The sequence below is a fragment of the Myotis daubentonii genome, chromosome 2 (genome assembly GCF_963259705.1).
Source record: "Myotis daubentonii chromosome 2, mMyoDau2.1, whole genome shotgun sequence".
NCBI lineage: Eukaryota > Metazoa > Chordata > Mammalia > Chiroptera > Vespertilionidae > Myotis > Myotis daubentonii.
Window position 1 is genome coordinate 6871658 of NC_081841.1, and position 278964 is coordinate 7150621.

General features: G+C 50.8%; 13 protein-coding genes and 1 pseudogene across 28 annotated transcripts; 9 read left to right on the top strand and 5 right to left on the bottom strand.

The window, feature by feature from the left end:
• Window positions 1-925: 925 nt before the first annotated feature.
• Window positions 926-1348, top strand: LOC132225995 (large ribosomal subunit protein eL33-like). The gene has a single exon (XM_059680902.1). The coding sequence runs from the start codon at window positions 988-990 to the stop codon at window positions 1318-1320; it is 333 nt and encodes a 110-aa protein (XP_059536885.1). The 5' UTR covers window positions 926-987; the 3' UTR covers window positions 1321-1348.
• A 4493-nt stretch (window positions 1349-5841) lies between these two features.
• DNAL4 (dynein axonemal light chain 4) lies at window positions 5842-15727 on the top strand. 2 transcript variants are annotated; one of them, XM_059681526.1, is made up of 4 exons: window positions 5842-5963; window positions 12039-12242; window positions 13387-13470; window positions 14647-15727. In XM_059681526.1, the coding sequence occupies exons 2-4, from the start codon at window positions 12174-12176 to the stop codon at window positions 14809-14811; spliced, it is 318 nt and encodes a 105-aa protein (XP_059537509.1). In that variant the 5' UTR covers window positions 5842-5963; window positions 12039-12173; the 3' UTR covers window positions 14812-15727. The 2 variants fall into 2 exon arrangements, with proteins under 2 accessions (XP_059537509.1, XP_059537510.1); XM_059681527.1 differs by lacking the exon at window positions 5842-5963 and adding an exon at window positions 11584-11927.
• On the top strand, window positions 8715-8825 carry LOC132228814 (U2 spliceosomal RNA; annotated as a pseudogene).
• Window positions 15728-25080: 9353 nt separating the features above from the next.
• Window positions 25081-40905, top strand: SUN2 (Sad1 and UNC84 domain containing 2). 4 transcript variants are annotated; one of them, XM_059681528.1, is made up of 18 exons: window positions 25082-25316; window positions 28197-28355; window positions 29164-29348; window positions 29628-29765; window positions 30234-30329; window positions 30730-30823; window positions 31409-31479; window positions 31859-31983; window positions 34176-34430; window positions 34814-34891; window positions 35354-35397; window positions 35896-36061; window positions 36371-36592; window positions 36865-36949; window positions 37330-37445; window positions 37545-37712; window positions 38067-38159; window positions 39378-40905. In XM_059681528.1, the coding sequence occupies exons 2-18, from the start codon at window positions 28234-28236 to the stop codon at window positions 39489-39491; spliced, it is 2172 nt and encodes a 723-aa protein (XP_059537511.1). In that variant the 5' UTR covers window positions 25082-25316; window positions 28197-28233; the 3' UTR covers window positions 39492-40905. The 4 variants fall into 4 exon arrangements, with proteins under 4 accessions (XP_059537513.1, XP_059537511.1, XP_059537512.1 ...); XM_059681529.1 differs by having other exon boundaries at window positions 34185-34430; XM_059681531.1 differs by lacking the exon at window positions 25082-25316 and adding an exon at window positions 25847-26003.
• On the bottom strand, window positions 39375-68490 carry GTPBP1 (GTP binding protein 1). 2 transcript variants are annotated; one of them, XM_059681532.1, is made up of 13 exons: window positions 68008-68490; window positions 64812-65799; window positions 61584-61695; window positions 55363-55543; window positions 54470-54818; window positions 50956-51079; window positions 49719-49833; window positions 47967-48111; window positions 47674-47856; window positions 46812-46947; window positions 46081-46259; window positions 45307-45507; window positions 39375-44497 (listed from the first exon to the last, which is right to left on the bottom strand). In XM_059681532.1, the coding sequence occupies exons 2-13, from the start codon at window positions 65001-65003 to the stop codon at window positions 44405-44407; spliced, it is 2010 nt and encodes a 669-aa protein (XP_059537515.1). In that variant the 5' UTR covers window positions 65004-65799; window positions 68008-68490; the 3' UTR covers window positions 39375-44404. The 2 variants fall into 2 exon arrangements, with proteins under 2 accessions (XP_059537515.1, XP_059537516.1); XM_059681533.1 differs by lacking the exons at window positions 64812-65799; window positions 68008-68490 and adding an exon at window positions 64171-64587.
• Window positions 68491-68578: 88 nt separating this feature from the next.
• Window positions 68579-82509, top strand: JOSD1 (Josephin domain containing 1). Of its 5 annotated transcripts, none has more exons than XM_059681536.1 (6): window positions 68579-68718; window positions 69083-69909; window positions 78159-78248; window positions 79396-79524; window positions 79633-79827; window positions 80435-82509. In XM_059681536.1, exons 2-6 carry the CDS (start codon window positions 69725-69727, stop codon window positions 80532-80534), a joined length of 699 nt encoding a protein of 232 aa, XP_059537519.1. In that variant the 5' UTR covers window positions 68579-68718; window positions 69083-69724; the 3' UTR covers window positions 80535-82509. The 5 variants fall into 5 exon arrangements, with proteins under 5 accessions (XP_059537519.1, XP_059537518.1, XP_059537521.1 ...); XM_059681535.1 differs by having other exon boundaries at window positions 68630-68781; XM_059681534.1 differs by lacking the exon at window positions 68579-68718 and having other exon boundaries at window positions 68862-69909.
• A 198-nt stretch (window positions 82510-82707) lies between these two features.
• Window positions 82708-84658, bottom strand: TOMM22 (translocase of outer mitochondrial membrane 22). The gene is made up of 4 exons (XM_059681539.1): window positions 84499-84658; window positions 84117-84235; window positions 83558-83675; window positions 82708-83370 (listed from the first exon to the last, which is right to left on the bottom strand). The coding sequence occupies exons 1-4, from the start codon at window positions 84613-84615 to the stop codon at window positions 83296-83298; spliced, it is 429 nt and encodes a 142-aa protein (XP_059537522.1). The 5' UTR covers window positions 84616-84658; the 3' UTR covers window positions 82708-83295.
• A 5085-nt stretch (window positions 84659-89743) lies between these two features.
• On the bottom strand, window positions 89744-96767 carry CBY1 (chibby 1, beta catenin antagonist). Of its 5 annotated transcripts, none has more exons than XM_059681540.1 (6): window positions 96666-96767; window positions 93019-93179; window positions 91991-92096; window positions 91812-91903; window positions 91127-91206; window positions 89744-90444 (listed from the first exon to the last, which is right to left on the bottom strand). In XM_059681540.1, exons 2-6 carry the CDS (start codon window positions 93094-93096, stop codon window positions 90414-90416), a joined length of 387 nt encoding a protein of 128 aa, XP_059537523.1. In that variant the 5' UTR covers window positions 93097-93179; window positions 96666-96767; the 3' UTR covers window positions 89744-90413. The 5 variants fall into 5 exon arrangements, with proteins under 5 accessions (XP_059537523.1, XP_059537524.1, XP_059537525.1 ...); XM_059681541.1 differs by lacking the exon at window positions 96666-96767 and adding an exon at window positions 96525-96650; XM_059681542.1 differs by lacking the exon at window positions 96666-96767 and adding an exon at window positions 93663-94382.
• Window positions 96768-100780: 4013 nt separating this feature from the next.
• Window positions 100781-159686, top strand: FAM227A (family with sequence similarity 227 member A). The gene is made up of 12 exons (XM_059680872.1): window positions 100781-100975; window positions 102729-102799; window positions 110348-110494; window positions 114868-114969; window positions 115821-115925; window positions 121072-121195; window positions 127774-127881; window positions 133148-133311; window positions 137207-137364; window positions 140461-140613; window positions 143287-143427; window positions 159566-159686. Exons 1-12 carry the CDS (start codon window positions 100849-100851, stop codon window positions 159684-159686), a joined length of 1521 nt encoding a protein of 506 aa, XP_059536855.1. The 5' UTR covers window positions 100781-100848.
• A 5974-nt stretch (window positions 159687-165660) lies between these two features.
• Window positions 165661-202352, top strand: DMC1 (DNA meiotic recombinase 1). Its single transcript, XM_059681546.1, has 13 exons — window positions 165661-165747; window positions 166553-166597; window positions 167714-167860; window positions 170915-170997; window positions 171948-172000; window positions 176410-176451; window positions 178530-178602; window positions 181784-181875; window positions 184591-184664; window positions 184792-184906; window positions 185471-185531; window positions 196623-196739; window positions 202283-202352. Exons 1-13 carry the CDS (start codon window positions 165697-165699, stop codon window positions 202350-202352), a joined length of 1023 nt encoding a protein of 340 aa, XP_059537529.1. The 5' UTR covers window positions 165661-165696.
• A 773-nt stretch (window positions 202353-203125) lies between these two features.
• Window positions 203126-204557, bottom strand: LOC132226963 (protein FAM50A-like). The gene is made up of 2 exons (XM_059681545.1): window positions 204371-204557; window positions 203126-204340 (listed from the first exon to the last, which is right to left on the bottom strand). Exon 2 carries the CDS (start codon window positions 204325-204327, stop codon window positions 203308-203310), a length of 1020 nt encoding a protein of 339 aa, XP_059537528.1. The 5' UTR covers window positions 204328-204340; window positions 204371-204557; the 3' UTR covers window positions 203126-203307.
• Window positions 204558-213328: 8771 nt separating this feature from the next.
• Window positions 213329-232659, top strand: DDX17 (DEAD-box helicase 17). Of its 2 annotated transcripts, none has more exons than XM_059681547.1 (13): window positions 213329-213707; window positions 217059-217209; window positions 218121-218220; window positions 219616-219749; window positions 220047-220112; window positions 221890-222031; window positions 222615-222775; window positions 222863-223035; window positions 223366-223476; window positions 223739-223800; window positions 224527-224586; window positions 228506-228748; window positions 229644-232659. In XM_059681547.1, the coding sequence occupies exons 1-13, from the start codon at window positions 213658-213660 to the stop codon at window positions 230147-230149; spliced, it is 1959 nt and encodes a 652-aa protein (XP_059537530.1). In that variant the 5' UTR covers window positions 213329-213657; the 3' UTR covers window positions 230150-232659. The 2 variants fall into 2 exon arrangements, with proteins under 2 accessions (XP_059537530.1, XP_059537531.1); XM_059681548.1 differs by having other exon boundaries at window positions 213330-213707; window positions 228506-228742.
• KDELR3 (KDEL endoplasmic reticulum protein retention receptor 3) lies at window positions 226899-242428 on the bottom strand. Of its 2 annotated transcripts, none has more exons than XM_059681550.1 (5): window positions 242163-242428; window positions 237371-237471; window positions 235142-235300; window positions 234294-234546; window positions 226899-227395 (listed from the first exon to the last, which is right to left on the bottom strand). In XM_059681550.1, the coding sequence occupies exons 1-5, from the start codon at window positions 242251-242253 to the stop codon at window positions 227295-227297; spliced, it is 705 nt and encodes a 234-aa protein (XP_059537533.1). In that variant the 5' UTR covers window positions 242254-242428; the 3' UTR covers window positions 226899-227294. The 2 variants fall into 2 exon arrangements, with proteins under 2 accessions (XP_059537533.1, XP_059537532.1); XM_059681549.1 differs by lacking the exon at window positions 226899-227395 and adding an exon at window positions 232649-233434 and having other exon boundaries at window positions 242163-242417.
• Window positions 242429-252630: 10202 nt separating this feature from the next.
• On the top strand, window positions 252631-275167 carry KCNJ4 (potassium inwardly rectifying channel subfamily J member 4). The gene is made up of 2 exons (XM_059681551.1): window positions 252631-253460; window positions 273508-275167. The coding sequence occupies exon 2, from the start codon at window positions 273547-273549 to the stop codon at window positions 274870-274872; it is 1326 nt and encodes a 441-aa protein (XP_059537534.1). The 5' UTR covers window positions 252631-253460; window positions 273508-273546; the 3' UTR covers window positions 274873-275167.
• The last annotated feature ends 3797 nt before the right edge of the window (window positions 275168-278964 follow it).

A 278964-nucleotide genomic window follows, 5' to 3' on the forward strand; every position in this document is an offset into this window, starting at 1 on the left:
CTCTCAATAACTTATAAGGTGTTAACATAAAAACATTCAAAGCTGTGAAGAATTTTTGTGAGTTTATTTGAGCCAAACTGTCGACAATTGCTGGGAAGCAGAATCTCAACGGATTGGGATAATGCTCCAAAGAAAGGCAGTTTTTTCATCTATTTTTTAATATTTTTTTTATTGATTTCAGAGAGGAAGGGAGAGGGAGAGAGAGCTAGAAACATCAAAGATGAGAGAGAATCACTGATCGGCTGCCTTCAGCACACCCCCTACTAGGGATCCAGCCCGCAACCCAGGCATGTGCCTTTGATGGGAATAGAACCCAGGACCCTTCAGTCCACAGGCTGATGCTCTATCCACTGAGCCAAACCAGCTAGGGCTTCATCTATTTTTACACTGCAATCAAAGGACAGGACGTAGGTGGGTTACATGAAATCCAATGGTGATAGATTAGAGAGGTGGGAGAAAGCAAAGCAGGGAAACCTCTGGGATTGGATAGAGTAAAATGATGGACACATACTTCTTTTACTTGTGGGTACAGGATAGTTAACAATTGACATGATAGCAATAACAATGAAGGAGTTGGTGGTATCTATTCTGGCCCCCAGGCACATTAGGTTGTGTCCCAAGGGGTCCGGCAAAAGGGAAGTTACAAGTTACTATTTCAAGGGTATGTGATCATAGATGCAAAAAGACAAACAGGCTCAGTTCAGGTAAAGGTTGACCTCCTCAGTGAAGATACTGGCCTAGGACGTAACTACCCACCATCACTGCTTTTAAAGTTTCATTTCAGACCATCCTCTGTGGTGACTTTAGGTCTCTAAGTTTGCAAGACTGCCGTGCAGGCCTCCCCTGAGCTGGTCGGGTCAGCATGTGGCCCCTTTCGTCCACAAGGGATAGAAGATAAGAAGATAAGAAATTCAGTATGGTTTTTTTTTTCTGCCATCTTGGACCCTGTGGAGGCCTGCTGGGAACAGGACTTCTATAAGGACCAATATGTCTGGAAGGCTGTGGTCCAAGGCCATTTTTGCTGGCTATAAGCGGGGTCTCCGGAACCAGAGGGAGCACACGGCGCTTCTTAAAATTGAAGGCGTTTATGCTCGAGATGAAACAGAATTCTATCTAGGCAAGAGATGTGCTTACGTGTACACAGCAAAGAACAACACGGTGACTCCTGGTGGCAAACCAAACAAAACCAGAGTAATCTGGGGAAAGGTAACTCGTGCTCATGGAAACAGTGGAATGGCTCGTGCTAAATTCCGAAGCAACCTTCCTGCTAAGGCTATTGGACACAGAATCCGTGTAATGCTGTACCCCTCAAGGATTTAAACACTGAAAATAAATAAAGTGGATTTGTTTTCTTGTGGAAAAAAAGAAAAAGAAGAAGAAGAAGAAGAAAATAAATTCAGTATGACTATAGAAAATTTGGAAAAAGGATTCACAAACTTGACCTAACAGAGCAACCACAGAATAGACACTCTTTTCAGCCAAGTACGAAAATGTCACCCAAACGGACCATGGTGGGTTGAATAATGGCCCCCAAAGATGTCTGCCTCCTGATCCTCAGAACCTGTCACTCTGTTTTGTCACATGGCCGAGGGAAATAAGGTTACAGAAGGAATTCGGAAGTACAAATTGGCAGTTACAAAGCAGTCACAGGCATGTAAAGCCCAGCACGGGGCATAGAGCCAGTAGTACTGTAATAGCTGTGCATGGTGCCAGGGAGGTAAAGGAAATATCGGGGGGGTCACTTCATAAGTGACATAAATGGCTAACCACTGTGCTGCACTGAAACTAGCACAACATTGAATGACAACTGTAATTGGAAAATGTCCAAAAATTAAGTATGGGGAAAAAAAGATTGCTAATCAGATAACCAGGAGATAAGGAGATTAACCTGGATTACCTGGATGGATCCCAAGCAGTCATGTGTCCTTAGATGTGGAAGACAGAGGGGAAGAGTCAGTGTCGGAGGGATGCGGGAAGTCTCTAGATGCTGGAAAGGGAAGGAAACACTTCCTCCTAGATCAGTGGTTCTCAACCTTCCTAATGCCGCGACCCTTTAATACAGTTCCTCTTGTTGTGGTGACCCCCAATTTCATTGTTACAAATTGAACATAATTAAAGCATAGTGATTAATCACAAAAACAATATGTAATTATATGTGTGTTTTTCCAATGGTCTTAGGCGACCCCTGTGAAAGGGTTGTTCGACCCCCAAAGGGATTGCGACCCACAGGTTGAGAACCACTGCCCTAGATCGTCACGACGGAACTAGCCCTGGGGACACCCCGATTTTAGCCCACTGATACCCATTTCAGACTTCTGACCGCAGAGCTGTAAGATAATAAGGTTGGTTGTTCCAAGTCACTGTTTTTCCAATCTCTGTTACTTGCAGCTGATCCAATTGCTAACTGATTCCAGAGTCCACTGTCAGCAATTTTAAACAGCAGGAGCAGCCTGGCCATTGTGGCTCCGTGGTTGAGCGTCAACCTATGAACCAGGAGGTTAACAGTTAGATTCCTGGTTAGGGCACATACCCAGGTTGCGGGCTCCATCCCCAGTAGAAGAAGCGCATGAAAGGGTGTAGGTGGAATGTAGCCTGTCTTGGGGACTGACAAGAGCTGAGTCTGAAGAAGTAGGGTAGGACCCTATCCTCCCCATTCATTCAAGAAATATTAACCAAGCACCTGTTCTCTGCTGGATCCTGTGTGGAAATCAGGAATGCAGAGATAAATAGAACAAGGTCCTTGCTCTCAAAGAGCTCACAGGGGAAGAGAGAGAATTAAACTCAAGAACAAAACACTGGAGAAGGGCAGAGGCAGGAACACACACCAGATGAGCTGGAGCACAGAAACTCTTCTGGTTGCAAGGAATTCCAAAGTGCACAAGCTTTGACCAAAAGTGCATGGGCTCATACAGCCCAAAGGACGGAAGGGCAGAGGGAGGATGTGGGCAGAGGATGCGTGAGCAAAGGCAGGGCAGTGAAAAACAGGATGGAGCCTGTGGAGAGCCATGAGAGTTGGCATAAAAAACAGGGGAAGAAGCAGCAAGGGGACAAAGCCACCCACAGGCTACGCCTTGGGGTCCTTGAATGCCAGGCAACAGCATCAGATGTCCTCTGATAGGCAATGGAGAACTGTGCCGGGAGGGAAGGAGTCGTTTGAGAGGAATGCAGTGGTGAAATTTGGGTTTTAGAAGGATCACATTGTCTGTGGTACAGAAGATGGGCAAGACCGCAATCTGGGAGTCCCCTTAGACAGTTATTGCGATAATGCAGATGGAATGGTGGCTCTGTGCACATGCAGAGTGCCATGGACATGACCAGATGAGCTGTAATGAGGACAGAGTCAGAATGAAGAGCCAGAATCGGCAGGCTGGGGATTGGCTGGAGGTGGGTGATGGTGGGGAAAGTGTGAAGGATGAGAGTCCCTGGGTTCTGGTGGAGGCAACTGGGTGGGTGGTGGAGCCATTTACTGAGGTGGGAAATGCAGGGAGAGCAGATTGGAGGGAGATGATCAATTCTGTTTGAGACATATGGAGTTTGAAGGGTTTGTGGGATATTCTGGTGGAGATGACCAGGGGGCAGTTGGCTATTTAGGTCTGGGGCTCCAGTGAGAAGCCTAATCTGGAGAGAGAAATACAGGAGTTGTCAGAGTGTAGGATATTGACAGTGGAGCCATAGATGAGATCCTCAAGGGACTATACGTAAAGCAGCAATTCTCAACAAGATATGCATTGGGGGGCGGGAGGGAGTGCATAACTCCTGGAGAGAGTATTGGGAATCACCAGAGGGGCTTTTCCGAAGTCCATATCCAACCCTCAATTCCAGTAAATACCCAGGAAGTGTGACCAAGGGAAATTCTCACTGATGAGGTGACTTAGATAGGAAGAAATTTGAGACCATTGATGAGAAACAAAGAGGGCCAAGGTGGGCACAGAAGGCAGAGGAAGAAAAGCACAAGAAAGTGGGTAAGGAAGAGGCTCAAGGAAATCCAGGAGAGTGAGGTGCCCCCAGTGTTAGCACAGAGCAGTGATTCTCAATTGTGAGTATGCCCAGGGTGCTGTGAAAAATACAGATTCCTGCCCCTCACCATTCTAATGCTGTGAGACCCTGGGATCGGCACTGAAGGCACTTCTGAGTACAGAATTTCAAGAAGATGGGTGTGGTAGACAGGCTATGCCAGCAGAGAGGATGGGTGCAGGAAGATAAAGACTAAATGGATCTATCAGATTCTGTTCTCCAGGAGGTCACTGGTAACCATGGAAGAGAGAATTTTGGTGGCATCGTAGGAGTGGAAGCCAGATTGCAGTGGGCTGAAAAGTGAATGGGAGGTGAGAAAAAGAAGACAGCAAACGTGGACCCCTTTTAGAGAAATTTGGGTGAGAGGCGGAGGCAAGCGCTTCATCCCCCTCAAAGGCCACCTCCCACCTCCTGGAGACAGTTGGCAAAGAGACTTGGGGGAAGGTGGAGGCTAAGCCAGACATTTCAGGGCCCGCAGAAGGCACCCGGGAGGCCAGGTGGGAATGGGCAAGGGGCTAGCACGCCTCAAGCTGCCAAGTCTCCAAGCTGAACCCACGGTGCCTGTCTTCTGTCCACCCATTCCAAGTCCAGCCCACTATCTTCACCACCCAAGTGATCTCTCCTCAACCCAAACCTGACCACGTTACTGCTGGCCTTGAAACCCTCCAACAGCTACTTTCCCCAACTCTCACCTCACCCCAGGGAACACCCCCATCCCTGGCATTCAAAACCCTCTGACTTCTGTGGTCCCAGCTTCACTCTGCATCTTCACCCCCACCCTCTTCACCATCACCTCTCACTCGTACCCCATTCACCCTTCACCCAGGCCACCAAGTTCCCTGGTGTTTGTGCTCTCCACCCTCATTAGCCTACTGGTCAGGTACAGACTCAGCCAACTCAAGCGCCACCTCTTCTGAGAGTCAGTGGCTCCCTCCTTGAGGAGAACCAGCACCTTGCCCACACCTCTGCCAGGGCACGGGTAGAATGAATTATTCTGCATCCATTTTGTTGACACAGCTGTCCCCTCACAGGAGTGTGCCTTCTCTGGGACCAAGGTCCTCATCTTCTTCCTCTTTAAATCACCAGAACCTGGCCAGGGCTGAGTTCCCCGTAGGTGCCAATGAAGGTGAAGAACCCGCCATGAGAAAGCCAATGTTTACATTTGGGAGCACCCTACTGAACCTTTGATCCACCAATCAAAGAATTGCACATGCAGGTTCTTGTCCCTTCCATAGTTGCATTATTAATGTTCCCTCCTTAGGGGGAGAAAGCCATGGTCTGGGCAGCTGTGTCTGTAATTAGATGGTACAATGTCCCCTTTGGACTAGGGCGAGGCAGCTATAGGAGGGTGTGCTCCAGTGGAAATAGCATCCGGGTTCATTCTCTGGGAGCTTTACCTTGATTCTTTCCTCTAACAAGTTACTTAGCCTCTCTACACCTTAGCTCAGGTGGGGTTACGAATCCCATGATCTGAAAGAATGGTGGCGGCGATTAGGAGAGAGATCATTGGAAAGCCCCACATGCCGTAAATAGTAGTAAATGATTGGCTTTGGGATAAAATAGCACCTCAGTGTCACGTCGCCAACAAATTGCACTCGTTATTTGAAATGACTAAAAGAAACTCCAAAGGCAACACTGCTCTGAAAAGTTTGTTTCTCTAACATGAGAACTCCGTAGGTCCCTGCCTCCTCAGGCCCACTGAGGACGACTCTACGTTAAGCACCGCCTCCCTGGGCTCCAAGCCACGCCCCTTTCGTGCTACCCTCGGCTACGTAGGGCCCTTCGACATTGAGGGACACTTCTATTCACCAATAAGAAGTAAAGAGGTTGTCAACGTCCGGCGAGGGGTGGGACTTCCTCGCTGTTGCTAAGACACTCTTGTTTTGCTCCCTGACGACCCCGGCGTGAGTGCGCCAGCTGCGGCCGGGCTGCCGACCCCGCGGGAGCAGGTGAGGCCCGGGGGCTGTGCGGGCAGCCGGGTGGGGAGGGCCGGCCCGGAGGGGAGCCGGGAAGCACCGCGGGGCTGGCGGGGCCTCGCCCGCCGCGGAGGCCCCACCTCAGTCTCCTCCCTGCCGGTCCCGGGCCTCAGGTCCTCCCAACCGCCATCCTCCCACTTAGCCGACCGGCGAGCTCGGTGGTGACAGATTCGCTGTCGCGATTCTGCAGACCGCTTCGCCCCCCCAACTCCTCCCTCAAGGCCCCGGCACCCTTCGCGCTCCTCCAGACTCCCTGACCGAACCCCGCTCCCAGAACTTTGGACCCCCTCCCTACAAGGTGCAATTTCCGCCTCCGGCGGCTGGGCCTGTGGGCGCCAGTCTTGGCCCATTCCTCTTGACTTGGACAGTAGGCGACGGGTGGGACTCCAGGCTGCTCATTTCCCTCTTTGGGCCTCAGTTTCCCCATCTGTAAACGAGACGTTGGGCTGAGTGACCTCTAAGGCCTCTTCGACTCTGATGTTCTAGGATGCGATTCTTTGACCCAACGAGGCCTCCCTGAGGATGTGCTTCCCGTTGGAGGAATCGAATCGGGTGTAGTTCAAAGAACTTGACAAACCTGGTTCGGACCCCCAGTAGCAGGACCCCGGCAAGTTTCCTGATCTCCCAGAGCTCATAGAAAGTCAGGGTGCCACAGAGCACCTCCTTTGGGAATTCTGAGGATAATATGAAGCATAGAGAGTCCAGTCCAGTGTCGATTCTGTATTTGTTACTTTCCTTCCTTTGTCTCTCTTCCCCACATTTCCCCCTCAGAAGTGCCACCAGCTCCCTTAGTGTGAGCTTGCATTTCTCCATTGGACCCCCAGATCCAGACCTCCAGCTCTGTTCTTTCTCCTGGGTGTCCATGGTTAGAGATACTTTGGGGTGGCGAGGTGTGTGTGTGTGTGTGTGTGTGTGTGTGTGTGTGTGTGTGTGTGTTAGAGATGGATGTGGTTGTATTCAATGGCTTCCCTTCTGCCCCTGATGATCCATGATTTGGTGATTACCCATTCTTTTTTTTTTTTCTTCTAATATATCTTTATTGATTTCAAAGAGGAAGGGAGAGGGGAGAGAGAGAAATATCAATGATGAGAGAGAATCATTGATCGGCTGCCTCCTGCATGTCCGCTACTGGGGATCGAACCCGAAACCCGGGCATGTGCCCTTGGCCAGAATCGAACCCGGGACTCTTCAGTCCACAGGCCAACGGCTCTATCCACTGAGCCAAACCAGCAAGGGTGATGATTATCTACTCTTACGGGAGACACCTCCATGTGCACATCTCGCCAGCGACTTAAGCTCAGTGGTTTTACAATCAGACTGGCCTGCTCTCTCCCTACCCACCGGTCATCCCTGACTTCCCCGTCTCTCAGGGGCATCACCATCCTCCTGGGCATTCTGCCATGCCCACCGCTCAGGCAGTTGTCATGTTGCTTTGATTCTGCCTCAGCGGGATCTCGCACCCCTTCACTTCTGAAGCCACCGCCCTGGTTCGCGTCTTTGATGTCTGTCACCTGGGCCATGGCTGTAGCTTCCTAACTGGTGTCCCTTCTTCTGGTCCTGCTTCCTGTTAACTCCATTATGTTAACGAGAATAATTGCCCAAAACCACAGCCATGTCACCAACCCCCAAGAGACCTCCAAGGGCTTCTCATTCCCCACGAAAAACATCCACACTTCTTCAGCCTGGGTGTTAGGGCCCTTCTGCACGTCCACACCTCGCCCCGCCTTTCCCCAGCCTGCTTTCTCCCTCTCCTTCGCCAGCTTCTGTCCTCCAGCCATATTGGCCTGTTGGACTTTCACTGAAAACCTTTGAGCTTTCTGCTTTGGTATCACCGTGTTTGTTCCTCCCTCTTTCCGGAAGCTCTTGTCCACCTGTCGGGATTCCTACTTCCTTCTAGGGTCTGACACACAGGCTGCCCTTGCCCTCAAGTTTTTCTTGCTGTCCTCTCCCTGGCCATCTAGAATTCTCCTCTTTCCTCTGTCTCTGCCTCTGCCTTGTTGGCACTACGCTCTCTGTCCTGAGCCGCAGTTAGTTCCTTGCGTATGTGTGTTGGCCTCTCAGGTTGTGAGCCTGAAAACGGGGACTGTCTCTTGCTTAAAGTGGAGTCGTTGGAAAAACATAAGCTTGAGGTCATATATACTTGATGGAATCCTAGCTCCTCTATTTATTAGCCAAGTGGAATGTCACTTTCTTTTCTCAGCCTGCACGTCATCAGAAAAGTAGGGATAGTAGCGCCTGTCTGACCGTTATCAGGGGGAGTACTGAGACCCTGTATGCAAGCACCCATCCTGTTGCCTTGCTTAAGGTCAGTACTCAGTAAGTATTAGGGAATGAATTTGATATGTCCTCTCCCTTCCCAGGGGGCAAATGGAATATGATTTAATTACAATTTAGGTATTTGTTGGTCTTCTGCCATGTGCCAGACACTGGACTACACCAGAATAGATCAAGTCCTTCAGCCCCTGGTGATGGTCTGGACTCCTGATGCACTGCTAAGTCACGACTGGTTGTGAGATGTCACCAGTAATGAGCTATTGTGAATGGTCTGTTTAGCCCAGCTCGTGTAGCTCAGTGGTTGAGCATTGACCTATGAACCAGGAAGTCCCAGTTCAATTCCCAGTCAAGGCAGCCAATTAGTGATTCTCATCATTGATGTTTCTCTCTCTCTCTCCCTCTCTGAAGTGAATAAAAATATATTTTTTAAAAATTATTTTTAAATAAGCCAGTGGTTCAGCCTTTTGGCTAAGATGAAGTGTAGGTATCTGCTCTTATCAGTTCATTGTCTGATACGTCCTCTCTCTGAGGACAACATATTTTTTAAAAGTGCTAACTTCTACTTGTTTTTATGATAATGTCATTCTTAGTCTTTTATATTCAACTCTCTTCTCTTGGGTGGGGAAGGGGAGGTGGGAGCTGGGTAACCGACTGTCCGCGGTAAGTGGGCAGCTTTTCTCGGGCAGAGCCCATAGCTGCGGTGGTTCTAACTTTGGGTTGTACTCTGTATCCTGACCAGAATGTTTGTGATTTCATCCCAATCTGTACCACGTGAGTCCGTGTTGTTTATTACGTCATATTATACATAAAGAACGTGTCTTGATCAAGCACGCAGAGGGGCCCTGGGGCGAAGAGGAGCGTAAAGGGCAGGAGAGAGCAAGGCCTCTGGCCTGTGCCCTGGGATCGGTCCAGCCTGGGTACCCAGCAGGTCCAAGCACGCTGGCCATGGGCACACGCACATTATTAACGGGCTCTCTGGTAGGTCTGATGGGGCTCTTCTGGCCTGGAGCTGTCAGGCACACACGCGCTTGCATGGAAGATCGATAAGGTTATGAAAACCTCTAGTTCTATTTTTGGTAGCTCCCTTTCAGCAGGGTTTTGAATCGTGTCTGAATGGCGGTAGCTGTACTCTAACGGCACAGCATCACGGGAAATTCTCCTGCCTGTCTGTGCTTGGAAGCACCGTCTGTAACTGCTGCTTTTCCTTCTTTAACTCTCGTCCCTTTTGGAGACCTGTAGTGGTTATGAAAGCTCTGTGCAATCATGTTCTTTAATAAACGCGGTTGAATCATGTTGGCAAAGTCCTGGCTACTATCATGACGGTAGGAAGAGCCGTGCGACGATGCAGTTCAGAGCTTGTACGTTTCTGAGCGCGCGCTTGCCTATCCGTGGCGCCTGCCGCAGCCGCCGTCTGAAGCTGCGCCGGGGTGACCCTGTCTCACAGCGGAGCAGACCTGGCTCCGGGGAAATCACTTGCCCAGGGCTGCAGAGCAGGGCAGAGGGAAGAAGGCATTTCAGGCGCAGAATTGCTACTGAAGCCCAGATGCTCCGCCTCCTGGTTCTGCACCTTCTCTGCTCTGCAGGGCGATGACCCTTCCCCCAGACTCCCAATGGCTTTCCCCCTTTGTTCTTGAAGAATGGGCTTTGTGACACTTCCCAGGCCTATTTCCTCGGGATCCAAGTGGTCACCCTGCCTGCCCCAGGACCGGCATGTGCACTGCGGCCTCCAGCGCCCTTCCCGCCCACCATGCGGGCACTCTTTAGCCCGAGGATGAGTTGAATCAAACTGAAATATTTAGGTGGGAGATATGTTAGCAGCTGCTTCCGCATTTTAAGTGGTTCCTCCTTGAAAGATCTCGGGAGGTAAACAAGCCATAAAGCCCTATCCTTGGATCATCCATGTCGCCACTGCCTGCCGCCACCCCTTGGTAGCGTGGAAAGGAAGCAAGAACGTGGCCTGTAATGGAGCGAGAGGGACAGGATGGAATTGGGGATGGGCCGCCGGTTAATGTGCGCAGACGAAGGGATTCACTGGGTTTTGTGACGGAAGAAGCATGAACCGAACGTACAACGAGACTGTGCTTGCTAACTTGACAACTTACAGGTAGAGCCAAACAACAGCTAATGTCTGAATGGCCCAGGTGCCAGAATGGGTGAGAGGAGCCCTCTGTCCACTGAGAAATCAGAAAATGCCGGTGCGGTGGAGGCGGAATTGGTGCCAGGCTTCCAGCCTTGGCTGAGGGCCCTGACCAAGTGGAATGGCGCTGAGGGCGCCTGAGGCGTGGGGGGCGGCGGCGGGGGGAGGGGGGCGGGAGGGCGGCGGGGGGAGGGGGGCGGGGGGAGCACAGCCAGAAAAGCGCACGGCAAGCTCAGTGCTCCGCCAAGCAGGGCAAGTCAGCATTGGAACAGCAGACACGGGAGGGAAGATCAAACGTTCACCTCCCGCTGGAGTCCCGGAGCCACGCACTGAGGTCGGTGCTGTGGGTGCCTGCTGCGTGCCAGTGCTGAGAGAAGGCCTGATGGAGGGTTAGGGGTGCCCACACCAGAGACAGCCCAGACTCACGCCAGCTCTGCTGCTCATAGGTCAGCCGCGTAGCGGCCCCGGCCTCTGTGGGTGCGGGACCGAACTCGGGTGTTGCGGCACTTTGAACGCTGGAAACCTGTTAAATGGCACCGTCATTACCTGCTCGTTACTACGCTGGGCATCTGGGGCTCAGTGGCTATGCCATGAACACAACTTCACTCAGAAATGTCAGAAATGCTGGAATAACGTCTGTCCTGGATTTGTCTGAAATGGGTGTTAAAAGGGGTTTAACAACATGAGCACAGCCAGAAAAGGGCACTTACAGTAGCACTTCTTCTGAGTTAAAAAAAAAAAAGTCTGAATTAACAGATAAATTGAAATATAAAGAGAAACACCAGGATGCCCAACGATACCCCGGGTCATTTGGGATCCAGGCCCATCTCTTCAGGAAAAGCCCATCTGTAATTAGATAACTGGACTTGGAAAGGAAAAACCTAGGCATGTCTTCGGCTTTATAGCTTCCCGGGCACAGCCCCATGCATTCTCTGACTCCCTGGCATTCTCTGATGCCGGCCACGTGCCTGGCACTGTGCTCGTTGCTCACATACGTGTTCTCACTTGATTCTCATAACAGCCTCACGAGAGGGACGCTGACTACCCTTGTGTTGCTGATGAGGCGTCTGAGGCCAAGGCCGGGCTGGGGTGCACAGGAGGAGCAGCACTGACGCCCAGGCCTCCAGCCCCTGGGCCAGCCAGCCAGCCAGGACGGGGGGGTGAGCAGGGGGAGGGAGAGCCTGGCGTGCCAAAGGACACGGCGCCGCTGTTCCCATCCTTCTGCAGGCCAGGGACCTACAGGAGGAGGCCCTCGCTCTCCCGTAAGCCCAGGATTGCCGATCGTGACCTGATACTAACTGTTTCATCACGTCTGCTGAGATACAGGGCCATGTTCGCTGTGGGCATGCAAGGCTCTGTTTGTTCACTGCTGGCTCCAGCTCCGTCGTCGGCCTGGCCCGCAGTCAGTATTTGTCTTGGTAACGACGGTGTGGGCTGTGGCATCATACCGTGTGCTCCTCACCAGGTCCCAGCATCTCGTGTTGACTCATCTCCCGTCTGCAGACTTGCTGGCCATTTGGAAACGGGTGCGGAGGAGTGAAGACTGGGAGGTGTCAAGTTGTCACTGAGACTTGTCTAATTGGCGGCGTGTGGTTTTAAAGCCAACTCTCTCCCCCTGGTTTCCCTGTTTTCCACAGCACCCCTCGTTAAGACGTTTTTGCTCCCATCACGCTGGCAGGGCCTGCGTCCTGAGTCTCCTGGGTGTGTCCTAATTGCCCGTCTCAGCACCTCCTGAAAGCCCCCTCGCCTCCAGTGGTCACGGTGGAAGGATCATGGGAGAAGCAGAAGGGAAGAAAGATGAGGCTGATTATAAACGCCTGCAGACCTTCCCTCTGGTCAGGGTAAGCCCCAGCGAGGGAGGCAGGGGGCCAGCAGGGCCCATGCAGCCTCAGAGGGAGGCAAGAGGTGGTGGGGGAAAGTGAGGAGGGCTTTGCTGGCTCAGAACTAGAGATTGAGAAGTCAGCGGTAATTCATTCTTTCATTCATTCATTCATTCATTCATTCATTCCTCCATTCATTCAACAAGTATTCATTGAGGCCACCCTGCATATCCTGGGCTGTTCTAGGCTGTGGATATACTTGTGAACCAGACCGAGGAGGCCTGGCCCGCAGGAAGGAAAGGTTTCAACAACAAGTTTCCGTTCCTGCGTGAGGGGAGAGGAGGTTTATGGGGAAAAGCGGGGTTGTCTTTTTGACATTGGAGTGCGGTTGTCAAGTAGGCAGTTGGATGTAGGAGTCTGGAGCCCAAAAGAGAGATTAAAACTGGGGGTGACATTGTGGGACCCCTCCCCAATATAAGATAAGTAAATCCACAAAACAGGCTAGGGCAGTGGTTGGCAAACTCATTAGTCAACAGAGCCAAATATCAACAGTACAACGATTGAAATTTCTTTTGAGAGCCAAATTTTTTAAACTTAAACTACATAGGCAGGTACATTGTTATTAACTTAATTAGGGTACTCCTAAGGCTTAGGAAGAGCCACACTCAAGGGGCCAAAGAGCCGCAAGTGGTTCGCGAGCCGCAGTTTGCCGACCACGGGGCTAGGGCCCAGGAGAGGAGAGAACGAAGAAGAGGAAAGGGTGGAGCCAAGCCCAGGCCCCCAGCGCTGGGACTGGGAGGGGATCCGGCCAAGTGGACGGAGAAGCGCAGCCCAGAGGCAGAGAGAAACCAGGAGCCGCGAGGCTGCGCTGTCGGCTCCGGGGTGAGGGCAGCTGTGTCCAGGGAGGCTGCCCGTGAGCCGTTTTCTGAGCTGGATTCACTCCTGCCTGGGCGGCCGCCTCCCACATCTGTTGGCTCACACGGTGCAATGGGGCTTCCAGAAGGCAGAGGGCCTGGGCCGTAGAGCCACGTGGTCGCGCCCCCAGTTCCCAGAGGAGATGCCAGGGCTCAACCCAGTGTCCGCGCCTTAAGCCTGGGACAGAGAGGCCAGCCGAGCCCCGGCCACGGGCTCAGCTCTCTCTGTTTGTCGCCCTGCCCGTCTCTAGCACTCGGACATGCCAGAGGAGATGCGAGTGGAGACCATGGAGCTGTGTGTCACGGCCTGTGAGAAATTCTCCAACAACAACGAGGTATTGCCATTGGTGCAGGCGCCCCTCGTGCCTCTGGTGACCCCGTGGGTGAATCAAGTACCCCCGTTGGCACAGCCAGCTCCAGAGGGTCCTGCGGGGGCAGGCTAGAGCATCCGTAGCCGGGGCAGGGTGGTGAGGGCAGAGGCTGGCGCTGGCTGTGGGCACTATTCTAGCGGTCACACCCAGCCCTCGAGGGAGAAAAGCCAGAGGGGTCCTGGTGACGCCCCTGCCGCCTGCCCTGTCTCAGGGGGGCTGCTGGATAGGGCACCGTCCCTTGGCTCCATGCCAGGGGAGAACAGGCCCGCCCAGGCATTCATTCGCATCCATTCATCCATTCAGAGGGTTATACCCATCTCCTGCCGGCACGGTCTGCGTGCTGCTGGCATGGCCAGTGGGCATCCACACGGGATCAGTGTTACCAGTGGCTATAAGTGCTGAGAGAGAGAGAAGTTAGTGTCACGGCAGCCGGCGGGGAGGCAGACCCTGGCCAATCCCATCTCCAGCCCTTCCCAGCTCTTTAACCTTGGCTGGACCATTTCTCATCTCAGAGCCGTTTCCTAGTCTAGATCTGGGCAGTGGTGAGGATGTGTGCACTGAGGTGATGCGGACCAAGTGATCACATGGCACCTGGCACTGTGGTGGGTGCTACTGGTGCCCGGCAGATGCCCGAGCCTGGGACTTGTCGCACAAACACTGGGCTCTGCCCTTCCCTAGACCCCTTCTTGAAGGAGTGAGCACAGGAAGGAGGGGGCCGTGGCGTGACGGAGGGGCACAGTCCAGCTCCCCTTCTGGAGCCACGAACCCTTTAGGGAACAGTCTTTGTGTCGCCACAGGTAGCCCGGCGCCTCGCAGTGACGGTAATTTCCTGTGCAGTCAGCCTTCTGGGTGCTCTGGGCCTGTGACTCACAGTCCCGAGAACAGCCTGGTACTGACCCAGAAACAGAGCTGACCAGGACGCTGTGTCCGGCCTGAGGCCTGCTCTGCCCCCTCGGCCATCTTCCTGTTGGGAGGGCGGTCCAGGCCTCTGCCCTGCGTGGTGGCCGGCGGGAGGGGGCCTCCTGGCACAGTGGTGGTTCCCGGGCAGGACAGCAGGACCAGGCGGCAGGCCTTCCCACAGAGGGAGCCCACGTGTGCGCTGTGCCCCGCACCCCCCTAACGAGCGCCCCCTCGTTCCAGAGTGCCGCCAAGATGATCAAAGAGACGATGGACAAGAAGTTCGGCTCCTCCTGGCACGTGGTGATTGGCGAGGGCTTCGGGTTCGAGATCACACACGAGGTGAAGAACCTCCTGTACCTGTACTTCGGGGGCACGCTGGCCGTGTGCGTGTGGAAGTGCTCCTGACACTGCCCCGCCCCGCCCCGCAGGGCTCCCCCCCCCCCCCTCCGGGTGGGAGCAGCCCAGGCAGGCCGAGTTTTCTGAAGGAGAGCGTGGGGTCTTTCTTTTGTCCTGTGTACCCGTGTCCTGAGCCAGGCCCAGTGTGTGAATTTATCAACATCTCTCTCCCCAGGCTCCCAGCCATCTCACTCTGAGCCCCAGGGTGTGAGGGGCAGCAGGCAGTGGTCTCCATGCAGGGGGAGGCCGGGGGCATGTGACAGGGTAGGAGCGTGGGGAGGTGGAACTGCTCTCGCGGGGACATGCCAGCCCCACGTGTCTCGGGGCTACACCCCTCGCATCGGGAGCCCCTGCCTTCCACCCCAGGGCCACTGGCAAGTGACCACTGCCCTTGTCTTTACGGACCGTATGCAAATGGCCCCAGGAAGGAGCCTCCCTTCCAGGGGCACCGGCAGCTTCTCTCCTCGTCCTCCGGGGAAGGGGGGACTCCCCAGAAGCCCCTTCCCCGAGCTGGCCCCGGGCTGAGCCCCACTGCATCTCAGGGGCCCCAGCTTCGGCCTGCGGACCAAGCAGCCTCCCCCGACCCCCAACCGCCAGGCTTCGTCCGCCTTTCCCTGCCCCCAGCCAGCCTGCAGCTGAGGGCGTGGGAGCTGCTGCCCCGCAGTGTCTCGAGGTGTCACTGAGCCTCCAGCGAGCCGCCTGGGCCAGGAGTGCCCTCGCTGCGAGGCCGTCTCAGCAGGGAACCTGGCCTCCAGTTACTTCTCATCAGGGACCGCATGCTGATTTGTACTTCTTCTCTGTGGGTTTTCTATATTCTTTTTGAGTGTGGGGAGAGTGCTTTAGTAGAAGGATGAATCCTATTTTACATAGCGGTCTTATTTATATAAATGTCTTGGTTTTTACAATTAAAATGGCCAAAACCTGACTCCATCTACAGCCTCTTGAGGTCGGGGGAGACGTGTTCAGGATCCTCAGAGTGTGGTGTGTCCCAGGCACCAAGGGGCGTCTGGCCAGACAGCTCGGCCGCTGGAGCCCCGTGGCCCTGCCCCGTACCTCTGGGGTTCGGGCTGAGTGCAGTTGGATGGCCATGTGGACCCTGACTGGGATGCCCTTGGTGGCCAGACTGAGCTACTATCAAGATGTTTTCAGTCTCGCATGATTTAATTCAGTTCAAAGATGTTTATTCCACAGCGATCGCGTGCCAGGCCCCCGGAGTGCAGATGCAAAGAAGGAAAAGCCACAGAGCTCGCCCTCTGAGCTCACAGTTGTTCAGGAAGGAAAACTAAACCCAGTCACCCAACCGAATGGAAACTGACGCGGTAAAAGTTAGGACGGGGCATTCTGGGAGGAGGAAGGAGGGGCTGCACACCCAGCCCTGTTCTGTTTTCCTTTTGTTCTCCTCATCTGGTATTTAAAGCAACCACCTCCCACTGCCAGCTGCTATCTTTCATCCTTAGGAAGGCGGGGGTGCGGGTGGGGGTGGAGGTGAACCGGAGGCAGATGACCTGAATTGGTATTAATAATATTCTCAAACTATTGGGTGCTCCAGGTGTGCCAGGCACTTCACTGAGCCTTTTCCAAGCTCTGCTCGTGTACTGCTTACATTCACTCTGAGATCAGTGTGTCCCACCCTGTTCAGACGAAGGGTGAAGCCCAGAGCGGCTCGGCTCCAGGCCACACAGCCACTGAGTGGCAGAGCCAGGATTCATCACAGGCCAGGCCTGTGACCCAGAGCCCCGCTCGACACCCTCTCCAGGGTCAGCCTGCCAGCTGGGACAAGCCACTTGCTCTTCAATCATCTCAGTTTCTTCAGCTGCAAAACAAGGTTCTAAGCTCCTCCCCCTCTCCTTCCCAAGGTTCCTATAGGGCGCTGGGGAGGTGGTGGCCACACATGTGGAAGTGCTTTAAAGATGGAAGGATTTGGGTCAGGGTCAGTCTGGGAAGCCATTCCTCAGCCTTGGGGATGGTCAGATGGATGGATGGATGATGGATGGACACATGGATAATGGATGAGTGGGTGGATAGATGGATGATGGATGGGTGGATGGATGGATGGATGGATGGATGAGTGGGTGGATGTGTGGATGGATGGATGGATGAGTGGGTGGACGTATGGATGGATGATGGATGGGTGGATGGATGGATGGATAGATGAGTGGGTGGATGTGTGGATGGATGGATGGATGGATGGATGAGTGGGTGGACGTGTGGATGAATGGATGAGTGGGTGGATGTGTGGATGGATGGATGAGTGGGTGGATGTGGATGGATGGATGATGGGTGGATGGATGCATGGTGGACGGGTGGATGGATGATGGATGGATGGATGGATGATGGGTGGGTGGGTGGATGGATGGATGATGGATGGATGGATGGATGGATGGATGATGGGTGGGTGGGTGGATGGATGGATGATGGATGGATGGATGATGGGTGGGTGGGTGGATGGATGGATGATGGATGGATGGATGGATGATGGGTGGGTGGGTGGATGGATGGATGATGGATGGGCACATGGATGATGGATGGGTGGGTGGGTGGATGGATGGATGATGGGTGGGTGGGTGGATGGGTGGATGGATGATGGAGGGATGGATAGATAATGGATAGACAGGTGGCTGGTGAATTGATGGATGGACAGATGGATGGATGGAAAACTCTTTTCTAGGAAACTTCGAGCAGCAGGATACATGAAGCGGGCACTCCTCTTTTCCCCCATCTCACTGAATGCTGCATAGACCATCGGGCCCTGGAATGGCTGGAGCCGGCCAGTCCCTGCCATTCCGCAGTGTGCCCTGCCCACTATGACCTTGGCCACAAACAGGCTGGGGTGCCAGGGAGAGGCCTCGATGCCCTGTTTGCCTGGAGGGCATCTCGAAAGAAGTGACATTTGAGCTGGGCCTGAAAGGGATTTCCGTAGGCCCCAGGGAGGTGAGGAGGAGTCAGGGCATAGCAGCCAAAGGAGCTGTGGGTGGGGAGTGGGCAGAGCTGAGGCTGGGGCTGGGTGGGGCACACCCCTGCTGCCAACCAGAGGCAGGGAGCCCTGGAGGCTCCTGGCAGGATTCGATGCCATAGAATCAGGAACACACGTCTCCTTTCCCAGCTGGAGGGCTGACAGGAGGCAGCCAAGGGCCAGTCGCCTGCTCTGCTGGTCAAGCATGAGCTGGGCTGTGAGCTGGGGTGCAGGCACCAGGGAGCCGCCTCCTAACCTACCTCCCCACTCACATCTTTTCATATATTCATATATTTCAGAGAGGAAGGGAGAGAGAGAAAAACATCAATGATGAGAGAGAATCATTGACCGGCGGCCTCCTGCACGCCCACACTGGGGATCGAGCCCACAACCCAGGCATGTGCCCTGACTGGGAATCGAACCGTGACCTCCTGGTTCATAGGTCAACACTAACCACTGAGCACCACCGGCTGGGCCCCACCCACATCTTGCTCACCCAACAGTAACCAGGAGGACCACGCAGCTGCCAGCGGCACCCCTGCCAGATAGTTTGCCCACTGCCCCAGGACAAAGCCCAGTTCCTCACCCGCCTGCCAGGCCTAGCCTGGCCTCTCTGCCTCTCAGCAAGGCCTGCTGCCTGGGCATCCAGGGCCAGCCTGACCTTGAGACGGGTCCCAGGGTCAGCGAGGGCCAAGCAAGGGGCAGAGCTGCCAAGCCAGACCCCTGGACACCTACCCCACTGAGAACACTTGCACATGGGCATGAGCTGTACACCAGCGTGACCCCTGGGGCCCCCTGATGGAGGAGGATCCTGGCCTTGGGTCTGGCCAACTCCACCACGAATCCCGCCCACGATTCCCATCCCCCAGCCCACTCTCCTGACCCCGGGTCTGCCTTGCAGTCCGGAAGGCCGGGGAACCCAGGCAAAGCTAATCATCACGTGCCCCCAAAATGACAGGACCTCCCTCAAACGCGTGAGGTGAGGACCTGGGAGGGAACCTCCCGGCTCTGCCCAGGCTGGCTGTGTGCCGAGACCAGCCTCCCTCTCTCTGGGCCCATCTCCTCTGACCCAAGGGCCCTCCTTGTGGTGCACCTGTCAGCCACCCCTCCACATGGTACAGTCCTCCAACCCGCTCCCCGCTATAGATCCCTGCTCCGCCACTGGGAGGCCGGTCTCCTCGGGGCTGGTGGCGTGGGGCGCCCTCTTGTGGCCATATGTGGGCATGACATGCTCACCAGCAACTGCTTTGGCCGGGGCCTGCTGGAGGGCGTGGAGGGTGCTGGATGGGCCCTGCCTGCCCCTTGCCCTTCTCCGAGGCCCAGCCGGCCATAGGCCACCTCTTCAGGTTCATGGGGCCCAAGTGGGAAAGGCGTGGTGGCTCTGAGTGTGTCAGACCCGACTTCCTTCTGCTCTTCATTAGCAAACGTTTATTGAGCACCTACTGTGTGCTCTGCCACCCGCACTGAAGTTATGGACCAGCCTGGCCCAGCACCTCCACTTTGTGCTCTGAGGCCCACGCCCCCTCCAGTAGCTGCCTGCTCAGCAGTCCCCGCCTCGCAGGGCTGCCGTGAGGATGGAGGTCCAGGTGCCCAGGACCCGCTCCTCAGCTGGTCACCACCCACTCCTCCCAGTGCGCCCTCCCCGTCCCGGGCTCCCAGAAAAGCTCCAGACTCCAGTTGGGGAACCAGGGCTCGCCGAGGAGGAGACAGGAGAGGGCTTAAGGGGGCAGGCAGACTGTCCGGCAGGAGGAGGAGATGGACCCCAAAGGGGGGTCCCAAAGGGAAGAGTTTAATCCTAGAAAGGAAGGCAGAAGGGGCTCGGGCTCTGAGGAGTGGGAGGGAAGCTGGCGGTTAGGGGTGCGGTGGGGCGTGCGGTGGAGGCAGGGACCTGGCTCTGAGGGATCTGAGGTGGGAGCTGTGGGCTGGCCGAGGCCGGAAGAGGAAGACTGAGAAATTGCCTCAATTACGAATAAGCACAGCCCCTTGGCCCCACGAGCAAAGCTGCAGAGAACAGACCCAGGAGGAGGATGGGGTAACGGAGAGGCCAGGGATGTGGGGGAGAGAACAGGAGAGTTTGGAACACTCCAGACAGAAAGCAGAAAGGATGGCGACTGAGGCCTCTCAGAGCCTGTGTGGCAGGAGCATGGGCAGGCAGCCAGCAGGAGAGAGAGGAGGGGACGGGTGGAGCAGGCATCACACACACACACACACACACACCCTACAGAGCTGCCCAGCACCTGTGGCAGGCACTGGGCTGCGTGTGGAGTCGGGGCGTGTCCTGGGGGCGGGACGGGTTCAGGGAGGGCCACTGCCAGTAGGGAGGGCTGAGCCGGGCTGGGCTTTGGAAGGGACCATAAAGGCAGCTCCCTCAGTCCCTGCTGTGGCCTGATGAGCACTCTGAGGCTTGCCCAAGGTCACGGCACTCCCAAATCTACTGTCTGTGTTGTACACACACAGGCACGTACATACATGCACACACACACGTGCACACACACCCCAGCTGCAGGAAGGGAGTCCTCTCTCGGGCCAGGGGGATGAAGGGGGCAGCCCCAGGCCACCTCTCGCTGATGCCACCCACCCTCCCACTTTTCAGCATCAAGAAGGCAACCCTTGCCCTAACTGGTTTGGCTCAGTGGATAGAGCCTCAGCCTGCGGACTGAAGGGTCCCGGGTTCGATTCTGGTCAAGGGCATGTACTTTGGTTGCGGGCACATCCCCAGTGGGAGGTGTGCAGGAGGCAGCTGATCGATGTTTCTCTCTCATCGATGTTTCTAACTCTCTATCCCTCTCCCTCTGTGCAAAAAAATCAATAAAATATATTTTAAAAAATAAAAAAGAAGAAGGCAACCCTCTGGACCCCACGTTCCCAACCACCAGGCCCTTCAGCCCGAGCGATGGCTGATGGGAGCCTCTGAGCCCCGGGAGGCGCTGGCCAGAGGCGGGGCCCCCTGGAGACGGTGCCCAGGTGCATGGCCAGGCCTCGGAGGCGCTGGTGGAGGGGCTCCCTGGCCAGCGGTTCTGAGCTGAGCAGATGAGCACGTTCAGCCGCTGAATCCCCTTCCGCCCCAGGTGTGTGCCGTCAAGGCCTGTCACCCGACTCCCCGCCCCCCCCCCCCAACTCCTGCACCCTCTCTGGGGATCCGCTGAGGGACTCATGATGGAACACTCTCCCCATGCAGGCTCAGTGCTGATCGCTGGGCGCTGGGTGAGGAGGCCCTCAGGGTTGCCCTGCGTGGGAAAGGCATGCGGCCACACCAACACTGACACAGCGGGGGGACTGGCCGCCTCCTGGGTCCTCGTGCCGCACCTTCCCCCAGGCCCTGGAGAGCTCCCATCTCCCCACCTCATCGGTCTCCACAGCCACCAGCCGGCTGGGAAGGGCTGCAATTACTGTCCCCATTGCGCGGGTGGGAAAGTTGAGGCCAGGCAGGGGTAGGGTGTGTGCGGATAGAGAGGCGCTCAGGACATGGGGACACGATGCGGGAGCCATTCCTTCTGCCTTGGATAGGTAGGGGCAGGGAAATTTGAGCTCATCCTTGCACGTTCTATTCCAGCCAGGGCGCAGGCTGAGGAAAGGGCCACTGGGCTCGGGCCCTTGGAGACTGGGAGCCACTCAGGCAGTTTGTTGATGATGTGGGTGTGGGGGGCAGAGGTGACGGGCACAGGCACAGGCACCCGGAGAGCCTGACTAGGAGTGTCCACGGTCTGTCCCCGACCCTGGTGGGCCCACTTAGGGCCTGGATCCAGCGCCTGCCTCTCCTGGGACTGGACTTCCTCCGTAAACGGGGCTTAACTGCGCTTGCCACCGGGTGCTGGCGCGATGAGCGCTGCAGATGAAAGAGCGTCGCCAGGCTGGGCGGGGCCCACAGCACATCCCCACGGAGCAGGATCCCCTGAGAGGACTGCCTCTCCACAGCTGCCAAACCTGTTCCTCAGCCAGGAGGCTTGGTATTACAGTCCCCCGCCCCGGCCCCCACCAAGGATCCTCTGATGTGATGGTCTAATGACAGACGCCAACTCCCTGTCGGCCGGGAGGAAGGCGCGGCGGTGGCCTTGGCTGCAGGGAGCTGGCAGTGTCCTCACTCATGTGGTCATTTGACACAGGTACACTGAGGACCCCCTCGGACCAGGCCCTGGCCCACGTGTCCGGAAGCACAGAGGAGACACCTGACTTGACCAGGAGTCCAGGACAGACCAGGCCCAACTCCTCCCCCTCCTTGGTGAGTGAGCGGGTCCTCTCACCTGCCCTCACGTAGGAGGAAACAGGCCCGAGGCCACACAGCCATCCTACCGCAGGCAGGACAGCTGCTCTTCCTCTCGTGTACGAGTGAGGAAAGGGGCTCGAGAGGTGCATTGGCCGGCCCGGGGCACAGAGCAGGCGCTGCCCCGGCCTGGAACCAGGGCTACAGATGCCGCGTCCTCCCCGCTGGTGGCTACAGATGCCGCGTCCTCCCCGCTGGTCCCCACAGCCACACTGATCAGGACTCGCCACGGCCGCCAAAAGCAGAGGGAGGGCCGGCCCCGGAGCTCCGGGTGGCGCCCCTCGAGGAGCCCCAGTGCGGGCCACCCTCTCTGCGAAACCGAGCAGACACGGGCCCAGGGTGCCTTGGGGGCACAGCGAAATGTTCTCATCTGCATTTCTTTGAAACCCAGAGGGAACATTAAATATCCCGATAATGAGTAATTACTAATGAATGAGGCCGAGACTACAGCCATCTTTCTACCAATGTGGTCATAAAATATCATTTAAAAAAAAATTTTATGAAGGAAGGGGCCACTAAGGCAAAAGTGTCCAGCAATGAAGAAAACCATAACGGCCCCGCAGCCGTGGCCGCACTGTCAGGCCCCAAGACCCTGTTCCAGGCGGGGCAACGCCGCCACCCCCGCCTGCCACTGCTTACGGAATGATGGCGATGGAAGGTGGGGCAGGGAGAAAGAGGAGTGTGGGGCTGGGAGAAGACTAGCCAAGTGAACGGTGGCCAGACAGAGAAGAACCCGGAAGGGCGGAGATGCTGAGTGAGCAGATGGCAGGGAGATGGGGCTGGGGTGAAGGGGGGCAGGAGAGGTGGGGGACAGGTGTGTGTGTGGTGTCACAGTCTGACGCACGGTGTCAGTGAGGACCGCCGGGACCGAGGGAGGGGCCTGGTGTATCATGGGAGCCCTAAACAAGCATTCCCAATTCTCCTCTGTGCTTCCCGAGACGAGGGCGTCCCCATGACACCCCACAGTGGTGGAATAACTGTGTACCTGCCTGCCTCCCCCATGGACCCGGACACATGGGCCAGGGACTGGTTCCGGGGGGGGGGGGTCCTCAGTGTGCCTGTGTCAAATGACCAAGAGTGAGGACACTGCCAGCTCCCTGCAGCCAGCGTCCTTTCACTTTCCTGTGGCCGCTGCAGCGAATTGCCACACACTTGGTGACTTGCAGCAACACAAACTTACTCTCTCACCAGCCAGGCGACCAGAAGTCCAAAATCAAAATCGCTGGGCAGAAATCAAGCTGCCGCAGGGCCACGCTCCCCCTGGGGGCTCCGGGGGAGAGTCCCTTTCTCGTCTCCCCAGCTCCTGGTGGCCGCCAGCGTTCCTTGTCTTGTGACCACATTCTCCAGTCCCCCCCACGATGGTCACACTGCCCTCTCCTCTCCTCCTCCTCTCTCTTAAAAGGACACTGTGATTACATGGAGGGCCCGCCCTGATAATCCAGGGTAATGTCTGCATCTCAGCATCCTTCCTTTAATCGAATCTGCCAAGACTTTCCACGCGTGGCAATATCCACGGGTTCCAGGGATTGGGACCCGGTGTCTTCGGGCCCATTATTCGCCTACTAAAGGCGCATGGAGGCAACGCAGTGTGAGAAGGGCCTGCCTGAGGCCACGGCCCTTGCCGGAGACCAGTGGAAGGCGCATCCTGGGAGGGAGGTGGTTCGGCCAGGACCCTGGGAGAGGAGGGACGCAGGCTCTGCAAGGGAGATGGTGGGATCTGGGGGCTCCACTGAAATCGGCTAGGACAGAAGGGAGTGAAGCGCCCTGGTGAGGAGAAGGTCAAGAGAGAGCCCTGCCCCTCCCTGGACGCTGCCCCTAAATCGGACCTGAGTTCTCAGCAGGTGCTCAGACATGAGCCAGGCCTGTGCTGGGACCGACAGAGCCAGCCCTTGGCCTCGGGGAGCCCTCCATCTAACCCGGAGGCAGCACTGCCAGCACCGTTGTCTTCAAGAAGCGTAAGTGCAGGTGAGACCCCCATTGCCCAGGTGGGGCAGGGAGGCCTAGGGAGGGCGGAGGCCCGTTTTTTGTGCTTCAAATGTCCGCAGTGCCCCATGGAGTGTGTGTGGTGTCACCTCCCTTCCTGCCCCCTTCCGGTCCTGTCTCTGATTTTGTCATCTCGTCTCTTCCTCTCGGCACTTTAAAGTGAAACAACGACCGCCTGTCCCGCCTTCCCCTAAAGAGCTTGCAGAGGAAGCGAGTCCTCTCCTCCCAGGCTGGGTCTGGGGGACCCGGGCAGCAGGCCCCGGCGCTGGCAGCCTTTCCCTCCTTGGTATCCATCCGCGCTCCTGCCAGCTAGCACCAGCTCCTCCTCTCGCAGAGCAGAGCTTCCGCAATGAGACTTGGGGGCCCCGGGGCAGCCCGGGCGGTGGCAGAGCCTCCTGCGTGTCTGAACCCCCAAATCAACCAAAAACGGAAAACACGGGCTTGGATGTGAAGAGAGTCTTCTGATCTCAGTGTTGCCTCTTTCTAGCCGTGTGACTTGAAGCAAATCACTTAAAACCTCTGTGCGCCAGTTTCCTCGTCTGCAAAATGGGTAGAAAGGCCTGGCCAGGAGGACAATTACGCAGGCGCCTGGGACAAGCTGCCCAGAGTTCGCGGAGGGCTCACCGCTCACTACGCCTCCGGGGAGTCGGCTCCCCGCTGCTCCCCACCCCGCGGCCATCCTCCCGGCGGCTGTGTCCCCGCCACCCACGCCCACGATTTCCTGGCGTCCCCAATGCCGAGTCAGCCGGCGGGGCGCCGGGAGGCCGCGGCCAGGAGGCCACGCGTGGTGTGCAGCGCGCGAGGGAGCCCTCGGGTGTGGGACCCACGGGGCCGGAGGCAAGTGCGAGCGACAGCCGGCCGAGCCCCCTCCGCCGGCTGCAGCCGAGTCCTCGGCGCCCAGACGTCGCCCTCGCGCCCGCGTCTCCCACGCGCGGACTCCTAACTGGGCGCGCCCGGCCCGCGGGGCCCACGCGGCGGGCGGGGCCAGCCGGGGCCTTTGTGTTCAAACCGCCCAATGGGCGGCGGCGGTGGGCGGGGCGGCGGGCGGGGCCTAGCCAATGGGCGGCGGCCTGTCAGGGTTGACAGACAGGCGCATACATACACACTCGGCCACGCGCGCACCGCCCGGCCCCACTCACGCCGCGCAGTTGTGCTCGGGCCGCATTGTCCGCAGCTCCCGCCCGCCGACCTCGTCCCGCGCCGCCGCTCCCTGCGCCCGGGCCCCGCACCGAGAGCCGCACCGGGATCCCGACGCGAAGGGGGCGCGCCCGGGTGGCAGCGCGGGCCTCGCACGCCCGGCCCCGCGCGGAACAGCAGGTAACAGCCGGCCGGGGGCCCCTGGCGGGCAGACGCGCGGGGCGAGGGTGGTGGCCGGCCCTGTCCGCCTCCCCGCGGGCGCCGGGCCCGGCCTGACCCCGGGTCATCCCTGCGCCGCTCCGGCCATGGCCGAGCTGCTGGCCTGCTTCTCCTCCGGGCCAGGCTGGGCCCGGCTCCAGCCCCGCCCGGCGCCCGCCCCTGGGCCGGTCGGGAGGGGCCGCGCGGTGCCCGGGCCGCCCTGACTCACCGCCGCGGGTCCCCGCCCCCAGGGCTGGCCGCCCACTGGGCCCCCCGAGGGCGGATGTCTCCAGGCGGGACTTCCCGGGGCAGAACCTCCGGGAGGAGGAGGGGGAGGACCCGGCTGCCTCCAGCCGGCCCAGGGCAGTGCCCATGTTCTCGTGCCAGTCGGGCAGCGTCCAGGGACAGGCAGTTCTCGGCCTCCGCCTTTCCCAACTCGGAATAGGAGCAGCCCATTTGGCCGAGTTCTAAAAAGAGCCCAGACAAGTAGGGGGCGGGAGTGCGACCTGGAGCAGAGAAGCCGGGAGGCGTGTAAACATCCCTACGGTTCAGGGAGAGGGGGTGGGCACCTGGAGCGGTCCAGGCCCCGGGGAGTGCCCCGCGTGGAAATGGCCCGCGGGAGAGATCCGAGATCTGCGTCAAGTCTGAACACGGGGCAGATCCCGTCCTGTAAGTTTGTGACGGGCATGGAGGAAGGTGGCGCTGAGAGAAGGATGTGGCTCAGCGCAGCAGCGGGGAGGGGTGTTTTAGCTGCGGTTTCTTCCCTGGCCCGGTGTGTTGGGGGCGTTGTCTACTCTCATATGCAAAAGACTGGAGCGTCCGGAGGCTCACGTCCGGTTTTGTTTCGGAGGAGGAGCCTTGACCTTTTTCCTCCGGTGAAAACTCAGTTGCACACTTCTGTGGTCCCAGCAGGCCACCGGCGCTCGGGAGGCTGCAGGCGCTGACAGTTTTCAGCCCGCCCCCCCCCCGCCCCCATGCCATATGAATATGTATATTCTCGCCGCCCGGCCTTCAGTATTGTGTAAACACATTGCTTTGTTTCTACCCCAGAGCGGAGGCCTCCACTCAGTGGGGCGGGAGTTAAGAGGAGGGGCTGTGGGCAGCTGGAGCCTCAGGTGGGGAGGGCAGTAGGGGAGGGAGTTACCATATAAGGAGTGGAATAGAGACCAGAACCCAGGCCCACTTCCTGCTTCGGCTCCTACCAGCTGCCCTTTGCCAAGCCCGGCTAGAACCAGAGGGCGACGCCAGGTGTAGACGTCCCACCGCGAAGACGCCAGGGAGGCCAGGACGTGAGGCTGCTTGCTTTTCAGAAGAGGACTTTGCAGAATCCGCCAGCTGGGCTGACCAGACCTTCTGGTTTCCGTAGCCCGAGTCGGGATGTGTCAGAGAGAAGTAGTCATTTAAACCGCAGCCAGGAGTCTTGGAAGGGAGAGCAGGTGTCAGGACCAGGGCCTCTCGAGGGGGCCGAGGTCGCCGGGGCTGTAACGGGCGGGCAGAGGCGGCTGTGGTAGGTGACACTCCACGTTGTAATCTGGGATTTTGATTTTGGGTTCCTGGAGCTTATTAGTCCTCCTGGGGTGGCAGGGCCGCATGTGTTTTTTTGTTTTTTGTTTTTTAAAGAAGAGCTCACATTTGTTCTTGTTGTTGTTGTTGTTAATCCTCACCTGAGGATATTTTCCCATTGATTTTTAGCGAGAGTGGAAGGGAGAGAGACAGACACATCAGTTGGTTGCCTTCGCACACGCTCCATCCAGGGCCGGAGCCTGCAACCGAGGTACATGCCCTTGACCGGAATGGAACCCGGACCCTCCAGTCCGCAGGCCGACGCTCTTTCCACTGAGCCAAGCCGGCCAGCGCAGAACGGCACCTTTTGCCAGGCCTTTCACCCGGACCTCCCTTGCATCATCAGTTCCAGAGCCTTGGTTCCCACACTGCTGCTCCACTGCCCGTTTTGTTAGTTTGTTAACAAATATCTGTTGTGTAACAACTTTATCTACAGCCTGTTCGGAACATATTTGAGGCTACAGAGACACTAGTTGGGGCCGCACACCACACTCCTGAAACGACCTGAACGCTTCACCGTGGGGTGGAAAGAGCCAGCCCTGTCACCCGTCAGATCTGAGCTCAAAACCCGGCTCAGTCACTTAGGGGCCGGGTGGCTGTGGGCAAGTCACCCATCAGCTGTGTCCCAGGCCCCTCCGCTGCACGATGGCACTAATGATGTCTCCCTTGCTTGTAGGATCAGAAATGGGTTTGTAGGAGCCAGGTACCTAGGAGGCATTTACTGAGTGTTTTATCATCACCATGACGACAAGATGTCCTGATGCGGCGGGACAGTAACTAGCTGAGGGGACCCAGCGTACAGCCCCTGTTAGAGTGCAGGGGGCTGGGGCAGGAAAGCGTCTCTGGAGTCAGTTTGTCTGGGGCCCTGGCCCATGGGTAGAGCTACAGGAAAGAAAAGGAAAGCCTGTTCCCCCGGGAAACGGCGAGGATGGGAGTGGCCCCTGCTCTAGGGAGAGGCGTGCAGTGGAGCGGCTGGGCTGGGGGTCTGTGCGGGCAGCAGTGATTGAGACGTTCATGTAGCATCGCCTGTGCCTCTCGTGTGCCACATGCCAACGGCTGCGGAAGGACAGTTCTGGCTCTCACGGAGCTCAGTGACAGATAAACTGAAAATGAGCAAACCTGGTGGAAAGAGGCTGCCTGGGCACCGAGAGAGCCCAGGGCAGGTGCGGGCTGCAGGGGGTGGGGAGGGCTGTCTCCCACATCGAAGGCTGTTTTGAAGGCGAAAATGCTTTGTCTCTCCTCCACCAGGTAGGGTCTACCGCAGCCCCAAGCCTCACCGGCCCTCCTTTCTCTCCCAAGACTCTCTTTAGGGGAAGGGTCCCCATCCCACCTCATCATGTCTCGTCGAAGCCAGCGCCTCACCCGCTACTCCCAGGGGGACGATGACGGCGGCAGCAGCAGTGGCGGGAGCTCAGTGGCGGGGAGCCAGAGCACCCTGTTTAAGGACAGTCCTTTCCGGTAGGGGATTGCCACCCCCCACCCCCACCCCTACCCCTAACCCCCCACCTCCCACCCCGTGGATCGTGCTGCTGTGCCGAGCAGAGGGCTGGGCATCCCTGCACGGCCTCTCCCTGTTGTGACCTTCATGGGCAGAGATAAGACGCCCATGTCCAGGCCAGGGGACATCCACTGCTGTGAGGAGGCCAGGATGAGTACCACTTCCCCCTCCTGTAAGCCAGGCCACGGCCTCGTGTTCAGAGACAGGAAGTGGGGAGAGGCAGCTTCAAGAAAAAGCCAGGCCGGAAACCCCTGCTGCTGTGAGGGCAGGCCCTCCGTCATGCCCCCTGGAACCGGCACTCGGACCTGCACTCTGTGTCTCACCGCGGGCAGGGCCTCAGGAGGGGCAGCCAAGCCCCTGCGTCCCAGGGCAGCAGGAAATGAGTGAGGCGGGGGCCCTCCTCATCCTGCCCCCCTTGCAGACAGGAGCCCTCAGACGGCCCCTGAGGCCCCTGGAGGCAGGTCGGGCTTGTCTGGCTTTTCCGTGGGTTGTAGGAATTACTGATCATTAGAGGCCTGAGAAAAACCGCCTGGCTTTGAAGTTAGAGACCTAGATTTGAATCTTGACTCATCACCTTGACCATCTCCCTGCTGGTGAGATGAGATAATGGGAGCCGAGGAGCTACCTGTGCTCTGCTCTGCGGGCGTGTAGCCCGGGGCTGTTAGTTGCCTAGCAACAAGGCCAACCCACTCACTGCAGGAGGGGCCCACTGCCTAGCCTCCTGCTGACCTGGCTCACCTTCCCCTTCCCTCCTGGCTGACACCGCAGGACCGTGAAGAGGAAACCCAGCAGCACGAAGCGCCTCTCCCCGGCGCCCCAGCTGGGCCCCTCGGACACACACACCTACTACAGCGAGTCCGTGGTCAGGGAGTCCTACTACGGCAGCCCCCGGGCCGCCTCCCTGGCCCGGAGCTCCATCCTCGATGACCAGCTGCACAGTGACGCCTACTGGAGTGAGTGGAACCCTCCTCCTGGGCTCTGCTTCCGACTCCCTCACCCGGTTCCTGACCCCGCGGGGCCAGCGGGGGGCTCCCAGGTGTCAGCAGCTCCCAGGTCCCTGCGTATGACAGAGGAGCCACATGGCGGCTTCGAGCCCAGGAGACAGGGGCTGGGCCCAGCTCACCCTCCTGGGAGGGGCCAAGGACAGAGTCCACCAGGGTGTCCCCCGGGGCTCCCGGAGTCCCCTCCTCGGCATCTCTGCCCAGGAGAACCCCGCCTTCTTCCCTCCGCAGGTGAGGACCTGCCGGTGAGGCGGAGGAGAGGCACCGGGGACACTGAGAGCAGCAAAATCAATGGGCTGGTGCGGGCCAAGCTCTCCGAGGACTTCCCGGGGTCCTCCTCCGGTTACTCCTCTGAGGACGACTACGTAGGTAGGCGACACTCAGCCGGGTTCCAGGACCGCCACCCGGGCTCCCTGACAGCTCGAGGGAGCCTGGTGTCGGGCAGGCGCCCACGCAGACCCTCTGGCGTCCCTCCTGTGCCTGTAGCGCCCTGAACCCCAGCCTGGGGTGTCCCCCAACACAATGGGCCGTCCCTGCCCCACTAGGCCTAGAGTCAAGGTCAACTCCATTGTCTGCTCACTTCCAGCAAGCGTTTCCCACGTTGCACGCGAGGAGGTGCACGACCCCTGGTCTGATCTGAACAGTGGTTGAGGGGAGGGGTGCAGGCAGGGAGCTCATGGGAAGACGCTTACTGGCCGACTGGGTGCCAGCCTGTGTGGCACTGGGATGTGGAGAATGGTCCGGGGTCCCAGTGCACGGGCTGAAGGAGAAGACAGTGGCAGGCAGTGCCCGTCCCAGGCTCTCCTGAGAGGACAGACGGCCGCTCCCTCCCTGCAGGGTACTCACAGGCGGCCCAGCAGGGCTCCGGCTCACGGCTGAGGGGCGCGGTCTCGCGGGCAGGCTCTTTCCTCTGGACGGTGGTCACCTTCCCAGGTGGGTGCTGGCTGTTCCGTGCACGATTGTCTCCATTCCCTCCAGCAGCCCCTTCTCACCCATCTCTCCTGGGTGTCCAGCCCACCCAGAGGGGCCGTAGGACCACCGGGGAAGCTCATTCTAGAATAATCACAGGGGCCAAGAGCCATGGGAACATCCTCGCAGTCGGAAGGGCAGGAGCGGCTGTGGCGCAGGGCGGAGGGCGGAGGGCGGAGGGCGCTGGTGGAGTGGGTGGGGGGTGGGGGGGTTAGAGGGACTGGTGGCCAGCGGCCAGGACAGAGGTGCCTGGCGGGGGTGTGGTGAGGCAGGGAGGACCGCAGGGGGAGAGGGGTGCTCTGCAGCCACAACTGCAGGCCCTGCCCCTCGGGGTGGCACTTAGGCCTGATGGCCCCTCTTCCAGGCCGGCTCTTTGGACTCCTCTACTGGTGGGTCGGCACCACCTGGTACCGCCTGACGACGGCTGCCTCCCTCCTCGACGTCTTCGTTCTAACCAGGTGAGCGAGACTCCTCCTGGACAATGAGTCAGAAAGTCCCAGGCTGAGTCTCAGGCCAGCCTGGCCCCTTCCTGCTGGTGGGGCCTTGGGCTCTAGCCCCAGCCCCGTGGCAACCTGGACCCCAGGGTCCGCCTCAACTTCAGGAGCTGCCTGAGGCTGTAGGTTTGTGCTGGGATTTGGGATCCGGCAGTTAGCTGAGGAAGAGGATCGAGGCCAGAAGTCAGGGTCCCTCTGGCTGTATCCTGGTTGGAGGGGGGCCAGCTGTGCTGAGAAGAGGGCGAGGATGGATTCATGGCACCGAGAAAAGCGTTCCCATTTTTCTAAAAAGAAAACGTTGTTTAAGGAGTTCCATGCTTTTTCCTATGTTTGCTTGCATAGGGGGCCTCTGTACATGAACATTTTAGTTTTTTTAAAGACTCCACTGCTTGTTTTTAATAAGATCAGTAAGATCCACAGGGTCCTCATTGTCCCCATTACTTGAGCACTCGGAAACAATCTCAGGGACTCCCGGGCACCGAGAGGCCCCGAGCCTCTGACGTGTCGGCCCCCCCCTGCCGCCCCCCCCTCCCCCCCCCCCCGGTCCAGGCGCTTCTCGTCCCTGAGGACGTTCCTGTGGTTCCTCTTGCTGCTGCTGCTACTGACAGGCCTGACCTACGGTGAGCTGACCCGCCGCCCAGGGGCCGGTAGGACAAGAGCTGCCCAATGGGGCTGCGGAGCCAGCGGCGCAGGGCACTGGGGCGGAGGCAGTGCTGAGCAGAGCTGAAAACTAGAGGGATGGGATCACCGGCCAGAAAGGGAAGGAGGCAGGACGAGTGGGTCGGACCGAGCCTTGGCACCTGCACCCAGGGCCCTAGGCCACGCCTGTCTGGCTCTCCTGGGTCCTCCCTGAGCCTGGGCACCTGCACCCAGAGCCCTAGGCCACACCTGTCTGGCTCTCCTGGGTCCTCTCTGAGCCTGGGCACCTGTGTAGGCGGAAGCCCTTAGCATGTGCACCTTCGTAACCAGCCAGGTAACCAGCTTCTCGCCTGTGTCCAGGTGCCTGGAATTTCTACCCCTACGGCCTGCACACGGTCCACCCCACCTTGGTTTCCTGGTGGGCAGCGAAGGGCAGCAGCCAGCAGCATGAGGTGTGGGAGCCCAGAGACGCCCCACATTCCCAGGTGAGTGCCTGAGCGCAGGCTCCCGCTGCCGCTGGTTTCTCTGCACGTGGACTGGCCCACCTGTACCTGGCACACAGCCGAGAGAGGTGCCGCCCTCGCTGGGGCACCCTCGTCCCCCAGGCACCCCTTTCTCCACCATTCGGAGTGGACGTATTGGGAGGCAGTCGGCTCAGATATGACTCAAAACTGCCCCACGGTCCCCACCGTCCTAAGCACAGGAAACAGGAGGACAGGAATCAGACAAGTCGTCTTATCACTGTGTTCCCACAGTCTCACAAGTACAGGGTGGGCAAAAGCAGGTTTACAGTTGTTCGTATGAAAATAATACAATACTTAATAAATAATACAAAAATAAACTCTGTGTTTCGTGTACTCACCACTGTAAACCTACTTTTGCCCCATCCTGTGTTTAGTGAGCACTTCTATGAATAAGGTGGTATCTTGGTCAGTTATCTATTAGCACAGATAAACTCCCCTAAAATTCGTGCCTTCAAGTACAAGCGTTGGACTAGCTACGAGTCTGTGAGCCCCCTGGCTGGCCCTTCTGGCCCGAGCACGGACAGGCTGGCCTTGGCTGGGCTCCACATGGCTGGTGGGTCAGCGGGCGGCTGGGCTCCCCGCGCTTTTGTTGTCCAGCAGGCTAGGCCGGTTGGGTTCTCACAGCAGCCGTGCAGGTTCCAGAAGAGCAGAATCAGGCCAGGCCCTTCGAGGCCTCGGCTGGAACTAGCGTCCTCCACATCCTGCTGGCCTCAGCAAACCCAGAGCCGGTCTAGATTCAAGCAGGAGACAGGCCCCCCTTCTCTATGGGGGCACCTGCCCGGCCACGCCCCACGGGTGCACCTGCGGCCCAGGGAGGACAGGGGCCACTCCGGCAACCTGCCAGGGGCAGAGGAGACAGGCCCCCCTTCTCTATGGGGCACCTGCCTGGCCACGCCCCACGGGTGCACCTGCGGCCCCGAGAGGACAGGGCCACTCCCGCAACCTAGGCTGTACCCTCAAAGAGCCTGCAGTCCGTGTTCATGTGTGTATGTGTGTGTGTGTATGCGTGTGTGTGCATGTGTGTATGTATGCGTGTGTGTGCATGTGTGTATGTATGCGTGTGTGCGTTTTGTGTGTGTGTGCGTTTTTCATGCGTGTGTGCGCGCGTATATGTGTGTGTGCGCATGTGCGTGCGTGCGTTTTTGCATGTGTGTGTGCATGTGTGTGCGCGCGCGTGTGTGTGTCTGTGTGAAGTGCACAAATAACCAGCCGGCATGTGCACAGGTCCTGAGGGCCACACTGAAAAATTAAAACTATTGCAGTTATTTAACTTTGGTTGTATCTTGCTGAATTTACTTTGATGACATTCTGGCATTTATAAAACTTCCTTTTTTAATCATTAGTAAAGACATTAGATACAATTCAATTTCAGGACCACCATTTTTTATAAAAGAAAAGAAAAGAAAAAGTTACATTTGCATAAAGACACTAATAAAAATAGTTGCCTTGTTTGGGAGCGGGTGGTGCGGGCACCGGGTGGAGGGGCAGAGGTTACGAGCGTGACTTTTTACTGTTTGTTTGCCTTTTGAGTCGTGCCAAAAGAGTGGAATTTTTGAAAATCAGACTCGACCTCTGTACCCAGTGGCCTTGCCGTTTGGTAGTCGACAGGCTGTGTGTTATGCTTTCTCTTGGCAAAGATTTTCGTGGTGAAGCCAACAAGGTTCTCAGAATTCATGGCACGCTCTCAGATGCCACCCTCAGGTCCACGTGACTTGTGTGCTGTCTTCTCTGTGGGCGTCCAGTTCAAGAGGAAAAGGAAAGGCCTTTGAGATTAGTGGTCTTTTAGCCGTAGTTACCGACGGAAGAAGTGGGAGCCATTGACAGTCAGCTCAGCCTCTTAGCCCCTCGCTCTGGCACACGTACAGCGACAGGGAAGCGGGTGGGCTCACCCAGCCCCCTGTGGCCATCCATTTGGACCCTCTCCTGGGAGGGCCCTGTGTCCCCGTCTCTTGTCCCACGTGCACCCCTCCTTGGGGATCAGACCCCTCCGCCGCCGTGTGTCCCGTACCCTGTGCTGCGCTGTACCACGCCCACCGAACCCATTTAGCTGCTGCCACCTGTGGGGCAGTGTTCACAGGGTCTGAGGCTCCTTCCCGTCCAGGAAGCACTGTGGCCGCAGGCCTCTCCCCTCTGTGCTTCTCCCCCGCCTGCAGGCTGAGCAGCGCATTCTGTCTCGGGTGCACTCCCTGGAGCGGCGCCTGGAAGCCCTTGCCGCCGAGTTTTCCTCCGCGTGGCAGAAGGAGGCCATGCGCCTGGAACGCCTGGAGCTGCGGCAGGGGGCTGCCGGCGAGGGCGGGGGCCGCGGCCTGAGCCAGGAGGACACGCTGGAGCTCCTGGAGGGGCTGGTGAGCCGCCGAGAGGCCGCCCTGAAGGAGGACCTCCGCAGGGACACCGCGGCCCGGATCCAGGTGCGGGAGGAGCTGCGGTCTTGGCTAGAGCTGAGTGCCGCCTGGGGGTGACACCGTGGGCGAGGGGGGGAGGGGGGTGCGGGGGGGTGCGGGGGGAGGGGGAGACCCTGCACACCCTGACATACGAGAGGCAGTCTCAGTGTCCTCCTTTCACACGGACGCTCTCCTGTCTGCACCCACGCCCCTGCCCGCTAGGAGCACGTGGATTACAGTGCCCGGCACCCCGTGGGTGTGCAGTGCTCCCAGGGAGCACTGTGGCAGAGGCGGGAGCTGAGGGTGCCATCAAATAGGCCTGGATTGGGTTGCATTCACACCACTTACTGGTGGTTAGGGGCCCTCTGAGCGCAGCTCCGTGAGACCCCGCCCTCCCGCTGTGCCCACAGGAAGAGCTGGTCTCCCTGAGGGCAGAGCACCAGCAGGACGCGGAAGACCTCTTCAAGAAGATTGTCCGGGCCTCCCAGGTGGGCTTGGGCACTGGGGCCACATGGGCCCTGACCCAGCTCACCCTCCGTTCTAGGGCTGAGGGAGCACCTTGGCCGCCCGAAGGACCTGCGTAGACATGGGGTGGGGCGGGGGTGGGGGGTCCCCTGACTTCTGCTTGAACTGAACCCACCCGGGCTGGAATGCTCTCCAGGGACACACTGGGAGCTGCTGCGACAGGAGGGGTACAGTCAAGTGGCCGTGGTGTTGGGTCTGGCGTGCTGAATGAGTGAGTGAGTGAGTGTATGAATGCTTAAGGGCACCAGATCCGGTGAGACCGGCACAAGGACCTTGACCCGGAGGCCAGTTTGACATTTGCTGGAGCAGATGGGAGACCCTGGGGCAGGGAAGTGGTTAGGCAAAGATACCCCAAAGGGAACAGATCCCGAAAGGCAATTGCTCTGAGCCTGACATGGCGCGTTTCTCCCTTGTGCCTGCAACAGGAGTCTGAGGACCGACTCCAGCAGCTGAAGTCCGAGTGGCACAGGTAATGGGCTGCCGTCTGGCCTAGGCCTGCCCCTCCCCCTGCCCTCTGCCTCCCACCCCAGGCAGGACTGGGGAGCAGCGCCCCAGAGCCAGTTCTGACTGTTTTGAGCAGAGAGAGGGATGGCTGAAAGCCAGGTCAGGACTGCGTGCTGAGGCCTGTGCTTGAGGGCAGTGGAGGCTGGGGTGGGCACGGCAAGAGACTGGGATTCGTGGGTTCACGTAGACACACCATCTTCTCTGCACACCCTCACATGCTGCCTCCCCTGCCCTGGACATCTGCTCTTGGCGGGGAGAGCGGCAGAGGCCGAGTGAAGGATGGATCTGGGCTCAGGAGTGAGCTCCCTGGGTCAGGCAAACCTGGCGCTGTGCTCACAGCCAGGATCTCCCCGAGCAGGCCTTGCGTCGCCTGTGTGTGTGGGCACGCCTCCCATCAGGAGCCAGTGAGGGGTCCTCTTGTTTTCCCCGCATCCAAGGCTCACTCTCCTCTCTCTGGGACTAGGATGACCCAGGAGTCCTTCCGGGAGAACTCCATGAAGGAGCTGGGGCGGCTGGAGGGCCAGCTGGCAGGCCTGCGCCAGGAGCTGGCAGCCCTGGCCCTGAAGCAGAGCTCGGTGGCGGACCAAGTAGGCCTCCTGCCGCAGCAGCTCCAGGCCGTGCGGGATGACGTGAGTCCGAGCCGTCCAGGTCCCCTGCTGAGCACCCACCCTCTGAGACCATCTGTCCTTGGCGTCTGTAGGGGACAGTTTCCTGCCCCTGCAGCCTTAGTCCCACGGGGCCTGGCCCTGGACTTGACACAGATGTTGTCTTCCTGTGTTGGGAGACAGGGAGGGGTCATTCATAACTCTCTCATCTGTGTGGCCCGAGCAGGCACATGCTGGCCCTCCCCTCTCAGGCCTGCACCCCTTCCCTGCCTCTCTCCCTAGCCACACTCTGCCCTGCCGGCCTCCACAGTGAGACCTCTTTTCGGTCCCTAGGTGGAGTCCCAGTTCCCTGCCTGGGTCAGTCAGTTCCTTCTCCAAGGTGGGGGGGCCCGCTCGGGGCTCCTTCAGCGAGAGGAGATGCAGGCTCGGCTGCAGGAGCTGGAGGGCAAGATCCTCAGCCACGTGGCTGAGATGCAGGGCAAGTTGGCGAGGGAGGCGGTGGCCAGCGTGGGGCTGAGGCTGCAGAAGGAAGGCGTGATCGGGGTGACAGAGGAGGTGAGAAATTATGCCCTGGGACCCCCACTTACATACACACACTGCTTTCCTCCCCGGGAGCCACAGACCTGCACGTCCCCCACTGCCGGCTCCCTGTGTGTGCCATGCAGCAGGCTCAGTGTTGGCTTTGGGGCAGATGAGGGAGGGGGGAGCATGCCTGGGTGGCACGAGTGGCTGGACGCCAGCGGGGTGCAAGCACAGAAGGGCCCGGCAGGGGAGGTCCGAGGGTGGCCGTCTGCCTCCCGTCACCCCTGCTCTGGTGCCTGTTCTAGGAGGTGCACCGCATCGTGAACCAGGCTCTGAAGCGCTACAGTGAGGACCGCATCGGGATGGTGGACTATGCGCTGGAGTCCGGAGGTGCGTGCGCCGCTCTCCTTCCGCAGCCGAGCCCTGGTCCCCGCACTGGCCGCTGGCATCTGCCGGAGCAGCCGTGTGCGAGGCAAGCAGGACGCATCCGACGTCACCCAACCCCGAACTCACCACAAAGGCCCGCGACGTGCCGGCGCCATCCTTGGCGGGGATGAGGCTGTTTACAGCTGCCCTGTGGTCTGGGCTGGGTGTGCAGGCTGGGCCTGGGCATCTGCCCTCCGTCCTCAGAGAGGACACGGGCAATAGTGGTCCCCCCTGGGCGGCCTCAGCCCTTTAAGCGGGTCCTTCTGGCTGCTGAGCTGGTTGTCTGGTCTCCCCCCCTGCTCCCCAGGCCCCACGCCCCCACACTCCTTTCTTTCCTGGGTCAGGGGCCAGTGTGATCAGCACCCGATGTTCCGAGACCTATGAGACCAAGACGGCCCTCCTCAGCCTCTTCGGCATCCCCCTGTGGTACCACTCCCAGTCGCCCCGCGTCATCCTCCAGGTAGGCACCAGGCGGCGACAGCAGTGTCCCGAGCAGTCGCCTGTGCAGCTGGGGCGGCTCTGCCCCCAGCCCTGCCCTGACCCGGCTCTTCCCTTCCAGCCAGATGTGCACCCAGGCAACTGCTGGGCCTTCCAGGGGCCCCAGGGCTTTGCCGTGGTCCGCCTCTCTGCCCGCATCCGCCCCACTGCTGTCACCTTAGAGCATGTGCCCAAGTCCTTGTCACCCAATAGCACCATCTCCAGTGCCCCGAAGGACTTTGCTGTCTTTGTGAGTATCTATCCCCCTGTGCGGGCCCGAGGCGAGCTGCAGGAGGGCCTGGGGGTCTTACTGAGGATAAAGTTGGGGGTCATTCTTTGGCTGGGGACGGGGAGCAGATCTGGAAGAGATGGGGCCAGGGTGGGAAATGGGACTTCGATCCCAGTTGTCTCAGGCTACGGAGGGGAAAACAGGCCTAAGGAGTGAAGCGATTTGTCTGTCACAGACCCCACAGCGGCCTGTTTCCGGTGCTCAGGTCCCCTGCAGCCCACCGGGGGGAGGGGACGGTGGGCACGGAGAGAGGCCCTCTCGGTGGCCGGGCGCGTGTCCAGGAGCAGCTCTTGCCTCATCCTGTGCTCTTCCCAGGGGTTTGATGAAGACCTGCAGCAGGAGGGGACGCCTCTTGGCCAGTTCACCTACAACCAGGACGGGGAGCCCATCCAGACATTCTATTTTCAGGTACAGGATTGTGTTGTGCCAGCAGAGGTGGCACACTCACTTCCCTGCCCACTACCCTGTGCCAGGCCCCGGGTTCAGACAGGGAACCACAGCGCCTGCCCTCCCGCACCCGAGGCCTGGAACAGAGACAGCTGTGTTAGCGACTTCCCAGAAGGGCAGAGCCCCAGCTCCCCCAGGAGGCTGATTCCTTGGGGCTTCAGGGGCCCAGGAACCTGCAGGCCCCCCCCCCCGCCCAGGGGAGGAGCGGAGTACACTAGCGTGAGGTCGGGATGTGAGGCGAAGGGCCAGTGGCAGGAAGAGAGCCTGGACACCAGGCCAAAGAGTCTCAGCGCTCAGGGAGGGGGTGGAAGGGGGTGGGCAGTGCTGTTTTAGGCAGAGAAGTGACAGTATGATGTGCAGTGTAATATCACTGTGGCCGTGTACATGGTGAGTCCACGGGGACAAGCCTGGAGACAGGGAGAGTTGGGAAGTGGTTGTAGGAAAGCAAGCCAGAGTTGACGATCGGTGTTCACCCGGAGGATGGAGAGGTGGCGGACACAATAGGGAAGGGGAAGGTGGGGAGGGCAGCCAAGAGGCTAATGCAGACGGGGGCAGGCCCCTGTCAGACGGTCCCGTGGAGCTGCCACCGGGCCTGACGGAGACTGAGCTGTGAGCTCCAGGCGATAACGAAGCCATGGAGTAGCCGGGGTTTCTCAGGGTGTGTGTAGATTGTGCCGGTAGGAGCGGGTGGAGGACAGGAGGCTGGGGGGGAGAGGAAGAGCAGGAGACACTGTGCTGGGCATCAAAAGCTGCCTCAAAAACTGGCTTTTGGAGCATAGAAGACAGAGGCCTGATGGCAACTTGAGAAAGAAAAGAAATTCTGCTTCATTCAAAGAAAAGGGATTCTTTCCCAACATCAACACAGAGCCGCAAACTCCGCGAGGGCAGTGCCGCCCTCACCAGGCGCTCCTGTGGGCTGTCGGCTGGGATGAATGGGCCGGTGCTCAGCCACAGGCCTTTCTTCTGTGGCCCCGGGGGTGGCCCCGGTGGGAGGCCTCTGGAGCCCCTTGGCCCACCAGCTGGACACTCCTGCAGGGTCTGAAGACAGGAGCTGGGAAGTCCAGGTCTCAGAGGCCCCAGGGCAGGGGGCCTGGCCCGAGGGGTGGCACCTCCCGGCCTGCCTGCTGCCAGTGAGGGCTGAGGGCTCCGACACTCGTAACCTCTTTCTTCTCCACCCAGGACCCCAAAATGGCCACATACCAGGTGGTGGAGCTGCGGATCCTGACTAACTGGGGCCACCCTGAGTACACCTGCATCTACCGCTTCAGGGTGCACGGGGAGCCCGCCCACTAGGCGCCCCTGCACTGCTGCCAGCCAGCGGGGAGGCCCGCCACGCCCCTTCTCCGGGTGTCGGGGAGCAGCACCCCTGCGCTTCCCCACATGCTTGATCAGCGCACTGACTTCCAGGAGCAGGAGCCCTTGCCCAGTGGACATAGAATGTGCCGGGCTGTCCCAGCAGCGGCAGCTCCAGGGCTGAGCTGGCTCCAATCTTTCCATCCTTCGTTCTCACGCCGGGCACCAGGGTCTGCCTCCCCTCCTGGGAGGCTGTACATATGTAGTATATCATGTGGGACTGAGGCAGGGGAGGTGACGCGTGGACACGTCCAGCAGCCGTGGGCAAGACCTGACTGACTGCCCCTTGCCCATGGTGGAGGGGCTGGCACCCAGGAAGCTCTGTTGGGAGGTGTGTGGTGTGTGATGGGGGCACAAACTAGGGCTCGGGGCAGGGAATTGAGGCCCCATGGGAGGAGGGTGCCTGCAGTTCCGGTTGGGACGGGCTGCAGGCAGGAAGCTCCTGGGAGCGGGCGGCTGGGCTCTTGCCGAAGCCAGTTCCATCGACCCAGGGGAGCTTGGCCCACAGGGTCCTCCAAGGGCTTCTATACACTGTGCTTGTCCTGGCGTGAGGTGGGCCGTGGGGCTTTTTGTACCCTAGGTCTGCTCCTGGGATCCTCGGAGGGGCCCCTCTGCTGGGAACGCTAGTTGTTTCTGCTCCTCTGATGCGGGGGTGCGGCCTGCCTGTCCCTAGCATGTTTGCCACATCCCCCAGGGCACAGGGAGCCCAGACCCGCACTCGGAGGCTGTGCATCTGGGGCAGCTGAAAGGGTGCAGGCAGAGGACGCCCTGGCTCCCCTGGTGGCCCAGTGATGACAGGGTGATATTCAGGGTGTCATGGTGGGAGGACTGTGTGACTTGTGCCCCATCTCAATCCGGCCCCTGGGTCAGGGGCCCTCACCCTCGGCACCCCCTCAGGGCTCTTCCAGCTCTTGCTCAGTCGCTTCCTTTCTGGCTTTTTTCTATGGGGGGTCGGGGTGGGGGAGGGCAGGGGTGGGAGGCAGGGTTTTTTGCCTCAGCTGGCCATGCTGTTATTATGTAAACACTTTTCAAGGTCATTTTTTTAACTGAAAAGCTAAGAGCTTGATTCCTAGCCCCGTTCTGTGGGGTGCTGGGTGATTTCAGTTCCGTGTAACCCAGATGCCAAGAGGGGCTGCCATGCAGGCAGGCGCCCTCCCGAGGGCCGAGCCTCACGGGGCGGAGCGGGGCTGAAGGCCAGGCCCCAGGCCACCCTGTGCTCCTCCAGCGCTGGCCCCGCACACCTCTGCCCAGCTCTTCTGTCACAAATGCTGCACCATTGGGCTCCTACTTTTCTTATCTCCAGATTCTAATTTATACCTATGCAAAGAGTAAATTATGCCCAGGACTCATGGAATACGTGTTTTTTGTTTGTTTTTTGGGGGGGAGAATACATGGTTTTTATCTGGCCATTGCACAGGGAATCTTCTTTTGGGAAAACGAGAATGAATTCTTGGCCAAAACAATGCTTCAAAGACTTACTCCTGCCTTAGAAACCCAGGCCTCTCAGCTAAAACCCAGCTGTGGTGGGAGGTGCGGCCTGAGCAGGCCCTGCCCCAGTGATTCTGGGCTCAAGGATTGGCAGGAGAAAGTGGGGTGGCTTTATTAGCCGACCCTGACATCATATGAAGCATCTTCTAGAGCCGCATGAGTAGAAGGTAGCAAGTTACCTGCTTAACTAGTGACCACATCTGCCTTCAGGGCTGCGTCCTTCTCCACAGGAGTTAGACATCTGCCCCCGAGTCTGGGCTGGGCTGGGACACGGAAGTGGGTGCCCTGAGAGCCAGAAGCTGCCGGCTCAGGTCCTGGCCCTTCCCCTAAACACTCCCCAGTCAGTGCCTCTAACGAGCTGCTCAGAGGGCCAGGGGCGGTCCCCCACTGGACCCTCCAACACGCCTCGTCTGACCATGACACCTGGACCAGGGCCAGTCCCCATCACAGCTGAGAAAATAAAGGCAGGAACAGGTCAGTAGGAGGGGCTGGGGGTCAAGTGCCACAGAGGGTGCCCGGTGGAGTGCAAACCCAGCCCAGAGGTTCTGCGCCAGTTCGGATCCCCTCAGCTTAGGGTCCCAGGAAAGAGCTAGTCCTACACAAGGCTCATCCCCCACTGACTGCTCACTTCTCTCCCGGTTCCACTCAACACCTGCTCTGCAACTAGCACCACTTTTCAACAAAGGAGACAGCCCTGAGCAGTACCAACGAGTCCCTGGAACTTAACCACAGTCACAGGGCTTGGGGCCTCTGCTCTCGTCCTCGGACCAGGCACATACCCTCTGCCTGTCTGCACACGTTCAAATCCTACTGGCCCCTCACGGCACAACTCACACCATCTTCCCTGTGGTACATCCCTTGGCCCCAAGCCAACGTGCACTCCACGCCCATGTCACAGTCCTGCTGCCCTGTGTTGTGCCGGGGCCAGTCCGCAGAACAGCGGTGTGACGGAGTTAAGATGCCACCGCCCCTACCACACACACAGAAGGGTCAGGATTTGCCACTGAGATGATCAGATTAACAACTTTATTCTTCATCAACTACAAAAGGGCTGGTGTTCTGTTCCAAATGGAGAGTTGGTAGGCTGAGACCCACAGGGAACTCGGGTCGTCCCCGTGGAGGACAGTGAAACGCTGCACTTGGTCTGCCCTGCTAGCAGGTGTGGCCCGGTGGCCACACGGATCCAAACCAGCCTCCTGAGCATCTGAGGACAGAGGCCAGGTGGCGGCCACGGCTTCCTAACATCCAGTGGTTATGCTCACAGGGGCCGACGAGTTCCAACAAAACCAGGCACCACCTGCTCGAAGGTCTACCATGGCCACGCCCAGGGAAATACCAGTTCCACAGCACCCGCAAGGGGACAGAGCAGGGCGCTCAACACTGGAGCCCTCTGATTACCAAGGATTCCGTGGGCAGCAGCCCTGCAAGCAGAATGAGCCAAAAAGCAAGAGGGAAACCGCCAGGAAACAAAGGAACAGGAGGGGCCAAAGGACACAGCTGAGCGGGAACGGCTGGGCCCAGGGCCAGGGTGGGAAGACCCCGCCTGCTGGTGGCACTGCTCCTCTGAGCTTGTGTCCCCACCTAGAACAATGGCACCAACGCCACCTCCCTCAGACTATGAAGTGAGGGAGACACCTGGCACAGCCCCAGCCACACCACACACATGTCCATGCCACCTCTCTCAAGCCTGTCCCCCAGCTCGGGGCCTCTGCTATGGCCTTGGGGACCAGCGTGGGTACACACAGCGTGCTGGGCACACGGGGGCTCACATACATCCTCAATAAATTCTGACCCCCCGGAGGCATTCACCTCTTGCTGTGGAGGAGGCAACTGAAGTCCAGAGAAGGCTGGCAACTTGCCCTGTGTCAGAGCTGGTGGGAGAGCGTGGGTGGTGAGGCCACGCCGGCCTCCCAGCATCTGGGCTCCCCTCCCTGCCCTGCCCTGCCCTGCTAAGACTGGGGCTGGGGCAGGCAGGGCACCGGTGTTCTCAGTGGCAGCTCCTCCACCTGTCAACGTGGACAAGCTTTCATGTTGTGTGCTGGTCTGGTCAGTCCGTGGCCATGGGCCAGTGGTAACTAGAAACAGCTGGGAGAGGGGAGTGAAGGACTGGCAGTCTGGGAGCAGGACAGGAGAAGGGTTGGGGACAAGAGGGAGGCAAGGCTGAGGAAGGACCCAGCCAGCTGGGTGTCTGTCCCGGCCAGGACACATCTCTGCCTGTTAGTGCACCCTCAACTGAGGGCTCCAGTCCCAGCTCAGCCAGGCTGGTTCAGGGCCCAGGCTGCCTTCTGGGCCCCGCCCCGCCCCAGGCAGTTCTTCCAGGCTTCCTGCTCTGCGGGGCCTGCACCTGCCTCCCCCTATCCCAACCGGGGCTTCCAAACCTGGGGCTCAGGCCATTCCCTGTTGTGCCCCTGCAGCAGCCACGCTGGGGTGACGTGGTGGAGCTGTGGTGGGAGGAGGGGTTCCCCTCCCAGCCTGGCTCAGAGGAACACCCCGCACCCTACCAAAAGGAGGTGCCCCAAGACCCAGTAAGGTTCAAGGTCCAGGCAGGAGGCAGCCCGGGAGGCTCAGCAGGTGGCAGAGCAGCTGCCTTGAGCAGCAGGCAAACAGGCTTGTCCCGGGAAGGAAAGCCACCAGCTGTCTTTGGGTCAGTGGCACGGGCTGGAGGGAAGGGCAGGGAGGGCCCGATAACCCAATCGCCTCTCCCCTCCACCATCTACAGGTTCCAATGTAAGAGCTTCTGGCATTCCTGTTCGGGGGTTTAAGGAGAAAGAGGGAGGGAAGAGAGGGAGGGAAGAGAGGGAGCCAGCACTGTTGACCCTGCCAGAAGCCCCGAGTCCCAGGAGGAGGCTCCTGAGACGGAGCAGCAGCACTTATACCTGCAGCCCCCGCCCCGAGGTCAGCTCCAGAGAGGGCTCCGGGCACAGAGCAGCACTGGGAGGGAGGCCCTTCAGCCCCCGACAGCTCCTAAAGGTTCTCACAGACACACACGCGGACGGACAGCTCCTGGAGGCCGGGGCCAGCCATGGAGGAGGAAAGGAAGAGAAGAAAGACTGCCAGGGCCCTGAGTGGCCATGCACACACCCACACACGCACACGGACGCACGCACACAAGAGAGAGAAAATAAAAAGAATAAAAACTAAGGGCCCAGATGTACAAAGACTGATTGAGAAAGAAGGCAGGCAAGAGGGCGGGAGATGGTAGTGCTCCGGAAGTCTGCCGTCGTCCTCGGCTATAAATTAGAGCCCCGGGAACCAGGGCTGGGGAATGATGCGGCTCCGGCTGTGGCCTGGGGAGGGTGGTGGCTGCTCTGGCCCATCGGATGGAGCGTGGCCAGAGCACGATCCCTTGGGTGGGAAGGAGAAAGTCAGCAGCCACTGGCAGGAGTCAGGCAGGCCCCCTGGTTCTTCACCTTGTGACGCTGGCCCCCTCGTCGCCGGCCCCCACTGCTGGGCTTGAGCTGAAAGAGAAAGGAGGAGCTTGAGAAGCAGGGGGCCACGGGGAGCAGGGGAGGGGAGCAGGGTGGGGCAGCAGAGGAGCAGGGGCAGCAGGTGAAGGGCAGGCAGTGTGGTCCCAGCCTCGCCTGAGCATGGCTCTGCTGGTCAGATGGAGCAAGGGCCTGCTCTGCCTGCCTGCGGGGCAGGTGGGTCACGTGGCCAGGGTATGAGCTCGGAGGAGCACAAAGGAAGTAGGAACCAAGCCCTGCCACCACTGACGGTGGGAAGGGAAAGGGAATGACGGAGCCAGAGGAAAGCGATGGGGAGAACAGAAAGAACAGGTACAGCAAAAGCTTCCTTCTCCAGAGGCGGGTTGGCTGGAGAAAGGCTCTGAAAGGGAAGAACCTGGGACAGAGCTGGCAGGGGTGCTGAGTGACAGCCACAGTGACACGGGCCAAGGCCACCGGCCCCTCAGGAGGGGTCACGTCGGGGGAGGGGGCACAGGAGAGCCTCTACGGCAGATTTTCAAACCTTTTGGACCTCGGCGCACACACCCACACACACAAATGCTATTTATTCTTACTGGCAACGGGAAACTGAAATGTGGGAAACTCTCAAATGCTCATCAGGACCAATTAAACTGCTTCTATGTAGGCCGCACCTCCAAGTTTGAAAAACAGCGCCTTCAGAGGCAACTGCGCATGCTCAGAAAGCACCTGGGCCGGGGCTCTCACACGTCACCCCACTGACTCTGTGACAGCCACACCCCATCGCCCTGCCTGCACCCGCCCGAGGTGGTCAGGGGTCCAGGACGGCTGCGAGGCATGCTCACCGTTGGCTGGAGACTGCTGGATGCAGCTGACTGTGCAGCCCCCAGAGAGCCCGCTTCGTCTCCAGGGGGAGGCACCCCTACGGCCGGCCCTCCAGGGGGGCCCCCATCTTCTCGTTTGGTCAGGGGGCCTTTTTTCGTTGACTGCATTTTAATCTGCTGAGGCTTGGAGTTCATTGGGGAGTTGTTGGTGGTTTGGAGGAGCTGCAGGAGCCAAGGGGTGAGGATGAGGCTGGAGCAGCAGGCAGTGCCATCAGCTCAGTGGCCGGCTCCCCCGCCCTCAGGGACTGCTCACTCCCAGCCTGGCTGGTCCTGGGGGCGCCCAGGTGTCCTCTCCCCATCCAGAGCTCCATCCTGTCCCTGCTCTGGCTGTTTTACCCGCAGCCAGAGATCCTCGGCCCCTCCCACTCAGCCCAGCGCCCAGACGGGGCCCTGCCTGCCAGAGCCTGGTGAGCTGAACCCCAGGCTCCCAGACGGGCTAAGACTCCTCAGAGCATCAACTGCATCTCCAGCCTGAGGACCTTGCGGCCCTCGGAACCAGAGTCTGGGGCAGGTTTTAACTTCAGGCCCCAGCAGTGACTATCCCAGCAGCCGGAAACATCGGACGTGTGGCTATCACCCAGGAGGAATGCCCTGGTCCAGCTCTCCCGAGGCAGGGACTGGCCTTGGCCCAGCCGGTCAGGAGATCCCGCAAGGCCTCTCCAGAAGCACCTGCTGTGCTTGCGGGCCAGTGACCCTGATGTCTGCTGGGGGCAGGGGAGAGCTGCCCGGCCATACCTTGGTGATGGTGCCCACGGCCTTGGTGCGGCCTTCCCGGAACACCAGCCGCTGGTCTATGTGCAGGTACTCGGGGGTCTTGATAAAGCGGAAGTGCACCGTGGCCTTGTCCCCAGTGCGTAGACAGTCCTTGTCCATGCTCAGAATGGTGGCCGTCTGCCTGATGCTCCCGCAGTGCACTGCCAAGGGAGCCAGGTCAGACGCCTTGTGCCACCATTAGCCTCAGGGCAGGGGAGGCAGAGTGAAAGCATGAAATATGCTTGAGCTGCGCAGGCTAAGCCTGGGGAGGCCTAGGGGAACCGAGTGAACGGGGGCTGCACTGAGATCTGATCGTGCCTCGAACTCACCTACCTTTTCCTCCCGTTAGACCTCACCTGTCCCTGGGACCATGGTCCTTATTCCTGAATTCAGGGCACTATGTTTGCATGTGTCTCTCTAACCTGCTGGCTTTCCAAGGGCAGGGCCCTTGCCTACCTGACCTTTGTCCCCAGCACCTGGCAACACCTGGTCTCAGTGTGTCATTCAGCAGACACGGAGTAGGCACACAGCCGGCACTCGGTTTGTTTGCAGGATTGATAAACGCTACAGCTCGTGGGCGGAAAAGGGAGCATCACTAAGCAGGAAGGAGACCTCTTGGATGGAGCTGAAAGTTGTGGGTTCGGGTCACTGGAGCACTTTGTAGAGAGCTAGAGTGGGGGGCTCCTGGGCTGGCAGCCCCGTTAGACACCTACCCATGGCCTGGTAGCGTGGGCTAATCGTGGTGGGGTGGTGGAGGACAAGGATCTCGGCCTCAAATTCCCAGGATGCTTGGGGATTCAAACGCGGGGAAACCATCACCATGCCCTTCCGGATGGATGAGCGCTTAATCTGAAAGAAAGAGGAACCCCAGACTCAGGCACAATGTGCCTTGGGGCTGCAGCCCCTGGTTCCCAAGGACTAGCCGACCTTCTGGAATGAGGACCGCCCCACTCAGCCTTGCCCTCACTGCACCGGACCACGGGCCTTCCAGGCAGGTCTTAGCGCTCTGGGGAAGCGAAACACTGCTACTCAGGGTCATGCAGGAGTGGCATTTCAGCTGGGCCGTCAAGGATGGGTCAGAGCTAAGTGGATGATGAGGGCAAAGGCAGGAAGCAATGGTGGGAGGAACAGGGCGAGTATGACATGACTGTTGGGGGATAGACACAGCCTCATCTTGCTGGCTAACTTGGTTGACGGAGAAGGTAGGTAATCCTAGAGTTGGCACTCACCCCTTCCTGAGGAAGGAGGTGGAATGGGAAGAGGAGTTGGCATGGACCCCAGTGGCCCTCAGCACAGCAGGGAGATGCCTGTCTGACCTCACTGAGCTCAGCACACCTGCTCAGGACTGGAGGGAGGAACAAGCTCAGGAGGCAGGCAGGCCTGGCTCAAGTCCCGGCTCTAGCACGTGCCACCTGTGCACTCCTGGGCATGTCACTCAGGTGGGCTCAGCTCCGTTTCCTCCTCTGCAGGTGAAGTCAGTAAGCCCTGGCTTGCAGAGCAGCCGTGAGGATGGAGACGGCCCGAGGCTAGTAAAACGCGGACTCTTAGGGGAGTCAGGGTATTGTCGACGCTCACCTTCTTTAGCGCAAAGGAGGCTGTCTGGCCGCCCCGCACCTCCTTGACAGGCATGCGCTTGCGGTGGATGGACTTCACGGCGATGGACAGGAAGTTCCCCAGAGGATCCGGGCCCAGCAGCAGCGTGTCATTCAGCTTGATCAGGCCCCTGAGTGTTGTCCCTGACACCACCGTCCCCACACCCTGCAGAGAAGACCCTGGCCCAGTAAGTCTCTCCCAAAACACACTCAGCCCAACCCCCTGTGGGAAGTGCCCGCCCAGCCTCCCGCCCTGCTCCTCCGGAGGCCACGCACCGGCACAGAGTAAGTGTCGTCAATCTGAAACTCCGCCGGCTCCTCCTCCCGGTAGCTGGTGCGGGGGGACAGGAGGTTGAGGAACATCTTCAGCAGATCTAGGTTCTCGCCTGTGACGTTGGAGATCTGGAATATCGGGCACATCCTATGTGGAGGGTGAATAAAAAGAAAGACAGGAGCTCAGGAGGCCAGCCTGGCCGACAGGATGGGAGCAGCAGGAGGGCTCCTGGGAGGGCCCCACTGCCCCTCACCCGCCTCCCAGGGCTCTTCCCTCTGGCCTGACTCTAAGGCCTTCTCCTCTTACTCAGTTTTGTCTCTAAAATCGCCCCCTCCTCTGTGTCCCTCCACCGCTGCCCCATTTCAGGCCCTCGTAACTGCTTCTTCCTAAAGCACACACAGGCTTGCTTCAAGTCCTCACTCCCCTTCCCCTTATGGAGAAAACAGCCTGCGTCCCTCCTCCCAACATCCTGCAGGTATATCTCTCAAATCCCTATATTCCAGCCAGACCAGAGGACTTACTTTCTTCTAAAAGCCTGGTTCTTTATGCTCCCCTGTATTTGTCCACTCTGATCCTCCTGCTTGAACTGCTTCCCTCTGATCCAACTACCAAATCCTCTCATCCTCAGGGCATGCCTCCCTGCTACTGCTTCCAGGAGACCCTTCCCAGACGGGCATTCACTCCTCTCAGCTCCTGAGCTTTTTGTGCCTCCGTTACATGTAACTGTCTGACTTGCTGTCATCTATCTCAAAGGCCTCTGTATCTCCACTCAGGGTTAATCAAACTCCTGGAGATCAGGAATGATATATCCCCACGGCTCCTAGAATAGTACCTGCACAGAGAGGCACCAGAAAAACTCAGTGAATTAAAATGGGGGCAGCTGCCCTGGCTGGTGTGGCTCAGTTGCTTGGGCGTCATCCTGTGCACCAAAGGCTGTTGGTTCGATTTCCGGTCAGGGCACATACCCAGGTGGCAGGCTTGATCGCGGGTAGAGGATGTGCACGAGGCAGCTGATGTTTTACTCTCACATCAATGTCTCTCTCTCCCTCTCCCTTCCTATCTCTCTCTAAACACACACACACACATAATAAGAAAATAATTTTAAATAAGATAAATGGGGGCAGCTGAAGTGTACCCCCTCTGCTGGTCAAATGGTGGTACTGAAGACACTGTCAGGGCAGAACAGGCCAAATGCCAGGGTCCTGTACTACAGGCCAAGCCAGAAGACCGGTGGCTCTAGGCAGCCCCAAGACTCTGGGAGAAGGAACAGAGTTAACAAAGTTCAAAGAGTATCTCTGACCAAGGAGCTGACCACCTTGAAGACAAGGCTAGTGCCTGAGTCAACTCTGAAACCTCAATGCTGAGATGAAGAGCCTGGCACACAACAGACATCCAAGTATATTTATAGAATCGCAGGATATGTTAATGAGTAAAGGCCTAAAATGATTTGTGATTTGAGAGCTTTTGAGATACAACAGTATACAAGTATAGAATAAGTTATAAAAATGGCAGCTTTCTATTAGTACGCAGGGGCCAGGCACAGTTTCCAACCCTACGAGAGCCCTATGGAGAAGGGAACATCATTCCCATTTCACAGGCAAGGACACTGAAGTCTCGCTGGGATTCTAACCTCAGTGAGGCTAGCTCCTCAGAATCTGAGGCACCTGCCAGCCCGGGAGACCTTGTGCTGAGAGCACGAGTCCACTTCACCCCGTCTGTGCCCGCCCAGAAGTGAGTGCTCCCTACCCTGTTACCTCTCGGAGCTGAAGTTGGAGGCGGTAACGATCACATCATCCTTGCTCTGCACCAGCACAGGGATCTTCCGGCAGCCTGGCGACTTCAGCAGGCGCTGTAACAGCTTCAGGGTTTCTTAAAGGGTGAAATGAACAGAATTAGGAGACACAGGCTTCTCTTTGGCCAGGCTTTTAGGGCAAGACAGGTCCACTCATCACTGTTGCAGCAGGAGACAGAGAATGTTAAATGCCACAATGCCTGGAGAAGCAAAAAAGAGGATCAAAACTTTGGGTGGATGCATGTTTGCTAGAGTAGAAACAGAGCACGGATGGGGCTGGCTGCTGAGGTTACGAGTCTGAAACCACTGGATTTCTTTAATCTCTAGAAGACCTGCATCCTGTAAGTGATGGGAGAAGGCAAGTGGGAGGGAGGTGGGGGGGGCGTCCACAGGGACAATGTTCTCAGAATGCTCTGCTTCCTGGGGGAAAAAAGCATCTGACAAAAGGATCTCTAGCACATTCAGACGCCTGCAGAGGTCCTCATGAGGTCCCCCCAAAGGACATCTCTCCATTTCTCTCCTACCATCTGCAGCTACGAGGGAGAAATGCATGAAGGCCTAGTCCCGCTCTTGTTTTGAAGCCTTTGGTGCTAAAATATTATCAGCCTGGCCGGTGTGGCTCAGTGGTTGAGCGTCAACCCCTGAACCAAAAGGTTACCAGTTTGATTCCTGGTCAAGGCACATGCCCAGGCTGCAGGCTCGATCCCCAGTAGGGAGCGTGCAGTTAACAGCCAATCTTTGATGTTTCTCTCTCATTGATGTTTCTATCTCTCTATCCCTCTCCCTTCCTCTCTTTGTAAAAGAAATCAATGAAAACATATTTAAAAAAACAAACAAACAAAAAACATTACCAGACCCTCTGCCCCAATGTTGCCACATTCATCCAGCTTACATGGTAAAACCCAACCCCCTCTGTCTGAGGCCATCTGAAAAGAGGTACGAGACTAGAGGCCTCAAGAATCTTGCATTTGGAACCAGAAAGAACAAAGTGCAGGGGGAAATTCTAGGCTATGCTCAGACCAAGAGCTGAACAGGGAGAAGGCAGAAGGTTCTGGGCTGATGGGAAACTCAGGCGAGGTCTGAGCACAAGATAAGGACGCTGAAGGCTCTGGGCTGAAGCCCTGGCATCAGACCACCAAGGAGCCCAGGGGGTGGCAGCCCCTAACAGAGAGACTGCTGCTAGCTGGGGCTTCACTTACCTTGCAAGATGTTAGCAGGACACATATCAATCTTGGTGACCACCACAAAAACAGGCACATTGAGTGCCAATGCCAAGCCCAGGTGCTCCTTGGTCATCCCCACGATGCCAGCATTGCTGCCCACCTGCCCCAACACAGAAAGAACTATCAGGGCAAGGGAGACAGAGGTGGCTTCTGGTGGCACAGAGACTTAAGGACTGCTGACGGGAGAGCGCTCCCATCTCTGAGGCTGCCATCAGAATTGGACACAGGGGCACAAGTCTCAGGCCAGGAACTAAACGGCTACAGATGAAAGCTGGGCTGGGCACAGATTGCTTTAACCCAATTCAACACTGTGGGCTAGCAAAATCCCAGGAGACTTGGAAACAATAGAAGACAAGTCCACAGAGTGCGGAATCTCGGAGTGAAGGTGAGGGAGGGTGGGTGGGAAGGAGACAATCAACCAAAGACCTTATATGCATATACGCATAACCCATGGACACAGATAATAAGGTGTCGAAGGCCTGGCATGGGGGCAGGGGCAGGCTGGAGGAGATCAACGTGGGGGGGGGGGGGGAGTGGACATATGTAATACTTTCAACAATAAAGCTTTATTAAAAAAAAAAAAAAAAAAAGACAAGCCCAGACAATCTGGGAAAACAACTGTCCAGGCCAGTGACGGCGAACCTTTTGAGCTCGGCGTGTCAGCATTTTGAAAAACCCTAACTTAACTCTGGTGCCGTGTCACATATAGACATTTTTTGATATTTGCAACCATAGTAACACACTTATATTTTTGATATTTATTTTATATATTTAAATGCCATTTAACAAAGAAAAATCAACCAAAAAAAATGAGTTCGCGTGTCACTGCTGACACGCGTCATAGGTTCGCCATCACTGGGCTAGGGTCATCAAAGTGAATTCAGTTTAACAACCCTGGCTCTCAGTGTCCCCGTCTATAAACTGGGGGGGGGGGGGGGGGGGAATACCCACTTTAGAGGGTCACTTGAAGTTTAAATGTCATAAGATGTCAGGGGTCCAGCACGCAACTAGCATGAGTAGGTACTCAAGCAACAGCTGCTATTATTACTGTTACTATTCCTTCCCATAATAATAAAGGTTTTTAAATATCACCACAGAGGCTGGTTAAACCAATTAGGGCACATGTGCCAAAAAAGAGGAAACTTATCTACTGATGTGGGATAATCTCTAAGATATGTTTTTAAGGGGAAAAAAGCAAGGTGTATATAGCACACTACCATTAAAAAAATGGTGACTGGGTTACTGTTGAAAAAAGCAGTGTATGACATTTGGGGAACATCTGAGAAATATAAATACTTCGGGACTAGACACTGGATGATTTAGGGAGCCCTCCTTCTCCTTCTTGGCTGCAGGAACAGTAGGAGGCAGTTCTTACTTTTAGGAGCTGTGTGCTGAAGTACTTGGGGGTGAAGAGTTGAAATGTCTATAACCTACTTTCAAATGCTTCAGGCAAAAAACAAAACAAAAAAAACCCACACATCCATCCATGTACAAATAAGTATAGCAAAATGTCAATTGTTGAACCTGAGTGGCAAGTTTACAGTATTCATTAGACTATTCTTTCAACTTTTCTGAACGTTTGAAATTGGAGGAAGAGAATATACACACTTCTGCTGGTATGATTACAACTATCTCTGGATACATGAGAAACTGGAAATACTACTTGCCTCTGGGTGGAAACTGCACAGAGCGAGGAAGGGAGACTTTTCACTCTAAGCCTTTTGGTACCTTTTTATTTTTGTATCACATAAATTTGTTACTAAAACAAAATTGTCATGAGATTTGATCATCATAGTTCACAGATGAGCCAACTACCAATGACACAGATGTCCCACACCTGTGCTTTCAGCTACACCAAGACGCCGCCCCATCTTCCCTCCTAATTTTTCCCATCCCCTCCAACCTTTCCTATCCAACCCAGACTTGCTTTAGTTCTTCCCAACCTGGAAAAGAGAGAGCTCTATTGCTTTGAAGATCCCCCACCCTCCTGGAAATAGATTGCCATAGAATAATAATCAAATATTTCATTATTTTCTACAGAAAATTTTAATATTTGTATCTGGCCCAAAAGTCAGATAATATTTAACGTTTCATATGAGTGAAGATGTTTCCAAAAATTGGCCTTTCTCACTGTAGCTTAGTTAGAAAAGTGTTCATTTTAAACTGACAGATGTCTATACCTTTCTTTTTTTATTTAATATATTTTTATTGATTTCAGAGAGGAAGAGAGAGGGAGAGATGGAAACATCAGTGATAAGAGAGGATCACTGAACAGCTGCCTCCTGCACACCCTGCACTGGGGATCAAGCCTGAAACCTGGGCATGTGCCCTTGACTGGAATCGAACCCAGGACCCTTCAGTCCGCAGGCTGACATTCTATCCACTGAGCCAAACCGGCCAGGGCTATACCTTTCTTAGTACCACCCCCATGTGCCCTAAGACCATCCATTGAAACCCCTTCTTAGAGAGCATGTTTCCCTAGCCCAGTCCAGGCTGGTCATGGCCCCTTGCAATGATCAAAGATACAGGAAATGAAACCACACTGAGAGCCCAAGAACCCTGGGCAGAGAGCCCACAGTGTTCATCCAGATGCGCAGCCTCCCTTTAGTCTCGTCTGGGGAGACTTCGCCGGAGAACCTGTGTTTGTGGGACAACCTGATGGAGCTTGCTCTGAACAGATGCTGCGTTTACGACACTTATTAATGCAAGCAGCTGGAGGGGCTGGGGCATGGGGAAGGGCCTCAAGGACTTGCGGAAGGAAAACGTGCTTGCTGGTTCTGAGAAAGCTGTGAGGCTGCCACCGAGGTTGTGGGCCTCACAGACCCCCCTCTGTCCAGGGAGGGAGATCAAAGGGACCCAAATACAAGCTGAGCAACATGATCCAACACAGGCCTCTGCTCCTTTCCTTTTCAGCTCCTCTACATAAATGAGCTGCTCAGAAATCCATTCCTACCAGGCCGACCGCTCTCCGGAGCCCAGGCCGGCCCTGTTCGCTGCTGCCTCCCCAGGCCCGGCACGGTCCCAGGCATGCAGCATCCTCTCAACATGGACACTCATTCCAGGCTCCGGAAGAGGCCCCCTCTCAGGCGCCTCTTGACTGCTGTCTGTGCTCTCCTCCATTCCTTCCCCCTGGCCCCCTCTCTGAGGGTTCCCCCTGGTGCCACCTCCTCAAAGTAGCCCAACCCCAGAAGAAAACATTTCTAAAGGCAGTAAGTAACCCCCAGGAGAAACCCTCCTCTGTGTCTCTCCAAAAAATGAGAGGTCTGCAAATACCCTGGCTTTTCCTTAGGGGATCCCTTCCGAGCCTTACCTAGGAAATCAAGTTACACCCTTGAGATGACTGTCGAGCTCAGGGGACCCTGGCAAAATTGTCATCCTTACCCAGTGTCAAAGCCCCAAACCAACAGGCTTCAGCCTCAGAACAATTTCAAACCCGTGCACACCCCACCCTCCACGTCCCGCTGAGCCTGCCGCGGGGCGCCGCGCTTACCATGAGCATGCAGAAGTCAGGCAGGTGGCCCGTCATGCCGAACACCGTGGTCTTCAGGTATTTCTCGTGGCCAGCCAAGTCAATGAAGGTGATCACTTTAGTGGATTTCTCACAAATCTTCGTCCACTCCAGGCTGCCACCGTGGCTGTCTGGCTTGTTCACCACATTGCCTTCGCTGTCAAAGCCCAGAATGTCGTTGCCCACACTGCTGGTGCGACCAGATTCGATCTCATGTTTGTGGCGGAAGAGTTTCTGGCGGGCAAAGCCTCGGCCATTGTCCAGCTCCCCGTGTGTCAGGACCCCCAGAAGCGTGCTTTTGCCAGCATCCACGTTGCCCACTACCGCTACCCTGCGAGTACATGAAGCCACACATCCACGTGAGAGTCAGGGGGGGAGTGAAGGGAAACCCACCAACGGAGTCTGTAAGGACAGGCTTGCTCCTGAGCCTCTCCAGCTCACTCCCCTCCTACTCCTGGGTAAGCACTGTGGGAACGTGCCTGGAGGTATTCTCCAGGGCGCAGGAAGGGTTATGCAGGAGGAGCGGGGCTCCCCCCACTGTGGCTTTCTCCCTGAACTCCCACTCGCTTCCCCACGGCTGCTGGAGGGGGGCCCCAGAGCCAAGACAGGCACAGAATGCCTCCTCCATCACCCGGGTTTCTGGACTCCCAGGCCGATAAGGAAGACAATGCAGCCCACAGACGAATGGCTGGCCTCGCTCCCACTCTTCCCAAGTGCAAACAGTTAGGGACGGGGAGGTGCAGGAAGAGAGAAAGGTGCTATGGTGTCTCTGGACGCTCTTTCCATGACTCAGAAGGGAAGGGGTGAAGCTGCCACGCTAGGTGTCAGAGGCTCAATCACGGCTCGTGCTGCAGGGACTCCTGAGGCCTCCTCACCTGACCTCCAGGAAGTCATTGTCTCCCACTCGCTTCCGGACCAGGTAATCACGCACGCGGCCCCCCGCTTCCTGCCGTTCCCGCAGGAGGATGACGTCGGCCTCTATCTGCTCGGCCATGCTTTTCACTGTGGCGTAGGAGGCCTCCATGTCCGCTTCACTCAGCCCGTACTCAGTCCCATCTGGTGACAAGAGCCCAGGCATCAGTGTTCCCACAAGCCAGACAGTCTCTAACCCTAACCAAGGCCCCACCCTAGGCACCAGAGCACATGGCTCTCTCTATTTGACACTTTTAAAAACCTTGGGCACATGCAGAGTTAATAAATAATAGTGCCACAGGCCTCCCCATTAAGCAAGACACTCATGAATTCATTCAACGGTAATCACTGAGACTCTCCTGGGTTTTATGCCAAGCCTCATGCTGAGTCCGGGGAATACAGGTGCCCTTAGCGAGCTCACAGCCCAGTGGGAGAGACAGGAAATTAATTAATGGCAATACAGCTTGAATATTATACTATAGAACTGTACAAAGAGAATGTAAAGTTTGAGCAACTAGCACTGCCTGGGGAAGCGGAGGGCAGCTTTGCAGGGTGCTGCAGAGAAAGGAGGAAAGGTGCCCTTGGCAGAGAGCTAAGCATGGAACATCGCAGATCACAGCACATTCAGGGACCAGGAGCAGCTCGGTGTGCTGGGGAGCTGGATGGCAAGTGGCAGGAGACCACACAAGAGGTGGAAGCGGTTAGCAGACAGACATTAGCAGCAAAACGCATGATGCACCAGGCAATGGGAAGCCTTGGGGGTTTAGGCAAGGGAGTAACATGACCCGATCGCTGCGGGTTAGAAGGATCTCTTGGGCAGCGGTAAAAAGCGTACATCGACAAGTGAGAGACCAGAAATGGGGAGCCCAGTTAGGAAGTCGTTCTCATAATCCCGGCAAGCAATAATGAGGACGGGAGACAAAGGGAAATGGGAGAGAGTTAAGGATGACTTTAGAAATAGAATTTTGACTGAGGTAGCTCCAGTGAAATGTCCAGCAAATAGATGGAAAAATGAGTCTGAGCTCAGGATGAGGAAGGGAGAAACCAATTAACCAATCATTTATTGAGAGTCTATTGATGACAATTCCCATCAGTGCTTTCCACTCGATGTCATAACTTCCATAATAGCTCCTTCAGCTTCTCCTCCACCTCTGTCTCTGAGACACCCCTGCGCCTGCCCTAGGCTAACCTGCCAGCAGGGGCCTAATCTCTTCTACTGCCTCCCAAACGGCTTGAAGCACCTTCTCGCACCCTCTCTTCCTTTTCCTCCTACTTCTCCCCGTATGGACAAGCTCAGTCATTCCTCAATTAGGAAAAGGAAACCCATCCTCACTTCCCCTGCTTGTCTACCATCTCCTCTGTTCCTCCTTTACCACCGAGCATCTCAAAAGAGTAACTGAGACTTGCCGACTATCACCATCCTACCCTGACTCTTTTAACGTGAGAAAAAACTAGCTGTCAAGTCATCAATGGCTTTCTAACCCCTCATCCGATGCCCCTTTCTCGACCACAACAGTATGTGCCACTGCTCGCCTCCCTCCACTCTGCGTGCCGAGCGCATGAACTCTCCTGATTCCCCTCCTGCTCTCTGGCTCCTTTCTCTGTCGACGCTGTGGCTCTTCCTGCCCCTGTCCTTAAATGCCAGGCTTTTCCAGTAGCCAGTCAGGGGCCCTCTTCTCTATCCTCTGAGCATTCCCCTTGACGATCTCATACTATGGCTTCACCTGTCATTTAAAAACCTACAAAATAAATAAATAAACAAGTAGCCCCTTTCATTTCTAGCACTGTCCTCTTCCCAGAACTCTAGGATGAATTCCCAGTTGCCTGGATGACTCTTAGAAGCCTGATGTCTAAACTCAACAACCCAAGCCCCTCCCTTTAAACAACAGCACAAAAACTAACACCATTAATAAGTCACTTTAGTCCTCACTGCAACCCTGAGGTAAACAGAACCCAGAGAGGACTCAGGGCTGGCCGAGCGCCAAGGGGCTGTGAGCTTAGGTCTTCTGATTCCAAACCCAGAGCCTTTTCCTCTGGCCGGGGTTCCTCTTATGCCAGACCAGTTCCTCCTCTTGCCTTCCCTATTTCTGAAGACAGCACCATCCTCCCAGTCACCCCAGCGGAATACTCATCACTCCGGTCCCGCTGATTCTAGCTTCCTACCTGCCCTTCTGGCTTTGTCCCTGCTCTGCTCTTTTGGCCAACCCGCTGCCACAAGTCTGATTCAGGCCCTGATTCTACCTCAGTTACCGCAACAGACCCCTAACTGGTCTTAGCAAATCCATCTCAGCTCCTCCAGCCCATCCTGCGTGGACACAAGTCCGTGCTCCTAGACAAAGAAGCTCTAATGTTGTCACGCCCTCGTCAAAGCCTGGGTGGGAATGGCTTCCCAGGCCCAGCAGGTTCAGTTTCAATTCCTTAGAGGTCTCCCCACTGATTCCACCCCCCTCCACCCCCTCAGTTCTGTCCCAGTGCAAGCAACCCAGTCACCATCCCTCCCATGTTCTCTGTACTTCTCCAGCTCCACACCTTTGCTTATGTATTTCCTCTCCTACAAAACCCACGAGCACATCTCCTACCTATCCTGCTCACTTACGGCATTTCCACACACTACGCCTTGTGGAACAGTGTTTTGGATGCACGTCTTCCCTCACTATCCATTAGCATCTCCAGGAAAGAAGTCAAACGCAAACATTCCCAGGATCCCCCAGGTGGGATGCGTTTCCCACATGAAGTTCTCAGTGTTTGCAAAATGCGAACCAAGTGCACAAAGAAGGAGCAGTTGGGCTGAGGAGTTTCTAAACGCAGGGCCAACTGAGCTCTGGACGTCTGGGTCAGAGAACTTGAAGTGTTCCTTGGAGAAAGCCTGCTAATCCTGCCATTCTTGCCAGATCCCCAAATTCTAGCCACTGTTTCTTGATTCTGACCCAACGAAAAGCAATGTTTTCAGGTCCTGTTCCACAGCTGGGGGCAATGACCAATAGCTCCTCGTCCAGCCAGAGCTCCCAGGTGGTCAAATGCCCCGTCACATTCCCCTTCTCCGCATGCACTGCAGTCCTCACGCGGCAGAAGTGGAGACAAAGGCCAAGGGGAAGGCCGCAGCGGTCCAGTTCCTAAAGGCCACATTCACCCACACCTGACCCTCAGTGCGACTTCAGTCCTGGCACCTGACTTACCCTTTCTACATGCACTTCCTGCTCAACCTGATGCGAGGTTCTCCGAACTTTCAGGATAAAAGACTGAACTCTTTGGAATGGCACTCAAGGACCCTCCTGACTGGCACTCCCAGCCTCACACACTACACTCCTGCTTCACTGGCCCACCACTGGCCCACCACCTGCTCCTCCGTGGCCGCTGCCTCTGCGCACTCACACTCCCTTCATTCGCCCAGAAAACTCCTGCTCATGCTTCAGAACCGACTCAAGGGTCACATCCTCTTTGAAGCTTTTCCTGACTCTCCACAAAGACTTCATACTCCTCCTCCTTTGTTCCTGAACTTTTAATACAGTACCTGGCTCTTAGAAAGTTGTAACTTAATATCTGACAAATTAACAAGATTCTGCCCTCACCGGTTTGTCTCTGTGGATAGAGTGTCGGCCTGCGGACTAAAGGGTCCCGGGTTCGATTCCGGTCAAGGGCATGTACTTTGGTTGTGTGCTCAATCCCCAGTAGGGGTTGTGCAGGAGGCAGCTGATCGATGTTTCTCTCCCACTGATGTTTCTAACTCTCTATCCCTCTGCCTTCCTCTGTAAAAATCAATGAAATACATATATATTTTTTAATATATTTTATTGATTTTTTACAGAGAGGAAGGGAGAGAGATAGAGAGTTAGAAACATCGGTGAGAGAGAAACATCGATCAGCTGCCTCCTGCACATCTCCCACTGGGGATGTGCCCGCAACCCAGGTACATGCCCTTGACCGGAATCGAACCTGGGACCCTTCAGTCCGCAAGCCGACGCTCTATCCACTGAGCCAAACCGGTTTCGGCAGTATTTTAAAAAATTAACAAGATTCTTTTTGACAGCAATCTCAGGGCAAATCAACTATACCTGGAACCCTTAAAGAATTATTACTGCAACTATTAATAGTAGCTAACATTTATATAATGCTCACTATGTGCCAAGTGTTAACCTTCACCATGACACTACTACTCTCCCCTTTTTAAGATAACTTAGAGCCAGTAGGCAAAGTCAGACCTGCCAGACTCCAGATCCTGAACTGACTCCTGGGCCAGATTGCCCCTTTTATAAGATCCATCTTAGAGTACGAATGTGTACTTAAAGAGCACATTCCTCTATGCAGCTTAGAATGTTTAATGCCAGTTTACTCATACAAAATGTCTCAGGGAGGGTGGGGAAGGATGTCATTATCCTCATTTTACAGGCAAAGGATGTGATAAACAGAGGTGAGGCGCCAGGCACACACAGGAAGCAGGTGCTGAAGCCGGTTCCTGGGGCCTTGCATCTGGTTTAGTTTTCATCTGTTTGATGTTCAGCTTGTTTAACTAGTTACAACCTCTAAATAATTCCAGCAGGAAGGAGTCACTGTGAATCTAATAACATCCAGTTGATAGATGCAAAGATAATGCCTGGGTGTGTAATGTGTTAATGAATGTTTGACATCTTATGCTTTGCCATGAACGGGTTAATTAGTTGTCAGCCGCCAGGGTACGGGAAAATTCACTAAGAGTCCACATTAAAGAACTGGGGGCAGAGGAAGGTGTGTTAGGGATCTGGGTCTCAAAGAACAGTCCCACCACTTGTCAAAACTGATCTAGATGTGGTTTCTTCAGCTCCACAAGCAGGAAGTGGTCTCTGATGGTTCATCCTATCACAGCAGGCCTAGTCTGTACCTGCCACAAAGGTTTCAAAAAGCTAGCAATGACCCCCTAGTCACCAAATGAATGGCTTTTTCTGAACCCAACTCTCCTTGCAGTCTCTCTAGCACTTGACAATGCTAACCAACTCCCCTTCCTGACATGCAAAGGGTGATAAGACCAAAACTAAGCGGTGGCAGCAAAGATGGAAAGGAAAGGATAGATAAGAAACACATTTCAAAGGAAGGCACAGCAGTAACTGGAGATCAAGCCTTTCTTCTTTGTGTCACTTCTGACCATTTCCAAATACTATTCTCTACTGAGGTTATTTGTATATATGCTATCTTTCCTCCCTGGGACAGAGACCAGATTTTAGTATCCAAAACTACTTTGCAACAGTATCAAGCCCTTAGAAGATACTTAATAGGTATTAGCCAAATAAAGAATGATATTGAGATCTTCTCCATCTTAAACTCAGTCAACAAAGGAATTATTATCTGCCTTTACAAAGCCTACATTCACAAAGAGAGCTGTTCCTTTAATGATGCACCAAGCCCTCCTGAGGCTTCCTGAAAGATGACAGACCAGTTCTGGTTCAGGCTAAATTCATAATCATTATCAAACCCAGCTGTCATTTCAGCATAATGCCAGAATGAAGATAAAGTAAGTAGGCCTTGTGTTGAAAGGATAGAGGAGGAATGACTCGGGGGGAAATACCCAAGACATAGTGTGGGATTCTGTTATGGAAGCTGCCTTCCTCCAAAACAGCCCCATTACAACGGAATAAGCAGGCCGGAGTACAATAACCAGTTACTTCCAGAATGCTACCTCGTCTACATGTCTGATGGGATCTCACCGGGAGAAGAGAGGGCTTCTGTTAGCACAACTACCCACACTGAGTGGTCAGCGTGGTCTGGGGCAAGACAGCCTTGCTGAAGAGAAGAATTCCAGGTGTCTCCTCCTTGCTGCTATCAAGAAGGGCCACATAAGTTCTCTGCTAAGCAGACAGTAATAGCAATGGGATCTGTAAACTGGGGTGGAGGGGAAGACTAGAGCTGCCCAGGGAAGGCTGAATCCTAGGCCTGTGGCTTGCTCTACACCTGGGACAAGTTTCCTGGCTTTGTGCTTCATTCCCCTACATGCAAATGGAGGCAGAAAAGAGGCATCTGTAAAACCGCTTGGAAAGTGAATCTTTCAAGTCAAGCATATTAAGACCAAAAAGGTGGGAATGAACATGATCACATTATACTTTTATATCCTCCCAAACAGTTCTGCAGACACTGAACAAAAAAAAAATGGGTAAAAGATGGGAAATGTGCTCTAAATATTTTTTAAAAAATAAAGTGAAAGGAAAACTATGCTCACCTGATCCCTGCCCAATGACATATATGGTCTCTCCGCATCCCTCGTCCATCCTCTCCCACATCTGCCGAAGTAGGCTGTCATACTGCTCTGACGTAGGGCTCACTAGAACCAGCTAGAAAAGAAACCAACAGCCTTAGACCACACTTACTACAAGAGCACCACAGCCAAAGCAGGTCAACAGCCTGACCGAGGCCCTGACTGTACCCCGCAGCACCCTAATCTACACAGCTACAAAGCCCCTCCTGCCCTCTCTGCCACTCCTTCAATAGCCTCTGAGCCGAAGGCCTTATATGAGTTGAGTTTTATAATGTACTAAAATGACTACGTGGGAAACACAACCCACAGCAAAGAGGGTGTGAGCAGCCTGCCTCCAGCTGCTTAACAGGAGGGGAAGGACCAACAATGACTGAGAATCTGACACTGTGGGTAGAAATTGATGAGCAATGCTTCATACCCACATGCCAAAGTCTTCTACCTACAGCTTGCAACTCATAGGACAAAGATCTAAACTGCCATGCCCTCCACCCTAAACCAATGGTTGCCATAATAACAAAAGAGTTCTGTTCCATTTTGCCTTGGCTATCTTGATTTTTTTTTTTCTTTAGGAATCAGCAGTAAAAAATGCTGCAAGACTTGTCTTCATCAACAAAACACCGTTACCACTAAGATGGGCATTAGCAAGATCATTTTACGAATTTGTGACAATAACATTAAAGTATCAACCGCTTATTTGGGGAGGCCATTTAACAATAGCCATTCTCTAACCATTCTTGTGTGACCTTGGACAAAGAGCTTAATCTCTCTCAGTCTCATTTTCTTCAATCTACAAAATGTAGGTAATACCACCTGCATCCTCAGGCCACGCCACTGTAAAGACCAAATACGATAACATGTAAGCATCTAGTCCAAAACTCAATAGGTGGTAAGTACAGTTTTCTTCACAATCCTTTCCAAAAAAAACCTTCTTGGATGAAACTAGCCATTAACTGTTTCTCACTTTGGAAACTTTCAGAGCCTTAGATCTCCACATATAATTGTAGCAAGTGCAGAACTAACAGCTTCTAATCCTTTCCACCAGACTCAATCTCTCAACCCATTCCTTATCTCTCTCTACATGGTCATTATTCTTTTCGATATCACCGATATTTATATACATACAGTTCCTCAACATCCCAGCTATGAGATGAAGAACCACTTCCCTACTCTGGAACTTTAAATAAGTTGGTCAGGAAATGAAGGTATTACTCTCTTTGCAACATTGCCCTGCAATTTCCCACTGTTTTCAGGTTTCTTCAGCAACTTGACCATGAATTGACATCCAGCTGGCCTGCTTGAGTCAAGCACATCTCTTACAATTCTCCAGTTGACTCATCAGAGCTTGTACTTCTAACCTGAGTGCTGCCTGGGTCTGTTGCATCATGTCACATTGCCTCACATATATCCCCAGACCTTCCCTCTCTCCCAGCGTGGCCATCCTCATTATGGCATTAGAGGCACCAGACAAGACCACTGGCTTCCAAGTGCTCAGCTGCCTCTAGAGAGAGAAAGAGCCACTGAAACTTGGTTGCTTAGGTTGCAGGGACGAGTCTTCTCCAGTATGGGCCAAGTTTCATGCCATTTTGCCACCAAAGACTGTGTAAGGTCACAAACATCTCTATTGCAATTTTCCAGCAACAGGTAGGAGGGGGTACTGGTGCTCTACCTTCCATCGGCTGCTATTAAACTGCACAGGGAATGATCAGTTCTTCAGTTCACTTCATTTACTGAATAGTTATGTATTAGGCACCATACTAGGGGTCTTATAGGCATCTCTCATTTTTACAACCATCTGTTCTTAAAAAAATCACATAGCTGAAGAACTGAGAAGCCAAACTTTCCCAAGGTCACAGAGCCTTTGTAAGTGGCAGGGCAGGAAAAGAATCTGTTAAGAAAAACAAAAATCAACCAAATAAGTTTAAAGATCTAATTGGCTTTATTAGTGATTCATGAATGGTGCAGCATCCCACCTCGTAAATAAGAGACCTGCGCTGAGTAGTACAAAGTGCAAGATTCTTATAGGAAACTGGGCCGGATAAAGTTATTGGCACCCCCTGGCCATGGGCAAGGAGACACATTATGGTGGGTGTTGCTCTTCTATCAGTCAGGGACAGAGTTAGTTCATCCTAGCTCGAAGCCTGTGCTGGTGGCCAGAGCCACTCATGCATACAACCCTATGTATATAAAAAGTTATTAGCATGAGAAAATATTGTTTCAGGCCAGTTGACCAGTGTTGGTGGGGAAGCGTGGCAGGGGCTCTTATGCAGGTAACCTGTCTAGTGGCCACGAGGAAATGACAGTCCAATACTCCACACCTGGGCGGGGCTGAAACTGCAGTTAAGTCTTGTTTTACTCTCAAGGGAGCAAGTGATCCCACCTCGGGTCTGTTTCTTTCTTTTCTTTTCTTTTCTTTTTTGCCAGAACCCAACCCTGTCTGGCTGCCAAGTTAGCATTCTTTCCATTTAGCACCTGCAAAACACAGTCACATCTTATACTTAATTGTCATCGCCCACAATGCCCAGCAGGTGGTCAGACCATAACTCCTGCCCACCTTCTCGGGAGCTCAGAGGACACGATTTGAAACGGCCTTCATTACTGCATTCACACAGGTTGTGTTCCACTCCCAGGATGGCGAGGTGACAGGTCAAGTCCCTCTTTCAATGTTGTTTTGGGTGGATTGGCCAAGTGGACACAGCTCGGACATCCTTCTCCCCGACTGAGCCACTACTTTCTGTTTCCTTTCCCGACACCAGGAAGAGACGCCTCCCGCTTCGCTTCGGACGACCGGATCCTGCCGCGCCTCCACTCCCGCTCCCAAGCCACCGCCGACCCTCGCTGCCACGGACAGTGCAGCGGGCCCCCCTCGTTATCGGAGGAGGTGGCACCGCGCGGGGCGCTGCCGGTGTCGGGCACCCGAGTTCCACGTGGCGGAGCCGAGGGGTTGTGATCTCCCCGGGAGCCGGGCGGCGGGAGGGGGTCGGAGCCGCTGGGAGAAGGACCGCGGTGGGGGGGCCGCACGGGGCCACCCGTCGCTCGGGAACCCCCGGCGCTGTCCCCACCGGCAGGTGGGCGGGCTCGGCTCCTCCCGCCCCCGCCCCCGCCCCCGCCGTCGCCCGGGAAACGGCTCGGCCCACCGCCGGGCCCCCTGGGCACCTGGTCCCATTTAGCGCCGATGCCGGCGCCCGGGCCTACCTTGTTGGTGAGGTCCAGCTCCGGCTCGCCATTGAGCGCCTCGCCGTCCTCGCTGCAGTCCGAGTCGAAGCCGTCGTGGAGCCGGGCGGCAGCCGCCGCAGCCCTGGCCGCCCCCGGGGAGCTGGGCTCGGGGGCGAACATAGAGGCCGGGACCGGCGAGTCCATCGGAGAGCGACTCCGCTCCGCCGCCATCTTTAATAACTTAGGCTAATTCGTACCCGGCCTCGCGTCCCTCCCCTGCTCATTTGCCTAATCTATGCGTAGCCCCGCCCCACACCTCGTCGGAATAATTTATGCGAAACTTTTTCGGCCGCGTAGAGGGCGACACCTATCTCTAGCTAAGAAACAATCGACCAGGCTTCCCAGCCACCAATCGCTGCAGCCCTTTCAAGGGCTTAATGAATAATTAATGAGGCCCAAACCCCAACAACAAATATCTGAGACGTCACGCGCCCGGATCGCAACTTGGGCGGGGCTGCACTGTGTCCACGCTACCAGCCCGGAGCCTTCCCGCCAACGGGAGCAGCGGAGAGTATGACTGACACAGTAGCCATCCAATGAGGAGAAAAATACACACAACGTTTACCTTCGCCAATCTTCACGCCCCTCGTTTCCAGAGGCGGTGCTCAACTTCCAAATCTTACGGCAAAACAGTCGGCGCCCAGAGCCGTCGGATGATGGACAGGGGCAAGGCCCAATCCGGTCATCGGATAGGTCCCGCGCCTTGGGCCACCGCCCACGGAGATAGTAAACTGCTCAAGGCGCGTCCCACTCCACTCAGTGACTCGGGGCAGTCCCTGGAAGACCGAGGTCCGACCTGCTGGCCACCTCCGGGCAATTTTGATAGTAGGATTGGATCGATGCCTGGGATACTATAGCAGCCAGAGCGAGGCAATTAATGAAACGCTGACCTTAGGGAGAATTCTCCATTCACTGTATTCTGCGGAGAGACAGAAGAGGCAGCCAGCTTAACAGAAGCCAGAAGCACCTGTTAAAAAGAACTAGACCCAAAATGGAATCACTGTGGTAAGCTTCACCAAGACTCAATATACAGTTTCATTCTCTCCCACGAGTGGAATTTTAAATCAATCAGCAATTTGATTGATTTTACAACCATCTGTACTTAAAAAAAATCACGTAGCTGAAGAACTGAGAAGCCAAATTTTCCCAAGGTCACAGAGCCTTTGTAAGTGGCAGGGCAGGAAAAGACTCTGTTAAAAAAAAACAAAACAAAATTCAACCAAATAAGTTTAAAGATCTAATTGGCTTTATTAGTGATTCATGAGTTCTGTAGCATCCCACCTCGTAAATAAGAGACCTGCGCTGAGTAGTACAAAGTGCAAGATTCTTATAGGAAACTGGGCCAGATAAAGTTATTAGCACCCCCTGGCCATGGGCAAGGAGACACATTATGGTGGGTGTTGCTTTTCTGGTGAGGTGAGCTGCCTGAAAAGATCCCTCTGCCTTCTCGCAAAGGAAGGTGACCTAGTCTGAAACAACCCATTCTTTTAACCTCGTTGACCCACCCTCCTGCCTATAAAAACGTTCCGTTTTGTACAACTACTTGGGGCTCCCTTCTATTTACTAGATGAGTTGCCAATTCATGAATCATTTAATAAAGCCAATTAGATCTTCAAATTTACCGGGGTTGAACTTCTGTTCTTTAACACACCTCACCACATTTACGAACTGTGGAGCTGAGATCTAGCTAGGGTCTGTTTAAGGTAGTTTCCTACGGATGATTTTTTCAGTATCACCACTTGTGGAAAGCCCCAATCCAAAACACCATCAACAAAGTTTTAGTATCTTGAATTCCTGTTTCAAAAATCTGAAAAGCTTGATGAAACTAGGGAGTAGGCCACTGGTCCCAGGTAGCAAGCAAGAAAGTAGCCGCTTGAGAGGTAACATGTCCAAGATTTAGGGTTTGGAACACAGGATTTAGTGAACAAAAAGGCAGGGTTCAAAGTGGCTTGCAGTTTCCGGGATCCAACCGAAAGGAAAGTGGCCACCTCGTCTTGTTCCTGTTTTCAAGTCTTATGTGTACAAACACAGCTGGGAACCCTGGACAAGAAGTCACCCACCTCCCGATGTCTTGGTACTAGTTCTTCAAAGGTGTTTTTTCCTTTGTGATTGGCTAAATTATTCACCACTACCCTATATATTTCTCTATGAGGTAGTTACAAATAAAATATGATTTGTCAGGAAAGCAAAATATCAAGGCATTGTACTTTAGGATAATAATTGCTATTTAATGTTTTACTAATAAACTGGCTTGTCCAGAAAGAGTTCAAGTTCAGAATGTGCTGGCACATGATGGGATACTAGAAATCACGCTCTTGCCCGGCAGGTGTGGCTCAGTGGTTGGACCAAGAGGTCACCCTTTGATTCCCAGTCAGGACACAGGCATGAGTTTCGGGCTGAGCCCCAGTAGGGGGCGGGCAGGAGGCAGCCGATCAAGATCAATGATTCTCATCATTGACGTTTCCTATCTCTCTCCCCTTCTCCCTTCCTCTTTCTGAAATCAATGGAATTTTTTTTTAAGCATGCTCTTCTCGTCATAGGACTCTGTCCTATTCGCAGAGTAGATGTTTCTTAAATAGTGAAGTTCAAAGTCACATTTTTATGAAGGGAATTCCCTACCCATCTTTACATCCTTTTCCTAAAGACAGGTTAGATAGAGCCTGCGTTCCCATTTGGATCCACTACTTACTAGCTATGTGGCCTAGAGCAAGTGAATTAACCTGAGCGTCAGTTCTCGCCTCTAAAAAGAAAAAAAAAAAAAAAAACCTACCTCACAGAATAGTCAGCGGAAAACAAGGTTATATTTGTGAAGCACCTAGAACAGTGCTGGCAAGCCTCGATAACTAATCTTAGGTAAATATATCTGTAACCCTTAGCAGGCTTACAAATTACAAACATTTAAGGTAATCCAAAAGTTGCCTGGAGGACTCCCAACCCCGTCGTGGGCCCTCGAACGTGCTCAGTGATAACTGGTGGGTGTAATGGTGTTGGGTGCTGTCGAAGCAGGTAGAAGAAGTGACGGAATTGTAAGCGTGATCTCTTATTGTTTTTCCAATTTCCTGAACAAAATTCCAAAAGGGGGGCAGCTCAGGTGCACAGTGAGTATGTGGTGATGCCTGCCTTCCGCATGCCCTCGGGGCAGCCGAGGGGGGAATCCACGCGGGACTGCGTTTACCTGCCGGCGCACAATGCGCTGGACGGGCCTCAGGAAGCCCAGGGGAGCTCCGAGGCCGCCGCCGGGAGGACGAGACCGTGGCTGAGCGCAGTGAACCGAATAGGACACCGAGGGCCGCGGATCGCACTCTCCCCTCCGCTCGAAGCGGGACAGCCTCGGCGCTCCCGGGAGTGCGGCGCGGTCGGGCCCCTCCCGGAGAGAATCGGCGCCCGAGCGCCGTGACGGTGCTTTGCAATCCCCCGGCGAACCGCTCGCTGGACCAACACAGAGCGGTCAGCGCGGGAGGAGCTGGGCCGGGGCGGCGGGAGCGCTCCGCCCCAGGGCTCAGGCCCTAAGCCAACCCGGCCCGGCGAGAGGGGCGGGTGGGGAGGCCGCCAAGGGCCGCCGCGGGCTGGGTCACCGCCCGGGACGGCGCCGACGCCCGGGGGAGGGGCGGGCCCGGGCGCGGCGGGCGCGGAGGCGGGACTCCCGCAGTCGCCCCGCCCAGCGAGCCCAGGGAGGCCCGGAGCGGAGAAACCCCGCGCCGACCAGCTCTCCCAACGCTACGGGAGCCCGCCAGCCGGCGCGCGAGGCCGCGGCCCCCACCGCTGCGCCGTGACGTCAGGCTGCCCTCGACGTGACGCCGCGGCCGGGCGGGCGGGGCGGGGCCGCGCGGCGCGGGAGGGCGTTTCCGGAGCACGCGCTGGGCGTGGGCGCTGACGTTGGGCTCAGGTGCGCGCGCTCCGGAGCGCGGCCCAGGGGGCGGCCCGCAGTGCCAGGGGGCGGCCGGCTGTGGTGAGGGGGGGCCCGCGGCGCGGACGCGAGTGGGCGCGGGGGCCGGGGTGTGGGGGGGTGCGGGAGGGCCCCGCGGCTGGCACTCACGTGACCGGCGGGGAGGTCTGGGTGGGGGCGGCGAGACGGGTGGGCCCCCGAGGGTGAGGAGAATGGTGGGGCTCCACCCCTCGCGGGTCGGCCCGTCCCGGCGCCGGACCTTCCCTCGGGCCGGGGCCGGACCCGCCGCGCCACCTCCCGGCCCGCCTGGTCCTCCGCGGGGCCCGTGCGACCGCCGCAGCTGACCGGGTTGTCTCCCCCGCAGGGCCGCGCGAGAAGGTGAGAGTCCGCGCTTCCGAGGGAGCCGCGCCCGCCTCGGCTCGCGCCCCGCGGGGCCCACCGCACCCGCGGGCATGGAGAGGCGCCTCGGAGGCCCCGGCGCTGCCCGCCCTCCCACGCCGGCCGGCCCTCGCTAGCTCGGATTTTGCGTTTTATACGCCACCTGGGCCTTGCCTCCCGAGTCAGTGGCGCTGTGGCCCGGAAGAAATGGAAGAGAAGGAGCGGTGTGACCGGGTCCGCCCCGTCTTCCTGCGCTGAGGCCCGGCTGGCTCGTACAAAGGAAAACACAGCAAGAAAACCGTGGGGGTTTTTCCCGAGGGGGGCGGGTGGGGAGGGCGGGGGAAGGGAGCAAGGCCTTAGGTTTTTCTATGGTTGTTTTTTTTTTTTTTTTTAAATTCTGCACTTTGACGTTAGTGGTGGAAAACACTAATTCAGAAGTTACTTTTCTATCGAGAAGAGGTGGGCTGTTTTTCCTGGTGATTCCCGTCCTTTCTCCCCGTGACAAAGCATAAATCATGGGCACCGGAAACTAAGGTGGACCTCAGGAATCCGGACAGACTGCGAAGCGCGCCCTCTTCCTCGGGGGGAGGGGTGTTTTCAGCCCTCTCCGGAGCCCACGGCGGAAACCATGAGCTGCGTGCCATGGCGGGGAGACAAGGCCAAGTCCGAGTCCCCGGAGCCGCCCCAGGCCGCGCCCCCCCGGATCTACCACGAGAAGCAGCGCCGCGAGCTCTGCGCCCTGCACGCGCTCAACAACGTCTTCCAGGACAGCGGCGCCTTCAGCCGGGAGACGCTGCAGGAGATTTTCCAGAGGTAGGGCCGCTGCGTGGTGTCTGGGGACTCTTTGCTCTGTCTGCGGGTGGAGCGACGTCTCGTCGCCTTACGCCTTCCACCCAAAAGTACCGTCAGCGAGATCCTGTTAACGGGGATAAGTGAGGGACACGGGATGGGGGAGAGAGCCGCTCCTTTTCGTTGCACTGACGGGCCAGGCGCGGTGCTGAGAGCATCCGCAAGGCCGTGGGACACACGCTGTTATTTCCCTGTCGTAGATGAAGGCAGGGCCCAGAGAAGCGCGGTGATTTGCCCGGGTAACAAACGCAGCCAGAGGTGGAGCCAAGTTTGAGTTCAGGTGTGTGCCTGCGCCGGTGACCGCTGTGCTATCTGATGACTTTACAGCCTAGAAGGGGCCCTGTCCTCGGAGAGGGGATGTTGTGGTTCTCCAGAAAGGTGTCTGTGAACGAGGAGGTCAGTTCGATTCCTGGTCAGGGCACATGCCTGGGTTGTGGGCTCGATCCCCAGTGGGGGGCATGTAGGAGGCAACCGGTGAATGATTTTCTCTCATCATTGATGTTTCTATCTCTCGCTCCCTCTTCCTCTCTGAACTCAATAAATATCTTTTTAAAAAGGAAAGAAAGGTGTATACACGGCGCTCAGCCTTTCTTTGAGACCATGTGCTAGCCTTTGTGCTTTTCACATACTGTTTTGTGCTGCCCTCCCCACAGTGGTCTCCTGTTTCCGTTTTACTGGTGGAGAAACAGGCAGAAAGGTCAGGTAATTTGTCCAAATAGTTTCTAAGCAGCAAAGCTGTGATGTGAAGCTGACTCTTGATCCCCTCCCTTTTTTACTTCATTCTAGATACCCTTTCTTACTGATGCTATCTGACAGGTTGATAGAAGTTCCGCTTTTCCCTCTCTGCTGTGATGTTCTGAAATTCTTTTACCAAAGGGTTTGAGAATTTGTTCCTGCAGAAGGAATTCTCTTCAGGAAATGGGGCCCTGGCAGGTGAGATAATACATCTCAGATCATCAGATCATGTCAGCACGTCTGCAGCCCACAGCAGTGAGCCTGTCTGATTCCTCCAGCCAGAAAGTGTTAAGGCCTACTGGCTCTCAGTGCAGATAAAGGGGAATAATTCTTTAACAGTGCATATTGGCAGTTTCAGAAGACCCTTTTCTCCCTACACTCAGAGATAAAATTCTTGCGCCATAAGGGCCTGTATTACAACTGGAAACAATCTATTTTGGGGTGAAAGTCCATCGGTGTAGACTTTTTTTTTGTAGTATAGCAAAGGTGGAGATTTATTGAAGAACAAGTACAGACTCCCCCAAGGGGAGAGGGAAAGAGTCCCACAGAGTGGACTCCCACGCAGGGAGGGGGAAAGGGTCCCCACATAGGTGTAGACTTTTTACCCTGAAAGAACCATAGACCTCTCTTAAAGGAATGTTAATCCCAGGGTGTTGACAAAATTATAGTGAGAGTAAATTGTTTTCCTCTGCCAATAATAACCATAGTTATGCCTTAGCGGTGCAAATGTGTCATTTGCGTTATGGCCACTACCTGGCAAATAGAATTACCTCTCTTCAGGAATCGGGCCCTGGCAAGTGAGCTAATTTGTCTCAGATCATCAAGTCATGAAACTGAAAAGAGTAAAAAGGAGGCCAATCCATTACACTGCTTCTTTTCACCAGCCATTCATATTTTCTTAATTCATATTTTTTAATTGGATATTTGCGAATTATTTTCTAACCTAAATCTTGGGAGAAGGAAAGGACTCACAGTGAGTAGTTGAATGTGCTTTGTACAGTACTTGGTAATATGTAGCAATCTTTGTTTGTTATCCTCACCATTAATTTTTTTTTTAGAGAGTGGAAGGGAGGGAGTGAGACAGAGAATGAGAAACATCAATGTGAGAAAGATACATCAATTAGCTGCCTCCCACATGCACCCCAGGTCAGGGCCGGTGGTCCAGCATGCAACTGAGGTACATGCCCTTGCCTGGAATCGAACCTGGGACCCTTCAGTCCTCCGGCAGAGGCTCTGTCCACTGAGCCAGACCGGCTAGGGCAATATGTAGCAATCTTGCAACAACCTTATTATATTGATCCAAGGATTCAGTTTAAGCAATCTGCCCAGTTTCACTCACTAGTAAATTTCAACAGTCAAGATTCTGTGTGTTCATTCAAAAGTTTTTCACTTCTTTAAATTTGGCCCCGATCTGAAATGATGACAATCACTAACACAGATGAACGCTCACTCTGTGCAAAGCACTGTTTCCTTGTGTTGAGTCATTCCTCACATTGATTTTAAAAGATAGATTCTGTTATTTCCCATTTTTTCAGATGAGAAAATCATGGCACAGAGCTATTTAAAAAAACAAAAACATTTTATTGATTTTTTTACAGAGAGGAAGGAAGAGGGATAGAGAGTTAGAAACATCGATGAGAGAGACACATCGATCAGCTGCCTCCTGCACACCCCCTACTGGGGATGTGCCCGCAACCAAGGCACCTACCCTTGACCAGAATCGAACCCGGGACCCTTCAGTCCCCAGGCCGACGCTCTATCCACTGAGCCAAACCGATCAGGGCAGCACAGAGCTATTAATGGCAAGATTTGGACCCAAGCTTTGTAACTGCTGGGCCTCCTAACTGCTCTGTTGCTCCCTGAGTATTGGAACGGAATGTCAGAACAATTATATCATCAGTAGCTGTTCACTCTGCTAGTAAGTTGGGTCTGGGTCTAAAGATGTGGACTATGATTATAAACTGTAAATAATAGTGGGGCTCTTTTAGCTGTTTTCCCTGAATGAAAGAATGCTAAATACTTGCTAAACATTAACGTGGAACCAGAGTTCTATTCCTGGCTTTAAAGGAATGGAACTTGCTTTTAGCAAATTGTACTACACTCCCCACTTCCCTAGCAGCACAATGTAAAGATCCACCTTAAAGTAATAGCAACTCTGTACACAAAGAGAATATACTCTGTCCCCACTCCAAGAATTCTATATAGACTATTTTGTATGGAAAGGTTCTGTGTGGATGAATAGAAACCAAAAAAAAAAAGGGGGGGGGCATGAAAGGGATTCGAGGAAAAAGCAAAGGAGAAAGAGGTGAGAGAGAAAAAATTGAATTTTTTAAATAAACATTTACTGGCTGCCTGCAGTGTGCCAGGCACTGCTGGGCACTGTAGAGAAAACAAGTTGAATGTACAAGTTGAATGTAGCCGCTGAGAGGTACATCTCGGAGATACACATTGGCCAGGCCTTGAGAACACACTCAGATTAGAAGCATGGAATTTCGAACAATCTAAAAGAAAAGATGATCTATTTGGGTCCTAACAGAAAGAACAGTAAAGTTGACAGGTTTTACTAGATAATTTTAAATTCCCAGATCTAAAGTTCTTTGCTTTTGTGAAGATGTGACTAATGAATAGTAGAAATGAGAAAAAATTTCATGAATGCCATTTGTTGAGAAGGAAGTTCTTCGTAGCAGTTGAATTTTAGCCAGATAAAGGAGAAATACAAAAGCAGGGTGGAGTTTCAGTACAGTTGTGCCTATGAAGTGACTCATGTTTGGAATAAAAATGAATAGGAACTTAGAAAGAACTAAGCTAATGACTTGGTAGCAACATGGGGACGAGGAAGAAAGGAGTCAGAGGTGTGGCAGGCTGGGTCCAAGATTTGGAGATAGTGGTAGTCTACAGTGATAGCAAAAAAGGGCACGAAAAGGGTCAGTTTTCAACATGTGAAATTAGAGAAAAGATAGAAATAATATTCATGTGGATATTTGATCTCATTTTATCATGTACATCTATGCTTTGAAAAGAAAGGACTTAGAAGTTAAATAAGGCAGCAGCTTTGCAAGGTTATTTTGAAAATCCTCAGGTCTCAAACATTTTCACTAGATTCATCTCAGTTTTTCAATGATCAAATGTTCTTGCAGCTAAGTATGTGTTTCCCTCTCAAAATAGCTGCTAAAATCTAAATAGATGAAAATTAGCTTGGTACTAGGGAAAAAAATCCAATGCAACCTGGAAAAAACAAAGATTGTAGATAATGATGAGCAACCGGCATTCCCTACCATAGAGGGGAAGTCCTCCTGCCTTCCTATTAAATGGTCCCTGAGCCATTTAATAGGAAGGAGCCACATATAAAGGTTTGGTGGTTGTGCCCTGGCTGCTGTGGCTCGGTTGGTTAGAGTTTTGTCTCATACACCAAAGGTGGGGGTGCATGCAGGAGGCAATTGATGTTTCTCTCTTTCTCCCTCCCTTTCTCTAAGATCAATTTTTTAAAAAGTAAAGGTATGGTGGTTGTAAATTGAGGAAAGATGTTAAGTGTTAACCCCTAGAGATTTGAATTATCTCATCCAAGGGCCAAACATCATCACCATCACCGTCATGGCCAACATCTACTACAGAGTACTTCTGTGATCTGTACTTTACACTTAATAATTTAAAGACATCAGGAAGTCATATTTTCTAATGTCACATCTCTTCAGCCCTGATAAAAAGGAAAATAATAATTATGGGAGAAAAGGAATATGAATGAATGTCTCCACATCTACTTTTCTTTAAAATCTGAACTCATCAGCATAGCCAGACACAGTGACAACCACGAGAGGATCTGGAACTTACCTGAGGTGTGAGACCTGGACTAGAGCCTATCTTCTCACTTGTAGATCACTTCAGATCTAACAACCTCTTGGCTGACAACAGTGAGAAACCTGCTCTGTGGCCCAGAATTTCTAATGAAATTAAAGAAAGGCTGTCCTGAACAAGAATTTACCAGGGAGTCTCAAGAAAACAATCGATTGAAACAGAACAGGATCTTAAGGAATTCAGTGGGGCCAGTGTATCGAAATATCCAGGGGGCTGTTCAGTGTAGCCTTAGTTCTGTTCAGAGTTAGGAAGTTGAATCCTACCTACCTCTGCCCCTCACTAGCTGTACATGACTGAGCAAATCATTGTAACCTCTTTGTACGTAGTTTTCTTATTTACACTATGGGATTAATCTCTATTTCAAGATTGTTGGAAGGATTAAGTGATAAAGCTTATAAAAGTAGCTAACACAACTATTAACATAAAAGCAAGTGCTAGTGTCGTAGGTAAACTGGGTAGGCCCCACTTGTTCAAATAACCACTCTGGGAACGAGATGGAAGCCATCCTCGGCATTTCCTGTATTGATCAGTTTGACCAACACATGTTTACTCAATTGCCAGTGCCTAGCTGTGAGGGACACAGAGTAGAAGAGCCATTTCCTTCAGGAATTTACTATTTGTTTGCACATTTATGAAAAAAAACTGCATTCTTCAGTGGTCCTCTAAGATAGGAATCATTCCCATTTTTACAGATAAGCTAATAGGCATGGAGATTAAATCTCACAATTGGCATTGATGCTGCATGGAAGTTCCTCCCAATCTCCCTCCTTTTCTATTACAAAGGAGCCAGGAAAGATTCCATGGAGGAGACAGGATGCGAGGATGAGCCTAAAGGATTTGACTTGGAACAGAAAGTAGGATGAAAGAGGAGAGGCCAGAAATAACGTTTATGTGGTCAAACATGTCCTCAAGACTCAAGGTGAAAACTAGCACATTAGGGGTTCAAGAAAACTTGGAGGAAACCTGTTTTCTTGTTTCATTCAGCCATTGTATCAAATGTTTTCTGTGGTCCTCTGGGAACACACTTGGGAAAGCTCAGCTCTGAGGTTTGAGCCTGGCAGGGACTTAGGTGGTGAAAGAGGAGGAAGACTCAGCAGTTTCTTTGTTGAAGTCTCCCTGCATCCACTGGCTAGAGACCACTGAAAGGATGAGAAGCTATTGAAAAACTGGTGAAAGGAAAGGAACTGGATCTCTCTTGAGCTGGGCTTTTTTTATATGCTTTTGCATTTAATCCAAGTGCCCAAGAACCCACCTAGAGCCTTTGTCCTATTAAGCTACATTTCAAGCCCTGGCCCCAGGGGCTCAGCTGGCCTTTCCTGCCGCCACCACCACTCTGTGCTTGGGTCCTTGCTATAAGACAGGCACAACTGCCCAGTTGGTGTGACTCAGGGTTAAGCATCAACCTTTGAACCAGGAGGTCATGGTTCGATTCCTAGTCAGGGCACATGTCCAGGTTGCAGGTTCAATCCCCAGTGTGAGGCATGCAGGAGGCAGCCAGTCAATGATTGTCATCATTGATGTTTCTATCTCTCCTTGTCCTTTCTCTCTCTGAAATAAATAAAGACATATTTAAAAAAAAAAAAAAAACAGGCACACGTTGGATTCCAACAAATCTGAGTTTGAATCCTCATTCAAACTTGAAAGATAAGTGATCAGGGATTAGTCATTCAAACTTTAGTTTTTGTTGTTTTGTTTTTTAGTTTTTTAAACCTATAAAATGTAAATAATTCATAGCCTTATGGGCTTATTGTGAGGATTAAATTAGATACATATGAAAGCATGTCATGGGCTTGGCACAGAAGTTTCCAATAAATGGTCGTAATTACAGAGAAAAATTTTGGTTGCAGAGTGGAATGTAATGTCTTCAGGTACCCTTTTGCTAGTTCTGGAGACAAGCACATAAGCTCTTTTCATTTTAAGGGTCCACTGCTATTTTTAGGGAAAGAGATAAAATAAATACAGAGAACATTTCGACAACACTCCTTAAGCACTCTTTGAGCCCTGGTGATGTAACATGCACAGGATAGAGAAGGCTGCTGCGCCCCCTGCTGTCATTGTAGTGTGGGAAAACAGACAATCAGAAGATATGTCCAGTAATAACAAGGGCTGTAATTAAAGCAGGTAGATACAATAGGAAGCGACTGGGAGAAACCTAAGCTTGGACTGTCAAAAAAGGCATCTAAGGCAGTAATACTTGAGACCCAAATAACGAGCCGACCAAGTGATGATCTAGGGCAGTGGTTCTCAACCTTCCTAATGCCACGACACTTTAATACAGTTCCTCATGTTGTGGTGACCCCCAACCGTAAAATTATTTTCGTTGCTACTTCATAACTAATTTTGCTACTGTTATGACTCGTAATGTAAATATCTGATATGCAGGATGTATTTTCATTGTTACAAATTGAACATAATTAAAGCATAGTGATTAATCACAAAAACAATACGTAATTATGTATATATGTGTTTTCCGATGATCTTAGGCAACCCCTGTGAAAGGGTTGTTCGATCCCCAAAGGGGTCGCGACCCACAGGCTGAGAACCGCTGATCTAGGGGAAGAGTATTCCAGATAGTGGCAGCCATTGAGTACAAAGCCCCTCGGTGAGAAAGCTGGTGTGCTCAAGTAGCAGAGGTCTGTGTGGTAAGAGGTACAATGAGGTCAGCAGGAACCCAGGGCCTTGCAGGCCAGAGGAAGTAGTGTAGGTTGTCTTTAAGTGTTTGGGGACCCATTAGAGGGTTTAAGCAGTGGCAGGAATATGTTTTATGCTGAAAAAAATGATCTGGTATGTTTGCTGTATATAGAGAAGTTTTTTACTCTTTTTTAAAAATTTAAATTATTTATTGTATAAAGTATTACATATGTCTCCTTTATCCCCCATTGACCTCTTCCCTGCTGTTCTCACCCCCCAGCACATGCCCTCACCCTCCTACTGTCTGTGTCCATGGGTTATGCTTATTTGCATGCATCCAAGTCCTTTGGTTGATCTCTTACCCTTCCCCCTCCCCTGCCTTCTCTGAGGTTAGATCAGCGGTTCTCAACCTGTGGGTCGCGACCCCTTTAGGGGTTGAACGACCCTTTCACAGGGGTTGCCTAAGATCATCGGAAAACACATATATACATAATTACGTATTGTTTTTGTGATTAATCACTATGCTTTAATTATGTTCAATTTGTAACAATGAAAATACATCCTGCATATCAGATATTTACATTACGAGTCATAACAGTAGCAAAATTAGTTATGAAGTAGCAACGAAAATAATTTTACGGTTGGGGGTCACCACAACATGAGGAACTGTATTAAAGTGTCGCGGCTTTAGGAAGGTTGTGAACCACTGCGTTAGATGATCTGTTCGATGCTTCTATGTCTGATTCTATTTTTGTTCATCAAGTTTTTTACTTTTTATAAGATTTTTTAAGTTTTTAGAATTGACTTAAAGTCTCCATTCTCTTTTGGAGATGGCATTTAGCAGCTCCTATCTCTGCTTTTTGTTGCTGTTGTTAATCCTCACCTGAGGATATTTTTCCCCTTGATTTTTAGAGAGTGGAAGGGAGGAAGGGGAGTGGGGGAGAAAGAGAAGGAGAAACATCAGTGTGAGAGACACATTGTTTGGTTGCTTCCAGCACTCGCCCTGATAGCCCCAGGATCGAACCTGCAAACCGGGTATATGCCCTTGACCAGGAATCGAACCCAAGACTCTTCAGGCCAACGCTGTAAGCACTGAGCACCACTGACCAGGGTGACAGCTCCACATTTATTCCACACTTCCCTTCCTCCACACGTGCTGCCCTTTCCTTCAAGATGGCCTTTCCTCGGGTCCTGGCCTGACAAGCCTATGAAACAAAGTAATAGGACTGGAAATGCCTTCAGAACTGACCTTGCCTTGATGGGAAGGAGTGGCTAAGAGGCCTGGCCAGAAATGTCTTTCAGCTGGGTGAGCAAACCAGACTGCAGTTTTGTTTGGCACAAAAATTTCTTTCAATTGATTCTTTGTGTGTTAATTTTTAAAAATCCTTAAGTATTTGACACATACACATGTGTATTTGGAATGCTTTACATGGGTCATGCATGCAGTTTCATTTAGGCCTTCCTCCATATTGCTTTATACCTGGCCCCAATTCATACATTTATGTTACCTGCCTGGGCTCCTGTAGGCCTGAGTATTAAATGATTAATGATTATCAAGTGTGTAAGCTTTAAATGGAAAGCATGTAAATATAAAAAAACAGTAACAAATACTACCCATGCAAATGAAAATATCAAATACTATTTTCCATTGGCTTATATCAGGGCAGAGAAATCAGCAAGGAAAAGGCGGCAGAAATGGGTAGGCTGGGGATAAATGAGACGCCTTCATGGAACACTTTGTGTCCATTGACACACTTTCTAAATGACAGGCAAAGAGGCTCCATCACTGCTGAATTATTATTATTACTATTATCATTATATTTTTGTTGATTCCAGAGAGGGGGAGAGAGAGAGAGAGTTAAAAACATTAGTGATGAGAGAGAATCATTGATCGGCCGCCTCCTGTACGCCCTCCACCAGGTATGGAGCCCAGCAACCCCGGGCATGTGTCCTGACCGGAAATCAAACGGTGACCTCCAGGTTTATAGGTTGACACTCAACCACTGAGCCACACCAGCCAGTCGTGAATTATTATTTTACATTAAAAAAGAAGTAATCCTTGGACAGTAAGAGCCCAGACTGCAGAATACTTGGTTGGAAGCTTGGTTAGTTTACTTGAATGGGGTAAACAAACTTCTGGGGGACAGTGGCCTAAAGTGCTGTCTCTGGTAGTGCAGGCTCAGGAGGCCTTCAGCAGATCAACAAGTCTCAGTCCTCCTTTCACATCTGTAGGTTGTCTCCAAACACCATGGTGACCCCCCACAAGAAGAGCATGCTGGGAAATGGGAACTACGATGTGAACGTCATTATGGCAGCACTTCAGACCAAAGGCTATGAAGCTGTTTGGTGGGACAAGCGCAGGTAACCTGAACCAGGCTTGACTTGAGGACTGGCACGCAGGGGCTGCGTGGGGAGGTAGGAGGCCAGCTGTGTGACAGCCAGGGGCCTGACACCGTTCCTCCTCCGCAGGGATGTCAGTGCTATTGCTCTCACTCATGTCCTGGGCTTCATCATGAATCTGCCCTCCAGCCTGAGCTGGGGTCCACTGAAGTTGCCTCTCAAAAGGCAGCACTGGATCTGTGTTCGAGAGGTGGGCGGTGCCTACTACAACCTGGACTCCAAGCTGAAGACGCCCGAGTGGATTGGAGGCGAGAGCGAGCTCAGGTGCCGTGGTGGCTGTTGTGCTGGGTGGGCTCCTAGAGCTCCTCTCTCATTATTTGGCAAAGGACCTGAAATCCCTGGCTGCTTGGACCTCTCCCTGCCTCACTTAGACTCATAGGGTCTCAGATTTGAAAGACCTGAATCTCTGATAGTCCATGAAGCTCCAGCTCCTGGGACACTGATCTTCTGGTCTGGCAGGACTGGCCTTGTCATTTTATCTACACTTGACTGTGACAGTATAGCTGCCAGTTCAGAGGAAGGAAGACATTCAGGGCAGAGAGGACTAAACGTCCCAAAGAAGAACGCGCCCCCCCCCCCCCCCACCGCGCACACACACACACAATTAGAAGTCCTTTCAGCTGGCTGTTTGTCACAGAGCTAGCTACTTTAAGCAATAATAGGAGCAGAAATTCATATTGGAAATCTTAACTAGACAGATTGAGGGGTAACCAAAAGTGGAACCCACCAGAGCAGATCACCATGGGAGTGTTTTTTAGGATTGTCAAGGGTATAAATTGATGAGGTTACTGGTGAACATATGGCCCCAAGACTGGAATTTGCCATTTTAACAGCATCTCATTCTCTCTTTCATGCATTTTTCCCCCAACAGGAAATTTCTAAAACATCATTTGCGAGGAAAGAACTGTGAACTCCTGCTGGTGGTACCAGAAGAGGTGGAGGCCGGTCAGAGTTGGAGGGCTGATATGTAACAGTTCTGCCACGCTTCCCTCACCTCGACCCCTAAATCCTCCACGATGTGCTGTGCCCTACACATTGGGTCTGCCCTTGCCACCTCCCCAGACATCTCATCGGGTTTTTCCCTCAGATTTGACTGTGCAGTAGGCCAGAGGTGTGAAATGTTACAAGAACCAACCAACGTTACTCATTCCTGGGAAAGGAAGGAAGGTAGGAACTCGGTGCTTAGGGCAAGCAATGGAAGACCCTTGTTTTATTTGAAGAGACAAGGAAAAAAGGGGGGGGGGGTGTCCCCTAGCTTATTTTTCCCTTTCCTCTGAGGACTTGACAGAGGCTCTGCTGGAGTTCCCTGCTGCTCTGACTTACCTGGAGATGCTGCCCCCATTTCCCCTTTCCTGGCAACTAGTGGGTCTGAAGACACAGGACATGCAAAGCTCGTGTGACTGGTTTGAAGGACCCAGAGCAAAGGTCTCTCAGGAACCATCTCGAAAACCCCAGCAGCACTACATCATGCCATCTGCAACCCTCAATGCCTTCCCTTATCCTATTTTTAAGGATGGTTTATGGCTATTCTTGTCGTTTTATAATGAAAAGTTCTCTACTATTTCAGAGTGGCTGAATCCTGCAGCATTCTAGCATGACAGGGTGAGCTAGATACCTAAGAAGACATGGCCGAAACCAGGCGGGCATAGGCAACCTGTCTGCCTCATCCAGCAGTGTCCCTGCCATTTCATTAAGTTAGGAGGCTCTGGGGCACCAGATAAGCATAAGGGCAGTTTTTCCTGTTGGCCCACTCTGACCAAATCAGGAAAAAATGAGCCTGCCTTCGACATCAAATTCTACTAGTTTAAAACAGTTGGGTGAGGAAAGTATTGTGAAGAGAACAGCTAGAATCGAAGTCCTAGGCTGGGAGTCACTATAGTGAGCAGAGTCCTCAAGTTAGGTGGTTATGTGTATTATGTTAGAGGACTTGGGTCTGTCATCTTTCTATAGTTGTCTTTACAAATCAACTAAGAATTGATCCACCCCTACCTCTTTAAATAGCTGTAGGCCACTTTTCTCCTAACTTTGGAAAACATGAGAAGGAGAAGCACTGCTTGTCTCCAAAGTGGTTGTACTGCCTCAAGGCAGACGGGCAGGCAGGGATGGCCCGTCCAGGCCTTTCAGATCAACGGTCTTGGCAGGCCTCAGAGCGGCTCCACTAGCCAGACTTCTCTCCAGCAGCAAAGCCAGCCTGGGGCTTGCATGTCAAACCTGAGCAAGTGAAACAGGATGAAGCTGAGGCTCTCTCCTCCCCACTGTGACTGGAGTGCATGTTTACACCAGCACTTTTTCTGCACATTTATCTTCAATCCAACAAGGCCGTTTTTTACGCTGAGTAACAGAGGCCAAGCGGCTACTGCGTTACACTGTCTGAGCAACTGACTGCAATCTCTTGCTCCATTTTCTACATCAGACATGCTTGGCTCCACAGACAGCTCTTTATCCCTGCACAATGACATTCCAACCACCACCAGCCAGAAGTTCCAGCCAGCCTTGCTGATGGTCGTAAGCAGGAGCTTGGGTCCATTGGCACTGTCAGTGATAGATAGTAAGCCATTTCCTCAGAAGAGGAGGAAACCTCTCCAGTGTGCTCGGGCCTGTGCAAGTGGCACCTCAAAGGAGTCCCCATGTACTTGGAGTCCATGAGCCAATGGGATATGCAAAGACGCTTAAACATTTCAGGGCTGGTTTCTCTGTTCATATCCAATTCTGGTGCTTGGGAACAGGGACCCATGCTGATGCCTAAGGGCAAAAAGCCCTATTTCCTTTAAGGAAGGGAGCAGGCCTGACCCTGATGCCCATAAGGGGTGACCCTAGGCTTTTTGTTTTTCTTGCTTTTATCTTTCCCTACCCCTGTTTTTGTTGGCCTTGTGCTGGGTTTGTTTACAGAAGATGTATTTTGTTTAACCAAATATTAAAAGTGGAAAACTCCATACATAAATCTCATGTCTGCCTAAATTTTGTAATTATGTACATAAAGGGGGGAAAAAAGGTAAATGTATGATGCTGCTTTAGAAGGAATTCACTAAAATCACAAGTCATCTTTTAGAGCTATGTTATGCTTGGGGCAGTTCATGTCTTTGTCCTTCTAAAATGGTCTAAGTTTTGAGGTGCATATCCAGAAACACATGCTTGACACTTGGCTGGAATCATTTTAAATATTTAATTACAAAAGTGAGCACTGACTTTTTTTTCTTTTAGACACACAGGTCTAATGGCCAAAATGCACAGGACATGAGCTCCTGCTCTGCCCTCCACAGTACCCATCCTGTGGTTAAAACTGCTGCTGGCCCTCCCTCGTTTCCAACATACAAATTCACAGTGGCTGCTTTCACACTACAGCTGTAATGCATTTTGTATTTCATCTAGTGCATGTCAAAACAAAACCGTCGTTAATGGTCAGGGGTACATCCTTTCCAGTGGCATCAGCTCCTGCTCCACAAGCAGACACTGAGGAGACCTTCTGGTGAGGAGTGATTTAGTGAGGGGATGGCCGGAGTTGGAGTGACCATCTGCATCGATGCACTCTGTTGTCAGAGTGAGGAGAGAAGTCAGCCAGGAAAGCTTGGAGGGCACAGCTGCAAGTTGGGAGTCTCCATGAGACAACGAACGGGACATTTTCCCAACCAGATTTATTTTTTGTGCCAAAAAGAATAAGAAAAAAATCAGTTCAAACAGTATTGAATTTTCAAACTTCTCCCACCAAGACAGGTCAAATAGAGCAGTAACAATCTAGATCTTTCCAGGAAGTGAAGGTAGAGCCCCTGGCATTCCTCCTGACAGCCCTGTGTTAGGCCCTAGGAGTATCTGGAACAGAAAGGAAAGATGTAAGGCGCCACGCAGACCTGGGGATCTCATTTTTCCTCCTATGTAACCGGGGCAGACCGTCTACAAAAGCAATGCTGGCCGCACAATCAAGAACCTAAAACACATGCGCCAGCTCCCACGCTCTACCCACACACTACTGCTGGTCTACTCAGGTGTCTGAGCTCACCTGCCGCTGCTGCAGTTGCTGCTGTTGCTCCATTTGCAACTTCTCAGTCTCAAAGACAACAGGAAGAACCAGGATCATGAAGGACGTTGTCCCGATCCACAAGGCTGCCCTGGAAAACCTACAAAGGGATGGTGAGCAGGATGGGAGGCAAAGCCAGACAGCTGCACCAAGAAGGAACCCAATTCCTCACGCCGCCGATGCAATGTTTTTGATAAACATACTCTACCCAACTCTTGCACCATACTCCTACCAGAAACAGGAGGAGCAGTTCTGGGAGCTGTGTAGCTAGTGACAGCAATTTTAACGGTCTCCCGAGTTCTTACAAAGAGACCGATAGGTTCATTATCTCACAAATCTGAAACGAGCCTAACAACCATCCTACCCAACAAGAATCCCCACTTACAAGGAAATTGAGACCAAGGCTAAGGGACCAGACGTTCAAGGTCACTCCACGATCTAGGTGGCAGGCGGGCTTCCAACTCAGGTATGATCCTTCCAACGCCCGCGTTCCCTCACCGCACCCCAGGCACCCCCCGGCGTCTTTGCCCTTGTCCCTTACCTGTACATTTTTTGAGCCACAAAGAGGGAGAGATCAAAAGTGGCTCCGGCCGCGGACCGGATCCTCTCCGGAAACATCTCCGTCAGACCCCAGAGTCTCTCCGACAGGGTCTCGTCTGGCTGTGGTGGAGGAGGCCGGGGTCTTGGCCGAAGCAGCGGAAAGCCCCCCGCGCGCCGGGGCACGCCGACCGTCCCCGGAGCTAGCGCACTCCGGGCCCAGCGCGGCCCCTAACTCCGCCTCCGGGGACACGCCTCCGCTCCGACCTCTCCAGGCTCCACGACGCGCCCGTGCCCCGATCCCGCAGCACGCGGGGCCCACACCCCCGGGCGGGACGCTCCTCTGCGGACCCCCGCTCCCCGCCGCGCCCGCTGGGCCCCAGTACCTCGTCGTCGTCATCCTCTTCCAGCTCCTCCTCCGTCTTCTCCGCATCGCCTTTCGGAAGCAATTCGTCCGGGGGCAGGGGAGCACCGGGACCCGGGGCAGCGACGATGGCAGCCATGTCTGCAGGGGGGGGGGGAGGGAGGAAGGGAGGGACACCGGAACCGGAAGAGAGGAGGCGAATGTCGCGCCGAGCATAGAGCTGCCCTTCCGGGAGCTGGAATCAGGAGGGCGGGGCCACAGCGGCGCCCTCTGGCCGGCAGTCGTCATTCGCCTTCAGCCCAGTCGGACGCGGCTGAGATTCCAGGGAAATAAAACCCGGCGGTTTGCTCAAGTCTGGGTCCCTCCGCAGGAATTCTGTTCAGAGGGTTCCGCGTGGGCTCAGAAACCTGCATTTTAACAAGCTGCCCAGGGATCGCCCTCAGAGAAACTCATCTAGTTTCATTTACCTGAGTGGTGTGCTGTTTGGTAGGATAAGTTAGAGATTTGAAGGTTAATTGGTCTTTGGGGGAAACATCAAATAAACAGACCCAGGATACAAAACAAAGGCAAGAGTTATCGCTTCCGGAGCGGGCACTGTGTGTGCTGAGGTACTATTATCCTTACCTTAGAAATGAAGAAATTGAGGCACAGTACAGGGTTACTGTATTTTTGGAGGATAGATTTCTGAAAGTGGATTTGCTACCGAAAAGTATGACCATTTAAAATTTTGCTAGGTATTAGCTCATTGCCCTTGAAAGTATATAGTTTCACAATAATGAATAAAGTGTCCTTTTCCCCACACCCTCCCCAGAATTAGGTGTTTGCCATATTTTAATATGTTGCCTATATGATAGGTGAAAATCTTCTTTTTATAATGTGCCCCACAAGTTATTATATACAAGGATGCTCTGATATACATCTTTAGCCAATGGACCGTGGAATGGGAGAATCTCAGGACTGCACCATCCAAATCCTTATCTGCACTTACCCATTCGGGGGTAGGAGGGCTTGCACTTCCTCCAGATAACGGCCCTCAGTTTCATTCATCTATGGGCTGGGCAGCTCTGATTACAAAAAGTTTTCATGTCACAAAGGGTGCCTACTGGATGATTCTGTTATATAAAGTTCAAAAACAGGCAAAATCTATCAATGGTGAGAAGGATAGTGATCCCTTTGAGGAGAAGGGGTTAATACTTGGGAAGGGGCAGGAGAGTAACTTTTGGGGTGCCGCTGGTAAAGTTCTTGCCCTGGGTGGTGTTACATGGGTGTGTTCATTTTGGATAATTCATCAGGCTGTACACTTATGAATTATGTTTTTGCATGTTAACCTTTTTACTTTTTTAAGTAGGCTAGATCTACATCAAGCATGTCAAACTCGAGGTCGGCGGGGCCGCATGCCTCGTTTAGCATGTGGCCCCCCAGGCCGGGAGTTTGACATGCTTGGTCTACATCAATGCAAGGGCAGCTTGGGAACCCAGTGCCAATGGCTTTTGATTCTTTTACGGGCTCTTTATGAAATGTTGGAAGCCCAACATAGCAAAGGCAATCTTATGTGGAAGGTACAGACGTCAGGACTTCAAGTAGAAAGTCACAATGCCAATGTGAAGGAGTTTTAGGAAAACTTTAACCCATTACATTTGTTTATAGTATTCACAAGAGCAACGCATGATTTTTTAAAAATCCTCTGTTTGAGGCTAAAGAGCTCTTTCAACAATTAACAATTGCCATGGGATAAGGAGAAAAGAGAAGTCAGGCAGTGCAGAGTATTCAAAGCCTCGGGAGTAGATGAGATGAGCTAGAAAAGGCAGAATGGGAAGAGAAGACAGAGGACAGAGCCCTGTGTAATGAGACATTTAAAGGTCGCAGAGCCAGTGTGGCTCAAGGGGAGGCCATCATCCCATGCACCCAGATGTCCCTGGTTTAATTCCCAGATTCCTGGAGGAGACATATGCCCGGGTTTCAGACTCAACCTCCAGTAGGGGGCCTGCAGGAGCTGTTTCTCTCTTTTTTCTCTCTCTCTCTAAAAAAAAAAAAAAAAAAAAAAAAAAAAAATCAATAAAAAAATATTTTTTTAATATATTTTATTAATTTTTTACAGAGAGGAAGGGAGAGAGATAGAGAGTTAGAAACAACGATGAGAGAGAAACATCGATCAGCCGACTCCTGCACACTCCCCGCTGGGGATGTGCCCCCAACCAAGGTACATGCCCTTGACCGGAATCGAACCTGGGACCCTTCAGTCCGCAGGCCAACGCTCTATCCACTGAGCCAAACTGGTCAGGGCGAGAGTTTCAGTTTTACAAGATGAAAAGATTTCTGGAGATGGATAGCGATGATGGTGGCACATCATGCATGTACTTAATACCACTGAGTTGTATACATGAAAATGGTTAAGATGGTAAATTTTATGTTGTGTATTTTTCCATAATAAAATGTTTAATTAAAAGCGTAGTCATACCTATAAAGATTTTTTTAAAGGCGTGGGGAGCGGGGAGCCTCTTCCCCACACCAGGAGGTTCAAGGAGCTGCTGGAGAGGAAGGAGAACCAGGGGAGGGTGGCTGCACGGAGGGTTTGAAGGAGAATGCCCAGTGGCAGCAAAGAAGACGTGTGGACTGATGCCAGGTCACGCAACTTTGGGTACAACCAAGTGAGCGGTGATGGCCCGTGCCTGGTGCACAGGGGACTGCCTTTGGATGAAGATGGGGTGTTCTAAAACCCCACCCCTGAGCTCTTCTCATTCCCTAGCCCTCAAATCCACGATGTCCACCATCCCTGTTTCTGCCCTGTTAAATTTGAAACGGGTGAAATAGCTCTTAATTTGGATTGGTGGAGGGCCGAGATCCCTTTGAGAATCTTAGAAAAGATAGAGGTCCCCCACCCCCCACCCAATAGAAACACACACTAGCTCTAATCCGGATAGTTCTGCATATGGACCCCTTGCTATGCCTCAAACTGTAAAACTCCCTGGCTGTTGCCTCTGATCCTGCACTCACTCCCCTCCCACCAGCAGGACTCTATACCTCAGCTCTTCCGTGACAATTCTTCCCTAACCTAACACTCGGCACAGAGTCATGAAATTGTTGTAGTGATTACAAGAGATAATAAATGTCCCCTGGGTGGCACTCTTTACTCGGGTGCCCGTGAGCAGTAGATTTGGTTAATACAGGCTTTGAGGAGGAAGAATTTTAGCCAGAACCTGAAGAATGTGTCTGCCTAAAAAGGTAAGACCTTGAAAGTATATAGCATCCCCATGGGGGTGGGGGCGGGGGGGGGGAAGGTTAGAGTGGTGATATGGGTAACTTTCCCTCCCTTTCACTTAAGGGACTTTCGTCAATAGGATTATTTTTGAGAGTTTGTTTGGAGGTTCTAGCAGCGGAGAGGGTCCTCTCCTGGGGGGGGGGGTAGTCCTCTTCGACCGAGCTTCGGGAGGGACGCACATGGATCGGTGAGGGAGGAGGGGGACACCTGCCTATCCAGCCAGATCAGCCAAATCAACCCTGGCGATCAATGGGGTGACAGATGTCGCAGCCAGATCGCCCTCACATCCAGGATTATTTTTTTAAAAAAATATATTTTATTGATTTTTTACAGAGAGGAAGGGAGAGAGATAGAGAGTTAGAAACATCGATGAGAGAGAAACATCGATCAGCTGCCTCCTGCACATCTCCTACTGGGGATGTGCCCGCAACCCAGGTACATGCCCTTGACCGGAATCGAACCCGGGACCTTTCAGTCCGCAGGCCGACGCTCTATCCACTGAGCCAAACCGGTTTCGGCCCAGGATTATTTTTGACTCTGCTCACACCCCACAACCTTCAGTGGGCTCCACCTTCAGTGCGTGTCTAGAGTCTGCCCACTCACTTCCTCTCCTGCCACTTCCCTGGTCCCAGCCTTGCCCCCTGCAGTCTGTTCTCACCAGAGAAGCCAGAGGGAGCCTTTTGGAAACCAAGTTGATCACAGCATTCCCCTGTTCAAACTCACCAACGGCTTGATGATCGCTCACAAGTCCTTCCCTGCAGAGTTGTCCCACATTCAGGCTCCAGCGGTCGGGTGCCCCTGGTGGTGAGCAGGGGGACCCACATCATTGTGACAACCAAATCCGCTCTCATGACTCTCAAGGTTTAGTCCCGGCTCTATCCCTTCCAGCTGTCACCTTCTGGGATGCTCTCTACAGCTAAAAGCAGGGGATGATACGACGGACGAATTCTCGTGAGAATTAGAAATAGGTACCTGGCATCAAGGGTGCTCTTTTAATGTTTGCTAACCACAGTGGCCTAGGAACGAGCAAACTCCATTGCCCCATTGCCTGCACCTGGAGACCCTGTGTATATTTCTATCCCATGGGCTGGAGCTTCTACCCATGCCCCATCAAGTGGGCAGTAGGATGGACTACAAACAGCAGCCGCTGGGGCCGTCCCCCACCTCGCTCCTCCTCCCCTGTGGCTGGGAGTCTATGATCCTAGCCCAGGTTCTGAAACTCCTGGAGTCTGGTTCCTTGTCTGCAAATAGGCATGCTGACAGTCTGTGCTCCACAGGACTGAGCTGAGGAGGAAGTGAGAATGTGTGCAAGGACCCGTCCCCCCTCCCCCCCATGTACCTGCTGCCTGTGGTCGCCAACCCTGGGCGCTGTCTCCGCCCGCAGTGCCCTCCCTCTTTGGCAGCTGAATCCCTCTGACTGACCGGCTGGCTCCTTCCTCCAGCCAGAGCAGCTCAGCTGAGACTCAGGCACCAAACCCCCCTCCAGGAAGCCAGCCCCACCCCAACTCATTGGTCCCTGCCAGGACCAGGATGGTCCCAACTCCCCAGAGAGCAGGGATGGGGAAGACAGCAGGTGTCTGCCCTGGGGCAGCCTCTGCCAAGGCCTCAGACGCTGGAGCGGAATGCTTCCCACAACCTGAAAATCCTGCCTTCGATGGCACAGCTCAGACTCCGGTTCCACTTCTCCAAGAACTGATGCTTCTTTTTTTCACTCTGGTCATGGAGATTGTGTGACATCATTTAATTTAAAGAAGTATGTGGCTCAGGGGTTGATCACTGAGCCATGAACTAGGAGGTCAGAGTTCAATTCCCATGTCTGAGTTTCAAGCTCGATCCCCAGTAGCGGGCATGCAAGAGGCAGCCAATCAATGATTCTCTCATTGATGTTTCTCTCTCCCTTCCTCTCTCTGAAATCAATATATATATATTGATATATATATTTCTGGATCGACGCTCAATCACTAAGCCATACTGTCTGGACAATAAAATATATTTTTTAAAAGGACACTTTGTTTTTATTTTTAAAATCTTTATTGAAAAAAAAGGGGGAAAAGTAGTATAAACAAGAAAGTAGCAAAAAATATAGTGTTGCATAGAAGACTGGTGATGCTGCTGAGAAACTGAAGCCAGAGGACATGGATTTGGGGAGCAAACACTCTTTAAAGCACACAGAGGGGGCCTGAAGGGCGGAGGTCAGCGCTCTTTAGAACTGGGGCCACGCCCCGAACACCGTGCGAGGGGATGCTCTGATGGGCTCCAGCTGCTTCTCCCAAGAGAGTCCGTGCAGTGAGAGTGAAGCTGGGACAGTGCATTTATATGTGAAGTGACTGGAGAGCACCCAGAGTCTTAGCACCGCTCCAGACCTCAGAGGCCTCGTTCACAGCGTGGCCTCCCTGAGCTGGGCAGCCAGAGGACATTGCTATGTACTGCCCCGGCCTGGAACCCCGATTTCCTCCAGAATGTCATCACCTCTCCATTGTGAACTCAAGGGTGCCAGTGCCTTCGGCTCCATTTGTGGTCCTCTCTCCAGGGGCCTAATCTACCATTTCAGCTTAAGAACCTCAGCGATAGTCCACTCCTCCGATCAGTCGAGTTCTCCCTCTTCTCCTAACCAACGTCTTGGGGTCTTCATTTCCTTCTCCGGTTGACACTCTTCAGTTCTTCCAGCTCCTTCTTCATTATTTGGAACTCGGCAGTGGTCTCAGAGAACTGGAAGGAAAGCAGCGGGCTGTCAGAGAGGAGGACATTGTGGGCCGCGTTCAGGTTTGCGAGGCTAGCCCTGCCCACGGGTAAAGGCGCTTGGCGTTTCTCTACCGCGGCCTGCCAGCCTCCAGGAAGGACCCCCTTTGTGACCGGGCGGAACGTAACCACCTCGAGTACTGAAGAGCGTTCACAATCCACTCTGCCGGCGGTTTGGGTCACTGGGATCGCCTGGCATTGACCTTGTCCAGGACGGCAGGCCTCAGGGAACAGAAGGCTGGGAGCACGCTGCCCTCCCGCCTCCCCTCTGTCCTCGGAGCATTGCCTCTGCCTTTCCCTCTCCCAAGCTCCCAGGGCCCGTCCCTTGCTTCTGTCACTTGTTTCCTGAGCCCACACAGCCCAGCCGGCTCCCTTCTACCTCCGTCAATGTCTAAATAAACTTGCTCTTATAATTTGAAGAAAAAGAGAAAACGGCAGATGCTGGTAATTCTAAGCTAAAGGATTGGTTCCTTCTGGGCTGCAGCTCCCATAACGATGCTTCAAAAAGAACACCACTTTCCTCATCAGGCTCTTCCCTGGACTTACATTCCCGACAGGGACAGAGCCATCGTCGCTAAAGGTCAGTGGCTGTGAAAGAGGAGCTACGCTCCTGAGCAATCCACCACGCCCCCAGCTTCACCGTACTATTAACTTCACAGGTGCAGCTGCCATCGTGTCTATGTTATGGCTGAAGAAGCGGAGTTCTTCCCGCAGATCAGGTGAGTAATTTGCCTAAAGACACACGAGCAGCGTGGAGCTGGGCCAGGAGCCAGGACGGCGAGCTCCAGAGCGCAGGCTCTAACCACACCAGTGCCCGCTCTCCTGCCTCTCCATCAGCCTTCACCTGTACCTCCAGGCCCAGCAGGCTGCTGGGTTCTCAACAGCCACAGGAAACGGGGGCCGATGCAGAGTGCGCGTGGGCAGGTGCGCCAGGCACTGACGCATGCCCGTGTGGCGCAGGAGCAGGCGGTCCTCCCTGGACTGCGTTGGCCCAGCCCCCGCCCTCCTCTTATCGCTCCACGTTCAGCTCACATATCCCTTCCTAGGTGCGCCCTTCCGTCTCCACAGAGTCACTCTATCCCGTGCTGACCCCAGGCCCTACCGCGAGGCACGGGCATTGCGCTTACTGCCCCCTCCCGCCGCCCGTGAGTGCTTGAAGGTAGGGACTGTGCCCAATTTGCCTTTGTATCTTTGGATTCCATGTTCCCGGGCCAACGGGCACTCAGAGGGTGCGAGCTGGATGGACCGACTTGGGGAGGAACCTCCCGCCAAAGCCAAGCCCAGGCAGCCCTGCCCATCACCGTCCTCACCATGTCGAGCAGGACCTCCACCTTCACCTGCAAGAGGTTGTTCTCCTCCTCCAGCTGCTGGTTCCGCCTCCGGAGGCGCTGAGCCTCCCTCTGGTCCACGCCTCCACTGACCCCGGTCTCTGGGGGCAGACAGACCAGCCGTTACCAGGGGGTGGGGGGAGCCCCTCCATCTTCTTGTTGGGCAAAATGGCAGGAAATCAGCCCACCTGCTACCCAATGGCCATTTTCAAACTTCAGGCTTTGTCCCGCCAGGTTCATGGTGGGGGTTCCGTAGTCGAGGCCCAGCTCCACTTCGCGGGTGGACCGATCCAGCTGTGGGGAGACGCTGCGGGCTAGCGTGACAAGGCGCCGGCACCCGGGCTCCAGGCCCAGCGCCTCTCCTAACGACAGGGCCCCAATAACTCACTTCTTTCCTCTAGTCATCACCCAGCACATTTAATATTTTTAAAATCCGACAATCAAGCCATAACGGTTTGGCTCAGTGGATAGAGCATCGGCCTGCGGACTGAGGGGTCCCAGGTTCGATTCCGGTCAGGGGCATGCGCCTTGGTTGCGGGCACATCCCCAGTGGGAAGTGTGTGGGAGGCGGCTGATCAATGTTTCTCTCTCATTGATGTTTCTGACTATCTCTCTCCCTTCCTCTCTGTAAAAAATCAATAAAATATATATTTTAAAAAGACAAAACAAAAATCAGACAATCAAGTAAGTGCAACAAAAAATTCTCAGCTATAAGAAACATACTGCTTGATATACCAGGATGTTTTCCGAAAAAGCTAGGTACGTATTTTTAATGTATTTTTCTGATGTTTCTACAACGCACTGAGCACCCACCCCGCACAGAACCAGGCCTGGGTGCTCAGAGAAGAATGTGACCGCTCTGCCCGCGAGGAGCTTAGAAACGGCGCGGGGGCTGTGACATACCCTTCTGAATGCCATTAACGGTGGCAAACATCCTTTCAGAATGATTTGATTCTTAGACACGATTAAGTCGACTCCTGGCCGTGCCCTGGGACTAAAGTGAAGTCCCCCTGGGTAATATTTGGAGCCAGAAATCATCGCGAGGTTGACTGCTTATTAGGCTCTTGAGCGAGTAGGAGTTAAAACTGATTTTAGCCACGGCAAGAGGAGTGAAAGGGTGCTCTCCTACGTGCTCGCCTCTGCGGAACCCACTCCCTACAGAGACCCGACAACCCTGTCCCGTGCGCACCGGGCTGACCCGAGGACTGACACTCACGTTATGCAGGTTGGAGAGCGAGGCAGACTTCCGAGGGGGCGTCTTCTTCGGACTGAACGTATTGCCAAAGAGAGGCATCTTCGGCCTGAGGCACCGTCAGCGCTCCCGGCAGCACACGTCGGGGGTACAGACAGCCGGGTCCGTGATCGTATGTCACTGTCCTGAAACCAGGAAACGTACATCGTAGGTGGCTACTCACCATCCTGGTAACGGCTCCCACGTGCTGATTGCTCGCTACGTGCCAGGTCGGCAGTACGCTAAAACCTCTGCATGTCGTATCTCAAGTCTCGCCGTCCTTTGCTTAGCTCCCCTCTTCATCCCCACCTGACAGATCAGGTCCAGAAAGACCAAGGTCCTGAGCTGGAGCTGGACTTTGAACAGAGGTGTGCGTGGCTCTGCAGGTTATGTTACCCACAGGCAAGCGCCTAACTTGCCGTCTTGAATTTTGTCACAAGTTGACATCACCAGATTTACAGTCTGGGAGCAAGGAACATATTCCCATACACTGGTAAGAATCACACTAGGCAATAGCCACTGCATAGACTCCATTTTATTATTATTTTTTTAATGAAAAAAATAGAGAGAGAGAGGAAGGGAGAGAGAGAGAAATATCAATCGGCCCCCCAGGGATCAAACCCACATACATAGGTATGTGCCCTGACGAGGGAATCAAACCCACGGCCTTCCAGTGTGTGGGATGATGCTCCGGCCAAATCAGCCACCCTGGCCAGGGCTGTCCCATCATTATTTTGTCATTCTGGAAGATACGTGGTGGGATTACATTGCGTTTCATTTGCTTTTCCCTAGTCACTAATTAAATCGAGCACTTTTTCATACGCTAACTGGACATTTGGATACCCTCTTTTGTGACATGCTTATTCAAGTTTTTGCCTTTTTTCCTTTGGGTTGTCTATCTTTTTTATTTTATTAATTTGTAAGGGTTCTTTACATATGATGAATACAAGTTCTTTGTTGTATATATAGGGAATACTGAAAATATCTTCTGCTAGTCTGAAAGTTGCCTTTTTGTTTTATTGGTTTCTTTTTGATGAAAGAAGTTCTTGATTTTAATGGAATTTAATTTACCATTTTTTTTTAATGATTAGTGTTTGTGTCCTATTTAAGAAAATTTTCCTACTCCAAAAATGACATTTTCACATATTAATTTTTACTGTTTAACTTTCACACTTAGGACTATGATCCTCTGGAATTAACTTCATATATTGTGTGAGACAGGGGTCAAGGTTCATTACTTCACATACATTACCCAGTTTTAACTCATAACACACAAGTAAAATATTCCAAGAAACTGTAGACAGACTATAACAATAGTGAAAGCACAAGGGAGCAGAGGAAAGTAGCAGAGCTCTCCCTCCCCCTAGTCCTAGGTCTGAGACCTTCTTTCACCACTTTATGAGCTACAGTAGGCCCTCGGGGTACGTCGGAACCCACCTGCATAAGCACCTAGTCACTCACATGGAGCACACACACAGCAGTAATGAAGTGAAACAGTAAAAAAAAATTAAAAGAAAGATAACAATTCCTGACCTTTTTTACTTGTGGTAAATAAATAATAAAAAACATAAAGCACATATGTACATATGTCAAAATGACAGAACTTTCTTTTTTTTATAAATGGGAGATGGCAACGTAACCATGAAACGACGTACGTTGAGTCCGACGTAACCCAAGGACTGTCAGTAATTATATCTGACAAGAAGCAGACCAAAAAGGAAGGGAACTTCAAGACTATTTAAAATAAGGTTTTATATCAACTATCATTAAAAAACAACTCAGCCCTAGCCGGTTTGGCTCAGTGGGTAGAGTATCAGCCCACAGACTGAAGGGTCCCAGGTTCGATTCCGGTCAAGGGCATGTACCTTGGTTTCGGGCGCATCCCCAGTGGGGGGCGTGCAGGAGGCAGCTAATGGATCTTTCTCTCTCATCGATGTTTCTAACTCTCTATCCCTCCCCCTTCCTCTCTGTAAAAAAACAATAAAATAAAATTTAAAAAAATAGAAATTAATATCAAAATTAATGATAAAAGTTTAAAAGTTTCTTTGGACGTTTTACAATATACAATACAGAGTATATGTATATATGATTTCTAAATAAATGAAAATCAAGATATTTAGGGGTGTGTGCTCACGAGTGTTTTACTGGTAGATGTGTGTTTGTGATGAAAAAGCAGTGGACACACAGGCTGTGGAATGAAGGCCTCTGGGCCTGGGCACGGCACTTTAGGACTTGGACAAACCAGAACGCTCGCAGCTAACGGTGGACGGACAGCAGTGGGGACCAAGATGCTGAGGGCGTTTTAAGCTGTGCTACCACGTCACCCAAAACACCGTGGAAGGCCCTGGCATGGCTCCTGCTGGAGAAAAAATAAAACGGGTGGAAGAGGGGGGGCGATTAATTTGATGTCTGTAGCGGGCAGAACAAGAATGAAACAGGAATATCCAGAAAGAAAGATTTTAATTCAAAAAAGAAAAGGGCTCAGTCACGAACACTAACTAGTATTGCTTCCTGCGGGTCCACTGTGGCTAGGCCCAATGCTGGATTTCTTTCTTTTTTTCTCTTTTTAAAATATTTTTATTTGATTTCAGAGAGGAAGGGAGAGGGACAAAGAGATAAAAACATCAATGATGAGAATCATTGATTGGCTGTCTCCTGCCCGCTCCCCCTACCGGGGGAGGGGGGGAGGATGGAGCCCACAACCCAGGCATGTGTCCTTGGCTAGAACCGAACCTGGGACCCTTTAGTCCGCAGGCCAACGCTCTACCCGCTGAGCCAAACCGGCCAGGGCACTGCTGGATGCCTTGTATATAAGCAGCTAAGGAACCTGCCCCCATCACACCGTGGGAAGGTGGTGGGACTGGGCTTCAAGAGACGGCCTAGTCCTCCGCGCTGGTGCCGACCACCATTCATCACTGAGCAGAGCTTTACAGTTCGCAAAGGGCCACAGTGCCCATTATCTTATTTTAGTCTAACAAGAAGGCGAGTCTTTGCTCAAAGGGATCCGTGTCTACACACACACACACACACACACACACACATACACACACACGCCAGTTCAGAGCCAGCCAAGCAGGTCCATGCCCCGCAGGTACAAGGCCACCGGGGCTGGTGGATGCACCTGCCGGTAGAGAACAAACGTTCCCTTGCTCGCCCTTCACAGCCAACCCAAACGGGTGATCACACGCGGCCGGTGTGGCGCAGTGGTTGAGGGCTGATCCATGAACCAGGAGGCCACCTTCGATTCCCGGTCAGGGCCCCTTGGACCGATGGCGGGCATGTTTCTGCCTCTGTTGCTCTCCCTCTCCCTGAAATAAATTTAATATATACATATACACACACACACACACATATACATATACACACACATATATACACACACATACATATACATATATACACACATATATACATATACACACACATATATACATATATATACATATATAAATGAATAATCACTATCCCAATTTACAATCAAGGAAACACACTTGGAGGGGCGGTGGCCACCTGCGGTGAATCCGTCCGTCGCCCTCCGTCCGTCCCGGCGTCCGGCTCCAGCTGGCCGAACACCCTGGTCCCTGGGGAACGCCCGGCCTCAGGCCTCGGGAGACCCCGGGGCGGAGACGTACCTGACCCGCCGCAGGAGCCGGGTTCCAAAGCAGCGCCTGGACCACCGGCCGGCCCGCCGCCACCGCCGGCCGCGCGTGCGCAGCCCCGCCGGGACCTACCACCGGGAAAGGGGGGGCGCGGCGCGGTCCCCTACACCGACCTTCGCGAAGCCAGGAACGCACGAGGGCTGCCCTCGCTGGGCCAGAGGGACCCCACAAAGGGACTGTCCCCTGGAGTCACTCACAGGTCCCCCCGATGGAGGACGGGACGGGACCGACACTCGCCCTCCCCATAGACCCGTTGGTCTGGTCTCTCCCGGCCGCGGGGGCCGTCCCCATGGTAACCGCGTCAGGCAGCGGCTCGCGAAAGTTCCATTGTGTGGGGCAGGGGGACGTGGAGGTTGCGCCGGGCGTTGCCTGGAGAACCCCAGGACTCACAGTAGCAAAATGGGGCTCCTCTCCCTCCTCCCCCCAAGACCACAAAGCAAAGGGCACCTCTTCCTGGTGGATGTGGGGGCCACGGGGGTCGACTGTCTCACCCAGAACCTCGCAGGGTCCCCTGAGGGGCCCGGGACGAAACCCGCCCCGAGTGCGTCGGATTCCGCCCAAGTCTTCTGGACGGAAGAACGGTAACCCGCCCCACCCCCATCTCTTCGGGTTCCACCAGCGGGGGAAACTGAGGCCCGGGGGCCGCTTCAGGGCCCCCCAGGGAGCAAGGGGCAGAGAGCTATGGAGAACCAACGCTAGCTCTCCGGAGGCCTGACAGTGTATTCATTAGATAAATGAGGAAACGAGCTCAGGGTCACTCAGGGGGTGTTTACTGGGTGCGTAGTAGGTGCGCCGGCAGGACCCGTGGGTCTCCGGTTCCAACTGTGATTTTCTTCCAAGCACACCCCACTGCATTGCCCTGGAACCCAAATCTGCACGATCCAGCCCGGCACTGCCCAATGGAAACCTGTGGGCCACACGGGTCCTTTAGAATTTTCTGGTAGCCATGTTTTAAAAAGTAAAAACCAACAACAAAAAATCAGATGATGTTCATTTGAATATTTTATTTAACTCCGAGTAGCTCAAATATTCTCATTTTTACATATCATTAATATATTCAGATTTATGCTGCTTCATTTTAAAATTAAAATAAAAAGTTTAGTTCTTCACTCACATTAACCACATTCCAAGGGATGACTTGTCACCTGTGGTTCGTGGCTACGGGGATGCCCGGGTCTAGCCTTTTCCTGCATTTCTCCTCTTGCTCCCTCTGCTTAGAGGGAGTTTTCCACTGGGCGGCCTGGACTAGGTCAGTGCCCACTATTATGTCATCTCATAGCACTGGGAGCCTCCCTTCAAAGAAGTGGTCAGAGTTATCCTCCACGGTTCCTTAATATGATTGTTTGATCAGAGGTAAGCTCCGTTAGGGCAGGGATCAAGTCTGACCAGCTCACCGTCCTCTCCGCAGCAGGAATATACTGCTGGCGCTCAGTCACTGGTCACTGAACGACCAAAGGTTAAACTGAACAGAAGTCAACCTGTTTAAGTTAGAATATGTTAACTTTATGATTAATTATATATATTTTAATCCTCACCTGAGGACATGCTTTTATTGATTTTTGAGAGAGAGGAAGGGAGAGGGAAAGAGAAACATCGACGTGAGAGTGAAACATGGATGCACAAGTTCGGACTGGGAATTGGTCCCACGACATTTCGGTGTACGGGAGACGCTCCAACCGACGGAGCCACTCGGCCAGGGCAGAGCATGTTAACCTTAAACGGTCACAGTCCAGTCTCGGCGGCCAGAATATGTGCTCCCCGAGGGCAGCCGTTTCTTAGTCTTCCGCTCATCGACCCCCAGTACCTAGCATGTCAGAGGGACCCCACAAAGTGCTGGGCACAGGGCAGTTACTCAGTGAAGCTAGTTCCCTTGCACGTCCTTTTCCCTCCTCTAGTACTGACGATAGAAACGTGCCATGTTTCAGAGAATACTTCTCCTGAAATGGCCCAATGAAAATTCAGCAGGGAACAGAGTGTGTATTTTAAACATTTCTCTTAGAAAGCATAATATTCAGCTCTCCCGTGAGGCGGGAGTAATAATGTTAAACTAAAGCAAGAGGCTTTGTGACAGGGTCGCCCTAAGCCTGGCTTGTCAGAGAACAGGGTGTAGTTGGCCGGTCATGCTGGGGAGGGGGTAGGAGCAAAGCGAGACGCCCTGCATGCACCTGCCTCCCCTCTGCCCTCTGCCCTCTGCCCTCTGCCCCTTGCCTGTTTAACTCAAGGCCGGGAGCAGGAGGGAGGGCCTGGGTCAGCTCTTCCTGTAATCCAGTTGGCTTGGGGTAGCCCAAAATGGATAGCCTCTCTGGCCTAGAAAGAAGTGTGGCGAGTGAGTCTAAAATGGAACCAAATATTGAGTGAACATAATCTCTACGGAGTAATTTGCCTGATGGGGGAAGCTGTAGAAGCAAATCATTCCAGTTCAGTATTTTAAGTTCTGTAAGCAGAATTCTGGGCTTCAGGGCGGACTGGTGGTACTAATTGCCTGGAGTAATTCAAGAAGGCTTTCCGATAGGGAGGTGAAGGCCTGGGGTGGGGGTGGGGAGGCAAGCTGGACGGGGTCAGGGGGGGAAGGGGTGGGGACATTTTAAAAAAGAGAAGGTTTTCCAAAAGATGCGTCACCTGGGCTGAGCTTTGAATAGAGGGAACAGCAGGTGTAAAGGCATAAAGACACAAAGCATAGCATGGAAGGGACCAGAAAGTAGTTCAGTAGGGCAGGCATGTAGGGCAGTGCTGGGGAGAAGAGTGGGGAGCGGAAGGCATGAGCAGAAGGAGAGGAAAGGAGACTGGTGAAAGGGCACCTTGGTGAAGCTTTCCACCAAACCCGACCTTTTCTCTCTCCTTCCATTATGGATGCGCTGTCTGAGGGCAGATCTTTTATTTCATTATAACCAGGCTTCTACCACCAGGCTCTGGCCGTGGAGGGCCCACAGATAGTAGTGATGAGCAAAAAGCAAGGAGCCAGGACAGCAACCTGGCCCTAGCGTTTATGTCTAGGAGGAAGGGTAGTGGTGGGGCCAGTTTTTGAGAAGGAGCAGAGCCTTGGGCAGATCAGGGCCCTCACACGGAGGAGGTGCACTCGCATCATGGAATCATAGCATCGGAGAGCGCAAAGGGGTCTTAGGAGCCTCACCCACAGCTCAGGTTTCCAGGGGAGGCTCAGAGAGGCAAGAAAGATTTGATTTCATTTTTTTTTTTTAAATATATTTTATTGATTTTTTACAGAGAGGAAGAGAGAGAGATAGAGAGTTAGAAACATCGATCAGCTGCCTCCTGCACATCCCCCACTGGGGAAGTGCCCACAACCCAGGTACATGCCCCTGACCGGAATCGAACCCGGGACCTTTCAGTCCGCAGGCTGACGCTCTATCCACTGAGCCAAACCGGTTTCGGCTGATTTCATTTCTGATTTGGAAACTCGCTTGCCTTCTCTTCCTTGTGATTTTTAAACAGTATTTTCTTTTCTAGCTTACTTGGTTGTGAGAGTACAGTATATAAAAATATAGCATACAAAGTATGTGTTAACCGACTGTTTATGCTAGTGGTAAGGCCTCCAGTCCATAGCAGGCTATCGGTAGTCAACTTCAGGAGTCAAAAGATGTGTTGATTTTCGACTGCATGGGGGTACCCTTACCTCATCCCCGTATTGTTCAAGGGTCAACTGAACAACAGTTTTCAGTGGGGCAGGGGGTGGGTGTCAGCAGATAGAAACAAGTGTACATGCCTTGAAATCCTCACTTGACAATGGGCTTCTCAGACAAAAGCCTTTATTCCAGTAGCCCTGCCTGCCAGCGGAGCAGGCTGTGCTTGCTAAGATAGTTCTGTGCCAGGAGTGGGCAAACTTTTTGACTCGAGGGCCACAATGGGTTCTTAAACTGGACCGGAGGGCCGGAACAAAAGCATGGATGGAGTGTTTGTGTGAACTAATATAAATTCAAAGTAAACATCATTACATAAAAGGGTACGGTCTTTTTTTTTTTTAGTTTTATTCATTACAAACGGGCCGGATCCGGCCCGCGGGCCGTAGTTTGCCCATGGCTGTTCTATGCTGTGTGTGATTTCCAGGAGGCTGGCTGAACAGCGAACAAGATCGGAGTGAGAAATGACAGGCTGTTAGCAGTGGAAAGTCACTATTTGTCAGTTGACAAGAAACTGGACAATGGCTTATTTCAAGAATATGGTTGTCATCAATGTCACCGCCTTGCCAATGGTGCCAGTGGAGGAGGGCCTGCCACCGAGTGGGAAGCAGAATGCCGCAAGGAAGGCTCTGGAAGGCCATGTACCCTGTATCCTTCTGTGGTGCCGTTTACAATCGTGACCAAATATACCCCCTCCCTCCCCGGGGTGCAGCCTGTGCGAAGTTCATAACATGCGTTACTTGTTAGCTCGTTCCTTATAAATTCATTACGATTTTCATTACTTACGCTCTACCTATCCTCTAAAAGAATTTGAGACTGGTAAGGATTATTTGACTTTGAATTGTTTTTACTGAGATCATCAGAAAGAGCGCAAAAGGAGGAAGGACTGGAAATATTTGTTGAAAGAATCAGGAAGAAGAGAAAAAGTTTTTTTTTTTTTTTCATTGCCTCCTCCTTTCCCTTTTCTCTTCCAAAAAAAATGACCATTATAGATAGCAACTAAAACGTCAGTGCCCAGCCCTCGAGCCTCAGGTAAGCAAACTTAAGACCCAATTTAAAACATTATTTTCCTCCAGCTGACCTCACCTCTGCTCACCTGCCAGCCCTTTCGCCTGGGCTCAGAGTTGGCCCCTTCTGGCACCATCCTGGCTCTACTATAGCATCTTACTTCTCTCTCTAGTCCTGCCTTTGTCCATCCTCATCTCCCTTCTGACCCTGAACTGTATCCCAGGGACCCACAGAATCCCGTCTCTGGAGGACTTAGAGTTCATCCAGAAAATGACCCTCTCAGGTTATAAATAACTGCAGGTCTTTTCATCTCACACGGAGCTCATTTCCCTTCAAGTCCTGCTGCTGCCGGCCCAAGGGCACTCACCCGTCTGCGTCCCCTTCTCCCCACGCCTCTCAGAAACCCTCCTCAAATGAGCCTGTGATCCCACCAGGACCTGCTCAGGGTCTCGCTTCCCTGGGCCATTTCTAACCGTTCCCTCTTTCTTCTTCATCCCACACTCATCTCAGCCTAACTGACCCATCGGAGTGGTCGTGCCCCCCTTGGCATCTTCATTTGCCGAGGATCCTCCAATCTGTGAGGACACTTGAAGGTAATGGAGAACGCGTGAACCTTGCTTTATGTGAAGGTGGCGAGCGGAGTGGTAGGATTATGGGGCTTTTACAGAGGATTTGTCTTGGGCCAGTTGAAGCTCAGACAGAGATTCAGGCATAGCGAGGGCAACAAGATGGGCCATTGAACGGAGCGGAGATTTCAACAGCGATGAACAGGTTGAGGTACACTTTGATCCAGTCATCTGTAACCTAAAATCTCCTAAAGGAATCACCCAAAATATGGAAATAGAGCTTTGTGTGACTATGTGTATAATTTGCAATGATTTATAACTGCAAAAAGTGATAAACAACCTGAATATTCCATAACCAAGGAACAGTTAAGTGTATTAAAGTGCATCCTCTACACGGATTCGTATAATGCCGTTTAAAATATTGCGAAGATCATTCCGCTCTATGGAAAATGATCATATTAGTGCCTGGAAGAGCAGTCAGAATAGTAAAGTAGACATACACTGAGATGATAATTACGTGCAAAGGGCTGTATGTAAACAATACTGGGAGGAAATCTCCCTAAATCCTAAGAGTTGTTATGGTGGTAGCATCATGGACGATTCTTGCTATATTTTCCAAGGTATTTAGGATAGAATTATCACTTACATTTATAAAGCAGCTAATTTGACACAAGACAGAAGGCATGTTGAATGTTTGGAAAGAAGATAATTAAGTGGAGCTACAGCACAGAAGGGAGTGAGCCCGTGTCCTCGCCAGGCTAGCTCGCCCTGCCTGTGTGTAACTGCCAGCCAGTTTCCTTAGCGGATTTCCTTAGCGTGTCTTGTAGGCTCCATCCACCAGGTGAACGAAAGGATTGCTGGAGTGAGCCTGACCCCCAAGCCGCTGGACAACATCCTGGTGAGTCAGGGGTGTCGGGGCCGAGGCCAGGCTTCCAGGAAGGAAGGGCTCTGGAGGCCCGTCCATGTATTCGAAAGCACATTTGCCCAATAGGGACCTCCAGTCTATACTAATACGAGGGTAATATGCTAATTAGACAGGGAGACCTTCAGGACCTTCCAGACAAAGCTATGGTGGCAGGGCTGAGGCAGAGGCAGGCTAGGGATGATCAGGCGGGGAGGGGGGGTGGCGGGGGGCAGTTGGGGCGAGCAGGCCAGCAGGGGAGGCAGTTTGGGATGAGCAGGCCAGCAGGGGGGCAGTTGGGGGCGAGCAGGTCAGTAGGGGGGGAAGTTGGGGGTTTTTAGGCCGGCAGGCCGAGTGGTTAGGGGAGATCAGGCAGGCAGGCAGGTGAGCAGTTAGGAACCAGCTGTCCCAGATTGCAAGAGGGATGTCTGACTGTCTGTTAAACCGGCAGTCGGACATCCCCCAAGGGGTCCCAGATTGGAGAGAGTGCAGGCTGGGCTGAGGGACACCCCCCCCCCCCCGCCACCATGCATGAATTTCGAGCACCGGGCCGTGTGTGTGTGTGTGTGTGTGTGTGTGTGTGTGTGTGTGTATTTGCAGAGAGGAAGGGAGAGGGAGAGCGATAGAAACATCAATGACGAGAGAGAAGCATTGATTGACTGCCTCCTGCATGCCCTCTACTGGGGATTTAGCTGCAACCCAGGCATGTGCCCTTGACTGGAATTGAACCCAGGACCCTTCAGTCCGCAGGCCGACGCTCTATCCACTGAGCCAAACTGGCTGGGGCTATATTTTTAAATTAATGAACTTTCTTTTTTAGAGCAGTTTCGGCTTCACAGCAAAATTGAGCTGAAAGTATCGAGCTCTCAGTTATCCCTGTCCTCGTGTGCACAACTGCCTCACAGCACAGTGGTGCGCTGTTCTAACTGGGGAGCCTGAGCTGGCACATCATCACCCCAGGCCCATCCTCTACATTAGCAGGTTCTCGTTGTGCTGCACATTCCATGAGTTTGGACACATGTGTGTCAGCATGTACCCACCTTTGTAGTGTTGCACAGAATAGTTTCACTGAAAATCGTATGTGCTCCCGTTCATCCCTTCCTCCCTGCCAACCCTTGATAACCATGGATCTTTCCAGAAATGTCATATAGTTGGAACCATACAGTATGTTGTCTTTTCAAATTGGCTTCTTGGCTTCTTGCACTTAGTAGTATGCATTTAAGGTTTCTCCATATGTTTTCATGGCTTGATAGGTAATTTCTTTTCTTTTCTTTTTAAATATATTTTTATTGACTTCAGAGAGGAAGGGAGAGGGAGAGACAGAAACATCAATGATGAGAGAGAATCACTGATCGGCTGCCTCCTGCACACCCCACACTGGGGGTCAAGCCTGCAACCCAGGCATGTGCCCTTGACCGAGATCGAACCCTAGACCCTTCAGTCCACAGGCTGACGCTCTGTCCACGGAGCCAAACTGGCCGGGGTGACAGGTCATTTCTTTTTAGTACTGAGTGGTATTCCATTGTCGGAATGCTCCACAGTTTATTTCTCTGCTCACCTACCGAGGGACATCTTGGTTGCTTCCACGTTGGGTAATTATGAATAAAGTTACGATACATATCCACGTGCAGGGTTTTCTGTGGAAATGGTTTTCGGTTCATGTGGGTAAATACCACGGAGCAGGATTCCTGGACCATACGTTGAGTATGTTTAAGTGTAAGGAACTGCTAAAGTGGCTGCACCATTTTCATTTCTACCAGCAATGAAGGATAATTCTTGTTCCACATCCTTGTCAGCATTTGGTGGTGTCAGTGTTCTGGACTTTGGCGATTCTAATTGGCACATGATGATATCTCATTTTTAAATTTGAAATTCTCTAATTATATGTGATAGTAAACATCTTTTCATGTGCTTACTGGCCATCTGTGTTTTTTCTTCAGTGAGGTGTCTGTTAAGGTCTTTGCCACATTTTTTAATTGAATTGTTTGTTTTCTTATCGTTGGGTTTTCAGAGTTCTTTGTATACGTTGGATAACAGTCTTTAGCCTGTATGTCTTCTGCAAATATGTTCTCCTAGCCTGTGGCTTGTGTTCTCATTCTCTTGACATTGTCTTTTGCGAAGCAGACATTTTTCATTTCAATGAACTCCAACTATCAAGTGTTTCTTTCATGGATCGTATCTTTGGTGTTGTATCTAAAAAGTCATTGCCGTACCCAAGGTCATTTAAGTTTCCTCCTGTTATCCTATAGGAGTTTACAGTTTCACATCCTATATTTAGCCTGTGATCCGTTTTGAGTTCATTTTTATGAAGGGTGTAAGGTCTGTGACTTGTTCATTTTTTTGCAAGTGGATGTCCAGTTGTCTGAGCATCATTGGTTGAAAAGACTGTATGTGCTCCATTGTATTGCCTTTCCCCCTCTGTCCAGGTTCCGTTGCCTGTATAGTATTTATGTGGGTATATGTCTGGCCGAGGTTTGCCGTGCCCTTTACACCCAGGCCTTGATTGGGTGGCCGCTTCTCCTGGGTCAGCACCTGCAGCCAGATGGGTCTCTGCAGCCTCCGTCCTGCCTGCTGGATGCTCCTAGCACAGTGCCTGGTGGAAGAGAAGTCTTAATAGATCAGCGCTGACACCTGAGTGAGCCACCTCCTTTTGAGGCCCAGTTCCCCCTCCTCCCGTGCTATCCTGTTCCTTCCCTCATGTCCTAAGTGTGGGTCTCCCTCCAGGCTCCGGCCAGGAGCCGTGCGTGGCTCTTTTTCCAGCCTCCCTGAGGGCTTGTTCGCCCACCGCTTCACGACTCACTTCCGGGTCGGCATTCCTTCCTCCCTGCCTGCGGGCCACTACCTCTGGAAGGCCTTCTCGGCCACCCCACCCCAAGGCTAGTGTGGATAGCTCTTCTGGGCCCCTCCTGTCATCCTGTCCTTCCCACCGCAGCGCCTCTCAGCTCTTGGTCATCAGCTTCCCCCCCTCGTCTGGGAGGCCGCGGATGGCATCACTGCTCCCTGCTGCATCCTCACAGGGGGCCAGCGCACGGCTTTTAGTAGGTGCCCAGGGAATACCTGTGGAATGAGTAATGCATCTGCAAATGGTCGCTTCTCACCTGCATTTCGGGCCTATGTTCCAGCGACCTAGAGGAGAGGTACCTAAACCTAACTAATCGTCTGACTGCCGGGAGCGTTTTAGAAACTGAAAGTGGAAATTGCAAGATGAATGCTCCCATTTGAACCAAATAACTCTGAAAGGTGGTGAGAGAAACTAAGGGTATTGGGAAAGGGGTAGAAAGAAGACTTTTTACTGTGCTGTTTGGCTTTGTACCATGCAAGTTACTGTGTGTGTGTGTGTGTGTGTGTGTGTGTGTGTGTGTGTGTGTGTTTAAATAGAAAACTATTCAGGAGTCACAATAAACAATTCAGGACCCAACGCAGACCCAAGGAATAAGCCTCTAATGAATCTGAATATCTGGATAATCCCCTGCGATGCTGGTCATCAGCCAGGCACAGCGCCACTGGTAGGTCCTGCTGTCACTCCAATGCAAACTCAGCCAAATGCCGGTCTCATCATTCCCCCCTAAAACTTGCTTTCCTCCCAGTGTCCAGCTCCCCTTTCTGTTCCCTCCGTGTGCAGGTCTTGTCCCTCCTTCCAAGGCCCTGACAATATTGGCTGCAGGGCATCCTGGGAAGGACCAGAGGCCTTGCTGTTCTGCTACATTGACACCCAACCACCGATTCATCCATCATGCCTTATCCCTGTGTTCTGTCCTAGAGCAACGTGTTGACACATACGGTACCAGTGTGAGCCCTTCCCCCACGAACACACACCTGCACACATGCCAGTTCAGGAGAGAGACAGGAAGGCTCAGAGGCACTTCACCGTTAGCAAGCTCAGGCGACAGAGGCCTCATCATTTCCCCACTCCTGTGCCACCTCTTCCAGGCAGTCCTCTGTGACTGCTCCAGCTCACATTAACCTCACTTGAGTGAAACCTAAATTTACCAGTTTAATTGTTGACTTAGCTCCCAGAATAGATTGTAAGTTCCTTGAGGGCAAGAACACAGAATCACACTTCTTTGTTAACTTCGTTATCTGGGCACGGTGGCTAAAAATCAGTACAACTTGTTGGGTCACCGACATTCATTTTTCTTTCCTTTTCAGGAGGGTGTGTGGGGGGAGGAGAGGAGGAGTCAGAGGTCAAGAGAATTTTTTTGAGAGATCAGGAGTACAATGACCAATAATAATAATAGTTACCCTTTATTGAGCAGCTCCTATGTGATAGCCTCTGTGCTTGTGTTTTAAGATGCAGTAAATACTTTGATCCTTGTCAGAACCCTGGAAGGTAGGTATTATTATTCCCCTTTTCCCGAGAGATTAAACAGTACCTTGGATCTGCTCCAAACCCTGTACTCCTCGAAGGCAAAGCCCGGAGGTGCGCTGGGAGGAGGAGCGTTGTGAGAGGGGGCAGGGGTGGGGGATGTATTAGTGGTGACACTGAGGATGAGGCCAGTGGCCACCAAGATCATACCACCTGGGGGAGACAGCAAAGGCTGTCACAAACTTTGCTCCGGGCCTTTTGCACGCCAACAGGCGAAATGGCCTCGCCCCTGACCGCCCGCCCTGCGCCAAGATTTGCATCGCTCCCTAATGCCCCGTTTCTTTTTGGTTTTTGAAGGCAATTGAGAGATTTGAGATGGAGACGAAGGCTTTAAAAGAGAAAAGCCACCGCAGCTCGGAAGACAGAGGCAAAATCCTTTCTCATCGCCTTTCTCATAGGGCAGTGATGGCGAACCTATGACACGCGTGTCATGGGTGACACCCGAACTCATTTTTTTGGTTGATTTTTCTTTGTTAAATGGCATTTAAATATATAAAATAAATATCAGAAATATAAGTCTTTGTGTTACTATGGTTGCAAATATCAAAAAATTTCCATCTGTGACACGGCACCAGAGTTAAGTTAGGGTTTTTCAAAATGCTGACACGCCGAGCTCAAAAGGTTCGCCATCACTGCCCTAGTGTTTCTGTGGGGTTTGGCTTTCTAGTATCTAAAATGCGTTCAGTAGGGATCCAGAGTTTCAGATGAGGATATTTTTGTAATCTTCTGAAGGAGTCTTAAATCTGACTTCTTGGCATTGGGCAACAAAGGAGGGAAGGGCCATACCATTCAGAGACCACCTACTATGTGCCACACTGCACCAGGCGGTTCGTACATATTTCCCTGCCAAGTCTTCGCAATGCCCCAACCAGTAAGGTTGGCACCACGGAATGTATTTTGTAGATGAGGAGCAGGCTTGGGAGGAGGGAGGGCTTAACAAGTCAGCAGCACGGGTGGGATCTAATAAGATTAATCCTGTGAGTGTCACAGGCAGTTCAGTCGGATGAAAAGATCAGTTATAATTACGGCCCAGCGGTGGACGGACCCTGCGGGCTCTCACATCCCATTCTCTTCTCCCGCTCCTCTGCAGGCAAAAGTCAAAGGAAAGCACCGGATACTTGCAGTGGCTCAGTGTCCAGGAGTGTCCGATCTATCTCTATTAAAAGGGTAAGGGCTACTGGGTGTGTGTCGGACTGGTTTCTGTTAGGATGAAATCGGTTTTATTCCTGGGAGGGGGCCGGGGGCAGGCCGGAGTAATTGGCACCTGGATGGTGATGGTGCAGGAAAACCCAGAGTTCCCTTTATAGAGGACCTCCAAGTATTTTAAGAACGCTAGTTCTCACCCTGGAAAGAGCAGAATGGGGAGTGTTCCAGGGCATGTGTCTGTTTCCTTGTAGAATGTAGATGTTCGCTCTTAGGAACAGAGTTCAGAGTCAGCTCCCACAGCGCTCTGTGCCGTGTCGCTCCAAGGGGCGTTCACACAGCAGGGCTGGTCCATCAGTCCCTGCACACGCCCGAGAAGCCGGGATTCAGTAGTTAGATGACCGTCCACCATCACGCAGAGTTGAGGGGAGAGCCCCACTTCCTGCTCGGGCCCTGGGACCCACGGCCAGACCCCACCCTCTCCAGCAGCCACCCCAGTTAAGCTTCTCCTAAGCTTGCTCTTTAAACTACTCAGGTCACACGTATTCAAACCCTTTAAATGCTGGAGAATAGGGACAATACAGTGATATCTTCTCCTCACCTTTTAGCCTAGGAAATGCCCACACAGCATAAAGTCCAGCAGTTGAGAGTCAGCATGGAAACTGCCGTCTAACCCATGATGGTGGCCGAGCAGATGTAAATGTCCTGCCCAAGGTGGCACAGCTACTAAACGGTGGAGCTGACGTCTCACCCCAGGCCGCCCGACTCAGAGTCAGTGCTTGAGTCACTGAGTTCAGCCACTGTCAAGGCCATAGTCCAGTTAGAGAGCAATTCAGTCCCTCCACATGTTTCCAGTCGGTGCCTTTGGGCGATGGTAATTTTTTAAAAAATTTTTTATTGATTGATTTAGAGAGAGAAACATCGATTTATTGTTTCACTTATTTGTGCATTCACTGGTTGCTTCTTGTATGTGCCCTAACGGGGGATCGAACCTGCAACCTTGGCATGTCAGGACAATTCTCTACCCACTGAGCTATCTGGCTAGGGCCAGGTGATGGTAATTAGTTTCCTCTTTCTACTTTTCTGTATTTTTACATTTTTTATAGTTATATTTTTATTCTAAAAAGCCATTTAATGATGTATATTAAGAACCATAGGGACCTAATGTTGCCATTTTGAGAAAGTCATACTAAATAAATAATCCAAAGAAAGGGGAAATTATATGTTCCATGTTATTACTAATCTTAAAAAATATAATGTCGCCCGTCCTGGCATGATTCAGTGGTTGAGTGTCAACCTATGAACCAGGAGGTCACATTCAGTTCCTGGTCTGGGCACAGGCCCAGGTTGCGGGCTTGACCCCCCAGTGTGGGGAGCGCAGGAGGCAGCCAATCAATGATTCTCCTCATCATTGATGTTTCTCTCTCTCCTTCCCCCTCTACCTTTCCCTCTGAAATCAATAATATGTATAAATATATATATGTTTGTATATATATAATGGCAGTAGTGGTTTTTTAAAAATAGATTTTAGAGAGAGAGAAACATCAATGTGAAAGTGAAACATGGATCTGTTGCCTCCCATACACAACCCGACCGGGGATCAAACCTGAAACCTGGGTATGTGCCCTGACCAGGTAATGGCAGTAGTATTAAGTGGAAGTACTTAACTGTTAATTAAATTATAGCCCATTAATAGGATATATTATTATAGATGATAAACTTAGACAGTGTAGCAATGTGAAAAATCTAAAGTTAAGTGGATAGAGCAGGACATAAAAGTGTGTGTGTGTGTATGTGTGGTAAAATGAAATTTCCTAACACATCTGTAGACATGTGCTCCAAGCCCGAAAGGGAAAATAGAAATCATGTGAATGGGTGTTCGGTGAGAGGTGCTGGGATCATGGACGCACCTTCCTTTTCCCCAATGCTCTGTAAGGTTGTTTTATTGTCTTTATGACGTAAAGGGGAAGATATCTTATTTTCTTAAACTGTCGAAATGATGCACCCCATTTTCATATTCTGCCCTTTTGCTTCAGAGAACGGCAGATAAGAAGCTGCTGGCCGAGCTCTACCACTACCCCCAGTTTAACGACTCCAAGCCGAATGAGCTCCCAAATGGGGTGGACTTCTGTGACATGGTGGCCAATGTGGTCCGGTCTGAGAGAAACCCCTTTACCGGCAAGGTAAGCAGGAGCGTGCAGCTCCCTCTGTGCGGCCGGCCGGGGCCGGCGGTGCCCCGACTGCACAGCCACCCCTGCTGTCCCTGTCACACCCGGGAAACAGAGTCAGGCCATTTCAGTCAGTCACTGAGGGCCACACAGCCTGAAGCTGAGATTAGACCCCAAGCCCAGGTTCCCCCCAAAACCTAGATTCTGTCTGCAGAGCACTGGTCTCCAGATCGTTGTGACCATGTATTCCACCCGCGAAACATGGAGTACACGCCCTCATGATACATGCTTTTTAAAAATACGACACATGCTCTGCTGTCAGTTGCCACACTGTGTTTCAATAAACGTAACTTCTCTTTTTTCTTAGACATTAGTTAGATTCTTCCCATGGTAAACCGTGGGGTGAGTGGCCCACCTGGAGAGCAGACACACTGGGTTCCTCGGGGAGGGATGGAGAGGGGAGTGTGCTATGGCCACTCAGGAGGCGGGGATGGTTGAAGCAGGTGTGTGTGTGTGGGGGGGGGGCGAGCCCGGAAAACGGCCAGGCCTTGGCACCCCTACGGCTGCGCCTCATTGCCCGGCACAACTCCTGTCCCCAAAGCAGCTCGGTCGTCGTCCCCTCAGCTCCTGCCTGGTCATCCATCCCTGCTGCTTGCTTCACCGGCCCCCTCTCCCCCCTCTCTCTCCCTCTCTCTCCCCTCTGCTTTCTTCCTCTTCTTCTTTTTTTCATGAGTTCTCCCTGCTGCCTTCTCTCCAGCTAGGTCTCTAGTTCCGTCGGCCTCCTTCCTCTGTGTTTTGCATTCAGACTTCCTAAAAGTGATGGCCTGCTTGTGCCAGTCACTGCCCCGTGTGACAGTGGAGTTTGCTGGCCGCTGGGCCAGGCAGGGGTCACCCTGGGTGTGGTGCCTGATCCCCAGTCGCCCTGAGCGGGGATGGGGAGCAGCCGCGCTCGGAGCATCGTGTGCTCCCCAGGAAGGTGGACCGAGGCGTCCACACGTGTCGTTTGTGGCAGCAGGAGCCGGGCGGCAGGACCTCTGGTGGCTCAGTAGCTCCCTGGGCTCTGGGGTCTTCTGAAAAATAGGGAGAGCCTCAGCCTCTAACTTGAAGAATTTGTAAAGTTTAATAAGGATGTGAATAAAAGCGCTTAGTCATAAATTCCAAAAAATGGTAGTTTTATCATCAATGTGATTCGAGAGCTTAGTGATCAACAATATTACAGTACAGCCATTTTTGGTATATATATCATACTTAGCCATTAAAATGAATGCTTATAAAGGGAGCATCTTAACGTGCCATACTGTGTTGTTGGATAAAACATACCAGCATGTAAATTCTCTAGATACAGTCTATACGAATAAAAGGGTAATATGCTAATTAGACCAGGAGACCTTCCGGACAAAGCCATGGTGGCAGGGCCGAGACAGAGGCGGTTAGGGGCGATCAGGCCAGGAGGGGAGGGCAGTTGGGGGCGAGCAGGCCAGCGGGGGGTGGGCAGTTGGGGGCGAGCAGGCCAGCGGGGGGTGGGCAGTTGGGGGCAAGCAGGCCGGCCGGCAGAGTGGTTAAAGGCAATCAGGCAGGCAGGCAGGCGAGCAGTTAGGAGCCAGTGGTCCCAGATTGCAAGAGGGATGTCCTACTGCCGGTGTGGGATGGGGCCTAATCCGGCAGTCGGACATCCCCCAAGGGGTCCCAGATTGGAGAGGGTGCAGGCCAGGCTGAGGGACATCTTTCCCCACCCCGCCCCCCTGCATGAATTTCATGCACTGGGCCACTAGTGTTACATGTGTGTGTGTACACACGCGCGTGCGCGCACCCACAAACGCAGGAAACTCGGGTGAAACCATGCATGGATCTTACCAGTGTTCTCTGAGTGAGAAGACTATAATTTTTTCCTTCTTCCTTTTTCTTTCTGGAATTTAAATGGATTGTGTGTTTCCTGGATCCACTATTCCTATGTGACCTTCCAACCCATGTCCTTCTGACCATCGGCAGGCACAGCCACACGTGCTCACATCCTGTGTCCTGTGTGGGTGAGGACAGTGACTACGGCATGACTGAATGTCCCATTTTGAGGTCTCGTTGTAAATGTTTCCTTAGCCCCAATCCCAAGCAAAACTGCGCATCTCCTGGGATGCTGATAGCCTTAGAGCTGATGCCAGTCCCTGCTTCTCTTTGGTTTCCAGGAAACTGAAGGAAAATTGGTACCTTTGCCTTTGAAAAAGGACCCTGTTCAGGGGCCATCTCTAACTTTCACTTGCCTTCTCAAACCCTCTCTTCCACCCTGCTCTCCCTCCACCCAGCTCTCCCTCCTCCCCTGCTCTCCCTCCACCCAGCTCTCCCTCCACCCAGCTCTCCCTCCACCCAGCTCTCCCTCCACCCTGCTCTCCCTCCACCCTGCTCTCCCTCCACCCTGCTCTCCCTCCACCCAGCTCTCCCTCCACCCCTGCTCTCCCTCCGCCCTGCTCTCCCTCCGCCCTGCTCTCCCTCCACCCAGCTCTCCCTCCACCCCTGCTCTCCCTCCACCCAGCTCTCCCTCCACCCAGCTCTCCCTCCACCCCTGCTCTCCTTCCACCCTGCTCTCCCTCCACCCTGCTCACCCTCCACCCAGCTCTCCCTCCACCCAGCTCTCCCTCCACCCTGCTCTCCCTCCACCCCTGCTCTCCCTCCACCCTGCTTTCCCTCCACCCAGCTCTCCCTCCACCCAGCTCTCCCTCCACCCTGCTCTCCCTCCACCCCTGCTCTCCCTCCACCCTGCTTTCCCTCCACCCAGCTCTCCCTCCACCCAGCTCTCCCTCCACCCTGCTCTCCCTCCACCCTGCTCTCCCTCCACCCCTGCTCTCCCTCCACCCTGCTCTCCCTCCACCCCTGCTCTCCCTCCACCCAGCTCTCCCTCCACCCCTGCTCTCCCTCCACCCTGCTCTCCCTCCACCCCTGCTCTCCCTCCACCCAGCTCTCCCTCCACCCTGCTCTCCCTCCACCCTGCTCTCCCTCCACCCCTGCTCTCCCTCCACCCAGCTCTCCCTCCACCCTGCTTTCCCTCCACTCTGCTCTCCCTCCACCCCTGCTCTCCCTCCACCCTGCTCTCCCTCCACCCCCACCCCACCCTTTCAGAGCCATCGCTAGTGGCCATCCCAGGGTCTGTTGCAGGGCTGACATGAAATCCTGTGAAGGGAAGGAGGAGTATGAATAAGCAGCAGGGCACACTTTTAGCAAGTCCTAGGTGCCTGGCACTGTTCTGGGCACTTTGTATGTGTCACTTGTTTAGTCCTCACCATCATCTCCTTTTCGGGACGAGGACTCTGAGCACACCCGGTTCAGTAGCGTGGCTCAGGGTCACAGCTAGCGAGCATATCAGCTGGATTCGAATCCAGGTGGCCTGGTACCAAAGTCTGCACTCTTCCCACTGCACCACTGCCTCTGGAAGGGAACGTGAGGGATGGCGACAGACAGTCAGGCAGGGGCTCAGAGGGCTGCTGGCTGCCAGGAGGCTTGCTGATCAGTGCGCGATGCCCTGGGCTGACGGGTAGGCTTGAAGGCAGTGCCTCTCTCCCTTTGCACCCAGGAGGGTGGCAGGGTGAGCTCTCTCTGCCCTTCCTCATGGCAGCCTGTGCCGTCTCTGGGGGCACACTGCTTGCTTTGGAGCCTCCGGGCTGTGCGAGCTGAGGCCAGAATCTTAACCTTCTGATCCTCACTGGCCTCCTCTGTAAATGATAGCACCTGCCACTCAGGTAGACTGTGAAGCATAAAGTGAGATAAGGAATGAGCCCGCACAGCCCGGTGCCAGGTGCATGGTAAGCATTTAACAGAATTCCCACGATTGCGGTAGCGGCTGGGGAGTCGGCACGAGGTTCAGGACCCAGCTGCGTGGTGATGGAGGCTGGATTTTCTGTTCCTCAGAATTCACCGATAATTCTAGAATTCCATGTGCTTACAGCTAACTCAGCAGAATCTTAAGGTCCAGGGATGTGCTTTTGTATCATTTCTGTTTGCCGACATTGATGACTGTTAATTGGGTGTAGGTGAGGGCATGGAGCCTTATCTAGAGCTGGCCCTGCCACCTGCTGGCTGTATTACTTCGGGCAAGTGACTTCAGCGCTCTAGCCCTCGGTTTCCTCATCTGTCACATGGAGCTGTTAACGCAGCCTCCTGTGGTTATTAGGGGTGAACAGAGAACGTGTGAAAGTATCTGGCAACATTCACTATAAAATTGGGTGTTTGTTATTTTTTTAAGTCGACTCCAAAAATGACTGGTGGGAAACGGTGTGATTGTAACAACAACCAGGCGTGGGGCCAGGAGGGCAGGCAGGTTTTGAGTGGAGTCTGACGGTGGCTCCCGGTGAATTAAAAAACAGCAGCAGCAACAATAACTGTGAATTTTGTTTCTTTTGAAGTTTTTCTGTTCACATAGAGACTTAGAGAAGTTTCTCTCTTCTCCTCCCGTACGAGCCATGTGGCTGGATAGCTTCTGGTGGATCTTCCATGAAAGGTACCAGGTAAATGCGAGCTGATGGCTTCTCGCCCTTGCTCAGGGCATTTCCCTGTGGCTCAGACCCTGACCCTTCACCGTGGGCTGACGGCCCTCGGACTCCATGGGCTGCCTCTGCAGCCCCCTCCTCACACCCTCCCCCGTTCCTCACCCCCCCCCTTCCTCACCCCCCTTCCTCACCCCCCTTCCTCATCCCCCTTCCTCACACCGCGCCCCCGTTCCTCACCCCCCTTCCTCATCCCCCTTCCTCACACCGCGCCCCCCGTTCCTCACCCCCCTTCCTCATCCCCCTTCCTCACACCGCGCCCCCCCCGCCCCCATTCCTCACCCCCCCTTCCTCACCCCCTTCCTCCCCCTTCCTCACACCGCGCCCCCCCCGCCCCCGTTCCTCACCCCCCCTTCCTCACCCCCCTTCCTCATCCCCCTTCCTCACACCGCGCCCCCCCGCCCCCGTTCCTCACCCCCCTTCCTCACCCCCCTTCCTCATCCCCCTTCCTCACACTGCGCCCCCCCCCCCGCCCCCGTTCCTCACCCGGGCCCCTCCTTATGCCCCGTCCGTATGCCCCTTGCAGCTGCCCTGACTTGCAGTAACTGTTCCATGTCACAGGGCTGCTCAGGGGCAGGGCAGGAGGGAAGTCAGGACGTCCTGGTCTGGAGCTAGGGTGCTTTCTTCTACACTCTGCCCTGGTGTGCATGTTTCATAAATCATATAAAACGACTGTTTCCTAACTATTAATAGGTTAAATATCTTGGGAAACGATTTTTTTAAATGAGAGAAAATTTTATTTAAGAATCTCAGCACTTGGCTGTTTCAACAAGAGACTCTAATAATTCCTGCTCTGATTTTATTCCTGGTAGCGAAACAGGGAGGTCCAGAACAAGCTGTTCGAGCGGATATCCCAGCAGTACGCTTCGCTGCTGTACCGTGGGGCCAGGCCCCACTCGGAAGAGGCTATCTTAAAAGTGAGTATCAGCCTCTGTTTGGAAAAAAATCACATAAGGGAGTGAGTAATTGGTAAGCTGTGATGTTTTCATACACTGACTTGCAATGCCGCAGTTAGAAAAAGGAGGTAGGTCTGTATTACAGGGTGGAGCCAAAGTAGGTTTACAGTTGTTTGAGTGGAAAATAATACAATAATTAATAAATAATAATGCAATAATAAACTGTTTCAGCACATACAACTGTAAACCTACTGATTGGGAAAGATTTTAAGTGAAAAACAAGGCAATTTATACAAGTCTATGTTAAAAATATATATGTATACTTAAATGTGCCTATGAATAGAAAAAACTCCAGAAAAAAATTCACCAAACTCTCAGCAATGGTTATATTCTGAGAAATAAGGATTAAGAACTTATTTTTCAATTCTATATATTTCTGTAGTATTTAAATAAGCCTATAATTTTAAAATTAAAGGTAGAATATAAAATAAATAAAAGAAAAAGAAAAAGAGTAGAATATACTTATTTATTTTTTATATATGAATATCTATATATATAAAAAGCCAGCAACCAGATTGCCATAATGACCAGAACAACCGGTTGCTATGATGCCCACTGCAGCCAGTGAACCGGACCAATTGGGGGGTGGGGCCGGCCGGCCAACTTCCCTTGGCCCCTCCCCCCAGCTGGCCCTACCCCTGATTGGCCTCTCCCACCCCAGTGGAGGGCAGGGCAGCCAGCCAAACCCCCGAGGCCCTTCCCCTGAGCCACCCCACCCCTGATCGCCGCCCCCACCACAATAGGGGGTGGGGCCAACTGGCCAAACTCCTGCAGCCCCGCCCCCCACCTGGCCCCACCCCACATGGGTTCTGCACCCCAATCAGGGCTGCTGGCCAAACACCAGTGGCCTGTCCCCCAGGTAGACCCCACCCCTGATGGACCCCCCCATTCTGATCAGGGGCAGGGCTGGCTGGCCAACCACACATGGCCCCTCCCCCAGGCCACTGGCCCCTAATTGGCCACCCCACCCCATTTGGGGGTGGGGCCAGCTGGCCAAACTCCTGCAGTCCCTCTCCACAGCCAGCCCCACCCTTAATCAGCCCCACCACCCCATCAGCCCATGGCCCCTCCCCTTAGCCAGCTCCGCCCCCGAGTGGCCCCACACACACTAATCGGGGGTGGGGCTGGCCAGCCAACCTCCCATGGTCCCTCCCCACGGCTAGTCCTGCCCTCAGTCGGCCCCTGCCACCCCAATCGGGGGCATGGCCCACCGGCCAATCACCCGAGGCCCCTCCACAAAGCCAGCCCGGCCCTGATCAGGGCAGCTGGCCAGCCAACCTCCCACTGTCTCCTCCTCCCAACAGGCCCGGCCCTGATCCTCCCCGATTGGACCCCACCCGTGCATGAATTCGTGCACTGGGCCTCTAGTATGTATGTGTATATATATAAAGGATTGCTAGAAGAAAATATGAGTGAATATTTACCTGATTTGGGGTGGGGGAGGACTTTTTAAGTATGACCCCAAATAACCATAAAGGAAAATATCAACTGATTTAATTACATAAATTTTTAAAAAGTTACCACAAAGTTAAAAGACAAATGAGAAACTATGCAAAGATACTGGTACCATATATGTCACACAACATGAACGTCTCTTATAAATCAATAAGAAAAAAAGGAGACACCCCACAGACCAATGGACAAAGTACTTAAAGCAGAAATTCACCAGGGAAGAAATACAACTGGGAAGAGGTTCACCTTTAACAATAATAAAAAATAGGAATTAAAACAATAATAATTCAATACCCTCTTCACCTGTTAGAGAGCATAGATTAAAAGGATATGGGCAGCCCTGATCGGTGTGGCTCACTGGATAGAGCATTGGCCTGAGGACTGAAGGGTCCTGGGTTTGATTCCGGTCAAGGGCATGTGCCTTGGTTGCGGGCCCATCCCCAGTAGGGGGTGTGCAGGAGGGAGCTAATCGATGTTTCTTTCTCATCAGTGTTTCTGACTCTATCCCTCTCCCTTCCTCTCTGTAAAAAAAAATCAATGAAATATATATATTTTTAAAAAGAATATAGGGAAATGGCACTCGGACAGGACGAGTGGGGAGTGAATTGTGCTGTAAGGCACTTAAGCTATTTAAGTGACCACTTAACAATTCACTTAGGTTTTCTGTGCCTCAGTTTCATCACCCATAAAATGGGGACAATAATGCCTCTCACTGACTTGTCCTAAGGATTAACTGAGATGATATTTTTGTAAGGCATCTGATATATCTCCCAGCATACAATAAGCCCCCAATATATATCAGAATTGCTATAATTAATAGTATTACCATACCATCTTTTGGAAGACATATTTAATATACAGGAAAAGCTGCTTTTATTCATGCATGCATTCATTCATTCAGCAATTTTGACTGTCTAATATGTGCCAGTGAGGTAGTTCAACAAATAAAAATTATTATTCAGCATAATTCGTAATGCAAAGTCTAGAAAACAATGGGGGATATTTAGGTAATTTTGATATGGCCACTCAGCATTTCCTATCTAATAAAAGAGAAAAATGGTAATTGGCGTACGATGATACCCTTTTCATTGGCTAATCAGGGCTATATGCAAATTAACTGCCAACAAGATGGCGGCTAATTTGCATATGTAGGCACAATGCAGGGAGGCGAAAGGGAAAGCAGGAAGAAGCCCCCTGCCACTGACAGTGATCGGTAACCCAGGGGGGAGCTAAGAGCTGGGGGGCAGGGCCAAGGCGGCCCTGGGTCCGCCTTGGCCCTGCCCCCCAGCCATGATCGGAGAATCAGGCGCCTTTGCTGCCCTGGCCAGTGATAGCAGGAAGTAGGGGTGGAGCCAGCGATGGGAGCTGGGCACGGTCGAAGCTGGCAGTCCCGGGAGCTAGGGGTCCCTTGCCTGGGCCTAAAGCGAAACCCACGATTTCGGGGCCGCTGCAGCTGCGGGTCCCCGCTGCCCGGGCCGGACGCCTCAGCCAGAGGCATTAGGCCTGAGCAGGGGCGGAGCCTGCAACGCGGGGAGCTGGGGGTCCCCTGCCCAGGCCTGACACCTCTGCCGGAGGCCTCAGGCCTGGTCAAGGGGCCGATCCGGTGATTGGTGATCAGAGGGTGATGAGGGTCAACTCCTCTGGCTGAGGCATCAGGCCTGGGTGGGGGGAGGAGCCGGGGATTGGGGGGATATGATAGTCCCCTTGCCCAGGCCTGAAGCCTGGGTCAGAGGCGTCAGGCTTGGGCGGGGGGTGGAGCAAGCGATCAGAGGGAGATGGGGGTCCCCTGCCCAGGCATGATTCCTGGGCCAGAGGCCTCAGGCCTTGGCGGGGGCCAGAGCCAGTGATCAGGGGGAGATGGGGGTCCCCTGTCCAAGCCTGACACCTCTGGCGGAGGCGTCAGGCCTGGGCAAGGGGCCGATCAGGCGATCGGAGGGTGATGGGGGTCTATGCCTCTGGCCGAGGCATCAGACCTGGGCTGGGGGCAGAACCAGTGATGGGGGGAAATGAGGGTCCCCTGCCCAGGCCTGACGCCTCTGTCAGAGGCGTCAGGCCTGGGCAAGGGGCCGATCCTGTGATTGGAGGGTGATGGGGGTCAACGCCTGAGGGCTCCCAGTATGTGAGAGGGGGCAGGCTGGGCTGAGGGACACACCCCTCACACACACACACACACACACACACACACACACACACACACCCAGTGCACGAATTTCGTGCACCGGGCCCCTAGTATATATATATATATATAAAAGCCTAAGCAACCAGCCAACCGCTCGACCAGTTGCTGTGATGCGCACTGACCACCGGGGGGCAGACACTCAATGCAGGAGCTGCCCCCTGATGGTCGGTGCGCTCCCACAGCAGGAGCACCGCTCAGCTGACCAACGGGTGCCAGACACAGGGCTCACAGCTGGCTGCCGCAGCCCTGAGCCTGCAGCGGAGCAGCAGTGAGGTTACCGAGCAGTGGCAGCAGCAGGTACAGTGGGGCTGGGCTAGCAGGAGCGGCAGGCAGGAGTGGCAGGCAGTGTTAGACTGCCAGTTTTGGCCTGATCACCGCAGGCCATACCAAGGGACCCCACTGGTGCTCAAATCCATGCCCCAAGCCTCTAGTAACATTATAAAAGTTACTATTGGGAAAAGAATCCCAAAGAGTTTATAATAACTTGGAGAAGTGCTTATGTTATAACTAGAGGCCTAGTGCACAAAATTCATGCACTCGGTGGGGGCGGGGAGGTCCCTCAGCCCAGCCGCACCCTCTCGCAGTCTGGGAGCCCTTGGGGGATGTCTGACTGATGGCTTAGGCCCTCTCCAGACATCCTTAGCGCTGCCACAGAGGCAGGAGAGGCTCCCGCCACCACCGCTGCGCTCGCCAGCCCTGAGCCTGGCTTCTAGCTGAGCAGCGCTTCCCCTGTGGGAGCACACTGACCACCAGGGGGAAGCTCCTGCGTTGAGCATCTGCCCCCTGGTGGTCAGTGTGCGTCATAGTGACCGGTTGTTCTGCCGTTCAGTCAATTTGCATATTGGCCTTTTATTAGATAGGATGGTGAATGACTAAAGCCAAATACAAATGTGTAATTTGAGCTCCAGCATAGTTAAGAAATGACAGTACCACCTGTGCACAGGAAAACCCCAGTGAGTAGTATCATTTCTGGGGGTCACGGGTATCTTGTCACCTTCTGGACTACTGTTCGGCTGCTTGCAGAAGGGGCTAGTGGAAGGGTTGCTGACCAGCATAGCTCCCAGGTAGGGGAAGGAGTTCACCAGGCTGTGGGGCAGGGCAGGGGGAAATTGCTCCACTCATAACGAGGAAGGCAGCCTGCTGTCAGGTAGAGAATTTTAAAAAAATAAATGTTTTTATTAATTTCAGAGAGAGGAAGGGAGAGGGAGAAAGAGAGAGAAACATCAATGATGAGAGAGAATCATTGATCGGCTGCCTCCTGCATGCCCCACACTGGGGATGGAGCCCACAACCTGGGCATGTGCCCTGACCGGGATTTGAACCATGATCTCCTGGTGCATGGGTTGATGCTCAACCACTGAGCCACAGCGGCCAGGCATCAGGTAGGAATTTTATCACAAGTCCTTTCTGATGTCAGGGGCTCTTTTCTGGGTCTAGAAATGTCTAGAATGTTGCCTAAGCTCTGCTTGCTCCCAGAGGTTGCCATCGCTTCTGAGTAAAGGCCTGTACACCAGCTTCAGTTCCTGCTTCCCACAGTCCTGGCTCAACACACACGAATTCAAGTCTTACATCTGTAACACCATGAGCCTGTGGATTTCAGGTAAGAGGTGGCTTGGAAAGCAATTCTGGAAATACCCTTCCCACCTGAGTGTGTTCTTGTTTGCCATCCCTTCATTGAGGCGGTTGTCCTTTCCTCTCCTGGACATTAAAGAAAAGTGTATGCAGAGCCACGGGTGCCAATTTCCCTGCTTCCTCCGAACAGCTCTGAGCCATTCCCAGTCCCCTGCTTGTGTCCAGCTGCATCTGCAGGCCTCAGGTTTGAGCGCAGCCCCATTTGCTGTGCACAAGCTGCCTTTGTGCTGTGAGCTGATGGACCCAGAACTCAGGAACCCAAAGCCGTGCGCCGGTTAGAGCATCCCACCCTCCACAGCCCTCGCCTGAGCGAGGCCAGGTGGCCCAACTGCGCAGTCTCCCCTTGTCTGCAGCACACACAGCGCCGGTATGACGTTTGCTTTCCTTTCTTTCCTTTTTTTAAAATATATATTTTTATTGATTTCAGAGAAGAAGGGAGAGGGAGAGAGATAGAAACGTCAATGATGAGAGAGAATCATTGATTGGCTGCCTCCTGTCCGCCCCCTACTGGGGATTGAGCCCACAGCCGGGGCATGTGCCCTGACCGGGAATCGAACTGGCAGCCATTCGGTGCACAGGATGACACTCAACCAACCGAGCCACACCAGCCAGGGCTCAGCCCAGACATTGTTAAGGTCACTAAAAGCCACCGTGATCGAGAGGTTCCTGTGCACCAGGTACTCTGCTAAGTGAGCACCTGTCACATTTCCTGCTGTGCTGGCGGTCTCCAAGCTTACTCCCCCATTAGGGGACCTGCTAAGAGAACTCACCGGCGTGTTCCTGGCTGAGATGTATGACAGCGATGTGGTAGGATGCACAGCGGATCGTAGGGGAGAAGACAGTCGGGGTTGGGAGGAGTCCGTGAGGCTTCCGCATGCTCTCTCCCTCCCGGGAGGGGTTATGCAGAACCCTCTCCTTCTGCATCGAAAGTGTAGCCCCCTGCCTGTGACGTTCCTGCCCAGAATCCCACCAGAGAAATAGCACCCAAGACTTTTGGGGGCTGGCTGTGCAGCCGCCTCTGTCCACGTGCCCCAGATTCCAGAAGAGCAGAGGTTCAGCATAAGCCACATCATTTACAAGCAGCCGAGGCACAGTGACGCCCTCTTGTCCACGCAGTGGTTCTCAACCTTCCTAATGCCGCGACCCTTTCATACAGCTCCTCACGTTGTGGTGACCCCCAACCATAAATTTATTTTCGTTGCTACTTCATAACTGTCATGTTGCTACTGTTCTGAATCGTAATGTAAATATCTGATAGGCAGGATGTATTTTCAGGGGTCGCGACCCACAGGTTGAGAACCGCTGCACTAGGGAAACTTTCCCCCCAGCTTTATTGAGATGTAATTGACATGTAGCCCTGTGTAAGTTTAAGGTACAATGTGATGGCTTCATACGCGTATATACTGCTAAGAGTTTACCATAACAAGGTTAACTAACGCATCCTGCACCTCACATAATTCCCATTTTTTGTGGTGGTGGTTATGATGAGAACATTGAGGATTTACTCTCATAGCAACTTTCAAGTAGACAATACAGTATTGTTAACGATAGTCACAATAATGGATATCAAATCCTGAGAACTTGTTCCTCCTACAGCTGGAAGCTTATACCCTTGGACCAACACCTCCCCATTCCCCACCCACCAGCTCCTGGCAGCCTCCCTTCTACTCTCTGCTTCTGAGTTCAGCTTTTTAAGATTCTAAACATGAGTGAGATGATGCAGTATTTGCCTTTGTCTGACTTACTTCCCTTAGCATAGTGTCCGAAAGGTCTGTCCATGTTGTCACAAATGGCAGGATCTCCTTTCGTGGCTGAATAACATTCCATTGCGTGTACATGCCACACTTTCTTCACACATCCAGCGGTGGATGGACATTTAGGCCCCATGCCGTGGCTATGGTCCTAGTGCTGCCCTGAGCATGGAGTGCAGATATCTCTTCGAGGCAGTGATTTCACTCCTTTGGGCATGTATCCAGAGGTGAGATGCTGGGATTGCATGGTAATTCTGTTTTAAATTTTTGAGGAATGTCCATACTGTTTTCCATAATGGTTGTACCAGTTTACATTCGTACCAACAGGTCATAGGAGTTCCCTTTTTTCCACATCTTTGCCAACATTTGTTATTTCTTGTCTTTTTTATAATAGCTACTCTAATGGCTATAAGGTGACATCTCATTGTGGTTTTCATTTGTATTTCCTTTTTTTAAAAAATCTTTATTTTTGAGAGTATTACATATGTCTTCCCCCCCCCTTTCCTCCAGTCCACCCTTCCCCCTATCCCAGGCCTTCACCACCCTATTGTCTGTGTCCAAGGGTTATGCATATATGCATACAGGTGATTTGTATTTCCTTGATGATCACTGATGTTGAGCACTTCTTCATGTACTTATTGGCCATTTTAAGTATCTTTGGGGAAAATGTCAATTCAGGTCCTCTGCCCGTTTCCTTACTGGATTATTTGTTTTGTTAGAGTTGTATGCGCTCTCTTATAATTTGAATATTAGCCCCTCATCCGATAAATGATTTACAAATGTTTTCTCCCATTCAGTCGGTTGCCTTTTCATTTTGTTTTCTTTTGTGTGTAGACGCTTTTAAGTTGGCTATAGTCCCACTTGTTTGTTTTTGCTTTTGTTGTTTGTGCCTTTGGTGTAATGTGAAAAAAAATAATTGACAAAATTAAAGTCAAAGAGCTTTCTCCCTAGGTTGTATTCCAGGAGTTTTATGGTCTCAGGTCTTACACTTAAGTCCTTAATCCATTTTGAATTGACTTTTGTAAGTGGTGTAAGACAGGGGTTTCAAATTCATTTTTTTTGCACATGAATATCCAATTTTCCCAGCACCGTTTATTGAAGAGACTATCCTTTCTCCATCGATTATTCTTGGAGAAATAAGGGTCACTGGGCTATGCCACTTTTTATTTCCAATGTTAGTTAACTCTGTCTGTGTGGGTTTATTTCTGGGCTTTCAATTCTGTTTCATTGATCTGTGTGTCTGTGGGTTTCTGTTTTTTGCCAGTACCATACTGTTTTGATTTCTGTAACTTTGTAATATAGTTTAAAATCAGAGAGTGTGATGCCTCCAACTTTGTTCTTTTTCAAGATTGTTTTAGCTGTTCAAGGTCTTCTGTGAATCCATACAAATTTTAGGATAGTTTCTTTCTATTTTTGTGGAAAATGCCTTTGGAATTTTTATAGAGATTACATTGAATCTATAGATGGATTTGGGTATATGGACATTTTAAATAATGTTAATTCTCCTGATCCATGAACATGTGATATTTTTCTATTTATTTGTATCTTCAGTTTCTTTCATCAATGTCTTATAGTTTTCAATGTATATATATTTTAATTCCTTGGCTAAATTTATTCCTAAATATTTTACTGTTTTTAATATTATTGTAAATGGGGTTGTCTTCTTTATTTCTTTGATAGTTTTTTGTTAGTGTATAAAAACATAATTGATTTTTGTGTGTTGATTTTGTATCCTGCAACTTTACTGAATTTATTTATTAGTTCTAACCGTTTTTTTTGTGTGTGGAATCTTTAGGGTTTTCTGTATGTAATACCAAGTAATCAGCAAAAAGAGACAATTTTACTTCTTCCTTTCTGATTTGGATATCTTTTATTCCTTATTCTTGCCTGATGCTCTGGCTAGGACTTCTGGTACTGTGTTGAGTAGGCGTAGTGAGAGTGGGTACCTTAGTTTCGTCCTGATCTTAGAAGAAAATATTTCAACCTTTCACTGTTGAGTATGATGTCGCTATGGGCTTGTCATATATGGCCTTTATTATGTTAAGATATGTTCCTTCTATACCCACTTTTTTAGAGTTTTTATCATGAAAGGATGTTGAATTTTGCCAGAGGATTTTTCTGAATTTATTGAGATGAGCGTGTGCTTTTTAGTCTTTCATTCTAGTAATATAATGTATCACATTTATTGATTTGTGTGTGTCATACTCTCCTTGCATCCCAAGGGTAAATCCCACTTCATCGTGGTGTATGATCCTTTTAATGTGCTGTTGAATTCTGTTTGCTAGTATTTTGTTGAGAATTTTTTCATCTATATTCATCAGAGATATTGGCTTATAATTTTCTTTTCTTAGGGTATCCTTACCTGGCTTTGGTATCAGGATAATGCTAGTCTTCTATAATGAGTTTGGGAGTATTCCCTCATCTCCAATTTTTTGGAAGGACTTGAGAAGGATTGGAGTTAGTTTGTCTTTAAATTTTATTAGAATTTATCCGTGAAGCCATCTGGTCTTGGGCTTTTGTCCTTACTCATTTGTTTGTTCAGACGTCCTATATCTTCCATGACTTAGTCTTGGTAGGTTGTATGTTTCTCAGAATTTATCCATTTATTCTCTATAGTTAGGGAAAGTTTTATATCAGTGGAAGGAAATGTTCACCAGTCAAGGTCCATCCCAGAGGCCAGCTAAGGGCCAGACTTGCAAGCGGACCTTTGTAAGGACAATAGTCCGCATGCCCATTTAATCCTCTCGGCATCTGCAGGATCCAAGAAATTCAACAGCAAACTCATGGGGGTTCCGCACCAGGCAAAGCTGGGTCTTTGGCCCTCCTGCCGTCTGCCTCCTACTCCCTGACTGTCTGTCCCCCCTTCCCGTCCCCCTTGGTCCGAGGCTGTGCCTCCTCTTCCTGATCCACCCCCAGTAACAAGCCTCCTGCCTCCTCGCTTCGTCCAACAGAGACAGCAGCTGTGCACTGAGACACATTTCTCAGCTAACCCTGGGCCTTTTCTTTCCCAAACCAAAGAACTGAGGGAGGCAGTGGAGTCCCTCTCACGTCTGCGGGCTCAGGTTCCGAGAAGCCAAGACTCTGAAACACATGGTTTCCTCGAAAGGGGAGCATTCGTCCCGTAAACATCACCATCGAATCCTGGGGCGAACCCCTCCGTCACTCAGCGGAGAGTGATACCATGCGGAATAAAATCTACCAAATCCGTTTCTCATGTTCCAGGCCCAACAGTCAGCCCTAGAACAGGAGGTGGAACGAGAAATCAGACCTGCCCTCAGCGAGCTCATAGTCCAGTAAAAGCAGAGGCGACAGGCGTGAAAACAGACATCACAACGCCTTCCCCTCTGCACAGCCCTCCCCTCTGCACAGCCCTCCCCTCTGCACAGCCTTCCCCTCCGCACAGCCCTCCCCTCCCCACAGCCCTCCCCTCCGCACAGCCCTCCCCTCCGCACAGCCCTCCCCTCCGCACAGCCCTCCCCCCTGCACAGCCCTCCCCCCTGCACAGCCCTCCCCTCTGCACAGCCTTCCCCTCTGCACAGCCTTCCCCTCTGCACAGCCCTCCCCTCCGCACAGCCCTCCCCTCCGCACAGCCCTCCCCCCTGCACAGCCCTCCCCTCCGCACAGCCCTCCCCTCCGCACAGCCCTCCCCTCCACACAGCCCTCCCCTCCGCACAGCCCTCCCCTCCGCAAAGCCCTCCCCTCCGCACAGCCCTCCCCTCCGCACAGCCCTCCCCCCTGCACAGCCCTCCCCCCTGCACAGCCCTCCCCTCCGCACAGCCCTCCCCTCCGCACAGCCCTCCCCTCCGCACAGCCCTCCCCCCTGCACAGCCTTCCCCTCTGCACAGCCTTCCCCTCTGCACAGCCCTCCCCTCCGCACAGCCTTCCCCTCTGCACAGCCTTCCCCTCTGCACAGCCCTCCCCTCCGCACAGCCCTCCCCTCCGCACAGCCCTCCCCCCTGCACAGCCCTCCCCTCCGCACAGCCCTCCCCTCCGCACAGCCCTCCCCTCCGCACAGCCCTCCCCTCTGCACAGCCTTCCCCTCCGCACAGCCCTCCCCTCCGCACAGCCTTCCCCCCTGCACAGCCCTCCCCTCCGCACAGCCCTCCCCTCCGCACAGCCCTCCCCTCCGCACAGCCCTCCCCCCTGCACAGCCCTCCCCTCTGCACAGCCTTCCCCTCTGCACAGCCCTCCCCTCTGCACAGCCTTCCCCTCTGCACAGCCCTCCCCTCTGCACAGCCTTCCCCTCCGCACAGCCTTCCCCTCCGCACAGCCCTCCCCTCCGCACAGCCCTCCCCTCCGCACAGCCCTCCCCTCCGCACAGCCCTCACCTCCGCACAGCCCTCCCCTCTGCACAGCCCTCCCCTCTGCACAGCCCTCCCCTCTGCACAGCCTTCCCCTCTGCACAGCCCTCCCCTCCGCACAGCCCTCCCCTCTGCACAGCCCTCCCCTCTGCACAGCCTTCCCCTCCGCACAGCCCTCCCCTCTGCACAGCCCTCCCCCCTTCCACAGCCCTCCCCCCTGCACAGCCCTCCCCTCTGCACAGCACGTCCCAGGGTCCCTTGTCTGTGCTGTGATCTGATCCTCACAGCCACGCTGTCAGGAGGGCAGGGTGGGCGTCACCATCTGCATTTTCCTCATGAGGAAACCAAAGCCTCTTAGAGAGGACGTGACTCCCAAGACCACGGGGAAGCCCAGCCTCCCCGGGACCAGCAGGGGCAGCTCGGAGGCCTCTGTCTTCTGTTTCCTGCCTCTGGTCCTCTGGCAGTTTTCAGGATCACGTTTGCCTTCCCCTTAGGTATATATCCCAGCCCACTGGGCTATGACACTTGGGACTACTCGAACCTGGACCCAGAGAGATTCCGGAGAGAAGGGTTAATATCGAGGAGAAGACGATGGAGAAGGGGTAAGGTCCCGCTTGTGGACTTCTGTCCCCTTTGCCCCGGTCACGCCCAGCCACCATCTAGCTGGGGCAGGGAAAGGCCTTCGTATTGAAATCCTCAGGCCGGGTTCTCTCTCATGGATCCCCAAACTAGCCACCAAAATGACTGACATGTTCATTTAGGAGCCACAGTTAGTCAGCGCAGTGTCATTGTCGGGGGGGGGGGCGGTAGTTTATATTATAATAATAGATGCCAGTATGGTCTGCCGTGTGCCAGGCACCACGCTCAGCTCTTCATCCTCTTTATTGAATCTTCACCACAACGAGCTGAAGGACACACTGAATCGTCAGATGAGGGGACTAGAGTTCAGAGAAGCAACTTCCCCAGGCCGGCTTCCTCCCTGCAGTCAGCAGGTGCAGACAGAGCACCGTGTGCCAGGCCTGTGCCAGGCAGACACGAGGATCCCTGGGGAGGCCAGTACAGCCCCCGCCACGCAGTCCGATGGGCGATACGGGCAACACGATGATGCCGCAGTGAACGGGGCACTGAGACGGGAACACGGTGCTGAGCGGCACGGGGAGGGGCACCCAGTCCAGCCCTGAGAGGGTCAGTGAGTGGCAGTTAGGCCGAGATTTAAAGGATGTGTGGTTTAGGCTGCAAAAGGGAAGACGACTGTTCCAGGCAGAGGGAACAGCAGGTGAGAAGACCCAGAGGCATGCGGGGAACAGAGAGGCATTCCTGTGGCAGCAGTGGGAGGACCGGGAGGGATAAGCAGCCACGGGTGGCTGAGGCAGGATTCAAACTCAGGACTGCGGAGTGTGGTCCTAGGACCTGCAGCTCAGCATCCCTCTCAGCGGTTCTCAACCTGTGGGTCGCGACCCCTGCATATCAGATATTTACATGACGATTCATAACAGTAGCAACATTACAGTGATGAAGTAGCAACGAAAATAATTTTATGGTTGGAGGTCACCACAACATGAGGAACCGTATGAAAGGGTCGTGGCGTGAGGAAGGTGGAGAACCGCTGCTCTAGCTGCACTGAATCAGACTGCAGTCTCCCATGATCCGCTGGGATCGACAAGCACGTTCCAGTTTGAGAAGCCCCGGTGCAGGGCACAGGGAGGAACGTTCCGGACAGCCTCGGAGGCCTGGCGCCGCTGCGGTGACGGCTGGAGATGGGAATTCTCAGAGCCCGGCCCTGCTGTGTGCTCCTTGCCTACGTGTTTACAGTTATTGGCTCACACGATAGGGTTGCTCTCCCAGCAGTGGTCATGGGCACAGGAGTTTCAAGGTGAAAAGAAAATCTAACCTGTAAATTGTCTTCAAATGTAATGACATTTCAGTTAATACTAATTTTAAATCTTATGAGATTGATAGGTTGTTACTTTTTAAAGCATTTAACCCAACATTTATTCATTTCAATTTTGCTGGGTTCTGAGTTTTGGTCTTCTTTTGAAGTCTTTTTTTTTTCTTCCTGTGCATTGAGTGCTTGTCCTGTGTACTCTGCGTACATATTGCCTGTCATTGGTTCATTGGCCTGTGAGGTAGTCGTATCCGTACCTTTAATGGGATCAGAGAGGTTAGGTAACTTGCCCAAGTCACTCAGGAAGTGGTTCTGCTTCGCCTGAGGCTGGTTCTTTGCTGTTGCTATTGCCTCCAGGGAGGGGGCAGTCTGCAGACCGAGCTCCTGGCCTGCAGTGCCACCCAAGACATGAAGCAACTGAGGAACAACCTTTTCTCTTCCCTAGGAAAACAGATGTCTTTCCTCATTCCTAAGGCATACTCTTCTTACAAGGCTGTCTATAGCGGGAAAGTCCCCTGTTCTCAGGTGAGTGGGGAGGCACAAACCCAGGCCCCTTGGAGCCCCATAAGCTCCAATGCCTTCCGGTTAGTCCCACATCTCTGCACTCCTCACCCCATCTTCTTGGGAGTGGTGGGGGGCTGGATTTTCCCAAGTTCCAGAGCATGGGCACGGTGTGGGGCCTGGGCACAGTGCGGGGCCTGGGCACGGTGCGGGGCCTCCTAGTACCAGATCTCAAAGCCCAGGCCCCTCGGGTATTTCTGGCCATCTCCGGATTGAATCTCGCACTGTCTCCTGCTTTCCTGAGCTCTCAGCATGCACAGTCTGAGCAGCAGGTGACCACGTGGGGTAGAATGGTTCCATCTCTGTGCTGTGGTGGGGAAGGGGCCCCAGAGCAGTCTTAATATATATATATTATTGATTTCAGAGAGGAAGGGAAAGGGAGAGAATCATTGATTGGCTGCCTCCTGCACACACACCCCTACTGGGGATCGAGCCCGCAACCTGGGCATGTGCTCTTGGCCGGAATCAAACCTGGGACCCTTCAGTCCGAAGACCAACGCTCTATCCACTGAGCCAAACTGGCCAGGGCGCAGAGCATTCTTATGTTACCCCATCCCAACGATGTCACCGCCTCATACACTCGGGGTAGTTGCTGGTCACAACATGAGAATAGATAGAAAAGTAATCGGACAGTCCATCATGGGCAGATTGTCTTTGCAAATATCCTCTCTAGTCCTTACAACATTTCTGCAAGGTCGGTAATGATTATCTTTTTAAAAAACATATATATTTTTATTGATTTCAGAAAGTAAGGGAGAGGGAGAGAGAGAGAAACATCAATGATGAGAGAGAATCATTGATTGGCTGCCTCCTGCTTGCCCCAATACGAGCCCGCAGCCCGGGCATGTGCCCTGACCGGGAATTGAACTGTGACCTCCTGGTTCATAGTTCGACGCACAACCACTGAGCCACGCCAGCGGGCGGTAATGATTATCTTTATTCGGTGAAGGAAGACATGCCTCCCAGAGCTGAATCACTTCCCTGGGCCACACAGCCGACGTCAGCTGACGTCAGGACGCTGTCAGCCTGGCTCCTCCTGCATCACTATGCTGCCTCTCCAACAAACAGGAGAGTCTAATGACGCAAACCAAGCCGGTCTCTGCATCTATTCTCTGCTCTGCTGTCAGGCTCACTGAGGCCTGTTAAGAATGAACATGATGCTTCATTGAGCCCTGGGAGTGTTTTCTCTCTAACAAATCCCAGTCACCACTTTAAACTATAAACATCAGTATCTGTCGCACAACCAGCTGCATGGTGTATGGGAAGTCCTTTCAGCTCTCTTCTCTCTAATCAAATATCATCTCTATATATTCATATATATAAAAGCCTAAGCGACTGAACGACCGAATGACCGATGGACCAGTCGCTATGATGTGCACTGACCACCAGGAGGCAGACGCTCAACGCAGGAGCTGCCCCCTAGTGGTCAGTGTGCTCCCACAGGGGGAGCGAGCACAGCTGCAGAGGGGCAGCGGGGCCAGGATGAGTGGGAGCGCATGGCGCTCGGCCGCCTGCTGCTTCCTACGACTACATCCCCCGAGGGGTCCCGGATTGCGAGAGGGCACAGGCCAGGCCGAGGAACCCCACGGGTGCACGAATCTGTGCACTGGGCCTCTAGTATTTTTATAAAAGCAAAGTGGCAGTTGTTGAGACTGGTGGGCTGCTTGTCTGCCACTTGGTGGGCCATCTGTTTAGCATCACTAACCTCCTCCTCATCCTTAAAGACAGAACCAAAGTGTCTCCTCTCCTTGGACACCCTCCAGCTCTCCCAGCCGAGTGAGCCCCCCCAGACAGAACGCAGCATTCCCACTCTGCCTTCTTATGATGCGCTGCTCGCATGCGTCCGGCCTGCTATCGGTTGTGCCGCAGTGTCTGTTGTCCCCTTCCTCTATAGGAGAGAACCTCTGATTTTCATCCAGGCACTTATGTGGCCAGATACAAGATTACTTCCTAGCCTCCCGACATGGGTAGCCATTCGACAGACCCAGTTAATGAGATTCAGGGGTGGGTGCCGGGGGGTGTCCCGGGAGCCTTACGGAAAGAGCACAGTGAGTCCTTTGCCTCTGCTGTTCTCTCCATTCTGCTCCCTGGAATGTGAGTGTAAGGGCTGGAGCGCTAGCTGCCATTTTGGACCCTCAGAACAAGGGGGTCTGCAGAAATACATGCAAGCCTGCACTGTCTGCCTTCAGGCTGTTCTGTGGGAAAGAAGTTCCTCCTAGTTTGAGCCACTCTGTCACTCACAGACACACCTAATCTTCTCTCCTAAATGCGTGACACTTTTCACACCTCAGCATACTGTCTGTCACTGATCTCGCCCCTGCCAGCCCGGGCGCTCCTCTGCAGGGACTGCGTTTCAGGTGTCCCCGGTGCCAGGCACAGTCGTCGTGGCTCGATGAAATGTTTCCTGAAGGAGGCGCGGTGATGGCACGGACAGCTGTCGCTGTTCTCACAGAGCTCTGCCCGTGAGCAGCCACTCCTGCACTTGGCACGCGACAGCTGCCTTAGTCTCACAAGAGCCCCACGAGGAAACAAAGGCATCGAGAATTCGGTGACTTGCCCGGGACCGCCGGCGGTCGCGCAGCAGGTCCGGGACGGGAACCCGCGCCTCAGTCCCCCGCCCTTGCATTTTCTACATTAGCCTCTTCTCTCCACCAAGTTCCCGGGGTGAAGGGCTGTGTTGTCAAGCTGTGCCTGAAAGCTCTCCCTCTACGAGAAGAATCAGAAATATCTAGGAAATAGCATGTCATCCTTAATTACAGGGCCAACTAATGGCCAAAATTGCATGTACCTTTTTGTAGTATTCTCACTGCCAGTTTGACTGAATTTGTTTTTCCCCCCCCTCTCCCCTGCAGTGGACTAGTGGACGTTTAAGAAGCAGGAGAAGCTGTTTATCCAAGAATTCAGAGGACACCCCACAATCACAGAACACCACGCAAGGTACAGGAACTAGCTAAAAGGGAAGTGTCAGCTTTCGACTCAGTGATCGTCTCCAAAGCCCTCCTTTCTTGAGTTTGTTTCAACATAATTTGTCACCCTAGTTTGCTCCCTTCTAGCCTGGGCCCTGGCACCAAGTAATACCTTATGAGAAGACATAATTGTCTTTTCAGTTCAACGAGCACTGATTTAGTTCCACTTTTGTAGAGAACTCTATCATGGCACCTGAGTTAGCGTTACACTTATTACTTGCATGCCTTTTTTTTCTCACTGAAATATGAGTTTCTTGAAGATAATCTACTTCTAGCACATAGTAGATGCTCAGTAAATGTTTCTTGGATCGGTGGATAGCTTAATAAATGGAAAAATCTATGGCTGTAGGTGTATATCTGTATAAAACGCAAGTTAAGTTGTCTAAATTTACCTAACCTACTTCCTCTAGTATTTCCCAATGATCCGAATCCACCCAGGCATTTTTACATTAATAGGAAACAGATCTACCATGGCTGACCAACTCCCAATTATTATTATTATTTTTTTTTTTGCTAATATTACTTTGACAGATCATGGTCAGACTCAGGCCTTGAGGAAAGCTACACAAGTCAAGAAAAGATCGGAAGCAAGAATATATGAGAATATGCTTCCTAAGAAGGTGAGCACAGAATTGGAATTTAATAGTAGAGGTGATTTAAAAGGGGCCAAGGGATATAGCTACAAAAGCTAGCACTGTTGAGATGTCAGGGTAAGAATTTGGGTACTTCCAATGGTAGACTCAGGTGACGCCGCCAGGAAATTGCCTACGGCAGTGGTCGGCAAACTGCGGCTCCGAGCCACATGCGGCTCTTTGGCCCCTTGAGTGTGGCTCTTCCACAAAATACCGACTTCTGCACGCGAGCCACGAAGTTTCAATCACACTGTACGTGCGCGCCCGCATGTGGTATTTTGTGGAAGAGCCACACTCAAGGGGCCAAAGAGCCGCATGTGGCTCGTGAGCCGCAGTTTGCCGACCACGGGCCTAAGGGTAATTCCTGGCTGAGGTGAGCACACTTGAAGTAAATGTTTTGTCTGGATTTCTCCGGGCGTTTAAATGCTTGAAATTCAGGAGCCTGGGTGTAATTAGGAAGAGAGCACTGAGTCTGTTTGCTGCTCTATAAAATGGAGACAGTGGCTCCGCGGTCATGGTGCTATGAGTCTTGCCTGAGGTGGTGGTGATAATTATCATGTAATAAACCCTCCATGGCAGGTACTTGCTAACCCTGTGCGCGCAGTACTTGTTGTTTAACTGTCTCTGTCCTGGGAGATAATGACTGCTTTTCTTTAGTTTATTAGTGAGGAAGATGATGCTCAGAGCTAGTACTCATTTGTCCAAGTTCACAAAGCAAATAAGAGAGAAAGCCTTGCATGCAGGTCTGCCCGGCTCTGAGCTGGGCTCCTAACCATGGAGCCTTGCCACGGCACAGTCCACGGAACACAGGCCCCCCGGGGTCGTGTTCTCTCCTCCTCCCCGCCCCCCATGCGCCCCATGTGCCCGGTAGTTTCTGTCAGTGGCACCTGCCGTGCTGTGTAGGGGAGAGGGGCCCTTAGGGCCCTGCACAGGGCAAGAGGTTGGGGGCTTTCCCAAGACACCACCGAGCAAAGGACTTACACCGCGGAGTCTGGGCCAAGGACAGCAAGCATTGCAGGGGCTTCTTCATTTCTCCGTATTTATTACCACTGCCCGTTTCCTGTCCGCGTTTAGCAGGGAGTTTTTGAGAAGTAGCAGGGCATGGTGGCAAGAACAGGCAGCATGGGTTCACATCTTGGTGCTGCATCTCATCAGCCGTGCTACTTGAGGAAGTTGTTTAACTTTTCCGACCTTTTTCTATAAAATTGGGGAAAATGAAGCCCAGCATTGTTATGGTTTCATTTTTATTTTTTAAATTAAATCTTTATTGTTGAAAGTATTAAACATGTGCCCTTCCCCTGCCATTGACCCCCTCTAGCCCATCCCCCCTCCCCGCCCCAAGCCTTCACCATCCTATTGTCTGTACCCATGGATTATTTCATATAATTATTACTAGGGGCCCGGTGCACGAAATTCGTGCACTGGGTGTGTGTGTCGGGGGGAGTGTCCCTCAGCCCAGCCTGCCCCCTCTCACATACTGGGAGCCCTCAGGCGTTGACCCCCATCACCCTCCAATCGCAGGATCAGCCCCTTGCCCAGGCCTGACGCCTCTGGCCTAGGCATCCGGCCCGGGCAGCGGGGACCTGCAGTGGCAGCGGGGGGTGCCGCGATCGCGCGGGCTCCGCCCCTGCCCCTGCAGGACGCCTCTGGCTGAGGCGTCCGGCCCGGGCAGCGGGGACCCGCAGCTGCAGCGGCCCCACAATCGTGGGCTTCGCTTTAGGCCCAGGCAAGGGACCCCTAGCTCCTGGGACTGCCAGCTTCGACCGTGCCCAGCTTCCATCGCTGGCTCCACCCCTACTTCCTGCTATCACTGGCCAGGGCGGCAAAGGCACCTGATTCTCCGATCATGGCTGGGGGGCCCCCCAGCTCTTAGCTCCCCCCTGGGTTTCCGATCACTGTCAGTGGCAGGGGGCTTCTTCCTGCTTTCCCTTTTGCCTCCCTGCATTGTGCCTACATATGCAAATTAACCGCCATCTTGTTGGCAGTTAACTGCCAATCTTAGTTGGCAGTTAACTGCCAATCTTAGTTGGCAGTTAATTTGCATATAGCCCTGATTAGCCAATGAAAAGGGTAGCTCGTACGCCAATTACCATTTATCTCTTTTATTAGTGTTGATAGTTCTTTTATATAAAACTAGGGGCCCGGTGCACGAAATTCGTGCACTGGGTGTGTGGGGGGGCGGGAGTGTCCCTCAGCCTAGCCTGCCCCCTCTCACATACTGGGAGCCCTCAGGCGTTGACCCCCATCACCCTCCGATCGCCTGATCGGCCCCTTGCCCAGGCCTGACGCCTCCGCCAGAGGTGTCAGGCTTGGACAGGGGACCCTCATCTTCCCCCGATCACTGGCTCTGGCCCCCGCCCAGGCCTGAGGCCTCTGGCCCAGGAATCATGCCTGGGCAGGGGACCCCCATCTCCCTCTGATCGCTTGCTCCACCCCCCGCCCAAGCCTGACGCCTCTGACCCAGGCTTCGGGCCTGGGCAAGGGGACCATCATATCCCCCCAATCCCTGGCTCCGCTCCCCACCCAGGCCTGATGCCTCGGCCAGAGGAGTTGACCCTCATCACCCTCTGATCACCAATCACTGGATCGGCCCCTTGACCAGGCCTGAGGCCTCTGGCAGAGGTGTCAGGCCTGGGCAGGGGACCCCTAGCTCCCTGGACTGCCAGCTTCGACCGTGCCCAGCTCCCATCGCTGGCTCCACCCCTACTTCCTGCTATCACTGGCCAGGGCGGCAAAGGCCCCTGATTCTCCGATCATGGCTGGGGGGCAGGGCAAAGGTGGCCCCAGGGCCGCCTTTGCCCTGCCCCCCAGCTCTTAGCTCCCCCCTGGGTTTCCGATCACTATTAGTGGCAGGGGGCTTCTTCCTGCTTTCCCTTTCGCCTCCCTGCATTGTGCCTGCATATGCAAATTAACCGCCATCTTGTTGGCAGTTAATTTGCATATAGCCCTGATTAGCCAATGAAAAGGGTATCCTCGTACGCCAATTACCATTTTTCTCTTTTATTAGATAGGATATGTAATATTATCTACTCAATCTTGCATCTTGATTATTTTAATCTATGACACCTAAAGGAATATTTTAGTACCAACTCTTCATAAATATTTTATTTTTATTTTGTTAATTCTCAACTGAGAATATTTTTCCCATTGATTTTGAGAGAGAGTGAGTGGAAGGGACAGGGAGAGACAGAAAGAGATTGGTTGCCACCCGCACTCACTCCAGCCAGGGCCAGGGATCGAGCCTGCAGCCTAGGTACATGCCCTTGACCAGAATTGAACCCGAGACCCTTCAGTCCTTGGGCCAGCGCTCTAACCACTGAGCAACCAGCTAGGGCTTCATACACATTTTAATAGTGGCATGCTATTCAACAAGCACCGATTAACTATTTCTTTGGTTAGGGATAGTAATATCTTCTTGAACATTATTCTAACCTTTTGTTAGAATAAAACAACATCTTAGGCACTAGTCAACATCTTGGTGCCTAAGCCGTTTTTCTTTCTTTTGGGTAACTTCCTTAGGATAGCATCCTAAAGTGAGAGTTACCAGCTCAAAGGACATGAATGCCTTTACTTTTCTTTTCTTCTTTTTTTTATTTTAAAGACTTTTTTAAAATATATTTTTATTGATTTCAGAGAGGAAGGGAGAGGGAGAGAGAGATAGAGACACCCATGATGAGAGAGAATCATGGATCGGCTGCCTTTTGCAAGTCCCCCACTGGGGATCGAGCCCACAACCCGGGCATGTGCCCTTGACCAGAATCAAACCTGGGACCCTTCAGTTCCCAGGCTGACGCTCTATCCACTGAGCCAAACCGGCCAGGGCCCTTTACGTTTCTTAATGCTGTAAAATTGACAGTACCCTTTATTTTCCCCCCTCTCTCAGTCTCACCCTGCCTGCAAAATCCCTGAGATGTCTTCCAACCTCTTCAACATTTACGGGAAGAGTCCTCTGGTTGTTCACTTCCTGCTGAACTACGCCACCCTGCGGCATTGTGGCAGAGACGTGCTGATGACCAGGACAGAAATAACCAAGACCGTCCCATATCCTTCCTTGCTTCCTCTTCCTAGAGCACCCAGCCCTTCATACAGCGCCTGGCACATAGTAGGTGCCTGTCAAGGGTGGCCATTGATAGAAGCCCACGGGCCAGAATCTTGCTCGTTTTAGTTCCACATCGGCCTCATGAACTGGCTGCGGGACCCTGGGCAAGTCGAATTACCTTGTGTAGAAAGCGTCTCCCCGATACCAGGATGAATGGGCTAACCAGGTTCTCGAATATTGCAACTCAGTCACGCCTCCCGGGTGCTCACTGACCCTGGAGTGTGTGTTGGTCAGGAATTTTGGGTGTGTTTCTCCTAACACACATCCCTTCTCCCAGACACATCAGCAAATTCCTGGCCCCATTGACGTTTATCCTAAAGATCTGGGAGAAAGCTCAGATCTTAAAACAGGTGTGCCATGTGCTGGTGTCCTGAGTCTTAGCAGTTTACCACAGAGGGTCAGATACGGATTCAAACAGATCTGGACTCAGGGGACTACTCAAGTGCTTCCCGGCTGAGTGAACTTAGACAAGTTCTAGCTTCTCTCTGGGCCTCATTTTTTCGTCTGTAAAATGGGGATAACAGGCCCTCCTCGTAGGACTTCTGCAGAGTGCAAGCGCAGTAGAGGCGGAGGCTGAGCAGGGTGCCTGGCAGGTAACGAGTGCTTGAATGGTACCTATCTACGTACACACAGCTCCACACCAAGAGGCTGCCCTGTCGCACTTCATATCCCCAAACCTCTTCTATGTCACATTTCATGGAGCTTTATTGTTTATGAAATGCTTTTCCTTCTATCACCTACTGTTCTGTAAAGACAGTGTAGTGTAGTGGGAGGAGCCTGGCTGGACACACACAGGCCTGGGACAGAGGGAGACAAAGAAAAAATTTTGACATATAAACATGAGCTAGGGCTGGAGAACCAAGATGGCGGCATAGGTTAACGCCGGAGTTTGCTGCTTTGAACAACTACTTCAAAAGTGAAACCAAAAAACGGACGGGACATCACCCAAAACCACAGGAACGCTGGCTGAGTGGAAGTCCTACAACTAGGAGGAAAGAGAAACGCACACGGACACTCAGAGGAGGCGCAGTGCTGAAGTCAAATTCTGAGGTGCGGAGTGCGCGGTTGGCGTTTTCAATCGGGAGGGAGTCGCAGACTCTGAGCTCCAGATCCGGGCGAGTCTTTAGGGACCCAGACTCAAACGGGAGAAGCGGGACTGTCTGGCTTCGGTCAGAGCGAGTGCAGCTTTCTCTCCAAGCTTTGCAGCAGGGGTGCTGGGACTCAGAGAGGCAAAGCCCCTGGGGACAGGACTGAGAGCCGCCATAACTGCTCTCTCCGGCCCACCCTGTTGATCCTGTGCGACCCGCCCCGCCCAAGCCCTGCACAGAGGCATTTGCCGGATAGCCTCAGGCAAAGGCTAGATTAGCACCTCCCTAGAGGACAGAAGTTCTCTCACTGCTGACACAGCTGATTCTCATAGCCACTTGGCCTGGAGGTCAAACCCTCCCTGGAATTAGCTACAACAATCAAGATTTAACTATAAGACTGCGAACAAAGACCACTAGGGGGTGCACCAAGGAAGCATAACAAAATGCGGAGACAAAGAAACAGGACAAAATTGTCAATGGAAGATATAGAGTTCAGAACCACACTTTTAAGGTCTCTCAAGAACTGTTTAGAAGCTGCCGATAAACTTAATGAGATCTACACGAAAACTAATAAGACCCTCGATCTTATATTGGGGAACCAACTAGAAATTAAGCACACACGGACTGAAATAACGAATATTATACAGACGCCCGACAGCAGACCAGAGGAGCGCAAGAATCAAGTCAATGATTTGAAATGCGAGGAAGCAAAAAACATCCAACCGGAAAAGCAAAATGAAAAAAGAATCCAAAAATGCGAGGATAGTGTAAGGAGCCTCTGGGACAGCTTCAAGCGTACCAACATCAGAATTATAGGGGTGCCAGAAGATGAGAGAGAGCAAGGTATTGAAAACCTATTTGAAGAAATAATGACAGAAAACTTCCCCCACCTGGTGAAAGAAATGGACTTACAGGTCCAAGAAGCGCGGAGAACCCCAAACAAAAGGAATCCAAAGAGGACCACACCAAGACACATCATCATTAAAATGCCAAGAGCAAAAGATAAAGAGAGAATCTTAAAAACAGCAAGAGAAAGAAACTCAGTTACCTACAAGGGAATACCATACGACTGTCAGCTGATTTCTCAACAGAAACTTTGCAGGCCAGAAGGGAGTGGCAAGAAATATTCAAAGTGATGAATACCAAGAACCTACAACCAAGATTACTTTATCCAGCAAAGCTATCATTCAGAATTGAAGGTCAGATAAAGAGCTTCACAGATAAGGAAAAGCTAAAGGAGTTCATCACCACCAAACCAGGATTATATGAAATGCTGAAAGGTATCCTTTAAGAAGAGGAAGAAGAGGAAGAAAAAGGTAAAGATACAAATTATGAACAACAAATATGCATCTATCAACAAGTGAATCTAAGAATCAAGTGAATAAATAATCTGATGAACAGAATGAACTGTTGATTATAATAGAATCAGGGACATAGAAAGGGAATGGACTGACTATTCTTGGGGGGGAAAGGGGTTTGGGAGATGTGGGAAGAGACTGGACAAAAATCGTGCACTTATGGATGAGGACAGTGGGTGGGGAGTGAGGGCGGAGGGTGGGGCGGGAACTGGGAGGAGGGGAGTTATGGGGGGAAAAAGAAGAGGAACAAATGTAATAATCTGAACAATAAAGATTTAATTTAAAAAAAAAAAAAAAAAAACATGAGCAAGGGATTGAGGCCTTGGTCCTGAAAGGAAAGAAAAGATGGAATTCCTTCCTATTCACCACTGTGATAACAGTAAGAATCTTAGATGACAGCGTGAAAAAAGTGGCCCTTCTGTCAGCAGGCAGAGAGAAGAGCTTCATTCACAGACAGGGAGTGGCCTCTTTCCAAAGCAGGCCCACTCTGCGTCTCCCGGCCCTCCTCCCCATGCACCAGGCACATGCCTCCAATATGCTGAGAGGCAGTAGCGACCGGCAGGGAGGGGTTTTCCTTGACCATGAAAGTCACTGAGTCCAGCCTGACCTACGCTGATGTCATCAACCTGACCCTGTGCAACATGAAGAAGCGAAGGGACAACCTCCTGCAGCTGACCCAGTTCCGGTGCAATGAATGGAGCTACTTTGACGAGTACCTAGCGGAGCTGCAGGACAACTTCCTCAGGTGAGCAGGGCATGGGGGGGCAGGGGGGGAGGCAGCGTTCAGCACCTGTCTGTCATAGGTGCCAGAGTAACTCTGATGGCTAGTCCCATGCCATCCTAAGCACATTCAGCTTTCCTTGTGGCCAGAATAAAAACTCCATGAGAACAGAGACCAGATCTTCATTTCATTCAAACATTGTCTCGGTTTTACATGATATTAAGGAATTCCTTTTGGTGTGTTCCTTTTTAAAAGGTATTATAATAGTTTTGTAGTTGTGTTATTTCCTAAGAGTCATATCTTAAGGAGATACATAATGAAGTATTTATGAATGAAATGACATGGTGTCTAAGATTTGCTTTAAAATAACCCACTAGGGGTGGGTATTGGTGTGGGGGACACAGGGAGTGGTAGGTTAGTCGAGATTGGCCTTATGTTGACAACTGCTGACGTTAGAGAACGGGTAAATGGTGTTCTGTACTCTTCTTGCTCTTTGACCATGGCCTGCCTACTTTATTTACTTTTATATATAAATTTTATGTTATAAAATTTCAAATAGATTTTTTAAAAAATGGTGGACATAACAAGAACAAAGGCGACACTGTTGATGTGGAATACTCCATGCAGATGGGCTAGGGCCCTTTCGGACATGGGTCACCACTCTTTTCTCTAATCGAGCACATCGGTTAGGCCAGTGGTCGGCAAACTCATTAGTCAACAGAGCCAAATATCAACAGCACTTCTTCAAAATAGACTCGCCCAGGCCGAAAACCGACTTCTGTGCATGGGCCACGAAGTTTCAATCGCCCTGTACGTGTGCGCGCCTGTGTGGTATTTTGTGGAAGAGCCACACTCAAGGGGCCAAAGAGCCGCATGTGGCTCGCGAGCCGCAGTTTGCCGAGCACGGGGTCAGGAGCACTGGCGCGGACGCTGGACGGACTGAAGCTCCGGCTCCCGCTCTCTCATTCTGTGTGAACTCGGTCCCTCAGTTAGCCCTGGGGGCTGGCATGCCACCTACATGACAATCGCAGTAGTGCTCATGGAGTGGTTGTGTGAATAAAAGATGTCCGGCTCAGTGCCTGGCTCAAAGGAAGTGCTCGGTGAATGACGCTATTAGAGAATACACACAGGCCCATACCACAAAACTGCAGGGTCCAAAGGAAAGTACGCGGTGGGAGGGCTGGAGCAGCCCTCCCTCGCCCCCCCCCCCCCCCCCCAGGAAAGGTAATCCGGCAACTATTTTGCAAGGTTCTCTGCTCTGAGTGAGGAAGAGCCTCGTTTGCACACGCAGGTGGAGCCGTGCGGGGAAGGAGCAGGGACGGTGCTGCTGGAGAATTCGTTTTCTTGTGAGTCGGAGGCCTGGTCCTCACACTTGTCTGGGGCAAGCATCCACAACTCGGAAGGCTGTTTGCAGAGCTCTCTGAAATGCTTCCACACAGAACTCTGCTACAAGCTCAGGATCCTCATACTAGTGGAAAGCAGGAGCCGAAGACGTGTGCAGGCTGCCACATCTCAGGAAATGACAGCGCAGAAAATATTATCCAGGAATTACATCCAAGTTTTTCCGTTAGAAAACGCGATCCTCACAAGGACAGCCGGCCGCTGGTTTTGGTCTCTTCGTTGCGAGCAGAAGCAGGCGCCGGAAAGTGAAGACAAGGTTGTGGCGGAAGATGGCGAAAATGAGAACGTTGTGTAACAGTTCCTCCCTTGGACTTGGGAAAAGACCCCCATCGTGGGAATAACTGCTGGTTGAGGCACAGCTCACTGCTAGCTTTTAAACATCTGCCCTTCTACGTCTGTCCTCCCACAGCAGAGAAGTATGGGACGACATCTTGCTTCACTCTAGCATACATTTACTGCTATTTGTCTACCTTGAGCACCCATAACCTGCTGCTCCATCAAGCACATGTCCACATTTCAGAAGTCAGCTGGTGTATTACCCAACTCAGCATTCCCACTGTGCACCCCGAGCTTATCTGGAGACAGCCCACTGAAAACCTCCTGTAACGCCAGCAGCAGCAGCCACCGTCCCGAGCACTTCCTGTGTCCCAGGCACTCAACCCTCCACACGCCTTAGGGCAGCGGTTCTCAACCTGTGGGTCGCGACCCCTTTGGTTGCGAATGACCCTTTCACTGGGGTCGCCTAAGACCATCCTGCATATCAGATATTTACATGACGATTCATAACAGTAGCAACATGACAGTTCTGAAGTAGCAACGAAAATAATTTTATGGTTGGGTCACAACATGAGGAACTGTATTTAAAGGGCCAGAAGGTTGAGAACCACTGCTAGGTACTATTATTCCCGTGTGAAGGTGAGTACACGGGCGTGGAGAGGTGAATTCTTTGGCCCCAGGTCACACAGCAAGTGCAGAGCTCCGACTGGAATCCAGCCGCCCTCCAAGCTCACGCTTCAGCTTCCTCCCGGGTGGTGGATCCCTCGCCGCCTCCTAATTGGAGGATGTGTTCCTTGGGTCAAGGGCCGCCCATTGTGCTCTCTGTGCCCAGGGCTGCTGGGACCTCAGTCACACCGCAAGGGCAGAGCTGCTGCTCCGCGATTAGCTCTCTGTTCATCAGTTTCTCTTGACAGGTGTCATGAATGAATTTGTAAATACTTGCCTCTCTTTACGAAGATAGGAGAGAAAAGTCCATACGGGCTCTGTAGTCTTTTTCCCTGTGTGTCTTTTCTCCCACAGGGAGACGAAGAATTTAGACCAAAGAGAAGCCGATAAAAAAAGGGCAAACCGCACATTCATCCCACCTTCAGCCTTTTATGAGGAAACCCTGGAAAAGAAACCTAAAGCCGACCAGGAGAAGGAGACCGAATTTCTTCTAAGGTTTGTTCGAAAAAAAGGTCAGGGGAAAAGTAGAAATGTGAGCAATGTAAGAATTCTTAATAATGGAAAAGTACATCAAAGTTCACTCACTCTTCTGTGTCCCTCAGTTCTCATTTTTAAAGTAGTCATGGTCGCAGAAAGAGTTGCCAGTGATTTTGTATTTCCTCCATGTCAAGTGTTTGTTCTTTCTGAGATGCATGGGTCAGAGCTCTTTGGTTGCAAGGGCCAGGAAACCAGCTCAGACTAGCTTGAGCAGAAGGAAAATCTAGTGGCTGCAGTAACCAGGCAGCCCACAGGTAAGTTGGCTGCAGCCACATTGATCCTAAAGGCTCAATGATATTTTCAGGATCGCTTAGCATAACACTATCCAGGTCCCTCCATGCTGTCTCAAAGGGTAAGAGATCCTTCTTTTTTACAGCTGCATAGTATTCCATGGTGTAAATATACCACAGCTTTTTTATCCACTCCTCTACTGATGGGCACTTAGGGCTGTTTCCAAATCTTAGCTTCTAAATCTTAAAAAAAAGATAATTTCGCCCTAGATGTTTTGGCTCAGTGGCTAGAGTGTCAGTCTGTGGACTGAAAGGTCCTGGGTTCGATTCCAGTCAAGGGCACATGCCTGGGTTGCGGGCTTGATCCCTAGTAGGGGGCATGCAAGAGGCAGCCAGTCAATGATTCTCTCTCATCATTGATGTTTCTATCTCTCTCCCCCTCTCCCTTCCTCCCTGAAATCAATAAAAAATGTATTTTAAAAAAAGATAATTTATTTTTTAAAATATATTTTTATTGATTTCAGTGAGGAAGGCAGAGGGAGAGAGAGATAGAAACATCAATAATGAGAGAGAAACATTGATTGGCTGCCTTCTACACACTCCACACACTGGGGATCGAGCCCAAAACCTGGGCATGTGCCCTGACCGGGAATCAAACAGTGCCCTGCAGGCTCATAGGTGGACACTCAACCACTGAGGCGCCCCAGCGGGGCTTCTTGGTTATCTTTTTAATGTCCGTAGGACCTGTAGTGATGTCTCCTCTTTCATTTCTAAGATTAGTAATTTGTGTCCTTTCTTTTTTTTCTTCTTAGTTAGCAAGGCTAGAGGCTTATCAATTTTTTTTTAAATATATTTTATTGATTTTTTACAGAGAGGAGGGGAGAGGGATAGAGAGTTGGAAACATCGATGAGAGAGAAACATCGATCAGCTGCCTCCTGCACACTCCCCACTGGGGATGTGCCTGCAACCCAGGTACATGCCCTTGACCGGAATCAAACCTGGGACCCTTCGGTCCGCAGGCCGACACTCTATCCATTGAGCCAAACCAGCCAGGGCGAGGCTTATCAATTTTATTGATCTTTTCAAAGACCCAGCTTTTGGTTTTGTTGATTTTCCCTATTGGTTTACTATTTTAAATTTTATTTATGCTCCAATTTATTTGTTTTTTAAGTTTTGAACAGTTGGGTTTATTTCAATAGCAAATGTGAAACTCATGCTTTAGGCAAGAGTACTACAGTAACTATATCAGGAATAGATGATTTCATACACTGTGTGCTCTGACTTTTTTTATTCTTTTCTTTTGCTTACTTTGGATTTAATTTTTTGCTCTTATTTTTCTAGTTTGCTCTTATTTTCTAGTCAAAACTTAGATTGATTTTAGGTCTTCTTTGGCAATATCTATTATATAAAAAGCCTGTGGTCGTCACACCATCATGCCTTAATGACCAATCAGCAGGAAGCTGCATGCGTGGGGTGGGCGGGGCTGCATGCGCAGTGAGGCGTGTGCAGGTGGGCAGGGACTTGACTCTGGAGGACTTGACAGGAGGTGTGGGCGGGTTTCTGGGTCCCGCCTCCCGCAGGAGCGGCAGCGGTGCCAGCCATGGGACTCTTTCTGGGTCCCTGAGCCATAGGACTCTGGGTTCTGGGTCTCACACGATTTCGTGCGCTGGGCCCTTAGTATGTATATAATGCTATAAATTTCTCTCTAAGCACTGCTTTCAGGATCCCCAAAATTTTAATAAATTGTATTTTCATGTTCATTTAGTTCAAAGTATTTTAAAATTTTTGTTGAGATCTCTTCTTTGACCCACGTGTTACATAGAAGTATGTTATTTAGAACAGTGGTTGCCAACCTTTTGGACCTCACGGACCACCAGTGGTCTACGGACCACCACTTGGCGACCGCTGATTTAGAAGCATGCTCTTTCTCTCTCTAGATCAGGCCCATGGCTTTCTCCCATCTCCTTCCCCCAGGCATGTTTTCTTTGCCTTTCTTTTTCCTAAGCTCCAAGGACCCTTCTTTTGTCTCTGTAACTTATTTCCTGAGCCCACACAGCCCAGCTGGCTCACTTCTTCCAGGGCTCACTTCTAGCTCTGTGACTGTCTAAATCAGCAGTTCTCAACCTGTGGGGTCACGACCCCTTTGGCAGTCGAACGACCCTTTCACAGGGTTTGCCTAAGACCATCCTGCATATCAGATATTTACATTACGGTTCATAACAGTAGCAATATTAGAGTTATGAAGTAGCAACGAAAATAATTTTATGGTTGGATCACAACATGAGGAACTGTATTTAAAGGGGCAGAAGGTTGAGAACCCCTGGTCTAAATAAACTTTTACTTGTATTTGGCAGGGGAGGATGTTATTTAATCTCCAAGTATTTGGAGGCTTTCCAGTTCTCTGTTATTGATTTCTATTTGATTCCATTTTGGTCTGAGAACAGACATTGCGTGATTTCTGTTCTTTTAAATTTCTTTTTTTTTTTTTAAATCCTCACCTCAGAATATTTTTTTCCATTGATTTCCAGAGAGAGTGGAAGGAAGGGAGGAGAGGGAGAGAGAGAGAAAAAAAAACATCTTTTTTTGTTGTTTTTATATATTTTTATTGATTTCAGAGAGGAAGGGAGAGGGGAAAGAGAGGAGAGAGAAACATCAATGATGAGAGAGATTCATTGATCAGGTACCACCTACACCCCCCCCACCACCACCACCACCAACTGGAGATCAAGCCCGCAACCCTGTGATGTGCCCCTGACCGGAATCAAACCCGGGACCCTTCAGTCCGCAGGCCTACACTCTACCCACTGAGCCAAACCAGCTAGGGCAGAAACATCTTGATCAGCTGCCTCCTGCACCCCCACAGAAGCTAGGGAACCTGCAACTGAGGTACAATGCCCTTGACCGGGAATCAAACTTACAACCCTTCGGTTCATGGGCCGATGCTTTAAGCAATAAGCCAAACCGGCCAGGGTTTAATTTCTTCAGGTATATTTTTTTGGCCCAGAATGTAACCTGTCATGGTATGTCACAGGTAAACTTGAGGAGAACGTATATTCTACTGTTGTTGGGTGGTGTGGTCTATAGATAACAATTATATCTAGTTGATTGATGGTATTGCTAAGTTCAATTATGTCCTTACTGACTTTCTGCCTGCTGCACCTGTCATATTCTGATAGACAGTGTCAAAGTCTCCAACTATGTAGTGGATTCATATATTTCTCCTTGCAGTTCACTCAGTTTTTGCCTCATGCAGCTTGGTATTCTATTGGTAGGAGCATACACGTTAAGAATTATGTCTTCTTGGAGAATTGACCTCTTTATCATTATATAATAACCTTATTTATTCCTGATAACTTTCCTTGCCTTAAAGTCTGCTTTGTCTGAAATTAGTATAGCTACTTCTGCTTTCTTTTTTCTTTTCTTTTTTTAATTAAATTAATTAATTTTTTTATTGTTTAAAGTATTACATATGTCTCCTTTTTCCATGATTGACCCACCAGGACAAGCTGAGAGAGCTTCTTTTTTAATTTTGTTTTATTGCTTAAAGTATTACAAAGAGTATTACATATGACTCCTTTTTTTCCCCCCCTGACAATCCCCTGGCCTCCCCTACCCCCCAGTGTCTTGTGTCCATTGGTTATGCTTATATGCATGCATACAAGTCCTTTGGTTGACCTCTTACACCCCCCACCACAACCCTCCCCGGGTTTCCTGCTGTAGTTTGACAGTCTGTTCAGTGCTGCTCTGGCTCTGTATCTATTTTTGTTCATCAGCTTATAATGGTCTTTATTATCCAGAAATGAGTGACATCGTGTGGTATTTTTCCTTCATTGACCAGCTTATTTCACTTAGCATAATGCTTTCCAGTTCCATCCATGCTGTTGCAAATGGTAAGAATTCCTTCTTTTTTACAGCAGCATAGTATTCCATTGAGTAGATGTACCACAGTTTTCTAATCCATTCATCTGCTGATGGGCACTTAGGCTGTTTCCAGATCTTAGCTATGGTAAATTGTGCTGCTATGAACATAGGGATGCATATATCCTTTCTGATTGGTGTTTCTGATTTCTTGGGATATATTCCTAGAAGTGGGATCACTGGGTCAATTGGGAATTCCATTTTTAACTTTTTGAGGAAACGCCATACTGTCTTCCATAGTGGCTGCACCAGTCTGCATTCCCACCAGCAGTGCACGAGTGTTCCCTTTTCTCCACATCCTCTCCAGCACTTGTTTTTTGATTTGTTGATGATAGCCATTCTGACAGGTATGAGATGATACCTCATTGTTGTTTTGATTTGCATCTCTTGGATGATTAGTGACTTTGAGCATGTTTTCATATGTCTCTTGGCTTTCTGAATGTCTTCTTTTGAAAAGTGTCCATTTAGGTCCTTTACCCATTTTTTTATTGGATTGTTTATCTTCCTTTTGTTAAGTTGTATGAGTTCCCTATAAAAGTGGGAGATTAAGCCCTATTGGTGATAACATTGGCAAATATGTTCTCCCATGCAGTGGGCCTTCTTGTTGTTTAGTTGATGGTTTCTTTTGCTGTGCAGAAGCTTTTTATTTTGATGTAGTCCCATTTGTTTATTTTCTCTTTAGTTTCCAAGGCCCTAGGAGCTGTATCGGTGAAGAAATTGCTTTGGCATATGTCTGAGATTTTGTTGCCTTTGGATTCCTCTAGTATTTTTATGGTTTCCCGTCTTACATTTAAGTCCTTTATCCATTTTGAGTTTATTTTTGTGTATGGTATAAGTTGGTGGTCTAGTTTCATTTTTCTGCATGTATCTGTCCAATTTTCCCAACACCATTTATTGAAGAGACTGTCTTGATTCCATTGTATGTTCTTGCCTTCTTTGTCAAATATTAATTGAGCATATTGGTTCAGGTCGATTTCTGGGCTCTCTATTCTATTCCATTGATCTACATGTCTGTTCTTATGCCAGTACCAAGCAGTTTTGAGAAAAGTGGCTTTGTAATACAGCATGATATCTGGTATTGAGATCCCACCTACTTTGTTCTTCTTTCTCAGGATCACAGCAGCTATTAGGGGTCTTATTTTATTCCAGATGAATTTTTGGAACGTTCGTTTTAGGTCTGTGAATTATACCATTGTACTTCTGCTTTCTTTTGATTAGTATTAACGTGGTATATTTTTCTCCATCAATTTACTTTTAACTGCGTTCTCTTTTTTTATTATGATTATTGATTTGAGAGAGAGAGAGAGAGAGAGAGAGAGAGAGAGAGAGAGAGAAACATCGATTGGTTGTTTCACTTATTTATGTATTCACTGGTTGATTCTTGTATGTGCCCTGACCAGGGATCGAACCTGCAATCTTGGTGTATGGAGATGATATTATGACCAACTGAGCTACCCAGCCAGGGCTTAACCCTATTCTCTTTTAAGAAACATTTCCAGAAGTCCCAGACATTTCCACATATACCTCATTGCTAGAACATGCTACATGACTACAACATCTTCCTTTTTAAGAAAATATCATTTTAAAAAGCATTTTGAGCCCAACCGGAGTGGCTTAGTGGTTGAGCATCGACCTATGAACCAGGAGGTCATAGTTCAATTCCCGGTCAGGGCACATGCCCAGATTGCGGGCCCAGTGTGGGGCATGCAGGAGGCAACCGATCAATGATTCTTTCTTATCATTGATGTTTCTATCTCTTGCTCTCTCTCCCTTTTTCTCTGAAATCAATAAAAATATGTTGTTGTTTTTTTAAAAAAAGAAGCACTTTGAGTCCCAGCTGGTGTGGCTCAGTGATTGAGCATCAACCCATGAACCAAGAGTTCACCAGTTTGATACCTGGGCAGGGCACATGCCTGGGTTGCAGGCTCAATCCCCAATGGGGGGGCAGTGCAGGAGGCAGCCAATTGATGTTTTTTTTTCTCATCAGTGTTTCTATGTATCTATCCCTCTCCCTTCCTCTCTCTCTAAAAATATCAATAAAACATTTTTAAAAATTCAGCTTGCAAAAAACAACCTATTCTGAATGCTCTTTTATAATTATACTAGAGGCCCGGTGCACAAAAATTTGTGCACTCGGGGGGGTCCCTCAGCCCGGCCTGTGCCCTCTCACAGTCTGGGACCCCTCGGGGGATGACTACCTGCTGGCTTAGGCCCACTCCCCAGAGGATTGGGCCTAAGTTGGCAGTCGAACATCCCTCTGGCAGCACAGGAGCCCTCAGGGGATGTCCACTTGCCAGTGGGGAGCAGGCCTAAGCTGCAGTCGGACATCCTTAGCGCTGCTGAGGAGGCGGGAGAGGCTCCCACCACCACTGCTGTACTGGCAGCCGTTAGCCTGGCTTGTGGCTGAGCAGAGCTCCCCCTGTGGGAGTGCACTGACCACCAGGGGGCAGCTCCTGCATTGAGCATCTGCCACCTGGTGGTCAGTGTGTGTCATAGTGACCAGTCATTTCCAGTTGTTCTGCTGTTAGGGTCAATTTGCATATTACCTTTTTATTATATAGGAGTGCCTGGTCAGCCTGGGTGAAGGGCTGATGGCTGTTTGCAGGCTGGCCACAGCCCCTTCAGAGTGGGGGTCCCCCGTGGGGTGCCTGGCCATCCTGGGTGAGGGACTGAGGGCTGTGTGCAGGCTGGCCACAGCCCCTTCAGGGTAGGGGGTCCTGCTGGGGTGCCTGGCCAGCCTGGGTGAGGGGCTGATGGCTGTTTGCAGGCTGGCCAAGTCCCCCAGCGGGGACCCTCACCCCATGAGGGTGTGGCCATCCTGGGTGAGGGGCTGATGGCTGTTTGCAGGCTGGTCACGGCCTCCAGCCACCCAAGCTCCCAGTGGAGGCTGGCTGGAAGCAGGTATCTGGGATTTATTTGTCTTCTATAATTGAAACTTTGTTGCCATGAGCGGAGGCCACAGCTGGCTCAGGGCAGGCGAGAAGCTTGGCTTCCTCCATCGCCCAGGCAACCAAGCCTCCTGCTTGCTCCAGCTCCATGGCTGCCAGCCACCATCTTGGTTGGGTTAATTTGCATATAGTAACTCTGATTGGCTGGTGGGCATGGCTTGGGGCATAGTGAAGGTATGGTCAATTAGCATCTTTGTCTTGTATTAGTGTAGATAATTACTAGAGGCCCAGTGCACAAATTCGTGCACCAATGGGGTCCCTCGGCCTGGCCTGCGGTATTGGTCCGAAACTGGCTCTCCAACATCTCCTGAGGGGTCCCAAATTGCGAGAGGGTGCAGGCCAGGTCAAGGGACCCCACCAATGCAAGATCGGGTCCGGGAAGGGATGCGGGAAGTTGGCCAGCCGGGGAGGGACTGTGGGAGGGCTTCAAGCATGTCCAGCCCACCTCGCTCAGTCCCGATTGACCAGACCCCAGCAGCAAGCTAACCTACCGGTCAGAGCATCTGCCCCCTGGTGGTCAGTGCACATGATAGCAAGCAGTTGAGTGGCCTTAGCATATCATTAGCATATTATGCTTTGATTGGTTGAACAACCAACCAGTCGACCGGACACTTAGCATATTAGGCTTTTATTATATAGGATTACTATTTTATAATTTTGTTGAGGTATAATTTAATATAAAATCTGCTCATTTTAAGGGTACAGTATTTTTTAAGTAAATGTATATAGTTTTGCAACAATTACTACAATCTAGTTTTAGAACTTTTTTTATCACTCCAGAAAGATTCTTATGCCCATTTGTAGTCAATCCCAATTACCTCCCCCCTTTTTCACAATCTCCCTGGAAGTACCATATTACATTACCACTTTATTTCAAGGGCCAGATATTAGTCACATTAGTTTCAAAGGAGGCTGGAAAATATAGGTGTTTTTATTTTATTTTATTTTATTTTAAATGGGCTCATTGACATCTTAAATAAAAACTGACTCCAGCCCTAGCCAGTTTGGCTACTCAGTGGATAGAGCATAGGCCTGAAGACTGAAGGGTCCTGGTTCAATTCCGGTCAGGGGCACATGCCTGGGGTTGCGGAATCAATCCCCAGTAGGGGGCGTGCAGAAGGTTGCTGATCAGTGATTCTCTCTTATTATTAATGTTTCTATTTCTCCCTTCCTCTCTGAAATCAATAAAAATATACATATTTTTTAAAAACTGACTCCATTGCTAAAGAAAAAGGGGAGAGTGGATGATGGGTTGGTAACTAACCGTATCTACCACAGATAGATGGTGTTATATTCTTTACTTTAGAAATGAAGTAATCAGATCTTAGTGAGTTGAGAAATTTAACCAAGGAAACCTTGCAGTCTTAAACCTTCTAATTTAAATTTTCCTTCAAACCAGAAAAAGGCCACAATGTTTTGATAATAGCAGTTTAGCCTGAGACCCACCTGTTTGAGCCATGGAATCTTATAGGATCAATGGTGGCTCATTAGCAGTCTTTTCGATATTTATTTTAGATTTTCAGAAGTATAAAAAGCCAGCTCAGTCGAATTCACCAATATGATTGTTGTTCCCTCAAACTTGACTAGCCTTCAACTACTTCTAACCAAGCTAACCCCTTGAAACCCCGCTCAGGGGTCACCTTCAGGAAGTCTCCTTGACTTGCCTACTCAGGGTACCCAGTATGTACCCTGTGCTTTCCTGATCACACTCCACAGAGCAGAGCCTGCTCTAGTCAGAGTTTGTTTAACTCCTAGATTAAAGACTTGTTCTCGAGGTTGGGAATCTTGTCCTAGCTGACCTTGTTTTCCCAGGGCCTAGTCTGGTGCCTGGCACCCAACAGGTCCTCAGTCAGTGCTTAGAAAATGAATGCGGGAGCCCTAGCCAGTGAGCCTCAGCTGGTTGAGCATCATCCTATGCACGGAGAGGTCACCAGTTTATTCCCAGTCTGGGCACATGCCCAGGTTGCGGGCTTGATCCCCTGCTGGGGGCGTGCAGGAGGGAGCCTATAGATGTGTCTCTTATTGATTTTTCTCTCTCTCTCCCCCTCTCCCTTCCTCTCTCTAAAAAATCAATAAAAACATATTTTAAAAAATGAATGAGGGAGTCATCGCAGTGTGTTCCACACTCTGCTTTAGATGTTTGCTATTGCCAACGTTATTGATTGATTTGTAAACTTTTTCTTTCAACACCTATCAAGGTTCCGGTGACAACTTTGAAGAAATCACACTGAATTTTTAAGCTGATTTGTGTTGATGTCTTTTTTGTTTTCCCACAGGAGGGAAAAAGAGGAGGAAGAGAGACATAAGTTGTATGACTCTTCCTTGCCACTTTCAAGTCATGATGAAAGCTCCTATGATGATTCTGATTTCAGGTAGGTAGAACAGCAACAGGAGAAGAAAACAAAAATTGTGGCCAAAGACTGAAAAATAACAATAATGATTCCCAGGAGAGAGAAGAGAGTTCATTATAATTTTTTGTAGGCTGAGTGAAAAACAGGAGTGAGGAGTTTTTTACTTGGGTGACTACATTTATTGATGCATTTAGTCTTTTACCCATTTTTTTATATTATAACTAATAATTATAACTAATAATATTAAATTATAATATAAGTAGTGGCCCGATGCATGAAATTCGTGCACATTAAAAGGGAATTAATTAGAGAGTCAAGTCCCCTCACACCTGTGCAGGCCTCAAAATCACTTGAGACCCAGACCTAGCTGGCCCCACCCCCACAGGGCAAGACCCAGACCTGGCTGGCCACACACCTGTCAAGCCCGACCCCCCGCAGCGTCACATCAGTGCTGGGCGGGGACACACGCAGGTAGTGCCACGTCCCAGGCCAGGACACAGGCAGGCAGCATCACAACCCTGGCCAAAGATGCAGGCAAGCAGCTTCACCTCAGCGCTGGGCATAACATTAGCACTGGGCAGGCCTGGGCGTGCCTCCACTGGGGGCGGAAGTCCCCATCCTGCCCCCTAGCTCCTGTGCGTGTGCAACCCATTGACTGGTTGTGACTCAGACACCGTTAGGACCAATTCGCATATTACCTCTTTATTATATAGGATAATGACTGCCATTTATTAACTGGTTACTCTGTGCCACGCGGTAAGCTGAACAGATGAGGAACATGGCCCCATGTGAACCTTTATAGCAGCCAGGAAGAGTGGCGGTCATCCACTGTGTTCCTGCAGCAGCAGGCCCAGGTTTGTAGAGACTTCACCACGTCCCTACAGGGAACACTGGGTAAATAACAGCAACTAAGACACAGTCCCTATTTTCAGGGGCTCACATCTGTTAGAAAGAAGGTGGATGTATCAGCAAGTAAGTTCCAGAGGCGCTGTTCCAGAGAGGGGACAAAGATGGCAGCAGCCTGGAGCCACGCAGAAACACTGTAAAGAAGTGTGCTTGACCTGAGTAGGCACCTGCCAGGCAGAAGGCAGGGGATGAGAAAGGGCTGGTGTGCTCAGTGGGTGGAGCAGTGGAGGCAAAGGCTCTGAGGCAGGAGGTCATGGAGGTCCGTGAGCGGCTTCAGGAGAGGTGAGCCTGGAGATGATCCCTGGACAAATCATGAAGGGATTTCCATGAAGCGCTTGATGTCCTAAGTCGTGGAGAGTCACAGAAAGTTATTAAACAGGGAAACCGCATGGCCATAGTTGGACTTTAAAAGTCTTGATGTGCCCTCGCTGGTTTGGCTCAGTGGATAGAGCATTGGCCCTCAGACTGAAGGGTCTCGGGTTCGATTCTGGTCAAGAGCACATACCCTGGCTCTGGTTGGGGCGTGTGCAGGAGGCAACCACATGTGTCTCTCTCACATTGATGTTTCTCTCTCTGTTTCTCCCCTTCCCTTCCACTCTCCCAAAAAACCAATGAAAAAATATCCTCGGGTGAGGATTAACAAAGAAAATAATAATAAAAGTCCTGATGGCAGATGGTGGTCTTCACAAAGGGAGGATATATGTATTTGGGGGGACTTGCAAAGTCTCCCATAAAGATTTACCTCTGTGTGGAACCCTAGCTATACCTCTTGACTAGTAGTCCACAAGCTTTCTTGATCTTGTCTCTCTCAGTAAAATATTTATGAGAATTCAGCCCCTAATAATACATTAATTATTTAGAAACTATCCTATCTAATAGAGGAAATATGCTAATTGACCCTCATGCCATCGCAAAGATGGCGGCGCCCACGGCCAATAAGGAAGGAATATGCTAATTGACTGCCCCCACCCTCAAAGATGGTGGTGCCCACAGCCACAAGATAGTGGCACCCAGTCCCCTCAGGGCCGCCGGGGTGGCAGGCACGTGGCAAGGCCAGGCCTGCCCCCAGGTGGGCCCAGCCACTCCGCACACCTGCTTCTGGAGTCCCCCAGTCCCCTCAGCCCCCCAGTCGCCCAGGGCTGCCCGAGGCTCAGGTAACCAGGGCCAGCCAAGGTTTGCGCTGCTGGCAGTGGCAGCAGCAGAGGTGTGATGGGGGCGTTGCCTTCCCCTGATCGCTGGGTCACCTCACGCCCCTGAGGGCTCCCGGACTGTAAGAGGGGGTAGGCCGGGCTGAGGGACCCCCCACTCCAGTGCATGAATTTTCATGCGCCGGGCCTCTAGTATATATATAGGTGTCCCTTCAAAATGTATCCATACTCTGAATGATTATAAAGTCAGTGTTTATTAGCATAGAGTTCATTTTCAAAATTTAAAAGAATCTATAGAAATAAATAATTTTTTTTGTCATCACATGTTTTTAAACTGATGACCTTTCTGGTCCAGGCACTGCTTATAAATAACATGAAGCAATGGAATCGTAAGAATCATTTTTTTCAGTATTTGTGCACCCTCAATTCTTCAACTTGTTGCCTGTTTTGTACCATAAACTTTATCTTTTATGTATCTCTATAAAAAAGTCTAGTAGATAAATTTTCTTTGTTCAAAGCTTAGTCTGGCTTCGCCCATTATTTCAAATCAGTTTAACCGGGAAAGGAGTGAAAATTAAGTGAGTTATCAGTTGTTAAAGTGTGTACACGCTTTTGGGGACACCCTATTTATCTATCTATCTATCTATCTATCTATCTATCTATCTATCTATATAGTATGTTATATATTAGATATAAATATATACTTCTATACTAATATAGTATATATACTATAAAACATAGAGAAAATAGAAATTAAAGATGATGCGATAATAATACATAACTAGAATTTCCAATATCTTCTCCTTTATAATGGCTCTGCTGTGGACCTATCTGTGGTAGAGATAACCACTCGGGACCAGCCCCCACAAGTAAATATCAATAAGATAAAGGTGTCCCCCACAGGAAAAGATGAAGCAGTAGAAGGAGCTTTAACTCTAAAGAGATCTGGGGTTTTGAATCTTTGCTGCGCCCTCTCTGTGACTTTAGGTCAAGTTACAAAGTTCTCTTGGCCTGTTTCCTTGGGCTTAAAGAGTGTGGCTGGTTATGTATAAAAGAACTAACCCATATGAAGAGCCTGGCATAGAAACTGCCAATACGAATAGTCATTATATTATTTTTCTCTAAAACTGCTACATTTCTTACTCCAAAGCCTTGGGGCATCCTGATGGAGAGCCCTGGGCCAGCTCACCCCTGGGGGCAGACCATTCCCTGCTCACTCACCGCTGGGAACGGAAATGGCGAAACTCCAGAAAATGCACAAGTTTTACCCACAGGGAAGCGCCCCCACGCTCCAAAAGTCACGTTCAGACAGGGAACAGCCGGGTCCAAAAACATCCTCCTAGACACCGCTACCAGAAGTCACTGAGGATCAGTGGCCCAGCCCTCTAGGGGCCTGAGGAAGAGCAGACCAGCTCCTCCTGTTGCAAATACCGAGAGACATTGAGGACAAGTGGCCTCCCCTGTGCTGAGCACGTTCCATCAGTGTCCCATTAAGGTCTCAGAAAAGTCCCTGGAGGTAGATGTCATTGTTCCTGGTTTTCAAAGGAGGCAGCTGGGGTCCACTTGAGTGGAGGCACAGGCTCCTGGGTGGGGAGGTGGGGGGAGGTGGGGGGGGGTGCGGGTCTCTCAAATACCCGTGTCTCATCAGGCTACTCTTTTGCTTAAAACCTAGTTTCTCCTCATCCCCTAAGGAACCGAGGAGTAAAGTCCAAACGCTTAGACACCAGACCGCCATGAGGTGCCCCTACTCCTCTCCTCTTTCTCCACCCCCGACCTCTCCAGCCAGATTGAGCCCCTGCAGCTGCCCTAAGAGGCCCAGCTCCTCCTGCCTCCAGGCCTTGCTTGGCCCAAGCCTCTTCCTCTGCAGGAAATGCCCTTCCCCGCCCACTCGGCCCTCCTTCCCCAGCCGGCCCTGCTGCTGCTTCAGAGTCAGTGCAGAGGACATCTCCTCCTCCAGGAAGCTTTCCCTGACAACACCCCCCCCCCCCCCGAAGGTCAAGGTCAAATGCTTCTCCTCTAAGCTCTCAGGCTTTTTATAACATGAAAACTCACTGAGCCCAAAGCAGTGCAAGGAACGGCGTTGGAACATTCTGGGTTGGGCGATCAGAGCAGACCCATTTTGAAGAAAGCACCGAGTTACTGCTCCAGGGCTGAGCAAGAGGCAGGCTGCACGCACAGATGGAATAAGAGTAAAGGAGCAGGTGCTGACCCATTCAGGGCGTTTTCCTGAGTTCTCACCGCCCTCATTCACCCATCTGTCAGGGACAAGACAGCCAGAAGTCATAGTGCTCTTTGCAGAAGTCCATAAAAATCTTATCATTTTCAATTCTGGCACCCAATAAAGGACAACTGACTAGCACCGTGGTCGGCAAACTGCGGCTCGCAAGCCACTTGTGGCTCTTTGGCCCCTTGAGTGTGGCTCTTTCTAAGCCTTAGGAGGACCCTAATTAAGTTAATAACAATGTACCTACCTATATAGTTTAAGTTTAAAAAATTTGGCTCTCAAAAGAAATTTCAATCATTGTACTGTTGATATTTGGCTCTGTTGACTAATGAGTTTGCCAACCACTAGCATAACATCTGAATTTTTAGTATATCTGCAAAGTTTGGTATCTTAAATTAAAATATCACCTAATGTGTTAAGAAATCACAGTGAGCCCTGGCCATCTGGCTCAGTGGTTAGAGTGGCAGCCCTTGGACTGAAGGGTCGTGGGTTTAACTCCAGTCAAGGGCAGGTACCTCGGCTACAGGCTCAATCCCCAGCACATGCCGGAGGCAACCAGTTGATGTGTGTGTCTCACATCCATGTTTCTCTCTCTTTGACTCTCCCCCTCCCTTCTACTCTCTCTGAAAATCAATGCAAAAAATGTTTTCAGGTGAGAATTAACAACAACAACAAAATCACAACTAATGTTTTACTTAATTATAACTTTTTCTTATTCATTAGTTGTTATCACCTTGAGCAGTGGCACACAACAGAGTTTCCATAGCTAAAACTTACTCAGTGCCTGGCCAGGCCCTTATTCTGCCCTAAGCGCGATCCATGTATTATTCAATTCTCACAGCTTTCCTGCGAGATACGGGATGTCATTATTTTCATTTTACAACTGAGGCGTGGAGAGGCTTAGTGACTTCCTCAGGCTCCCTCCCGCTCCCCCTCCTCTCTTCCTTTCTTCTTTTCTTATTAGTCCTCACCTGAGGATATGCTTATTGATTTTAGAGAGAGAGGAAGGGAGAGGGAGAGAAACATCAATCAGTTGCCAGGGATCAAAGACTCTTCAACCAACTGAGCCACCCTGCCAGGGCTGGCCTATTCTTAAGAAAAAGCTTAAGAGATAAACTTACTATGAAGAAAGTTTTATGAGTTGTTTTTTTTTTGTTTTGTTTTTTAAAGAAACAACCACTGATACTGACTTATAGCTGGATGGTTGGACTATGAAATCTTCAGGTCAGTAGTAGCTTATAAATACTATTATTTTTAACATTCCTTTTACAATGGGAGAGGAGACCAACCACTTCAGTTCATTTTAACAAGTATTCATTGCTCTTTCCTCTTCCCTGAACATGGTATAGACACTGTCGTTAACTGGCTAATTCTTACTTGACCCTTAAAGCCCAGCTCAGGCATCACTGCCTGTTTTGTAGTCTGTGTCTGTCTTCCTCTCTGTACTGTAAGTCTCCCAAGTTCAGACACTTTGTCTCATTCAGCATTGAATATCCTGCGCTTCATGTGGCAGCACATAGTAGGGATTCAGCAAATTTGTAAAATGGTGATGATAACGGTATGTACAGCATAAAGTTGTTAGGAGGATTAAATTGGTTAAAGTTTTTAAAACAGAATAGTGCCTGATGCAGAGTAAACGTAAGTGCTTATTATATTAGCCAATTAATAGTTCTACAAAGCTTGTTCCAAAAAATTGCACTCCCCTGGACCCCTTCCCATTCCCCACAAACAATACTTTCACTTTCTTAACAGATTAGTTTAGTATTTGATTTCCTTTTTACGTCTAAATTCCATGCTGCTCTGCTCCTTGATTTTTCGGTGTTAGGCTTTATCGAGTTCTCATTAGGAAAGGTGAGGACAGGGCTCTCTCTCATACGCACACACTTCCCATCTCCCACCCTCCCAATGTGTTTCAGTTGTGGGCTCATTAATCAGCTTTATTATACCATCAATACCATTGCCATGAGCCACTGAGTGTACTATGGTTATTTTTCTTTTCTTGCAAAACGATTTGCTATCACTGGAACCAAGTCTCTCTCTTTGTTAATCTGCCTGTTTTCTCCCCCCCCCCCTTTTTTTTCTTATGTACTTACCATAATTTATCTCCAAATTCCACTCAGTTGCATAAATCTCCTCCCAGTACATTCAGGCACTTTACAATTCAAGCACGTCAAACTTAAACAAGGCATGCGGCCCACCGCCGCGAGTTTGACATGCTTGCACCGTCAATCAGCCTCACCTTCTGACCTGCTTCCCTCTGGGCGGTTGGTTTCTAGCTGTTTATGTCATCCTGGGGATTCCCTTCTTCATTCTCTAGATCACACTGGCTTTTAATCTGTTTCCATTTGTGTCTTTATGGTTCATCCACAGAGAGATGAGCAAGTCGAAAGCAATGCAGAAAAAGACAGCCCCTCACCTTCTGGCCAATCTGGAGGAATCCTTGTCCAAGAACTGGGAGAACTTTCGGGATGAAGCCTGCACATGGGCTTAATCTAAAACAGAAACAAGACAAACAAAAAATAATACTTCAGCACACCTAGTCATTCCCAGTCCGTGGGAAAAAGAATATTAAAGTTCACTCCTACCCTGGGCCAAAGTCAAGATGTAAAGTGAAGTTAATTAACCTTCATTCATTCATTCATTCATGCATTCATGCATGCATGCATTTACTTACTAATTTTTTCATTCACTTGTTTATTAATGACACCATGGAATATATATTATTATTATGTAACATAGTAATCATAGGAGACATCATTTTATTGAGCACCTATTATGTGCTGAGTGCTCTGTTAAAGTGTTTTTAAATATTATCTCTGTCACTCCTCCTGTGCCCTGTCCACCCCTCCGCCACCCCCCGCCCCCCGAGATGGTACTGTTACCTCCATTTCTCCTAGGAGGACACTGGGGCTTGGAGAGGTTGAGCAAAGATTCAGTAGGTGTCTATTCGGTGCCATGCCTGCATTTGTCCCTGTGGAAACAGATGAATAAAGACCCAGTCTCAGCCCTAGCTGGTTTGGCTCAGTGGAAAGAGCATCAGCCTACAGCCTGAAGGGTCCCGGGTTCAATTCCGGTCTTATCTTGCCCTGCATGTGATTATCTGTTTCTGTATCTATCTTCCCTATGAGACTCGTGGCTTCTTAAGAACAGATCTGTCTCCATCTCCATTTCCAGCAGAGAGCTGGGTCACGTGTTTAATAAACGGTGCTTATATAAACTGTCATGCGCATGCCTGTTTAGGTAGCTATGTGCCAACTTTGGAGTTTTTCAAACTTGGAAATAAACCTAAATAAATGAGAAAGCCCCAAATGACTGATATATTTGTATGTGTGTATATATATATATATATATATATATATATATATATACACACTACTGTATTTGCCTGTACACTCCTCTGTGGCCCCAATTAGGGTTTGTATCTTGTTTGTTGAATTCCTAGCACCCAATTCCTAGTACAGCATCTGACAATCTTTTGAATGAATTAAATATGTTTAAGGGGAGATGTACCCAGTGAAATTCTTTTTTTCAGGATGACCCTTCATTCTTTAGTTCTCTACTAGAGGATTTCTCAAATTTGAGCTCTTTAAACTCTAAGATTATATATCTATAGGCATCAGTTTGAGGAATCATATGCATCTATTTGATTATAAGGTGGTTGTCCACAGAGGGGCAATAAGGTGTAATGGTTTAAAATTCAGATCTTAACTGTAATCCCACTGCCTGTTGTTGTTTTTCTTAGAATATCATAAAAAATGACACAAATTTTTTTAATTTTATGGAGAATTTGTTGCCTCGCTGAAGGATTTGAGAAACTGTGAAAACTAAATGATACAATTACTAATTGATAAAAAAAAGTTCTGGATTGCCCTGCTCTATATCTAGCACTTCATTATTTTATTGTTCAGATTTAATTTCTTGCTCCATCTGGAATCTATTCTGGTACAAGGTGTGAAGTATGGTTCCAAATTTATTTTTCTTCCAGATGACTACCTAGTTGTTCCAACAACATTCGTTGGATTCATCACTTCCCCACTGATTTGAAATGTCACCACCATATTCAGAATTTTTATCTGATATGGAAGACATCTTTTTTTCTGATTTGAATGGCATCAGAATGAATTTTAATTACCACAGGGTTTTGCCCTACCTGGTTTGGCTCAGTGGATAGAGTGTCGGCCTGTGGACTGAAGGGTCCTGGGTTTGATTCCAGTCAAGGGCACATGCCCAGGATTGTGGGCTCAACCCCCAGTAGGGTGTGTGCAGGAGGCAGCCATCATGATTCACTCTCATCATTGATGTTTCTATCACTCTCCTCTCCCTTCCTCTCTGAAATCAATAAAAATATTTTTAAAAAGTAAATAACACGTTTTAAAAACCCATTTAAGCCCTAACTGGTTTGGCTCAGTGGATAGAGCGTCGGCCTGCGGACTGAAAGGTCCCAGGTTCGATTCCGGTCAAGGGCATGTACCTTGGTTGCGGGCACATCCCCAGTGGGGGTTGTGCAGGAGGCAGCTGATGGATGTTTCTCTCTCATCGATGTTTCTAACTCTCTATTCCTCTCCCTTCCTCTCTGTAGAAAATCAATAAAATATATTTTAAAAAAAACATTTAAAAGTTTTATATAACCATCAATATCATATTCAAACAAGATTTTCATCCTCACTTCATGAATTACAGGCTCCTTTCAGTTTCTTTAAGTGTACTGCACACAACCTTCAAATATTATGAGCATTTCTCTCTCCCAGCTGTCACTACACCAAACTACATATGTTCTATTTCCCTAAATCCTCTTGCTGTGCTCTTTGCAGCTCTTCTGTACAGTTGATGTCTCCATGTAACAAGTTGCGCAGAAATCGCTATAATTATTTTAGGTGAGTCCTCAAAGTGAACGCCTATTGTCACTATCCAATTCATCCCAACAATGAGCATGAATTTCCATTCGGCATGAAGGACAGGCGATGTTTCTGGAAAACAACAGGTTTTGGAGAGCCATTTGTTAGCTCTTTAGACAATCAACCTGGGGGAGGGGAGCCATGCCCTACAAAATGACAACTGCTGTTGTGGGGATTTGTTGCTATTTATTCCAGCAAAATGGTCCAGACACCGAAGAAAAAGGGTCGCCCTGTACTGGGTCTTGAACCCAAAAACTGTTTGCACAGATATTCAGCCAAGACACATCACAGCCTCCACCTCAACAGATGCTCTCTCAAATGTTTCATGACTCTCCTCAATAGTCAGCATTTAAGAGACAGCTCTGCTGACATGAAAGCTGGCTTAACATTTCTATTTAAAAGCTGGACCAGACTGTGTTTGGCTTCTGTTGTGTATTTAACATTTCAAGTTAACGTTGTGGCAGGTCTTCGCGTCGCCAGCATATCATCCAGTCCCGGCGGCGGTCCAAAGTGCTCAGCAGCCTCCGAGACTCCATGTCGGGGCCATGCTTTTGAGAAAGAACGGATAGAATGTGCACATGCAATCCGTGGCTTCCGCACAGAGAGTGCGAGAGAGAATATGATGACTTCCTAGAAAGCCTGCTTTGCAGAAAACGATGACCCGGTGACCCGTCTGAGTGCCATCCCGTGGCAGCAGGACAAGCTAATAACGGAGGGGACTACAGCTCCACCCACCTCCAGGAGAGGGCATCCGAGAGCAGCTGCCCGGGGTTGGAGGCTGATTTTCAAGTTCCTTGTTCTCCCTGGAAAGTGTATGTACTGACAACTGACACTCTAAGTGTCTAACAAGAAAAGATTGTGCCCTGGCCGGTTTTGCTCAGTGGATAGAGCTTCGACCTGAGGACTGAAGGGTCCCAGGTTCGATTCCGGTCAAGGGCACATGCCCAGGTAGTGGGCTGGATCCCCAGTGGGGAGCGTCCAGGAGGCAGACGATCAATGATTCTCTCTCATCATTGATGTTTCTATCTCTCTCTCCCTCTCTCTTCCTCTCTGAAATTAATACAAATATATTTAAGAAAAAGAAAAGATTGCTCTATCCTTTAATTAATTAATTTTCAAGTTAAGGCGAAGAAAACTTACTCTGCATCCTGAATGGGCTTTGGGTGACTCACTCGCAAGCTAGAGTGGCAAGTGGCGAGAGAGTCATAGAGAAGAAAGAGACGTTAGGAAACCCTGAGGTTATAGTGAAGCCAGTTACCAATGCCAGGAATGAACTGGGAGTGAAAAGAAAAGCCTTGAGCAGGAGGAAAAGAGCCCCGTATTGGTCCTCCTAACCGCAGTCCTGAGCAGGAAAAGTCAGCCACTGCCGCAGCACCGCTCCTCCGCCTTGAGCTCTGCCACTCACGTCCCCTCCCCAGGGGTCTCTTCATCCGGGGGCGCCCCCACCTTAGGGCCTTCTTCCTCACAGATGCCTGCCTTCCCCCCGCGCCCGCCTCAGTACTTGTACCTGCAGATTTCAACCGGTCTCCTCAGTGCCCCGGGGGCGGCCCCGCCCCCCGAGAAGCCCCGCCCCTCGCGCGCAGCCCCGCCCCTCGCGCGCAGCCCCGCCCCCTAGAAGCCCCGCCTCTCGCGCGCAGCCCCCCCTGAGAAGCCCCGCCTCTCGCGCGCAGTCCCGCCCCTCGCGCGCAGCCCCGCCCCCCGCCCAGCCCCGCCCCTCGCGCCCAGCCCCGCCCCCCGAGAAGTCCCGCCCCTCGCGCCCAGCCCCGCCCCCTGGGTCCTCCGCGTGCCAGTTGCCACCGGTTGGAACCCAACCTCCTGGCCGGCGACGCGCGAGGCGCCCGTCTCCGGGTTCGGGTTCCAAGGCAGAATCCCTGAGGACTGAAAAGCCCGCGCGGGCGGAAGGGATTCACTTCAAGAACCTCGAAGGCTGTGGGTACGGGCGGGGTTTGCAGCAAAAAAGGACGCGTGTGAGGAATCTGAGGGAAGGCGCCTGGGTTCCTTCGTGCTTAAGGCTCGGTGGCGGTGGCAGGGCCCTCACCCCGGGAGGGATTTCCAGCATCCGATGTTAAATCCGGTCGGGCCTGCGTCCTGCAGACCCTCAGCCTCCTCCTGAGGGAATCGGTCAGGAAAATGCCGCCAAGCCGGCCAGGCCGCGGCTGAGGGTGCCGGCCCGCGCTCCCTGCACCCCGCGCTCCCCGCCCTCCGCCTGGGCGCCTGAGGCTGAGGGCCCGGGAGCCCTCCCGCGGTTCAGTCCCTCACTTGCCACTGAGAGGGAGAGAGAACAACCTTTTCGTTTTTTCAGGGGGAGAAGAAACGGGTGATTTTTGTTTTCGTCCCGGAGGGCAGTCTGAGGAACTTTGGGGAATAATGTGTATGATTAACTGAGGCACAGCACCCAGGAGACCCCAGTGCACGGCCTCGTTTCCTCGCTGCCTCGGTGTGTAGGTGGCAGCAGCCACACCTCTCCCGGCGGTTTGTTCCCCTCGGCTAGGCCCCAAGCCCCGACTTAGTGTTAAGTGAGGAGACGGAATAGACCCCCAAAAAGGAGTTACTTGGACCACATTTTATTCTAATAAATACAGCCATGGCTTGTAGATTCCTGAGGTCTTAAAACAACAGCTTCAGTGTTAAATGGCTGTTGGATTCTGTTTCTTGGCCCTAATGTTATCATATGCTCGGCCTGCACACTCTGGCTTTGTCCGGAAGGTCCTCGGGAAGGTCGTTAGGCTGCCTGGTCTAATTAGCATATTATGCTTTTATTATTATAGCCCACAGGCCCTGTGCACAAAATGTGTGCGTGGGTAGGGTCCCTGGGCCTGGCCAGCCATCAGGGCCGATTGGGGGGGGGGAGGGCCTTCCGTCTGCGCCGCCCCCTGGTGGTCAGCGCACGTCATAGCAAGTGCTCGAACCCATCCAACTCCCAAGGGGACACATTGCATATTATTAGTCTTTTATATACATAGAGAGAGAGTAGCCACTGTAATTTTAAATCTTCATAAAATTAGTAAATGCAAAATACACCTAATCTTCTATGAAGCAAAAAGATACATGTTACAAGAGAGCCCATTCATAATTAACTAGCAGAAAGGTATTCATATTTTTATGAGGAAAATAAAATCTCTCTATTGAGGGTAGACTAAGTTCTAGGAGCCAGGGAGGATACAGGAAGAACGACACAAGGTCAAAGTTCTTAGAGTGTTATTAACCTAAACATGAAAGGTTAAATAGCAGTATGCAATTCTAGATAACATTTCAAGATAACAAAAAAGATGGCAAACAGTCATAATTAGCTGTGCTATAGGAAATCAAAAGATATAAAAATAAATGACCACTTTTGAGGAGAGAGAGAAGAAACTCAAATCCCCACCCCACATACATCCGCACGAAGGAGATAATGCCACATGCTCAGCAGAAAGATTATCGGCTGGCCAAGCCATTCCAAACTAAATGTTTCTCTAATTATCCTTCTGGACTTTGAAATAAAATCAAGGAGGCCTCTGGGCAAGGGATTTTTGTACTGTACAATCTATGACTACTTCTTAAATCATATTTCTTATTTTCCCAGAATTGGGTGGTGGTGTTTTTTTCTGCTGCTCTCCTTTCAATATGAAGGAGGATCAAGTTGTGCTGGAGGAACCAGGATTCCAAGATGATGAGGTATGGCAAGAATATTGAAAGATATGCAGACAGTCAGGCCACAAAAATGAAGTTCCCTCTGTTAGCAACGATATTTAGAAACTGAATAGAAATAAAACCTAGTTCTAGAGAGAGGCAATATTACAAATATGTAGCAACTTGTTTAGCAAGAGGTGCTAAGATTAGCTACTTAGCAACTGGCATGGGATAATTGCAATAACTCAACCACTGGTATGGCCACACTGGTTCCTGTGTATACCGGTAACACATAGCAGAGGAAGGAGTGCAAGGTCTGGGGGGGAAGAAGGTTGAGAAAACATTTTTTAAAATAGGTTAAATGTTGTTCCATTCCTGTGGGTGAAGGTCTTAGGCCGGTGAGGGCAAACCTTTTGAGCTCGGCGTGTCAGCCTTTTGAAAAACCCTAACTTAACTCTGGTGCCGTGTCACATATAGAAATTTTTGATATTTGCAACCATAGTAAAAGATTTATATTTTTGATATTTATTTTATATATTTAAATGCCATTTAACAAAGAAAGATCAAAAAAATGAGTTCGCGTGTCACCTCTGGCACGCATGTCATAGGTTCGCCATCACTGTCTTAGACCATGACAAAACTGTTAGATTTTTCTACCTCTTTGGATGTTAGCTCTTCTAAGTATGTAACAAAGTGCTTGTAAAAATATTATTGATCGTATCTCTGTCTGGAGAAGTGGAATTTTAGGAATTTGGAGTGACCATAATATTGAATTAACTCTTTAAAAGGTGCTAAACAATGTAATATGAATAATCAAAACTTCATTTTTTTTCTGTTTGCTCTCCTTTAGGAATCTTTGTTTCAAGACATTGACCTGTTACAAAAACATGGAATTGTAAGTACTTTTTTTTTTTTTAAATATATTTTATTGATTCTTTACAGAGAAGAAGGGAGAGAGATAGAGAGTTAGAAACATCGATCAGCTGCCTCCTGCACATCTCCTACTGGGGATGTGCCCGCAACCCAGGTACATGCCTTTGACCGGAATCGAACCTGGGACCCCTCAGTCCTCAGGCCGACGCTCTATCCACTGAGCCAAACCGGCCTCGGCAGTAAGTACTTTTTTTAATGCTGTGTGAAATTGTCCAATTCAGGGTTTCTCAGCCTTGACCCTATTGAACATTTGAGACTGGGCGATTCTTTGTTGTGGGGAGCTGTCCTATGCATTGTAGGGTGTTTAGCAGCATCCTGGCTCCTAACCACTCACTATATCCAGTAGCACAACTAAAATTTGTCCAGACATTGTCCAGTATCCCCAGGGGGCAAAACTGCCCACGTTTGAGAACCGCTGGTTCAACTGGAGGTACTGCAAGCTCTCTGCACCTACTGTCTTCAACAGCAGAAAATTCACTTCTGTGTCAGATGATTAGAGTAAATGATGTTTACAGAAATCCAGACTGAAAATAACAAACTAAATGAACTTCAACAGCAATTAGTTGATAGAAAACTTCTGTGACATTAACTTTTGGAGCCTCACATTTTATCTCTTTCGGTTAGATTTAGAAAATAGGAGCAAAAGAAAATTCTGGTCCTTTGGTGATGTAGTTATTTGCATTCACCAAGGGTAGAAGGGGAAAAAATCCTTAAAAAATTAAAATAATATATTAGTAATGAAGTTTTGTAGAAGGAAGGAGCTGAACTGAGGGGGTGAATGTGTGATAAATTAGCTAGCTTTTCTACCAACAGACTTTTCTTTTGAATTCCTTGTTACATTGCCATGGTCCCACTAATATTCTTGGGAAATCAGGGCACAGCCAGAACATTTGGCCGTGTGCTGGGTATGTTCTACTCGTATTTCCAGAACATTTGGCTACATGGTGGGTGGGTTCCACCTGGTTGCTTGTATAAAATTGGCATCACGGTGGAAGGAGATGGACACAAAGTGCATGACATACTATGGGAATTTTTCAGGCTGGTATTTTATCAATCTGCTCCATTCTTTTACTTACAGAACGTGGCTGACATTAAAAAACTGAAGTCAGTAGGAATCTGTACCATCAAAGGGATACAAATGACAACAAGAAGAGCCCTATGCAATGTCAAAGGGCTCTCAGAAGCAAAAGTGGACAAGATTAAAGAGGCAGCCAACAAACTTATTGTAAGCAAAATCCATACTTTGTTGTTTTAGCTTAGAAGGGCTCTGTGAGTTTCTGTAGCCTTTTTCATTATGAACACTAGAAACCATTGTGGGAACTCTTAAGTTACTATAGATCATAGTGTACTATTCTCCCCGATTAATTTCTGAAAGATTGAGGCAGGGTTAACAGACCTAGAACACTATGAAGGTAATTATTTTTACCAAACTTTCCTTTTTGTCTCTCTTTATATTTCCTTTTCTCTGCCTTTTCTTCTCCTTTTTATTTACTTTTTTATATTCCTCCTCCTTATTTTTGTTTTGTCTTCTCAAATGTATCATAGCTGTTGCAATGCACTCAGCACCAAAGAAGTTACTTTCCCCTGGTATAGACCAATTGATAAGAGAGCATTGGGTTAGAAAAAGACTAACAACAGATGTATACAGTTGAGATAGATAGGACCAAGAATATGCTCACTGTGGCAGCTGAGCCAAACCCATACCTTGTAAGTGAGCCCACAAAGTGAGAGGTCCATGCTGCTGTCAGGCTCCAAGAAAAGCATATGCTTTGATTCAAGCTTTTGTGTAGAGCTTTTGGGGCCACTGAACCTAGGTAGGGTGGCTCAAGAGGCTGTATTCTTAAACATGACCTTGTGCTGCCTTCAAAGACAAATGAACTATAGCTTATATCAAATAATGATCCTGATAACTGCCGGGGTCCAAACCCAGCAGGTCCAGGGGTCCCCAAAGGTGTGGACGGAGTCGGCGAAGAAGGAATGACACGGAGACAGTGTTCAGTTGATCAGCAGCCTACCCAGGATCTCTAGCCCGGATCTCCAGCCAAGTTCTGGTCTGGATCTCCAGAGAGGTTCTGCTTCGGATCTCCAGCCAGGTTCTGTGGCCATGTTCCTCACTAGGTTCTCCAGCCAGGTTCTCCAGCCAGGTTCAGTCACCAGGTTCTAGTCAGGTTCTCTTGCCAATTTCTGTAGTCAGGTTCAGTCCAAGATCTTTTGCCATGTTCTCTCCAGCGAAGTTCTTCTGTCTGTAGGTTCTGTGTAGGTTCTGTCTGTAGGTTCTCTCTTCTAATTTCTGTCTCTTTCTGTCTTGTTACATCTGTATTTATACCAGTTGATTCAATCCTATCAATCTCTATTACAAAGGTTAGGGCGTTTCTTATCTCCATTCCAGGGAGTAAAGATTATGTAGCTTAAGCATGATTGTTCATAGTTAAAGTGATTAATTACCCGCCTGGCACTTAGTTGAGGGGTTTTATTCCCTCCCTAACTTCAGGGGAAAATCCCTACCTGGGGATTCAACCTTTCTCGGAGAGGTGACCTTGGTTAAAACACAGCGCCACGAAGGTGAGCAAACATATTAAGAACAGTATGCTATATATGCCAGGTCCCTTGAAACAGCAAGGATGGACTGGCTCCTGGCAAATTCCCCCTTTTTTATTTTTTAAAAGCAGTCATTAAAAAGAAAAACCTCAAATGCTCTCTTATATCCATTTTAAGAGTAGGATTGGCGCTTTCCGCTATTACCTGAGTCCTGATCTATCATCCCAGGGAGAGCTTGCCAATCCTGCACTTTCCCAGGGTAGAAAGGCTGCAGTGGGGTTAAGGATAAGACTCCTTGGGCCTACCTTCTCCCATGCCATTACATTTACCTTTCCTTCCTCAGAAAAGCATGGACATACTTCTTGTATAAAAACGTTCTGTCTGACTGGGAGTAACCTTAATTCCTCTGCTAGCAAGCATATATGTTAAAAGATCAATACAGAGTCTTTTTTCTTTAGACTCAGTATGGCACATCTTCTTAATCTAAAGATCAATACAGAGTCTTCTTTCTTTGGACTCAGTATGGCACATCTTCTCAATGTAAGGATCAATACAGAGTCTTCTTTCTTTGGACTCAGTATGGCACATCTTCTCAATGTAAGGATCAATACAGAGTCTTCTTTCTTTGGACTCAGTATGGCACATCTTCTCAATCTAAGTTCTGTACTATCCACCTTCTTACCCTACTTATCCTCTATAGGGGGGTCTGTAGCACCCTGGTGGAGTCCTATCCGTCCTGAGCGTGGGGGTTCTCAATGCGGGGGGGGGGGGTGCTTACCTAGGGGAATCCTTTTGCAGGGGTTCCCAAAGGTGTGGACGGAGTCGGCCAAGACTACCCACCCTTTTCCTATGGTGGAGTCCTATCCGTCCCGAGTGCGGGGCGCTTACCTAGGGGTCCCTTGTCCCTGTTCGGGCGCCATATGCCGGGGTCCAACCCCAGCAGGTTCAGGGGTTCCCAAAGGCGTGGACGGAGTCGGCGAAGAAGGAAGGACACGGAGACAGTGTTCAGTTGATCAGCAGCCTAGCCAGGATCTCTAGCCCGGATCTCCAGCCAAGTTCTGGTCTGGATCTCCAGAGAGGTTCTGCTTCGGATCTCCAGCCAGGTTCTGTGGCCATGTTCCCTCACTAGGTTCTCCAGCCAGGTTCTCCAGCCAGGTTCAGTCACCAGGTTCTAGTCAGGTTCTCTTGCCAATTTCTGTAGTCAGGTTCAGTCCAAGATCTTTTGCCATGTTCTCTCCAGCGAAGTTCTTCTGTCTGTAGGTTCTGTGTAGGTTCTGTCTGTAGGTTCTCTCTTCTAATTTCTGTCTCTTTCTGTCTTGTTACATCTGTATTTATACCAGTTGATTCAATCCTATCAATCTCTATTACAAAGGTTAGGGCGTTTCTTATCTCCATTCCAGGGAGTAAAGATTATGTAGCTTAAGCATGATTGTTCATAGTTAAAGTGATTAATTACCCGCCTGGCACTTAGTTGAGGGGTTTTATTCCCTCCCTAACTTCAGGGGAAAATCCCTACCTGGGGATTCAACCTTTCTCGGAGAGGTGACCTTGGTTAAAACACAGCGCCACGAAGGTGAGCAAACATATTAAGAACAGTATGCTATATATGCCAGGTCCCTTGAAACAGCAAGGATGGACTGGCTCCCGGCAAGATAACCAAGTCTATAGTTTTTGGCAGCATTTAAAATTAAAATCATCATCTTACACCCTTTTAAAACCCTTCCTTTTTGTCTTTCTGAAGGAGCCAGGATTCTTGACTGCATTTGAGTATAGTGAGAAGAGGAAAATGGTTTTCCATATCACCACTGGGAGCCAGGAATTTGAGTGTGTATCTCATATATTTTATAACCACTAAGCACAGTCTTTGAAATACTATATTTATTTTTCTCTATCTGGCTGTTGTTTCTACCAAAGGTAATACAAATAGCTTCTTCTTTTGAAATAGTTTTTTGTGTGTGTGTTTTGTTTTTTTTTCAAAAGGCAACTGTAGCAAATAAATTTTAAGCTACTTCTGGAAACGATTAAATTTCTTACAAGAACTTCAGACCAAAAATATATAGTTTCTGGAATCAGCCTAATTTTTAAAATTAGCTCAAACTAAATTTTAAAATAATTTTAAAAAATAATTTAACTTATCATTTCCTTTATCCTAATATCTACTTTTCGTGTTTCTTAGTATATTTTTTTAAAAATATATTTTATTGATTTTTTACAGAGAGGAAGGGGAGAGAGATAGAGAGTTAGAAACATCGATCAGCTGCCTCCTGCACATCTCCCACTGGGGATGTGCCCACAACCCAGGTACATGCCCTTGACCGGAATCGAACCTGGGACCTTTCATTCCACAGGCCGACGCTCTATCCACTGAGCCAAACCGGTTTTGGCGCAGTATATTTTTTAAAAATTGAATAGTTGATTTTTAGAAACATAGTTCCAGCACAATATGAAAAACCCAGTTAATAATAAGACTATTTAGTCAAACTCCAATTCAGCTCTACCAGAACTGAGACATAAGGCTTATAATGCCCATTTCCTATTGGTACCAGAAATAAGAACAGCAGGGCTTACAAGTTGTTCTGTTGACCCACCAGCCTTCACACAGTAGAACCTGTGATTTAATAGGTGGTGTACCATTTGTTCAGCCAAGAATTCCTGTTCCTGTTAAATAGATATAGATAGACAGATAGATATAGAAAGAAATGATATTAATGCTTTCTCCTTTCTTAATTTCTCTGTTTCTGTTCCTGTTACTAATGCTTGCTTTCTATATCCAGTAAGTTGCTAGGAGGTGGAATTGAAAGCATGGCAATCACAGAAGCTTTTGGAGGTAAGCAGAACCTTAATATTTTGTTATTGGGGAAAAATTATACATATATACATATATATACACAAACATATGTATATAATTAAATAAACCAGTAGTAAATTATATCTAATTTAGAACTTATGTTTAAATATCAATTCTCATAATACAGGATTATTTTGTGCTATAATTAAAATATATTCCAACATTAATAGATGGGTCTTATTGACATTTTTCATTGTTTCATCTCTGACTTCTATAGAAGATAGTAGAATTTTTTTGCATTCTTTCAAAAGATAGTTGAATAAGGAAACATCTTATTTCTAAGAAATGCATGTTGAGTGAACATAGTAGATTTTCTCTTCCCTGTTTATATCCTCTATTTTTTCTTCAAAACAATTCATACATAACTATATTACATACTGTGCCTGACTATTCCAGTACTTGCAGCCCTAGGGGAATTAAATATGTTGTTTAGTTGATGTTTTTGTTGACTTAGAAAAATATATCTGGTTTTCATTATTTCTATTTTTATTAACTTAGTCTTAGTGGCTTATTGTCTTTTTTTGGGGGGGGGGATTTTTTTTTTAATTAAATCTTTATTGTTCAGATTATTACATTTGTTCCTTTTTTTCCCCCCCATAACTCCCCTCCTCCCAGTTCCCGCCCCACCCTCCGCCCTCACTCCCCACCCACTGTCCTCATCCATAGGTGCACGATTTTTGTCCAGTCTCTTCCCACATCTCCCACACCCCTTTCCCCCCCAAGAATAGTCAGTCCATTCCCTTTCTATGTCCCTGATTCTATTATAATCACCAGTTCATTCTGTTCATCAGATTATTTATTCACTTGATTCTTAGATTCACTTGTTGATAGATGCATATTTGTTGTTCATAATTTGTATCTTTACCTTTTTCTTCCTCTTCTTCTTCTTAAAGGATACCTTTCAGCATTTCATATAATCCTGGTTTGGTGGTGATGAACTCCTTTAGCTTTTCCTTATCTGTGAAGCTCTTTATCTGACCTTCAATTCTGAATGATAGCTTTGCTGGATAAAGTAATCTTGGTTGTAGGTTCTTGGTATTCATCACTTTGAATATTTCTTGCCACTCCCTTCTGGCCTGCAAAGTTTCTGTTGAGAAATCAGCTGACAGTCGTATGGGTATTCCCTTGTAGGTAACTGAGTTTCTTTCTCTTGCTGTTTTTAAGATTCTCTCTTTATCTTTTGCTCTTGGCATTTTAATGATGATGTGTCTTGGTGTGGTCCTCTTTGGATTCCTTTTGTTTGGGGTTCTCCGCGCTTCTTGGACCTGTAAGTCCATTTCTTTCACCAGGTGGGGGAAGTTTTCTGTCATTATTTCTTCAAATAGGTTTTCAATATCTTGCTCTCTCTCATCTTCTGGCACCCCTATAATTCTGATGTTGGTACGCTTGAAGCTGTCCCAGAGGCTCCTTACATTATCCTCGCATTTTTGGATTCTTTTTTCATTTTGCTTTTCCGGTTGGATGTTTTTTGCTTCCTCGCATTTCAAATCATTGACTTGATTCTTGCGCTCCTCTGGTCTGCTGTCGGGCGTCTGTATAATATTCGTTATTTCAGTCCGTGTGTGCTTAATTTCTAGTTGGTTCCCCAATATAAGATCGAGGGTCTTATTAGTTTTCGTGTAGATCTCATTAAGTTTATCGGCAGCTTCTAAACAGTTCTTGAGAGACCTTAAAAGTGTGGTTCTGAACTCTATTTCTTCCATTGACAATTTTGTCCTGTTTCTTTGTCTCCGCATTTTGTTATGCTTCCTTGGTGCACCCCCTAGTGGTCTTTGTTCGCAGTCTTATAGATAAATCTTGATTGTTGTAGCTAATTCCAGGGTGGGTTTGACCTCCAGGCCAAGTGGCTATGAGAATCAGCTGTGTCAGCAGTGAGAGAACTTCTGTCCTCTAGGGAGGTGCTAATCTAGCCTTTGCCTGAGGCTATCCGGCAAATGCCTCTGTGCAGGGCTTGGGCGGGGCGGGTCGCACAGGATCAACAGGGTGGGCCGGAGAGAGCAGTTATGGCGGCTCTCAGTCCTGTCCCAAGGGGCTCTGCCTCTCTGAGTCCCAGCACCCGCTGCAAAGCTCGGAGAGAAAGCTGCCCTCGCTCTGACCGAAGCCAGACAGTCCTGCTTCTCCCGTTTGAGTCTGGGTCCCTAAAGACTCGCCTGGATCTGGTGCTCAGAGTCTGCGACTCCCTCCCGATTGAAAACAACAACCGCGCCCTCCGCCGCCAGCCCGCTCCGCGCACTCCGCACCTCAGAATTTGACTTCAGCACTGCGCTTCCTCTGAGTGTCCGTATGCGTTTCTCTTTCCTCCTAGTTGTAGGACTTCCACTCAGCCAGCGTTCCTGTGGTTCTGGGTGATGTCCCTTCCGTTTTTTGGTTTCACTTTTGAAGTAGTTGTTCAAAGCAGCAAACTCCGGCGTTAACCTATGCCGCCATCTTGGTTCTCCAGCTTATTGTCTTGTATGTGTATTTATATTTGTGAGATCATTGCTTGACTTTAATCTGTGGGAGGTCAGTGGGCCAAAAGTGGTGAGAGTGCAAGTTTTCCTCCAGAGAGAATTTGCTGTTTTGGTGGCTAGGGCAGTGATGGCGAACCTATGACATGCATGTCAGAGGTGACACGTGAACTCATTTTTTTGGTTGATTTTTCTTTGTTAAATGGCATTTAAATATCCTATCCAAAAAATGAGAAAAATGGTAATTGGCGTACAATGATACCCTTTTCATTGGCTAATCAGGGCTATATGCAAATTAACTGCCAACTAAGATTGGCAGTTAACTGCCAACTAAGATTGGCAGTTAACTGCCAACAAGATGGCGGCTAATTTGCATACGTAGGCACAATGCAGGGAGGTGGAAGGGAAAGCAGGAAGAAGCTCCCTGCCACTGACAGTGATCGGAAACCCATGGGGGAGGTAAGAGCTGGGGGGCAGGGCAAAGGCGGCCCTGGGGCCGCCTTTGCCCTGCCCCCCAGCCATGATCGGAGAATCAGGCGCCTTTGCCGCCCTGGCCGGTGATAGCAGGAAGTAGGGGTGGAGCCAGCAATGGGAGCTGGGCACGGTCGAAGCTGGCAGTCCCAGGAGCTAGGGGTCCCTTGCCTGGGCCTAAAGCGGAGCCCACGATCGCGGGGCCACTGCAGCTGCGGGTCCCCGCTGCCCGGGCCGGGCGCCTAGGCCAGAGGCGTTAGGCCTGGGAAGGGGCGGAGCCTGCAACCGCGGGGAGCTGGGGGTCCCCTGCCCAGGCCTGACACCTCTGCCGGAGGCCTCAGGCCTGGTCAAGGGGCCGATCCGGTGATTGGTGATCGGAGGGTGATGAGGGTCAACTCCTCTGGCCGAGGCATCAGGCCTGGGTGGGGGGCGGAGCCGGGGATTGGGGGGATATGATGGTCCCCTTGCCCAGGCCTGAAGCCTGGGTCAGAGGCGTCAGGCTTGGGCGGGGGGTGGAGCAAGTGATCAGAGGGAGATGGGGGTCCCCTGCCCAGGCATGATTCCTGGGCCAGAGGCCTCAGGCCTTGGCGGGGGCCAGAGCCAGTGATCGGGGGGAGATGGGGGTCCCCTGTCCAAGCCTGACACCTCTGGCGGAGGCGTCAGGCCTGGGCAAGGGGCCGATCAGGCGATCGGAGGGTGATGGGGGTCTACGCCTCTGGCCGAGGCATCAGGCCTGGGCTGGGGGCAGAACCAGTGATGGGGGGAAATGAGGGTCCCCTGCCCAGGCCTGACGCCTCTGTCAGAGGCGTCAGGCCTGGGCAAGGGGCCGATCCTGTGATTTGAGGGTGATGGGGGTCAACGCTTGAGGGCTCCCAGTATGTGAGAGTGGGCAGGCTGGGCTGAGGGACACTCCCCCCCCCCCCCCCACACACACCCAGTGCACGAATTTCGTGCACCGGGCCCCTAGTATAAAATAAATATCAAAAATATAAGTCTTTGTTTTACTATGGTTGCAAATATTAAAAAATTTCTATATGTGACACGGCACCAGAGTTAAGTTAGGGTTTTTCAAAATGCTGACACGCTGAGCTCAAACAGTTCGCCATCACTGGGCTAGGGCATACCACCAGTATGAGACTACTTCAGTTCCCCTTTGAGGATCTCAGTTCAGTGGGAGAACCCCAGGCTCTCCTATCGTAGGTAGGGTCTTAAACTCTCGTTTATATGATTATTCCTAAGGAAAACTTTGTTTAACTTAATCTTTATCTAAAGGACAATTCTGTGAAAAAAATACCTTTAAAAGTTATTTTTACTACTGGTATTCATATATACAGAATCCATTCATGATGTGGTACTTTATGTGTAAAATTTGACACTTGGAAAAGAAAACTATACTCTGAGGCCATGTTTTATTATTTATGAAAATATCTAAAATTTAACTATGTGTTTTTGTTTTCTATATTTTCACAGAATTTCGTACTGGAAAAACCCAGCTCTCTCATACACTCTGTGGTAAGGATACATAACAACAGTAATAACAAAGCCCCAGCCAGTTTGGCTCAGTGTATAGAGCATCGGCCCTTGGACTGAAGGCTCTCGGGTTCAATGATGGTCAAAGGCACATACCACAGTTGCAGGCTCCATCCCTGGCCCTGGTCAGGGCACCTGCCAGAGGCAACCATTCGATGTGTCTCTCTTACATCGATGTTTCTCTCTCTGTCTCTCCCTCTCCCTTCCACTCTCTAAAAATCAATGGAAAAATATTCTCTGGTGAGGATTAATAACAACAACAAATAATAATAATAACAAAAATAACCATAGCTATCACTTACTAACTTGTGCCTGATACTTTGTTTATTTATTTTTAAATATATTTTTATTGATTTCAGAGAGGAAGGAAGAGGTTAGAGAGGGAGAGAGAAACGTCAATGATGAGAGAGAATCATTGATTGGCTGCCTCCTGCACACCCCCTACTGGGGATTGAGCCAAAAACCCAGGCTGCACCCTTGACCAGACTCAAACCCGGGACCCTTCAGTCCGCAGGCCATTGATCTATCCCCATGATGGCGAACCTATGACACGCGTGTCAGAGGTGACACGCAAACTCATTTTTTTGGTTGATTTTTCTTTGTTAAATTGCATTTAAATATATAAAATAAATATCAAAAATATAAATCTTGCTGAAACTGGTTTGGCTCAGTGGATAGAGCGTCGGCCTGTGGACTCAAGGGTCCCTTCCGGTCAAGGGCATGTACCTGGGTTGCAGGCACATCCCCAGTGGGAGATGTGCAGGAGGCAGCTGATCGATGTTTCTCTCTCATCGATGTTTCTAACTCTCTATCTCTCTCCTTTCCTCTCTGTGAAAAATCAATAAAATATATTTTTAAAAAATATACATATATATATAAATCTTTTTTTTACTATGCTTGCAAATATCAAAAAATTTCTATTTGTGACACGGCACCAGAGTTAAGTTAGCGTTTTTCAAAATGCTGACACGCCGAGCTCAAAAGGTTCGCCATCACTGGTCTATCCACTGAGCCAAACCAGTTAGGGCGTGCCTGATACTTTATATAATCTCATGTAATCTGAACAGATTTACAAGGAAAATGAATCTCAGAGAGGTTAACTGCCCATAGTTACACAGATACCAAAGCTAGTCTTTGAATGTGTGATGTTTAAGGTGATATGCTGCACTCTGAACACCTGTATAGAAATAGGGATGAGGTAAGTGGGTATATGAGTGTGTTGGTGGAGAGAAGGTTTCACTGTCTCAATTTTTCCCATTCTGTCTTTTATGTTGTATCTTCAAGAATGTCACAAAATCTATTGAGGCCTAGAATCCCATGGAGTAAAGTTAGCCCTAAGACAGACTTAAAAATAAATTTTTCTAAAACAGAGTAAGTAAAACACCTCCTTTTGCACAAAGACATTACTGTGCATTTCTTTGACTTAAGTACAAGGGGCATGGCAAAATGGGTAAGAAAGGGATTCTGGAACCAAAATACCTGGCTTCATTCTTGACTCTACCATTAATAGCTGTGTGACTTGGGCAAGTTGCTTCACCTTCCTAATTGTTCCCATCAATAAAATAGGAATAATGATAGTACCAAATTTACAGTTGTTTTGAAAAAATAAATGAAATAATGCATGTACTTAATGTAAAAATAATTCCTTAGTATGAGCTACCACTACATAAGAAAGAAAATGCATTTTAAATTTTGACTAAAATTAATCAAAATATTAAATAGATTATACAGCATAAATTATATTTGTGATTATTTTTTGTAGGAAGAAAGTTAGTAAATTCTATTTTTATTTTTTAGGAGAACTATCTTTCGTGAATGTCTCCCCTTGTGAGAGATGTTGACATTCTCTGTTGAATTACTATTCTGCTGGCAGAATGCTTTAATTTTGCCATTGCTTAGTAATATAAAAATATAACATGCTCATTAGAAACTAAAGGATCATGATTCTTTGCTAGCTTAACTAAAGAACTGCAACCAGCATAAATCCCATGTTAATTCATATATTTGTATAAAGTGTATTCATTCCTATTAATATTAATTAACTCTTAATTGCTTCCTAGTGACAGCTCAACTTCCAGGAGCAGGTGGCTACTCAGGAGGAAAGATTATCTTCATCGATACAGAAAATACTTTGTAACCTTTTTATTTAAACAACTTGCTGTCATAGTAGTGTGATATAGTACTGTTACTATATAATAGTTTGTTTAAATATATCGTTTTTATAATCATCTCGGAAACCAGCAATAATGAGAAAAGCCAAGGGGAAAACAATTGCTGGTCAAGGTCTCAAATCACTTTTTTTTTTTTTAAAATATATTTTATTGATTTTTTACAGAGAGGAAGGGAGAGAGATAGAGAGCCAGAAACATCGATGAGAGAGAAACATCGATCAGCTGCCTCCTGCACATCCCCCACTGGGGAAGTGCCCGCAACCCAGGTACATGCCCTTGACCGGAATCGAACCTGGGACCCCTCAGTCCGCAGGCCGATGCTCTATCCACTGAGCCAAACCGGTTTCGGCTCAAATCACTTTTTATTTAAAAAGATTTCATTTCTCTGGAAGGATTTGCTGTGAAATTGACAAAACAAATACATGAGAGTAAAATACATATTCATTTTTAATCCTCTTCTCCAAATATTCTATGTAATAAAAGGGTAATATGCAAATCGACTGAATGGTGCAACGAACAGTCGCTATGACATGCATTAACCACCTGGGGCAGATGCTCAATGCAGGAGCTTCCCCCTGGTGGTCAATGCACTCCCACAGGGTGAGCGCCGCTCAGCCACAAGCCTGACAGCACTAAGGATGTCCAACATCCCCCGAGGGCAAAAGGGCACAGGCCGGGCTGAGGGACTCCCATGCCCACCCCAAGTGCACGAATGTTTTACACCGGGCCTCTAGTTTTACTTATAATTAGACAGAAGATTATTGACTCACTCAGAGTGTGGTCCAAAATAAGGGGAAATGTATGAAAGGAACACAAGCACAGAAGGGAAAAGGGCAGAACCTATTTAGATAACAAAGAATTTGTTTGAAGTGGAAGGTATTCCAGAATGCAAGGCTGGTAAGGTGATTTGGGTCTTAGACATAAAGGGCTTTAAAATCAGATGGATGGTGAGTGTAAATTAGATACTTTTGCAATATTCTAGGCAAGTAGTGAGAACTTGATCTAGGTTGGAAATAGTAGGAATAAAAAGAAAAGGACAAGAAATATTAGGGAGGAAAATTGATAGGACTTGATGACTGTATTTGGTAGACAAAGGAAAGGTGAGAGAAACCACACAAGGTTTTTTGTGTAGATAATGGGAGAATCATGATGCTAATGACAGAATTGAGCAGATCATATTTCAGAAAAAAGGTGATTTTTCATTTTAATGTGTTGAATGTGAGGTACAGGAAGACATTCAAATGACAATTGCAAACACTGGACTCATCTTAAGAAAGGAATAGGACCCAGAGATATGGATGTAATAGCCAAGGGGGCAAGAGAACTTAGAGAGAAGAGAGAACTGAGAATACAACTTTGGGGTATGCCAGTATTTAGAAAGAAGGACTTAAAAAGAAGAAACCATGGAGATAGAGGAAGTAGGAGGAAATCTGGATGTGAAGGATAAACAAAAAGAAGAGTTTCAATTATTTAGACTTAACTATTAAGACTCTCCTTTTCTTTATTCATTATTGTTTTTCGCATCCCAAATCTTTATTTCTGTTTTCCTGGAGTACCTACTCAAGTCATTTTATCAGAAAAGTAATGAGGTGGTAAACTTGAGCTCTGGCATTATTTTGCTTTCACTCTTGAATGTTCATTTGGTCTGTCATATACAAATTTGCATGGTATATTTCTATCCTATTGGGTATTCGCTCCCTCTATGCCCACCTCACAGTGTTTCTGGATCATATAAATCCTCTAAATTTACTACCCAAAAAAACTCCAGTAGAAGAAAAACACCAGAGAACTGTTTGCAGAATACTTTATTTGGAAATACTGGGCATAAGAAGACTCTGAAGGAAATTTCTAATTTGGGGAAGGAGGGTGGAATGTTGTATAGGGCTGTAATGAGAAGAGCTCAGCTGAGCTCCAGCTAGTTTCAGAAATAGCTGTTTAAGGATGGTTCTTGGAGAGGGAGGAATTGTTCTTACAGATTAGAAACCATTGTTTGGGCAATTTGGATTTTATCAAGAATGGTAAAGAGAAACAGGAGCCAAGTCCTAAGAACAAGTAGGGAGGGACAAGGACACACGAGTGCCTCAGAATGTTTTCATTCTTTCAGTGTCTCTTACATGTATTTGGTTCTCTCTTGATATTTTTCTTTTTAATGTTTATATTTTGCCTACTTAATTATGTTTTATGCTTACCTTTTGGTGTGGATTATCTTATGACTCCTTATATGCACCATAATGCCTTGCATTGGTAATTTATGATTATGGTGATTTATTCCATATGGTGTTCAGTTAATAAATATTTGTAGATTGATTTGAACTTCCCTTCAGCATAAGCACAATTTTTATACTTCTGGTTACATAGTAACCAAGTTTTTGTAAACACTGACATGGTGAAAAATGTTTTTACTCATTTACAGTTTAGATAGATCTAAGTGATGATTAGCATCTTCCAGAATACCTTTGCAGGTACACTGAATTTGCTTTCCTATGAATTTACTAATTTCAGAAAATTAACACAACTCCTTAGAAAAAGGTTGGTAATTCCCTTTTGAAGTTACCTTTCTGACCCTTTGGTTCATGTAGTCAATTTACCATTCACTGGCAAAACATGATTAATGGTATATTAAGCTATTTCATATTGAACAATGAGGAGTATGAACTGAGTGAATTAATTCACTTTGAAGCAACTTAAATTATAATTCAGTGATATTATCTTCCTAGAATACATCTATTATAGAATTGAGAACAAAAGAGATTCACCAGTCTTAATATTTAGTTTTTCTCTTGTAATTGATTTGCTGCATATCCTGAGTCATTTGCTTAATCTCTGTCTGTCCTCATTTGTAAAATGTAATATAGGCCATACAAGTGGCTTCCATGGTTATTGTAAAAATTAGATAATTTAACATTTAAATGTTTACGGCCTTATCATTTCTCTAACCATTGTCACTACCTAAGGTATTCATTGAGGCACTTATGAAAAATAAAATGTGGTGTAGATTTGAAGTGATTATTAGTATCCTCCAGAATACCTTTGCAGGTACATTGTTTTACCTTTCTGTTCATTTCCTTACAGTATTATTTTTTGTAGTTGTCTAAACTTTCTTAAAATTGCTTTATTAGTTCCTTAATTTTGGCACCTTCCAGCCGTCCAGATCGCCTCCGGGACATTGCTGATCGCTTCAATGTAGACCATGATGCAGTACTGGACAATGTGCTTTATGCACGTGCATATACTAGTAAGAACCCCATGCAATTGGAAGCTTGGGTTGTTTTAAGGTTGGCAGCAATGATTTACTATATGAGTGATAGTTACAACTTTTTGACACTGTTATTTTCTCTCTCTTTTTTTTTTATAAATATATTTTATTGATTTTTTACAGAGAGAAAGGGAGAGAAATAGAGAGTTAGAAACATCGATCAGCTGCCTCCTGCACATCTCCTACTGGGGATGTGCCCGCAACCCAGGTACATGCCCTTGACCGGAATCGAACCTGGGACCTTTCAGTCCACAGGCCGACGCTCTATCACTGAGCCAAACCGGTTTCGGCTATTTTCTCTTTTTATTTTACTTTTCTCCAAATTAATTTAGTCAGTCCACAAATTGTATCATCATGTCTGACTGCCAGCTTAGATATTAAAATGCCATGAAATTATTTTTTACCTATATCTTTGAAATGGAGAGTAACATGGATAATGTACTTGGCATGTATGCTAATGCAGAATATGAAGTCATCCTATCTAATAACAGAGTAATATGCAAATTGACTGTCACCCCAACACACAAGATGGCCGCCCCCATGTGGACAAAGATGGCTGCCACAAGATGGCCAGCAGGAGAGGGCAGTTGTGGGGGGAAAGGCCAGCAGGGGAGGGCAGTTGGGGGCACCAGGCCAGCAGGGGAGGACAGTTGGGGGGGAAAAGGCCAGCAGGGGAGGGCAGTTGGGGGGACCAGGCCAGCAGGGGAGGGCAGTTGGGGGCACCAGGCCAGCAGGGGAGGACAGTTGGGGGGGACAAGGCCAGCAGGGGAGGGCAGTTGGGGGCAACCAGGCCTACAGGGGGGCAGTTAGGTGTCAATAAGGCTGGCAGGGGAGTGGTTAGGGGCAATCAGGCATGCAGGCAGGTGAGCGGTTGGGAGCCAGCAGTCCTGAATTGTGAGAGGGATGTCTGACTGCCCATTTAGGCCTGATACCACACCGGGCAGTTGGACATCCCAAACGGGCAGTCGGACATCCCTCGAGGGATCCCAGATTGGAGAGGGTGCAGGCTGGGCTGAGGGACATACTCTCCCCGCACCCCCAACCCGTGCACGAATTTTGTGCACCGGGCCTCTAGTCCTATATTATAAAAGCTAATATGCAAATCGACCACACTGTGGAATGAACAGTCACTGTGATACGCATTGACCACCAAGGGGCAGATGCTGAATGCAGGAGCTGCCCCCTGATGGTCAGTGCGCTCCCACAGGGGGAGCGCCACTCAGCCAGAAGCCCTGAGCCGGGCTCACGGCTGGCAAGCGCAGCAGTGGTGACAGGAGCCTCTCCTGCCTCTGCATCAGTTGGACATCTCTGACTGTGAGAGGGCACAGGCCGGGCTGAGGTACCCCCCCCGGCACTAATTTTGTGCACCGAGCCTCTAATCCTATATAATAAAAGGGTAATGTGCAAATTGACCCTAACAGCAGAGCGACTGGGAATGACTGGTCACTATGACACACACTGACCACCAGGGGGCAGACGCTCAATGTAGGAGCTGCCCCCTGGTGGTCAGCGTGCTCCCACAGGGGGAGCTCTGCTCAGCCAAAAGCCTGGCTGACGGCTGCCAGTACAGCGGTGGTGGTGTAAGCCTCTCCTGCCTCCTCAGCAGCGCTAAGGATGTCCGACTGCAGCTAGGCCTGCTCTCCGCTGGCAAGTGGACATCCCCCGAGGGCTCCCAGGCTGCCAGAGGGATGTCTGACTGCCAGCTTAGGCCCAATTCCCCGGGGAGTGGGCCTAAGCCAGCAGGTGGTCATTCCCCAAGGGGTCCCAGACTGCGAGAGGGCACAGGCTGGGCTGAGGGACCCTCCTGAGTGCACAAATTTCTGTGCACCGGGCCTCTAGTATTTAATAAAGTTAAATAATTAAATAACTAAGAAATCCTGCTGGGCTGGCGTGGCTCAGTGGTTGAGCATCAACCTATGAACCAGGAGGTCATGGTTTGATTCCTGGTCAGGACATATGCCCAGGTTTCAGGCTCAATCCCCAGTGTGGGGCATGCAGGAGGCAGCCAATCAATGATTCTCTCTCATCATTGCTTTTTCTATCTCTCCCTCCCCTTTCCTCTCTGAAATCAATACAAAAATATTTTTGAAAAAGAAAATCCTGCCCTGGCTAGTTTGCCTCATTGGTTAGAGCATCAGCCATGGAAGGAAGGGTCTCGGGTTCGATTCCCAGTCAAGGGCATGTACCTCGCTTGCCGGTTCCCCAGCCCCAGTAAGGGCACATGCAGGAAGCAGCCAATCAATGTGTCTCTCACATATCAATGTTTCTCTCTCTTTCTCTCTCTCCCTTATCCCTCCCTTCCACTCTCTAAAGATCAATGGAGCCCAGCTGGTGTGGCTCAACAGTTGAGCGTTGACCCAGGAACTAAGAGGTCACTAGTTGGATTCCTGGTCAGGGCACATGCCCGGGTTTGAGGGCTCTATCCCCGTTAGGGGTGCATGCAGGAGGCAGCTGATGGATGATGTTCCTCTCTCACTGATGCTTCTATCTCTCTATCCCTCTCCCTTCCTCTCTCTAAAATCAATAAAAAGATATTTTTAAAAAAGATCAATGGAAAAAATATCCTCAAGTGAGGATAAACAAAAGAAAGAAATCCTTCCAGGATTCTCTTTGCCTGGCTGCCAAGGACATAATTGATCTTAGCCTCTGCTTCTTCCAGCTTTTATAACATTTTCTCACTGCATTTCCCATCAGGTGAACATCAGATGGAGCTACTTGACTATGTAGCAGCAAAGTTCCATGAAGAAGCTGGCATCTTCAAGCTGTTGGTACAAGCCTTTAAATATTGTTCATTCACAGAGCTATTTAGTATATTATTTTTCTTCTATTGATTCTGATTCATATTAACTTCTTCCTTTCCAAATGCATATTTATTTTTACATGAATTCTGTGCAGATCATTGATTCGATAATGGCCCTTTTTCGAGTGGATTTCAGTGGTCGTGGGGAGTTGGCTGAACGACAGCAAAAATTGGCCCAGATGTTATCACGACTCCAAAAAATCTCAGAAGGTAGATTTTAATAAATTGCACTATCAGAATAGCATCTGTGACTGTTTCCTGAGTTGACTTTGCAGAGAAACTCAGAATAATATCAGGAGGCAACACATTTTCTAAAATTAAAATTACTCTCATGGGAATACCGCTCTTTAAAAAATATATATATATTGATTCTAATACAATAAGGTACCTAAGTAATAATAATAACTTTCCCCTAACCGGTTTGGCTCAGTGGATAGAGCATTGTCCTGCAGACTGAAAGGTCCCAGGTTCGATTCCGGTCAAGGGCATGTACCTTGGTTGCAGGCACATCCCCATTAAGAGGTGTGCAGGAGGCAGCTGATTGATGTTTCTCTCTATTCCTCTCCCTTCCTCTCTGTAAAAAAATCAATAAAATATATCTTTTTAAAAATAATAATAATAACTTTGACTCAATTTATTTAATTAAGGAAAATAGGAATATAATTTTGTTTATAAAATAAGCTACAATATTCCTAACCTCTGAAATCTAAGCAAAGAACTTTTTATATTTACTTTGCCATTATCTTAGTTTCTTAATTTTATTTCTTGATGCAGAATATAATGTGGCTGTGTTTGTGACCAATCAAATGACTGCTGATCCAGGAGCAACTATGACGTAAGCCCCAATATTCTGCTGTTGTATTTCACAAAGGTTAATAACAGAGGATTAAAGTGTAGAGTAGAAAACAATTCCAATATAATCAGTTTTGATATTAGACTTCTATGACACTGACATTTTTGAAGATCACAGGCAAACTGTTTTTTCTGAATGTCCCTCAAATTGGGGTTGATTTTTTTCTCATTATTTAATAATTTTGGCAGGAAAATTATAGGACAGTTTGTCCCATTATTAGTGATGTTAAGTTTGATCACGTGATTAAGATGGTGTTCACAAAATTTCTGCATTGTAAAAGACTTTTTCCCCTTTGTAATCAACAAGTAATTTGTGAGGTTATACTTTGAGACTGGTGTAAATACCTTGTTCTATGATAAGCTTTCACCCAATCATTTCAACATCTGTTGAAGATTTTTGCTTCCATCAATTATTACTCTGATGGTTGCAAAACATAGTGATATCACTTGAAAACTGAGTCAGTATATCAGAGAGTAACAGATAAATGAGTCACTGACATATATTATTTTTTATTATTAACTGCAGTCACTCTGCTGTCTATTACATTCCCCAAACTTCCAATTATAAAATAAATGTAATGGAGATTGACATATATATTAGATGATATTTGATATGCTAGTGCAGATTCTGCAAATTGTACTGAAATGAATGTGTCTCTCATTAGGCATTTTCTAAATTAACCCTAAGAGTATTGCTGCACCTTCTGCAGTTTGATATATCTCTCATTTTTTCAATACTCTTTTGATCACAGGAGATTCCAATGTGAAAAGACTGACTACACAAATTATATTAAGCAAGTTAAAAGATTGAGGAGGGGGGAAATCAGTCATTAAATTCATTAAATAAATATTTATTGAAAATGTATATCAATATTCTGGAAATTCACTAGTGAACAAAAGAGACTATGTGCCTTGCCTCCATAAAAAAAGACAACTAAATGATGTTCCTTTAACTCAAAATTTTAGTCTTGGTAGGGCACCCATTGTTGTTAGTCACTGAGTGGGGAAGGCAATCTTCTCTGTTTTATAGGGTATCTTTATACATAGGACATAAAACACTTCACAAACAGAATAATTTTAAACTGAAGAGAAATGGAAGATTTTTCAGGCTTGCTTTAAAAAGAGAAAATGACTCATTGGCTCAGTGGGTTGCATTCAGATAAAACAGTTCAAGTTAAAGAGCAATGTTCTTTCTTCAGATGTGGGGAGGGAACAATGAAGAGGCCAACACTGTCTATCTGGAGTTAGAAGGCAAAGGAAATCAGTGGGAATTAGGTCACAGGTAGGGGTTTTTTTTTCTTATATTTGTAGAAAGTTTAAAAAAGAATAAAACCATTTTGAATTGACTCCAGTAAGACAATGACAGGAGAAATAGAGAGGTGACAAAAAGGAAATAATTTAAGGAGTCGGAGAGGAGATTTATAATGAAACTAGAGGCCCGGTGCACAAAATGTGCCTCTTGAAGTCCGGGAGCCCTTGGGGGATGTCTGACTGACTGCTTAGGCCCGCTCCCCATGGGAAGCGGGCCTAAGCCAGCAGTCAGATATCCTTAGCGCTGCCACGGAGGTGGGAGAGGCTCCCGCTGCCGCCGCTGCACTTGCCAGCTGTGAGCCTGGCTTCTGGCTGAGTGGCACTCCCCCTGTGGGAGTGCACTGATCACCAGGGGGCAGCTCCTGAGTTGAGCATCTGCCCCCTGGTGGTCAGTGCGTGTCATAGCAACTGGTCATTCTGCTGTTTGGGTGATTTGCATATTAGCCTTTTATTATATAGGAGGATGAGCTAGGTAAAGAGCCAGAGAAGGTAACAGAAGCTAGTATTTTTGCTGGGTGAATCTGCTTTGAAACATCATCTCCTCCACCTAACTGAGTTGTAAGGAAACATGGCTCTCCATAATTAGTATATTCTAAAGTATTTTAAATTATAACAATACAAATTAAATTCATGTCTTCATATAAGGCACATAAATTACCACACTAAATGAAAAAAAAGACAGTTTTAAACTAAAGGATTCCAAATGCTATTAGAAAACCTCCCATAAAGAAAATACCTTTGTTTCTCAGTGTTGAACTCCAAGCTACAGCTTGCCTGGAGCCTGTCAGAGAAATGTCACTATAATTAGGATGAGTCCCCAAGTGCTGACAATAATTGAGGCTTATAGCCCATGCATTATACTTGATGGCACAGTGTATTAAAAAGAAACAAAATTATAGAGGCAAGGAGCTACCATGTGATACAGCAGAGTAGTAGCTCCTAGAAAAGGCTTACAGATACAGATTTTAAAACTAGAATGATCCAATTGATGAAGGTCTAGAGCAGCCGTGGGCAAACTACGGCCCGCGGGCCAGATCCGGCCCGTTTGAAATGAATAAAACTATTGAAAAAAAAGACCGTACCCTTTTATGTAATGATGTTTACTTTGAATTTATATTAGTTCACACAAACACTCCATCCATGCTTTTGTTCCGGCCCTCTGGTCCAGTTTAAGAACCCATTGTCGCCCTCGAGTCAAAAAGTTTGCCCACCCCTGGTCTAGAGATAAAAAGTCAGAATATCCTCTCTCTATATAAAAGCCAAGCGACCAGAATGACCAGAACAACCGGAATGATTGGTCACTATGACACACACTGTGGCCAGCCAACCTCCTGTGGCCCCTCACCCTGCCCACCCAAGCCCCGATCGGCCCCCGCCCCTTGATCGGGGGTGGCCACCCAACCTCCTGCATCCCCTCCCCCTGGCCTGCCAGCCCTGATGTGTGCACAAATTTGTGTACCGGGCCTCTAGTATATAATAAAAGGCTAATATGCAAATCGACCAAACAGCAGAACGACCAGTCGCTATGATGCGCACTGACCACCAGGGGGCAGACACTCAATGCAGGAGCTGCCCCCTGGTAGTCAGTGCGCTCCAGCCAGAAGCTGAACTTACGACTGGCAAGTGCAGCAGTGGTGGCAGAAGCCTCTCCCGCCTCTGTGGCGGCACTAAAGAGCAGCAAGCTGAGTGGTAAGGAGCAGCCAGCGAGGGGGTGGGGAGGAACAGTAAGAAGCAAGGGGTCCTGGACTGCGAGAGGGCATGGGCCGGGCTGAGGGAACCCCCCTCCCAGTACAGGAATTTCATGCACTGGGCCTCTAGCCAGGCTATAAAACTGCACACCAGGGTAAATAATAAGATGAGGAATGATTAAGACCATGATAGGGGTCTTATTTCATTTGTGTATTTGTCTTGCTAAAACAAAAAGTCATCTTAAGACATTTGCAGTCTCATAAATATGAAGTCAGTTTATTCTCTAGGGATGTCTCCTGATTCAACATCATAGCATAAATTAAGAGGCAATATAGTTAGAGAAAAATATTAAACCAGGGTTACTAGAATGGTGACCTTGTCATTTGAACTTATATTCTTCTCCATCAAAATGAAGAGAATTTATATTTATTGATTGCTTACCATGGCCAGGTCTTTCATGCATTATCTTATGTAATTCACTCAGCCTCCTTGGGCCTTCCTGTTTTTTCTATGAAGGTGTTCTCAGTATGTTGCTCCATCCTTCCCCTACTCCCAAAAAACTCTAGAATTCCATCTCAAAATGTGGGAAAAAATGTAGATTTTTCTGCATACTTTTGGAGGAAACAAAAGGGATGAATTACTTAACAAGACTTGTTAAACATATTCCTTTTTTTAAAACCATCTTTTCTCTTTCTCCAAAATTCTTCTCTTTTGGCAATATTCTTTTCTCACTATCTTCCCCTACTCTCAAAACATCTTCCTTATTCTTGAGCATGCTCACCCTGTCTTCTTCTCCTCATTGGACCCCTTCTCAGAAATTCCATCTGTAAGCTTACCCCTTAGCAAGTCAAAAATACCACGACTACCAATTGTCCCTCAAGCTTGCCTTTGCCCAGGCCCCTCAAGGTCCCCACTCCAACAAGTATTTCAGATAGATATTATTATTCCTAATTTATAAAAGAGGAAACAGAGGCTCAGAGTATTTAGTACTTACTCAATCACACAATTAAAAAACAGAGCTAGCCCGGCTGTTGTGGCTCAGTGGTTGAGCATCGATCTATGAACCAGGAGGTCACGGGTTTGATTCCCAGTCAGGGTACATGCCCGGGTTGTGGGCTTGATCCCCGGTGTGGGGCATGCAGAAGGCAGCTGATCAATGATTCTCTCTCATCATTGATGTTTCTATCTTTCTCTCCCTCTCCCTTCCTCTCTGAAATAAATAAAAATATATTTAAAAACAAAAACAGAGCCAGGATTTTAATCCTGGTATCTTTGACTTCAAAGTTATGCTCTTTTAGCCTCACTGTCATGATTAAGTACATCCCACTCCCAGAAAGATATCATCTGCCCTACCATCACCCTAACCTATGCTTCATGACTCCATCACCCAAATTTGAGGTTGGGAGGTCAGGCTGTTCTGGGCTTTACCCTCAATGATATGCTATAGGCCGTATTCTGTTCAACCAGAGGGGGATAAGTAAAACAATCTTTCTCGGCCCCTCTTTATTTCTAATGTCCAACCCCATCTCTTCCTCTTTATCATCACACCTCCCCCAACCCCTGAGAAAAGGAGGAAAGAAGTGGAAAAGAAAATATAAAAGAAGGGAAATAAGAGAATATGCTAAAGGAGGGATGTGAGTGTTTTTCTTAAGCTGTTTTTACTTGGTCAGAAATAGAAGTAAAGCACTCTAAAAGAATGTGGAATGCTATCGTGTACTTTACCTCAAGATTTGGTTCAAAGAAAGTTTAAAGAAACTTTAAGAAGATTTTCTTGGTCTGTATGTTTTATCTGAATTGTTTAGTTAAATAATAATAATTATCATTTGTTGAGTACCTCTTATGTGCCAAGATTACTATAAGGGTAGAGCTAATTGGCACAGTTCCTGGCATGTAGTAGGCTCCCAATGAGTTATCCTAAATATATCTTGAATCCTCACAACAGCCCTAAGAGATAAGGTCTTTTTGTTCTAATTTTACAGTTAAAGAAACTAAGATTCTTAAAGGTAAGAAGCCCAAGGTAACATAGATAAGGTGTTTGCTTCAAGTTTAAGAAAGCAGGTAGTAATCATTGTAGTCACTGGGCTAATGACTTACCTAAATAATTTCATTTTATTTTCACAACTACCCTCCTAGTTAGGCACAGTTATTATCCCACATTTAAAATGAAGAAACATACTTAGAATGGTTAAACAATTTCCCTGAGGTCATATATCTGGCTGATAAGCCAAAATTTGAAACCAGGTCTAACTCCACGTTCATATACCACACGGTAGGTACATCAGGGCTGTGTATGATGGGAAAGGTTGGCATGCTGTCATTTGAGAGGCTTTTCAGGGATATACCTATTACCCTGGTGAATTGACCAGACTTTTCAGGGCCCTCAGCCTTGCAGGCAGAGATTTGATTCAGTCAGCCTGCTAAGAATAAGTCCATCTCTCAGGGACAGACCCACATTAATCAAGCTCATGAGACTCAAAGACCAGAGGGCCAGTTTGCTGATATTGAAAAATGTAACTACATTTGAGGTTCTTATGACCAGTGCATTCTCTCCATAGGCTGACCTCCCTAGGAATCCAAATTTTAATCCAAAGTTATTTACTAAATATGGAATCCAAGCAAAAGGAAATAATTAGGTGAGATAGAATAGTATGGACTGCCACATAGTAAAGACTCAATAAATCTTGGTTGTTATTATTATTATTAAAATATATTTTTATTGATTTCAGAGATAAGAAGGGAGAGGGAGAGAGAGAGGGAGATAGAAACATCAATGATGAGAGAGAATCATTGATCAGCTGCCTCCTGCACACCCCACATTGGGGATTAAGCCTGCAACCCGGCCATGTGCCCTGATCAGAAATCAAATTGTGACCTCCTGGTTCATAGGTCAATACTCAACCACTGAGCCATGCCGGCCAGGCTGTTATTATAAACTAGAGGCCCAGTGCACCAAATTCATGCACGCAGGGGAGAGGATCCTCAGCCCAGCCTGTGCCCTCTCGCAGTCCAGGAGTCCTCAGGCGATGTCCAACTGACAGCTTAGCCATCAGTTGGACATCCTTAGCCCTGCCTTGGAGGCAGGAGAGGCTCCTGCCACTGCCACTGCGCTTGCCAGCCTTGAGCCTGGCTCAGGGCTTCTGGCTGAGCAGTGCTCCCCCTGTGGGAGTGCACTGACCACCAAGGGGCAGCTCCTGCATTGAGCATCTGCCCCTTGGTGGTCAGTGCTTGTCATAGTGACTGGTCGTTCTGCCATTTGGTTGATTTGCATATTAGCCTTTTATTATATAGGATATTATATAGAATACCTATCTATACCTATGAATATCCTAAACATAATATGCAAACTTTTATATATGTACATATGTACATTTTCTGGGAGAGAGTCTATATCTTTTATTAAATTAGCAACATGTTAGTGACCTATAAAAAGGTTAAGAGCCATAAATTTGACCCCAAATTCTACACAGAACCCTGAATACTTTAATGGAACAAGTAAAATTTGAATTGGCTTGACATTCTCCCAGAGCTAAGGCTGTTATGCTATCTTGCAATCTATTTGATTAAATTTAACCACTTAGTTTATATCTCATTTTAAGTACTTCCCCCCCCCCATATCTTTCCTATATATTTTCTTAGTACTTTTGCAAATCCTGTCATTTATTTCCCTATTTAGTTCATTCAAAATCATCTCCCTTTGGAGATGATATTCTTCTTAACATTCAGGCTCTTCACCTAGAACAATCTACCGTGTATAATAAAAGGCTAATACGGAAATCAACTAAACGGCAGAATGACCAGTCATTATGATGTGCACTGACCACCAGGGGGAAGATGCTTAATGCAGGAGCTGTCCCCTGGTGGTCAGTGTGCTCCCACAGCGGGAGCGCTGCTCAGCTGATCAATGGGCCAGATGCGGGGTGGCACAGTAGGGCCGGATTGAGTAGGAGCAGCACGGCACCGGCTGGGGCCTAGGCTCCTCCCTGGCCACCTGCTGCTTTGAGCACTACTACATCCCTCAGGGAATGTCAGACTGCCGGTTTTGGCCATGGTGATGGGTTGAAACTGGCAGTCTGACATCCCCCGAGGGGTCCCAGATTGCGAGAAGGCGCCGGCCAGGCTGAGGGACCCCACTGGTGCAAGAATCCATGCACCGGAACTCTAATCAAGAATAAGCAGTAATACCAATTCTCTTTTGCGCATAGGGTACTACATTTGAAAAGGCAAACAATAATTTGCTAAGAAAACACCATGCCTATACATGCAGAAGCTCCAGTTTCCGACTCTTCTTTAGGTTATCTGTACAGGGGCTGGGAGAGGATTACTTCAATTAGGGAGAAATTCTATCTCCTTTTACATTTTTCTTCTGTCAGAACACCCTTCATAATTTTTTTTGAATTATACCTCCTTTGAAGATTACAAATCTCCATTCAAAAGGACCTAAACTAAGGCGATCCAGATTATCTTCTTTTCTGTATTCATTCCAGAATAAATATTTATTGAGTGCCTTCTATGTTATAGCCACTTTGCTAAGCACTGGAGTTACAAAGATTTATAATATAGGGGGGAGTGAGACCCATGAATTAAAAATTGCAGTGTGGTGGGCAGTCGTTTCCAGGAGTAAGCTCACACTTCCCCCACCCTCTTCTCCCCCCACAGACATGCGTCTCCTAAACTTTTAAGGGCCCCAGGAGGCTTGCAACCAAGGGTAGCAATGGGCAGCAGCAGTTCATCCCAGACAAACCCCCTGAACCTGTCCCCAAGGCCTCCATTTCTCACTTCTTAGTGAGCCAAAGCAGACCAGCCTAGGCTCATTTCCCAGCCCTTCTTGTTTCACTGTCCCCAGTGTTAACATAAAAACATTCAAATCTGTAAAGAATTTTTGTGAGTTTATTTGAGCCAAACTGTCGACAATCGCCAGGAAGCAGAACCTCAACGGATTGAGATAATGCTCCTGAGAATGGTGGGTTACATCTATATTTATACATTGCAGTCAAAGGAAGGGACAGTAGGTGCGTTACATGAAATCCGTTGGTGATAGACTAGAGAGGCGGGAGAAAGCAAAGCGGGGGACCCCTGGGATTGGATAAAAAGTAAAATGATAGACACATACTTAGGTGGGTACAGGAACAATTAACATGATAACAATGAAAGAATTTTTGGTATCTGTCCTGGCACCCAGGCACATTAGGTTGTGCCCCAAGGAGTCCAGAAAAGGGAAGTTACAAGTTACCCAGACATTTCAAGGGTATGTTATTATAGATGCAAAAAGACAGATAGACTCAGCTAAGGTAAAGGCTGACCTTGTCAGGGAAGATATCCGCCTAGGACAGTGATGGCGAACCTATGACACGCGAACTCATTTTTTTTGGTAGATTTTTCTTTGTTATTAAGTGGCATTTAAATATATAAAATAAATATCAAAAATATAAGCCTTTGTTTTACTATGGTTGCAAATATCAAAAAATTTCTATATGTGACACGGCACCAGAGTTAAGTTAGGTTTTTTCAAAATGCTGACACGCCGAGCTCAAGAGGTTCGCCATCACTGACCTAGGATGTAACTACCCACCATAACTGCTTTTAAAGTTTAATTTCAGACCATCCTTTGTGGTTACTCTAGGTCTCTGAGTTTGCAAGACCGCCATGCAGGCCTTCCCTGAGCTTGTCAGGTTAGCATGTGGCCCCTTTCGTCCACACCAGCTTTAATAAGCATCCTCTAAAATTCAAAAAAAAATTTGCAATGTAATGTGCTTTATTTTTATTTTTTATTTTATTACAAAAAGTTTGGGAGAGAACACACCCCATTTCCAAAATACAATTTTAAAAAAGAAAAGAAAAAAACACAAAACCTACCGACACCCATGCAGTGAACACCTGGAAACTGGTTCAGAATGCTGCATCTGATGGCCAAGTGTCAGTAGTGGCCAGATTTGGTTTCTGCTGGTTAAGGCTTAGGGACTGACTGCTATGGTAGTTTTCAGACCCAAAGTGACTGCAAAAAGTAAAAACATGTACATATTTAAAGAAGCACGTGGCACCTCTTCCATCGTTTATACAAATGTGCCTTTATACAAATTTTGGCCTTTGCAAAAACAAAAGGGTTGGCGGGGGGGGGGGGGGGGGGGGGGCGGGGGGGGCGGGGGGGCGGGGGGCGGGGGGGGGAGTTAACCAATTCCATTAGGGAGAGCAGCTCAAGATAAAATAAAGGAGAGGTGAGATTTGGCGGCGAGCACACAGGGCCGGAGGAAGAGCGGACTTTTCAATCCTTCTGGAGGTGCACGCTGCCCCTCACATTTTCTTCAAACCAAAACCAAATTGGAAAGGGAAAAAAGAAAAGTAGCCCCAAAGTAAAATCGGCCACAATGGATTTGAGCGTTTTGCAGAGGAAATCGCAACCAAAAATAGGACCCAATCCGAAGGGAAAGGGTGGCGGCAGAGAGGTCAGGCGGAGGAGCGGTGAACTTCGGCCAGCCGCACAATGAAATTAATGAGATTAACCAGGGCAATTGGGACGCCCGCTCAGCTCCCGGGCCCCGCCAGCGGCGGGGTGGCTGAATGGGAAAAGTTAGGTTAATCTCATTAATTTGCAATCCACAATCTCTGTTCAGGCCCCCTAACCCTTCTCCTTGGCACCTCTGCCCCTCCCTTATAAAGCCCCTAATCCCCCACCCCCAAAGGAATAGAAAGGGCCAAATCTGGTTCTGTTTGTCATCTGCATATTACCAGGAACTAAATCCAGGATGACGTCGACTCAGTATCCTAATGTGCTTTAATAGAGGACTATAGCCCTGGCCAGGGTGGCTAGGTTCCACGGTGTCTCTCACATCAATGTTTCGCTGTGTGTCTTTCCCCCCTCCCTTCCACTCTGTCTAGAAATCAAAATCAATGGAAAAAATATCCTTGGGAGAGGATAAATAAATTAATCATTAATTAATTTTTAAAAATAGAAAAATGTATACAGTAGTTTGAGAGCACAGAGGGGGCAGGTTCTACTCTGTTTCAGGGTTATCAGGAAAGACTCACAAGAAGGATGACAACAATGGAAAAGAGGCTTTCATTTCAGAGGGAATCCTGTGTGCAAAGGCATCTGTAAGAGGAGCTGCTGAAATAAGAAAAAAGAAAAGTTTGAGAGGGAGGGAGGAAGAATGACGACAACTGTAAATAAGTATGTAGGTGGCAGATAGAAAGAAAGTGGAGTTGAGGGAGCGTCTTCCTGAAAGCACTAATTTTCTTTGTGAAGAAGCAGGCGGTGTTGTCAAAGATGAGGGGACAAGAATGCAGAAGGGCACTTAGGGAAACTGCTGAAGTTGTGGAGAGGGGAGGTGAAGCTAACCGTGCTCATACAGAATTACTGGGCAGTACTGAGAGGCCACCTGTAACATAGCTGTTAAAACTTCTCAGCCCATGTAGCTAACTCTGACTATCCTTTCTTGTCTCCCCTTGATAGAATCTTCTAACTTCTACCTTCTGTGGCAGTATCAATTTTTCTACAGTCCAAGGTTCTGGATATTCTTGATAACTTCTATATTTGAGATTATTCTCACTGCAAATTCATAACCTGTACAGCATTGAAGGCTTCCAACTACAGTTAATACATACAAGGATTTTTCCATCTGCTCTCATTTACATCATAGCATCATGAAGGAGCATTGGATGTTTCTTATTCATTAGACTAGAATAGTAGTTGGCACATAGTCGGCTGTTAATAAATATTTCTGATAAATGAGTGCATGAATGAATAAATAAAGTGTATTTTGCAAAGAAGAAAAATTGCTTAACCCCAAGATAGTAATGTTTTATTTGTGTGTGTGCAAGAAGCCTGGATGACTCCAAACCCTACCTCACTCCAAAGTTAACTGGGCATGTGCCCTGATCAGGAATTAAACCACGACCTCTATGGTTGCTGGGTCAAAGCTCAACCACTGAGCCACACTGGCTGGGCCAAACCTCTGCTTGTTCAGAACACACACCTACTCCATCCACTGCCATCCTCCACAGAAAAGTTGCGTTGAAATTGCAAGTTTTACTCTATATAGTTCATATGTTGTAACCTGAAAAGGTATTTCTAATTCAGTTTTCAGGCAGACCCCAAAAAACCCATTGGGGGACACATTCTCGCTCATGCATCAACAACAAGAATAAGCTTGCGAAAGGGAAGAGGAGAACTAAGAATTGCCAAGATTTATGACAGGTAAATATTTTCCTTTTCTTAATCAGATTCTTGTACATGTGGTATTAAATGAAATTGTCTCTCTTGAGGGGCTGTAATTATACCACTGGAAGATACTACATTGTTTGAATTTCCTTCTCAAAAACTATTCCACTAATTGGGAAGGCCTTACTGTGCACTAGGTTCTAGGGATTTAGGGATTCTATTGACAAACAGACTTGGTCCCTGGCCTTCCAAAGCTTACAGTGAAGCTAGATAATGAAGTAATTCCAATTGAAGTGTGGTTAAGTGCAGGAAAAGTTCAAGGTATGGCAGGAATATGTTCTCCTTTCTTCCTGCCAGTTTTCTTTTCAAGTTTCAGTTTAAACATCACTTTTCCTGACCCTTGCAGTTTAGGCTATACCCTATATTATACCTTATATTCTTTCACAGTACTTTATTTATTTAAGAATTATAAACAGCCCTGGCCAGTGTTTCTTAGTGGTTAGAGCACCGGCCCACACACTAAAGTGTCACTAGTTTGATTCCCGGTCAAGGGCACGTACCTGGGTTGCAGGCTCAATCCGGCATGGTCAGGGCATATGTAGAAGGTAACCAATTGATGTGTCTCTCTCACATTGATGTCTCTCTCTCTCTCTCTCTCTCTCTCTCTCTCTCTCTCTCTCTCTCTCTTTGTCTCCCTCTCTCCCTTCTGCTCTCCCTCTTTAAAAAATAATTACAAACAATAAATTTTAAAGAGAATCCTACTACATGTCAACTGGTCTTGGTTCTAGGGATAGATCAGTGAAACAAAAAAAACAAGGCCCTGCCCTCATACAGCTTACATTCCATTGGTAGTGATTTATAGTATAGCATATGTCATCCTTACTAGACATTAAATACCTTGAGAATAGGGACACTATGCCCGGGAAATCAGAGATGTGCAATATTTGTGACTGACTGATTAGCCATCCCTGAGCAACAAGGCAAAGATGTGTAATAACTCTCTACACTAGGGAGGGGAAAATCAGTAAAAAAGAAATCAGATAGCTCTTAATCTTGTTTTTGCTATGAATCAGAGTATTTATTATATATTGTTATTGAATAAATATTAAGTAATCATTTCCCACATCTATATGGTTTTTATACAGACCATTTTGCTTTTTATTGCCTGTCCTTTGGAAGACTATAATATTCAAATGCTGTGTTTTATGGAGCTTCAAAAATCTCTAGAAATTTGCTACAAATGTGAGGTTTTTTGTTACATTAAATAGATAGTAGAATTGTTTCATGTTTTTACTAAAAATTCTTGATCTATATCTTGGACAGATTTCTGTGCTTAGAACTTTCCTAACACTTTTCAACTGATTACATGTGCATCTCCCTCACAACAGGGACTGTTTGGTCCTTTAATGTCCCCAGCATCTAGCAAGCTACTGGGCACATGTAGGAACTCAGTAACTATTTATTAAGTTAAATGAATGTACCTCCATGTTCAGTCATTTATATATTTCATCAAGCCCTCCAAACTGTGCAGGAACAGACAACTCCTCCATTTCTTAAAATCCTAAGAGAATACTAGGGTTCTGCAGACTCAAAAAAGGATAAAGTTATATAGATTAGTTATGTCAAATTTTCATAGATTTGAATAAAAATAGCAAAACTAGATCAGAGTTTAAAATGTCAAAACTTATCTTCTAAGTTTCTAGTCTGTAGCACATAACTCCCTTCTTTCTAGTTCCTAAAGATTTCTCACAAAGAACTTCTTAATTTCAGAACTTTTTGGTATAGAAGATGCTGCTGCTAATAATAATAGCTAACACTCATTGAGTGGCTACTATGTGCTAGGCCTCATGCCAAGTGCTTTATATCTATTTCATTGTTTATAACAACCCTAGAGACAGAGGTCAGTATCCCCATTTCACACATGAGGAAACCAAGGCCCTAAGCAGTTAGGTAACCATTGCTCCTCTACCGTCTATTTTAAACACAGAAGTCAGAGCAATCCTTTGTAAAACTAAGATCATATCTATTCTCTGCTTAAAATCCTCCAGTGGTTCCCCATCTTAACTCATAATAAAAGCCCAAATCTCTACAGTGGTTTACAGAGCACATGAATGGCCCCGTTCCTGTTCTTCCTGTTCTCCCCTTGCTCACAGTGCTCCAACCTCAGTGGGCACCTTGGTGTTCCATACATGTCAGGTGCAGTACTACCTTAGGGCCTTCGTGCTAATTATTCTCCCTGTCTGGAATAATCTTTCCCCACATTACCCTTTCTCTGGTTATCTCCCTCACCCCCTTCAAGTCTTTGATCAAATGTTACTTTTCCACAATGCTTATCTTGATCTCCCTATTTAAAATTGCAACTAGCCTCCTCCCAATTTCCATACTTTGTCTCCCTTAGCTAGCTCTACTTTTTCTTTCCCCGTAACACATAATTTTCTAAGATATCGAATAATATATTTATTATGTCCATTATTTATTGTCTGTCTCTCCCTCCCTCCAAGTATAAGTTCCACAATGACAGGGATATTCGTCTATTTTTATTTTTTTTACTTATAGATCTCAAGTGTGTACAACAGGGATAATAGCAGATGCTTAGTAAATATTTTCTAAATGAGTATATGAATGGACTTGCCCCAAACCGCACAACCAGTAAGGGATGCAATCAGGATTAGAATCTATGCTGTCTAAATCTAGGGTCTGCACTTTTAATCATTACACCATTTCTTAGTTTATTAGGGATGATCTATTTAGGGTAGTCATAGCTCTTCTACTATAGCCACCCCCATGTCTTCAACTACTACCTTACACGCATGTAAGATAAAGACATTTCTTGTTAAAACAAAGAATTCCCCAAGAATTGAGCAGAAAAGTGTTCTCAGAAGAATTCCCAGGTGTACAGGAATGACTACAAAAAGGAACCCAGCCCATTTCCTAGAATATCACCATAGTAACCACCCCCATAACTAGCTATAGCTGACCCTCAAGTGTACATTTTTTCCCAATTGCTTTCATAACTTCTACATGAATGTTCCAGAAGTACCTCAAATGCAACATATCTAAACATAACTTATTCTTTCCCTCTTTCTTATACACAAAACAGTGTATAAGTTTTTTATTTATGCTATTACCTCTACCTGGATTATTCACATTTCTGCCTCAAAAGCCCTTCAAATGTTATCTATAAAGTCTTTCCTAATTAACCTACCTAACATAATGTCTTCTTTCTTTAAAGTTCTATAACATATATACTAACTTTATGAAAAAGTTTATTTGTCATATGTCATAGCTCACCTGTTAGACTTCTTGAGAATAAGGACCCTGTCTCATTTTTGTGAAATCTGTAAGGTCTAGTACATGCTAAAGTAGGGTTTTCAAAAAGTTAAAAATGTGACTTTCTCGCAAATAAATATAAAATGAATGTGTCAAAGATTTTATTCAACTCTGTAATTAATGAGGAAATCACCAATCAAAGGATATTTTGAGACAGGGATTTATGTAATCAGTCAAAAGAATGCTGACATAAATTTGCTAGTAAATGCAAAATTGGTTACCCTCCTACCAGCAATAAGTTATAATATTTTAGCCCTAACCGGTTTGGCTCAGTGGATAGAGCGTCGGCCTACTGTCTGAAAGGTCCCAGGTTTGATTCCAATCAAGGGCATGTACCTTGGTTGCGGGCACATCCTCAGTGGGAGGTGTGCAGGAGGCAGCTGATCAATATTTCTCTCCCATCGATGTTTCTAACTCTCTGTCCCTCTCCGTAAAAAAAAAAAAATCAATAAAATGCATATTTTTTAAAAATTATAATATTTTATTTTTTTGTTGTTAATCCTCACCTGAGGATATTTTTCCATTGATTTTTGGAGAGAGTGGAAGGGAGAGGGAGAGAGAAACATTGATGTGAGAGAGACACATCGATTGGTTGCTTCCTGCACACACACCGACCAGGGCCAGGGGAACCTGCAGACATGGTATGTGCCCTTGATGGGAACCAAACCCAGGACTCTTCAGTCTGCAGACCAATGCTCTAGCCACTGAGCCAAACTGGCTAGGGCTAAATTATAATATTTTAAGTTGTCTTTTTGGCCCTGGCCAGGTAGCTCAGTTAATTAGAGCATCGACCAGATACGCCAAGGTTCGATTTCCGGTCAGAGCATGTATAAGAATCAACCAATGAATGCATCCATAAGTAGAATAACAAATCTCTCTCTCTCTCTCTCTCACCCACCCTTCCTTCCTTCCTTCCTCCCTTCCTTCCTTCCTTCCTTCCTTCCTTCCTTCCTTCCTTCCTTCCTTCCTCTAAAAAAAAAAAAAAAAAAATCAGCCTCACTTTCCTGGCTCAGTGGTTGAACATTGACCTATGAACCAGGAGGTCAAGATTTGATTCCTGGTTAGAGTACATGCCCAGGTTTGATCCCCAGTGTGGGGCATGCCAGAGGCAGCTGATGAATGACTCTCTCTCATCATTGCTGTTTCTCTCTCTCTCTCTCTCTCTCTCCCTTCCTCTCTGAAATCAATAAAAAAAATATATACTTGAAAAAATAAATCAATAAATGAAGTTATATTTTTCTACTGGAGGAAAATCAGTTGCTTCTCTACATAATGAAATTCATTTCCAGTGCTATAGACTGGAGTAATCTGCATTGCTCTCAGACAAGAATCATCTGCATTGCTATTAGTGTTCTACAAATTAACTCTTCCCTACAGAGTTGTGGAATAAAAAAGTAAAATTTAAAGAACACACAATGAATCATGTACAAATATAAAATATCCAAGAGTTTATTCAACTCATTAATGCAGTAACTAATAAAATTTTATAACTAGATTAAAAGAAAAAGCAAATTAGCACACATATGCAATCAAATAAGGAACACTGAAATGAATTATAAATTGATATAAGAACTGGGTTACAATGTCCACAGGACAATAGTCAATTACATGCATCCTCAAAATTGACATTTCTGTGGACAATAGTAATTCATATAACTCATAGTTTTCTACAACTTACAGAGTTGTAAAATAGCTCAAAGACAATGAAAAGCACAGTTCTCATAGAATTGGATAACCTGGAAAGATGTGCTAGCCAACCTGTTTTTTCCACTGAAGTTACTCAGTAGTCTTTTAGTTCATTTCAGTCTTTCAGTTTTCCCCTACTTAGGTCTAGTCAATAAAAGGTGCATACCCCTTTAGAATCAGGTAAGCCCCTCAGCGTCTGCTACACAATGCCTAATAGCACACTGAAAGAATATTCAATTATCCTTTTTGCCTATTTCTAAGTTTGGGGTAATTTTTCTTGACATTCAGAATCTTACATATAGAAGTTGTTCAGGAGCATTTGAGATCTTGTTTCCCAGCATGTCCTGTTTGGCTCAAACTTTCATAAGATTTAGAGAGAAAAAATAAGTTGCTCAGTAAATGTTTGAGGGTTGATACTTGTAAATTCTGTAGTCCACATTTAGCTGTACCAACTCTGAGATGTCTCTGGAAAATCATACTGAAGGAGTATGATGCCTGTGACATGAATATAGTATTTATAGAAATAGAGCTTTTTATAAACTTGTTCCCTTGCATTCTGTTAGCCCTGAGATGCCTGAAAATGAAGCCACCTTCGCAATAACTGCTGGAGGAATTGGGGATGCCAAGGAGTAGGTGGTGAATTGATGCAAATTGCTTCTTAGTGCTTATTAGGAGATGAAGAAATAGAAAAGCAGTCTCACATTTTAGATCTTGATTTAAGAATTTGTTTTTTCAACATGTTATTAAAGGAAAGTTGGCAAGAGATTTAACTCATATTTATCTAAAAATGTAAAAAGTTCTTGATTTGTAACTTTACATTGTATGTCAATTCATGAATATATATGAATGAATAAACCTATCAAAATAGTTGGGGCTCTAGCTGGTTTTTCTCAGTGGTTAAGCATCAGCCCATGTACCTCAGTGCATGCTCAATCTCCAACACCATACCCTAGCCTGATCCCCAACCCAGTTGGGGCGCTTGTGGGAGGCAGTCAATCGATGTTTCTCTCTCTTTCTCCTCCACTTCCCTTCCACTCTAATAGAAAAATATACTCTGGTGAAGATTAAAAAAAATAACTAGCTGGGGAAAGGGTACCTGATTCTCTCACTTCAGCTTTCTTTTTTTAATTGTGTAATTCCATTAATGTGAAACTTCCAGAATAGGCAAATCCATACAGACAGAAAGTACACTAGAGTGTGCCAGGGCCTGGGGGGAGAGACTGCTAAGGGTAAGGGGTCAAGGGGTCTCCTTTTGGGGTGTTGGAAATATTCTGGAACTAGAGGTGATGGGTGCACAACACTGTCAATGTACTAAATCCTCTTGAATTGTACACTTGCAAATGGCCAAAATGGTGAACTTTTGTTATGTGAATTTTATCTCAAAATTAAATAATAAAACACAGTGGTCTGATTCTAACATGTACATTTCTTTATCACAAAAGAAAAAAGCAGTAAATGACAGCATCAGAGGCAGGGGATGATCAGTCATGTCACAGGAGGGGGGAAGCTGGACATCTGGAATCCTGGAGATACGGGGAGTGGGGAGACTGGAGGGAACTGGGGGAGCAAGCCTGCTCCACCTCTGCGTTCACCGGATCGTGTACTTGTCCCACTTCTTCTCGGGGTCGTAGGGTTCCCAGCGGCTGGCGGGGAAGATGTGCTTGTTCTTCTCGTACCAGCTCCTCAGCACCACCTTGCCCGCATGTGACTCGTCCTTCTCCACAGTGGCGTCACTGAGCAGCCGCACATCATCATGAACGTCGAAATTAAAGAGTGGGCCACTCTTCCCTCGTGCCTTGGTGACGATGAAATCGTAGAAGCTGTGGTGGTGGGGTATGATTAGGTCCTCCTTGATGTACATGAGCTGCTCCACCCCTGCTGACCTGAGCTCGCTGAAGTCCTTGCGCAGGATCTCGAGCGCCTTCTGCAGGAACTGCTGCATGGTGTTGCCTTTTTTCATCTTGACTGTCCGGCGGTGCCCGGAGCCATCCCAGTAACTGAAGGTGATTTCAATCTCCTCACTCTTGATCTTCTCCTGCTTGGCTTCCCACTCTTGTCGCAGCTCTTCCCGGAGCCGATTCTCCTCCTCCTCGCGGTCGCGATCAGGCAAAAAGCTTGTGTCCACATCGGGGTTCTTCCCCAATTTCCTCTTCTTGGCGGCGATCTCTTCCCTTTCCAGCTCCTCCTCATCCAGGGCCACCTCCTCCAGCTCCTCGCTCACCTCCTCCTCTTCACCCACCGTGAAGGACAGGCAGGAGATCTTCCGCTTGGCCTCCTTCTTGCGCTCCTTCTCGCGCAGCTTCTCCAGCTTCAGCTGCAGCTCCTTGGACTGCTCCTTCTTGGCCAGCTGCTTCTCCCGCTCCTTCACCAGTGCCTCCTGCTTGGCCTTCATGTCATTCAGGGTCACCAGCCCCACGGTGCTGGACTTGAGCTCCGCCTCCACGGCGTCGTAGTGCGCGGAGAACTTCTTGTCGATGTTGGATTTCATTATGTTCTCCTCGGCGATCCGCTGCTTCATCTGCTCCATTTGCTCGCGCTGCTTCTCCCGCTTCTTCATCAGGTGCATGGCGCGGCCCGCCTCGCTCGCGGCGCCCTTGTACTGAGCCATGGCGACAGCGGAGGCGGCAGCGGAGACGGAGGCGGCAGCGGAGACGGAGGCGGCAGCGGCGACGGAGGCGGTAACGGAGACGGAGGCGGCAGCGGCGACCCAGGCGGCAGAGGCAGCGGAGGCGGTAACGGCAACGGCGGCGGCAGGGCCGCGGCGACAGCAGAGACCACAGCCCGATAGAGTAAATGGCTGCGGCGACCGCGGCGTACGTGCCGTCAGCTGACGTCGGCGCCGTGACGTCGACTACTAGGGGACACGCAGGCGCGAGCGCCCCGCCCCGCCCCGCCCCGCCCCCTCTCACGTTAGCTTTTTAAAGGGAACCACTAGGGGAGGGAAGTCCTGGAGCTCAGAGATGTCCGCCCTCCATCAGGTTCCATTTCCAAAGGAGGGAGACATTTGCGAAAGAAAAGTTTACAGGACACACACAAAACGCTTTTTGTTAACTTAGAGTATCAAACAGCACATTCAGCTTTACAGCAACAGAAAAGAAACATTAAACTAAGCTAGATTTCAAATCATTTGACATTTTGACAAGTTGAAATTACTTTTAAAGAATGTCATTTTAATACTATATATTATTTTTTATTGATTTCAGAGAGGAAAGGGGAGATTTAAAAAAAAAAAAAAAAGCCCCGTTGCGTGGCTCAGTGGTTGAGCAATGACCTATGAACCAGGAGGTCAAGGTTTGATTCATGATCAGGGCACATGCCTGGGTTGTGGGCTTTTTCCCCAGTGTGGGGGGTGCAGGAGGCAGCTGATTGATGATTCTCTCTCATCATTGATGTTTCTATCTCTCTCCCTCTCCCTTTCTGAAATCAATAAAATATATATATATTTTTTTTATTTCAAGCTTTGAAAGTACCATTTGTTACAAAAGATACTTGATCATCCATTGTCATTCACTCACTAACTGTATATTGAATGCTAAGTGATAAAGAATAGACAGGGAAACTGATTTCTGCTCTCAAAGTATGTGTGCACTAGTTAAGAGAAAAGACTAATATTTATGGAGAATGAGAGAATGATTATATAGTCAGTAGTGTGGTCTTGGATTGTAGGGTTCCAAAGATAAAGCATGCAGGACAGCATGTTAGAAGCTGGGATTTGGAAACAAACAAGAGACCAACCAAACAAGCAGAATTGTTCACAGTGTGGGGTACTGGGAAACTAGAGCTTTTTTTCATTTTACATTTCTTAAACCACAGAACTGCTCCCCTGAATAAACAAAGATCAAGTCATCTATGAGCAGATTTTTTATATTCTGCAAGGCCATTTAAGAAATGGCTTCTTTTATAGAAATAGAATGTTTGCTGACTTCAGGTAAATCGACCCCTGGAGAAAACAGGCTTACAGTGCAAATACAACCAAAGCCTCCGAAGGAGAAGAAAGAAAGAAAGAAAGAAAGAAAGAAAGAAAGAAAGAAAGAAAGAAAGAAAGAGAGAGAGAGAGGGAGGGAGGGAGGGAGGGAGGGAGGGAGGGAGGGAGGGAGGGAGGGAGGGAGGGAGGGAGGGAGGAAGGAAGGGAGGAAGGAAGGAAGGAAGAAGGAAAGAAAGAAAAGGAGGAGGAGGAGGAGGAGGAGGAGGAGGAGGAGGAGGAGGAGAAAAAGAAAGAAAAGAAATGGCTTCTTTTATTTTTATTTGTTTTTTTTATTGCTTAAAGTATTACAAAGGGTATTACATATGTATCCATTTTATCCCCCCGCCCTAGACAGTCCCCTAGCCTCCCCTATCCCCCAGTGTCTTATGTCCATTGGTTATGCTTATATGCATGCATACAAGTCCTTTAGTTGATCTCTTACCCCCCTACCTCCTGCCCCCCAACCCTCCCCGGCCTTCCCGCTGCAGTTTGACAATCTGTTTGAGGCAGCTAATGGCTTCTTTTAGAATACAAATATAAACACATACTTTTTGTCCTGGAGAAGGGAAAGTTTTGTGACTTGAGAAAAACTGAGCATCTCCTAGCGATTCTCTTGTATGCTGAGCTCTGGAGAGGGGCTGGACTAATTTATATAGGAGTCCAGGACCTTTTGGTGGGGGGGAAATAAGACTCCTAAGAGTTAAAATTCAGAATATCTTTCTAGTTTAAGCTGAGTAGCCCCCTGGCCCAGACCAGGAGAATTTACCAAGAGCTGGGCATTAGGGTTATAAACCAGGGCTCAACACAGGGCCTCCAGTTCTGTGAGGAGGGCTGGTTTTAATATACCATGTGGCTTGGGCTAGAAACCTCCCTAGGTCCAGCCACGCGAATAAGTCCTACTTTGGAGAATAGTAGCTGAGCGTGTGAATGTGAACTAAAAGCTGTAGCCTTGGAGCCTAACTTTGGGACAGCACAGCGCTGTTCGGTGCCCACTGAACCTTTCTAGGTAAGGGTTCCATTTGTCGTCAGTGACCAAAGCATGAGGGCTTTCCAGTCTCCCTCTCCACCAGACGGTGGAAACTGCTGTGGACCCTTATTCTAAGAGGGTGGGAGGGGCTCAAAAGAGTTTATTGTCATGACTCTTGGTTGCAAGCCACAGAAACTCAAACTAGCAAATGCAAGACAGGAATTCATTGGCTCATGAAATGGCAAAATCCAGCAGAGCTGACTCTAGCCACAGCTGGAGCCAAGACTCAAAGCACATCATCAGGTCTTGCTCTCCCTGCCTCCATGTCCTGCTCTGCCTGTCTCCACGCCGCTATTGTTCTTAGCTTTCCCTACACAGTCGCCAAGGTGCTACTTACAGCTCTAGGCTTACAGCCCACAGCTAGATCCTGCAGAGGTTATTCATTCTGCGGAAATAAACAAAGACCACCAAATGAGAACAGACGGTATTTATTTCGTTTGCTACAGAAAGAGAATCAGTGACTTTCATTTTCATTTGGTAGAGACTCAAAGTCAGGCAGAGTAATAGCAAAGTTTATAGTGGAAAAATAAAGGTTCCAGGCATGCTTTGATGGAATGTTGTTGGCATGGGAAGCTGGAGGGGTAATCTATTAGAGGCACAGTAAAATGGGTAAAGAAACTAACACTGGCATCAGGGAGACATTTTTTAAAAACAGTTATAGCCCTAGCTGGTTTGGCTCAGTGGATAGAGCATCAGCCTGCGGACTGAAGGGTCCCAGGTTCGATTCTGGTCAAGGGCACATGCCTAGGTTGTGGCTTGATCCCCAGTAGGGGACGTGCAGGAGGCAGCCAATCAATGATTCTCTCTCATCATTGATGTTTCTATCTCTCTCTTCCTCTCCCTTCCTCTCTGAAATCAATAAAGATATATTTTAAAAAGAAAGAAAGAAAGAAAAATAGTTACAATTCAATTGTGAGATGATGAAGAATTGAACTGGGGTGGTAGCAATCAGAACCCCAGGCTTCTTTCTGCTTGACCATTCTAGCTCTTGGCTTCCATCCTCAATGTCAGTTCATGGCTTCAATGGTGTCTAGATCTCTAGCCAAAGAAACCAAGTTGGGGAGGCAAGATGAAAATCGGGACAAAAAACAGGTTCCTTCTGGCCGAGTCAGCTCCTGTAAATCCACCCTCTCACACAACACTGTTGCTTACATCTCACTGGCCTGAACTTAGTTACATGGTCATATCTATATGCAAAGAAGGTAGGGAAACAATCTTTTGTTCTAGACAGCAATATGCCCAGCTAAAATTCAAAGTTCTGTAATTAAGGAGGAAAAGGAGAATGGTTATTGGGTAAGCAATTAGTAATCTCCACCACAAACATTTTTTTAAATTTCCTCAGCAATGACAAACTTATTATATATTATGCAGGTAGGTCAGGCATTTTGTACTTGTCCCAGTGGAGCTGGTTGAGGAATGTATCGGTTAGAATGCCTTCAGCCTCAAGTAACAAAGAAAACCAACTCAGCCTTAGCCGGTTTGGCTCGGTGGACAGAGCGTCAGCCTGTGGACTGAAGGGTCCCAGGTTCGATTCTGGTCAAGGACATGTACCTTGGTTGTGAGCACATCCCCAGTAGGGGGTGTGCAGGAGGCAGGTGATTGATGTTTCTCTCTCATCGATGTTTCTAACTATCGCTCTCCCTTCCTCTCTGTAAAAAAATCAATAAAATATATTTTTAAAAAACTCAAAAGTAACTTAAACAATGAGGAAATATGCTATCTTATATAATAAAATAAAAAGTCCAGAAGTCAACTAGCTCCACAGTTAACTTAGCAACTCCATGATGCTGTCACTGGCTCAGGTTTTCTTATTTCTCTCCAATTTCTCATTCTCAGTGTGCTGGTTTTGTTCTCCAGAAGCTCCAGTCATGGTAAAAGATGGCTACCGAAGTTCTCCCTTCACCTCCTAAAATTACAACAGCTAGAAAAAAGATGAGGCATTCTTCTCAGAGCAAGGAGCCAGCTCATGGGTTGGCTGGCAGATCTAAGATGGCTTCACCCATATATCTGGGATCTTGGCAGGGATCTGTGAAAGGGTAGGACTTCTGTCATCATTCAGCAGTCTAGCCTGAGCTTCTTTCTTTACAATACAGCTGGATTCCAAGAGAGCAAGTGCTTATCAAGCCTTTACTTGCATCATGCTTGCTAATCCCCTATTGGCCAAAGCAAGTCATGCACTAAACCCAGAGTCATTGTGGGAGGGGATCACACAGGTGTTTGAGTACCAGGGGGCGTGGTTCCTTGGAGGTCATCAGTATAACCATCTTCTACAGTTATAGTATAACCGTCTTCTATGTTGAGTCCATTGGGGATAGGAAGAGTCTATCGTCAAGAGATTACAGTATGATCAGGGATATTTAAGACACAAAGTCTTGGGAAGTAAAATAGTAACACAAAATTTAAATCCTATATAATAAAAGCATAGTATGCAAATTGTCCCCTCAACTGGGAGTTTGTCCAGGAGTTCAACCAGGGGGTGGGCCTGTCAAGGGAAGGGAGGGAGTACCCGGCTAGCAGCTGGCAGTTGCTAGGGACCCTACCAGTGCACGAATTTCGTGCACTGGGCCTCTAGTATTTAAATAACATTTTTAAGACTATGTAAGTCTGAGGGCAGGCAAAGAAAGGGGTTTCAGCTGGTGAAGGCAAGTTGGATTTTTCCCAAGAGTTCTCACATGATGTGAATGTTCCATGCCTCAGGGTCAGGCCTTCACCCTTGGTCTTCAGTATGTTTAGTCCCCAGTATTGATTAATTTATAGAAAGATGCCTTAGTGCAGTGGTCGGCAAACTCATTAGTCAACAGAGCCAAATATCAACAGTACAACGATTGAAATTTCTTTTGAGAGCCGAATTTTTTAAACTTAAACTATATAGGTAGGTACATTGTTATTAACTTAATTAGGGTACTCCTAAGGCTTAGGAAGAGCCACACTCAAGGGGCCAAAGAGCTGCATGTGGCTCGCGAGCCGCAGTTTGCTGACCACGGACTTAGTGTGACTAAGCACACAGGAGAGAATATCTGGACACCAGTAACACTGAGGAATAAAATATACTGTCAAGCAGACCAGATGTAAAGATTGATCTAATAATCCATTGTCTCAGTGAGCAAGTTCATGTGAAGCTAAAGTTGCATTAATCTCCTTCATTCATTCATATTTTAAATGTATTATGAAGTATTTACGATAAAAAGATTTAAAATAATACAATCAATATTTGTGAAATGAAACATTACCAATATAATTGAACACACTTAAATATTCTCTAGGATTGAATCTCTTCCTCACAGAATTATTCACTTTTCTAAAATAAAATGAAAGCTCATAGCACATGCCTGGAACATGGTGAGCATGAGCACTCAATAGCTGTCAGTCCTTAGGTATTTTTTAAGACTATTTTTTGGGTGGAAAGTACAGAGTTCCCATATATCCTTGCCTCCACACACACACAGCTTCCCCCACTATCAACATCCCATTGTTTCTATAAATGAAACCACATTGGCACATAATCACCCAAGTCCATAGTTTACATTAGGGTTCAGTCTTGGTGGTGTATATTCTATGTGTTTGGAAAATGTATAATGACACGTATCTACATTATGATACCATACAAAATAGTTTTCACTGCCCTAAAAATCCTCTGTGCTCTACCTCCCTTCCTCCCTTCAACCCCGGCAGCCATTGATCTTTTTATTGTCTCCATAGTTTTGCCTTTTCCAGAATGTCATATAGGTAGAATCATACAATAGGTAGCCTTTTCAGATTGGCTCTTTTCGCTTAGCAATGATGCATTTAAAGTTCCTCCAGTCTTTTCATGGGTTAATAGCTAAATTACTTTTAACTCTTAATAATATTTCACTGTCTAGATGTACCACAGGTTATCCATTCACTAACTAAAGGACATTTTGATTGCTTCCAAGTTTTGAAAATTATGAATAAAGCTGCTATAACCATTCTTGTGCAGGCTTTTGTGTGGAGATGTTTTCAAATCCTTTGTTAAATACCAAAGCGCGTGATTGCTGGATGGTATGACATGGTAAGATATGGTTAGGTTTTTCAAAAAAAGGATGAATTGAGAAAAGCATATTTTCATTTTTACCAACAGTCTTGACTGTTACTAATGAAGTTCCCAGGTTCTCTGCAATGAAAACCTTTCTCTGTATTTAGGAAAATGTAATACGCTTCAACCATCATTGGCAGGAAAACACAGAGATATATCAAGAATGAGAAATGCATAATATAGATTCACTTTATAATCCCTGCTTGTCTGCCAGAAGCTTGTCTGCCAAAGGAAGACTAAAGGTTTTTTTGGAGGGCAAAAAAATGACAGAAATATATGGTTACACACTGTGAAAGCTTTATGAAGACAAAGGAGTTATGAGATGCTGTAAAAAAGGGACCTGATCTAGTAGCAAAATATGAATTATTTTTCCCCTGGCACAATGTAGGGGGATTTCAATGGCTCTACCTTACTTTATAAATTACTTATTACATAGAGAGCCTCAGATTTAATTACTTAGCATATACAACAGACAAACTAGTCCAGAAAACTCCCTCAGTGCCTATCCAGTCTAAATCCCAGGAGGAGCTTAATTGTTGGCCAACTCCTCCAAGACTCACCCTTGACTCTTCTTTCATACCCCACCATTAGCAAGTCATGAGCTCAGTCTTCAGTCAGACCACTTCTCCCTTACTGGTTGCTATCCACCTGCACCAAGCCCCATCATCTCTTGCCTGGGTTACTGCACTAGCCTACTTAATCTGCCTGCTTGCGCACTCTCAATTTACTCCCCACACGGCAGCCATAGGGGTCCTTTCCTCACCCTGCTTAACCCCTTCTAGAGATTTCCAACTTAATGAAAGGAATAAACAAAGTCCTTAACAGTGGCCAGCAAGCCCTTCTCCATCTGGTCCTCTCCTGTCCTTCTGTCTCAGGGCCTCTGCCCTGGCTCTTCCCTCTATGTCACCTGATCCCGGAGGCCGGCCCAGGATCCCCGGTTCAACCCTGTGTTACTGCACTCTCCTCCCCCACGGGCACGCGTACACTGTCACGTTTCCCTGCTTTTTCTTTGTAGTTAGCAACCCTGACAGAAACACGTGCCCATGGCCCCCACTGTAACTCCACGGGTGCAGTTCCTGGTTTGCTTATTGCTGTGCCCGTTCCCTAGCACAGCGCTCGGCCTTGAGGCATTCATTTGCTCAGTGAATCTGATTACTCATCTGCGCCTGCGGCCCAAGGCACAGCTGAATGGCCAGCGGGAAGCTCCTTTCCTTACGCTATTCTTGTAATCATTCTAGAAACACTTAGAAAGAGTAGGAGACAGCAGCCCACAGCACGGGTCTGAAGTCTCCCCACGCACACCCGACTATAAACTATAGAAAGAAGAGCTGGACAACCTGTGGCTGTACCTGACCAGTGAGGCCTTAACGTGCCGTCTGAGGGAGAAGGGAGCCTGCTTAGAAGGAAGGGAGAACGCGGCACAGGCTGGTTAAAACATGACATCACCTGGCTGGCGTGGCGCAGTGATGAGCAATGACCTATGAACTCGGAGGTCAGGGTTCAACTCCCAGTCAGGGCACTCGCCCGGGTTAGGGCTCCATCCCGTGGAGGGCGTGCGGGAGGCAGCTGATGGGTGAATCTCATCATTGATGCTTCTCTCTCTCTCCCTTCCTCTCTGAAATCAATAAAAATATATTTTAAAAAATAAAATAAAAACATGACTTATCCCTTCACCTTGTCTGTCTGAAGACCCCTTTTAAACCCTTCCTCTTGGGAGAGCGCTAAGGGCCTGGGAAGGGCCGCGGGAGCAGCGCCCAGCTCCGGTTTACAGGCGGCGGAGGGGCCTCCGAGGCGGCGCCATTTGAAGGGGTCGGGGACCCCAGCGGCTGCCTTAGGGGACTCCCCCGCCCTTGGCTCTTTGTGAGTCCGCTGTGCTCAGCCCGGGCCGTGTACACGTCCTGCTGAGAACAGGCTCGTGAGCGTGACCAGGTGGAGCAGAGGGCTTTCACCCAGCCGGACTTCGCCGCCCGCCCGTCCACCTCCGGAAAGAACGGCGCGCCCGTCATGGCTGCCGGCGACAGCGCGGCGAAAGGCAGCCGAGAGGAAATGGCGCCGGGGCAGGCGGCCAGTGTCCGCAGGCCGAGGGCTGCGGGGCCCGAGAGCCAGCCAGGGACCCTTCAGCCCCTCCAGGGCTTCTGGCACTTGCAGACCCTGAACCTTGGCGACTGCAACACGGAGGACTGTTACTCTCTTTGCAAAAGCATTTGCCAAAGCGAGCCCGGCCAAAGCCCCGCGGTGGAACTCGGCAAAACCCTCTATTCTTCACAGAGAATGCGTTACGCAGACTGCGCACCGCCGCAACAGTGGGCCGGCTCCCGACGCAAAGAATGTTACGTCGCGCCGGAGGCTCTCCCCACCTTCCCGCCCCACGTTCCAGTTCGGGTGGCGCGAGAACGCTACGCCCGCTCCGTAGTTTGTTTTCCTTCTACCGACCGTAAAACGCGCCCCTCTTCGCAAGTGGCGTAAAATGCTTCCAAGAATACCCGCAGTACTGCGCGCAGCCCGGGGGCCATTCCGACACGCTATTTACGTAGCGCCTCCGACGCACGTCGCGTTAAGCTGGAGCGGCCTCAGCGCCGGCCGCCATTTTGTGCAGTCGCCGGGAAGGAAGGAGACGCCTAAACCGCGGCCCTGCCGGGTTTGAGCGTAGCCAAACCTGCCCACTGACTTTATCACCCCGATTCTCTGTGTTTTGCTACCGTCTCCGACGAGAGAGGCGGCGACGGTGGCGTCTGCGACGGGAGATAGCGCGTCGGAGCGAGAGAGCGCCGCGCCTGCCGCCGCCCCAACAGCGGAGGCGCCGCCGCCATCGGTCGTCACCAGACCGGAGCCGCAGGCCCTCCCGAGCGCGGCCATCCGTGCCCCGCTCCCAGACCTCTACCCATTTGGGACCATGCGCGGAGGCGGCTTTGGGGACCGGGACCGGGACCGGGACCGTGGAGGGTAAGGGGGGAGGCGAGGAGGAAAGGCCTGTGGAGCGGGGGGTGGAATGGGTGCTTCCTGTGAGCCCCCCCGGCCCTTGAGCGACGCTCCCGACTCCGGGAAGCCAGCGAGGCACTCGGGGCAGAAGAGCGACCTAGTGCCCGGGCCTGTGAGAGGGCCTGGGCCGCGGGGTCACTGAGGACCCGGCGAAGGGGTGGCGGCTGGGCGGCCCCGCGGCCCCCGCTGCCTGCGGACGGCCGTCGAGGGCGGAGGGGCGGCCTGGGCCTCGCCGGGGCTGGCTTGGCTTCCCCGCCCTGGAGCCTGTCCCCCTGGGCAGGTCACTTGATCCCTCGGGGCCTGCGTCCGTCTGCAGCGCGGCTGTGGTGGGGAGTAGGGCGGGTCGCCCGGTTCCGCCGCGAAGTCAGCACGGAAGGGCTCCTCGTCGCCGGAGACGCTGTCGGCGGACCTGGAAGCCTGGCCTGAGCCCAGAGGCCGTCTTCTCGCTTTAAAGTCGCCATTAGTCGTTCTTAGGGAATTGCAATTGGAAGGCCATGGCATTGCCATCTCAGGGGCGTGTTTGCGCAGGGAGGGGTTTTTGGTTTGGTTTCTGTAGGGTATTTTTTGTTTGTTTTTTTTCCCTTGCCTGTTTCGGGCTTTATTTTCTGTAATTGGGCCGGAGCCTTCGTGTCTCGGCCTGGCCGGAAAGTTTTCGCTGTAACGCCACGGCCACAGGGTGGGAAGTTAGCGGGTTTGAAACCGAAGTCCTCCCGGGCACTGAAATGCAAATCTTAACGTCGACGAAACGGAAAAGATGCGTAAGGGAGAGGTCCATGCTGCTTTGTGCCGGTTATTTTTTGTCATAAAAGTCGCCCTCACTGTGCATTGTCCTCTGGGGTTGAGAGTCCTGCTCGTAATTGCCTCTCGGCAGTAGGTGTTCGGGCCATTGTTGTCTCCAGACTTGTCCTTTGGGTTCAGATATACGAGTACCAGGTCTACCAGTCACAAGCACCTCAGTGATCACTTAATTCACAAAATAAAAAAAGGGTTATTTTGATTGATGCCTTGTTAGGAAGGAAAGTATTTTACCTTAGAAGTTGGGAGGACTAGACGTGAGCCGTTTTGCTAAGTGTTTCCTAGTATAACTAAGTTTAGAAGTGAATTTCGTAAGTTTACAACCTTAGGAAAAAGAAGGTGACCCGCTAAAGTTAAGTGGTCCGGTAATTCCTCTCAAGCTTTCTACCCTAAGCTCTAAGGCCTAGGAATCCTTGCACATCTGTCCAGCACTCATGTACAGACAAGTTTGTACCAGCATCATTCGTGACAATATTGGAAATAAACGTCTGGATAAGTTGTGGGTACTCACAGCAGAATACAAGAGTAGAAAAGCAAGATGTGGTAGGATAATGCATAGAAGGATTCCTACAAACCTGGCAAGACTGTGAAAAGCACGGGAATGTTTAACACTCGAGGTAGTTATGATGGGTGTTGTAAATTTGAAATGGGCATACAGAGGCTACCAAAGGACAGGTAAATGTCCTATTACCTGTTTGACTTAATATTTCATTGCTTCATATATATGCTTTAGTGATAAAATTTGAAAAGTGAATTACTGATTCATATTTAGTTTATCCCGTATTGACTCTTTAGTATCAGATGGCATTTTTTAAACGCTTTAAAAATTACTCATTTCAAACAAAGTGACACTCAAAATATGTGCCCTACCTACATTTACTATGAAAAAAATGTTTAAGCGAAAGCAAAGTTTCTTGAGAGACAGACTCCCTCTAGCAGGGAGGGGACCCAAGTGGGTTGCCCACTATGAATTGTTTTTTCATGTTTTGAGTTGCTATTGTTTTGTCCTTAACTGTGTTACAGAGCTGAAATGGGTTATTATTTTCAAAGGGGAATGAGTGAGGTCAGTATACAGTATACAGTCCAAAGTGTGCATTGTTCATTTTAACTAGCATGATTTTGCATGTTGGTATGTAGAGCCAGATTAAACTGTTAATACTCAATAAAGCATTTAATGAGCAGCACAGTATGCCAGGGTAATTAGGACACGTGCATCTTTAAATTACGAATTTGCTATGAAATTCTGCAAAGGTAAATGGCTCTCTTGAATATATATTGAAATCAGCATTAATTATAAAGGTAGAAGACAGCATATTTATAAAGAACCCCATGTTTCAAATTATATCATTAGTGTAGGAGGGTATGTCTTGGATAATTAGCCAAGGCATTAAGGAGAAAGGAAAAAACATTTTTATTTAATAAAATAAGGGGTTCTTTTTTATAAACCTTAACAGGAACCTTACTGTTGAAAAGTTGTTCTAATTCCTTATTTAAAGTCTTGGTCACATTGGAATGCAGCAGCAGCATTGAAATGGCACCTTCTAGGAACCACATAAATTTACATAAACTATACTGACAATCTCTAAAAGTTGGTCTTTGCTTACTTTTACTTTCTTTACAAGACTGTTTAGAGACTTGGCTTTTCTGTTACTAAAATTGTGTTGGTTCATTTACAAATGTGGGGCGGGGGGAGGTTGGTCCAGATGGTTTTTGGACCTGCGGGCATATTGAAAATGTCACAGATGTTTTACCTTTGATACATGTATCTGTATGCTTTATGCTTTTCCTGTATTGGTTCCTGGTTTCTCTTGCCAGCCGAGGAGTAGTATAAATGCAATTGACTGAGTTCTGTCTATTGGATGTAGGTATTCAGTGGCTCCAAGAAAATTTCCTGCCAACAATCTTTATATCTATTTGTAGTTAGAGACATGTCTAGCTAGGTCTTTAAGCCAGAGTTTCAAGAATTGATTGAAATCCAGGAAATTAAGACCTTTTAAAATAGTCAGTACAACCTGTCACAGTCTTAACCTTAACTTAAGCTTAAACTAATGTTTTCCCTTACCTACTTGTCTGAATATTAATTACAAAAAGAGTAGAGACTTGTTTTATTCACTTTAATAACTTGACCTCTTCAAACAGTACCTGTGATATAGGGATACCCAGGAAGTATTGATTGAGTGCTAACTTGTGCTAAGTGCTTACTGTACAAGATACTGTTTTAAGCACTTTATACCTGCTCATTTAGTCTTTACAGCAACTTCTGAAATAAGTGGTATTTCTACTTTGCATAAGAAACCGAGGGACAGAGAAGTTAAATAATTTGCTCAAAATCACCTTGTAATTGGCAGAATTAAAATTCAGACTCTTTTGAATTTCAGAATCTGGTTGAAATCCTCGTGATATATTAATAATTTTTAATTTTTCACCTATTACAACTGTACCCTATCTTTTGCATCTTTTATGGCACCTAAGATATATTTCTTTTAAAATACTAACAGCTAAAGTTTTTGCTATTTCCAGATTCGGAGCAAGAGGTGGTGGTGGCCTTCCCCCAAAGAAATTTGGTAATCCTGGGGAGCGTTTACGTAAAAAGAAGTGGGATTTGAGTGAGCTCCCCAAGTTTGAGAAGAACTTTTATGTGGAACATCCAGAAGTGGCAAGGCTGACTCCAGTGAGTTCTGGAGGGGGTGGGGTATATTTATTTATTTACCTTTTTTATACACAATAATGAACTAAGTAGACATAGCAGCCAGAATTTATACATACATTGCTATTGCTGTTATATGTTTTATTCTAGTGCAGTGGTACTTCCTTAGGTTCTTATTAAAACTGCTAGTACTCATAAGAGAAACTAGTTTAAATATGTACTTTTGTATTGATTGCTTGATTCTCATTTGTTGGTTATGCTTTCAACCAATTTGTCATACATGGCTTTATCTGTATATGAGGTCATGTTTTTTCATCTATGAAGTAAGTTAAATAAATTTAAAATATTAGCATTGCGTATTCCTGGTTTTTATGCTCATTACTAGAGGCCCAGTGCACGGATTCATGCACCGGTGGGGTCCCTCGATCTGGCCTGCGGGGATCGGGCCGAAACTGGCTTTTCAACATCCCCCAAAGGGTCCCAGATTGCGAGGGGGTTCAGGCGAGGCCAGGCTGAGGGAGGGACCGTGAGAGGGCTCCAGGGTATGTCTGGCCTGTGTCGTCCCATCCCGATAGGCTGGACCCCAGCAGCAAGATAACCTACCAGTTGGAGCGCCTGCCCCCTGGTGGTCAGCAACGGGTCGGACCCTTAGCATATTAGGCTTTTATTATATAGGATAGGATTACATTTTCTCCCTCTTCCTAGCTCTGATTTTGGGCAAGCTACTTAACATTTCTGAGTATCTGTTTTCTCGTGTGGAAAATGGAACTCTTATCACTGGCTTTATTGACTCACAAAGTTGGGTGACTCCTCAATCGTTTTTCATTTTGATTTCAAATTGGATGATAATTGTTCAACTAGATTGCTATATAAGGTTTTTTGCATGTTTAAAATAACTTGTTTATTAATTTGTCTTTCTTCATGGTCTTCCATAGTATGAGGTTGATGAACTACGCCGTAAGAAGGAGATTACAGTGAGAGGGGGAGATGTTTGTCCTAAACCTGTTTTTGCTTTCCATCATGCTAACTTCCCACGTAAGTATTCTCACCAGGATCTTCATTGTTAATTTGGGTTGAATGGTAAACATGGGTAATAGATTGTTTAAAGGTTTTGAACCATACTCGTCACTTTGTTGAAAACCCAAGTAGAATACTTTTTACCAAAGTGATTATGGCCTGGCGGCATGGCTCAGTGGTTGAGCATCAACCTATGAACTAGTGTAGGGCGTGGAGAAGGCAGCCGATCAGTGATTCTCGTCATTAATGTTTCTGTCTCCCTCTTCCTTCTCTGAAATCAATTAAAAAATGTTTTTAAAGTAATGGTAAATTTTTTTTACTTTTTAAAACCTCAAGGCCAGAATTAAATAATATATTGTTACATAGGAGGGATTTTTTTTAATGCTCATCTATTTTCTGATTTAGAACTAGAGTTTCCTCTTCCCCCAGGGCAGTGATTTTCAGCCTTGGCACACATACACTAATTATTAAAATCCTGTGGCCACCAAAAATACATACATTTTCTGCCAAGCTGACAGAAAAGGTGTGATTTTGACTCATTCACACTGGCTGGCTGATGGATAGTCAGGTGTTGCAGGTTTTAAAAATGCTTGTGGACACTGGTTGAAAATCGTTGCCCTAGGGGTTTTGCCTCTACCTGTTAAAAAACCAGCAGAATGGAATTGCTTTCTAGCTGGATAGAATTTGAATTTGGGGAACAATAAGTGATTACCATGTGCCAGTGCCTTGTTAAGATACTTGAGGGCAGTGGTTTTCAAGTGTTTGAAGGGAAAGGTAAATGGCTCTGGCAGCAGGTCTCTGAAAGGTAGTAGTTAGCAAATTAGTAACTAAAGAAAAAAACACCTTTCATGGAGAGAGGTAAAGCTGGTAAATTTGCCAAAAACAGTGCTTTAGAATTTTTTTGGCCTCAGCTGGTTTGGCTCAGTGGATAGAGCGTCAGCCTGAGGCCTCAAGGGTCCCGGGTGCAATTCTAGTCAAGGGCACATGTCCGGGTTGCTGGCTCAATCCCCCAGTAGAGGGTGTGCAGGAGGCAGTCAGTCAATGATTCCCTCTCATCATTGATGTTTCTCTCTCTCCCTTTCCCTTCCTCTCTGAAATAAATAAAAATATTTTTTTAAAAGAATTCTTTTGGCCAAAGCCGGTTTGGCTCAGTGGATAGAGCGTCGGCCTGCGGACTGAAAGGTCCCAGGTTCGATTCCGGTCAAGGGCATGTACCTGGGTTGCGGGCATATCCCCAGTGGGAGATGTGCAGGAGGCAGCTGATCGATGTTTCTCTCTCATCGATGTTTCTAACTCTCTATCTCTCTCCCTTCCTCTCTGTAAAAAATAAATAAAATACATTTTAAAAAAAAAAGAATTCTTTTGGCTGTGTGTTTAGTTTTACTAAAAGCATTAATATTTATCCTCTTACAGAATATGTAATGGATGTATTGATGGATCAGCATTTCACAGAACCAACTCCGATTCAGTGCCAGGGATTTCCATTGGCTCTTAGTGGCCGGGATATGGTGGGCATTGCTCAGACTGGCTCTGGGAAGACATTAGCGGTACGTACCGGCATGGGAAGATTTTTAACATTGTGGTGACTTATTTTGCTATTCTAAATATATATATTTCTCAGTTCTTTATAAAATTTTATTTTATATTGCATAGGTAGTGATATTTTAGCTTTATTAGCTATATGAGATGGAAGCATTTTGTGTTTAAATTTGCATTGCACATATTGGTCAGCAGTTGCACTGTTTTCATTTTTCTTGTTGGACATTGTCAATTATTGTGATAATTTAGAACTGTTAAGATAATGGCTCAGTTTCCTTACAAGACTTATTCTTTTTCCCCCTCAGTATTTGCTGCCTGCAATTGTTCATATTAACCATCAGCCATACTTGGAAAGGGGAGATGGTCCAATCGTAAGTGTGTTTCAGTTTGCTTATAATTCTAAGAATAACTAATTTAAAGATTATTGTGTTTAGGCACTGTGCTTTGCATACTTTTTCAGATTTCATTCTCATCTCTACCCTCCATATCTGGAAGTGATATTATCCCCATCTTACTGATAAATTTTAGAGAGTGCAATTAAATGACCTGTCCAAGGTCATACAGCTATAAATAATTGAGCTTAAATTTGAATCAATATTACTCCTAAGCACTGTGCATACTACCTTCGTATATAGGCATTAGTTCAAGTGCAGTTCTTAATTGCTCAGTGATTCTCTGGGGGATACAAAAGAGGAGTGAAATGAGGTCCCTGCTCTGGATTTAAGTCAGGTTTGGGATGTATATTATTTGTGGCTAAGTAACACCTTTGTTAATGTTTATAGGGCAGCATGGTTTTCTGTTTCGATTCTTTTCACTCCGGCTGTTTCCTATAAGTTCAAGTAGTGGTCTTTAAACATTTTGAATACATTTGTATCTGTTGTTTTTGTTTTGTTTTCTAAAATGTTTTTATTGATTTTGAGAGAGAGAAAGGGAAAGGGAGAGAACCATAGATGGACTGCCTCCTGTACACCCTCTACTGGGAATTGAGGCCAAAACCCAGGCATGTGTCTGGACTGAGACCTTTTGGTGATGCCCAACCAACTGATCCACAGTGTCCAGGGCTGTGCTTTTTTTTTTTTTTTTTTAATGGAGCTTGTGCTTGCTATATTAATATGTACGTTATTGCAGTATGTCTTAATATCACAAAAAGAACACATTACTTTGCATTATGTAATATGTAATGTATTCCATGTGGCTGACTTAGCTTTATTATCATTAGCTAGTATCTGATGGATCAGTAAAGAGCAAGATTCAGCCCTGAGCAGTTTGGCTCAGTGGATAGAGTGTCGGCCTGCGGACTGAAGGGTCCCGGGTTCGATTCCGGTCAAGGGCATGTACCTTGGCTGCAGGCACATCCCCAGTGGGGGGTGTGCAGGAGGCAGCTGGTCGATGTTTCTCTCTCATCGATGTTTCTGGCTCTCTTTCCCTCTCCCTTCCTCTCTGTAAAAAAATCAATAAAATATATTTTAAAAAAAATTAAAAAAAAAAAAGCAAGATTCGTTGTTAACAGTGTATATGATACCTGTTTCAGAGTGTCTTAATTTTGTATCGTTTTGGCCAACTACTTATCAGATTGTGTATAAGTCATTGTTTTGCCTAAGGTGCCTGGCTGAGAGCTTAAACTAGAAGTCAGAAAAGGGTCAGCTCTATTTTCTTACATTCCTAACCCGAGGATATTTTTTCCATTGCTGTTTTAGAGAGTTGGACGTGGCAGGGGGGTGGGATGGGAGAAACACATTGATGTGCAGAGACCCGTCGATTGGTTGCCTCCCACAGGTGCCCTGATCGGGCTGGGGATCAAACCCATAACCCTTTACCCTTTGGTGAGCAGGCTGATGCTGTCATCACTGAGCGTGCCGGCCAGGGCTCATCTATTTTTCACTAATACTTAATCAAAGGTATCTTTTTAAAGCCATTTTTTCATTTTGTGGAAGTTCTTTAGTTAAAACTAGGTAATATAATCTGTAAATCCACTTAAATAGCATATATAAACAGTAATGAACCATATGTCAAAAGTAAGCTATCATCCTTCCACCCCATTACATACTTTGAAGTACCAAATTAGACAGGAGGAAAAGAATTAGATAGCCTTTTGTACTTTTTTAATAAAACTTGGGATATGTGTTTCAAGTATTTTGTTTGTTTCAGTGTCTAGTTCTGGCTCCTACAAGAGAGCTTGCCCAGCAGGTACAGCAGGTGGCTGATGACTATGGCAAATGTTCAAAATTGAAGAGTACTTGCATTTATGGAGGTGCTCCTAAAGGTCCCCAGATTCGAGACTTGGAACGAGGTAATTTTTTAAAATTAGCATATACGAATTAATTTCTCATTTTGTCAATTTCTATGAATGAAATTTAAGACTAAAATAGAGGGTTCTTGTGGAAAAATTTCAGTAGCTTAAAATTTTTAGGTATGGTTAAAATACTACTTTGGGAAAGTTCAACATGGCTAGAGACTTACGTATACTTTGTGAAGATTTGATGATTATGCCTAAATTCTTACAACGTGCTTTTCCAGGTAGTAAGTTAAAATGTAGCTAGCTAGTTCTCTGCAGCATGGAGTACCACCACCAGAGATGGTGCTTATTAGTTTGCCAAGGCTTGGACAGTGTGTAAAGATTCTTAATTGCCCTGGCCCGATGGCTCTGCTGGTTGGAGCATTGTTCCGTACTCCAAAAGGTTGCAGGTTCAATCCCCAGTCGGGGCGTGAATTGGAGGCAACCGATCGCTGTTTGTCGCATTGATGTTTTTCTCTCTTCCCTACCCCCTCTCTCTAAAAATCAATTTAAAAAACATACATAAACATACCCGTGGGTGAGGCTATAAAAAATAAAAAAGATTCTTAGTTGCTAGATCTTCGGTTTTGTTTTACAGGTGTTGAGATCTGTATAGCTACTCCTGGGCGCCTGATAGATTTCCTGGAGTCAGGAAAGACAAATCTTCGCCGATGTACTTACCTTGTACTGGATGAGGCTGACAGAATGCTTGATATGGGTTTTGAACCCCAGATCCGTAAAATTGTTGACCAAATCAGGGTGTGTAAAGCTGGTAATACACTCTATTTATACCCTTTGCCTGTCGCAGTTCCTTAGCCTAAAAGAAAGCCTTTCCTTTCTTTACAGCCTGATAGGCAGACATTGATGTGGAGTGCGACCTGGCCAAAGGAAGTGCGACAGCTTGCGGAGGACTTCCTTCGCGATTACACCCAGATCAACGTGGGCAACCTGGAGCTGAGTGCCAACCACAACATCCTCCAGATCGTGGATGTCTGCATGGAAAGTGAAAAAGACCACAAGTATGAGTGATTGCACTGTTTCCATATTCTGATCAACCTTTTCTTAATAATCCTCCAAAATCAAAGCATTGGAGAAACTTTTTTTTTGAGGTCTGAAAACACTTAAAACATTGCTAACTTTCCAACAATCTATCCTTTACGTCATTCGTTGTGGTTAAAGGCAAAGGATTCTGGATCCTTGGATTTAAATCCCAGCTCTGATAATTATCAGCTGTATAGAAAGTAATGTGAAGAGAAAGTGCTGTAGGGGGTTGATGTTGCAGACATAGCTTCTGCGTAATGTGTAGGGAGGTCTCTGAATGGCTGCACTGTTGCTGGTCTTGTTTTCAGGTTGATCCAACTCATGGAGGAAATAATGGCTGAAAAGGAAAATAAGACAATAATATTTGTAGAGACAAAGAGACGCTGTGATGACCTCACTCGAAGGATGCGCAGAGATGGGTGAGTGCAGCAGCGAAGTAATTGATTAGTTTTGGGGTTTATAGTTCAGTAGTAATTTCTCGATGGGTATTGTGAATGTTGTATAATAGTTTAATAATGCCTAATAATGCCTGTGCTCTTTAAGTGGACATAGTCCTCTACTTATGTAGTCTGTAATAAGCCTTCATAATTCCATATGGTTGCACTTCTTTTTTTTAAAGCTTAGTTTTCCTGCGTTTTAAAAAAAAGATCTCTAAAATATTGGTCACTTTTCTTCTTACAGTTGGCCAGCTATGTGTATCCATGGAGACAAGAGTCAACCAGAAAGAGATTGGGTACTTAATGGTGAGTTCTAAACAGCATCGTTCATACTCTATTTCAGGGACTGACACACTTTCTGTAAAAGGACCAGACAGTAAATATTTTAGGCTTTGCAGGCTGTATGATGGTTTGTGTCACGCCTGTTAGTTCTGCTCTTGTAGCACAAAAATGGTCAGACACAATATGGAAGAAACAGCCTTTATTTGCAAAAATAGGCATTGTGCCATTTGACCTGCAGGCTGGAGTTTGCCTGGCATTGCTCTAGTTAGTGGAATTTGGGGGCGTTTTGGGCATATCTTTGCTGTCCTTTAAGGTCAGTAACGCTGGCTCTTCGCACTTTTGTACAACCTGTGCCATCCTTCCTTTATGTAATAAGTTCTTGTCTTTATCGATATGCTCCCCAGCCCAGAAGCTTTCCAAACCTCGTATTTTTTTGAGATTTTTTATAGAGGCTTTATTGTGTAGTCATGATTGATCATTAACTCAATCTCCAGTCCCTTTTCCCTTCTCCAAGCATAAGGGGGTGGGCCTGAAAGCTCCAAGCTTCTAATGGCGTGTGTGTGTCCCTTATTAGAGGTAACTTAGTCTATTACTGTTCTGGCTCCTCTGCTAAAAGGGAACGTAATAAAGATTTTCAGAAGAATTACTATTTCCCTTCAATGTAAAAGACCTAGGCATGGTCTGACACCATCACTTGAAATTGTCTTGAGTGTGCAGCTTGGTTTTCACGGTATCATTTTTGTTTTGCAGAGTTCCGTTCTGGGAAGGCTCCCATCCTCATCGCCACAGATGTAGCCTCCCGTGGGCTAGGTTTGTATAGATAGGTGTCTCTATCAATGGTATATGTATCTTTTGGTTTAAAGATTTGTCATTTCAAATTAGAGTTGTATATATGTGTATTTAGATAAATATTTAAAGGAAAAGAATACACAAGCCTAATTTTTTGTTTTATTTTACCCCCCCAGTTTTTTTTAACCCTGGCATTTTTGTTTTTGGTTTTTATTTTCCAAGTCTCTTCCTGCTCCTGACAAACAGGCTCTGGGCTGCAGCAAGGCCCAGGCATGACTGTCCGTACAGTTAGCGGGAGCGGAGACGTTCGGTTAACAGCTCAGCTTCTGCTGTCTGGGTGGAAGGAGCCCGATGGCACCTAGCGGTTAGGAACGGGCTTTCCATTTCCTCTTTCCCTCATACCAGTCTGTGCTGTATATAGAGAGAGGTCCAATCCCACGAATGCTAACACACTATATTCTTGGGATTTAATAAGTCTGTAAACATGATACCATTCTGCAATTAAATTTCCATTGCCCAACTTTATTTCCTGAAGTAAAATTATTATGGGAACTATTTCATTCATCCCCTCCTACCCATACTTATATCATTGACATGCCGTCTTCCAATTTAAAAACTTAATTTGAGGCTTTTTTCCCTGGCGTTTGTGACTTGTTATGATTTAAGATCAGAGATATTTTGTATTTTAGCCTATTCTGAGCTTAAACAGGGGTAACTCAAAACTTTTACATTAAAAAAGGTATTATTTCTGTCACAAAGATAACTTTTAAATTATTGGTTGGTACCTAATTTCTTGCCCAGTAAGGTGAGAAGTACCATATTCCCTCATAATATTTAGCAAAGGGAACAGCTGTTCAGTTAACTGGATACAAAAGTAATGAAGACTATACATTGCACTCATCATTCCCTCCTTCAGAGGTGGTGACCTGCAGCCATGACTGAACCTGCCTCTGCCCTCTGAGGCCATGTCTGGATCTGTGCGCTCAGAACTGGGCCTGTTGGGAGAAGAGGCTGAGGCCTGAAAGCAGTTCCAGGAAAGCTTTCAGGGCTGGTGGTTTTTAAACAGGCTTGCTATGTGCTGGTAGCTTCTTTGTGCATCTTGCCTAGACATTTAAAAATACTGGTTCCCTGTCCCCCTGCATTTCTAAACCAAATCAATTGGCTGCCATTAGAATAACTGAAGACTCTTCATCCCACCCCCACTCATCCAAGTGCGGGGAGAGGGAAGATCCCCGAGTCTGTTTCTTGTTACTCAACATCGGTGCTTGTTTTGGGCCCCTTTGTTTGCTGCCTTGTAAAAATCAAAAGGAGGGAAAACCCACCAAAATGGCAGAATGCTGACCAAGGTCCTACAAGATCCTGGAAAGTGAAGGCTTCTACCTCATAGACAGGGGCGCGCTTTTCAGCTGAGTCACCAGGCCTTTTTTCCCTTCTGTCGAGCGATGGCCTCTTAAATGTTCCCTTCAGGTAAGTTCTGACTCCCATAATGCTGTGCGGTCCTCAGGAACCACTATTGATTGCTCCCTCCCACTTAGATATTTTTGATTTTTCCATTTTTTGTTTAAACTACATGCTGTTAAGCTAAAAGTATTGAATTTATTTTGTTTTGTTTTTTAACAGAAGCTTTGATATCAGCTGCAGATCACTCAGTACATGGCTGAGGCAAATCTACATTGGCCCGAAGCAGCTCTAGATGAGCCTATTGGCTAGTCTGTCCCACCCAATTAGTGATTGGAGATTCAGGCCATGTTATAGGGCTTGTCAAACAAAAAGCTGTTACCCTAGGCAGTTGGCCAAACATTAACTTTTCAATTTCTCACCCTGCTACAGCATCTTCTCTAAAGGCAGCAAGATAATACTGTGGCCGTGCACAAATAACATCAGGGCAGGCTTGACTGGAGAAAATCAAAGTCTGCGCTTGCTCTTACGTGTCCTCAGCCAGCTCTGTGCACATACAGGACACCTTTCTAGTATGAAGAACTGGCACCATGTCTGCCCCCTATTGAGCCCCTCCAGAAATACTCCCAAGTATTAGTATCTGAACCGTTGACTTCAGTCCCCAGTGCTTTCTGCTAGGAAAGCACACGTCTGGACATCCCGTGCAGTAGCTCAGCTTGCTCTGCTGCCATGGTCAGACACAATGGGATTGACTAAGGAGCATTATCCTATCTCTGAAGATGTGATCATGGAGCTAATTTCCCATCCCCACCTCACATCCGTCCTGGCCCTGTAAATTTTTGTTTTTCCCTTTATTGCATCAACGACCCTAGCCGGAGACTCACGCTGCCCCCTGTGATGACTGCCTTCTCGTCTTTCTGGTGTGATTTCAGGACTTTAGGGGTCAGTAAAGACTGAGGAGCCTTTATTGTAATAAGAAACAGACATAATGCCCCTTTCTTCGCAGGCCCTTTAACAATAGCTGATTTTTTTTTTTAATCTTTACCCCTTCCCCCTGAAATTAATCCAGTCTGGGCAATAGATGCAGTCTGACCCTTTGGATGTAACTTACATTTTTTTATTAATTATTTTTTTCTACAATCACCCCAATTATCCTTGGGGGAGGCGTTGGAGGACCTGAAATTTTTACCCGAACCCAGGTTCTCCGGCGCTTGGCAACCAAATGGGGCTACAGAGAAGCATCTAAGCCAGTTCACAGAGCGAGCGTGTGTGGGGACTTCTCACTGCCACGGACCCTTGATGCATGCTCCCCGCGCTCCAGTGGTCCCGTGTCAGAAGGCGGAGTTTTCGAAAGGAGGCCGCCAAAAATAAAAGGCAAAGAGACGGGATCGGCTGCAGCGGTTTCCCAAAGGAGGAGGGAGTGTGCATCGGTCTGGTAACAAACAGAGAATGTTTTTTAATTATTTATATCACAAAAATCTGTGTTTTATCTAGGATATTTTCTGAATATTCTTTGTAAAATGCAGATTTTTTCCACAAAACATTAGGATTCTTTGTTATATTCTTAAATTTGTTTTTGTTTAAGTAGGTAAAAAAAAAAAAAGGTACATTTAGCTGAAAGCATTACACTAACATTTACATACTTTAAGCATTAGGAGGTTATTCAACTCAATTCCCAGCAGTGGACAGAACATTAAACTTGTTTCTCAAGGTTTCATGGTTTTTCCCACACTCTGGCTATTTAATTTCCCAGGTTACATAGACAATCTTTGATAAATTGAAGCAAGTATTGAGTTAAAATAACCTTGAGTTGAGCAAAAATACCTTCATTTGGCAGAGCTGGGCTTGGTAGTACAGTGAAATTTTAGTGTAATGTGCTCTTGTAATTGAAAGGGAAAGATAATTTGGATGTTTCTGCAAAGGAAACTAGATGTATACTTGGGCTCTGGTTGGTTTTTTAAAATATAAGAGCAAAAGATTGTAAAATATTTTTTTATTAAGTCTCCTTAAAATATAATACAGTATATGGAGTTTTTTTTGTTTTGTTTTTTTTTGTTTGTTTGTTTTGTTTTTTCATTGTGCTCTGTGACTGGTTTAAAGGTAAGTTTGTTATATTTTTTGTAGATTTTGACAGGCTTCTCCCAACAGAGTAGAAGTGAATTGGCCTTTTAACTTAATGGTGGTACCACTTTCTTCATTCCAGTTTTGAAAAATATAGAGCTGGAATTTGGTGTGACTTCTGTCAGTATGTTGGTTAAAATACAGACAGAAGAGGCAGGAGTTTGGATGGTTGGATGGGATTCCCTTAGGATTTTACAGCTGATAAAGATGCCACTTCCTGTGCATGTCCCAAGAATCATTAATCCTCTTTTACTCTGTTGGGATGAGTCTTTTTTTGTTCCTGTTCAGAGTGGTTACTAACTTAATCTTCTCTCCTCTTGCTGTCATCTGCATTGTGCTTTCCACCTGTTGTTGGCATGTCCTTTACCTTCTCTTTCCCTGCCACGTCCACCTGCACACTGACTCACCGCTGGCTTTGAAGATGTGGAAGATGTCAAGTTTGTGATCAACTATGACTATCCAAACAGCTCCGAGGATTACGTGCACCGCATTGGCCGAACAGCCCGCAGCACCAACAAGGGCACTGCCTACACCTTCTTCACCCCGGGAAACCTCAAGCAGGCCAGAGAGCTGATCAAAGTGCTGGAAGAAGCTAATCAGGCTATCAATCCCAAACTGATGCAGCTGGTGGACCACAGAGGAGGCGGCGGAGGAGGGGGTAAGGGTAAGTCCTGGAGTTTTCCAGGTACTGCCAAGGTATCTTTTTGTATTCATTGTGCTTTGCTTTTTTAATTCTGTGAAGGCTTTAATTAAGTATGCTGCTCAATAACAAAGGACAGTGCTTAATAGTTTTTATAATCTCTTCTGAGTAAGACAGTGTGATGGTCCTACATTTCCAGCATATTATTTCTGTAGATAATATAAAATTGACCTTTGTATTTTTAAGTACCTGGTGTATGTTCAAAATTAAGCTGAATTGTGGCTACTTTAACACCTAATTTTACACCATTGTGTGGTGGTAGAGCAGGCAAAGTTATTGGATCTAAAAATTAGTTGCAAAATATACTAGAATCTGACTACCATTTTGGTATTTTCCCCCCAGCTTATTGCATGCATATTTAAGTTCTACATTGGGATTACCTGAGAGGTTTATATATACAGGTTTTTGAGCTTTAGAATTGAGCTAGGAACCTGAGCATCTTTCCTAAAGCTTGTGAGGTGCTTCTGATGCAGTTAGGACCATAAAGCAATACTTGAGAACCACTATGCACTAGTAGAGGGTCCCTTCTTTCATGGTGGTATGAGCTTAGCTGCTTGTCTTTTTTTTAATCCTATGGTAAGTCACATACCTCTTTGCCATTGTTCTTACATTTTTAAGATTTTGCTTCTTGGTAATCCTCAAGTAAACACAGTTTCTAAATAGAAAGTTGAATTCTTTATGTTTACCATTCTTTTGAATATGTCTCATTAAAGATTTAAAGTAAAGTACTGATTTGGAGGCTGGGCTAGTTAAATATCAAGAAAGAATGTTGAATACTTTTGTACCTAGTAGAACATTTACATGTGGTTATGTCTTCATCATAAGTCTGGCATTAAAAATTCATTGTATCCTTCATCAGGAGGTCGTTCTCGATACCGGACCGCTTCTTCAGCCAATAACCCCAATCTGATGTATCAGGATGAGTGTGACCGGAGGCTTCGAGGAGTAAAGGATGGTGGCCGGAGAGACTCTGCAAGCTATCGGGATCGTAGTGAAACCGATAGAGCTGGTTATGCTAACGGCAGTGGCTATGGAAGTCCAAATTCTGCCTTTGGAGCACAAGCAGGCCAATACACCTATGCTCAAGGCACCTATGGTGCAGCTGCTTATGGCACCAGTGGCTATACAGCCCAGGAATATGGCGCTGGCACTTACGGGGCTAGTGGTACCACCACAGCTGGGAGAAGTTCACAGAGCTCTAGCCAGCAGTTTAGTGGGCTAGGCCGGTCTGGGCAGCAGCCACAGCCACTGATGTCACAGCAGTTTGCACAGCCTCCTGGAGCTACCAGTATGATAGGTTACATGGGGCAGACTGCCTACCAGTACCCTCCTCCTCCTCCTCCCCCTCCTCCTTCACGTAAATGAAACCACTCAAGTGGTAGTGACTTGTGCAGACTTACTACATTTAAAGGAACGCTGTCTTTCCCTTTTTTTCTGTTCCCCTTCTCTTTTTAACCCCTCCCCCCCCAACCATTGTGGTTTGTCTTTTATGCAGATTAGTTAGAATTCACTGCCAGGTTTCTTCCCGCCAAATTGATCCAGTCTGTAATAATAGTTTTTGTAAAAAATACATATATATAGCTGACTGGAAGAGATCCCCCCAACTTCTTGCATGTTGAGGATATTTGAGCTATTTTTCATCTTAAAAGAAAAAGCAAGGTATTAGGCCCTTTTTATGGGAGTCCTTTTTGTTGTTCTGAGTTGGGGGTGGGTGGGGAGGGTAAAGGGTTGAATTCTGCAGAAGAAGATGGCATCTGTGCTTTAAATTGTTCCTATTACTGAGTTAAAAAACCAAGAGAGAGTTCCCCGAGTGTTTTCCATAATCGGTTTTAATGTCTCCCAAGCTGGAACAGGCTTCCTCAGGCCTGATGAGTTTTTAAGACAGTGCTTTGCCATTGTCCTTTTGGCTGATTGCTTTTTAAGTGGATTCACAGTTTTGAAAAATTCCTAATTGGTTTTGTCTCCCAATCTGGCCTCCCCCTTCCCAGTGACTAAAAAATAATCATTTTAGTGTCAGGTTAGAAATTGAATTGCCAAGTCTGAGTATTTTAAGTGTATCTTCTAAATTAAAAACCCAAGTGTTTATTGCAATGGCTAAAAGGAGCATCTCAGCATCTGGGTGGAAGCCGCCTATTTTTCTTCCCCATATAAACAGGGACCATCTGTGAAATTCATTTTTCAACCAGACAGCTGCTGTTGGCAGAATGAACATAAATGCTCACTGGAAATTTACTTGATTAACCAGTTAAGTACATTCACCTGCAGTGTAAAAACCACCTTTACTTATAAACAGTATACTCAACGGGCAACTTTTTCTTTTTTTTTTTTTTTAACTATAGAGCTAGAATAAAAGCAACTCTTTGCCAGCTACTCAGCCCTTTTCGCCAAGTTATCGTGAATAAAGAGTCTTAAGGGTTTATTAGGAAAGAGCTCTTACTCTCTTCATACTTTTGTCTGCTGTGCTTTGTAACAGCTGTGGGTGCAAATTTTCCTTGACATCCTTTTGCACTCAGCTTTCTACAGGTAGGTAGTGCTTACAAAAAGGTACCGAGGACTATAACCTAAGTCCTTTTCCTTTTCCTCCATCTGAAGGTAGGTGAGTTTGTCCCCTTCATGATAACATTGACTGTTTCACTGAGACTACCTGTAATAGGCCTGGAAAGACTTTTCTGCGCTCGTGTTCGCTATAACAGTACAGGGAGATCAGACAGTCAGAAACCTGTCATCTAGTGTCAGACGTAATTAATACTGTCATCAGTATTGCTCATTCACAGTGTAGTTGAAGGGGGAAGGGGCCACTGCATTTTTGGCTAAGGCCTGAGTGCGTGCTCATTTGTAAGATCCAAATATCTAAATACTTGAGGTTTTTTGTTTTCCTTTTGAAATTAAGGGAGAGAGAAGGGTTTGTTTCTGAGAGGTTCTGAGAGTATGGTTGAATATACAACATACAGGTAGGTTGTGAGCATAAGTTGAAATATATGCATGTGAGATCTTTGCCCACCCCTACACCTCTCCCCTACTCCTTTCTTTTTTCTTAACTTCTTTTTCCCCCCTTAATAGAAGTTGAGGCCGAAAGAGGATAGTAGGCACAGGAGAAACATGGCAAAACTGCTCTGTGCTTTTAAACCAAAGTGTTTTCTTCTTGCCCTCCTTAAAAAAATGTTTTTGTTTGTTTAAGCACTGACCAGTCGATTGTAGGCATTTCTACATGAGAATTCTGATTTTTTTTTTTTCAAAACAGGTGCCACCAGAGGGGCTGTCATACTCACTTGCAGGTCTGAGAAGCGTCCCTTTTTAGGAAAGGTCTCTGGGCAAGCAAGCAATAAATAGTTTGTCTGTTGCTTGCCTCCCTTTTTTCCACCAGGGATATTGTAATCATATAGTCAAAATAGCATGTTCCAAATCCCAAAAGCTGTTGTGGCCTGAGCACAGCCGGAACCTAGCAGGGTTGTCCTGTAATCTAGAGTAACCTGCCTCTATGCCTGACGCTCACAATTCAGGGTCAGCCTTAGCTTCAGAGCACAGGCAACAGGGTCTCATTTGATGCTAGGTATGCGGTCATGGTTAAACTCACTTAGGGAAAGGATTTCAACATTAAGCTATGGGGCTGCTTCTCTCCAATCCCTCAACAATTCATTGTGTGGAGTTCTGTCATCTCAAAGGTTGGTGGCTTTTGCTTGGGATCAGTGCTCTCTATTCAGTCCTTGCTGGTCTCTGAACACATTCCTGTTGCGTTAAGACTTGAAAGATTGTAGATGTGTGATGTCCAGGCACAGGATGCTAAGAGCTATGTTACTATTCTTAGTTTGTAAATTGTCCTTTTGATACCATCTTGTTTTCTTTTGTAGGTATAAATAAACACTGTTGACAATAAAGTGTGAGCTTTTTATTACTTAAAAATTGTGACTATAGCCAATGGTGGTCCTCTTACATTTTTTTATTTGCTTCAAGACGGGTTGGGGATGGAAATTGCCTTAGTTATTAGCACCTAAAAATGTGAAAAGGAGGTGGGATTGATTGGTGTTAATGCAAATTTGAGTCACAAAGCAAAAAACAAGACCTAGTAGGGTAAAAGGGCGTGGGTATGTTTCCTCATCAGTAAATGGTCATCATGCTAACAGTACTGACCTAAGATTGTAACTGGGTTAAAGTATGCTGAGTATGGAACTACAACGAGCCACAGTAAGACCTGAGTTGATTTTAAAGGTGAGCGTGAAACTAAGTCTTGCCAGAGCTTGTAAATTTGGTGCTTTGTACTCGGACATCTTTCCAGATTGGGATTGCCGGAGCATGCCTCACACGAGGGCCTTAGAGGCCATAGTTTATTTGACCCATTTGTGAGTTGGCCAACTAAGGTTTGATGTTCCTGTTGACATTAGAATATCAAATGTCACCATTTTTATGTAATTGGCCCAAGTGTTTCGTTACCTCTGTAAGAGAGGTATTATTGATGAGGTCTTGTAGATAGAATGATCAGTGCTTTGCTGAAATCCATGCACACTGAGCAGTTTTCTGGCTTTAATGTTAACATTTGGTCTGAGTCCTATATTAAGTTGCTTGATAGAACATCTCAAATAGTTGGCTTCATATTCTTGTTCTTTGAGGGCCCTCAAATTGGCATTGGAAGACTTAACTTCTTTCCTTTAAGGACTAGAAGAAAATAAGAGAGATGGAATATTAGTTCTTTCAGGGGAAAAAAAAAAACATACTGATGAGAGGACTCCTTTATAACTTTGTGCATAATCTTAGTATCTCTAATGCCCAGTTCACAGCTGTTCAGATGAAAAAGCCAAGAGGGGAACTTCACTGCACGTTAACTACATCTCACTGACCCCCACCTTGGTTTCTGATACTCCCACCACCACTCCCTTATGCTGTAAGTTTAACACCTGATTCCTTTAGTCCACATCTCAAACATCAGCCCATCAGCAGTCCCTCATTCTACTCCCAAGAGAACTGTCCACTTCTCTCCACTGATGACTTCTTCCCAACCATTGCAATTGCCTCTAAACTATCCTGCTTTGGCAGCTGGTGGATCGGTTTAAATCAGTGGTTGCCAACTGGTGGTCCATGAGGTCTGAAAGGTTGGGGACCGCTGGTTTAAGTGACTCCAACAGCAGCCCTTTGTAATCAGAATGCACTGCAAACCCCTCACCCTGGCCTATATGTCTGTGTGACTGATGCACTTGCCCTCTGACATCCCTAGGTTTATAGATCTGGACCCCACTAGCCTTTCTGTACTAAGCAGATTCTTGCCTTGGGGCTTATATAGTATATATAAGCTGTTCCTTATTTTCCAAACTTGCCTCATAGCAGTCTTGCCCATACACAGGGTTAGCACTGTACATACAGCATATCCCCTCTCTACTATTTTTTTCATAGCACCATTTCCTGAAAACACTTGTATAAGCACCATGAGGGGCAGAGACTTGCCTCTGTTCGCATTTCCATATCCACTCACACTGAATGGCAGGTGCCAGCAACACTGCTGTGTTCTCCCAGCACCTACCTTTGGTCACATACAAGTAGAAGAAGTCACAGTAGAAGATGGTTTGTACCACTCCAGACACCACTGCAATTTGGTCATAGAAACCCTCAGTCTGGTACCGCCTGATCCAGTTAGCCAGGTAGAGGGCCCGGTACAGGCCCAGAAAAAACAGGTAGTGGGTAGTAATGGTCTCAGCCTCTCCGGTCTTGCTGATCATGAAGAGCTGGGGCAGGATGGCCACCGATTCCAGGTAGATGGAGAAAGTCCAGAGGATCTGAGCCAACGAGATAAGTGTCCAGAGGAGGTTGGTCAAGACCAAGAAGAGGCCCATCTCCTTAAAAGAATTTCTAAAATATGTTTACTGGAGAGAATACAGTGAAGTAAAAACTCATAATTTTTAATATGTATCATTCAACCTCTTTAAGAAGCTTCTCCCCCCCCAACAGCATGGACATTTCTATAGCTCAGTGTTTTAACTGCAGAATTTTATAGTGTAAACTCCCCTGGACTGAGGCCATGGCTTCTTTCTCAGTGTAGGCTGAGAACACCAGCATCAGAATCGCGCGAGGTGCTTGCTGCCCCAGGTTGTTGGGCTACAGCTCAGACTACAGAGTTGAAACCTTGGCCTGGGCTGTGCTCTGGTGCCCGCTAACCACCCGCTGGACAGGTCTCAAGAGCCGTAGGTGGTGCTGTGAGGCTCTGTGCCTGAACACCACGGGAAATGGGGCGGTATGGACAGCTTGTTGCTTGTTTCTAAACCTCCCGCTGAACAATCTGAGTAATAAAACAGGCCCAGACATGACTCCCGGGGGCAGGACGCGGGGCGCATGTTTACCTTTGAGAATCAGTCCCCGGGGCCCCTTGCTTACCTCCAGGGGCGTGAAACTATAGTTCTCAAGGAAGGAGAGGCCAATGACTGGGACCAGAAGAAACTCCAGGCGGAACGTGTCATTCTCGCTGTCAAACGTCTTCCGAAATTTCCCATAGATCATGTACACCGTGACATAGGCGCAGAGGAGGAACACCAGCTGCAAAGGGGAGACACGGGGGCATCGATGAAGTCATTCCCCAGCCACTTGGCTGGGCTTCAACGCCACCCTGAGCTGGGACCTACCCAGCCTCGTGGCCAGTGCTCTGCCTTAAGGTGGAAGAGGTGAAATGGGTTTGCCATTTCTCTTCGGTCCAGTAGCCTAGAACCTGAAGCTAATGACCCTTGTTAGTAACTTCAGGCTTCTAATTGGGACTGACAGTGCTACGGTGAGGACTGAGAGGTGCCCAGGCAAAAGGCCAGGACCGGTCTTTGCGGGAGGATTCCTCAGTGGCATCACAGGGCGCTTTCAAAACCGGAGCTTTTTAGGTGCGCATCAGTGACTTGTGAGCAAGGACTAACGCCCCTCAGCCCATGGGTCACTGCTCCTTCGGAAACGTTCTCTTTCTAATTAGCAGCAGCTGTCCTCCAGCATGTAATGATTGTAGGATCTGGCCTCAAACCTTCTAGGCCAGAGGTTCTCAAACTTGGAGATGCATCAAAATCACATAGTTGACTGCCCCTTCGCTGCCCAGTTTCTGCTGCAGTAGGTCTGAGTGGGCCTGAGGATCTACATTTCTAGCAAGTTTCTATGTGATGCTGCTGGTGCTGGTCTGGGACTACACGGGCCTAAAGGGTTATTTGTAGTGCCCGACTGGTGTGGCTCGGTGGTTGAGCGTCAACCCATGAACTAGGAGGTCACAGTTCAATTCCCCACCAAGGCACACTGCTGGACTGCAGGCTGGATTCCCCACTAGGGGGCGTGCAGGAGGCAGCCGATTGACGATTCTCATCGTTGATGTTCCTCTCCCTCTCCCTCTCTGAAATCAATAAAAATATATTTAAAAAAATAAAAATAATAAGAGTGTCAGCCTGGGCACCAAAAGGTCATGGGTTTGACCTCAGGTTTCGGTTGGGGTTGTGCAGGAGGCAACCAATCTATGTGTCTCTCTCACATCAATGTTTCTCTCTCTCTCTCCCCCTCCCTCCCTCCCCACCTCCCTTCCACTCTCTAAAACACAATGGAAGAAATATCCTTGGGTGAGGTTTAAAAATAAACAAAAAAACAATTCAGGTTATTTCATTGAAGTCTTTTCTCACCAGAATGAGGCACACATACTCTGTCACCATAGCTAAAAATACTAGCTGCTGCCCATGATCATATGTTCTGTAAATGTCTGTGCAACAGTGTCTTCCCTAGGAGGGAATTCCTATAAGAGGGTCCTGTTGACTTCTGAATTCCCAGCCCCTAACTCAGGACCCAGCACAAAACAAATGCTGGAATGAGCGAATGAATCACGGGTGTGGTGATCACTTCTTTTTTCTTTTTTTTCAATCTTCACCCGAGGATATTTTTCCATTGATTTTTTTTAGGGAGAGTGGAAGAGAGGGAAAAACAGAGAGAAATATCGATGTGAGAGAAACACATCGATTGGTTGCCTCCTGCACACGCCCCAACCAGGGCCCAGGCCAGGGAGGAGCCTGCAACCCAGGTAGGTGCCCTTGGCCGGAATCAAACTTAGATCCTTTGGTCCGCAGGCCAACACTCTGGCCACTGAGTCAAACCAGCTAGAGTAGGCGATCACTTCTTCATGTCACAAAAATGTGGAACCTGACCTCTTCACAGATCCTCGACCTCAGGAGCCATGCTAAGGGCTGGTCTGCTGGGCACAAGTCAGACCCTTGGGCAGAGAAGAAACGGCACCACTTGTGTGTTGAATTTAAAGAGACAGTGATTTCAGGCCCTCACACTCAAGTTCGCACCCACAGCAGCCTCCTCCCCCAATCCTAGGAACAAGATGCCTGGGATCCCAAAGGGGCATCTCTGATAACGGAGGAGAAAGGGAACTCACTTTGCTTAAATAGCTTGTGGGTTTTAGGCACTTTACATATGCTCCCTCATGTCATCTTCACAGTCGCCCTGCCAGACAAGGTAGGATTCCCTCCCAGGGCGCCTTTCTTCCTTAGGACTGAAACCAGGTCTGCCTGGCTCCACAGCCTGAGTTCCCCAGCGTAGTCTCATGGTGTGGGGGGCCTCCGTAGGCACCCCCATGGCCCCCCACGCCCTCACCTTCATGACTGTGTTGTAGATGGAGATGAAGTTGGTGAACAGGTCCAGGTACCTGGTAGTGAAGACGAGAGCGAAAAGGATCTGGCTCTTCCCAGAGATGCCTGTGGTCGGAGGGGGACAGGAGACCGTGAGAACACAGACGTCTAGGCCCACGTGCACCCGAGAAGCCCGAGCCTGAGCTGGAGCGGCCTCCAGAGTGTCCCGTCTCCTTTCGTGCAGACGCCCTGTGCCGGCGCTGCGCTCTCCCCAGAGCGGGAAACACCCTTCTCGCCGGGTCACCTGCGTCTCTGTTCCTTTCATGAGGTTGCAATCTGTCTCCCAGCCTCCAAAGAGACTGAACACTGAGTCCCCAGTGCCGCGTGGGCCTGCCTTGGTTCTTGCTCTGGAAACGGTGTCGGTGGTGTGAGGGGGACGGGTGGGGAGAGGGAGGAGGGGGCCCCGAGGATTCTCAGTGCTCCACCCCCAGAGCCCCACGGACAATCCCCAAAGCTCTGTCTGTTGAGGAACAACTCACTGACTCGACAAGGTTGACTTGCCAGGGAGACCAGAGCAGGTGGAGGAAGGCATGGGGCCAGGGGAACATTCTATTTGTTTTTCCAAATCCAAAAATGTGAAAAAGCCTGTTTTTCTCTCGTCGTAAACGTTATGACTATTTTTACTCTTTGTAAAACAAAGATCAGCATGTACACAAAGCTGTAAACTAAAAGGCAGCCATCACCTGCGTCCCAAAGCCTCCGCCCGCGCCCTTCCCAGCCTTTCTCGGCTCCTGTGTTGTGCACACATAGGACACGCAGATGCATCGAGGGGACAAAACTGGAGTCCCACTTTCTATGCTGCTTCCTCACCTGCTTCGGCCTCTTTGCTTTTAGCTTTTTATTTTAAAAATAATCTCAGATCTCCAGAAGAGCTGCGAAGACAGTGCCAGGGTTCCCACACACCCTTCCCCGGCTTCCTCCGTGCGTGCGTCTTGCATAACCACCGAGCTTGACCGAAGCGAAGCCATTCACGCGGGGGGAGCACCGACGCCACCCCAGGCTCTATTTGGGTCTCAGCAGTTTCGCACGGACACCCTCCTCTGTTCCGGGATCCGATCCAGGAACCGAAGCTGGCGTGCTTCCTGGGCCCCGGTGGGCCACCTTTGGTACGTCTTGGAGACGGTTCCAGAACCAGGGGAGCAGAGGCCCTGCCCCCCTTTTCCCACGCTCTCTCAAGCCCACACCAGCGTGGAGCCCACCACACCACACCCGTCCGTGGGCCCACCTTTCTGCATCCAAAGGTCAAGTCTGTCCACTCTCCCACTCTATCCTGAGCCACGTCTACCCTGAACCACTGTCCGCCCCGCTGGCTTCTCACCGGCTCTGGCTGCTTCTGTCCTCCTCCCACCTTATCCTTGCCACCCCCACCTCTCCTCTCTGTCCCCTTCCCATCCCGTCCCGTCCCCCATGGCAGGGACACTCCCGCTTCAGACTCTTCCGAGTTCTGACCTATGTATTCCCGCCTGACCGAACTCATCGCCCCCGGGAGCCCCCTCCTTTTCCTGTCTCCCCTTCATAATGCCACCACATCCCCTCCACGCTCCAGCCAGAAAACCAGGAGCCAGCCTGGAGTCTCTCTCCCCTGGGTCCCCCGCCTCCCTGCTTCTGAGCTCCACGGCTCCCACTCCATGCCCCTCACTCAGCCAGGGCCCCCGCCTCAGTGACCCCCAACTGCTCTTCCCATGGGCTCTTAGCCAGCCCCCAGAGCCCTTCAAATAAAGAACCAAATCCTCACCATGGCTCAGGAGGGCCTGCCAGGTGCCTCCCTGGTCCCACATCTGATCTCTCCTCCTCTCTCCCTCCCTCTGCCACGGTGACACTCGTGGATTTTATCCTAAATGTAATGGAACAACTGGGGAGTCGGGCACCGAGAAGTGACATTACCTGATTCAGGCTCTGGTTCCTTCCTGCGCCTGAATGTGCCTGATCTGACTATTCCTCTGGTGATGGACAATTCGGAGAGCGGGAGATATTTATATTTGTTAATCCTCACCCGAGGATATTTTTTTCTTTGATTTTTTAAAAGAGAGTGGAAGGGAGGGAAAGAGAGAGAGAGAGAAAGAAACACCGATTGGTTGCCTTTGATCCCCACATGCGCCCCTGGAGCCGGGGATAAAACCTGCAATCCAGCCAGGTACATGCCCTTGACCAAGAATCGAACCCGTGACTGTTCAGTGAGCGGGCTGTCACTCTAACCACTGGGCAACACCAGCAGGGCGAGAGGAATATATTTTTATTGATTTCAGAGAGGAAGGGAGAGGGAGAGAGAGAAACATCAATGATGAGAGAGAATCATTGATTGGCTGCCTCCTGCTCGCCCCACACTGGGGATCGAACCTGCAACTTGGGCATGTGCCCCTGACCGGGAATCGAACCGTGACCTCCTGGTTCATAGGTTGACGCTCAACCACTGAGCCACGCCAGCCGGGCGAGGGGAATATTTTTAATGACGGAGGATGAACACCGCTGAAGCCCCTAACATTCCAGAGAGCACTGGGCCCGTGTGCCAGCCTTCCTACCAGCACAGCCTGGCGGGCCGGCCTCACAGTCCCCATCTGTAAAATGGGCGCCTTCGCACCTACAGGCAGGACTGATTCCATGGGAACCTGAGTGCCTCCTGGGGGGCTGGCACTGCAACAAGGTGGGAATGAGCCGCCGGGGAGGCGATACTGACAGCTCTGGGCTGTGCCTGTTGCTAAGCCATCTCACTGAGCCCTCAGAGGCCTTCTGGAGGCCCTCAGCCCCACTGGGAGGGCCCAGGAAGCAGCCTGGTGGGGGTGCTTGGCCACCCCGCTCACGCAGCCTCCCCCAGCCTCCCCTATCGCCATCCTCACTGCCAGGCTCTGGGCTGCACCACACCGTCCGCAGTGCTGGGGGCCCTGGTGGTCTGGAGTGCCATGGTTGCCACACTCTTTTGAGAGCAGGGCGTCATTTCCACCAAAGCAAGCGGGGCATGGAGACCCGGGACATGGGAGGGAGCCGTGTCAGGGCCTGGCCAGAGTGCCTGAGGGCACCTCAGCACAATGGGGCCACCGCCCAATCGACAGATGGGAAAACCGAGTCTCAAGGTCACACCCTGAGTCAGGGGCAGGCAAGAAGCAAGCCCCAGTCTCCTCTGCCTCCAGGGCTGAGTCAGCGGGGTCGCACCGGGCCCTGCTCTCGGGGCTGACAGGGCTGGCATCGAGGCACCTCACCCTCACACACTCAACAGGCCTGTGCCAAGCCCCCTCTGGCACGCACAGGCTGTCCTTTCTCTCCCCTAACAAACCGGGTCATTTACTCAGTCGCTACTGTTGCTTATTAATGGTCTCGCTCGGCTAGAAAGTCCGCTTCCTCAGCCCAGGATCCAGCCCGTACTGTGTGCCAGGGACCTAGCACAGTGCCGGGCAGAATGGGCTGGAGAACAGCGCCCCCTCCTGGTCATGGTTGCACACCCAGCCCAGAGTCCTCCACGGAAGTGCAGGGACAAGTCCAAGCTTGGTTCTGCCCATCACTGACACCTTCTGACCCCAAACTCCCCTCTCAGCATTCCTGGCCCCCTTCCCCCGAGTGCGAGCCGTGAGTGCCAATCTCTCTAGAAACCCCAAACCCGAATGGCCTCCCAGTCCAGAATGCCTCCCTCTGCAGTGACCCTCCCATCAGCACCCACCCCTCCCAGGCTGGTGGCCTCCACGCTGCTCTCCCTGCCTCCGCTCTTGGACCCTCTGCACAGCTTTCAGGTCCCCTTCTGAGTGCCCTCCCTTGCTCTCAAGCCTTCCATGGCTCCCCAGTACCAACTCCCTAGCTTGACAAACAAGACTCTGTCACATATGAATCACCCTCCTTCCAGACTCGCCTCCCAGACCACCCCCAATTGGGCTGCTCGCCCCTCCAGGGATGTGCCTGCCCTCTGTGACCTCTGGACTTTTGCACCCCGTGTCCCCCACGCAGCACACCCTTCCTGGTAACACTGCCGTCTACCAGGACCCAGCACAGAGCTGCACCTTCAGGAAGCCTTCAGGGCTGGCCCTCTGCCTCCCAGGCCCCCACAGGAAGCCCACCCTCATCTCTGCATCTCCTCACCCCAGTGCCAAGCACAGGGCAGGCCGGCAGGACCCTAGCAGACAAAGATGGCGGCAGGAGGCCTGGGCAGCCTCTTCCTGCACTGGGTCGGCTTGGCCACCACCAGTCCAGCCCTGAACCTCCTCCAAACCCCCAGCAGGGCAGCCAGACTACAGGGCAAAAGAGCGGGCCCTCCCGCCCTCCGCAGGCTGCTGCCCAGGGGCAGCTCCGTGCCCACCTGGGCTGGGCTTGGGCCCTCCTGCCACATCACAGACGCCTGTGCCACACCCAGGCGGGGTGCGGGGACAGGGGGGCACTGGAGGGGGTGGAGGGGGCAGGAGAGAGTGGGGTGGAGAAGGAAAGAGGAGACAGAGTTGGGGACCACCCTGTTCAAACCTCCTCTGCCCCCACCCTCCCCTCCCACCCCGGCCTGAGAGAGGGAAGAGAGAACAATGGCCTCGATGCCCCGCTCCCCGGAGCAAAGGGAATCCCTGGAGAAAGAGGGGTGTCACCGCCCCCTCACCCCCCTCTTCCAGTGAGCAGTGGCAATGCGGGGGGGGGGGCGGCGTGAAGGCGCGAGCCCACCCTCCCTCCATCATCTCCAGGGCGCCCTTTGACAGGGACAACTGACAGTATCTTTGGAAGCTGAGCTCTGGAAACTCTCCCACCCCCAGCCGAAGCCCCACCCTGGGCCCCGCCGCCCGGGCGCCCCTCACCCGCGCAGCACTGGGACCTCCAGATCTTCCCCAGCAGCAGGATCATGGCCAGGAGGTGGCTCAGATCGCCGAGGATGCGGAACACGTTCATGGCGCGGCGCGCCCGGCCCGCTCCCGCGCGCAGCCGACTCCGGGAAACTTTCTGGCGGGCGAGGCGGCTGCCACGTCCCCGGCGGCCCTCGGTCCCGCGCGCCGTCCGCCTCCGCAGCCGCCCGGCCCGGCCCGCTCCGCAGCGCGCTCTGCCGGCCGGTGACGTGGCCGGGCCGCCGCCCGGGAGCCAGGAAGCGCCGCCGCCCGACGTCCCGCCCCCGGCCCGGCCCCGAGCCTGGGCTCCCGCGGGCGGGGCGGCCCGGCCGGCCTGGGGGCTTCCGCTCTGGGCCCACGAGGGCTCCGCGCCGCCGAGCCCGGGCTCCGCCTTCCCAGAACCCGGGGGCCGCCAGGAGGTGACCGTGGGCAGGCCGGGGGCCCCTCGTGACCCCGGGGCCAGGAGCGAGAGGGTAGAGGGGATGGTGCACGCGGGCAGGCTAAAGAGCCATCTCGGATGGTGGTTTAAGGCAATTTGAATTTATTTAAGGGAAAGGGGCTGGGGGATGGGACCTCCAGAGGGAGGGCTGGCCAGCACCGGGCCAAGGGGACATGGGGTGGATGATGGCCCCGCCAGGAGCACGAGTCCATCCTTAGGTGCAGTCACTGGCCGGAAGCCCTTGTCGCCTGCGGTCTGGGGGCTGAGCTGGGCTGGGGATGGGGTGGATGCAAGTGTGCGATCAGGTGTCTTCAGCATAGTTTCCATTCCTTATATGGTCTGACTCCTGGCGTCCAGCAAGTTCTTCCTGCTCCTGGTTCTCCTGTGGCCGGAAACGCACAAAGGGCCTGAGGACTGTGTTGCTCTCCAGCCCTAACACGAAGCTTCACTCCAGTGCTGGCCGGAGCCTCGCGGTTGGAGGCACCCCATCCGTTGTGACCCACGGCTTTGTTGTCCACACCCTGGGTTGCACACCTCCTCCTTGGGCCTGGTGGGGTGAGGAGCCTGCCACCCTCCATGTTTATTTGAGTAGCCACCTTGACCTGACCCGTTGCGGGGGGAACAGTGGTATCTAACGGCTCTTAGGTTTGGAGTCAGGTTGACCTCACTAATGTTTCCTTCTTGGTATGACAAGCTGTAGCACAGCAGCGCAGGCCAGAAGAGACTCCAGGGGCTGGGGGCTGTTGGCCAGAGAGCTGGGAGGCAAGAAGGGGGCGTGGGGAAGGACCACAGGTGGGCAGCAGTCCTCCCAGTGCTGTGTGGCCTGAGCAGGTCAGCCACCCTCTCTGGGCCTTGGTCTCTGCCTCTGTAGGAGTGAACCACCTGGGCCAAGGGGCCTTACCACACACCCCTTTCCCTTCTCCCCCTGGAGGCCTTCATCTCTCCCTAAATTACTCGCCTCCCACCCCACTCCTGCTACCCATGACCCTTCATGGCCCCCTCATCCTGACTTCCGGTACGAGGCAGTCCTTGGGGACTCAAAACTGTGGTCCAGGGACCAGCACATCTGCTTCACCTGCTGGGAAGGCAGTATCCCAGGCCCCACCCCAGACCTACGGAACCAGAACCTTTGGTTAAACTAGATCCCAGGGTGGTTTGTGTGCACAGGAAAGCTTGAGAGGCACTGATCTAAACACGAGGGAGGTACTGTTATTAGTCTCACTTTGCACTGGGGAAACTGAGGCATGGAGAGGTTACGTAGTTTGTTTAAGGTCCCACAGACACTGAACAGTGGAGCCTGGATTCCAACACGTAGTTTGACTTCAGGGTTCATGCCATCAACTCATCATATCACACTGTGCGTTTTTGTGGGAGGTGATGAGTTCCTGATCATGGGAGGTGGGGGGCAGGGGGTGAGGGCCCATTTGCCAGGGATGCTGCAGTGGGGACTCCTGCCCTGGCACAGAGGTTGAGATGACAATAGCAGTCAAGTAGTAAACCAGGTTCTCTCCATTCAGCTTCAGCAGGCACCGGTGACAGGCTCTAAGTCCTTACCTTGCTGGTGATGGCCACTGAGGCCTCAGTAGGCCAGGTGGGTGGTCCAAGTCCCTCTGCGGGGAGGAGCCAGGCACTCATCCTGGGGCTGTGGCAGGTTCTGAATGAGCTGCTCTGTCCCCTCCCCCTCCCCCAGCCCTGCCCGCCCAGATGCCTCCCGCTGGTGCCCAGAGAAGGCGGTGGCTATTTAAATACCTCAGGTGTGGCTACAGTTCTCTCTGCCCAACCGGCTGGCATCTCCCTCTCAGCGCCCACCTCCTCCCAAACCAGGGAAAGCACGTGCATTTGCCATTTGGTGAAACATCTGTCCTCCTGAGCAGCAACGCCCACTGCCAGCAGGAGCGGGAGCAGGGCTAGGATCCTCCTCTTCCCTGTTTCTCCAGGGGAGCCCCAGGGGGACAGGCCAAGGCCAGGGGAGGTCTGAGTGGCGAGGCAGAGGGAAAAGAGTCCAGGCGGCAAGATCTTAGGGCCCCAGTGGCCTTGAGCCTGCCAGGGCCCCGCTCTGGGCCTCAGCTTTCCCATCTGTTAAAGGGGATAATGAAGACAGAAGTACTGCTGACCGGTCCCTTGGCCCCTTTGTATCTAGTCTTCCCTATGGAATCGATACGCCCCATATCTCAAGACCGGGAGCTCATCTCCCCCAATTTACAGATGAGGGAACTGAGGCTCAAACTTGTCTCTTGCTTCCCCAGGTCGCATAGATCTCTTCCCACACTTCTACCACCCTGTCTGTCCTTAGTAATCAGCCCTGCCTTGTTCAGATCCAGCCCATCTTCCAGGTGGAGCATTTTTCAAACCCCCTCCCCACTTCTCCGTGGAGCAGAGGGAAAGGCCTCCTCATTAGAAACCCTTGGCTGTGGCCCATGCCCGCACCCCGGCCACCTGCACCATCACACACTATTTCCCCTTTGCCAGGTGGTTCCAGGCGAGTCCCTCACCCTCAGCGCCTCACTTTCCTGACACTTAAAATGTGTCTGCGGTAAAAGCTCATGGAGGGGAAGCCCAGAGGGACATTTCCATCAGCTCAAAGGCAAGGATTCTCTTTTAAAAATAATTAGTAAAGCAAAACATATGTTCAAAGTCAGATTACACATACTTCTTTGGGTTTTTAATATTTAAATAATCTTTTGTGTGTTTTTTTAATATTAAAACGCACACACACACACACACACACACACACACACACACGAAGTGCGTGCCATCTTTTTTCCTTCCTGGCCCTCGCTCTTTGCATATTTTCCCACCGTATTCAACATCCTGTCAAGTGCTTCCAATTGTGTGGAAGGAATGCGGGGATGGAACGTCAAAGTCACCATCCTGACGACACGCCTCCACGTAATCGGTGCCTTTCGCAGGGGGAGGGGCCTGGAGGAAGGGGGCGCCGTGGGCCGGGCTCCCAGGTCTCCCTCCGGGTCCCCAGGGGCCGCTGTAGGTTCTTCGGGCCTCGGCGAGGGGCCGCTCCCCCGTGGGGGGAATGAACTCTTCCCAGGCAGCCCCGAGGTGCAGCCCGCGAGGCGCGGGTGAGTCCATTCCCTACCTGAGTCGGGTGGGCTGCGGGCAGCCTTTCCCTTCCTGCGGTCCTGCCCAGGTGTCCGCGCGAAGCTCAGCACCTTTTGAGTGACATGCGGCAGGGCCACGGCGGCCCCATTTGCACAGAGAGGAGAAACCAAGGGTCCCAAACCTCTTCTCCGCTTTCAGTTCCAAGCACAGTTACTGAGGACCCACTGTGTGCCAGGCGCCTTGCGGGCTGAGCTTAGAGGTGCCTCGAGGAGCCCTTGGGACGCGGTGGGAGGTGGGCGCTGGTGCATGTGTTGGACGCAGCACAGAGGAGAGAGTCTTACCCTGGGATGCGGGGAGTCGCCAGGGAAGATTTCAGTTAGGAAGTCTTCAGAGGATGCCCTGGTGGGTTTTGAAGGATGAGTAGGAGTTTGCTTGCCTCAAGGACAAAACCTGGGGAAGAGAGTAGAGTCCCAAGTAGAAGGAACTACACACACAACTGCGCAGAGATATGATACGAACCGCTCTCCCAGCGCATTTAAAAAATCCTCACCTGAGGCTATGTTTCCACTGATTTTGTAAAAAAATAAAAAAATGTTTTATTGATTTTTAGAGAGAGAGGAAGGGAGATGGAGAAAGAGAGAGAGAGAAACATCTATCAGTTGATCCCGCAGGGGCCTCACCGGGGATCGAACCGGTAACCTAGGTAGGTGTCCTGAGCAGGAATCAAACCCACATCCTTTTGGTGCCTGGGAGGACGGTCCAACCAACTGAGCCACCGGGCCAGGGCGCCCAGTGCATTTTATCTTATCACTCTTTAAAAGAGGCCAGCAACCGCCCTAGCTGGTCTGGCTTAGTGGATAGACTAAGAGCATGGGCCTGCGGACTGAAGGGTCCTGGGTTTGATTCCTTCCAAGGGCATATCCCTGGTTTGGGTTGCAGGATCTCATCATTGATGTTTATCTCTCTCTCTCTTTTTTTTTTTTAAAAAAAAATACTTTTATTGATTTCCAAAGAGGAAGGGAGAGGAAGAGAGAGAGAGAAACATCAATGATGAGAGAGAATCCTTGATTGGCTGCCTCCTGCACACCCCCCACTGGGGATCCAGCCGCAACCCAGGCATGTGCCCTTGACCGGAATCAAACCCGGGACCCTTCAGTCCGCAGGCCGATGCTCTATCCACTGAGCCAAACCAGTTAGGGCTCTCCCTTACTCTTTGAAATCAACAAAAATATTTTTTAAAAAGACCAAAAGATTAAATGAAAAATAAAAGAGGCCAACGACCAGGGAAGGGTAGCGGGGAGACAAACATCTAGGTGAGGGAGACCTTCCTGGGCGTCTCCAGCTCCACTATTTACACAATTTATTCAATAAGTCATGGTGCTCTCATCGGTACCCTGGGTGTAAACCAAGTAGTACTGACTTCATAGGGTGTTAGGTCAGCTCAGGATCTACCGTGCTTTTCCAGGAGTGCACCACCGACAAGGCCCGTGCAGCGCTGGGAGAGGACACAGAAATTTTGTGTCCTCGGAGGCGATCCTCCCTCGCCGTTTTATTCCCTATTCCCGGAGAAGTGCAAAAAGGACAATTAAAAATAGTCTGTGGCCGACAATTAAAAATTAAGGACAATTAAAAATTCCTGGGGCGCTGGAAGTGTGTTGTGTCTTATCTGAGTGGTGGTTACACGGGTTTTATATCTGTAAAACCATCTGCACTCTTAAGATGTATGTATTAAGTTATTCCCTAATAAACGGAAAGGAAAAACCTAACAACCCTAGCACAACGGCCCCTCTCCTGGCCGAGGGCGACAGGTGTCTCTCGGTTCCAAAAGCCACTCTCCGCGAGCGGCGCAGGCTCTGCGCCCCGCGCGGCAAGTCAGGCGCCTGTGCGCCCGGCGCAGCGGCCCGGCGAGGTTCCCAAGGCAACCGCACGCCGCTCGCCGCGTCTCCCGAGTGACGAGGCGCCGGCGAAGACCCGGAACCCGGATTCCTGAACCTGAGCCACGCTGGAGCGCGGCTGACCGAGTGCGGAGGGGGGCGACGAGGCGCTCTTCGTCCTTGCGCGGGCACTCCGAGGGCATCGGGCAGGCACCGCTCCCCAGCCCCGGGCTGTGGCCACAAACTGCTGCTTGAACAGCCCTGGGCATTCACTCTCAGCTTTCCCGTTGGCGTGGCTGCCACGATTACAGGGCGAATAGGAGGCAAAGCCTCCCAGCTCCTGCAGCGCAGCCAGGTGGACGCACGTAGGGCTGGGTGCTGGCGCCTCCTGGGGTCCGCTTCCAGCTCTGCTAGTAACTTGCTGTGTGATCTTCGAAATCGCTCTCCCGCCTGGGTCTCAGAGATGGGAACAGCACCCCTCAGAGTAGCTTTCACCAAGTAAATACGTGAAATACCATGTGTAAAAGTGCCTTACAAACTGCGAAGTGCTTTGCACGTGTCAACGACCATCACCTTGCCACCCTGTTGCCTTCTTGCCCTCATCATCACCCAAACCGCAACTGCAGCCTCATTGCCAGCCGGCTGCACAGGGAACCTGGGCTCAGAACTCTCTCCATGCACAGAGGTTTCCAGTCTTCAGGTGAGAGCCCTCCCTCCCCGCCCCCTACCCCATCCCCACCCGTACTTTTCAGTTCCCAAGGAATGGGCCCACAGCAGCTCTCCTGGGATCCCTGTGCCATCCACTTAGAGAGGTTCACAGAGATATCGCCCAAACATCATGTTTGGACATTGTGTGTTTCTGTGCTGTGAAGCTGTGTATATACATTGGTGTGTGTGTGTGTGTGTGTGTGTGTGTGTGTGTGTGTGTGTGTGTGTGTTGGAGGCATGCATATGTTGGAGGGTGTGTGTACTTGACACATTTGTGTATGTGTATGTAAATGTGTGTTTATGGCTGGGTGGTGTGCGCTGGCAGGTGTGTGTTGTGTATTTGTGGCATATGTGTTTACCCATGCATCTATTTGTGTCTCTGATGGTGTATGTGCGTGTCTAGGTGGGCATTGGTGAGGTTGTGCTGGTGGTGTGCACCGTGGATGTGTAAGACTGTGAGCTCTGTGATTGTGCATGTGTAGGCGTGTGCTTGGGGTCTGGGGTGCCAGCTCTTTTCTTTCCCATCTCACTTCAATGGGGTGACCTTCTTCCCCCAGCGGAGGACGGTGGCTGAGGCCACAGGCATCTCAGGCTCGCTCCCGCCCCCTCTGCAGACCAGGTGGTTGCTCAGGTCTTTGGCTTGCCCAGGTCTTTGGCAGGTGTGGGCCCCGGGAGCCAGGGGGGTGGGTGAATCTGGGGCCAGGGCTTGTGTGCCACCCTCCTTCCCTCCCCACAGCAGGAGCAGCAGCGGGAAAGGTTGGCGGAGGGGGGCTATTTTGGGAGCGTCTCCTTAGCAACAGCTGCCACAGGCCGTCTGTGGCAGTTTTCCTATAGGTGCTAAAATATTCCACCCTGGTGACTACTGAGTACTGGGGGGTAGGCGAGGGTGGGAACGGAGGGTGGGAGAGACCCCTACAGTCCTCTACCCCCAGGGCACAGTCTGCTAGGGTGGGTCCTGACCCTCTGGGCCCCACATCCCCTTTCCCTGCCTCTGGTCCTCGCCCTTCAAGGCTGCTCAGACTTTAAGGTCCTGAGACAGGCCAGCTGTGTCCTGTTCTGATTTCTAATCTAAGCAGCTGAGCTGCCTCAGTTTGCCCCGTCTATAGAATAGGCTGGCTGGACTTCAAGGAACTCTCCAGTCCAGGAACCTCTAAGCTCTTGTGACTGATATTTTGAGGTGCTCTTTCCCTTCCCTCCCCAGTTGGCTCACCTTCCTGGCGCGCCTCTCCTCTCCAGTCCTCCCAGCCCTCTGCAGTGCTCTCAGGCCCCTGTGGGACCAGGGAGGCCTGACCGGGGTCTCAGAGTGAGCCCGTTAGATGGTGCTCTGCTGGCCTGGATGGCCTTTCCCCAGAAGCTAGCAGCTGGTTCAAATCCTGGCTCAGACAGGTGCTTACTTCCTGAGTGACCCTGAGCAAGGCCCTTCCCCTCCCCATGTCGCAGTCCAGTTTCCCCCCGTGCACCAGGGCCAGTCATAGTCTCTGCCTCAGAGGGTTGCCAGGCTCAGATGAGAATGGAGGATGAGCAGGAAGCTCTGGCCAAACAGATAAAGGTTTTACCATCACTCTCCACCGAACTTCACAACAGGTCTCACCCTTCCAGAGAGCTGTCCTTGGCCACCCAGGCCACACCACGTGTAACACTAGGGCCCGTGCCTCAGTTTCCCATCGGGAACAGTGCCTGTGGCACAGGGTTCTGTAAGGATTAAAGGAGGCAGTGGCTGTGAATGCCTAGAACAGTGCTGGGTGAACAGTGTGCATCAGGGGTGCTTGTCCTCAACTCCATCCAGGGGATGCCTCTGTGTTAGATGATATTCTGAGGCCCAGAGAGGACAAGCAACTTGCCCAGGGTCACCCAGGCTCTGGCACCCAAGCCTACCCTCCCCCACCCTCACAGCCTCCGCACACCTGCCTCACATCCCTACCCTCTGTAGAGCAGTGGTTCTCACCCTTCTGGCCCTTTAAATACCGTTCCTCATGTTGTGACCCAACCATAAAACTATTTTCGTTGCTACTTCATCACTGTCATGTTGCTACTGTTATGAATCGTCATGTAAATATCTGATACGCAGGATGGTCTTAGGCGACCCCTGTGAAAGGGTCGTTCGACCGCCAAAGGGGCCACGACCCACAGGTTGAGAACCGCTGCGGTAGAGCTACTCAAACATGGGCTGAACAGTGGTGAGTTCCTTTTTTAGATTTTAATCATCCTCAGAACAGGCCTTAAAGGGGGTATTACCCTCTCCCTCTACATATGAGGAAACCGAGGCTGGAGAGGAGAGGTGCGCTGCCCGAGTCACAGAAGGGTGAGATGGTGGAGAAGGGACTCTTTCCTGGGGCCCACCATATTTTCCCTGCCTAGAGCTGCCCTTTTTGCTTCTCCCCACCTCCTCCCAGTCTACCCTCAGCCTCCACGGGACCCTCCTTCCCGGAGATGAGCAATGGGAGCCAGGCTGCGCCCCAGACTCAGCAAGGTCACTGTCAGATGTTTCTTCTCATCTGTGACATCACAGCCACCATGCCTCCCCTCCCTTCTCCTAAAAGTCACTGCCCGCAAGTCCCCACCCTTCTTTAAACTGGTGCCCAGTGACCTAATACTAGGAACACATGCTCTGGGTCTACAGACACCCCTGTCTCCATCTCCCCCTTCTACCTGCCCCCCCTCTTTCACCTGCACCCCACACTCTCAGGGCCAAAACCAGGCCAGGCCATTTGCCTCACCTGCACTCTCCTACTCTCAATCCCTGGAAAGGTATGATGGGTACCAGGAACACGTCTGCTGCTGAACCAGCATTCAGATGGCTTGAGTTTGCCCATTCGTTCGCATACCAAGATGCACTCAATGGAACTTCAGTCCTGGCTGCATGCCTATGAGAGCACAGCTGGGTAAGGCGGGAGCCAGGCGTGGGATGGGACATGCACCATGGAGGTCTGCACAGTGGTGAAGGGAGGACGGAGAAGGCATGGCCACTTTTACTGAGCATCTACTGTGAGCTATGCGTGCTTGTGCGTCTACATCACTGGATCTGCTCCTTTGAGGGGAGGGGTTGATAGGGCCCCCCGTTTTACAGACCGGTTAAATAAAACACTTGCTCAAGGTCGTGCAGTTCCTAAGTGCTTTGGAGCCCAGGTTGGCCTGACTCCCAAGCTCACTTAACAAGAACCAAACTTGTGCCCAGTGCTGGGTGAATGAATGAGGGGGTGGTGGGTGACTTCTGCAGGGGGTGTCAGGAGGCCTTCCTGGGGGAGATAGCATGGAGCCTGGGCCTGGAGAAGAGCAGGGATTCTCTGGGCCGAGGAGGAGGAAGGGCATCTCAGTCAGGAAGAACAGCATGTGCAAAGGCAGAGAGGTGTGGAAGCATCTGGTGTGTTCTGGAATCTGTGGGAATCAGGGTGTATGTGGAGGTATATGGGGGTGGGGTAAAGTGGGGCCTGGCTGTGCATCACCCCAGAAGTCGGGACTGGATCCTTTCAGGTGGGGAGGGTCTGGGGGCAGGGGAGCAGTCAGGGTGGTTCATGTGTGGTGGCTCCTGTGCTGGTTGCATCTCCCGGGGTCAGCTTGAAGGAGCTGGAGATTTCATATTCAGTAAGTTCCCAATCCGACTTCGGGGTGCCTCAGTCTCTCCCTCTCTTAACTGGGGGTGGTCGGAGATGGCCCGGCTCCTGGGAAGTTCCTCTGGTTGTCTAACTGCAGGTGTGCCGTCATCCCACTGCCCTGGAGGAGCGCTTCCCCACCTGCTTCCTCGGAGGGCTGGCTCCCCAGGGGCAGGGGTGCTGGGGACTTGCCCCCACAGTCCAGAGTGTGTGGAACCCAGACCTGGGGCACAGTCAGGGCGCGACCCTCCCATAGACAACACTTTGAAGTAATGGGGATGCAGAGAACAAGAGACTGGCGGCTGGACCACTCTGCCTCCCCGGGTGACTGGCAGGCTGGTGACCTCGGTACTCAGTCTCCCAGTCTGTAAAATGGGCGGTGCTGCCCTAGGTGATTGTGAGGGCCCCTCCAGCAGGAGCGGGGTGCATAGGGTCCTTCACTGCCGGTACTTCAGGAGGGGAGCGGCCCGGCGCCCAGGAACCCAGCCCCGACCCTGTCCCACCCACTCCCTTCCCGGCACAGGAACCCTTTCCACCTGCCCCTGGGGGGCTGGAAAGCCCGGGAGCGGATAATCGGAATGGGTTCTGGGAGGAGCGCTCCGGGAGGCAGGAGGAAAACCCGGAACGGATCTAGGGCAGGAGCGGGGCCACGCAGCCCCCAGCCCCGCGCGACGGGCGGGTGGGAGGGGGTTTGACGTCCCCCCGGCCAGGGCGGAGGGGAATGGCCGGGCCGGGCCGGGCCCCGTGGGCCGTCGGGGGCTCCGGGGCTGGCGGGGTGGCGGTGGCGGTGCAGCCCCCGCAGCGGGGTGCGGGTCACGTGCGAGGAGGGGCGAAAGTCTCGCAAACGGGGCGGCGTGAGCCGAGTTGGGAGTTCTCGGCGCCGCGGGCGGCGGGAGCGCGGGCTCCCGGGCGAGCCGGGGACGCAGCGGCGGTGGGGCCGGGGTCCGAGACGGCGGGGCGCGCCGAGAGCGCGAGGGAGAGAAGGACGAAGGACAGAGACGGGGCGGGAGACGGGCTGAGACGCGCAGGGGAGAGACGCCGGGCAGAGAGGGGGCGGCAGGGGCGAGGCTGGGAGGACGGCGGGACGGAGACAGACCCGCAGGGAGAGACGGCGAGAGCGCGGGAGACAGAGAGACCTGGGCCGGAGGGGGACGGGGACCTAGAGGGGCGGAGACGGGGCCCGGCCGTCCGCCCCGGAGGTCTCGGGCGGGAGGCGAGCGCAGCGGGGCCGGGAGTGAGGCGCAGGGCGGGGGGCCGCCCGAGAGCAGCGCGGGGAAGGCGCTGCGGGGGGCGGGGGGCGACCGGCGGCGGGAGCCATGGGCCCTCGGAGCCCGCGCTGAGCCCTGCCCGGGCCCCGCGATGCTGACGCCCAGGAGGCGCAGAGGGCGCGGCGCGGGGCAGCGCTGAAAGTTGGCGGCGCGCGGAGCCGGACGCGCGGAGGTTCGCGGACAGAGCCCCCCGACAGCCGGGGAGGGGCCGGGGCCGGCCGCCGGGTTCGCGGGGAGAGGGCGCCGGGACTCCCCTCTCCCCGCCGGGACGCCGCCCGCCCGCGCCGTGGGATGTAGAGCCGGCGCGCAGCCTCGCGGACGCCATCGGACCTCGGCCCGCGGTAAGCCCGCCGCGCTCCGCCGGCGCAGCCCGTCGTCGGTCCCGCCCGGGGGGGAGGCTGTGTCCTGGGCCCGCTGCTCTGGCCGGTGCGCTCAGTGCCTGATCCACGACCCGACCCGGGGTCCTGCGAATTCCCGGGAGCTGGCGAGCTCTGTCCTTCTGTCTGTCGGCAGTGGCGAGGTCTGGGTGGATGCCAGGAATGGGGGAGAGGTGGGCTGAACGGGCCTTGACCTCCTGCCCCGGTCACGACCCTTCCCTGCCTCCACCCACCTCCAGCTGCCTCCCTGGGTTCCAGAGGAGTTCCGAGGCAGGTGACTTTGGCAAGGGGGCGGAGGAGCTCTGCGATCCTCATCCCACCGCAGCCTGTTGGCCCAGGGCCCTTCCGTCCGACCCAGAACAAATCCCACTTCCCAGGTCTTGAGCACTGACTCTGGGCCAGGCGACCCCAGGGTGGGGGACAGGGATCCAGTAAATGAGGCATTTCCACATCTCACAGGGTAGAGACCCATTGTGGGGAGAGCACAGGCTGCCTTTTCCTCCCTAGATGGGGAACCCCAGCAAAGAGAGGTCTGGATGGACCCCAGAGCCGGGAAACTTCCCCTGCAACATGCTGAGTCTCCCCCACCATCACCCGCTTCTGCCCCAGTGCCCAGCTCCAGGATGGGGGGAGGATGCAGGGAGATGGGCAGGCAGGAGTGTGGTGGAGGGACCAGAGGCAGGGTGGCCTGGGCACGTTGGCAGGTGGGGGCCTCAAGAGCTGTCGGATGTCAAGCAGCAGGTTGAAGGAAAAGGCAATTTAGGGAGGGAGGTCACACTGGCAAGGCCTGGAGAGGGAGCCGTACCCTGAATGTGTGCGTGTGTGCATGCGTGTGTGTGTGCATGCGTGTAAAATGTCTATTCCGCTTCTCCTGCACATCCAGTTCTGTGATCTCCAGAGCATCAGGGCTTTGGGGGACTGTTGCCAGGACTTTGGGGGCCTGAGAACCCATGTGGCCCTGGCTTGGACTGGGATGAGGGGAGCAAAGGGCTGAAGGGAGCAGCGGGGTAAGGGCTGGAGTGCAGCATGGCAGGAGCAAAGGCCGTTGGCCGTGGAGCTGGCCCATACATATTCAAACCAGGGCCCGGAGGACTGAGCCTAGAACATTCGACTGTTTTCTACCGGGAGGAGGGGCTCTCTCTGGGGCTTTCTACACTGGGCAGTGGGCCTGCGTATCCTCCAATCAGGCTCCTAGAAACCAGCTTAGCTAGTTGAGGAACCGGCACCCTGGATAAGTCAGTTGCTCCTTGACCCTCAACTTCCACACCAGCCCCGCTGACCTCCACGGAGAGCCCCTGGGCTCAAGTGAGCTGAGGGCTGTTCACAGGCTGGGGACAGGCTGGGCAAGTGGGAGTAAGGATTCCTTTGACCTTTTGGAAAATGCACAGCTAATGGAGAGGGGGACATGTGGCCGGAAATAGAGGGCTGATCAAGGAGAGGAGGGTCCAGGAATTAGAGGGAAGATCTGGGGCTTGGGAACTATTCCTCAGGGTCCCTTGGGTTACCCTTGAAAAAGAAGCTCCTTCCCCAGGGAAAAAAAACACCTTTGGCGTCACTGGGAACAGACAGCGCCGGCCTTGAGTTTCTGCTGGGTGACCTTGGGTAGCTGTCTTGACCTCTCTGAGCCTCAGTTTCTTCAACTGGAGAATGGGGATGATGGTAGTGACTTCAAAGGGTTGCTGAGTGATTTACAGACGATGCCATGTCTCTGAAGGCAGCTTGCACAAGCCTGGGGCATAGTAGGCTCTTTTAACAGACATTTGTGGAAGAGAATGAAGTAGCGGTAGGAGATGCTGTGAAAAGATTTCTTAGCTTAGGATAAGAGGGAAGGGGAGGAGGAACAGCGTAGGCTTACAGGGCGGGCTGGTTCTTAATGTGGATCTGGGGGAGGCGGGGGCGAGAGCTGAGGGGGGTGTGAGGAGGAGGGGGCCCCTCTGCAGGGACCACTGAGTCACGAGAACATGTAAGCGACATGACAACCAGCAACATGGTAACCAAGAGACTAGCGGCGATGGGAAACGGAGCTGGAATGGTGTGTTGGGCGGGGAGGCTCAGGACTGGCAGCACCAGGGCTGCAGGGGCCCGGAGCAGCCAGGCTGGCCTCTCGAGTCAGGAGGGGAGGCCTCCAGGGCAGGTGGGCTGGGGAGGGGGAGGCCGGAGTGGAAGGAGAACCGGCGCCTCTGGGGTCTGCTGGGCAGGGGGGCTTCTCCTGCGCCTCCCCAGGCTCCCCGCTCCTCTCCTCCACGTCTCCACTTTTCGTGCCTCTCCCCCTAGGATGCCAAATTTGGCTCACGCAATCTGTCGTCTCTCTTCTGAGATTGGCACCAGGACCAAAGCCGAGTGCATTACATCACTGCAGCTCCCCCTGCACGAGGAGAGGAGAGGGAGGGCCAGAGGGCCCGGGACAGGCGGCCACCCCGCAACTTGCCTTCCTGACTTCCTGCTCACGCTCCTGCCTCGGTCCCAGGTGTCGGGGGCTTCTGGGAGCAGCCAGGTGGAGCCTAGAGTCAGGGCAAGGGCTCTCATTTAGGGAGACTCCAGGGTCGAGGCCGGCGGTCAGACATGCTGCCGTGCCCCTGGCGAGGTGGGGCCTGGGAAGCCAGAGCTCAGTTCAGGACCGGGTTTCTCATTGCCATGGTGTGACCTTGGGCAGTCCCCGCCCCCACCCCATGCAGCGTCTACATCTGTATAGAGAACAGTTGGCCATTCCAAACCCTGGTGACTCTCCTGAACAAAGACGACCTTGAGCTCCGCTGGTCTCCTGGGCGCCGAGGAGTCCTGAAGTTTGAATTGCTCTCTGTGACCTTGAGCAAGTGACTTTCCCTCCTTATGCCTCCATCTCTTCGCCTGTGAAATGGGGACAGCAGAACCTGCAACGGCACTAGATGTGCAAGAGGGGTACAGGGAGAAGAGGGAGGGTCTCTGGCCCCGAAACCATAGACACTCAGAGGCCCCGTGCTCCTAGCATGCGAGGCGGGGGGCGGGGCAGAAGGACAGTGTGGCCATTCAGACACAAGGCTTGGCTCTTCAAATCGCCGCTCTGGTGCCCCCACTTCACAGAACTAGAAATCGAGGCCCAGAGAGGGACGTGGAGCCCCCCAAGGTCACAGTGATGGTTTAGGGCAGGGGTGGGCAAACTTTTTGACTCGAGGGCCACAATGGGTTCTTAAACTGGACTCAGAAGAAGGAGCTGCGGCCGTGTTTCCCGACGTTGCCATGTTAACACTGCTGCTGGTGAAGGAGTGGAGGGGAGAGCAAGAGAACCCTCCGCTCTCTCGGCTCCGCGGGCCGGATAGAACAGCCGATCGGGCCGGATCCGGCCCACGGCTGGTTTAGGGGGTGGAGGAAGCAGAACCGGGGCCTGAACCTGGGGCTCCCGCTCCCAGTCCTGCGTGGAGATAGACAGCGGATGCCCAACCCCAGGGAGCCCAGTGGCTGCCCGACAGGACCGAGGAGCTTCCAGGGCCCAGTTCTCCCTTAGGCTCCCTTCCTGCTCCCTGGCCCCACCCCCTCCGTCCCTGGACCGTAATCCCACCCCTCATTTGATCCATGTGAAAAGCTCCCTCTCAGGTTCATTGAGAAGCCAGTTGCAGGCAGTCCCAGGCAGGGCAGGCTGCCCCGGGGGTGAAGCTGGCAGACTGTGGCCCCTCCAGAAGATTCCCAGAATGGAATGGAGAGAGCTGGGGAGCATCTGTGGGTGGTTTGTAAAATAGTGAGCTCCCCCACCCCCTACCAGAGCTGTTCCAGCAGAACCAGACGAGTATGTGCCAGGGATCCTGACCCGGTGACCCCAGCTTTCTGGGTGAGGTTGAATGACACCTCCACCTCCAAAATCCCAGGAGTCTTTGCTCTCCCCAGGAGGCTCTGGGAAGCAGCTCCATCAGTTACCTGTCTCTCCAGCAAGGAAACACATTGTCGCCAGGAGCTTGTGCAAATCCCTGCTCATTCTACGTTTCCCAGCATCCCCACAATGTCGAATTGATGTCCCAGTGTCACAGATGGGGGAGCCACGGCTCAGAGAGTCTATGTGACTTGCCCAAGGTCACACAGCAGGGAAGTGGAGGAGCCTGGATTTGAGTCCAGGCCAGTCTGGGAAGAGTGGAGAACGTCCCTCCCCTGGCCTGGATCTTGGCAGGAGAGGGTCTGTCGCCCCCATAGCGTGACACCCCCTCAAGGACCGTCTGGGGCTCCATCCTAAAGACACACCCAAGGGAGAACTCATTCTACAAATGGGAAGACTGGGATTCAGAAACAAAGAGTGGCCTGAGAGTTAGATGTGGGCCAGGGCTCTGTCCCCGGCACCAGCGGGTGAGGAGGGGCATCTGGGCTGGTGCTGGGGTGAAGGCTGAGATTTCAGGGTGGTCTGGCAGAGGGCTGACAGGCTAGGACTGTGGGGAGGGGATCAAGCCGGAGAACAAGAAGGGGAACAGCAGGGACAGCAGGTTCGCCTCTGTCCTCCCCAGTCCTGCCCTAGAGCCACCCACAGAGGTCTGTGTCATACAGTCCGTGAAGCCAGGGAAACGGGGCGGGGCCTGCCTGAGCGGGTCGTGGAGCCAGCAACCTTGGGTGTGGTCCCTGTGTGACCTGAGGTCGGGTCCTCGCCCTTTCTAGTTCGGCCCACCCATCCGTGTGGCCAAGAATCGGGTTTTATGAGTTATTTCCACAAAGCAGCCACCGTTGGGCTGCTGTCCCAAAGTGCTCTTCCCACCCCCACGGGGATCCTGGGCCCTGGGCAAGGGGTGGGCAGGGACCTGGGGCTGCTATAGCCTTGCAGCTTCCTCAGCCCCTCAGCCCTCCTTGGGGTTTGGGGGGATCTCCAGGCCCAGCCCTTCTCCTTTTCATCTTTATTCTTCTCCTGCTCCCTCTTCCCCTGGCTACGTGGGCTGATCGCTGCTCAAACTTTTAATTCAGATGGTAATTGAAATAATAATATGGGCTGAGGCCCCTCTGCTTGTGACGATGCAGCTGGTGGAGCGCGGCTATGAATAGACCTTGAGTCACACACGCGCGCGCACGCTCCTGCAGGCGCGCACACCGCTCACGGGGTGGTGGGTGGGGTACGGCAGGGGGGCGGGGGGGCTCACACTCCAGGTTGCTCTGGGTCTCGCCCCCAACTCCCAAAAGCCTGGACCAGTTCCACCCCTGTGGCCCACTGTTGGGTCCCTGTGGTGACTTAAAGACTTGGGGCCTCAGCTGTTCTCTCCATTTACAGGGGAAACTGAGGTTCAGCCAGGGGAGTGGCTGGCTGGGCACGCGTAGAAAGCGGCTGGTACTGGATTTGAACTGGCAGGTTTTGTCTGATTCTCAGACCACTGTTCTTTCCAGGACACACAGGCCAGGCGAAAGGGTGGGAGGAATGCTGGGGGTGGGGGGCTGCCCTTCCCTTTGTATGCCGTGCCCTGTCTCCTCCCAACACACACACACACAGTCATGTGCTCACACGCTCATACTTGCACACTCACACTTTCCCACTCACACGCACACTCACACCAGAGTTACTCAGCTAGATGATGATATTGATGGGTGGATGGGGTGACAAAGAGGTTTTTGGGTGACCCAGCTGCAGAGTGGGGGACGACCCCGTGTGCCAGGCTGAGCTGGGCTTTATATTCATTACTTCACATAATCCTCCCTGCCATGCCCTGAGGACCATCACTCCCACTTTTCGGATGAGAAAGCTGAGGCTCGCCTGGCTGGTGTGGCTCAGTGGTTGAGCATTGACCCATGAACCAAGAGGTCTTGGGCACGTGCCCTGGTTGCGGGCTTGATCCCAGTAGGGGGCATGTAGGTTGCAGCCAATCAATGTTTCTCTCTCATCAATGTTTCTCTTTTTAAAAATATATTGTATTGATTTGTTTACGGAGAGGAAGGGAGAGGGATAGAGAGTTAGAAACATCCACTGAGCCAAACTGGTCAGGGCTCTCATCAATGTTCCTATCGCTCTCTCCCTCTCCCTTATCTCTCTCTCTCTCTCTCTAAAAAAAAAAAATAAGTACATAAACTGAGAAGCAAGGGCCTTCGAAGGCCCCGCAGGTAGGGGGCCAAGTACCCTTTGTCCCACCTGTGCTCCCAGTTCCAGTCATTCTGGGACCCATTTGTCCTCCTGAGCGGGGAGGTGCACCTCTCCTAGCCTGGGGCTCCCTTCCTCTCCCTGCGGGGGTGCCCCTCTTCCCGTGGCTTCCTGGCCACTTGTCGACCAGCCTAGTCCAGCAGCAGGAACATCTGGCCTCAGTGGGCAGGGGGAGGAAAGGTGCCATGAGGGGCATTGGCAGGTCAAGGAGAGGGGCCACTGAGAAAAGTGGGCCTTGGGGTTCCAGACCCCAGCTGGAGCTCTGTAGGGTGAAGGCGTTGTCATGGTGACCTAGCAGCTGGGAGCTTTGGTCTAGGCATGCTCGGGTGGCCCAGTGGGCAGGGCATAGGGGGTGCATTGGGCAGAGGCACCCCGTGGGCCCGTGACGATGGAGAAAACTCTCCCTGGCTTTACCTGGTGGCCCCGATTTGCTCCTGCGTCTGCTTCTTCTCCAGCCTCTGATGGGACATGGAGCAACTGAGTCCAGAGACCACAGTGACTGCCCGGGGTCCCAGCAGCGGTGGCAGAGCTGGGGCTGGACTGGAACCCAGAGCTCTTCCTTCCCCAGGGCTGCTGACACCCTCTCTCTTTCTCAGACATACCCTATATGGCCGGGCTTGGAGGAGGAAGGGAAGTGCTGAATCCCATCAGCCCCCTCTCCTGGGCAAACCCCCAGATGGAAGGAGGGGAAGGGGCAGCAGCTGTGCAGCTGAATTAGGAACTGAACCCCAGCACAGCTACTGACTTTTCCCACACGACCTTGACGGGGTCACTGTCCCCCGAGAACCTTTCTTAGTTCCTGTGTGAAACTTGGACCACGGTGGTGACAGGGAGATGTGCCTGGCTCTTTCCTTTTGTTGTTCCTCCTGTTCTCAGAGCCGCCCTGGCTCCCTGGCCTGCAGGATGGGAGGGGACCTCAGCGAGGCCGGGAGGAGGGGTACATGCACTGTGACGGCCTGATCCCATTCACCTGATGGGAAGATTGAGGTGTGGGGGAGGGAGTTTGCTCAACCTTGACTTGGTGGTGGAGTCAGGTTTCAGTGCTGGCCTCTGGGACTTCTCAGCAGTCTCTCCCCCACCCCCCACCCCCACCCACAGCTCCTCTCCTAACCCCACCGCAGGCCTCAGAGCCCAGAGCCCTCTGCCCTGTGAGAGTTAAGGTGCTGCTCAGCCTGCGGGACAGATGGAGTCGGGGTCAGTGATTCTGGAACTCCATGAGGCCATACAGGGGAGGCGGCAGGCACAGACTAGAGTGGTCCTGGCTACTATGGGGGGCAGAGGGGCTGCCGCACTCTGACACATGGGCATCAGGCCCTCCACACCCCTCCACACCTCACCATCGTCACGGGCAGCCCACTTGTCTCTAGAAGGTTCCGCTCATTGGTACCTGCCTCCCACTTTGGCCTCTGCTCTGCACGCTGGGGCTTGAGGGACCCAGCCTGTTCTGGAGAGGAAGGGTGGCCACTTCCGCCTGCCCCCCACCCCCAGGCGAGCTCCTCCACCCTCAGTGATCCCCGCTGAGGCCTGTGGGTGGGAAGCACAAGGGCTGGTGCCAGTCCAGCTCCACCCCTGGATGGCTGTGTGGCCTTGGGCAGCCTTTCACCTACGAGCCTTCCTGCCCTGAGCCTGAGGGTGGGCTTGTGCCCTGGCATCTGCTGGGAAGATCCCAGGAGCCTGTGGGGAAAGTGGCCAGTTGTTGACGAGCTGCTGTGTGGCCCGATCACTCAGTGGCAACTCCTGGCACATTTCCAGACTGGCAGCCCCCACACTCCCCAGCCAGCACCTTCAGATCCTGTTCTGGCCGAGCCCTGCCCTGTACCCTGCCCGCCCTCCTGACCTGCTGGGTGGGGGTAGGACTGGCTGAGCGCCAGGCCAGGCCCTGCAGCTGCAGATCCTGTGCCACTTGACCTTGGAAAGAGCCTCTGGCGGGTTTCAGCGCCACCGCCCCCCAGACCTGGGGCAGGAACAGGGCCACAGGGAAGAGAGGAACCGGAGGGGGTACCGAGTGGGCCATGGCCTCGTGCCGGGGCTGGCCCGGGTCCCTGAGATGACAGACCGGGAGGCAGGGAGGGAATGGACAGCCAGCCACGGAGAGTTACCATTACCAGCTGCTCGACCTGGTAAAACTTAGTTCCTGTGTGGCCCAGTGGGCAGGGCATAGGGGGTGCATTGGACAGAGGCACCCCATGGTGCCCAAAGAGGCCTGAGGGCTGAGGGCTGAGGGGGACTGTGAGCAGATTAGGAGCTCTGAGCAGATTTAATGGGGATCAAGGCAAGCCCTAGATCCCCATTTCAATCTGCTCCCCAGTCTAGTTCCCGCAGACCTGGGGTCTGACCTGCTGGGCATCTGCACGGGACGTTCCAAGGCCACTGCGTACTAGAACGCGTCACCCCTCAAACCTGGTCCTGTCAGTGTCCCAGACACACGGGGCCTGTCGTATCTCCTGATTCACATGAAAATGTAAATATCCCCAGGCGGTCAAGGTCACTCCCCACCTCCAGAAGTCTATCTGAGGAGGGGTGAGCTGCCTGTCATGGGAGGTGTGCAAGCAACTGCTGAGTAGCCCCTGTTAGGGGAGCAGCAGCGGGTTTTCACACAGGTTCAGGAGAAGGGATTGGACCCAGAGCCCAGAGTTCCCATCGCCTGGGCCACAGCGTAGCCGTCCTGTGACCCTAAGGGTCTAGCAGCCTGTTCTTGCGAGGATTCCCCGTGACCTCCAACCGCTCCTCCCATGGTTGTGCCCCAGAAGCCCATGGTCCAAGCACAGTTGGTCACGGCTTCAAGGCAAGCCCTAGGTCCCCACTTCAATCTGCTCACAGCTCCTAAACACCCTGCAGGTCAGTGTTTTCAATCGCCTGCAGGTCCACCTTGGCCGGTGTGGCTCAGTTGGTTGCGCGTCATCCGTGCATGGAAAGGCCATCGGGTTGATTTCCGTCTGGGCTCATGCTCAGGTTGTGGCTCGATCCCTTGATGTTTCTCTCACATTGATGTTTCTCTCTCCCTTTCCCTTCCTCTCTTTCTAAAAGTCAATAAAAAGCGTGGCTCAGTGGTTGAGCGTTGACCTATCAGGGCACATGCCCGGGTTGTGGGCTCCATCCCCAGTGGGGGGCGTGCAGGAGGCAGCCGATCAATGATTCTCTCTCATCATTGATGTTTCTGTCTCCCTCTCCCTCTCCCTTCCTCTCTGAAATCATAAAAACATATTTAAAAAAATAAAAAATATTTAAAATAAATAAATTAATAAGTTGCATGTAGGTCCTGACCCATCAGTGGTTGTAAAATTGACTTAGTGAGTTCACTACTTATTTTTATTTTTTTTAAATATATTTTTATTGATTTCAGAGATGAGGGAGAGAGAGAAACATCAATGATGAGAGAGAATCATTGATTGGCCGCCTCCTGCATGTCCCCTACTGGGGATTGAGCCCACAACCCAGGCATGTGCCCTTGACCAGAATCGAACCCAGGACCCTTCAGTCTGCAGGCCGACGCTCTATTCACTGAGCCAAACCAGCAAGGGCTCACTACTTGTTTTTAAAAAACAAAATAGCAAGCACTTTGCATGTAGTGAGAGTAAGTATTATTTTTTTGTTTTGTTTCAGCTTTTCAAATATACATTATATAATGAATAGCAATGTACAATATGTTTGTTTTTACTCTGGGTTTTGGTCAAAAAGCATAAAAGCTACTGCTCTGTATAGAAATCCTGGGGGCGCCCCTGATAGGGGGGGCAGATTCCTTTTTCCCAGGATACTCAGTTCCTAAAAACATCCGCACAGAGAATTCTAGGATGCGGCTGTTCTGTCCTCAGCCTTCCATCCCTTGCCCAGCAGCCCACTTCGCTCCAGTCCCGGAGCCTTCTGTCAACCCCCACCCCCACCCCAGGCCCTAGGTCCTGCTCTCTGCCCAGCCCAGCCCCGGCCCAGTCCTGCTTCACTTTTGTGCTCCCTGCTTGCCCCACACCTTCCTGGGGACCTTCTCTCTAAGCCCTCTGCTGTGTAGACCCTTCGTTTCCTATGCTCACGTGTTGACACTCAGAGCTCAGCAAAGCAGGGCTGAGCCTTACTCACGTGTCTTCCCCCAGCACATAGTAGGTGCTCAGTAAATGTTCATTCATTCCACAGTGATTTATAGAGTGCCCGCCGAGGCCAGGCACTGTGCTGTGCTAGAGATGTGCCAGGCAGGAGGGCAGATGCCACTGAGGCTCAGCATACATTTAGGGTGATGAATGAATGAATGAATGAACGAATGAATGAATTGAGTCTCAGAGTCTCTGGCTTCAGTAGCTAGATGGGCAGAAATGATGAGTAAGCACCTCGCACCTGGCTGCCCGTAGTGGGCATTCTGACAGCGACAATCTCCCCTGGCTGTGGATGAGCTGGGATGCTGGGGTAGGAGTGGAGGCTGAGTGTTCCTCCCGCTGTCTGACCCTCCTAAGGCAGCCGGCTGCCCCCCGCTCGGCCCTGCACCATTCTCCCCGCCAGTCCTTGGAGCTTAACTCTCGGGCTGAGGGCACTGAGTACGAAGCCCAGATGCCCTGATCAGCCCCTGGGAGGACACCTGAGGGTCAGCAGAGGAGAAGCCAGTGGTCCACGGGAGGGTGAGGCGGAGGCCGAGGCTCAGATGTCCTGTCCCCACTGCAGCGTCGCAGAAGGTCTCCTTCTGGTCTCCACTCAGCGGCCACCTTTGTCGAGAGGTTCTCCCTGACTACGGTGACAAAAATAGCTCCTGCTTGGTCACGTTCTGTCACATCACCCTGCGTAGGGCCTTTGTGGGAATCATGATGGGCTGAAATTATCTTGTTCTTTGTCAGTCATCAGATGTTTATGAAGCGTCTGGGGCTCAGGGGTGAGGCAGAGATTCAAGGTCCCTGCACTTAAGGAGATTGCAAATGAAATGGGATCAGTGCTGTGAGGAGGTCAGGACGCAGACGGACAGACAGATGGAGAGCATCTGGGGGTCTCTTGGAGGAGGCAGCTTTGAATCAAGACCTGAATGGTGCAAAGGTGTGGGCGGTGGAGTCCTGGAGGAGTCCAACCAGAAGGGACAGCCCATGTAAAGAGCCAGAGTTAGGAATGGACTTGGGGTGTTCAAGGGACAAGGAGAAAGGCCCAAGTGGCTGGGGGTGGGGTGGGGTGGGGGTGGAAGGGTTGAGGTCAGAGGAGCAGGAAAGACCCTCAGCTCTAAGCTGAGGAGACCGGGGGTCCTCGGCCCGTGGAGATGGGCTGCAAGGGGAGAGGAGGCAGCAGGTGCAGGGAGGAGGAGGCCGTGGAGAGTCCAGTAGTGACATGGCTCAGAGCAGGGAGCCCTCTGCAGGCTGCATGGACTGGGTGTGGGGCCAGCGTCCAGGCCCCAGTCCTGGGGGTTCTCCTGCCTGGGGGAGCTCCTGGACCCTCAGCTTGGGATGAAAATAGCAGCTCCCCTTCCAGGGTCTCAAGGATCAGAGGAGCGGCCGGGGCTCGCGGCCCGCAGCAAACACTAAACGTTAGTTGTACCACCACACGGACACGCCGGCTGGCTTTGGAGAGGGTTGAAGGGTGACACCCAGGCGCTAGGCTGAGTGGACCCCTCCTGGGAGGTCACAGAGGGAGGTGGAGAAGGCAGGGGCGGGGCGATGGCTGGGTCTTCTCGATGCCTCTTGGACCCCCAGGGGACATGGGAGCAGGAGCTGAGTTGGCTCGTCACTGCTCGGAAGGGTGACGGGCCAGGTGGTGTTTCAGCCAAATGAGCTTGGGCACTGCACGCGGTGGGCACGTAGAGAGCAAGGAGGGCAATCAGAGAGGGGCCTTCAGGCCTGGAGGACTCACAGGGGAAGGCAAAGGCCAGCCAGGGCCTCCATCCGAGCTGCTGGGAGGACGGGGGTGCAACCGAACCCTCAGGGGACTGTGGGGAGAACGAGAGGTGATGTTAAGGCACCCTCATCAAGAAGCGCTTCCTTGCCCTCCCATACACTGTCCATCTTCGAAGAGTGTATGCAATGCAGCGAGTGTTATTCTCCCTCTTATGGATGGGACTCAGAGAGGGGAAGGCATTTTCCCACAGCCACACAGCGCACGAGTGAAGCACAGTCAAGCTTTCTGGGATCACGGTCCCTTTTGAGGACCTTATGAATGCTATGATCCTCCTCAGAAAAATACACATATGTACACACTAATTTTAAAACTTTCTCTGTGCCTTTTTTTTCCTGTAGGTAATACATTCATATGGTTCTAAAATTAAAAAAGACACAACGGGAATACAGTGAGAATTCTTCCTCCCACCCCATCCCCAGCCACCTGCTTCCCCTCCCCGGAGGCAGCCAGTGGCACCCGTCTCCTGGGTCTCCATCCGTAGACAAGCACAGACAAGCAAATATGTGTATCTAAAAATTCCTCTCGCCTCTTTGTACAAACGGTAGATACTATACTTGGTATCCATCACTGTTGCCTTTTTTCACTTAAAACGCATCTTGAAGACCCACATCGCTGCCTGCAGGGCTCACTCCTCCTCCTTCTGGCTGCGTGGGGAGCCTTTTGGGGATGGGCATGGGCGGCAGGCTGCTGCCAGGCTGGGCAACGGAGGTGCGTGACTGTCTGCAGGCCAGGTCCCAGGAGCACGCACAAGTGTCGCAGAGCCACCCAGGCCATCCAGAGCAAGGGAGGGAGCGAGCCTGGCACTTGGCTCTCACTCCCCTTCCCTAGTGCTCCCCCTCCCCCCACCTCCTCTTAGGTGCAGCCTCTGGGCCCAGCCAAGATCCAGGGCATCCTGTGTGTGGGAAGGAGGGTGCTGGCCTCCACCCCCCAAAGCTCTCAGAGACCCTCTCCCCCGACCAGCAGCCCCAGCTCCTGGAGACTTGTTTGCTGAGAGGCCAAGGACAAGGTTAAGGGACAGGGATCTCCACGCCCATTCCCACCCCTGGCTGGGGAGGTCACCTCTGCCCCCACACCTCCCCTCCTTAGCCCAGGAGGAGTCGCTGCCTTTCTGGCTGGGGCTGGTCAGGGCACCTGGGCAGCGCGCTAACACCCCCTCCTCCCTGGCTTCGGCCACCGGCCGCTGTCCCCTTGTCCTCTGGCTCTGCGCTCAGCCTCCCTCTGCTGTGTCAGGTCTCCTGTGCAGGAGGCTGGCTGGGTCTGAGCCCTCGTCTCTGCTCATCCAGCCTTCTTGCCCCTGATCTCCTCCACCCTCGCAGCTTAAAATATCCCCAGGCGGTCAAGGTCTAACCAGTCTAGCTCCCGCAGACCTGGGGTCTGACCTGCTGGGCATCTGCACGGGACGTTCCAAGGCCACTGCGTACTGGAACGTGTCACCCCTCAAACCTGGCCCTGTCAGTGTCCCAGACACACGGGGCCTGTCGTATCTCCTGATTCACACGAAAATGTAAAAGACCAACCCAGGTGAAGCCTCTTTTTAAAAAATACGTGTTTATTGATTTTTAGAGAGAGGGAACGGGAGAGGGCTAGAGAGAGAGAGAAGCATCATTGATTGGCTTACTTCTGCACGTCCCCTACCGGGTACCCAGCCTGCAACCTGGACATGTGCCCTGACTAGGAATCCAACCAGTGACCTCTTGGTTCATGGGTCGATGCTCAACTGCTGAGTCACACTAGCCGGGCAACACACCAGGCTCTTTCTGGAATGTTCTACACCCTGCCCTTCACACAGACACACAATTCTCACGGCCACCTTGACTTCCACTCAGGTCTCGGTTTAAATGCCACTTTCTCAAGGAGTCCTGTGTGGACCCCTGGCCAACCAGAGCCCCTCGTCCTCTCTCTCACGGGGTGAGACCTGTCCTCGGGAGCTCACGGTTGGTGGCTGCCGCCTCCGCTTGTTACTGTGGAGCTGGGTGCCCCTGTGTCTGCCCACAGCAAGTGAGCAGTACGTAGTTATCGAGGGCGCGACGTGGAGGACGAGGTGCAACAGACAGATCCGGGCCACAGCAGGTGGGGGAGTGGACGCCCCGCCAGTGAGAGACTGGGGTTCTGGAAAAGAAGCCTTGGGGAGCCCCGCTCGCCTCCAGATCCTTGTGTGTGGGGGGGTGCCCCTGTGGTGGGTGGGACAGTCATCGATAGAAGAGACTTCTGGGGGCTGGAAGGGGGGGTGGGTCGAGTTCTCCTTCAGGGCAGGGCCCTGGTGTCAAAGGGCACCCTGGCAGGTTGGAGCCCTGGAGTCCTCCAGCCACCAGCTCCTGCCACTGCCAGGACCAGCAGCCTGTGTGGACAGTCTGGGGAACAGCTTTCTTTCCCAGCCTGCTCTCCCGCAGGCCGGTGGCTGGGCGAGAGGTGGGGTGCGGACCTGGAGGACTGAGCTGCTGCACCCACTGCACAGAGCCCCTGGAGCCCGGGCCGCCTGTGTGTCTAGGCTCCGGCTGGACCTGGAATCCAGGACCTGGTCCTGGCTCCACTCCCTGTGACCCAGTCCCTCCCGCCCAGCCAGCCTGACCTGACTGACTGCCCCGCGGCAGGCGGGCGGGGAATGTTTGCTAAGTGGGAGAAACGGGGTTTCTTGGAGGCAGGAGAGCAGAGTGTCTAACGAATGTGCTCTGGTGTTGACCGCTGGGACCTGACTCCTGATTGCCCCCCAGGAGCTGTGTGAGCGCGGGCACGTCGCCGACCCCCTCTGTGCCGTGGTCGGGATAATAATGGCAACTTCCTCTGAGGTCATGGTGAGGGTGGCAGGAATCGATCCTGGCGAAGCACTCAGCACAGAGCCCGCACAGAGGAAGTGGGTGCTGAATGCTCCTTGCGGATGGTGCAACGTCAGACCTCATGCCGTCAGCCAGGGGAGGGGCTAGGTGTGCAGCGGGATGTCGGGGTTCAGAAGGAGTGGTGGGGGAGGAACAGCGTTAATTGAGCACCCACTGTGTGGCCTGCACTTTTACGAGGATTGACCAGCCGCGCCTGGCCCTCAGGACCGCCTGCAAGGTAGGCATTGCTGTCTTCCTTCCCAGGTGGAGACAGGGAGGCTCAGAGAGGTCAGGGAGCCTGCTGGAGCCCAGCTCTGTGAGGTCCTGAGGCCACTGCTCTCACTCACCTGGTCCCTTGTGCTGCTGTTGGAACAGACTGGGCAGGGCCGTGAGATGGACACAGGGTGGGCTCTGAAATGCAGGGGAGGAGGTCCAGGGAAGGACCGCTCAGGCCTGGGAGTGATTCCGAGCACCTGTCAATCACTGACTGTGTTCTGGGCACGTGATGTGCACGGTCACGGTCCTATTTATTCCTCATCACAGCCTTGTGAGGTAAGGACTATAATTAGCCCCACCAAAAGATGAGGAGTGCAGGGACCAGAGAGGTTAAGTGACTTGCCCAAGGTCACACAGGCAGCAAGCGGACAGAGACTCCGGAGTCGAAGCCACTGGACCGGGAGGGGGAAGACACGGGCTCTCGACATTCACAAAGAGAAGAGAGTCAGACCTCCCGGGGTCCAAGGAGCAGGACGAGGCCTGCAGAGGGTCGTGGGCAGGAGCGGACACCCTGCCACAACCCCCCCCCCCCCCCCGTGGCTAGGTCCCTCCTCAGCTCCCATTCACTCCGAGAGGCACAGCTCAGCTGCCTGGCCCCTTGCCCTCCCCTGCAGAGCCCCGCGAGTTAGAGCTGAAAGGACACCCACCCAACCAGGTAGCCAGACCGGAGAGGCCTCCTCCAGAGCCAGAGCGGGGCAGGCTCTGTGCTCCTCAGGGGCTGGGAGTGGGACAGGGCGTGAATTCCTTCCACTTCCCACCCCTGGAATCCCTCCTGGGTGCACTGGGTGAGTCCCTCTGCCCTGCCCGCCCCCTGGGCCTGCCCCCTCTGGTAGAAGAGTCAGTCTCCCTCCAGACAATGCTGGGCGCCGTGTTTCATTACATCTTCCCAGCTCTTCCAGGGAGCAGTTACTCCCTGCCACCCCCATTTTGCAGATAGGGGAGCATCTGGCTTGAGCAGTCAGTGGCCGGACCAGGACTGGAAGCCAGATTTTCTGACATAGTCATCACCATCATCTTCGTCTCCATCGCCGTATTCTGTGCCTTTACCTGCGGTGCCTGTTGACGCCCCAGCCGATGTGTCTATTATGAGTGCTGATCACGTTTGCCGCCACAGTGGCCTAGTGAGGTAGCTGCTGTGATCAGCATCTCCATTTTGCAGATGAAGAAACCGAGGCCCAAAGAGGACACCCTAGGAGGTGACAGGGCTGAGACCAAGAACCAGGTCTCGCCACCCCAAGCACAAGTGTTCGACCAGCACAGTATTCTCAAAAAGTGGAAAAGAGGTCCCGGAGTGCAGGCCGTGAGGACCCGGGCTCAGGGAGGCAGGCGGGCAGCGGGCAGCGCAGCCAGCGAGGGCTTTGGAGAGCGGAGGGGCTGGGGCCGGGGTGAGTCAGGGGCCTGGAACCAGCCAGACCCGAATCGGTATCCCAGCTTTGCCACTTCTACCGTGTGACTCCCCATCCACATCCCTCGCCCCACCCCCACCCCAACCCGGGATTCTTCAGCTGGGAGGAGAACCACTAGCCCTGCCTGTGCTATGGCGGTTCCTATTATGCCGGTTGAGGAAACGGAGGGTCGCTGAGGCTTCAGTGAGACAGACCGGCCGTCCTGAGGGTTCGTTCCCTACGAGCAGCCACAGATGATGGTTCAGGGGCCCCATGGCTGAGCCGCGTGGCCTCACCCCCCTGCTCTCCCACCTGATACCAGGAGATGCAGAAAGGCCCTGCAGGCTGGCGGAGTGTCCCTGTGTGGGCTTCTGCCCTGCCCCTCCTGCCCTCTAGGGGGAGTGTGGACTGAGCCTGCCCTGGGTCTCAGACCCACCCCTGCTTCTGTCTGGGGCTGGGTGCCACCTGAGGCGCTGCCCCCCCCACCCCCCTGTGCCTCCCATGCGTGGTGAGGGTGCGCGGGAGACTTGCCTGGGTTGCTGGAACCCACTGGGGCCGCTGCCACCCTATCAGCTTTTCTTCTGCAGAGTTGTGCGGACAAGGAATCGCATCCCAGCTTTGCCACAAAATCAGAGGGAAAATGTAAGAGATGACAGAGCCGGTCTCTTCCTACCTCCTCGGACCCCTGGCCGGCAGGGTCTCCAGCACCCCCCCTCCGCCCCCAGCTCCTCAGGAAGGACTGGGCAGCAGCCGTGCCAGCGAGCTCACAGCCCTGCTGGCCGCCTGCACTATCTCCCTGAGGCCCCCGTGCCCTGGGCCCACTGCTGACTCGCTGCGCCACATTCCTGCTCTCTGCCTCAGTTTCCCTAGTTGTCCAGTGAAGTCTGGACTAGGGGCCTCAGATTTCAGATGTTCACAACATAGTAAAATTTTTAAAAAAATATATTTTTATTGATGTCAGAGAGGAAAGGAGAGGGAGAGATAGAAACATCAATGATGAGAGAGAATCATTGATCGGCTGCCTCCTGGGAATTGAACCTGCATCCAGGCATGTGCCCTGCCCAGGAATCGAACCGTGACCTCCTGGTTCATGAGTCGACATTCAACCACCGAGCCACACCGGCCAGGACACAGTACATTTTTAAAAATGGGTACCTGGCACAGCACTGTCAATCCTTCAGTTGCCAAGAAAGGACATTAAGTTTGTAAAACGCAGGCAGCATGTCCCATCTCCATTCCTTTTCCCAAAGAAAGACTTCTGCCAGGAAAGGAGCCCCAGGATGCACTCGGACTAAAGGAAGTGCCGGAGGAAGAACCCGGGAAAGGGGCGGGGGGGGGGGGAGGGGCGGGGGACGGCCTTGCCAGGTGAGGGACAGTCCCTTTGGGCAGAGAACCTTGGGCAAGGCCCTCACCCTCTCTGGGCCTCGGTGACCTCATCCATGAAAGGCTAGGTCACCACACATTGTCCCCTCTGCCCGTCTCTTCCCCTGGCCCCCAAACCTCACCCCAGTGCCCTCTGCCAGGGGCTGTGGAGCGGGAGTGAGGAGACCAGGCTCAGGGCTGGCCTCCGGCCTCACTCTGGGACTCTCAGCAAGTCTGTCCCAGCTCTGGACTTCCCTGGCCTCAGGTAAATGAGGGCCTTGACATCAGCGATCCTCTGCTCCTTCTGGCTCCGGTTCCCTCTGTGGTGTTAATGGAGGCAGTGAAGACAGTGGGACAGAGCGGGGACAGAGACGCTTAGTGAAGGAAGACCCCCTAGAAACTTTCTCGCCAGAAGGCGCACCCGGCACCCCGGCTGTTGAGCAGAGAGAGCCTGGGATGCCCGGGTAGAGGTGTGACCCCTGAAGGGCCAGCATCACATGGCAGCATTACCAGTTAGGCCGTCAGACTGATGGGTCTCCCTCATCCCATTTCCCAGATGAGGAAACTGAGGCTCGGGTCAGTCAAGTAACTTCCTCAAGTGACAAGGTGGCTCTTGGACTTCCATCCGGGACTGTGGGACCCAGGGAGCTCCTCTGAAGGGAGAAGGGAGCCGAGCCCAGCGCAGGGGTGGGGTGACCGCGGGGGAGGGGGGCAGGGCTCTCTCCCTGGGCTGAGAGAGGGCGTTTCTCCCTGGAAGAGGCAGGCTCTGGCGCCGCTGATCTCTAAATTACAGCGTTGGCGCGCACCGGTTGCTGCGGCAACCGAGTTGTCCCGAACCGGGGAAGTGTATAAACATTGCCACAGATGCACAATTAGATCAGGAAGAAGAATAGCACAGAAAATAGAAACTTTCAGCCTTATGTAATTCTGGGCCAAAATGTTACCAGGAACCGAGGCTCGGGCCGGCCCTGGCAGCCGCTGGGGCCCGGCAGCACCATCTCTCTCCTGGGGTCCCCGTGGAAGGGAGGGGTGAGGGAGGGTCCGCCCTCCGCGGGCCCAGCTGGTGCGCCCTGCCCCCCGGGGGGTGAGGGGCCACCTCTGCCGAAACAGCTGGGATGCTGACAGCCCAGGCCCGCCTCTCGCCAGCTTCCCCTGCTCCCGGGAGGCGGAGAGGCAGCGGAGGGCACCTGCTGCTGCCAGCGAGCACCCCGCCCCTCGGCCCCGTGAGGGGGGCGGGGGTCCCCACTTGACAAACGGAGGAAGTGGGGCCGAGGGAGGTGAGATGCGTCACCCGCAGGTGACACGGGGGCCAGTGGGTGTGAGGCCTTCCCCTCTCTGAGTCTCCACACGGCGACCTCGTCGAAGTTGACGGCAGGTGGGGACAGAGGGGTAGACACACCTGGGTTTGGGCCACTTGCCAGCTGTGTGGCCGTGGGCGGGTCACTTGCCCTCTCTGAGCCCCTCTTCCCTTTCCTGTGACATGGGAATGGCGATGCCCCCACAGGAGCCGTGCTCAGGGTCCCCCCTTCCTGTCTTGCCCACCATTGGGTCTCCCCCCCCACACACACACTGCTCCCAACAGTCTGGGGACAGGACAGGAACCGAGGTGGGGGCTTCCTGCAGTGGAGGGCGTGTCCTGTGTCAGCTGCCCGGTGTGGCCACCAGTAGCCACGAGCATGGACGGTGAAATGTGCTAATGCAGCTGTGGGACCGAGTTAAATTTTTACTTAATTTTAAGTGAACATGAAGAGCCACAGGTGGCCAGTGGCTGTCGTATTGGACAGCACAGGAGACCATCCTGCCCCGAAAGAGCCAGGAGGCAGAGGGTGGACGCAGGGAGGCGAGCGGGGGCCGGAGCCCTCGCAGCTCCCTCTGCTCAGGGCGGCCGGTGGCAGGCTGGGCATCAGGAAGCTCGGGTTGGAGCAGTGGGCAAAGGGGGCTGGAGGGGGCAGCGGGAGGGCTGGACTAGGCCCTGGATCCTGGTGGCCTCAGCTCCTGGCCTGGCAGAGACCCCGTCCTGGAGCTGGGCTGGCCGTGAGGCACTGGCTCCGTCCCGACACCCCTCCCTTCGTCAGAGCCACCTTCCCGGTTGCATGCTGCTGGCCGGGGCGGATCTCCGGCCAGGCCAGGCGCTTCCCTTCCGAGCGTCTCTGGGTGGGTGCCTTGCCGCCAGAGCCGGGGTTCCCCCCACCCCGCCCTCTGCGGCCGCCGCTGGCTCCCAGCATCTCACGTGTCTGGCTTCTCGCCCCCAGGCCCCGTGTCTTCCCCGGTGACCTCGCCTGCCTCGGGACATGCTCGGGCACAACCGCAACGGGCAGCCCCACGCGCCCCGGCGGAAACGCCGCAACCGCTTCGTCAAGAAGAACGGCCAATGCAACGTCTACTTCGCCAACCTGAGCAACAAGTCGCAGCGCTACATGGCGGACATCTTCACCACCTGCGTGGACACGCGCTGGCGCTACATGCTCATGATCTTCTCCGCGGCCTTCCTCGTCTCCTGGCTCTTCTTCGGCCTCCTCTTCTGGTGCATCGCCTTCTTCCACGGCGACCTGGAGGCCGGCCCCGTGGCGGCCCCGGCGGGCGGCGGCGGGGCGGCGCCGGCGCCCCCCAAGCCCTGCATCATGCACGTGAACGGCTTCCTGGGCGCCTTCCTGTTCTCGGTGGAGACGCAGACGACCATCGGCTATGGCTTCCGGTGCGTGACGGAGGAGTGCCCGCTGGCCGTCATCGCCGTGGTGGTCCAGTCCATCGTGGGCTGCGTCATCGACTCCTTCATGATCGGCACCATCATGGCCAAGATGGCCCGGCCCAAGAAGCGGGCGCAGACGCTGCTGTTCAGCCACCACGCGGTCATCTCGGTGCGCGACGGCAAGCTGTGCCTCATGTGGCGCGTGGGCAACCTGCGCAAGAGCCACATCGTGGAGGCCCACGTGCGGGCCCAGCTCATTAAGCCCTACATGACCCAGGAGGGCGAGTACCTGCCGCTGGACCAGCGGGACCTCAACGTGGGCTACGACGTCGGCCTGGACCGCATCTTCCTGGTGTCGCCCATCATCATCGTGCACGAGATCGACGAGGACAGCCCGCTGTACGGCATGGGCAAGGAGGAGCTGGAGTCCGAGGACTTCGAGATCGTGGTCATCCTGGAGGGCATGGTGGAGGCCACCGCCATGACCACCCAGGCCCGCAGCTCCTACCTGGCCAGCGAGATCCTGTGGGGCCACCGCTTCGAGCCTGTGGTCTTCGAGGAGAAGAGCCACTACAAGGTGGACTACTCGCGCTTCCACAAGACCTACGAGGTGGCGGGCACGCCCTGCTGCTCCGCCCGGGAGCTGCAGGAGAGCAAGATCACCGTGCTGCCCGCCCCGCCGCCCCCGCCCAGTGCCTTCTGCTACGAGAACGAGCTGGCCCTCATGAGCCAGGAGGAGGAGGAGATGGAGGAGGAGGCGGCCGCGGCCGCGGCGGCCGTGGCGGCGGGCCTGGGCCTGGAGGCGGGCTGCAAGGAGGAGGCGGGCATCATCCGGATGCTGGAGTTCGGCAGCCACCTGGACCTGGAGCGCATGCAGGCCACCCTCCCGCTGGACAGCATCTCCTACCGCAGGGAGTCCGCCATCTGACCTCCGCCCGCCCGCGCCGCCTCTGCTGGGGGTGAGGTGCCAGGACCCCCTCCGCACTCAGGACAGAGCTGGCCCTGGCTCCGTGGACCTTCACAGCTGGGGGACCCTTCCTACTGACTCTGGAACCCGGGCCTGGGCAGGGCCCCGGAACCCTGTGCCCTGGCGCTCGCGTTCCCCAGCGCCTGCCAGCTGGCGGTTCCGGGGCCCTGGACCCACCATCCTTTCCCCACCGGCCCTTCCAGGACGCGCCCCCTTTGTCCTCAGAACCTTGGGGACCGCGGCTGGACGCTGGAGGGTGGGCATCTGGGGTCTGGGGTGGGCAGGGGTAGTTTGGGGGAGGGAGGGACGGGTGCGTTTCTTCTGCATGACTGTGACCTGTTGCTCATGACCTTCTTTTGTAAATACCTATAAAGGGAGAGAGATGGAGGCACCAAATCCACCTTCTGCCACTTGTACCTGCAGGACACGGAGGTGCCATCCTCTCTGTGCACCCTCCCTCCGCCCGTGTGGCCTGGCCCGTCCCTGCCCAGCTGGCTGCCCCCTTGAAGCCCTCAGAGCCAGCCTTCTCAGCCCTGGATGGTGCTGGTTTGAGTCTAGAGGTGGGAGCCCCGGGGGAAGGACACAGGCCATCCCTCCCTGTGGTCTCTCCGCGCCCCGGACCCAGCCCAATCGACAATGGAGTTTGTAACTATATTTTTAATAAAGTATATGGTCCATTGGGGTCGGCTGGTTGAAGATGGAGGGTCGGGAAGAAGAGAGACCAACATAATGTGAGTGTGTCTCTGTGTGGTATGTGTGTGGTATGTATGTGTGTATGGTATGTATATGTATGGTGTGTGTGTGTGTGCTATGCATATGTCTCGCATGTGGCATGCCTGTGTGTTGTGTGTGTGGTATGGATGTGTGTGGTGTGTGCGCGCTATGCATGCATGTGCCTTGCGTGTGGCAGGCCTGTGTGTTGTGTGTGTATATGGATGTGTGTGCTATGCATGCATGTGTCTCGCATGTGGCAGGCCAGTGTGTTGTGTGTGTGGTATGGATGTGTGTGGTGTGTGTGCGCTATGCATGCATGTGCCTTGCGTGTGGCAGGCCTGTGTGTTGTGTGTGTATATGGATGTGTGTGCTGTGCATGCATGTGTATTGTATGTGGCAGGCCTGTGTTGTGTGTGTGGTATGGATGTGTGTGGTGTGTGTGTGTACATGGATGTGTGTGCTATGCATGCATGTGTCTCACGTGTGGCAGGCCTGTGTGTTGTGTGTGTATATGGATGTGTGTGGTGTGTGTGTGCTGTGCATGCATGTGTATTGTATGTGGCAGGCCTGTGTTGTGTGTGTGGTATGGATGTGTGTGGTGTGTGTGTGTACATGGATGTGTGTGCTATGCATGCATGTGTCTCGCATGTGGCAGGCCAGTGTGTTGTGTGTGTGGTATGGATGTGTGTGGTGTGTGTGCGCTATGCATGCATGTGCCTTGCGTGTGGCAGGCCTGTGTGTTGTGTGTGTATATGGATGTGTGTGCTGTGCATGCATGTGTATTGTATGTGGCAGGCCTGTGTTGTGTGTGTGGTATGGATGTGTGTGGTGTGTGTGTGTACATGGATGTGTGTGCTATGCATGCATGTGTCTCACGTGTGGCAGGCCTGTGTGTTGTGTGTGTATATGGATGTGTGTGGTGTGTGTGTGCTGTGCATGCATGTGTATTGTATGTGGCATGCCTGTGCTGTGCGTGTACATGGATGTGTGTGCTGTGCATGCATGTGTCTCGCGTGTGGCAGGCCTGCCTGTGTGTGGTGTGTGTGTGTACATGGATGTGTGGGTGTTTGTGCCCCTTTGTGGACACTGACCCTCACCTGCCATTCTCCTCCTGGGGGCCATGCGGAGGGTCTGAGTGGGCCTCAGAGGCCTGAGTGGGTTTGAGTCAGAGCTTTGCTACTTCCCTGCCGTGTGGCTGTCCATCCGTTCGGCCTCAGCTCATCCTCTGCAGGGCGGGGTGAGCCCTCCCTCCCTCCCTCCCAGAGATGGTGGACAGGAGAGCCCTGTGTGGAGTCAGCCAACCCTTTATAGCTCAGGGGCATGGGGAGGGCCCGCTGACTGACACCCTCACGCCCTCCACTTCACACGCCGGGGGCCGACCAAGGGGCCGCAGACACTGGTGGGAGGGCTCTGGGGGCAGCTGGGACCCCTGGCCAGAGCCAGGCGTGGTCTCTGCCTTGCTGTGAGGTCTTGGTAAGTCCCTCCCTCCTCTGGCCTCACTTAGCCTGGGCTGTGTCACAGACCACCCCAAACCCAGACAACAAGGGTTTCTTCTGAAGCTTCAAGCTTTTCGGGGGGCTGCTTGTCTGGGTTCCTCGGCTCATCCAGCAGCGATGCCAGCTGGGACATCGGGGCTGGGCTGGCTGTCAGCCAGGGGCCTCGGTTCTCCCCAGGGGCCTCCCCTCCGACACAGGAAGCCTCATGGTGTCTCGGGGAGCAACCTCCGAGGGTGAAGAGGTCTCTGAGCCTCGCCTTGAACTTGGGTAGCATCACCTCCACTGTGTTCTGCTGGCCAACCCAGGTCACGGCCACCCCAGGTTCAAAGGGTGGAGCTTTGTCAAGTCCCATTGCAGAGGGCACGGCACCGCGAAGGACTGTGGCCGTAGCTTGGGAGCCTGTCCCAGAGCCTTTGGGTTGGAGGGTTACTTCCAGCTCCAACTCCCTGCTGCGTGCCCACTGTGTGCCCGGCGCTTGGTGCATAAGGAAGCAGAGGGCACCCTCTTCGTCTCAGGAATCTTCTATGCAAAGGCGCCCGTGACCTTCGGAAACACAGGGAACCAGCAGGCAAGCTCACCGCCGTGCCGCTCTGGGCTGCCTGGTGAGCAGCCACATTTCACCAGCACGCGGCCAGCGTGGCTGCCGGGGGTAAACCCTCGGGCCTCCCGGGCGCTTCAGCACCTTCATAAACGAGCCCGAGGCGTCTTTCCTGGCGAGAGGCCACCTGGGATCCAAGTCCCCCAACAAGCAGCTCATCGTCGTGCCTCTCATCTGCTCACTGTCGGTCACATCCTCTAGTTCACTGATTCCTACAAAGCCCGAGGCGGGTCGGGGGAGTAGGACCAGGGCTAGGCCTCAGCGGAGGACACGGGGCCTAGAACTAAGGGTCTGGCTCGAACCAAGGAGGCAACTGTCAGCTTCCCCTTCACTCCCACCCTCCCTCAGGCAGGGGCTAGGGAGCAGCCTCCTTTCCCCCTCCCCCATCCAGGTCTCCCAGAGTGCGCCTCCAAGGCCTGCAGGGGCCACTCAGCAAGACAGAAGCTCAGCTGCCCGGCTGCCCAGCTGCCGGTGCTCCCAGGAGGGCCCCTTCTGCCAGGTGCAAGCACCGGTGTCTCCCAGGGACCCTGGTTGTCGCCAGGGGCCTCTTCAGATGTGCCTCCCCCCCCCCCCCCCCCCGCCCTGCAGGCCCTGGGCGGACCTCGCCGGGGCTCAAGCTCTCCTGTCTGCTTCCTTCTCAGTGACGCTTTGGCACGGGGTGCGGGTGGGCAAGGAGCGGCAGTGACGAAGGATGGCCTCGGACCGTCTCAGAGGTCCAGGGGACCCACGAGGGCAGGGGGGAAAGAGGTACACTTGTGCCCCCTAAGAGAGCCTCCCGTCCAGAGTGAGGCGGGGACGCCTCAAGGTCCCTCCCAAACCCTCCCTGGTCCCCAGTTGGCCACTTGCTCAGACACTGCTGACAGCGATGCCCGTCTCTGTGAACATGGAGTGGCCTGGGGGCACAGGAAGGCTTCGACAAGAGCCCACAGCAAGGACTTCTGGGATGCCGAGCTGAGGTGCCAGTGTGGGCTCTGGGTGGGCACGGGGCGGGCACGGGGAAGGGGCCGCGGGGTTCGGAGAGGCAGCACCCGCTGCAGGGAGGCTGGGTTCCGCTGCAAACCCCTGCTCGGCTCTGCTCGCTCCTGGCTCCTGGCTCCTGGCTGACTCACCTCCCTGCTCCCACCTGTTCCCCTTCCACAGCCTCCCACCTGCCTCCCCACCCCTGCTCTGCCCTCCCACCCTCACTCCAGGCTCCTGGTGGCGCCGAAAGAGGGGGATCGCGGTATCTCGGGGTGTAAGAAGCTC

Bases quoted from the DNA above. Each gene is read 5' to 3' on its own strand.
- LOC132225995 (XM_059680902.1), top strand. From the start codon at position 988: ATGTCTGGAAGGCTGTGGTCCAAGGCCATTTTTGCTGGCTATAAGCGG.
- DNAL4 (XM_059681526.1), top strand. From the start codon at position 12,174: ATGGGAGAAGCAGAAGGGAAGAAAGATGAGGCTGATTATAAACGCCTG. The intron at 12,243-13,386 runs GTAAGCCCCAGC...GCCCGTCTCTAG, and splicing joins AGACCTTCCCTCTGGTCAGG to CACTCGGACATGCCAGAGGA. The intron at 13,471-14,646 runs GTATTGCCATTG...CCCTCGTTCCAG, and splicing joins AATTCTCCAACAACAACGAG to AGTGCCGCCAAGATGATCAA.
- SUN2 (XM_059681528.1), top strand. From the start codon at position 28,234: ATGTCTCGTCGAAGCCAGCGCCTCACCCGCTACTCCCAGGGGGACGAT. The intron at 29,349-29,627 runs GTGAGTGGAACC...TTCCCTCCGCAG, and splicing joins GCACAGTGACGCCTACTGGA to GTGAGGACCTGCCGGTGAGG. The intron at 38,160-39,377 runs GTACAGGATTGT...TTCTCCACCCAG, and splicing joins TCCAGACATTCTATTTTCAG to GACCCCAAAATGGCCACATA.
- GTPBP1 (XM_059681532.1), bottom strand. From the start codon at position 65,003: ATGGCGGCGGAGCGGAGTCGCTCTCCGATGGACTCGCCGGTCCCGGCC. The intron at 45,508-46,080 runs GTATGGCCGGGC...TGGCTCCTGCAG, and splicing joins CCGTGGGCACCATCACCAAG to CTCCTCCAAACCACCAACAA. The intron at 44,498-45,306 runs GTGAGCATGCCT...TTTCTCTTTCAG, and splicing joins CCAGCAGTCTCCAGCCAACG to CTCAAGCCCAGCAGTGGGGG.
- JOSD1 (XM_059681536.1), top strand. From the start codon at position 69,725: ATGAGCTGCGTGCCATGGCGGGGAGACAAGGCCAAGTCCGAGTCCCCG. The intron at 69,910-78,158 runs GTAGGGCCGCTG...GGTTGCTTCCAG, and splicing joins CTGCAGGAGATTTTCCAGAG to CACTCGCCCTGATAGCCCCA. The intron at 79,828-80,434 runs GTGCCGTGGTGG...TTCCCCCAACAG, and splicing joins GGAGGCGAGAGCGAGCTCAG to GAAATTTCTAAAACATCATT.
- TOMM22 (XM_059681539.1), bottom strand. From the start codon at position 84,615: ATGGCTGCCATCGTCGCTGCCCCGGGTCCCGGTGCTCCCCTGCCCCCG. The intron at 84,236-84,498 runs GTACTGGGGCCC...CCTCCACCACAG, and splicing joins AAGAGGATGACGACGACGAG to CCAGACGAGACCCTGTCGGA. The intron at 83,371-83,557 runs GTGAGCTCAGAC...TTTCTGTTCCAG, and splicing joins AGCAACTGCAGCAGCGGCAG to ATACTCCTAGGGCCTAACAC.
- CBY1 (XM_059681540.1), bottom strand. From the start codon at position 93,096: ATGCCTCTCTTTGGCAATACGTTCAGTCCGAAGAAGACGCCCCCTCGG. The intron at 91,904-91,990 runs GTGGGCTGATTT...GTCTGCCCCCAG, and splicing joins AAATGGCCATTGGGTAGCAG to AGACCGGGGTCAGTGGAGGC. The intron at 91,207-91,811 runs GTGAAGGTGGAG...GTGTGTCTTTAG, and splicing joins AGGAGAACAACCTCTTGCAG to GCAAATTACTCACCTGATCT.
- FAM227A (XM_059680872.1), top strand. From the start codon at position 100,849: ATGGCTTATTTCAAGAATATGGTTGTCATCAATGTCACCGCCTTGCCA. The intron at 100,976-102,728 runs GTATCCTTCTGT...CGTGTCTTGTAG, and splicing joins TCTGGAAGGCCATGTACCCT to GCTCCATCCACCAGGTGAAC. The intron at 115,926-121,071 runs GTGAGTATCAGC...GCTTGCTCCCAG, and splicing joins CGGAAGAGGCTATCTTAAAA to AGGTTGCCATCGCTTCTGAG.
- DMC1 (XM_059681546.1), top strand. From the start codon at position 165,697: ATGAAGGAGGATCAAGTTGTGCTGGAGGAACCAGGATTCCAAGATGAT. The intron at 170,998-171,947 runs GTGTGTATCTCA...TTCTATATCCAG, and splicing joins ACTGGGAGCCAGGAATTTGA to TAAGTTGCTAGGAGGTGGAA. The intron at 181,876-184,590 runs GTAAGAACCCCA...ATTTCCCATCAG, and splicing joins TTATGCACGTGCATATACTA to GTGAACATCAGATGGAGCTA.
- LOC132226963 (XM_059681545.1), bottom strand. From the start codon at position 204,327: ATGGCTCAGTACAAGGGCGCCGCGAGCGAGGCGGGCCGCGCCATGCAC.
- DDX17 (XM_059681547.1), top strand. From the start codon at position 213,658: ATGCGCGGAGGCGGCTTTGGGGACCGGGACCGGGACCGGGACCGTGGA. The intron at 213,708-217,058 runs GTAAGGGGGGAG...TGCTATTTCCAG, and splicing joins CGGGACCGGGACCGTGGAGG to ATTCGGAGCAAGAGGTGGTG. The intron at 218,221-219,615 runs GTAAGTATTCTC...ATCCTCTTACAG, and splicing joins CCATCATGCTAACTTCCCAC to AATATGTAATGGATGTATTG.
- KDELR3 (XM_059681550.1), bottom strand. From the start codon at position 242,253: ATGAACGTGTTCCGCATCCTCGGCGATCTGAGCCACCTCCTGGCCATG. The intron at 237,472-242,162 runs GTGAGGGGCGCC...CTCCGACCACAG, and splicing joins GAGGTCCCAGTGCTGCGCGG to GCATCTCTGGGAAGAGCCAG. The intron at 227,396-234,293 runs GTAGGTGCTGGG...GTTTGTTACCAG, and splicing joins CTACTTGTATGTGACCAAAG to ACCGATGCACACTCCCTCCT.
- KCNJ4 (XM_059681551.1), top strand. From the start codon at position 273,547: ATGCTCGGGCACAACCGCAACGGGCAGCCCCACGCGCCCCGGCGGAAA.